Here is a 288,358-nt window from a genome sequence, read left to right on the forward strand (position 1 = left end):
CTCTATCCATTAACGGGGATTTCCCCACCGGAAATTCGGAGATACGTGGTCACATTTATTGAAAGAACAAAACAAACTACTGTAACGATTGTCGTCATCGACATCGTACATTAATCCGTACGCTGAGCATGGCTAATATGCTGAGTGTTAATAATACCAAGGTGTACATATGTATGCAATATATATTATGCTGACGCGACGTTTAGCACACGTCGTGTTAATGACCGACCGGGACTCCGGACTAGTAGAGTCGATGGTGGATAGAGAGACAGGCTAGAGTCAGAAGTCGATAGTTGGACAACAACCCGAAGAAGGCCCGTGGACGACCACCTCAACCCACATGGGATATCGACACCCAAGACACACCATGGCCCGATCGGTAACTCTCAGTTATAATTTATAGGTATGCCTAACATACATATTATTAATTGATGTTTGATATATTATAATTTATAAGACTCGATGTTGTAGTAATAATAATACATAAATATTTAATAACAGTTACACATATATAAATACGTTGAGTTCCTTGCTTCACATAAGGTAACCTTGATTCCTAACGATAATAACACACACCGAGGTCAAGTCCCGGAGACCTCGTTAATATAAACAGGACGTTACACTACCAACCAAAGGCATTCTATGCATGGTTATTTAGAACCCTGAAGGAAACTTGAATCAAAAAGAAAATTTATTGTTAAAGCAGGATTCAGGACCCTCCCCCTCCGACTAGACCCAATCCAATTACGTAAATGGAAAGAGGAACCACGACATGAAACACCTATTCCACCTGATGAACGATTACCCCCAAGCGAAAACCAACTATGGCCCATATGGAAAACGATGAATATGCTAAGAGCCTATAAGGCTGAGACAAGAATAAACATGGTGAAATGAGGATGCAAATAAGGACTTGATATTTGTGAATAATCTTACCTAACCTAACTATGGCGAAAGGCAAACCGATGAACACCTAATAAAATGTACGTTTGCCCCGTCAGGATGTATAACTAACGACTTGGCACTTGTCAATGAAAACGCTATATCAACAGCCACCCACTGGCTGAACCAAAATATTTAGCACTTTCATATTTTAATTTATTTAGTATTTATTAATTTCAGCACCGGACATGGTGAGAAGATAATTTAAATAACTATTAATTTCTTATTTTTTGATTTTGTTTTTTACGAAATTTATATTTTGAGCGATTGGGAATAAACTGATTTTTATTTAATAATTAATTTATACTAATTATTATTATATTTTATTGGTTTTATTTACTAAAATATGTTTGACAAAGTTTCACAAAAAATGGTGGTATTATTTTGAATCAATAAATACATTTTCACAAACGTGAAACGTAGTTCGGAGATTATAAAACCACTGAAATGATACCATCGTTTTTCTATGAATTTATATGGATGTTGGATGTCCCCTAATTTTCGGTTACCTCAGAAATATTTTGAAATGTATAAAAAGCTCAAACACACTAAATATAATTTTTAGGAATTTATAACTATTTTCTTAAATTAGCTAAATTGAAATTGTATAAAAGAATCTTAGATTCATCAGAAATAACCGAAAAAATAATAAATTCTGTCAGAAACTACCGCATTTTACTGTACCCACCCTACGATAGTTGGCAGAGACATACGCGCTGCTCTGCAGCCTGTAGGTCCGTCGGATTCCTTTGACGTGGCTCTGCTTGCATTTACTTTTTTTTCCTCTCGGATAAGCTTGTATGCTCGTAATGGAAACGCGACGGTGGTACGCACTTTTGTTTCACGATTATCAGCTGGGTATTTAAGCTCCCCTCTCTCTCTCTCTCTCTCTCTCTCTCACTCTATCTCTCTCTCACACACACACATACTATTACTGTCGTCGTGCGGATTCCGATAAACTCGCCTGGCCTGGCATGGTGTCCACCGATCACGCGCGGAAAAGCAATCCTGCAAAAACGAGATTTCCACATGATCACCTTTGGAAAAGCCAATATCCCAGACGAAAGAACAATACTAATTTCCGGTCCAATATTGTCGCCCGTGCCATATCCACACACACACACACACACACACACACGTATGTGTGTGCGCGTGAGTGAGTGTTGTGTGTTTCTAGCAACTGAGAAACGTGCGACGTTTTGCTTGTTTGATACTATAATATTATTATATATAATATATGACTACGATGAGTGAAAATTGTGTGGTGTATGTTTTTTCAGGACGTGATCGACGGTATAATTATTATTTCCACCATGGATTAGCATACCTCATTATTTCGTAATCATGTCAAATAATGTGCTAATATTCCAAAACAAATGTGTTTGTGTGTGGGCACGTTAACCGAACAAATTGCTAAATGCACCTAAACAAATATTATTACTAGAACCTAAAGCTACCGAAATACGACGCACCGAAATATCTTGGTTAATCCTTAAAAAGGAAAACACGGGATTACTGGTCTCCGTTGACGTCCAATACTCCAATGCCGCATATATTTTGACCCTGATTTGCATGGAAAAACATTTTACGACGTTTTCCACCTCTATCCACGCGTTAGGGACTATGCATCTTAGAAAAATATTTCCCTTCACATAACGCACGTATATATGTATACTTAAATAAACTTTATAAATTATTTTAGTGTAAATTCATATCATACGTGTCTTAAATTTATATGTACATATTTCAAATCATCCATTCGAGTATTCGACGATCAGTTATAATCATTACCCCTGATTATGATGATAATATGTATTGGTATGGTTCTAGTGTGCTTATAATTATTATTAAAAAGATATACAAAGTATACCTACTTTATGCGACTTCTCTGATTAAGTTAAATAAGTAAATACCTACCTTGAACTTTTAAGCTGTTTGTAGGCACCATGTTAGTCACTCGCACGACTTAATTGATATATATTTAACGATAAATTAATAAAAAGAACATATGTGTCTATAAGCGCCCGCGTATGAAGTGAATAATTTTATTAGTAGTTTTTATTTTTATTGATATCTAGCTTTTGTGAAAATGAACAATTTCATAGCAAGAACTTGCAAAAACTTCTAGGATTTTAGGTTCAATTTCGTGATACGAGAAAAAATTATTTGTGTGATTCTTTTTATCGACTTAATTTACTCTACTTTCATAATGAATAAATTAAAGCTATTATTTTTTTTTTTTAAAATTTAAGTTATAGAATTATCTTATGTTGTATTAATAAGTGTAAAAGTATAATGGAATAATTTATTATTATTATACATTTTTTCACTTTAATATAGTACCTTTATTCAAATTCTGAAATGTAGAATTTTTATGTAAACTTTAAGACCATATTTTCAAATTTCTGATATTATTTGTGCTACGCGTAAGGCAGTATTTCTCAACCTGGGGGCTGTGGCTATATGACTTGGGGGGGGGGAGGGGCTTGAAATATTTATTTCGTTTAAAATATTTTCGGTTTTTTAGTTATATTATAACCAACCATATGATTAATCATTGTCGATAAAGTCTAATGATAGATTACTGTTATTTAATAATAATACAATTTTTGGGAAGCACTTATGTAAGGAGTACCCTGCGACAATACAACTTCTATTTATTCAAATGAGAACCCCCCTTTTTTACTAAAGCCTTTTAGCAGATATTTTTTGTGAAAATGTTGATGTATCTAAATCGAAATTCTAATGAGTAATTTCTGAGTTAATAAAATGTTTATAGTGTTTATACTATAGATAATCCTTAAAAATGGTTTTATAAAAATAAAATCTATTTGTAAAGATACATCAAAATTCTCAAAAAAAAAAATCCGCTTATTACTTAAAAATAAAAAAGGAAGGTTTCTATTTGAAAATCTAAAGTTTATATTATTACAGGATCATCTTTAAGTGGTACAAGAAAGTCAATGATTCAAAAAATGGTCTTAAACTGTATTTCAAAATTTCAAAATCTGTATTTTAATATTTGCTTAGTTTAACCATAAAAATAGGATGAACACACTTAAAAAATCACTCTGTACATAGAAAATATAATGATTTAATAAAACTACAAAATCAAGTATTTTAACGGTGGATCCATAAGACATTTCCTTTGATGTAGTTATGTATTTTGCTGCATGGGTTATACTTGGTTTGATTCTCTTCAGTGAAGCATCTTGTAATTTACGACATTTTTCGGTTTGCCATACTCGCGCAGCGCTTTTCTCGTTCTTGTTGAGTGGATTGATTCGTAATGTTACGAAGACTAATTGCATTATGGCTTTATTGTGAAAAATCTTCTGGGTGGTAGCTTTTTAATAATAATCTTCTATTTTCTTATAAAAACAAAGTCACAGAAAAAACAAAATTTTCGAATCGCAGTGATAAGAGAGCGAACATACTGCCGCGGCGATTGTGATGTGCGTTCTTTCGGTCGTTTGAAAGTTCACGGCGGCCAATACTAATTTTTTTTTTCCAAATAATATTATTGTTACTTGGGATTTCGGTATAATATACTCGAGAACGACGACATTGGCACGATTATATTATTATATAGTAGTCGTCATATAGAACCCCATCGCTATCTGCAGTCACGTGCTGCTTGTTGAAAAAAAAATAATATTATTACATAACTTTTATACAATTATTAAACCATTCAAATAATGTATTTCTAGATATTTTTTCTGATGTATTTAATAGTTTTTCTGCTATTCGTAGAAACGAATCAATAAATTCAACGATCATCAAAATCGGTCCAGCTCTTGATTTATAAATGGTGTAACTAACCCGACTTTGTTTTATTTATACAGATTTACTTTTCATTGTCATACAAATTTCGTTTCACGAGCATAATTGTTACAAATTTTTCAGCACAGTACTTTGTGTAAAGAAGGTTTATTTCAATAATAAAAATAAAAAATACACACATGGTGAATTACATAATATTAATTTAATGCAATCCGTTGTTTTTTAATTTCAATAACTTTTTATACTACAATATTTTTATTCATATACTTATCTTTTTATTGGATGTTAAATTCATAATATTATATTCTAGTAGGTATATATTATATACCTTATGGCTTATATATATAATGTAGCTTCAAAAGTATAAAACAATTTATAATAATTTCTAAAATTGAAATACACATATTTTACAATTTTTATTGTGATATCTTATATTTTTTACTCGAGTTTGAAACACTTTCTTTAAAATTACTCTTCCTTTTATAAAATTAGTATAACCTTTGAAATACTTAAGACTTAAATTTTACTTTTAACACAAATATTTATTTTTTTAATCTATATCATTTTTATATCATTTTTTGTCTTTGGTTTTAACATTGAACTCCATTTTGATATTTAAATTAATCACAATATTCAACTTTTCACACTCATGATCAACTTGAAACAATAGAAGACTTTGTGAATATTGTTACAACGGAAAAAAAAAACTAAATTCTTTGAACATTTCACAAATTGTTCAAGGATGACCCCAAAATATGTACTGTAGTTATAAAGAGACATTTTGAATTAAACAAAATATATCAAACAAAAAACAAGATGCACATTTACTGCCGTGTGAATAGTGAATTATAGTGCATTTTCAAGTGAAGCCAGAAATGTGTATTTGGAATGTTTATAATACACATTACACATGTTAGTTCCTATCCAATTGATAATAGTGATATTTTAGAATCGATGTGAAAACGGTAATGGGATTTAGTCAACAAAATAATAATGGACCATTAAATTGATATATTTTTCAAAGTTTTTAGAAATATAAGTACGACATTTTTATTTCACGAAAATGTTATCAGCTCCTTTGAAATAGTTATATATTTTTTTGTTTTAAAAATATAATGTATATACGGCAAGATTTAATAAATTCCTCAAAATTATACGATGCTTTTAAAATATCGTAACTAGGTAAGTACTACCTACACCATAATATTATGTTTATTTTCGTTTTTCATAATTTATTGTTATATAGTAATCAGTCACTACAATGTTATCACTGAACAAATTTCATTTCGTTTCAAATATTTATTTAAAAATAAATAGTAAAATATAAAATATACCCTTTTTTTCAACTATGCTAGGTATATTGCAATAATTTGTCCAGAAATTATAATGCGATTTATGTTGTTCGTTGTTCCATTAATTTTATCAGTTTAAAATTAGATAATATACGATTTAATCCTCAGGCAGTGAAATTATCTTTTTTAATATAACTTGAATATTAGGTTAATGATTATACTTTATATGTTTTAGTATGATTTATATTTAAAATTACTTGGTGTATTTGAGTTTGTGATAAATTATTTAGCTGTAGAAATCAGAGTACCCACCTAAGCTACCGCCAGAGCTAGCTATATATAAAAATAAATTGTTAGGTATGGTTTGAAGAAATAATACTTTTAGAAAGATAAATGTATTATTCTTCTTCTTATTATTATTATTACTATCTTAATTTGATTGAAATGTCTTAAACTTTACGCTGCTACTTTATCGCTTATTTCTAAATAACAATCATATTATATAATATCATATTATAAATTATATATGTTATTGGCAAAAAATAAAAATAAATCTTTTAAAGTAATTGAAGAGCAATACAAGATTTCCAAGTAGGTACATACAATTGTATATAATATAAACTATATTAAAGTTAATGAAAATTGTACATAAAGTCCATTATATAAAATAACAAACTTATAAAGACTAAAAATGTATTGAAAATAACTTAATCGAAAAAATGTATTTTTTCATCGCGCTTTATACATGCATAAAATAATTTAACAGATAACTTAAATGGAATATTGATTTTTATCTATTAATTTTAGCTATCATATAATGATTTTTGAATCTAATGATACTGTAATAGCTTATAATAGCCAACTGTTGTATCAAAATAATTGTAAACATGATATGCATTATTAGCTATTTATATGTATATCATATATTTAATATATTGTTTTAATTTTATATCATACATATTGATAAAAATACTTGATTGTTTAATAGTTTTGAAAATTGAATACAAGATTTTAGGGTTCACCTACAACAATTTTAAACAAAAAATTAATTATTGTTTGAAACTTTAATGTTGAAAACATTATTTGTGAAAATAATTATTACATCATGATATTATATTATATACTTGTGAGCGATTATTTATATGAGCTTTGGGTCAGAACTTCGGGAACTTCATATCGAAATTAATTATTTTATTGCTACAGTACGCACATACATCTAACTGAAGTATTGTCAACCTGAGAACCGGACGTTTTATATATTTCCCGTAAGAGTTTCGTGAGAAATCGTAGCAGCTGCGCAACCAAAAAAGATTGACGCCCGAATTCTTGTTAATCTGGCAACAGGGATGATTTACACGAGTCGCCGACTTTCCACGGAATGAAAACCCTATGCCGCCACCCACAGCCTGGCCGACGTCTTATCCTACGTTGACTTGTCCGCCGCCGCCGCCGCCGCTACCGCTACCGCAACCTATGCTGCGATGGCAACAGCCATTTCTCGCTTTTCTCTTCAACCGAGGGTGAAAAATCACGTTTTGATCCCGAGCTAGGGATTTGAGACCACACGCAGACGTTTCCTCTCTCCATCTCTCCCCAGGGAGCCTCAAACTGCGAAGCTTAATGACCTCGGAATTAGTGTCGTTTCGGATAAAAACACCAGAAAGCTCGTTATTAATTACGTCATCAAACCCCACTCGAAATTCTACAAGACCTTCCGTGCCCACACCCTGCCACCCCCTTCCAACCAAAAACTGATGTAACCAGAAAAAAACATTCGGTTGAGAATTGCGTAGACATGATGTATATTATAATATTATACACGATGGACGCATGTAAGGGGTATGTTTCAACGCCAATAATTTTCGTACATTCGGCCTACGCCATAATAAATATTTTTACGAACAGAAAATATTAATAAAACTTAGGTACACTGTGTATCAGCATATCAGCAATAACTATAGTTACTGTAATCAAATATTTCGTAGGTATTTTGAGCTCAAATTTTTAATTAAAATAAAATGAATACCGAAAAAGTTACATAAAACAATGTTTTTTGATAAACATTAGTGGTAAAAATAATGATTATTTTTCATAGTTCAGCTCTGAGAAAATTGTTTGTTTATTTTTCAAACCAGCTTATAGGAGGTAAATAAAAAAGAAAAATATTGTTGAAAAATGAATTTACATACAAATCTATGATTATTATTGATTTAAGTTTCAACGTTTCGTGTAGATAATATATGTTATACTCAAAATCGAGTAAGTACTTACTTATTAGTAATTGTACGTCAAGTATACAGAGTGGGCACTGAAGTCACATAACATAATTTTTCACTTTGATAGGTTTACCTATGTATTTTACGTATATTCCACGCCACATTGAAGTTATTACACTTATTTTTTTATCTATGATACTTGTAAAAATATGTCTTGATACGTATATGCTTGTAAGTATAAAGCACATTCAAAAAATTATTTTTATTGCTTTTGATATCATACCATTTAATGTGCAGTAATATTTTATGGTGGAACATGTAGTAAATCTATATAATCAAATAGTCGTTCTTACAACAATAATTATATGAACAGATTGAAAAAACAACATAAAATAAAATACATAGATACACCACGAAAAAGAATAACAGGAAGGAAGACCTGACAAATGAAATATTGTTGTAATCAATATCATTTAATATTATTTTAGTACAGATTTTTTGTTCTATACGTATAGTAGACCTATATTAAATAAATTTTTTTTTTTAGTTCCGAAAATACAAATTTAAAAACTAGATATAAATTTTTTTTGAAGAATTCAATATAGCCAATTTTTAAGCGTTAATTTAAAAAAAAATTGCATTGTAAAAACATTTATTTAAGTTATAATATAGTTTATTTCTTAGAATTTTTGTTTCAATCTTATTTTTTGTTAAGTATTTAATAACATTCGATATAGCCCTAAATTCATTTTAAGTTCTAAAAGTATAAATTATTTTTAAATATGTATTTGATGAGAATTTTTAAATAATTATCCATACTTGTAAAATCTAAACTTTCAAAAAAAAAAAATAAATTACCAGATTTACTGTTTATTTTTAAGCATAACAGTGTTATGCACAGATTAATACATTTTATAAAAAACAATTTTTAAAAATATAGATTAGAACAAAATGTATTTCATTTGTTAGTATAAAAATAAGTGATCACCATCATAAAATTACTTTCCTTGAACTCTTGAAATCCGTAGTACGGTTTGCATTTTTAAAATTGTATACAAAACGAAGTTTATGGATCTATGAACTATTAAGTCATAACAATAATTATTATTACACTATGATAATGTGCATCTACATATTTGCATGGCTAACCACAGCCAACGATGATAGCTGGTTGCATCTTTTCCGGAAATAATACACCACGGTTATAAAATCGGACGACGAAGACATAAAATGGCGTTTCCAATACATTTGCTGTACAATACTTAACCCCCTGAAAACTGAATAAAACATTACTGACCGAGATCAAGATTTATGATCGGAAATGAACCAACCTCTGATCCGTTCAGCGATTTCCGGTCACGTGATCTACAAATCTTATGTTTCGTTTTGAAAACCACCTTTTTTCCATCGTTTTTAAAATTATATTTCATTTATTAAATCCAAGACACGTTGTACAAAAAAAAAAAAAAAAAAAAAAAAAAAAAATGAACGACGTTTTAAAATGTACCTACACATTGATCTTGACGATAAAATGATATATTATGCAAGAACAATAATTAGTAATGTGTAGGTACATTTCTTACATCACTATCTATAGATCTATTTGTATATTTATAGAGGGAAATTAAATCATTTTTTAAATTATTTATTGAAGCTTAAGCAACTAAGCTATTAGCTTTGTGTACAATAAATTAAATTTAAGTTTAATATAACGTTTTACATTTATTTACAGAATTTACTATGTAATATTTATTAATATACAGAGTGTAATAAGAAACTCGTCAAATGAAATTCTTGTGTTCTAAGCAATGGTTTTAAATTTTTTAAATTTATTGATTTGAGCTTTACACGTATAATATACGATTTTTAAGTATATTTGTTATTAATGAAAAAAAATGTATGTATTATTTTTTTATGATTTTCTAAAATATCAAATTATTTCTTATAATTCATGATACTTAAGAAGCATTAAATTTTAATAGCCATACCTGCAATTTTTAATAGCAGTTTTAAAAAAAATGTTATTCGTTTTGAATTAAATTTTTATTTTATTACTAGTTCATTAATTTTAATTAGCGAAAACAATGAATTTCAAAAATTTTATAAAATAAATTACATGGCTTAAATAAATGTTTTTAGAAACGATTTGTTTTCTTCTGAAAACCAGATTTACTAATAATTGGTTACTTCAAATAAAAAACATGAATATACAGATATTGTCTAAAAAAAAGCTATACGATGGTTAGGTCTTTTTTTTTGCATCCTACCAGATACAGATTAATATTAGTCGATAGTTTTTACAATATTCAATTTGGTTAGAAATTCAAGGGATTTCATCCAATTGTCTTCATTGAGGACTTCTTTAAATTGACTGGTAAATGTCTTATATTGAAATATTGAGGGATGTGCCATTTTCAGTTTTTTTTCTTATAATTTTTAAATTAAATAAATTTTTTCAGTTTCTTATGCATAATTATTTTTTAAAATATCTTTAAAAAATCTTACATTTACATATAAGTGGTAATAAATCAATGAAACATGACGTTGCAAAATTGACACTAAATTCCAGTTAAACTACGTTGATATTTAACCAAACATTAAATTATCTTATACAAATTTAACACATACATGAAAGCATAATCGAGTATAGTAGTCATATGCACATTACACATAAAAATAAACTGATAAATATGAATTTGGTTATAAGACACCCACATAAGTTATATAGTAAATAATAATAATATATCTCTGAAGATGGTATTCTTGCAACCTACTAACAAAATGTCAAACTAACATAAAGTTAAATAAACTCAGAAAAATCGTAAGTTATGTGTTCTATTAAATAAATTTCAAGTGTAAAACAAATTTGGTAAAATTAACATAATGTTAAAATACACAATTTGTAGATATTAATCGATTTCATTTAAGAGGCTGTCATCGCAATGTTTGTTTTCTTCCTCTGGCACGCACGCAACAAAGAAAAAACACATTTACACTAAATAATTTATTTTTTATTTTTAGGCAATCTTAGAGTCAAATAACTCATAACAAAAAACTTTAGTGAATAATATTTTTTAGAGTAAAACGTATCGATTTGTCTGAATATTGTCTCATTACAATTTAAATATATTTCAAATTTACAAAATAGGTAATTTTGCTCCAAGATTACTCAACAACATAAAAATAAACGATTCTGCAAAAATGAGTTTTTTCAATGTTGCCATGAAAATATATCGTTTTTATTTGTTCGTATTGGAACACCAAAAAAAAGGCATTCACATCTTCTTAAATCATTTATAATACTAGAACTAGTACTACTGTTGTAAGTTGTTCAAACTCTAAATATTATTTTGATGAGATTCAAAAAATTACAATCAATGTACTTTCAAAATCAATTGATTATTAAATTCGATAGTGTAATCATTATTAACCGAATTAAGTTTACACCAATAATGTCACATACAGATTTAACAAAATGCTATTTTCAAAAAACGTATTCAATATTAATTTAATATTAATATCAATCAAATGTTTTTTCGCATACTCAAAAAATAAATATCGTTTTAAAGTTCTACAGTAAATAAATGTACTCGTATAAGTACCTATACATGGTTAGCTCATCTTCTTTTTTTCTACAAGTATGCAAGTATTCTAAATCTGATTTATAGAATTTCAAATATATTTAAACACCATTTTTTCAAACCATTTATGGTGATTTTTTCGTACTACTTAAATTTATCGATGTCACTTAATTTTTTTTAAACCAACTTATTTTTTTATTTATAACTTAACGATATTTGGCTTTCAACCATAGTGCCATTAGATGGTAATAGATAAGTGTAAATTTAAAAAATATTTACAAGATAGAACAATGTCGTCTTGGTACAAAAGATAATTTGTTAGTATTGAGAAAAGACATCATTATTGTAATGGGAACATTTTTTGTGAAGCTCCATCATCCCGTCGACAAGTGAAAGGGTTCCTAAAGCCTAGTGTTGCCTGGGATACGAAAACAAATTAGCTCTAGCAAGCGCAGTGCATCAATTTCACCGTTAATTAAAATTTAGATGAAATTTATACAAAACATGATGCGACGTTCTGATAACGGCTTGAGACCGAAAAACTTGCAGAAAGATCTGTAATCGTGATGGGTAATACTAAGGTTAGGTTATCAGCAAAACTAAAAAAGCGGTTTTCGACGCTGCACGTAACTATTTTTAAAAGGGGACCACACCATAGAACTATTCTTAAATATTGATCTAACCAAGGATTTATATAAAGAAAAAAGGCATTCTTGAGAGTAGGTCCATTTAAATGCTCCCCTTTTAAAATTTGAACTTCTTATCATGTCAATCATTTGTGTATTGTTTGTGCAGAAATATCATCTATACAGAGAGACCATAAATATTTTACTTGATACACACACACACACACACACACACACACACACACACACACACACACACACACACACACACACACACACACACACACACACACACACACACACGCACGCACGCACACACACACACGCACGCGCACGCACGCACGCACGCACGCACGCACGCACGCACGCACGCACGCACGCACGCACGCACGCACACACACACACACACACACACACACACACACACACACACACACACACACACACAGTTCAGAGTTACTTATATTGTAAATATTTTTGAATTCTATTTATATAAGGCAAATAATATTGAATCATTAATTTATATGATTTGTACAACTCTTAAATTCTTGAATTTTGAGTATGCTTCACTTTTTCTGTATATCCTGTTTCTCTACGCTCGCAATGAAGAGACTTAAAATCTGATGACAAATATTATAAACCTAACTTTACGCGAATTACAAAAGCATCCATTAATTCTATAAAATACATCACAACTTCTGAAGTGTACTCCAATGGTGCCGGCCATAGGCTATACGAAGAATTATCGATTTAATAATACAATAAGTCAGAAAATGGTAGGCAGCTATATTGTATAGTGTAATACACTATACAGATCAAATACATTTTGTATAATAAATCTAATAATAATAAATTGGTCTGGTTGTTCTATTTCTGCAACATTGCGTGACCCTATTACTTTCTCGTTAAGCTTTTAAGCTGGACCTTTTGTAGTATTTAAAAAAAATACAATTTTAGTAATTCTACTTAAATGATTATTTAAAAAATATTTTCTTTAATCTAGGTCATATTACGTACAATGTACCTGTTGGTTTTTTTTACCAAATCTTCATTTTGCTCCTTTAAATATTATACATTTAATAATTGTAAATAATTATAAGTGATAAAATATATAGCTAAAAAACGATATTTACATAATGTACGATAATCAGACAAATATTTTGCTTTCAATTTATTATTATACGCTACTGTTTATCAAGTTATTAAACAAAGAAAGAAGAAATATTTAAGATACCTACGAAAATAGAAAATAATTTGATTTATTAAGACGTCATAACCATTTTACACAATAAGTAGTAAAAACATTGATAATTAGTAGTAAAGTGCGTTCTTTAAAATCATTACCATGCTGTAAGAAAGTGTTTATTGAAATCACATAATTTGTTTATATGAAAATAAAAAACAGCTAATTAATTTTATTTTACAAAGTGAAAAAAGTTAAACTAAATTGACGTTATTTTATCATCGATTATAGTTGAATTTCTCTTCCTTTTGCAAAGCCTTGACTAAAATCACGCTTAGGACAGATATGAGCATCTGAAACAAAATTTGTTGTTACAATTAGGTAATGAATTAAATAAAAAATTATCAAATCTAGGAATTTTGGAAATATTTTCCATTATTATAACGTTGTACAAATATCACACTACTATTTTGTACTTAAGTACACGCTAAATGCCAATTAATCCTAATATTTACAATAATTAATTTAAATCATTTCAGCATAAAACTATTTTAAATATACTACAGTAAAATACATTTTTTTTTTAAAATAATATGCTAGTTACAGTTTTAGTACTTCAACATAACAGGATTAATCATAAAATTGTACAACTGCTCTAAATAAAAATTAATGTTGGATACAAATTTTTTTGATAGATTGATTATAACTCAATATCGTTACAAATCGAATATTATTGAATGTTTTAGTTTGATCTCAGTAAAATTGATCCCACATAGATTCGTTCGTGAAAAATAAAATAAGGAATGTCTATCTATCACATTTAATAATTATTATTTTTTATACATTTATAGTTTACACAATATAGTACAGAAAATATGGTTATGGTAAATCAATGATCAGATTCTGCATGAGTTTAAGTAGAGGAATTTAGAGTTTGATTCTAAATTAATGATATGATATTCTTTATTTAATCTTAAAAGAAGAATTCAGTTTTTTTTTTTTAACATTGCATGTTATTATTGATTTTTCAAATTTAGGTTTTAATTTTTAATTTCATCGCCAGGTCATACTATAGGTGATGTATATAAATAATAAAAATTTGAACACCGAGCTCAGCCCAATTCACGTTAACAACGACTTCCATTTATATTTCATTCAGTATTGAGTACTGTGTATTTGATGGGTTATTTTAATATTACCGGTCGGACGTTAAGTAATCACGATAAATCACAAGTCGAGACTATCCAACGAGAAGCATTTCTTAATGAAATAAACCAAATTGTCTTTGCTAATAGTTTCTCAAGCTCAAACTTGCTGAATAATGAGATTTTTTGTTCATTAGAGAAAAAAAATAAATATTTTTGTACCAGAAATATTGGAATTGCGAGTCAGTGGTGGCAGAGGAAAAATAATTTTAATTATTTAAATTAGCATTGGAGTGAAAAATGGCAGATTTAACTTTTTACCTTCATCTCATCTATTGCTTTTTTGTTTCTTTATATTTTGTATATAAATATATTATATACATATATAATATATATATATATTTTTTTTTGTAGTTTATAGAAATAATATAATATAAAAAGAACGAACGTTATAAATAGCTTTATCTTTAGTTTTTTTTTTTTTTTGTAAATTATGGAAATTTAAAGCGAAACGAAATATTTATTTTATGAATTTAGTAATCTTTTTAACTTTTACTCTCCCTCAAAATTATCATAAGTTTATTATTTTTAATTTATATTCTGTTTATTGTATATATTTTGTATTCATATTAAATTTTTTTCTGTGTAGGAATTTGTTAGTTGTATACGAGAAGAATTAAATTCACAAACTATTATAGTTTTTATTTTTATAAATTAATATACAATTGTTACATAGATACATTAGTTCTTAAATTAACATAACCTATTTCAAGAACATTGCATGGTGTTTTATGATGGCCAGATCTTGTTCAAACTATTTTGTGATCAAAATTTGTGTGTAAAAAAATGTAAACAATATGTACCTACCTATAGGGATAGGTAAGTATATGTATTTAATATTCAATTGAATTAAGAAAAAGGTTTAAACTATCTAACTAAAACATTAATTTTGTACTATTTTTTACCAGTTATCACAAGTTTTTACTTTCATATTTTTATACACAACATAGCAACTATCTATATTATTCTAATGAATTTAATTCTATTGTAAAAACTAAAATAAAGATTGACAGCTTGAAATAAGGTAAATCATTGATCTATCATTAATATTTTCGTAAAATAACATATTAATTTACTATTGTAGTAACTACTGAGGTAGAATAATATAAGACATCAGCTACTTTAAAATTCTATTATTTTTGCGTGTTATATGTTTATTTATGACAATGTTAAAAGCATATATACTAGATACAAGGAAATGTCATAATTCATTTTATGGATTTTTCCTATGCCCCCGCCTCTTTTACAGTTAGCATAATAAAATATAATTCAATAATTTTAGGCTTAACGAAATCATCAGCCAAATAAAAATATTTGTTCACAAAGGTAAATAACATGAATAATAAGTAATAACATAGGTTAGGTATTCATATTCCAATACCAATACAAGTACGTATATATCTTATGACCATAAAATTAAATTTGAAGTAAATTTAATTTACACTTAAAAAGATCATTTCATCTTAAAAATTAAAAATTCAACAACTTATTATTTTCTTTGAAATTTTTTTTCAAAGAAAAATATCTTACTTTAATTTATAATTTATATATATAAAAAAAAAAACCTAAAATAAGTAAAACAAATAATAGTTTATTTTTAAAGTTCAATGAACAATTGAAAACAATGGTCTTATATAAAAAATTACATTATATTTACATTATAATTTAATTACTTTTCTATTTAATATACTCATATTACTATGTAAGTTATTGGGTTAATTAAAAAGCTTGTATAATTTTTGACGGGAAAACTTCTGTTAATAATGATTGTAATATTATATCTCAGTTGTTTATTTTCCATAATCAACAATTCAATATACAAATATACATATATGTATATACTTTTTTTTTTTTTTAATTACACTTCATTTAATAATAAGAGGAAATTCAATAATATATTTTTCAGTTTGATACATTCTGAATTAATAAACAAATTATCCTAATGCAAGGATATTACTTATAATCGATCGGTGATGAATTAAACAAACAAATTAGGCATTATAAATGGCATATAATATCCCTTTGACATTAAAATTAAAATTCACTATTTTGCGGGAGTAAAATTAAGAATTATCTCTCAGACAAAAATAAATAGATTATGTAAAATTTGAATAAACATGAAATGAAATTAAACGCTTTTGCTAATGTATTTTCTAAGAAAAAAAAATACTAAAAAGCAAAAATAATAAGATTATATATATTGTGAATAAAATAATGCCTTATTTACAAAGATATCACGTAGTTCACGATAAAACGATAACTTGTTGGATTGTTAGTGAAGAGTTGAAAGGTTGGAGTGGTAATAGAACGAGAGAGCAGTATTTTATTGGTATATTTACTTCAAAAAATTTCTATTAAAAAAAAAAAAAGAGAAAAAAATAATACGTTAACATCTTTATGCGAAAATATCTCAATAGTATTACGGACGACGGTATGCCGTGTGCGGCGTATCAAATTTATTCTTCAGCTGCTGTTGCTGCCACCGCCTAGCCGTTTCTTTAATAACATTAATTTCCTTTCCGACTTTTTAAACATAAATCGTATAAAATGGAGACCCACTTCGGTTATCGTAGTCATAAGGATTCGATACTTCGAGGATTGACTAAGGTGGGCGGTGGGGAGAAGAAAAAACATTTACAGTTGTCGTGATGAAATATTATACACTACCTTGTACACTTTCGCCACCGTGCTCCCCTGAATATCACCCTTTCCGATACTTTTGCATCATATATAAAATGGATATAAATTATTTAGTTTGCCGGGTTGATGATCACGAATGGCGTGGCAGCAGTATACCATCATTATGGTGGTGATGGTGGTGGTAAAGTGCGGTATAATAGTGGTAGTAGTTGGTAGGAGTGTAGGATAAGAGGAAACATTTAGGTTCCACTATACTTGCGAGTGAGAATTTTTTTTCCATAGAAGTTTTTATTTAGAGTTATATATTTTGGTGCATTCGATTTTTTTCCTAAAACACTTATTATAATAACTATAACTAGGTACTGAAATTCGACGGACAGCATAAACTCGTAGACTTAACTCATAGTATCTTTGACGATTGGGTGTATCTATATAAGCCATTCGATATCAAAGTGAAAATATTGTTGTACCGAGACCTTGAGACTTGCGAGATATGAATATTTCCGCATTTATGGTTAATTTGCATCGAATATATTTTTATAACTTATAAGATAAAAAATTATGGTTTTTAAGAACTCACAAAAGCCAATCAATTACATTTTACCCGCATCCATATCTAAACGAATGTATACATTTTCGTAGCTATTTACTTACCTTACCTAAGGAACAATTATCTAAATCAATTATAGATATGTGTGTAACACTTAAAAATGAAGGACTTGAAGACATATACCCGTACGTATATATTGCTCTAAGAATGTATCTATGTTTCCATGTGTCTAACTGCTCTTCAGAGCGATCGTTTAGTGCTAAGTTTAGCACTAAAACGAATTAAAAGTTATTTGCGGTCGAGGATGACTGATGAACGACTAAACAGTATCGCCATATTAAACATCGAATCAGATATTACAAAAGGTTTAGACTATGATGATATAATCAAAGAGTTTAGTTCCTTTAAAGCTCGAAAAAAAAAATGTGAATTTTAAATATTTATTGTTTTGTAATAATTATAGTTGATAATAACTAAACCTATTTTATATAAAATATGTAAATGTGACTAATTTATAAAGATAACATAATGTTAAAAATTTTAAATCTGCATACTATATAGCTAACCTAACCTAACCATATGGACCATATGGTTAGTCCCAATACATCTCGAGAGTTTAAAAATATACATAATGTAATAATGTATTATTTCTTATGCGTTCGGGACGAAGACAGGAAAAAATTAATAATAATTACACCGTTTAATGAATACTTTAATGCTCCAGGATTTCTTTTCTGAATTTAATTTGTACAATTATTGAGATATCTCGAATTGGAATTTCTATAAGTTGTCTTGTATTCTTTTTATAATTCTGTACCCATAACTAACGATACCTTTTGAAAATCCATCACGCCTCAAACCATGGTGGCTGATTATGCTGACGATAATGCCATTTTGTCAATTAGTGAAAATCCGGTAACCGCCTCATCAAACCTACAACTTCACCTCAATGACTAACTGGTACGACAAATGGCGTATCAAAATAAACCAAAACAAATCAAGTTACCAACATTTACTCTCAAAAAGGGCGTAGGTCCAACTGTTGCATTGAAAAACATCCCAATTCCCACATCGGATACAATAAAGTACCTGGTACTCAATCTCGACAAACGACTTAATGGAAAAATCATATATGAACCAAAAGACTGACTCTCAACGCCCGTCTGCGCATGCTCAGCCTTCTAATATCGAGTAATAATAACATCAATCTAAAAGTCAAACTTCTAATTTACAAAACTCTCCTGAAACCTATTTGGACTTATGGCATACAGATCTGGGGTTCAGCAAAAAAAATTCAACACCAATAAAATCCAAGTATTCCAAAACCTAGCTACTAGACTGCTCTCCAATGCACCTCCGTATGTCTCAAACCTAACATTACGTCATAACGATATTCACATGAAAACCATCAATGAAGAAGCTCAATTATTTTACTTGTGCTTCCACATGCGACTTCTATCTCACCAAATTCCTCTTATTAAAAACCTCTCTTTCTCTATCTCTCCCAGGAAATTCAAAGCGCAAGCTTAAAAGGAATTTGTGTTGTGACCTCCTACAATTACCAAGTTAAAATATACAATATATATACAATGTGCCGGAGCCGGACCGGGTTCGATCCTCGACCATCGGGTGGCATTTTTCTCCGGGCAAGTCACGGTGTCCGGAGAACAAGTACCGCCATCCCCTACTCCGGGGCATGGCAGAAACCTACGGGTGCCCCAATAGAAATTCTGCCTAATAGGTGTCCGAACTAGGTCTTCGTGCCTGCTACCGGACATACATGCCATACGAAAAAATAAAAACTTATTATAATACCTAGTAATATAATATGTAACCAACGGGTCAACGGCAAGCCTAAAAATAAACAAAAAAATATTCTTTTTTAGTGAACGGAAAACAATTCGTGTATGAGCTACATTTTAGCTATTATAGGTATAAGGGTTGAAAATAAACTATAATACCCTCCAAGTCTCAAGGACAAAGAATCTAATAGTATGATGTCTTATTGAAAACAGTAGTTTTTGAGTGTACATATTAACTTCGGAAAAATCATCATGGGTTAAAATATAGTATCTAAATAAATACAAAATTATTAGGTATATTATCCAATTAGTTATAATATTTTACTGTGTAAAATGTAACAATCATTTATGTAGAAAAAAAAATTACTATGTTAATAAGTATCATATAGTTACTATTTATAAACAAAAAATCCATGGAAAAGGGTTCCTCAGCTTTACCGAATTTTCAATTTTTCACTCAACTTTTCCAATTTTTCTTTCCACAAAAATCTCATTCGAAATATTGAAAAATTATGATTAAAATAATGAGCCAAATCAGTAAAGCTATTCTCGATTAATACGGTTACCAACGAACTACTTTTCATTTTTGTCATAAAAAATTTTACTGTTTTCATATTATGTGAACGGTCAATGGAGTTATAATCTTTATTATATTATTATTAGGTATAGTATAATATGCGTTTCTACATTTTACCCAAATTAACAACAAATTCAAAATGGTTGTTCGTCGCAGGTCGTACAAAATTTAGTACGTAGATATAAAGTATAATACACAGATTAGTTTCTATTCTTATTCACTCAAAAAGTGTGTACACGTAAATATTATGTACAGAGTTTACATGTATATATAATATTGGCTTTGCAAATATGTAACAGAGTTTGTTCGTAAAACAAATATTTAAAATAATACCATACGAGGTAGGTATACTGTATACAGGTATATGTATACTGCAATATGATATTTGTATGTCTTTGAACATTGCCAATAGCTCGTTATTTGAGAAAGTATATTATTATAAATTTAATTGAAATAATATAAAATTAATAATAATAGTTGTAAGATCGTATGTTAAAGTTAGTGCCTATGTAAACATTTTTTTTCAGAAGTTCAACTACTAGAACAAAAAAAGATCAATCTCAGAAAACGCGTTTATTTATAATTAAAGACCGGATTTATATTATGTTTTTACATATTATCGTAACTGAATGTTTGAGATGAATTAATACGAGAGTAAAAATGTGAACGATTCGTTAAATTGTGAGTTCAGAGGAAAAACATTTTTTAGCATAGGTATTTGAGAATGTCTCATTTGTTATGGAATATTAATTAGCTTATTTAGCATATTTTGGAATATTTTGTAAATTGGTAGAAAAAAATTTTAATTTATTATTAATTTTAATATTACCAACAGTAGTAACTTAGAATTTTTTTTTTTTAATTTATAATTTATTTAAATTTTTTTATCACTTTGATAAAAATAAAATACTCAGTATTATAGCACCATCAGGGTTGGCGCGCTGTTCACTAAACACAGTGGTCAACTTAAAATTCTGGCAGTTGTTTTCACGCTGATAAGTTCATCATATATTATGTTTATCAAATATTCAAATGACCAAATATTTTGATTTGCACTTTGCAATTTCTCATTTCATAGTGTTTTCGTAATTTTAAATTAAATTAAAAATTAAAATAAAACGAATATTTAAAAAATTTGTTTGTATAGGTATACAACATGTCTCGTGAGGAATTACCCATTTCAATATCTCCTGAAATAATAAAGATATCGAAATTCTGGTTTTGTAATAAGAATCACAGAGATAAGAACTAACTACAATTATTTCATATCTTAAAGCTTTGGTAAAAATGTTAAGAATATATTTTTTTATTTAATTGTTTCCAAAAAAAAAATTTACTACAGCCATTTGTTAGAATTTATTTTTCTGAAAATATTAACGTTTCAAAATTTTGTTTTCATTAATTTCCTGATTTATAATTTTTTTTAGCTTCGAGAAAAATTGCGAATTATTTAACACCGTCGTAGTGTTATCAAACAAGTGACCTGCCACACCGCACGCGTACTCGTACGGCCGGCCAAACATTTTCAATGTGGTCAGTTATAATCATATTTTATTTCTTCATAACTATAAAAATCAGGAAATTAATGAAAATAAAATTGTCAGAAAAATTAACTCTACAAAACGGTTATCTTTAATTTTTTTGGAAATAATTAAATAAAAAAATGAAATTTTTAAAATTTTTTACCGAAACACTAAAATAAATTAAAAAATGTAATATCTGTAGTTCTTATTAAAAACCAGAATTTTGAAATCTCCATTATTTCGTGAGATATCACAGTGGGTAAATCCTCTCGGGACACCTGTATAGTATATACCATATTGTGAATTAATTGAAGGAATGATATTAAAAATAAAATAAAATAAAAATCTATATTAAAGTATGATGTATTGATGCTAATTGCTTATTTTGGCATATTTTTTAAATTTCTACTAGAATATAATGAGAATATTAAAATGGTTTTTTTTTTATAATATTGGCATAATATTTTATGTAGGTACTTTTAGGAGACTATGAACATGGTAGGTATTTACTTATAATATACGATAGTGATTGTTTTGAATTTAATTAAATACACATTTATATTGGAATTAATTGAGTTCTAAAAATATTTATTCTGTTTATTGTAGCTAGTTGATTAATATTATGATATTCCTTTCATTAAATTTTAGTCAACAAATAATTGATAAATAATTAGGTAGTTTCAAATACATATTTTTAGACGTTATTGTGTATACATTATCAACGCTATTGATTAATAATTTAATTTGTATGATATTTGATTGATTGTTTTTATATAGAACAATTTACCATTCAGTCATTATTTGTCTAGATATTTAAAATTGAATTATTGAAATCAAAATTAAACAACAATAATAAACTCATTTAGGAAAAATAGATTGTATACAATTTAACTGTTTTTTTATAATAATTTTACGTCCAAAATATTTTTTGTTTGAAATGTAATGTTGATAATAATATTTTTCATAATAGGTTAGGATATTTTACATAATATTTATCGATATTAAAACATCAAATCATAAAACAAACAATACTTAAAGTGTTTTGAAAAATATTTAGAATATTATGCATGTGATTAAATACCTAATTAGAGATATTGATGTAAAATAAAAATAAATATGCTTTTATTTATTCCCCATCGAGTGTCAATCAACTTTTCTGGGTCAACTACTGTCATAGCGATCAAATTCAATTTTTAAAACTGCATTTAACTGGCTTCTTCATTTCTTACAAATTTACTTTGACACTCATACGCTATATCGCACGTTTTATACATATACAGAGTGATTTATTGAGCGTGATCGCCGTCACGTCCTTTAATAGTAAATTTATTCAAATTCTGATTTTTGGAATTTTAAAGTGCACAGCTGAAAACCATATTTTGGAATTTCTGATATTTTTGTATAACACTTTGGAGTGTAATGTGGTGATACAAACTACTATTTCTTAAATGAGACCCCTCCCTTTTTACTGTAAGTTATTTAGCGGACGATTTTCTTAGAAACTTTGATTTATCTAAATTAAAATCCTATAATGAGTAATTTCTGAGTTATTCAAATCCAATGTGTTCACGATAAGAGTCACCGCTTAGTAGTTTAACTGAATGACCTTATATGAGTGGTTTACAATATTTTTGAGACTATTACCCATAAATCGGGTTGAATATTAGCGAATACCCTCCCTAAAAAGCTAGGAACCGCACGTGTGCCAAGCCTAACTTACGTACATGCTTTATCGGGTTATCGGTTATCATAACCTAAATACGCCGATTCATAGAACCGTTATGATGTATTATATAAAAATGATCAAAATAGGGCACTTTATGACTTAAAATAATATAGCTTGTAAAAAATTTAAAGTTTTCCTTGCTGAGTTAGGTCAATTTTATTTTTCACCTTAAATCTTATATTTTTTTCTAAACTTAACCAGTCACTTAAATTTTTCTCGGTTAACTTTTAAATTTAAACTGAATGAAATTTAATTGAATTACCTAACTTAACTTGTCACAGTTAATTATTTTAATTTTTTCGTCTGTGGTACTTTTGTATATATTTCGTATTTAAATTGAGTACCTACGACTCACCAGTGTTGGAGGTCGATGGCCTGTCGAATAAACCAGTATTGGTGGTGTGGAAAGTAGTGGATAGAGGTGAATGAATAGTTTTTTTCTTGTTTCTTATTTTTGATCCTAAAGGGTCATGCATGGAAAATGTCTACGGAGAAGGTCTTAGAAGGTCGGTGGTTTGACGGGGTTATAAAAGCCACGAATAACGTTTAATATACGATATTTATATATATATATTATATACTGTGTGTTCACCAATTTAGGGAACACGGAATTTTTAGGATGGATTATGTTGGAAAAAATCGAGTTTACAATCTGGTGGTATACTCATTTTCAGATGAATGCCAAATTTGTAACCCTCTCGGTACGCGCACGCGCAATGCAACTTATTATTTATTTTAATAGCAACCGGTATTTTCGGTATCAAATTTGAATAGACTGAATTTTTTTAAGTCATTTTTAACAATGGCTCTAAAACCAAAATTGACCGAACGAGAGACATTACAATTTTAATAAATAATACGTTTTTACAATTTCTTAATAAAATGCATAAAATCATTTAAAATTATTTATTATTGGTTACTTTTTGAATATTTTTCTGTATACTGTTGTAATCAATTTTAGTTAAATAATTTTATATCCATATTATGTTAATATTAGTTTTAAAGTCTTTAAAAAACTATTATTTAAAAAAAAATAAATTAAAATTTATTCAACTGAAATCAATACTAATTATCTGCTTTAAATTTAAAGATATATTTTACGTTAAAATTAAAACAAATTCTTCTCAAAAATAACTTTAAATACTAACCTAGTTTCTGTAATGTTATTACAGAGCAGTTTAAGGTAAAAATTTACGACCTTTAAAATAAATAATGATTTCTGATGATGGATAGAAAACATGAATGAGAATAGAATTCATTTCACAAACTATAAATTATATGTAATTTGAATGTTACCAAGATTTAATGGAGCTGAGTTTTTACAGAGAAATTTAGAGAAATTCGGGCAACCAATCGAAAGATTTAACACACAAAAAAAAATTACGATAAACCATGCTAGGATTAGTTTTATTGTTAAATATTTTGACGATATCGAAAATGAATAATCATCTAAACAAATATGGTACGTTTTTAAATAAATAATTTTATCAGAAAAATATTATTTATATCGATAAGGTAAATAAACACTAAATAAATTTATAATATTCTGTTTGAATAGCTTATGCAGTAAAAAAAAAGTACCTCTTTCATAATCAGCAGGAATGTTATCAAACAACAATCCTTAATAAAACATAATGGTATAGCAATAATAATGATTGTATTGTTTCAAAATGTCTATCTGTTTGTCATTGAACACAATGATTGGAGTTAACGGTATTAATGAGCTACTGCTCACAATTAAATTATAATTTATTATCATAAATGTTTCCTCGTAAGGAAACTACAGTTCATATTTTAAATTATATTAAAATTTCAAAAAAGAAACGGTTAGTGCCTACATAAAAACCTACACAATTGTATTAAGTCACGAGGATATAAGGTTATAGGTACACTTATAACCTTTAAATATCACAGGCAACATTAAATATCAAAATAAAAATGAAATAATGAAATTAAAATGTAGAATTTAAGAACCATATTATTTCTGTTGTAAACAATATAAGTTTATAGCTATACAAATATATAATATTATGCGTCCATATAAGATTTCTTTATCAAAATTCTTATCTGAAATATAAGTATATGTACAAGACAATTCACCAAACGTGCTCAACCCCCATTTTCACAGTAAAATATTTACTGGATAATTTTTGTTTGAAACGTTTTTATACCTTATTCGAAATTAAAATGAATAGCTTCTTAGTTACTTAAATGTTTTGCTTAGTTAGAATAATATTCCTTAAAGTTATTTTTTTAAATTATAAGTTATATGTAGATAATACATACTATATTATGTATTATTTTTCATGTTTGGATCATTTTTTAAAATTATTTATATTGATAGATCAATAGAAATTACTTACTTTTTCAAAACATCTAATCTCTTATATCTAATCAACTCAATACCAAATACATATTATCCTTAGTAGACTAAGTAATATAACTCAGAAATTACTCACTTGAATTTTTGTTTAGATAGATAAAAATTCTCAAAAAAATTACCTGCTGAATCATTAAAAATAAAAACGAAAGGGCTCCTTTTTGAAAAACAGAAGTTTGTTTTGTTACATGATGTCATGATCATCCTTAAGTAAATCTCAAGAATTCAAATATATAGTCTTCCGAGTGTATTATTGAAGAAAAAAAGTGGGTGAGCATATCATGTTTGGTGAATCACCCTGTATACCATCATCTTGTGGAAAAATCCAGATGCTATTATGCTAATGATCAATCCCACCGTATGGTTGGGTAAATGGTTATATGATGTATATTGTATACCACCTATGTTTTGAGATCGGACAATTTTACAGTGTATTAATAGCTAGCGTCGTCCTGATGTTATGGGTTGCACCCCACACCCAATTGTCCGATAAATCCCATTATTTGTGTCTTTAATGGTATTAATACTATTATTCATTAAAATGTATTTTTAGTTACAACATGCCCAATTACCCCCCCCCCCTCTCCCCTATCACTTTTGACATTTCCTGAGAATGAACGCCGCTGTTAATATACCTAGTTATTTGATAAATTTATATTTTCCATTTACTTCATAGTTAAATACAATAACATGACATATTATTTTGTATCATAAATCATCGATTACCTCCAAAGCGGCTATCGATATGGCGATATTGGTCGTCCATCGGGATTTGTCCTCCAAGAACCAGGTAACTTCTTCGGCACAACCATAGAAGAATGCGTTACCGGTTACCGTGTCCCTGCACTCGGTGGGCAATGCTTTTCTCAGCGACAAGTAGTCGTTGGGTCCATCCGCTCCACAACATCCGATCTGAAACCATATAACGAGTGGGCTGAAAAACGATTGAGCATAAAATTCATTTTTTGCGACACGATTCAGCAAAATTCTCGGCGTATCAAAGGAAATTAAAATACAAAAGAAAACCTACACGATTGAGCATAAAAAACTCTGCAACGTTGCCATTTTCAATTAAAAACAAATAATAATAATAATTTAAATTTAAAAATATTTATTCAAATAATTATAATAATTTAAAATATAATATTATGTCAAAAAAATAACATAAATAACAACTAAAACTTTGAATATGGTCTGAAAATATGTTTTTAAATACTACATATCACTTCCTGTAAACTGCATTTTAATATAAGGTCACCCAATTGAGATATTCAGTCGTATCTAATATCATGATCACACTGTATATAAATCTGAACCTCACAACAATAGAAATCAATATACCCATATTATTCAATTGAACGTATATTTAGGATAATATAATATTTGTACAATAACGGATGATGCTAATTATTCAATAATATTATAAGTATATAAATTAGTCGTGCAAAATAATTCATTGCATTTACTAAATACTTATCAATTAACAATAATAAATTACACTTGAGAGTCAATAATAATAATATAATTAATACGATGAACATAAAGAATATTATAATATTTTAAAATAATAGTACTTATGTGATTTATATTTATATAATGTATTCAATATAGATATAATTCATTATGTTTTGAACTTTTTTTTTCCATTAGTTTTATATTTTATATGATTTTAAATTAAACTAAGTAGTATTAGGTAGAGATTATTTGATTAGGTATAAATAATTTAAAACATTATTTACTTTTAATAAATAAGTTATAAAATTAATAATAAAAAATATGTGAATGTATTTGTGTTTACTACAATATTGTAAATGCAACTGCATTATTTGCTTGGAATAATATTTGAATACGAAATGCTTTTACTTTTTCGCATCGAATATATTTACAATAAATTTGAATTGAAGTTTTTTTTTTTTTTTCACAAGAAAAACCTTAGTTATTTTGAATAAACGAAAACACATTAAATCATGTCAAGATGTACAACATTTCTGATGGATTAATTTACATTTAAATAAATTTTGAATAAAGTCCTATATTGCTTTAAATTATTTAACTTTATCGTAACCAAATAAATTGAAAATATGATGAAAAAAATTTGAGATCTCTGGGGAAACAGCCACTCAACTTCTTTGTACAGTTATTTTCGTACGAGTACAAGAATATATCGTCAAATACATGCAGTGACTAAGAGCACAAGAGCAAGCATCGAAAGTCTTAAAGATAGGATACTTCAGAAACGAGACGGAAAAAAATCTTATGAAATATTCAGTTTTGCTATATAATATTTTCGTACTTCCAGTTTGTTTGATTATAAGCGGTTGATTGTACCGAATGACAAAGAATAATTTATTGCTGCTGTTCTCTATTAAAATTCTTCACAATGAAAATAAGTATTTGATATGTTGTGTTTTGTATGTAACTCAGTACCTACCTAGATATATAGCGCTGCACGCGAAACATTTCCGTCGATATAATAATTATTAATTATTGTTTGTCTTCACTTCGTTTGTTCGGAAATCTTAAAGTCATAAACACGTAAAATGCACCTATCAATTAAGTTATGAGTTTGTCGTCAGAATAATTTATAATTATAAATAATAATAATAATTGTATTTTGTTGATAATGATATAATATGTCTATATTCTCCTCACAGTTTAGGCAACATAAAAATCCGTTGGTTGAATATTTCATAAACAATGCATCAATGAAAGAGTTCATTTTTATTGTCTACTTTGAATGTACCTAAATTTTGCTCTTTACATGAATGTGTATGCTAGTTATAGGATTTAAATTGTAAAAAGCTTATAGTTGGTAAGAAAACGCCAAATATTAGAAGGTGTCTGTTAGGAGTAATTCCACTGCTATTGTGTTTTTTGATAATAATGTCTATCTTCTTCTCAGAGCTTATGATACATAATAGTTCGTTAGAATGTTAGATGAATATTTTTAAAACATGATTAATAAAAGTATCTATTTTTGTTGTCTACTTTATCTGTCAGCTTTGTGCATAATATTTTGACTTAAGATTTCATAACAATTTATTCAACCATGATGTTTACTTAAATATTTCAAATGTATCAATTAAATCACGTATTATAAGAATAAATTATAAAAATAATTACGTTTTGTTGATACTACAAAAAAGTCAAAATTATATTTTAAAAAGAACGCTCAATTAACAACAAACGCTATATTCAACAAAATATGATTTATATTATATTGAACACAAAGTGCTACCAGCAAAACAAAATAAATAATTTATAAAAGTAACTGCTAGTTACATGGATGAATATAATTTACAACGGACTGTATTATCATACGATTCCCCAAAAAACAATTTCGAATACAAAAGTCTGAATGAAAAATTACTACTTTAGACATAATATCTATAAATTCGGCACTAAGTTTTGTAACATTATACCATCTTATAAATCTCAAGACGATTTAGTAATAGAATAACCTTTTTACAAACGTGAAATGCTAGTTTAAGAAATTTAGAAATGTTTTCACTGTTTATATTACTACATATTATGCTATATTATCATACATATATATGTACCTATAATGAAATTTAAAACTCCCCTGACAAGTCCTCTCAGTGGGGCACACATTTTATTTATTTTATTTCGAAAAAAAATAATAATAATAAACTATCTGGTTTTAAATTGCAATATCTGATTATTGTCGGCTACAGTGGCTAAGATTACAAGAAAAAACATTGAAAGTCTTAAAGATAGGATACTTCAGAAACGAGACGGAAAAAAATCTTTTTAAATGTTCAGTTTTGCTTTATAATATTTTCGACTTTTCGTACTTCTAGTTTGTACGATTATAAGCGATTGATTGTATCGAATAACAAAGGAGAACTCACTGATGCTGTTTTCTATTAAAATTGTTCATGATTAAAGCAAGTGTTTGATATGTTGAGTTTTGTATACAACTCAATAATATAACGCTGCAACGCAAAATATTAAGGTGGATATAATAATTATTGAGAAGTCACCATATCTGCGTGTGTTGTCTCCGTCTTACAAACATACAACATACCAAAAATGGTTTTGTTCGAGGACAACTTTCTTCCTCTGTTTTTATTGCAGAATTACGAAAATTCCACATCGTACAGGGAAAAACTTTATCCGTTTCGCGTTTTTATTATTTGGATAACATAAATACATTTTTTTTTTTCATTATAAAATACATTTACAATCTATATACACAATAATACAATAGTGAATTAGTACTAGACGTGACAAGCGTGAAGCTAGGGAGTTTCTCGTGACATTACTTCCAATTTATGAACATAAGGAAGATGTAAATTGTTATAAATATATTAAGTATGTACTAAGTATTATTTAATAAATCACGTGGCCATTTGCATTTGAGACGAAGGAGGGGGTTGTCAGATATTGTGCAAGAAGAGAATTTATACACGAGCGTATTTGAGTGATTAAGGGTGTTTTTATGGAATTTATTAAAATTATATGAGGCAAGTGAGGTTAGAAATACAATTTACGTTATAATTTAAGAAAATACATATTTTTTTTTTTTATTAATTATTTAAAGCTATTGGTTATTGGTATTGAACAAATAAAAACACTTCGACACAGATAAATTTTTTCCCTATGCATTGTGGTATTTTGGTAATTCTGCAATAAATACAGTAGGAGGAAAGTGTTCCATCAAAAAAACTGTTTTTGCTATGTTGTAGGTATGTTTGTAATACGGAGACAATATACATGCGGATGTAACGTCCCCTCTTAACTATTGTTTGTTTTCACTTAATTTGTTCGAAAATCTTAAAGTCTTAAACTTATAAAATGTATCGATAAAGTAACACATTTTTTGTCAGAATAAATTATAAATAATAATAATATTTGTGTTTTGTTGATAATGAAATGTCGATATTCTACTCAAATTTATGCATCAAAAATTCGTTGGATGGATATTTTATACAGAACACGATTAATAAAACTGTTCATTATTGTTATTTACTTTGACTGTAAGCTTTGTGCATAACATTATGAATTAATTTTTTGTAATATTTGATTTTAAAGCATAACGTTAACTTATCGTTAATCGTCCAGATCATGTTTAAAATGTAAAAATAAAAATAGTTTTGAGGTTTTATAGTATGGAAATTGTTATTCAATTAAATGTTTGATGTTATTTTTTTATAGTCATATTAATGTTACGATCGTAATAATATATTATAAGTTCGGAAATTATATAAGTTTCATATTTTTCTCTATGCTGTTGAATTATAGCAGACAAAGCTAGAAATTCGAGCTATACAATGTTGAGCTTAAAAATAGAAAATTAAAAATTCATATTTTGCATATTTCGATAATTTAAGAAAAAAAGTGCATATTTGTATGCATATTAATTCAATATTTTCTTCAAAAATTAATTTTTTTTTCATTCTTAACCAATTTATTTTAAATAATGTTACATTTTTTCAGTTCAATAAAATCTCAAACGCCAATCGGTAACATGCTATATTTTTAATTTTTTTTATATAATACAAGAGTTTTAAATAATACAATTTTTTAAATATATATTTTTATAATTTTTTTTTCGTGTATATTATTAAATAATTAATACAATTTTAATAAATAAATGCATTTTTCACATTTTTTAGTGCATATTTTATAATTTTTTCTTGCATATTTTTCTTTTTTTGCTCCTATAACTTCCAAACCTTAATTTTAAGGTACAAACGTATAAACTAGAAAACTAAACACTGTGTTATCAGTACGCCCTACGTATTATTATAAAACTGTAATTGTAATCATTTAATATTGATTCAAGTGCATCTCGTGCATTTAGTGTTATATTTCAGTATTTCCTTTTTTCCAAGCGAAGAAAAACAAAATTAAATTCACCAATAATTACTAAATAGTTATGTTTATACATTATCGGTTCAAATTAACTATAAAGATGTATATATATACATTTTTTACTTATCATAAGTCATTATGGCCACTAGCTGTTTTAGGAGGGAGGGTGGTTGTCTGGAAAACTTAATACGTTATTAAAAGATTTGTTATTAAAAATCTGGGTGGTCATCCATCCGGGAGCTAACAACACCGGCTGATACGTAAACTCGAAACGTTTCCGCAGTTGAGCGTACGACCATACCATATCGCGCCAAGGCGGTGCCACAGATGTATATTAATGAATTTTAAATAAAATGGATCAAGCGAAGTCTTTCTCATTTATCTCGATGTTTATGCATATGCCAACATTTCATTAAAAATTTATCGACGGTCCTTGGGGTAACATGAATTTAAACTTAGCACACATTTTTTAACATGCTTTAAAAATATTACACAAACTCTTTAAGTTTGAGTACTATCGTGGGTCCTTATTTTATCTATAACATTATGTACCTATTTAAGATAAAAGTTTCTTTTCTCCATCAGAACCAAATGGTATTTTTTTTTTAATTCCTTCCGAAAGTTGATATTTTTTCACCGTGTAAATGAATTGAGATAAAATCAAACGGATTTGGGTATTGACAATAATAACGCATTAAACGTCTGGTGAATAAAAAAAACGGGTTTATTGGATTTATTTTTATAATGGAGAAACTTAAATGAAATTATAAAGGAATATTGACACATGTTTTACGTGTTATATATACGTTGTCAAGTTGACAAGTAGGACATTTCTATGTAAATGATTGATTTACAGGGCATAATATAACAAAACGAAATATAGAGAATTAGGTCTGCTGTATAATTGGTGTCGAATGTAAAGGTATCTCATCATTGAGCTAATCACTTAATATACGTGTTGAATTTGATTTAAACGATAAATCATTTACAGTTTAAAATTTAAAATTTAAAATTTCACTCCTATAAAAAAAGAAATTTTGAGGCAACATTCGCATTTCATATTCAAGCTACTTACTCATGACATTAAAATTAATAATAATAAAAAATAATTTTATATTATATATATAAGCTTAATAATGAAGAAAACCAATTTAATTTTTGAAAAATGTTTATAAATAGCATAAACGGTAAAATAGTTTTTTCGATTAAATCATATACGTATAAAATATTTGTTAATAATTTAAATTTTCTAGGGTTGTTTGTTATTCAAGAACAAACAAGCAAAATTCGATTTTGTCGAATACTGGATCAAGTAAATATTCTATTTTTGTTTTGATAATTTTGAAATTTTAAAATAATTTAATATTTAATTAATATCATCATCGCCTACCTGGAGGTCCGTGTCCCAAAATGACAATGGATTATTGTATTGTCATCCAAGACCAAGGTCTATATCAATTTTCAGAATTTTTCATCGTCAAAAAGTGCCTCAAATCGAGCGCGCAAGATTTGATTACAGACAAACAGACGTGAAAGCGATCTTAAGAAAAGTGTATAAAAACGTCCATATGTTATACAGGCTACATTCACCGTTCAGAATTTAAATCATTCGATCATTATTGGTTTGAACCTGAAGAAAAACAGATATAGGTAATTAAGTTTTATAAGTATATTATATTTTTTTCTATTCGAACGAAAGTTTTTTTCAAAGCTTTACACGGGGTGGTTTAATTGTTAAGATATCGGGTGTATAATTGATTTTGAGTTTGTAAAAAGTCTGAAAAAACTGTTCAAAAACTAAACTGTGAAATTGTTAGTTTTTAGTCTTTGATTCGATGGTGGACTGAAACAAATATATATTTTTAATTCGATGATCATTTTACGGTATTTGATTTTCCTCTAGTAATTAAATTTTTACAGTAATGTGCTCACCCTTCAAATAACAAGAACTCAAACATCAAATAGCTTCTTAACTTTAGAATGATAATGCAATTTACACGATTATTGTTATCTACTTGTGGAGAAAATAATGTGTGAACCACTGATCAGATAATATGGTGGCACAACGCCAGCTAATCAGTCAACTATCAATACAGCCAAAGTGTCTACACCAATAATTAAAATAAGCAACAATCGGATATTGAATAAAAAAGATTATATCTCCTTTAATAATTCCGAATGGCAATAATCCAACTATTGTAAACGAGAAAACAACTTTCCACCTGCAGTCATACATGAAATTCGGTAATTAAATATAATGTCATTAAATATTCAATTTTCAATACTTTGAAATTGAATTTGATACTAGTTATATTAATATAATGATTACACGATAACACAATCATGTTGGAAAACAACGCATTACGTGTCAACTTTTGAAAATATGCGAAAAAGACGAACGGGTGATCCCTGTGTTAGGTTCAATAAAAAAAATGTAAATATTTTTGATTCGATATAGAAATTCAAGTACTTTATATCAATCGGATATTCAAAGATTTTATTGGTTTTCAATATTATGTTTAAGGTGAAAAATTGAACGAAATCTTATGTCGGATCTTTGGAAGTCACTAAAATTTTTATCAGGCGCTTAACTGTTTCACGTTAATAAATTTATTTTGAATATTTTTCTCAAATAAATAAACGTGATTGTGTTATATATATATTAAATGATGTGGGTGATTGGTTGGAGGTATTATACACACATAATGATCACTTACTAATTACACAAAGACGAATCTCGACCTTGAGGAGCGAAATAATTTCCTAAACACAACACCTTAAAATTACAATATGCATTAAATATCTTGTTCAGTAATATTACTGCCATCGAAGTATTATAATATATGGCCATAGTTACCACAGAATGTTTAATAAAATATACATATACATATTATACATATATTATATATATAAAGGCTAACATAACCAAATCAATGGAAAAAGACCTAGGGGTCGCCCCAGACAGCGCTGGATAGACAGGGTTAAGGAGGATATAGACAAGTGCGCCCAGGGATTGACTTTAGAGGATAGTGTTGACAGAGATAGTTGGAGAAAAGTAATAGAGGCAGTGAAAGTCCTTCAAGGACAGTAAAAGCTGAAGAAGAAGAAGAAGAAGAACATATAACCAAATTAAACAGCAACGAAAAAACACCATTATTACAGGTAGGCATGGTTGACTATCTTAGGTATTATAAGTGGAAAATATTATTATGTTAAAGATAACTACGATTGACCGACTTCCTGTAACAAAGTGTAAAACAATTTCTCATATTCTCTTTGCCAATGATGTAATTTCAGAAAGATTAAAATAAACAGAATTCATATGTGATAAGTGGTTTAAAAATCTTAAAATCACTGCGGAAATATTGTTCTTACACTTTTCACATACTTCCAATCGCGTGCACTCTGATATTAAGTGCGAGAAAATAAACTTTTTTTTCTAACCATCTTGACGACATCTTTCAACCGCATAATAATAATGATACCTACGTTCGACTGCTAGTAACAAAGAGTTGAACAATTTTTCAACTCCTCTTTGTCCGTGTATATTATTATAACAGCTCGTATAATATAGCAAACACAATAAAACGGAAAAAAAGCTGCGTCGTCTATGTATATGTATAAATATATAAGTGCATGTATATATAATATATATATAATATTATGCGTACTACACACATTTGTATAGTTACTGTACGTGCAGTTTGGAAGTAATAAACTTTTGATATTAAAATGAAAATATAGTTAGGTGAAACTTTTATTAACACCATCGCTGTGTATTATAATAATATGCGGAGAGATGAAATAAAGAGTAGGTACCTACCTATATAGTTAACAATTAAATTTAAAGACGGAAATGAGGTATAATATATGCAACATTATCGTTACGGACGAACTCTATGCGTAATTAACATTTATAATAAAATATTATTATGAACCTAGGTAACATGCCTTGGAATGTATACTTCTAACATTCTAATTTCGAGCACGAACTTTCAAAGAAAAGTTTTTATTGTTTAATTTTTTGGGTAAATATTGGTCTATATTCTGTACATACTTGCACTCTACAGCCTTTACAGTGAAGTGCCCCAAATAATGTGTTTACTCAAACCTATTTAAGGAGAGAATACGTATTAAATATATATATATTTTTTGTTATTGTCAACTAAATTGTTTCCTCTGTATTGATCTTATAATATTATGTAATGACAAACGACATTACAAGTTATGAGAAAATATGAATTTGGGAGCGATGCACTTCGGAATATGAGAAGAAATCGACTAATAGGAAATCAGCGACCATGATGTCATTATCGTATGTGCATTTTTCAGTTCATATACTTCTATGTCTGATTATTTGATTGAAATACCATAAACTAACTGGTTTTAGTTTTGTCTTTAATAATTAGATGGAAAAACGTAATTGAAATGCTTTCGTATTTAACGACCATAAATTAATCGGTTTCAGATCAGACTTAGATACACGAGGTGTCGCCAAATTTAAACAAATAATCGAATGAGTTGAAAACCCTTTATTTAAATTCTTAAACACACACAAACAGATAAAAACAATAAACGCATATCACTACAGTACTCAGGTACTTCAACTGACCCGTTCTCTTGCTTATTTTGCCTTGCATCTAATTTAAAATTTAGCTGCCTTAGCACATTTGCTTCACTGGCCTACATTACAATATATTTGCTTACTTATAGTTGTCACATATTACTACATCACTTAAAACCGTCATTTTTCCAAATCATAAATAAATGTAGTGCAGTTCGAAATTCTTTCTTTATTTTATGTTAACGACATAGTTCCCACTGTATCGTTCCTAGGGCGTGTAAAGTTTCTAGTTTGAAATATTTTAACGTGAAAATTTCGTATTCATAACAGCCATAACGTTATAACATTGTTCCTATGTTATGTCGTATTTTGAGTGATTTACTATAGATGATGTGAAAAAAATTGACTCATAGAAATTGAAATGTCTTTATATGATACTGATGGGGATTCTGTTTAGATTTTAATTTTTCTAAAACAGAAACGAATACAGTTTGGTTAATTCTAAGCGATTGGTGATTTGAAATTTAATTTCGTCTACAGTCCGCCGTCAGATTAGTGCTTTCGACATATATGAGTACTTAAACATATTACATTATATATTATTGTTTCACAGTTGTAGCTGATATGTCATCGTCCGAACACGAGTAGCGAAGGAATCGCGGCTGTACACCGCGTCTCTAATTGGGATGACGGTTAGCTGTGTACACGATGCAAATCCATTCTAATTAGCAGCTAATTGTCAGGTCGTCAAGCAACAATAGATAGTGTATAGATCAGTTCGAACTCCCCTCTCTCTATATACATATTTGTGTAAAGACCCTCGGGACGATAGGTTTTCGACTGTTCACCAAGGTAATTTAATTTACGACCGGTCGACGTCTCGTCAAATTCAAGCTGCAAGTCACAGTAGGTACATTACAGTCGATAAACATGTGTTTTACAGATGATAATAATAATAGTAATAATAATATCAGCGGCCTATAGAGTTATCACTGCAGCTATTTATCCATGTAAAGTGAAAGACATTGTGATATGAGAACGATATTATTATAAATAAAATGAGGTCAAATAAAAAATAGCTGCAGGTCTGGTCAACGACTTGTGTTTTTTTCGAGTTTTTAGAACGACTTATCTTGTATGTCTATCTTTGTATTCCCGTGCACTTTTTTCATACAATACTATAAACTTTCGTCATAAAATACATTAGGTACACAATTGTATGTATTGATGTTTTATCCAAACATTTGGATACTCTGACCATTTGAAATACAACAGTACAATATATACAATTTACGTATTAGTTTATGGTATGTGATAAAGTGATGAATAATGGATTATGAATAAACGAGGTGATAATAAGGTAATTATCAACTGATTTTGCATCGGGAACATCCGTTTTAAGATAGGTTACTTCATAGAAAAGAAAGAAAAACTAAAGTGCTATAATTTTCGGAACAGATCACTCCAGTGGACCACTTAAGCTCAGAATGTGTCCATAACTCATAGCAGACCCAGCATTCCCAACATACTAGATGCAGCACTAAGACTAGACGCGGACAATATCACATATGTATTAAAATTCTTGGGCAAAATAATTTATATAACTTTATTTAATAACAACAAACAAAAAAATTTTTTTTTTATAGATTTCTAATAAAATTCCTTTTTATATGAGGTGATCAACTTATTGATATTTGTATTGGTTCGATTGGTTTAACTTCAAAAGTATATGTAGAAAAACAATAAAATTCAAACTGTTTTAAGTCGACCTGCATAATATAGAAAACTTTTACTAAATGTACATAATACTTGTATTTTAGAATAAAACGATTTTTCGATCGTAATTATCATAATTTTTTTCTTCTTCAGTGACGGCTTCTCATAATACAGTATTATATCGTATGAAAACTCACAAACCTATATGAGTATAGGAATGAAATGTTTTTTTAATGATTACGGCTCATATGATTATCTGAAAATTTAATTTTCTGTACTTTTATTTCGATTTTTCTCGATACAGTCAATATAATGATGTTGAAAAAAATGTAGCTGCAGTATGAATTCACATGTGCAACGTTTACTCAAAAAAATTGTATATCACATTCTCTGTTATCTATGCATACATAATATTATTATAATATATTATATTATAAGGTACCTAAATAGCATTTATTATCTTAATTTTATATTTACATATATACCTATTAATAATAATATATTATTTACGTTTGGTGTGTATAGTTGTTTTCGCATTAATCAACACAGGTCAGGAGGTTCCTAAAATCGGTTCATTTTGGTCTGATGTGATTTTACCACCATGTGAGAGAATTTAGATACACTAGGACTAGGGATAATGGTACGGTATTTTTGTTGAATTTTAGCAGAGCTGACTATTTTCTGATTGTCGTCTGTCACGAAATGATAGATTAATATATTTTTTTACGACCTGGTGCAATGTCGAATCCATATGATGTTGGAGCTGTCGCCGAACACGTGTAAACTTATCGAGTTCGCATATAGACACAACGAGTGTGTAAAATATTATTATGTTCACACAGAGGTTATATTGTTATCCTATATTGTATTATCTATGACGTATGTGACGAAATGTCTATTTGTCTGTCTGTAAGTTCACGTACGAAATTGAGTTTCACTTCGATGAACAATATATCTATCATTATTATGATTACGTATTTTACTTTGATCAAAAAAAATATGATGAAAATGCACACACACCCGACACGTTTATATTTATGCGAAGAGTTAACATGAGCTGTCAAAATGAAAACGTTCATGCGTACATGCATGTTACAGTGCATTGGGTTAGTGGTAATCCACGGGGCAAAAGGGGTGTTGACTTGATCCTGGCAAATGGTTGTTTGCAGAAAGATTTCAAAGCGGCTTTCGACTATAGGTATAGGCGTACTCTTATTTGTTTTCGATGCTTAACGCTTTTTTATTTTTTACTTCATCCGATCGAACGCTACGTGAACGGTGACCTTTGGTTGGAAGAGGTGGCTACGATCAGCACGTGGTATATTTAGTGTGAATAGTGCTTACCCGTATACATCGCAGTGGGTGTGTCGTAAGGTCGAATGGCAAAACAAACCAAAATAAATATATAATAAAAAAATATAACGATGAAATTCAAACACAAACGTTCTAGGATTCTAGGAGTACATTCTACGTGTGGTGTAGCTACTAAATTATACAATGTACGCCATCGAAATTCTAACACATCATTATGCGTTCGGTATATATCTCTAAATGTAATGCATTTGTATATTTTAGAGTGGTGATTATATACATTTTTTCTTCTTTTTAAATAATGCTTTACCATCATCTACTCGCAGCTAAACTTACTCAATTTATTTTAAATTGTACTCGTGCATTGAGTATAAGATAATATATACATAACATTCTCTTAAAGGTAAACAAGGGTTTCCTCATAAAGTATTAACTTCGACTTTAACAGACTATGGCTGGAAGAAGTACCCAAGTTCTTAACGTGGTAAAAGTATTTAGTGTGAATAGTGCGTATCCATATACACCACAGTGGATAAAATAACATGAGTTCGTATGACAAAAGAAAATATAAAATGCAACGGATGTGTGAGGTCAGACGGAAAAATAAAAATAAAATACCTAATTCATATATTATGATAAAAAAATATAAAAAAATACGATGAAACTCAAACGCAAACATTCAAGTGGTACATCCCAAGTGCAGCGGTGCAATTAAAAAAATTGAAGGGATGGTATCGATTGTGTAACTCATAATAATTAGTACACATTTATAGTTGAGTTCAGTTTTTTTGAAAGAGTAGGAGATATAAACTTTTAACTATCCTCAGACTATTCGCGTTGCATAGCAGTAATTATATACATCCATTGCTGTTTCATACATTTGATACGACAATAAAATAAACCAAAGAGAAGGGATATGACACTCTCACTCTCAATCCATTGAACCCAACCAACCAACCCCATGAATGTGCTCCTGTAAATTTATAATACGTATTATTATTTGTAAATGTCGTAATTTTCAACATACTTGAACTAAAATTGACTTATCATATAAATATTAGTTTTCAAAAAAAATTTGTTATGTCATGTTAGAGTGGTAATTATATTCTGATTTTTTCTTCGTTTAAAAAAAATGTACTCGTCATCATCCACGGCGTGCAAAACAAATTAAGAATTTATTGTAAATTGTACTCGTGCATTGATCTTTAGGTGTATACAGTGCGATTATTTTTGGTAGACATTTATGCATTTTCTCAGAAAGTATCAACTTTTAGAAATATTTTTTTATTAACTAAAAAAATTAATAATTAACATACTCATAACTAGCTCGTAAAATATTATTTTTGAAAAACAAATTTTTTATTGTTATAATTATTTAAGTATTTGAATAATATCATATAAATTACATTTTTAATTCTATTTAAATACAATACTATGTCGATTGTTAATACCCAGAAATCGTTTATGTTACAAATATAAAGTAAAGTTAAAAGTTGATGTATACATTTTTTTTAAACAGATTTGATTTTTTGAATAAAATCGAACATAATAATGTATTAATGTGCATAATATTCAAAAAATTCAGTTATGGTTTGTGATAGCAGCAAAGTATATTTTGTAATATATACAATTTCATTTTTATTGTACATATCATTATATCGTGCATTCATTTTTTTCCTGAATTTTCCGGATGTTCGAAAACTGTATAGTGATTTACAAAGACTTTTTCAAAGCATTTTTCTCTTTTATTTTTATTTTTTATTTTTATACTTCTGAAGAATGGCTGAATCCATTCTTTATTGTTCGTTGCTGATATATTATTTTACCAGAATTTTTTTCGTCATTCACTTTGAAACTGGTAGCAAACAAATATTAATATGTTACGGTTACAAATAGCAATTCTCGGTAAAATATTACAGTTCTCTGATATTATCCAATTTAATGTTATTCATCTAGTAACAATATTTCATTAGCACGTAACTTTTGGTTTTGTTGTTTATGCGTTATCAAGAAAACGTTATCAAGATTTAATTTTTAGAACCTGAATTAATTTATTATATTAAATTTAAAATATGTAAAACCGTTATTGGCAATGTCATAGTAGTTTATGTGTATTATTTGTTTAGGGTGAATATCAAATTTATCGTCTAAAAAGTTGAAAATTATTCAAGTATTTTATAGGCCGTACATCAACTAATTGAACTATGTTGATAAATATATTTTTTTTTGTGGTTGAGGTGGTTAAATTTTAAATTATTCATGTTTATCGAGTTCTACTATAATTAAAAAAATACCTTTCATTATAAGTACTAAAAAAAAAATGATATGGGATCATTTTGTTGGAATTTTATAGAATTATAGGTAGGGTGAAATATTCAGCATCACCTGTAGTGGATATACGATAAAGTTACGTTTTATTGTACATAAACCTACGTACTGCAATAATTGAAAATAGTTTTAGTTTATGTTCTAACTTCTAATAAATATTTTATTAAAAAATTATACAAAAATGCATACACTTGACCCGTGGGCAATACACACGTTCGTTTAATTAAAAAAAAAAAAAAAAAAAGGAAACAAATAAATGGGTTTAATATCGGTAGTACCCACAGTAGGTATGTAATAATATTTTTATTGTCATTAATTTAACACAATGAAATATGTACAACTGTACCATGTTTGCAATGTTTACCCTTAAAACGCATATATCTTGGATATTTATCCAAATAGTATGATAGCTGCGTTAGTAAAAAATATTTTTGAAAAAAACGAGGTAGTTAATTTTAAAATGAATTGTAACAGATGTGTGAAACAAAAGCTATATAGAACATATAGCACATATTATAGAACTTGTATTATATGTATAGTATATCCTTAATATTGCTTACGTACTTGAACGCATTTTAAAGTCATCCGAATAGTTCGTTAGTATTGAATTATAGATGACGTGATTCAGTTGTTCTATGTCAACATCATCTAACACACCAACGACTATAACGAACTCAGCAGATGACTGTAATAACAATATGTGTTTAGTTAATGTTCATGTTCATGTTCATGTTTTTTTTTTTTTTTTTTTTTTAATTTTGGCATATCATTCGAACCATGAGTTGTATAATATTATATTTTTTACTTATGTGAATTTGATAATAATAAATTTATAAATAATTGGACTTTGAAGCCACACTTAAATGTAAAATTGTAAAAAAAAGGTTTTCAATAACTCTAGGAATTTAAAAAAGTCTGATATAAATAAACTAATTTTTAATTGGTTGTGCTCACATCATTATGGAGTAGTTTGTTTGTATATTATATTTATGTACTGGAAATATTTAATGTATATTTATTATTAGTTTAAAATTCAATCCACATTCGTATTCATATATGTACGTAGAAATATTTTTTAATTTTGATTTCAATCTAATGGCATGACAATAATTGTAACTCTTCACCACCACCAAAATATTGCTTGAAGCAAATCATTTGGATATGTCTGATTAAATAATAATAGATAAATAAATATCTATTTTATGGTAACGATTTTAAAACCATGAAATAGGATATTCAAAAAAATATCGATTGAGATACTCTGTTTACCCGTAGAAAAAATCCAAGAATTGTCTTATTTTCAAAGATAACAATTGGCCCAATAACTTGTTTCCCATTTTTTAAATGTATTTTATTTCAAACCTTCCCATATAACTCTCGAACACGATATGCCACTCAGTTCAATTCAAAACTCACCAGACTAATAATGATGATGGTAAAAAATAACACTGATTTGAGAAAATGTTGAAGTTGGTCCGTAAACCTATTATTAATATTTTGTAACATTGTGATTTAAGTTTATTATTTGTATACTTGACTAAAATAACTTAAGTTATACATTTACTTATATCATATGTATTTAAATTAATGTCTTAAACACTGTACTTAAAACTTAATAAATAAATATTATTTGAGCTGTATTATTTTTATGGACCTCCCGCTGGGCTACAGCTGAAACGATAATTATTCAAAGAGTACTAAAAACTATCACTTTATTACCTATAACTGGGGTTTAAATTACAGGTTTGTAAAATCTCGATATACTACTTTGCTGCTATCGTAATACTTTTTACGCAGTGTCAATTAATTAATGTTCATAATAATATTATATTATGTTTATGAGTTTTGATAAGACGAAACAAAATCCATGTCTTGGTAAATACTTAATATATTTTGTTTGATTTCTTCGGTATTGTTAAATTTTCAGTTAACGTGAAAACTAAATTTCAGTTTACTGGACATTCAAAACATTTTAAATTATATGGGTTCTATACGTAGGTACTCGTATGTTGTATTTCAAAGATTCATTGCAATTGTATGTCATCGCGGTATAATAAGACGACACTTGATACCGTTTCTGGTTGTACAATTCGGCGTCGTAACAGCTGTATTTTTAAGATTATATATCGTCAAAACGATCTGAGCGTATCGAATACACAGCGGAAATTGGTTTGTTTGACTTTGTTCTGTTTATGATGTACGTAAAAGCTGTACTTTATACGTCCATCGCGTTTTTGAAAAAAATTAAATGGTAGCTCCGTTTTCACGGTATACTAGGTAGCTGGTTACCTATATATTATTAAGGTAACTGGGAGTAAAAATTGTTGTTATTGTTATTTGTATTTGTAATTAAAAATTTATATCGTCGTTAAATAATAATAAATGTCATAATGTTATCAGTTTTAAGATTTTTAAATTGTCAAGTTAATTGTGTACTAGGGCTTTGCATTCGAATCATTTATTGGGATTTCTGATTTTGGTCGCTAGCTGGTGTATTCAGGTGTTCAAACTCTGAATAAAACATTTAAAACAATTATTTGGGAGTTAATAATTGTCATTGTTTGGGTTAAGACCACTGGAGCCGGTGAGTCTTTATTACGAAAACTCCTTTTACAAGAAAAGTTTTAATACAATACTATTAAATCATAGTTTAATTAGGTTGATACTTTTTTTTTTTATATATATAATAGAACATTTCGTAGTTCAAATAAAAGGTCGATTTTAAAATGTTGAAAATTATAATTATAAAAGTTAAAAATATGTATTTGAATATAGTAAGCTTGTAATTACCTTTGCAATTATACCTCAGACATGACGATGACGATCAAAACTTTGGGTCGTCAAAACTAAAATCTACAACAACTAGTCCGAATTTGAAGATCCCCAAGGATTTTAACTGTGGCGGTTTCATTCAAATGGGCAGACGAGTGAGTTGGAGTCATCCTCTTCTATGTTATTAATCTTGGAGCCCATATTAACGTCTTAAATATATTGTTGTCCCTTTTGTCATAATAATATGAACATAACCATGTCTAATGTGCCACACAAAATAATAATATGCACGCACGGAATTCCGTTACATAGTTAGGTATATACCATAATTCGAGACGCCAGTATATAAACATAAATATATATGCGTTATTCATATATTTCACTGCTAATAATTAATTGGTGTTCGTGTAAAATTGTTTATCAGATAACGTTTTGATTTTGTTAAAAATAAGCATCTACCTATATTATAAGTATATCAAATACTATTTCATTTTGTTTACATTACATTCGATTGTTTTCGGTACACAATACACGCACCGATGGAATGTGTTTGCCGTGTAAAACAGACGATCAGCAGCAGAAAGTTTCGTGAATATTTCGGCGATGTGTGTTTTTGGCTGTGGCATCGGCGGTCAGGGTATGGCGATAGGACGAGATCTACGTTGGATGTGTTCTCATCAGGGCTATGTGCTTGTGTGTGTTTAGCAGGATTAAAATTTCACATTTACCGTGAAATTTTAAAATTAATAATATCTAGTATTATAGGTACACCATTGAATATAATTAATAAAATAATTACTCTCTCGTCGTATTTCACCAAACACGGTGTCGCATTATACGGCGTAACTATGTACCTACACACATAATACATATATACATGTTATATATATATATAGGTATTCTTGTTTATATGCATTGTAACAATATAACAATAAATAGTGTGTAATATAATTATTTTGCATATTGTGTAGTACGTGCATCGCCAATGACGACGGAATTAATTTCAGCATTTTATTACATCCATGTGGCCGGGATAAAATATGTATTATTTTCGAATATTGGAACATTAGTAGGGTTGTGAACGTTTTCGACGATTAAACAAACATTAAATCCCATGCACTTGTATTAACGGTGAAAAATCGGTTAATTTTGTGTTTTTTTAAAAAATACATTAACTTTTGTACTCAATCCATTTTATGTGAACTGTAAAATATACCTACATTTTATTTAAAATATAAAAAAGAAAACATACTCTACAAAATGTATACTTAGCGTCGAGTATGTATTATTAGTTTAAACATTTGATTTTTGTATTGACTTTTAGCGAAAAGTTGATGTTTTCTATCACCAATCCCCCACTTGTTTCCAAAACGTTTTTGATATCATGTTTATTGTTTACATAACTGATAAGAGATTCATTAGACAATTTGTCTCATTGAGTTAATGTCAGTTTACTTTACACAATCTATTAGTCTTTGCTACGACGTAGCTGTTCCTTTTAAGTTTTAACGCATGTTATGTATATCTAGAAATTGGGTTTACTGTGTATTGTATTATAATGCGCAAAGATTATTCAGTCTCGTTAATAATATTCACTCTTAAAATACCACTCATGATGAGCTGCATATGTTTATCTACCATAGGTTGATTAAACAATCATTTTTCCATTTTCCACATATAATATCATACAGTTGATTCGAATTCTCTTTTTTAGAATAGTTATACTATTTTTAATAATACACCAAATTGTTCACACCAAAGAGTGTTCTATCTGTCATGTTTCCAACTTATTATTGTTTATTAATATTTTTTTTTTTTTTTTAATGAGGGAAATCAACGTTTTTAACTGTACATTCGGTAAGCATTTTGCTTAAAAATGTTATGTTTATGTACTAAGATTGAAATTTGAAATTCCTAGTCATTAAATTGTATCTATGGTACTATGTGTAATAGTTATAATTTAAAACCATTAAAAAAAATATACAAAACAGATATTACTTTGGATTTAGTATTTAAAACAGTCGAACTGGTTTTGAAAATTTGAAAATGTTGATAGATTAGTAGTAATATTAACATAATTTTTATATAACCATCGTAAACCATATCATAAAAACCAATAAAAATTGATTTATTAGTTATTTTAGTACACAAAGTCAAATAGTTCAAAAATAATAATTTGTTCAAATTTTGGTTGAGATTTGAAGAGATTTTTTAAAAAGTGTTTTGCTTCAAAATGTATAGAAAAAAGGTCTGTTGTCAATTGACACATATATATTTGTGCAATACCACATGATATTTCTTAAATAGTATAACAATCGATGTATTTGAAAATACGATCTAAACGATCGTACTAGTATACTACAAAATTCGAATAAATAAATTACAAATAAAAAATTGGGGGAGAATATATTTTTATTCAAATATCAGTACTTGTTAAATATTTTTAGAATCGTATGTTCCTTACTTTTTTTTTTTTGATCTTAAAATTATTGAATTTGGTGACTATTAGTAACAATGTAATATAATACAAAATTGTTAACTGTTCACTTGGCATTTTTTTTTTTTTTTTTTTGAAGCTTTGACATTGACATTAATTAAACCTTTAATATCAGGGAAGAGTAAACTATAAAAAAAAGTGTTTTAAGTCTAGTGACAACATAATAGATTCATTTCATTCAAATGTCACTATACCGTTCTAAGTATTTATATGCATATATCATTATAAAAGTTGACAATAGCACTCAAGTTGAAATATATGCAAAAATGTAAGTTTATATGAATAATTTCAATTTTTAAACATATGTTGACAATTGGATTGTATTATATTAAAATTTTTAAATTAAAAACTAAAGGTAGAAGAATTTATTTAGTAAGATACGTTGATGAATCACCATAACGGAAGATTGTTTTTAATTTAAAAAAATAAAACTATAAGAACAGTTATTAACAAATAATACAAAAAAGAATATAATATACAATTGTACAATATATAATTATTAATGGTAGTATTTTCGTATTCAAATATTTTTATCTACTAATAAAGATAAATACAGAGAAAATGTAATAGACAGGATTAAAAAATACGTATCTATAAAATCATTTTTTCGTTTAGATAAAATGGTTTTTATTTATGGCGGTACAAAGGAGAAATATTTAATGTACAGCAGTGAGTAGAATTATTCATCTGATTTGGTTTTATTTCTCATTAAATCATATTTTCAATTTATTATTATTGAATTTTTATTATAAATTCATTTTATTATTTTTTTTATTTATTTTTTTTTTAGGTATTTTAGATTTCAATCAATGTCTATTTTATGAAAAGTCTGGGAACAGCGCCATGCACTGCAATCATAAATACATATAATTTTCGCTTGAATTTAGGTCATAGTACAAAAATAAAATACATTTCTTTATTGTTAGTTTCATCCGGATACCTTCACGGTCCTTTGTATTAGAAAACATATACATATTATTATGATATTCTACGGAAATAATTATTTTTCATATGGGACAGGTATATAAATATCGGAATAATACTGTTCATTGTTTAGGTTTTTGAAAATACACTGTATTTTCCTCATATATTTTTAATTTTATTGCATTTAAAAAAATAAATATATTTTTTTTATATTGTCTTTATTTATCTTTATATTGCAAGAAATTATAATGAACGTTGTAAACAATTGAAAAATAGTATCAACTTTTCAATATTTGAAAATAACTTTCTAAGTTGTCAAAAATCATGCATGATTTAGAGTGATAACAATAATACTATAATATGCTCTAAGTCCTATATGTTCAACACTTAATTATAATATTTAATGTTTATCTGTTTTTACTGTTTGTATACTTTTCTTTAAGTGTACCTTGGGATTGGTATTACCAGTAATGTAATAAAAAATTATTATTTTAATTTTCTATAAAGACTTTGAAGCAGATTTAAATTTTTTTGTTTTTATTTTTAAGTGTTTAAAACAAAAATATTTTAGTATCGTCTGTTAATGAATTCTATAAAAAAAAATTGATTCTAGCAAAATGTATTAAATTTTTCAGATCTTCTTTTATATTCTGTAGAATAAATTTTCTGCTAAAAATAATTGACATTACATCTAATGATATTACTGGTATAAACTCATCAAGTGTTCAATTTCTATGCCCGTGATAATAACTATTAATAATCATTGTAATATTTGTTTACTTACGGATTCTTGGATCATGTTCACCGTGTTTATAGCCGATTCGCTTTGAGATTGCATTATCAAGTTTGTCATACTTTCCCTGATCGCTGGTACAATTGCAGATCCTGTCGTGGTATTTTCAAGTAGCACAGCTGATCCCAATAACAGGACAAAGAACGAAAAAAGATGTACCCCAGCATTCTAAAAAAAATCGTTAATTGTTATAATAATATAGTAGGTATTTATTATATTTTTTATATTCTTTATGAAATATTACAATCAATCCAGGCGTATAATTTATCGTGAGTTTCATAATGTTTATTTTAATAATTAAATAATAAAAAAAAACGATTATATTTGTATAATATTGGAAACTGGATTTTATCGTTTGTGTCGGAAAAAAATTTTCATAACGGATATTAATTATTTACTTTTTATAAACATCATTGATTACGACTTTAATTTATTCCCTTTTGCTTTGTAACACGGCGTATCGTATAGGCAAACGAGGTACACATAAAAAATATGATGCAGCAAAGTACTAAGTGGCATAATAATAATAATAATATGGTTTGCGATCTTAAATTGTTTGTTTCGTAATGGAAACAATAAAGTATATACACGAGAAATTCATAATATGCTCTATATATAATACGTCGATTACAATTTTAATTCTAATTTAAAATTTTATATCTAACCTTTTCTTTATCAAACAGAATAATAAGTCGATCAGGGAAGATAGATTATTTAATATCAAAGTGTTATTTACTAATATACGTTTTGGTCAAAAGATTATTAATTATCTGGGTCCTGTAATTTTTAACTTTTTGCCAATTGATGTCAAAAAAAATAATATTTTTAATGATGAAATTCACATTAAAAAAAGTATTAATAATGTTTTATTTAGTGAACTAATAATCTGTGTTTATTATAAGTATTTTTTCCCTCTCAATATTAATAATATTATTTGTTATTTTAAGTAATCTAATTAAATTACATGTGTGTAATCTGTTTCTCCCTAAATCACCACAAGCTTAGATTAAAGGTCTAGGTAATTTTTATTATTTCTTTTAATACTTTGTAACTTAATTGTGTTATTCAAATAATAATAATAAAAAAATAAAGAATAAAAAATGATTCTTTATTGTATTGACTAATGACTCCATAGTACATGAATTTGATTTCTATTTAGTGATATTGGCTTAAATCATTATCATTTCCAATAGACTACCGCAATTTATGTTTACAGTGTGTCACAATGGAAGCATCAGAGTTGAATATTAAAAATAGGGATGGTACTTTGATTTCAAAATATATTTATTAAAATAAAGTATTGTATTAAATTAAATAAATTTGATTTTTTTTAAATGCTCAATTAAGATACCTACATCCAATTTTTCAAGAAAATTCTCCGCTAAACAATTTGTATTAAATAAGGCGAGGTTCTGAATTGAAAAATATAAATTGTATTGGCAAGCAATACTTCTAATAAATAGTAAGAATATCAGAAATTTAAAAATACGATTTTTAAGTATACTTAAAAATTCTAAAACTTTGAATAAATGTACGATTAAAGTGAAAAACTATTTTTTTATTATCTTGCTCGAATTTGAAGAGATACATCGTTCATTATCAAAATAATAAGATGGCATGAAACAAAAATATTATACATTTTATTTTAACTGATGTGTGGTTATATTATTACAATTATAGTATTGGCAGAATATTTTATCGGTGCAGCGCAAAATAGATGAGCATCCACCTCCTGATTTCGGTAATGTGTTTCACTCCATATTATGTATAATTCACGTGACGGAAATCCGTCGTCAGATGGTTGCACTTAGTATTATCTCGCCCTGAGGTCGTGATCGATCGACATGGTTTTCGATACATCCGCATGTCATTGCACACGTCAGCACATGTCAAGTTAATAACAGCTCAGGGCTGGTTTTGGGGGGAGTAGGCGATGGCGACTACAATTACCCGCTGGTATCATACCATATAAAATGATTTATACAAAAACACTCATTTTTTATATGTTATGTACAGATAGAAACATAATTTCAAATATTACCTTAAAAAAAAAATGTTTTTTCTTTAAATTTATTAAATATACATTTAGTACTTTTTATATATATATATTTTTTTAATTATTAAAAATATAATTGTGATGACTTATGAACAAATATAGTGTTATAATATTACTTAACATTGGTTGGTTCATTGTTTTGATGTTCACTGATAATGTAGAACAAAAATGTTATAGTCGACTGAATCTTTGTAAGTGATGAGAATCATCAAATCAAGTCCATTTTTATAACAATAGTTAACCGTGAGTGTTTTGGATTCCATTGAAATGTGTAGACATAATATAATATAATGTTCTGTTGAATGTTGTGAATTGATATATTGATAAAGTTACAAATTGTAATATTATTCAAGTGAGACCGTCTGCTAGTTTTATTCAAACTTTGAATGTTTAAATGGAAAACGTCAAAATTAATAGTAAACCTATAATCGGAAAAATAATGAAGTTTTTTTTGAATCATTTATAATTATATAATATTACAGTTTGCAACTATATAATACTATTTAATATTGAAAAGTTTAGAGTGGTACAGACAATTAACTACATTTAAAATTAGTATACAATATTATTACGTAATATATAAAAACTTTCATTATTAGTTTAGTGTAAATAATAATTATTACAGTATGATAATAATAATAATAATAAAATTATTAAATTAAAACAATAAAGGGAGAGTTATTTTATGTACATTTTATGTTATGAAGATCTAATGAAAAAAGGTTTTTCCAAAATTCGAATTTTGAGAGTAACGATGGAAATTAAATTTGTTTTGTTTTTAAATGGTGGTGTTAAGAACCCTTGCATCCGCTTTAGATTAGTAAGCATATATACAAATAGTATAGTAGTGTAAGCAATATGTTTTTATTTTATTTATTTTATTTTTTGGTATGTGGCGTCACCAAGACAAGAAAAAGACATAAAATAAGCAGTAGTTAGTCGTGCATAAGAATCCAATTAATATGATACTGTGTTATTAAATATTTTTATGATTAATTTAAGTAATAAATATTTTAAAATTATACAGATTTTTTCTTATTGTGTTGAAATACAACCTGTAAGAAAACGAACTTTTTATGTAGGTAACTAAATATACTCTCGGCATTAACCGGACGATTGTATAACACTCGTCATTGTTGCAGGTTACTCATGGTAGAAATGAATAATATTATTATTATTATCATTATTATTTTTGTAAAAATTGTAACTTGGGTGGGTGAGGTAAAATCCATCGTCATACCTTATAACTTTCTAGAACAGTACCCCAAAACAACTACTTTTAAATAATACAATAAATTTAATAATAATAATGGTTTTTTTTTTTTTATTTATAAAGTTTTCCTGACAATTGGTCATCTAAACTTAAGGCTAAAAGAAATAATAATGGTAATGATCTAAAGGAAATCAATAAATTTAATATAAAAACTGATAAAAAAAATTTTATAACACACAAAGACTGCAAAAGTGCAAAAACGAGTTACTCGTATGGAATAAAATTGGGGTTTTTTAAATGTGAATATAATAGAGATGTTAAGCTTTGGTATTTTATTTTAGTATCATACCATATTGATTATTTCAGTACCTCAAATTATCATAAATTTAGTATAGGTTAAAAACTACTGTACAGGTAATTATATATTAATATTGAAATTCATACTACCATGCAATCGTATTCTAAGTTGTAGTGAATTTAAAGTGACTGTAATTTCAATTAAAAATAATAATGCAGTTACATTTCATAGTAAATTATATTTTTAAATATTTCATTTATTTTTTTCATGGTATCAGCTATTTTTTTTATATACCATCTGTAAATAATATTGTAAATCATAACTGAATTTGTGTTTTGGGAAAACTCACTAGATGAAATCAAAGATGATAAATATAATATTAAAATTTATAGTAAAAAATATGATACATGAATATTATGAAATAAATATAATATAAAATTCATTTTTTTTATTATTTATTATAATATATGATGTACAATATCAGTAATTAACCTAACATTTACCATTTCTATTTATGAATTAATCTAATATTTAGTATCACTACATACAAAATATAAATATTTGAAAATTTTGAAAATTTTGTTATTGTAATACGATATCAATATTAACAATAATGCCGTTGACTAACACTACCTTGTGTTCTATGCTTTGTTACCTGTAATACAATTAATTGTTTTAAACCACTGTATAATATGAACTTATATCGCTAAATAGAATAGTATAATACAATTAGCTTAAAAATACAGGCTGACAGACGAAGCGACGGTATTAACACAAATTCGACGTTTTTCATCGTATACAATGATTTATCTCTGGAAACAAATTTGTAACATCTATTACAATGACGTCCTACTCACTACTATTATAGATAAGTACAATGTTACAACTATCTATCTGGCAGAGTGATTTTTCCGGATGGTTTTTTTTTTAAGTTACAATAAACGCTCGACGAAGTGATATAATAATGTTTTGTACACAACATATTATTTAATTTAATATATGATTTTTTTTTCGTTTTCCGTTAAACACTTTAATAATAATAATAATTCACGTCCGAATGCGTGCATACGTTTTTTGTTTTTTTAAATTAAATGCGTTACGCATACCGGATATGAATAATAGAGCGCGGAGTGCCGACAGACTATTGCTGCTCCTTTCTGTTGTACCGTTTTAAATATTATTTACATTTTATATTGTCAGATTTACGTGACGCGTTTTTGACCGACTGTTGTTGTTGTCGATCCATAGTCTTCAAATCATCATAGTCAGAAGCTTTTTTTCAGCGCCATCAGTCGATTAGTCACTTTTTGATTTTTGTTTACCGCATCGGCCGCATCCATAGTAGTTTTAAAACCGATGACCGATTTACTCAAAATATATAGTTTTTAGATTTTTAAACATACGTTTAGAACCATTCATTTATTGCTTTCTTAGTTATCTTCCTTAACTTGTTAACCAAATCCTTCCATAAGGAGGTCTTGTCATTCTGTAATGATTATTGTAATTTTATTTTATAAATCTTAAGTGTCGTTCATCCAGTCAAGTTATATTTTTCTATTTCAATCCTAATCAAAAATAAAATTTTTTAATTAATTATTAACTTCTGTCGAGTGTACTGACACACACATATACACTCACTTTCAAAAATACTCATTATATTTTATTAGAAATTTAAAAAAATATGCAAACGATATTTAATGAACATCAATAATATACAAGGTGTAACAGATAGAACTGACTTTTGGACTAACTTTTTTCACATTAATATTTATTTTTTTGTTTATTCATTTTTTTTTTTTTTGTTCATTAAGTTAACCTAGCTCTACATGTATGATATATTTATTTTTATTTTTATTTTTAGTACTTACTGAAAAAAAAAAAATAATAAAAAAAATGTTGGATAAATTCAAAATAGCCTATTTGTGAATCTGATAATAAAAAAAAAAATTGATGATAAAAAGATTTATCTATGTCAAGTAGTTTATTTTTTAGGATTTATTTTAAGATTCAATATGTTTTGGTTAAATTCATTTGGAACGCAATAACTTTTTTAAAAATATGATTTTTGAGAATTTTCTTACATGAGTATATTTCTTAAATTATTTATTTATCATATAATATTAAAAAAATTGCCTTACGATGAATTGGCATAATTTTTTTTTTTTTTGGTAAGTTATTTCTCTTACAACCCTGTATATGCTTTGATATATATTTTTTTTCCCTCGACATTTCATAAACTAATTAGCGAGGTATAAACCAGCTACATTTTGCATTATTAAAATTAACTGTTTTTTTTTTTTAGCTTGTTAATTTAAAAATCACTCAATATCAATTTTATACGTAATTGAAAAAGTGTAAAAGGAATTAAATATTTCAATCTTTGAATATTCGATAAACAAATACGTTGATTTCATCATGCATTGTAAGTTATACACTATCTTAAATTAACGGTACGGTAACTTATGATAGTTGCTATTACACTACGGGATTTCTTTTATCAAAATGGTAAAAAAAACATTGTAAGTATTTGAAGAAAAAAAACAGGATAACGTTATACATATTAAAGTTAATATTTATTTTTAAAAATGTAAAAAATAATCCAAAACAAAGGTATTCTCAGTACGTATGTAACCACCGACGAACACATACGTGTGCCGCAGTCACCGATAATCCCATTTATATAGCTTCCGATAGCAGTAAACCTCAACGATCAGAAATTAAGAAGGTATGTAGACACACGATTGTTATCCATAGTTACAACAAGTACCAAAAACAACGCCCCCTCCATATCCAAAAATATGAACCTTACCAAACATAACTCTCTCAACACTCCACAATCCGTCTCTCAAATCAAAAACCCCAAAACTTTCGCTGAAACTACATACAATTTCCAAAAAAATACCAAGTTATCGTTTTTAACTCAATCGTAGATTTTCCTCAAATTGAATATATTAAAGCATTCAGCCAACTCACTTCTCCAACAAATATAACATTTGCATCCAGAATATCCAGTAACATATTTTGTATATACTTTTCAAATAAAAATATCGTGGAACAAATTATTATCCAACAGACACACATTGCCATAAATAACTCAAAGATAATATTCCGCCGTCTAATTAACACAGCCAAACGAATAATACTATCTAATGTGCAACCGACTATACCTCATGACGTCATTAAATCGCTATTGCAAATTTGTCAATTAATATACTATCACCGATTACTTTTGTTAAAGCCGACTTCGCTAATGACGAGTACGGGCGTCGGGCATATTGATAGCTTCCACCGACAATTATATATAAAAATTAAACTCAGATGATAATGATAAACTACTAAGCTCAATCTTAATAGTATTTGAACAAACAGACTTCCGCATCTTTCTATTAGATGAGACACGGTAACATGCTATTTGTGTACACAAATTGGCCACACATAAAATCGTTGCCAAAAAGCAACAGAAATCAAAACTACTGATTCTCAACAGATCCACCAAAGTTCCATCTCAGATATTTGAAAATAACAATCAACAACACGATATCTGACACCTACCTGACATTATCCATAAAGACCATCTGCTCACCCAAGAACAAGTGGGACAAGTTAAAAGACCAGCACCTTCATCAACTTCTAGCAATTTACACATGGATGAGTCCACCATAGAAAATCTAAATGATTTATCGCAAATAAAAACTAACACACAAAACTTACTAAACAATAAAAGTTCATTAGCAACACAATATTAAAAAAGTATTAATCCAAAGAAAAAAAGCAAACAATCTGCCAAAAACACATCCTACAACTCCAAAGACTAATCATAGTAATAAAAAACCCAATAAATCCGCTCGCAAAGAAACAAAAACGATTAAACACGATTAAATAAATTATATTAAAATTAGACGAGCCGTTAGTATCAGTCAAATCTGAAGTTGAAAAATAACAATTCTAAAAATAGATTTTATTCAACTAAAAAAAAACATAATATAGAAAATACACTCAGCATCCAGTACTCCTCTAGTGTTCTAATGGAGTTCAACACATCACCAATGGAAATGATTGAGATTCCATCAATCCATAATAAATAAAAATTATAATGAAAATACTACAATGGGATATGAATAGTTTCTACAAAAAAGTAGACGAACTAAAAATACTAAAATCCGAAATCTCACCCAAAATAATTTGTTTCCAAGAAACCAATTTCACAAACCTAAATGCCGCAAAACTACCCAACTACCACAATTTTAGTAAACAAAGAACCACTGGACTTAGCCCCCCCCCCCCAAATACCGATAACAGAAGAAAAAAAATTGATAAAATCCTAGAAAACGATAATCTAGTATTACTTAACAGCGTGGAACCAATGCGTATAAATCCAATTAATGACAACTTCTCAAATATTGACCTGTCATTTGCAAATGCATCCCTCGCACAAAGGCTTAACTGGTCGGTCTTAAACAATATTACTAGCAGTGACCACTTTCTAATAGTACCTAATACAACTTGTTCTCCGTTGTAATGACAGCATCCTCAATAGATGGAATCTGAAAATTCCCGACTGGGGACTTTTCTCTGAAACACTAGAAGACAAAGTATCTAATATAGACGAATCCGAATTTCAAAACACGAAAAACTTGGTTGTTGAATTCACAAAAAAAACAATAATCTTAGTAGTCAATCGAACTATAGGATAAACTATACCAAAAAACCCCAAACCTAAATTTTCTTGGTGGAAAAGCAATTCGAGACAAAAATAATGCGCTTAAAAAATTAAAAAAAACCAACAAACAAGAAGACTTTATACAACTTAAGCAATTAAGAGCTAGATCTAAATACCTAATATAAACTAGTAAAAAAATGTGTGCCCTTGCTGCCGAGTTATATATATAAATATCAATAATAAAAAAAAGTATTCTAAATAATCGAAATATTTTGTTACCTATCCATGAAATATTCTTGAGTATACAAAAAATAAATTATTTGCTATGAATTTGGAATTCAACGAATTGTCCACATTTTTTCTCTCATATAACTTCACATACACTCAGTATAACGATATTATGCAGAAAATACATAATTTCAGTGTTCAGACTCGTCTTATTTAGTGAAACATATAATATCAATATATTGGACATTTTATTCACGTGTTTAAAAGTAACGCACTGCTGATTCACAATAATAACCACAATACCACATTCATTGTTCGGATTCTTTAAAATGTCATATTATTTTTTTCTTATAATACAAAGGCCGTGCGTATGATGACGATGGTGAGTGCGTTGATTTTTTCACTCAACGAACCAACTTAAAGGCGTGACTGGATGACTTGAGATCGTTTCACACAAACGCGCGCCACAGTTCTTTGCTAAGTCAAGTTTCCTCAAATAACTTTTCATTCGTTCCTCTCCTACCGTCTACCGCTCGACGGCCTTTGTGCGTGTATACCGATGTCGGGGAGATTTATATGCCTGTAGAGTTTTTCTTATATTTAATGCAAAGGCCTAATGCGTCGGGACCATTAAAAAATCGTGAGAGGCAGAAAGCCTCGAGGCCTAGCCGTCTTAAACAAAAAACGCGGAAAAAAAATCCAACATTCGTGTACTTGTTTGCGCAAATTCAAATAGACGTTTTATTTCGATCGCGGCAAACATCTGGGTGGAGTTCGAATCACGGAGAAAATAGTCTGGGAAATCAAACCATGTCGTAGTTGAACAGTGATAGACTGCCACTATACTGTACATAAGTGTGCTTGATGTGTACACAATGTGGTGGTTTCCAAAAAGCTCTTAAGAGTTATATTTTTTTTACAATCCTGAACCCTTTTTCTTTTTTTAACTACACAAACGAGAATAAATTAGCGACATCGCATCGAGCGTATATGGCTTACACGTTAAATGCATGCGACGTAGTAATACATTAAACACAAATCAGCTATTTGATATAAATGTATAGGTAATATTCGTACAAACTGTTATGTAAAATATTATATCGATTTTAGTTGTAGTACCTACCTATAAATACGAATCATGACGTTTTGATACGATCGACTATGCATGTGGACATATTTTCTTTGAAAATATACGTAATAAAATATGTTTATATACTTTTTATTACATCGTTGGCCATGCACAAAAAAAGGTAATAACAATAATAATATTATTAACAAATACAAATTGTTGGGACGTTGTGTGCATTACAAATTATTGCGAAACATGATTATGAACGATTTCCATTAATAATAAAAAAAAGGGTAAAAATGGTAGTGTATATTTTGAAAAGGTAGGTAATACATATTATATACCTATGGTTGATCACCACCGTTTGTAACCGCTCATGAGTGTAGAAATATGTAACGTTTGATCATTTAGTTCGTTCTGATGTAAAAATGTATTATTATTTTTTATTAGCTACTATATAATATAATATATATGGTATTATGCAATTTATAATGCTTAAAATTCAATCGTTGTATTCAAATACGACATTGTTACATGTTACAATAATAAACAAAACTACATAGAGTAATAATATAATGTTACTTTATGAAACAGAGTGATTTACTAATAGTATGCACATTCCATTTTTTTATTTGTTCTACTCAAAGAGTGTACTGTGATGTGTTATAAACTTTTGGTTTTAAAAGAGAATTCCAATTTCTTATAAAACATTATTTAGTGGATAATTTTTTTGAAAATTTGTATGTACAAATTTTAAATTCGTATAAGTTCTTTCTCGGTTATTAAAATACTCGAACAAAAGATAATAGTCCTTAAATAAGGTTTTAGTATACAATATCAATATTATTGATATTAATCATTAACATTTTAAAATTGCCATATAAAGTATATCCCCTAAATATTATAAATCTAATATCGACCTATACTCTTTAGTGTACAAATTGAAGTAAGAAAAAAACAACTTTCACAATTTTTTATTCTGATTCATTGAATAGCATGTAGAAAAATAGTGGTGATCCCTATCTTTATGGGATACTTCTTAAATAGTAAAAAAGATATCAGGAATTTGAAGATATGAAATTCAAGTACATTATTTACAGAATTCAAAAATTAAATTTTGAATAGGTAACTACATTATTGAACAATAAAAAGGAGTGAGCGTGCTTGATGAATCACTCAGTATATAGAATATTACACGATGGTGATTGGGTCTCAAAAATATTGCTGTGTTAGAATAATTTTATTAAATACTACTAAAAATATAGCCATATATATACTATAAAATATTATATTAATCTACGTTGAGTTTAACATATATTTGAGTCATTATTATTTTGTAATGTACTAATGTGTCAATTTTATTAAAACTAATTAAACTAAATAAAATTACAAAAATGCACTACTGCAGTTTAAAGAAACAAAAATAATTTATTACGTATGATATTTATAAAAAACACGATTATAAATGATTAAAATGATATTATAATACATTAGAACTTTTAAATGCTAGACCCTCTCAGTTACTAATTTTTTTTCATCATTTGAAGCCTTGTAGGTTTTTGTTATGGGAGATTTTGATATATATTAAAATTAAAATACCTAGACTTGAATTTCAAATTTATAGTAATGTATAAAGTGTTATAAAAATTGTCGTATATTATGTTATTTGAGTCGATATTTTAATATTGGTGCAAACAAGTGCATTTTTTGACAATTTTTGTACTTTTTTCAGTTACATTTTGCTAATATCTCTTCGTGAAACGATGATAACAATATGATATTGTGTAAAATATCACTCTCAAATCTATCGTATAAAATAAATTACGTCGGTTGGTATAAGCACATAAAATATTTATAAATTATGCTCACGAAAGTTTAAGATTTATAAGTCGTAGAGCATTCGAAAATGCACAAGTGTGATGTACGGAACAATTTATGATATCCATATACAGTTCACGCAAATATTCTAAGTTCAAATGCATTATTGTAATAACAATAATTTATTTATCGATGAAACGTTAGCATAATTTATAATTTTATTATTATTATTATTATATTGAAATAGAATGGCGTTATGATATTTGGCCTATAATGTGTTATAAACGTTAAATTTTTATCAAATATTATATTCTTTTTTTTTTATGAGGACGGTATTATGTTAGTACTATTATTCTAATCACTTAAGTAGTTGGACATCAAAGGTGTAAAAAACGTTGAAATTTGAAATGGTGGCTTGAGCCCTACTATAATAATAATATTGAAGAAGCTTAGAAAAATTAATGTTTTCTATGATACTAAAAAATAATATAGCAAACTCAATATCACAGTTAAATAATGTAATAATAATTTTAATTATAATTATAATCGTCGATCGATTCAAGAAAAGTATACATACTCGTATAACGTGTCACTCTGTAATTTTTAATTTTTCGTCGATTACACTATAAAAATACAAACTTTTATCTTCATATTTTTTTATATATATGGACATTGTGAGTTTATGAAAATATAAATTGTACACATAATTTGTAGCTGTTTAAGTATTAATCGTTTGCGATATAGAATATAGTTTTTATACAGTCAAATCTATAAATACTGAACCCTGTCAGTCTTAAAAATGCCATCCACGATTTAGAGGTGCCCGTTATGATTGGTTTTAATATACAATGTGATTTTTCAAACACACTCATCTAACAATTTATAATTTATATTGAGAGATCAATAGTAATCACTAAAATTTAAAAATCCTCTAAGCTTCAAAACCCAATAAACATATCTACTTAACCCATTATCATAGACATATCATCATTTTTACTCAAAGGTTTAAGTGTAAAAATAGAATAAGCATTTCTAAAGAATCATACTGAATAATTTTAATTAATACAGTAAAAAAAAAAAAATGATAGTATTATAATATATTAACAAATTACTCACATAAAATATACAGTACCTATAGTTAAATAAGCACAATTATAATATATACCAATCGATGCTTAATGTTGAAGACAAATTACGGTACGTAGGACCTAAACTAACCTAACCTTTCTGTTTTTAGACCATAGTACAAGACAATAATACTAATAATAATAATGAATAGGAAGTCTATGATATATTTTGTTTTATGCGCCTCGTCTTGAAACTGGTGATAGTTTTGAGTTACGATCATCGATTGAAATTCGGCAAATATATTATATTGAGTTTCTTGAGAAAAATAATGAATAAGACAAAACGTGAAGGGTGAAATTGAAAATTTGAAAAATTTACGCGTACCTAACCCTTCTCGCATGTTTGAAGCACCACCACTTGACACCCGAATGTTATTAATATAGTTCCTTCACAAGTCCCTCACATTTCACCGACAGCAGTACTATACCTATATTGTATAATATATTTTGGAGAATAAATTATTTTTTGTGACGTTATTCCAATAAACCCCTTTGAAATCAGGCAGGGTATTACTACTTCCATGCACTAAAGATTTCCATCTTATAAGCCAAATAATAATATGATTAAGTAGTTTCCTCTTTTCACCTAAAAATGATTTCATTCGTTTCGTCCACGGTTTCACATTCAACATTTTGGGAAACACTGTCTCAAAATGATTTGAGTATTATTATACGATTTTATAAAATACCAGTGTAAACATAATGTCAAATGTCAATGTGTTATCAACATAATATGATATGATATACAATAAAAAACTATAAATTATTTAATAGTTGTATTAATATAGCATGTTGTTCATATTCATGGCAAATTGTAAGTATTCGTTGATTTGTTTCAATAAACTGTGGTAATTGTATTAAATAGGATGACTAAATTTTATGAAAATTGGAATTCTTAAAAAGTAAAACGTGATATTTATAGTAATTTTAAGTACCTAAAATTTTTAATCGACTTTTAGTTTTAATCATAAATACGACTCTGTCTTTGTTTGTTAAAGTACAGAAACGTTTGTTGAAAAATTATACATAGATAAAGATAATGGCGTTATTGGATAACATAATCAGTAATTAAAATTAATAATTTGATAAATTGAATATTAATATCCAAATAGTAAGTACAGTACGTGATCAAAAATCTTAGAAATATCTCCATACAAAGCTGAACAATTAAATATATGTATATAAAAAAAAAATAAAACTCTCTAGTTAACGCTAAATGGTTTTGTAATAATTTTGGGACAATGCTTCCATGAACGTGGAATCTAAAACCGTAGGTGGCGAGAAGATTAGTATATTATTTAAACTCTTTTATCGAATATTATGGCTTAAAATAGGACGACCTACGATGTTTTGAAATAAAATAAGGCTAACTAAAAGTCCATATATATATATATATATATATATATATATATATATATATTATATTATTTTACCTGATAATTACAAATAAATTCCATGCTAACTCACTAACTCGATAGCGTTCAAACTAGTTACAGAAAACAACGTATACTTTGAAATATTTAATTTTGAATGCAGGAAAATAAACTAATAAACAACTCTATAGGTATTAAAATGTACAATGTTTAGAAATTTAATATAACTGTATGTATTTTATTACAATGTGAATAAATCAAAATTAATTTTTAGAATTTTATTTTCAATTGTTATTTATTCAATACAAAGTTATAAAGCTGAATAAAAATAAAAATACCTATGTGTTTTTATTTTTTTTAAACGTCTGTAATGAACTAACTATAAAAGATAAGGTTCTGAAATTCTTCACCGCACTCCTCCTGACCAATATGAATCTAACAAGACCTGAAAAAACAACAGAATCTGTTCTTCAGTTTCAGCTAAATGAAAATCTAGCGAAAAATTTATTTTCAACTGTGAAAAATTAAATAATTTTTTTTTTTAATATAAAATTTCTCATTTTGTATCTATACTTGATAATCTTTTTTTAATGAACTATCAATCAAATTTCTAGCTATCATAGTTTTAGGACTAAATTTTAGGACTCTTCGCGTTGACGTTTTTGTGGACTCAAATCTTTAAACTAATAATTGGATGTGATATCGTTTATCTCTCATTAATATTTTATAAATATTTAATATTAAAGCTAGATCAATTATCCACCTACTAGTTCTACTCATTATTATTGATATACATTTTTATTATTTTCCTATTGAATAAAAATTCTTGAAGTTTTCAAAATTCAGATTATTTTCATTTCAATGACCATACTTACTTAATAGAACATCAAGAAAGTAAAAATAAACCTAAGGGTCATTAGTTGTATAAAAGCACAATATCATAATATGACATAAATATTAATTGTATGAATTTTGAAAAAAAAAATAGAAAATATTATTCAAAATTTTCCGGCTTTTTAGTTTTTAAAACACGATGTAAGGTGTTCGACAACCAAGGGAATTGTAATTTTTGAGGTAAAGGAATAGGTTGCGTCCTCTGTAACTCGAGTTGCGACAAAAACTGAATATCACAACGACAACGCAGACATTTTCTACTGCGCTTATTATTCTCTCTGTGGAAAACAGAAAAAAAAAGGGAAAAATGATTATTATTGTCTATTAAGTCTCGTGTGCGTGGTGCATTCAAATCGATCGGCGAGAAAGCACTCCAATCATGCTTGCGAATAAGCGTTGTGGTTCGCGACCGCGATGAGCGAGTAAATATACGTATGCAGGCGGTACGCGTTTTATCTTTGTAACTGTTCGACGCGCTCCTTTCGTCGTTCCCCGTTCAATCGCGATAACCGCTTCAATGACGCAGTGGTGGTCCTTGTACGTACCAAACCGCTAGGGTAGCTAATGGAAATGCGCCTTAATGAAATCGCTAAGCAAAACTCTGTTTTAGAATTCGGTCTACGACCACCGTAAATGAAAACCATCCCAGCTAGTTTTCCATCCCCATATGTGAACATTAATTATTATTAGGTATATTTGAACAAGATAATTTATTTCTAAATATTCAAGTCAAAATGAAATTTTATATAAAAATATGAACATAACAACTTTTCAGAATATTGGAAAAAAAAATATGTTATGTCTTATTATGCTGAACAAGTTGAGTCAATTATAATCTAGGGATGATAATATGTGACTTTGGGTGCTTACCATCCCTTATCATACTTCAATGAGGCCCTATCGGTTTACGTCGTTTCACTACGTCGTCAACCCTTTAGACCAAAATGTATACGGTTTTCGAACTTTATAATTATTATAATTGCATTATTACGAATAAAGTCGAATTAAATTTAACCCGTGGTTGAATAAAAACCATAGCAAAAACCACTCATAAGAACTGGCAATGTCACATTATTAAATTTTACCGAAATAATTACGTTAGTAAAACAGTAGTCTGACGTAGTGGTTTGGGTGAAAAAAACGTAGGTAGGTACCCAACAAATACGTTACGGTATACAAGTAATAATAATATTGTTATTGGATCGTTATACCTTTTACATAATTATTATTTATACACAGTTGTAAAGTTGTTTGTGTTAAGCTAACACGGTTTATATTGTTCATAAATGAAGCCATGTACACATATTATTTTAGTAGGTAACTAATTTTTTTTTTTTTTTACAGTGCAAATAATAATGTAATTTATTGTTATAAATAGTGATAATATAATTTTTTTTTCATACAATATTTTAGCACTGTAATAATAATAAATAATATTGAAGGATAAACGAATAGGTTAAATCAATAATAGTCATAAAAAGCTTAAAAAAAAAAAAAAAAATGGAACCTAGTGTGGCAATAATTTATAACATACATTTTTGTACTTAACTACCTATACTTTATTATTTCACATTTTTTTTTTATATACAACTTTATATTTTGGTAAATTTATTGACAAGTTAAATTATTTTTTTCTGTTAATTAGAATATATTATTTTTTTATATAATTAAACGTGTTCAACTGACTGGCCGACTAACGTGGAGCATAAACTACGATAACAAGAGAATGTCTATTGATTCTTAGTACACCAAGCGGGGGTAAGCTAAGCTAAGACAGAATTTTCTAAAATTCGCATTTTAAAGAGATAATCATACAAAAATATTGAGATTCACAATCGAAATTTAAAATTAGTTTTGTTTCTAAATAATTACGGATTGTGATGTTAAGAGTTGGAAATCAGTATTTTATTTTGTATACAGATGTTTGTAGTTGACGCTAGTACTCTGGTAGATAAGGTAAATACATCCATCAATTGATCATCGTCACATTTACATAACCTCGATGTAAAAAAACGAAAAGTAAAACTATAATATCTTATAGTTTATATGTATGTTGTATGTGTATGAGTTACCTATATGCTCAAAAACTACTTGATTGATTTTGACGGTAATCTCGAATATTATTTTAGGAGATATCAGAAAACATTTATGAACTCATTAGACGACGTTAAGAAATAAACGTATTCTTAATAGTGCTAAATCAAATTCACAAATTGTCTATATATAGTTCGAATTATTTCATGAACTAAGGTACCTACGCTTATATTTAGAACTGTATTTTGAATTTATTATTTTTTTTTTCACATGGGAAGTCGGGTTATACAGGTAGTAATACATAAAATATATGAATTGTAGGTACAATCCTACACATGCACTTCATGATTATAGTGGTTTAATCTGATTGAAAATAATTTGGAATATCATATACGTCGTATCATGTATAGGCAACCGTTCAAAGTTTAACGTAGGTATTTCATTATTCATATAATGACGCATTTTCGGTAAAGTATTTTGGTATAGATATGTATGTCTTTGTAATTTGTTGTAACTGAAAGTTATATTAATGAGATTAAATCTACGTTGTTTTCTATTGTTTAGTCTTGAAGATCAAAAACTTGGTCGTTGTTATTACTGAATAATGCTTAACGTAAAAATGTAATTAGCTTTTTATTTAACTATATTAAACGAAGGAGCGAGCACACTAGTATTAAACATACTTAAGTATTTGCATATTATTCTATATGGAAATGATGAAACGCTTATATCATTTGAAAATTATGCACGAACTTAATGAATTAAATGTATTCTATTTATAGTTTTTATGAGCTATAATACCAATAAAATAATAATAATTGAGACTCATCTAACCGTCTCTCTAACCGTCGACACACATCATGTTTGCAATAACACTAAGAGGTTTGATTTACTGATCGGAAAATGATGGTAGAAGAGAATATTGATAGGTTGGTGGTATTAGAGGCTGAGAATACAACACGCGTAGTTAGTTAAAAGTTTATAGGATTATAATATTATTAGTATTAGTACGAGCGAAATGAATCTGGATGGACACAACAACGACACCATCGCCCAATACCACACAGAGCTGATCTATAAATTCTCGTTTCCATCTTCTCTCTCTCTCTTTCACTCCCCTATCCCTATTTTCCCTCTTTCGACAACTTCCTCTCTCTCATTCACCCCCTCCCACTTTTCCATGGCCTTACCAGGACCGTGAGATAGATGTTTTCAGGTCAAGCAACAAGTGACCGTTGGTAGGCTTACGGGGAATTTGTACCATCTAAGTGCCTCTGTAGCGTTAGAAAACTGATCGGACGTCCAGAGCTTTGATGGAAGAAAAACACAATAGTGAAGTATAATGAAAATGTGTATTATACTTTGGTAGTACCCAATGCGTATACTGGTTCAGTATTAATATATAGAAATTTCATAGTATCTACTAGTTGTGTGCACCGAGTGATTTTGAATGTCATTGTTTCCGACTAACTTCGTTCTTATGAATTTTTATTTTACCTTAATTATTCAAAACATAAATATTATCGCATAAATCGCAGATAAGAATATCATTTGAATGACTGTAAAAAGTGTACGCACAAAAACCATTATACATACACGATACACGACCTATGAGTATAATAAATAAAATTAGTAGACCGTACAATATGTGTAGCCATGTTTTTGCTCCCCTGCCATAAAGTTAAATTAAAAATGTGTTATAGTTACATTATAAAATTTTTTTTTGCATAATGGCTAACTGTGTGGTGTAATCTAAGACGTATATTGATATTTTCAAGCTTGGTAAACTTTACTTTGTTGTAAATTCAGATATTGCATGATTAAAAAAAAAAAACAACGATTGTACTTAAATTTACATTACTGAAATGAATTAATGCAGAAATTTGATTAAGAGTTGATTTATTAAATCACAAATTAAGTTAGTTTTAAATAAGGCCTTAGAATTTTTTTTTCAGAAATAAATAATAACTAGATTATTTCATAATTTTATAATTTACCATTTTATAATAGATTATAAAAATATGTAAAAAAAATCATAATGTCTATAAAAAACAAATTTATAAATAGATGAATGCAATTAAAATTTTCTTAAATAAATATAAATTCTCGTAAGTTTTATTCAATTATGCACATTTTAACGTAAAATTTTGTTCGAAATAATAATAATCATACTTATTTTCGATACGGAAATACGATTTACTGTATTTTAAAATACGTACACCAATTCTTAAACTGCTTATTTTGTAAACTCAAAGCTATTTAAGTTGTATCTGTGCATTTATATATATATAAATGCATATGTTCCTCTCATACTTATTGGCAACAAGATTTTATAGAAAATTCATACAGTCTCATAGATATTTTTTCTGATTATAATTAATTAACACCCAACGAGTGGATTTACATTTAACGAGCCATATACTTATTCTTACCATAAATCAGCCTGGGGATTGCCTAACTACCAGACACACAAACATTAATATCAATTAGGTTGGTCGTCAACAATGAAATCGAAAAATAACAATTTCATAATTAAATTCAAGCAAAGACTTCTGGTGATCGAGCAAATTGTAAATGATCATAATAATACATCTGCTGTGGGCTTTTGGAATGGTTGGCTCACAGGATTGTGAACCTGTGTGTAGGTGTGTGGGAGGTGGGGGGGAGGGTTATTCGAGATCGTTATAAATTTAACAAGAAAATAGTATTTGTATGCATTTCTTTGACTCGATATCTTGCGATTAGGTTAGGTGTTCAATTTTTAATCAATAGGAATGGAAATTATGGAATAATGTTCACTAACCGATAAGGTAGCAACAGCGAAAAAAAAAATCACAAATCGTTGTAAACTCGAGATAACCACCTAAATCCTCACAGCGTTTAAACCAACATTTACTCCAACACAAATTCAGTAAAGTTTAAACAACTGTCAAATAAGACCGTTTTAGCCAGTCTTAACTTTTTCGCTGTTCACTTAGCAAACGATATATTAGCACGATCAAGTGGTACATCTACTGTTGCCGTTTTTTTCATACCTCTCATCGATCCACGTAACGGAAACTATTTCCTTTGATAGGTATGGCACCGATTTGATTTCTCCCTTGACATTATTTATCTTTCCAATGTTTATAATATCAGACCACATCATACAAACTACATAAACGTACTACTGTTTCAGAAAGTCTTCACCGCTGACACACATAACCCATCATCGAATATTATTGACAATATTGTCATTATTTGTTTAGTTGCGTCAATTTTAAACTAAATTATTGAACTAAATTTCACTTGGAGTATTTTGATTGACTATAGAAATAATAAGTTAATTCTTTCTAGACAATCATTTTTGGCAATACATAATTACTTTACTTAGATTAAAAAAAATTAGTAAGTAGGTATAACATATTTTTAGTTGTAACTAGGGCCAGGGATTTGGCATCTTTAAAAACAAAAACAGCATAGACAATGCTTTCCAAGCTTAAAATGTGTTTTGGTAACATACAAAACTATAATTCAAGTAATATATATTTTTCAATTTTTTGAACAATTTTTCGTTTGTATGTAATTTTATTCATTTATTTTTAATAATTGAGAAAAATAACGAATTGTTTAGTTCTCAATAATTATTTCTATATTTTTTAAAATTTACAGGTTGGTATATTACCATTAAAATTAATTTTATTTTTACCTAATATTTAAAAAAAGTACTTATAAACATTTTTTTAACAATGATTCCTAGATTAAAACCAAGACCACTTATGAAATTCAAATTTAAATCAAAACCACAAATGTTTCAACTTATAATTTTTAATTTTAAAATTAATAGATAAGTTAAGAACTGTGTGAGTGTGTTTTTTTTTATATATTTATGTCATTCTTATATTTGTTAAAAACTTTTTTGTAATCTTTGTAGTCCAAGTCAATTTTATTATAGGGCATTAATATCTGAGTCCTAGTTATGAACTATATAACGATGCAGTTAATATGCATATTTTGCGTGATGTATTATATAATTGTTCTTACTCGGCAATCGAAAACCAAGTAACATGGTTTTAATCACAAAGCCATAATTATTATAATGTCTAAATACTAAAATTTCGACATTTTTATTTGATAATACTATAAAAATTACGTATTTAATAGGCACTTAGAATGTAAGAAACGGTAAATCAATAACAGTCTTGATTTAAACGGATCTATTCAAAACTCAATCAACGGGGTTGGCTGAAGATTCCATGATAAATATTTTATCCCCGTTAGCAATATTATATTTTATGAATTATTACACCTCGTGATTAAAATATTTATGATGACCACAATGCGCGTAGATGACAAATGCAACTGTCACCGTAGATGATTATTTCCTGGAAAAGTTGGAGCTTCGTGGAAATTTGAATTGTTAAATAATCAATTAGTTTTGCATTTATCTTTTAATTTCTGAAAGAGACATTCTCCTCTTACCACGCCATACCACATACTGGTTGGTTGTTCTGAGACCAGAGTATTCTTTTTACGATGTTTACGATGTTTATGTAAATTATTGTGACTCGAATTTATTCAGAATAATTCAAAACATTTTTGGTCGACCAATGTGGTGTGGCTTTATCATAAATATTATATTTTGTACGAGTTAAAAAAAAATAACAAAAAATAACAGCTCGAATTAAAGTCGGTCGAGTGCCTGTGCAAGACTTCGCTTGAAGGTTGGTTAACCGCGTTTACGGTTACGGCGTGTGTCGGTGATCGAATACAGGGCAGAGAAATAAAACAAGACGACAACGACGATGACTAAAACAATATCTCGTCGGTTTCCTATTTATCATATTGTACGAGGCCGTTGACAAATACCGTCTAAAGGATAATGAATGCGTGAAATCTGATGTGCATATTTCCACCGTCCGCCGACTCGTTTATATATAATAATAATAATAATAATATGCATAGTAATACCTACCCAATGTTTTTGCACTAACCGTAAATCACGTACCGGGTCCTGGTATATGGTAGTGAGCGTGCGATGGGGTAGGGTATGATGGTAGTTACGTCGTAATAATATTTAATGATAATAATAACAACGTTAATAATAATAATGTAATATCAAATTTTCGACCGGTTTTAATTATGGCGATGACGTCGACGGGAGGTTATCTTCTCCGGGAGCGCGGGATTCGCCCCACAGAAGCACATTCCAACGAATAAATAATCGTATTGTGTATAATATGACCAGTGAAAATAGACCGATATATGCGCTAAGCCGATGATGACTATACGACAACGACCGTTAATAATCGTACCAAGACGCTTTATAATATTTATCTTTTTGGAACAAATTATAATAAATAGGTAGTTAGGTAGTATCTGGTAACTGGTACCAACCATCAACCGTTTGGTAGGCATGAGCTTCACTCACGATAATAATATTTTTGATGGTTTCATTTTGTCAACGTGTAATATTACATTGTTTTTCTTTTTAAACAGAGCAATTCACCAAGCATGCTCACTCATATTATTTTTTAGTGATTCAGTTATTCAAAATCCAATTATAGGAATTATTAAATATACCTAATTAAAGAAACCAAATTCTTGAGAATTTTTGTACTACTTAGAGATCGTCCCGTGTAGACACAACTTCTATTTTTTCGTTAAAGTGCCTCTCCTTATTCAACTGTAGTTCATTCGGTGGATAATGTTTCTGGGAAATTTTTACGTATCAAAATCAAAATTTGTAAGAATAATATTTGAGTTATTTCACTATAAGATATGAAGATTATAATGATTTGAACATTTTATTCAATACAATATTAATTTATCAATATTATTAATTTGTGAAAATGGTCAAAGTATAATAATTACTTGTTTCATTATTAGGAGTAACTTATATTTTCGTAAAATAAACCATTTTTAGGAACTTTAAAATTTTTAGAAAAATTGTTATAACTAAGAAACTAAGAATTTGAATCTGAAATTTATCTATACTAAAAATTTTAAATAAATTATTCACTTATAACTAACAGTAACTTACAGTAAAAAGGAGGATTCTCATTATTAGACTTATTAGACACTCTTTAAATAGTACAAAAATATTCCTGAATTTGATAAAATCATTTGTAAGTATATTTAAAATTTTGAAGATCTAGAATTAAAATTAATTTATTATGGAAAAATTGGATTGATAAAGCTTGATGAATTTTTCTGTATATAGGCATAAAAGAAACTACAATTTACGGGGGGTCTTAAGGTAAAAAGCATAGGGGAGGGGTGCATATTAAACGTTCCGACGCATTGGCTAGTGATGTAGAACGGTAAGGAGCAACACTATGTAGATGCCAATCGACTAAAACTGATAAAACGATGAAATAGGTAAATTACATTTTTAGGTGATAAATCCAGTGAAACTTTTCATAACATATATACCTAAATAACGGAAATCTCTAATTAGCAGATATTTTTTGGGGAACAAAGTAGAAAATAAATCTTTGGTATTAAAGAAAACAATTGTAGTAGGTATAGGTACAGTTGCTTAGAGTTTCCAGGATTTAAAGCTTTCATTGTATTGAAAATTCAAGGTATAGTTATTAGTTAGGTTTTAGGTTTATAGTTAATAATATTATTGTTTTTAAATTTATCGTTTTATAATTTCAGCGTTTTTATGTGCAACTTATTTTTTTAATGTCATGATGGCATAATATATCAGGGATGGCCAGCGAGAAAAGACACTAGAGCCACCCAATATATTAATATATATTATGAGAGAGCCAAAATGTGAAAAAAGGTCACATTTATTTAATATGAATAATAAATAAGATAAGATATCAAATGTAATAAAATATATAGAATGTGAAATAATATTACCTACAATAATCAATAATGTCAGATCAAATGTTATCTTAATTTTGTCTTTATAAATACCATTAATCCATAAATAACCTAGTACAAGAAATTTGTTGTTTCCAAAATAAGCAGTAACTTTTTCAAAAAGACTTAAGAATAAATTATTTAAATTATTTTCAAACTTAAAAAAATTGAAGATTGTTTGGTTGAAATAGTAACAAAATTGAGTTGTGAAAATTATTTATATAAATTAAATTGTTTATTAATTACTGACTTTGAAGATCGATTTAAAGACTTAAAATTACTTAAACTTTCGATTTCATATTTAGAAAATCCCTTTGCAATTAATGTTATTGAAAATGGATGTTCTTTATTAAAACCAATTTCAATGGATATACCAGCTTTAGAAATTGAACTATTAGAACTATTGAAAGGTTAAGGACTGAAGCAGTTAAAATAATATAGTTGTAATTCTTTGTTAGAGTTTTGGAAACATGTGCCCATTATTAAATATCCAAAAATTACTCTTTGCGCTCAAAAATTAATTTAGATTTTTGGAACAACATATTCTTGCGGTTCTTTGTATTCGAACATGAAAATAATTAAATCTAAACATTGCTAAACATTAACGGAACTATAAAGGACTGCTTTAACAATATATAATCCTGATTTCAAAAAACTTACAAAAAAAAAAAATGAGCACACATCAAATTAGAAAATAATTAATAATTAAAAAAAATACATTTAAATATTATATCAAGAAGACTATATCTTTTTATAATTTTTTTCTATGAATCGTAATTTAATAAAATATATTACTTTTTCAAATACATAAATTCATATTAAATTTTTTTTTTTTGTTAAATCGTTTTTTATATTACGATAAGACGCGAGCCGCATAAGTCTATGACGCAAACTGCATGTAGATCTATTGTTAATATTCAGAACAACTATCTTATTATGTTGATGTTAACTGAAATAGTACACATTTTACGACAAATAAAAACACTATTTACACTTTTACAGTTTGGGTAATGGTTAAAGTAACTATCTTTGATGTAAATTATAATCGTTACATAAAACAAACTACCAATATTGTGGATTAAGATAAGTTAGTGAGTAGGTAAATTGGCCTAGGTGATAAAATGCCTTTATTGGAAAATAATTTTATAGTATTTCATAAGATTATCTTAGATAATCCAAAAACAATATGTTTATTGTTGTGCGGAGGGTAATAAAAGACACTAATTATTATTTCTAATTCTATCATGACCGTAAACAAAATTTGGTATATTAGAACAAGTTCACAGGTTAGGTTACATAAAAAAAAAATATATATGTTTGTGTTTGTGTTAACATACACAGAATTAAAATTTATATATTATTACTAATTTCATTTAATGTCAATTAACTTAGTTTAAATTATAAAAACTTCCACTACTATTCGTGTAATTGTTAAGTTTTTCCGTCGTGCAGAGAATGGTAACTGCACCTTTCCCCTCCCCCTAAAACACTAATAACGAGGCTTAATAATATTCAAAGGTTTTTATCGATCTCACCAAAAACTTCATTTGTCTAAACAAATATTATAAAGAGGAAAGATTTTATGGTTTGTTTGTATTTAATAGGCTTCGAAACTACTGGTCCAATTTGGAAAATTATTTTACCATTAGAACCCTTATCACTGATGAATATGGGACATTTTTTACCGTGGGAAAATGCTTCATTCCTACGGGAACACGGGTAATAGGACAACGGGTATTATGAATTATCATTCCGTACTTATCTTTAACATAACTTCTAAACGGTTGAACTGATTGGGTAGACATTTTGTATGTGCATTTCCATGGTTTCACAGACACAAATGTACTAAGCCTACCTAATCTATCTTTCTATACATTAACCACATTATTTAAGAAACATATTTTAATTTGTCTATATTTATAATTCAGTAACTATCAACCATCTGTCGTCGTGTCTTTCACGACGCTCGCGTTTTGATATTTACGATAAGAAATGTTTGTTTATAAATGGTCGTCATTAGGTTTAGAGCTATTATAATAATAATCATTGGTTTCCGTTGGTTGGAAATGGTGGCTACTGATTATAGGTGAAATGATTAGTACAAATTAGTATTTTTGTATACTATATTGATATACTATTTAATTGTCTGCGATCCAAAGTAGTCGGATTGTCTACCAGAGTGACTGAATTGCACTTACTGCTGCGGGTTATATCCAAAAAGATTTGAACAAACAATCACTATTTTTTAATGGAAACGAAGTGCACGGGCTCAGCTAGTAGAAATATATTTCGTACGCATAGCCGCATGCACGTAATTGGTTATGGTTGGTGTGAAACATATCAAGGTAACTAGGAACACTTTATTAGTCTTAATTTTTGACACGAAACTGATGGAAAAATGTGTGCCTTTGGACTTCCGTAATAATTTAACGATCAATAAAACAGTTTAACACATCACTACCTGAACATTTTTTAAGTTAAACGTATTATTATGTATAATAGCTCATGCCAGACTCGTTTTCATAACTCTTTATCTCCGTGTGTTTAAACATTTAAATGCTAAAGGGCAACACTCAAAAAATTAATTTTAAATTTAAAAGTTTGGCAATAATAAATAATTATTGTGATAAATCATTCATATGCTACACTTCGTCAAGCGCGAAACTTAAGTATTGATAATTGTTTTATTTTTCGTTTTCCTGGGACTAATCTGGAGAGCAAGCTTTTGTGTCATTTTGCAAAGACTGTTTAACCATTTATCTGGCCATCTACCTACTTATAATTATTTGCACACGTCTCATATCAACACCGTTTACGTGAAAAACGCAACGTCTATGCATAATCATACATTCTACGAGGGTGGTGGTGTAAATTATAAAGTGAGAATAAATTACTACGTATTAATACTACTATTAAGTATTATAGTTGTCTTGCTTGTCGGTATTGCCACCTGAACCTTCATAATAATAAAAAAATAATACGATCGTGTGACGTATTAAAATTTCTAGTAAACCACTCGTTTAAACAGCACACTTTGTTTCGAACGAAATAAATCGCATTATCCGGGTGTTTCTTGAATAATGTAATATCCACAACCATCGACCGCGTTTGTAGCCCACCCTCGTTGTTGTTTTTATCGCCATGTCCCCTGTCGACAAATTGAATTGGTCCGTCCAAATAGCGGTCGGGCCGTCGAGACCGTCGATTTTTCTACGGGATTAACGCCCCCCTCTCACACCGCCACCTCCACACCACCGCCGGTGCAAGGATATTTTCCACCTTGTTAACCTTCGAAAGTCCAGCGACCTGGAAATTCACGTGGTTGGACGTAGAGGAAGATCGCGTTCGGAGCGAAATCCCGTGCTGCACACGTCTCGTTAAGCTTACACGACAGATAGTTAAAACGTTTCAATTGGTACGAGTTGTACACCGTACTTATTTAAATATCTCTACTTTAGTTTATGCGTGCTAACGCCGTTTCTGGCTGAGACAACGGATGGAAAACTTGTTTCTTCTGCAGATATTATATTATTTGCCGGCCAAATATTATATTTATTTATTCACGGGCCAGAAGCCTGACATAATTCGCACAACGGTTTTTAAATCAAAGTGGGAGTTAAAGGTTTTCTTAATTTAAGATGTCTTGTTAGAATATGACTCAGATAAAGTACAAATTAAATAAGCAAATAATTGACACAGATAATAATACCATAACCTGCTGGAATAAGACAAGTATGTGTGCTCAATGTGCATGGTTTGTGAGATGAATCAATCTATGAATTGCGAATAGCGAATGTTTCTTCCTAATTTCTATTGTAAGCGGATGTAATAAAATGAAAAAATGACTGAGTGAAACTCGGAAAAAACATTTGTAAGCTGTATATAAGAGAGTGGTAATATAAATAATATTTATAACCATTAATTAATTTAGGCATAAATAATAAGTTAGCCTCAACTCTCCTATCGTGTAATTTTGTGGATGGTAGTCAATGTTCAGCATCAAAGATACAGAATTTAAAACTCTCTTTTGGAGTTTGTAGTTTGTATACTATCAACATTTGGTCTTATATGTGAAAAAAAATCCAATGATGTAAACAAGTCCCAGAATACCTATTGAAGCATGCTCTGATAAAAGAACAGTACATAGTTTTGAACGAAGTGGAAAATTTGAATTTTTTAGACAAGCGTATCGCACGTCTAACCAATTGTCTTCAGAATATATTGTTCAGTGGGTGTGAAAATCTGATCCAGAGGCAAATATAACACCTAGATATTTTTTTGCTATTTATCAAATCAATCCTTAAGCTATTGATGAAATAGGTAAAGTTTATAGAAGACCTAATGAAATACATCATAGAGTGGTAATTCCGGAAAACCAAGCAGCCAAACAGAAAGGAAGATCGTGTTTGGGGTGAAATCCCAAGCACACGTATTGTTACACAAATACTAAAGTCTTGATTGGTATAAATTACACACTCTGTACTCAGGATTATATCAAGGAGGCTTAACCAGAAACCATCCTTACAACCAGAATAAAAACATAACATGAGTACCTACTATTGAATAATACTATTTATCACATTATATACAAGCAAAGTATTAATTGAGAAACGTAAATTGTTACCCTGATCCACTCCTCACCAAATCTATATGAGACATTACTATATTATAGATTCAAGTCTGTACTTTTGATAAAAAGAAATCACTATTCTAGAAACGTGTTACTGCTTATTATGACCGAGTTTGGACTGATTATTCTCTCAACATGAATGGAAATGTTGACCAAATGTTATGAAATCTTAGGGTCTCCGAAGGAAGTAAAGGCGTCACAATACACAATTCAGTATATACCACTACACGTCGTGTTGATTAATAAAACAACCATATCGTACATGATCAACATCAACAATTATATTGTTGTAAGTGTATAAAATATATAATTTATAAACAGTCTGTGTGTAACGAATGTATGTGACTACTAGCGTGTAATCAGAAATTATTATATAGCTTTTGTCATAACGTTTAAACACATCGACAAGAATGATAATAATAATATTAAATATTAATAATAAAAGCATAAACCGATAAATCCCGTGACCGTATTATATTCATTCAATTTATTTCACACGAGTTGAAAATACGTATTCCAGGGATTTTCGATTTTTCAGAGTTCATTACAATTAACATTTAATTTGTAGATTAATCGCTCACGTAGTTTGGAATTGATATATAGATCTTACGAGATTGAAAAAAATCGATAATATGCTTATCGTTTAGTATATTATGCATTGTACAGTATGCTTGACTTGAGTAATGGAATTATCTGTGTGTGATTCAATTTCAATAAAACGTAAAAAAAGTCACAATGCATGGTTTACAAATTATGGAAGACGTAATCTTTTTAATTCAAATAACGGTTGTCGTTTGCAAGTCTCGATCGTCGCCTGGTTGTGAGATTCGTGTAGTATAATATTATAAACACAGAAATGCGTATACAAGAAAAAAATTGACTAGCACACGGATTAATGTCGCTATTTGTTGTGCATCGAGAGAAAGAAAGAAAAAAACAAACTTTATACGGCGTACACGGGAGGTGAAGAATAAAGAATTTCTATGTCACCATTAAACTTTCTTGGGTATTATTCGCAAGGAAACCGCCACGCCATAGCCGCTGCCACCGCATTGTTTGTAGACAGGACGTCGTAAACATTATAACGGATTCGCCTTGAAAGCATTTGAGAAAATTAGATTTTTAGCAGACTTTATGGTTGCGTGAGTGTATATTTTCAAATAAATCGTACACGCTAGGCTTATGCATTTATGTGACTCAACCTCTATCGTTGGTATGTTATACGTACGTAATGCAGATCCCTCATTATTGTGTTGTAGATTTTGAAATGAAACAGAATAATATTAATTCACTATTTGAAAAAAAAAAATCCATCATAATATCATAAATTCATGAGACTTTCACATCTAGCGCTACACTTATAATTTATTAATTTTACTTCACTTATTTAATAAATATTTTATTCATAAATAGTTATTTGGACACTAATCTGGTTGTGTAGTTATGACGTAACCTTGAACATTTTTGGCGGAATATGTTTTTTTTTCGTAAAAATTTTCAACTTTCTTTGAATATATGGTTTTTAATGTATTTTTTTTTTTTTTCGTAACATAAATAACTGATGAAGTTGTATGGTTGGCATTTTAGATAATGTTTATTAATTAATTTGGAATTAAATTACTGCATGCGAATATGAACTAAAATTGAAATGTATAGGCCCTACACCTACATAATAATAAACATAATTATAAATTTAAAAAAATCTGTTGTATGATCCTGTGTTAAGACTATGCACTATATAATTTGTAATAACTAATTAATATAAGAATTAGTCGTAACATTTTGAAAAAAATTCAAACAATAACTAACAAATAATGGAAAAATCAATAAATGAAAGAAACGCTCATCAAAATGTATACTGAAGTGTAAGTGAAAAATACATTATTTAATAATAGATAAAAATACTCATTTATTACACAGATAAACTTATTTGTATTTTAGATTTCCTATAGTATGCTTCATGAAATAATATTTAAATGGTTAAATGGTAATACAAGTACATAGTTAAAAATATAATTATATAGGTTAAATATACTATAACTATATAATACCAAGGGATTTATTGGATCAGATATTAATATGACAAATAATACTATTTTCATAATTTTCATCCTTTTGAAAATGTTGTATTAACTTACACCTCTAGTTACGATCTATGAATAAACATTCTAATCTTACTTACTCCTTATATAAGTATATCTAAAGGGTTTAGGATTTAACATATTTCAGTGGGAATATTTCAAAATTGAAAATTTCACTCTTCTTGAAATATAAATTCAAAGAAGTTAGAAAAAAAATTGTGTTGCTTATCGTATTCGGTTATAAATGATTATTGCTTATTAATAGAGGATATTAATGATGAACTAAGATTTGAAAATATTACTAATTTTGATTAATGTCTATAAGTTAGGTATAAATGGTTTTATATTATCGGTTATCAGTTTATCACTTATCAATAATTGGATCTCATTGTTATATTTATATTATTTATATTATTCTATTCAATATAATAAACCAATTTTTGAAAATGTTCTCTAAGTGTAAGTTTATTAAGATAAACTATTAAATATAATTTACAAGTATATTATAATATAATTATTTTATTTCTATTTTTCACAGAAATCAAATATTTCAAGAAAATACATTTTATAAAATGTTAAAAACGTATAACAAATTTCTATAATGGAATCTTAATTTATTTTCTAACCATAATATATTTTTTAATTTAAAAAAAAAAAATATAAGGAAATATCATACTGCGAGAGTGCAATATAAGTTATCGGTTTTCAAATGTATTTTAATATTACAGTGTAGTAAAGTAAATCAAATTCCAAATACAATTTAAATAGAATCTAGTAATCTCAATACTTGGGTTATATATTTTGATTATTATGAATCCTATATTAAATAATTGTGCAATAGGTAATTATTTTGTAATTATTAGTACAAAAATGTATTTTACAGAAGAAACTAACACGCTTTGTAGAATAGTCAGATTTCGTTAATTTTATTTTTAGTTAAAAAAAGTAAACATTCTGCAATCACATAAAATCAACATTTATAAAATTTTAATTATCGAAGCTAAAATAATATGTAATTGAATATTGCTCAATATTTATTATTTTCCAAATGTATTTTTAAAGCATTATTTATACTTCATAGTGAAATTAAAATTAAGGCTTTAATTGACCAGAAAATAGTTCTCGTATTTAAGACATAAGAAAAATTATGAAAATCTGAGTCCTACATATCAAAGAGACATGTGAGTTTTTCCGTGAAGTAAAGCTTTTCATAAATATAATATACTGTATAAGTCCGCCCCTCCCCCAAATATTTTTCTGATAGTAGAAAAGTGTTATAGGTATTTAAGGCAGTTACTAAAATATAAAATATAATTTTAAAATTCTATATTATTGTGGAAATTTTAAAAATACTGGCTCTTACACTCTGAATTCCTTAACTAATATGTTAAGAACAATAATATTACTTGTAAGTTATATAAATTATAGATATAAGTCGATCAATGTATTATGATCTGCTTTATAGGAACAGTATAATACGTTAAAGAGTTGTGACTGATAAGCTATAGACTCACGAGAATATATATCTTAATATATTATTACCTAGACAAATTATTGGAAATAATATGTCATTACAAGTGAAACTTGCGATAAGAACGATTTTGTTAAAACAATGAAAAATAAGCAACCAAATTTTGCTTTGTTAACTAAATATCTATCAAGGTTAAAACGGTTTATTTATTTTTTTTGTGTTCGAGATATTAACTAGTTTATTCAATATTTAAAATTAACGAAATAAATTAAATGAGAACATTTTTATGGTAAATCATGTTGCAAGATCTGATAAACTTTAATTTTAGACAATATTATAATATTAATTTAAGTAATTTAGTGATTTGTAAAATATAATGTTTATAAGCAATTATGGCTACAATAATATTGTTCAAAAAACCAGGTAAAGATAACTCAAACCCCATAAATTACAGACCTATAAGCCTTCTGTCCTCAGTATCAAAAATATTTGAAAAAATTATTCACTCAAGGCTTACCAGTTATTTAAATGCAATAAATGCTATTCCGCATTTCCAATTTGGATTTAAATCTCACCACTCCACTACTCAACAACTTTTACGACTAACGGAGCATATAAATGATGGATTTGAAAAAAAACTACACACAGGTGCTGCCTTCTTAGACGTAGCCCAAGCCTTTGATCGCGTATGGCATGACGGACTCTTATATAAATTAAAAACATTAAACACTCCCACTGCAATATATTATCTAATTAAATCCTACCTCTCTGATCGCTACTTCAAAGTTCGAATCAATGATACTACTTCGGAAACAAAACAAATCAACGCAGGTGTACCACAAGGTTCAAAAATTTCACCATTACTTTTTAATCTATACGTTTCGGACTTCCCTACAACGAATAATACTGAAGTAGCACTATACGCTGATGATAGTGCTATATACTCAAGCGCTAAGGACGTTGAAACATTAACACAAAATATTCAAGCCCACTTGGATGAAATCCATAAATGGGGAGAAAAATGGAAAATTGCATTAAACCCTCAAAAGAGTACAGCGGTACTCTTCTCCAACCGGCGCCCCAAAACTCCTGAAAATTTGAAATTGAACGGTAATAGTATTCCTTGGTCACCAAATATCAAATACCTCGGTGTAATCTTGGACAGGAAATTAACCTGGAATCCTCATATCACCTCCAAATTACAACAAGGCTACCAAAGACTAAAAGTTCTATACCCGTTGATTAACCGTCAAACTGCATTAAGCTGGAGATGCTCTCTTATGCTATATAAGCAAATACTACGACCATTACTTCTTTACGCATCCCCTGTGTGGGGAAATTGTGCAAAAACCCACATACATAAAATACAAATCTTTCAATCAAAAGTTCTGAGAACCATTTCTAATGCCCCATGGTTTGTACGCAACGATGCACTTCATCAAGACTTCCAGCTACCCACAATAGTTGAGTTCATAAAAAAATCAGCAATCAACTTCTTCGGCCACATCAACTCTGCTCACAGTGCGAAATATTACAAACTAAGTGTCCCTCCTTCTGTACGCCGACTCAAGCGTGGACGTCCCCACGACTTGTTGCTATAACGCCTATAACTAATTTATTTAATTTAATTTAATTTAATAAGAAATTATAATATTATTATAATATTACATATATGTAGTCATTTGTATCTTATATCACTAATGTATTTTTTTTTTAATTGTTATTTATTTTCTAAATGTTAAAAAAAATAATGTTATTAACAGTAAGTTAAGATGACATTCGTCAGTAAAACTTTATGAATAAAAAAAAAAAAAAAAAAAAAAAAAATAAGCAATTATATACTTTCTAAGTCACCAATGACAAAGAGAAAATTAATTGTAAAATATCTATCACTCTCGTGGCGACCGTTGACTATGTATGAATCATTACAAACATTGATTACATACAACCACTATATTGTTCTGTAATTCTAAATTACTCAAACAATTCTGCTCCGATTTTTATCATTCAAAACCGTGTTTCTCGTTAAAAGTGATCTACAACCAAATCAAGCGCAATATAAATCGACCAAAGCAGTTTCGTTCACCAGCTCTGGTAATCTAAAAAAAATTAATTAGGTATTTGTGTTTGATTGTTGTCGTTATCTAGCATGGATATGCTTGATCGTATGTCCCGTTAATCGCACTATGTAGTAGTAACCACTTAATTTGCCAAGAATTACTAGTCAATGGTGATATTGAACAGCTCACGGCACATGACGTTTTTAGAGTAAGACAAAATATTCACGCTAGTGAATAGAATTACATGAAGCATTAGATAATTATAATATAACAACAAATCGTGGAGAAAATTTTAAATTTATTAATGATTGTGAAACAAATATTGTAATTTTTACTTGTTCGCATAATTTAGAGATACTCAGCAAAATGAAAATAGTGTTTGTTGATGGAACTTTTAAAAGTTGCCCAAAATTATTTTACCAGCTTTTTACCATTCATGGTGTAAAAGATAACAATTATTTTCCCTTAGTTTTTTTCCTATTGCCCAACAAGAACAGTACTACTTACATACAAGCATTTCGATTTATAGAACATCACATGAGACCTCAAATTATTTTTGCTGATTTTGAAAAGGCTATTCACGTAGAAGTATCTGAAGTTTGGCCACAATCTAAATTAAGAGGATGTAGATTCCACTTAGGACAAGCGTGGTGGAGAAAAATTCAATCTCTAAGACTCTCAGATGAATTCAAAAATAAAGATTCAGAGATTGGGCAAATATTGAAATACTTTTTCGGATTACCTTTATTGCCACCTGATATAGTACAAAACGTTTATGTTGAGTTGATGGCTATAAAACCAGTACATGAAAAACTTGATACATTTTTTGATTATGTACTTGAAAATTATATTGAAAATGATAGTGATTTTTTACCAAACATTTGGGCAGATTTTTCAGCCACTTCAGAACGAACAACAAACTGTTGCGAATCGTTTCATGGAAAACTGAATTCTAGATTTTATTCCGTCCACCCAAATATTTTTTTATTGATTGAACAATTAAAAGCGTTGCAATGTGAAACATATATAAAGCAAAGAAGCTCACTTAAATTAAAGTCAAAAAAAATTGCTGAAAAAGTAAAGTTTATCGATGAAAATATTAAAAAATTGAGAGAGGGCCAAATTTCGAACCTACAGTTCGTTAAAAATGTGTGTTGTAAGTTCATACCACACTAATTTTTTTTCAAATATTATTTACCTATTAATACTTATTATTACATTATAATTACTTATTTATTACAAGCACAATTATTATTATTGACAAATACGTATATAGCGTATATTATGTATATATTAATATATTATACTAAGCAACATTTTTAACCATACCTAGGTATTCCAGATAGCGTTTGAACTATTCGAACTTATTTGAATTCTAGACAGTCCTAAGTCTGAATAAATGGGAAGGAAATTGTTGCTTGTTGAATATAATATCATAATAATTTTAAAAGTTAATTTAACAAGATTGTATTATCATGAAAGCTTGCGGGAACCAATTCGTATGTTTACCTGTAGACAATCCGGGAACCAACTCGTATGTTACCTGTAGACAACCCGGGAACCAATTCGACAATTGGGAACCAATTCATAGTCGTTCAAAGTACACTATTACCAATTCTTCAGAGTTCAGACCCCTCTTCCGACCATACACCAATATTACTCACCCTAAATGACACATTATATTTATAAATTTACCTCCTCTTAAGTTTAAATTAGAAATATTGTAACTGGACGTTCCCTTCCCACAAGTTGTTATATCTTGTAACTATCATCACATTTACTTATTATATAAACTCGTATGTAGATTGTAAATTTCTTTTATAATAAAAAAAAAAAATTATCTATATTATCCTTACTATAAAGTATATTTTTTATTTATTGTCTTTTTATTTTGCCACCTATAGTAACTTATCAAGAAATAATTGTTATTTTAAATTAACGTTTTGATACAGCACATCTGTGTAAGAAAAACTGGTACATTACAGTGTAAAAACAAATTATTTTAGTATATTATAATTATTAATTATATTTCTATAAATAATAAATAGGTATTTTCATTTTTTTGATGTAATAATTAACTTTTAAACTCATTAAGTTGGGGAAACCAAAGTTTATTTACTTGTTATGTAATTACTGTTTTCACAATGTAAAGTTAAATATTTTTGTACAAAAAATACGTAAAATATCCATAATATTCAGTTCGAATATAATAGTACAACATAATATTATATATATATTATATATAGTATATGAAGTACGGCTAAATAGTTCAAACATTTTGTATTTAATTAAAGTATTCAAATTAAATGTGTCCTTTATTTGTGTAGTCTTGGACTTCACAAAGTCCACGTAGATATATCGATATTGAGTTAGGGTTCACGGGGCCTTAACGGCGGATACTGAATGCATAGGTTTCTAGGAAAGAAAGACGTGTTTATTTTGCCGAACTGAAGATTTATTGCATTCAAAAACTATCACGGGATTAGCTACCCTCCGACGGTTTGTTTATTTTTTTATCTTTCAACTTTATGTAGGGCCCGACCATCATAATAAATTGCTGTCCATTATTCAAAACCAACAAGTCCACGAGCTCCGTAGATAGAAATAATATTTTGACGCAGACATTATGCAAAAACGGTCAATGGCTCGGGAGGAAAAAAATTTCTTCGGGTTATTTTTCGACCCTCTTTATTACTATCGGAACCAGGTTTATTTTCCCCTCTTTCCCCTTTGCCACTCTCCCAATGATCTTCTGTAACTGGCAGGCGTGATTTATAGGTTGCAAATCCAGGTGCAATAATACCCCTTCCGAGTTTTTATGGCTTCTTCATTATTGTTTTTCACCCTACCATGGAATCTCCAGTGGCTTAAGTCTACGTTATTCGTCGACATACCTGTCGAATCACGAACGAAGACTGAGAGTTTAACTGATAGAAAGAAAAAAATATAATAATGTAAAGTACTTTATATTACACGCGTAAACATTTTCAAATCTTCCTAAAAAAATTTATATTAGCTGTTAGAAATGTTGTTATTGTTTTTGAAATATTTCAATGAAATTATGAAGGCTATTTGTTTTTCATTTGTATGTATTCGATTGTAAGAAATAAGTTATAGATGATTGGAAATTATTTTTTATAACAAACAAAATATTTCGATCATGAATAACTCATAAATCAAGGCTTATGAATTATTGTCAATTTTATCAATTAGGTATAATTGGTACTGTTTAATAAATTTATATTTTATCACTTATTAATTGGGTACTTCCTATGATAGGACCTATTGGCTATTATATTTTGTTAATCATTTATGAGCATTTGATACAATAAACCAACATTTAAAAATTTAATCTTACCATAGATTATGAGGCAAAACTTATGACTAACTACACACTTTTAGTAAACTTTTGTGCTTTTCACATATCTAATGACATTTTATGAAATTTAACGGGATACCTACTGTTAAATTGGTGGTATTAAAAATGATTCTTCTCATATTATATTTTACTTGGAATTTTACTTATTGATGAAATATTGGAACGCGTGGGTGATCTACAAATAAATTGCTCACCCGATCGTTGACTTTACGTGTTAGAAAACGATTACACGTTGCTTTTGGAATTTTCGACCCAAAGCATAATATTGTGTTTCTAAATAATTAACGGACAACCACGCAGTTTGTTCTACTCGTGTAACTTGCCCTCGTCTAATGATGGAATATTTCGGGTTTGCAATTTGTCCGATGGCCTTAAACATTGATGAACACACCCGATTATGTAAGATTTAATTAATGATTTTGGTTACCCAGAATACGACTAGCCATCCTTCGTAGATTTCTGCAATCTTCATTCTAAAAAAGTCATTGTAACAATATGCATACAGCTCTGTGCTTCACTGAAATGTATACAAATTAAAATTACATAATTATTTTTGAGATTATTACCTACTAGTAGCGAGTCAGTCAAGAGTTTAACAAGATAGTTTACCTATTAAAATTCGATATTAAACATTTGACATATTTGAATGTTTAACATCAAATAGTATACCGTAATTATAATTATAGTAGTTGTTAATCATATTAAAATAAACTAAAATAGTGATGGTTCACAAATTATCATGTCATGTAAAATGTTTCATTTTTATCTCATTAATTGATACAATATCATATTGACAAAAGTGACTGTATGGAAAAAACTCTTATGCCTAAATGATATGTCAGTCGAATTTTGATAATTTTTATTTAGGTATCTGAAGAATTATAACTTTTTTCAACTAGGATCAAATCCTGAATTTTTATTTTACTTTAAATAGTACTGTAAAACATGTTTCAAAAATAAAAATCTGGTACATTATTCAAATTCATGTTTTAACTTCAATAATTATAATTTTGGAAATCATACTTTGATCTATAAAATTATTTATTTTTTTAAAATAAATTAACAAATCAGATAATGTTTCTAGGTGTAACAGTTGTTCCTGTAAGGCATGTTTTTAAATTAAAAACACGCCGGCTCTGATGACATTTAGATGAATATGGTATATTATAGTTCCTTAATTTGAATTACCACAAAACAGTTGAAATATAAAAATAATTATATAATTTATTATGGGAACTAAACAATTAGCGATGGATGATAATATCACATTGTCTAGGCGATTTTATAAATGTATACAACTTACAAGTAAGATACCTAGGTAATTACAGGCAAAATATTTTTATTGGAAATATTTTCATCCTCAGTATTTTGACTTAACTTTCACAAATCATAAGTCTCTTATGGTATAACTTGGTTGGTACTCGAAAAAAGATCAAATATAACTGTTAGCACGATTATTTAAAAATAAAAATAATTTTTTTTTTTTATATCATAAGCAATTATAATATAGGTAGTATGTAAAACCAAAACTACCTAATACATGTATGTAAAAAGTATATGAAAACTATATAAGTAAAAACAATGTAATAAATATCAGCCAATGGCCACAACTGCCGAGGCTTATTATTTCTAATTAAAAAAAAAAAAAAATTATAACATAAAATCAAATCGTAGAGTAAAAGTCCCATATTTCATAATATTGGCTTTTCGTTAAAAACATTTATAGTGGCCATATATTTATTATTAAATAAAGCCTTAGATAATTAGATACAACATATAATAATTATAAACATATTATCTTATGATCAATAAACTAAATAAACTTAATTTAGAACTTTCCATTAGTGGTACTGTGGAATTTTAAGGTGACTAGGGATCATACAATATTTACATTAAGATGTGCTTGTTTTAAATTTGTACGTTTTGAGATTGTTTGAATAACGTGAAGGGTATGAAACTTATTTATTTTTTCCATTCGAACGAGAGGAAAAATTCTCATTATTTTATAATAGTTATTTTTATTTTTTATATTAAAATGTAGTCAACACATAATAATACAATAATAATATTCCAAAATATTGTCTTCAACTGTATTTAAAAATACAATAATCAGAATTCAAAAATATACATATAAATAGAACGAAGCATGTTTAAAAATTCACATAATATAGGAAAGTAAATATATAAAATTCACGCTATAAAGTTAAAATCATAAAATATTTTAAATATTTTAATGTAATTGATTTTTCAAATTTTACCATCAAAAGTTTTTAATAAATATTTTAACTGTGAATACTTCATTTTTAATATATTTTTAATATTTAATCATTATTGACTTAATTAAATTTAATATTTAATATTAATTAAATATATAATAATTATTAAACTTTAAACAATTCATTTCAAAGTTTACTGAATATTGGATAAATATTTTATAATAAATGTGTAATTTAAAACTAAAACTAAATATTAATCAAATTGTTTTCATTAGAATCTGCTATGTGGGTAGTAGAGAATGGGGTAATAATATTATTCAATTATTTTAGAATATAGTTATATCTCAGGCATAAGGCTCTAAATGTTAGACTACTATACAGGTAAATTAATGCATACCCATATTATAGACTTCATTAAAATTAAGTAAAATTGCATTTTGTATTAATAACTAAATTTCTTCCAATTTTTGTTAGTATTAAAATAGTTTTCCAATATGCAAATCCATATTTTTCAAATCATTTTTTTGGTGATCTGTTTTATAATATTTTTAGTGGTAATAAGTACCTATTTGATGGTATAATTATAATATATATTATACTATATATAAATTATAATATTTGCACATTTGTACGTGATATTTACTATTGCCTATTAATTAAGCTATTGAATAGACTCAATCGTCAAGAAATTAAAATTAACTTTAAAACGTCAGTAAATTACCAATCCTACAAACATTCAACAGTGTTTAATACGATCGGCGTATACGATCTTCACAAATATCTACATTTTAATTATAACATAAATTTTTTGTAACAAACGTTCTGCAGTTAAAAATCGAATAAATCATTATTAAAAAAATTAGTAAAATAATTCCTATAGAAAATTGGATGTGTGCATACTCGCATCAACATTGAAACTTTTCCCCATGTCTTAAAGTTATAATTTATTTTAAAAGTATATAGCCAAAAAAACAACCAATTACATACTATATCGAGTGCTAAATATTATAATCTTACGGATGGTTTTTGATTTTAATTTACATTTTCCCATACAAACATTGCTCTTTATCCGTATATAAAAGTTTCATTGTAGATAGTTAAGCAAGTAAAAACCAATAATTATTATTATTGTTGAAAATAATATCAAACGAGAATGTTCTGTCAGTAATGATAATATTCAGGAAAACATTTAAATCGTGGTTTATATAAAAATAATATTAATTACAACCATCAAGATATTATTGGGTAAAGTTTTTACCAAAAAAAAAAAAAAAAAAACCTTAAATTCCTAATTAATTATTATAATAATATGCGTTCATTATTAGACGTTGAAATAGGTAGTTAAACACATATTTATGCACCCATGTATTATAAATCGAAGATTTTTATTCATTTATTTTCCATATTTCTCACATAAAATTATAATACCTACTTTAATTGATGATACATTTTTTTTTGGAAACTTTGTATTTTTCAATATATTTATTTATTAAAAAAAATGTGTATCTATATTGTTTAATTTAATTTAACATATTAAAAAGTCCAACCAAAATATTAAATGAGAAATGTCAAAATTTTGTTGTTGATTTTATCAAAAAAAGATTTTTATTTGATAGTAGCAAGTAAAAATAAAAAATTGAGTGTCAGTAGGTGTATGAAAACGGTATAATATCATAAACCTTCTCCGTAACAAAAAATGTTTAAAAACATACTTACTTTTTGTCACGTGAGTAAACAAAAAAAGGACTATAACAATACATTTTAATCCATTCAATGTTATTTTAATATGTAAGTATGAAAAACTCAAATTCAGTATTACTTTATTAGAATTAATGTACAGATACCATTAAATAATTTTAATACTATTTTCAGGCATATAATTCACAATAGTGCATAGATAAATATTATTCAGTAAAAATATATTATTTTAATTTGGTCCATAAACTTTAAATGTAAATTTTATTACTTGACTGTACTTAATTATGATTTATAATGGTTAATTTATTATTCATTATTATGTTGTTAACAGTATTATTATTTATTTCTCTATTGGACATCATGAAAATTGATTTTTTTATAATTCGTTTTATTAATTAATAATTTAAATATTTATTATATATTTGTATTAATACGTTTAATTTATCACATAAAATAAATTAATATAAACTAATAAGATTAAAATATATATATATTATTATACCACTAACATATAGCAAATGAATACCTACCTACTAACTAATTTATAAAGGTTATAAAAAGGTATGCTTCACATATTGTGATAACAATGTTAAAAACGTATTTCCTATTCAATTTATTAATTTCATAAATACTTATATTTTCAAAGTTAAATAATTCATGAAAAGAAGAAAAAAAGTTTAAAAAAAAATTGATTATATTATATCCATAATATTAATACATATATCCATATAAATTAAATTATTTACAAAAGTGTCATAAAATTGTTAATTTAATAAGATTTTTCAAAAAATGATTAATGTAATGTAAAATAATGTTTAATAAACGAGAAAAACAAATGGAATCTTGTTTTTAATTGTGAATAACTTTTTATTGAATAAAACATTATTTTACGATGGCCCGCGGCCTAACGAATTGATTCACAATATTATACTTTTCACATAATATAATAATATTATCTGTATTTTGAACAAATAAATTCTTAAAATTAAAAAAAAAAAATAATATAATTTTTTTTTGTAATGGCGATGATGAATTATTTGGTTTTTATTAAAAAAAAAAAAATTAAAAAAATGTTTTCCCATGGTATTTTTTGTATTTTACAAAACTGGCTACTATATCAAAATATTTCATCAAATAAAATCAATAACTGTAAAGTCACCAAGATGTATAATACATTAGATCATCAAAATTTATAGTTATGATAATCGAGTAATACATTTCTGTTTTTAAAAAAAGAAGAAATTATGGAAATGAAAATATCATACTTCGTAAAGTAGCAAATAATGTCAATGATCATTAGATGTCGATAATAATAATCACTTTTTCTGAAGAAAATAAAAACCATTATCTCACTATCGTTGGAACTTAGGACTTTTTTATCACTTTCAATATGGCCTCTTAATTTATTCTTTCAATACCATTTCGTTTCAATATTATTATTATTAGTATTTTGTGAAATCAGGAAATTGTTACAAAGTATAATAACTTGCATTAAACTAGCTATTAACTCGTATCTACTCTAACTATTAAATTTCAACAGTTTTTTTCTGATTAAATGTCATTGTACGATACAAAAATACAAAATAATATAAATGATCACCCATCGATAATAATTATTAAAATATTTACATAACTGATAGTATTGTAACAAACTCGGAATAATCATGACTTTGTTTTTAGGAAATCCGACAGTACGATTTATGTAACATAATTATTTAAGCACCATACAGTTATTAATAAAACAAATGACAACAATAATATTATTATCTTATTCCTGAAACATTTTCTGTTCTGATGTAATCAATGCAACGACTTTATACTAACCTCTTCTCATTGTTGTTTGAACTCTTTGAACTTTTTTGGAAACTTTTATTTTTTGGATGCCAATATTGGTCTCGGTATTAAAGGCACCGCATATAGGTACAATGTTCACAGCACACATGTTCCGGTACGAATAAAATGTAATCTCGATTATCTGATACCGTTGTAGTCATTGGAATGATGACTACGAATTTCTATATATAAGTAAATATAATATGGCTGGTTTATGGCGCGATCATAAAAGTATACCTATTATCTGGCAATTAGCAAATTATTAGGTGCATTGTATATTTATATATGTGACTATGAACGATATTCGTATACTCGTAATTAGGTTCAAATAGGAAAATATAACATTCGTACATAGGTAATACTATTCGAACACAAATGCATTTGAAAAGATTTGTTCGAACACTCTTCATTCAAAAACAATTCATTATAACACTCAAATAGTTCCTTTAAGAATCGTATGAAAAAACTTATTCCTATCAGAAAGATATTGTCAAAAAACGTTTTCATGTGCAAATGAGTAAGTGCGTTAATTTTTTAGCATTAATATTTAAATTGAAAAAAATTAATTTCACACTCTGAATTAGGGTAAAAATACTTACATATAATTTTTTCGGTTTCACGTTTAATACTTATAAAACAAGATGTAAAGATTATGATTGTACTTTCATCATAATATGATAATACCATAATAATTTACAAGTTAAAAAAAATTGTATAATTAATACTCGTCAATAGGAAAAATACGGAAAAATACGGATCAATATGTTTAATATAATATGTGTGCAAATAATCATTGATACAATCCAACACAATACATTTCTCTTGTGTTTAGTAACTATACCTATGAAGAATACTTTTAATTTAATTTATATTTAAAGAGATAATGATTTTTAAAAAAAAAATTATCTTTTTGCATGTGTTATTATATTCTATGTGCCTATTCCGGGGTCACTTACCTTAGCCATTTACATTTAAGAAATAAAAAAAAACAAATTAAGCTTAATATGTTTGAAATATCTGAGATATTATTTAATATGGGCATAAAGACTCAATTATTACAGGTTATGCTAAAATATATACTAAAACGGAAATATAGCCGAGGTTGACATTTAGTTGACATTTAAAAAAATAATTTACTATAATCAATACATTGAAACTTAGTTTTTCCACAAAAACTTTACTCTCATCACGGGAAACGTACAAATAACAAAACTAGTCAAAAGTAAAAAAAATAACACTTTAATTCTTAAGTTTTTAATTTTTTTTTGAATACCACTTTAAGAACACGATAGCCAAATGTAATAGGATTATGTGATAATATTTCACATATATTTTAAAATAATGCAATATTTAACTGTTTAAACATAAAACAATTATTAAGATGGTAACTATTTAAATTTAGTTCCTTCACAATTAAATAATACTAGAAAACGACCTTTGCACTATATAAAACTAGTAGCCTACGTTATAATATTTAAGGTTAAAATTACTATTCAATTTAAACAATTTTGAAAAATTAAACTAGTTGGAATATTTACAAAAATATATTCTTTTGTTCAGAAATGAACAGAAAAATCTTTAGGGCTAATATTGTTTCCATGAGGTATGTGATAGAAAAAATGTCTTCATTATTATAATTTCATACATTTTGTGTAGAACTTTTAGGTTTAAGACGAACAAAGAACATTATATTGCTAAATATTGTATTAAAATTGTAATTTCGAATATAAAATTTTGATTGTTTAATGAATTTGGGGTAAAAATTTGCTTAAGTTAATACACGGCTTTGAATGAATTGTTGATCTAACTCTATAGATTTAATAATTCAGTACAAAAAATAGGTAGCTAACATTTATTGACTAATTATTATCTTATGTTCTCAATATCACTGCCACCTATCGATTGTCTAAACTACTATAATAATAATACTAAACTAACTGTGCAACCCGGCGTTGAACTTACCAAAAAAAAAATATAAATATATATAATATATACTGCAAGGTGTAACAGATATGCTGACTTTTGGAATAACTTATGTTAAAATTAATATTTTTTTATTTTTTCATTAGGTGACCCTTGCGCTACATATAATACATTTTTATGTTAAGTTTATTTTTTAGTACTCGTATTAAAAAAAAATGTAATTAACACTTTTTTGGATAAATTCAAAATAGTCTATTTATGAATCTGATTATAAGAACAATTTCAATGGTAAAAAGATTTTTTTAAGTTAAGTAGTTTATTTTTTAGAATTTTTTTTTAATTCAATATTTTTTAGGTTAAATTAATTTGAAACCTTTAATAACTTTTTTTTAAATATTAATTTTGAGAATTTGCTGATTTCTTAAATTTCTTAAATTATTTACTTATCTTATGATAAGTTATCATATAATATTAACAATTTTTATCATACGTTTAATTAGCATAATTTTTTTTTCAGATATTTCTGTTACATCCTGTATATATATTATTTATTTACATATACATAATATATAAATTGTATTATTTATAAAAACACACCTATACCCCGTCCCACGTATGAGCCACAAGAACCGAACGTTGAAAAACAAAATTACAATCGTGCCATTATTTGGACGTTTCGCGGTGAACCTGCAATACACGCAGCATCCATGTATAATATATTTTGCACCTCCGCCCACGACATGCTAGTTATAATCAAATATTTAAGCCGATAAAAAGCTACCAATGTATTATTCAGAAGCCGCCTGCTAAGAGAAATAAAACATACGATCACGTACACCGTTGGCGATTTATATAAAGTGCACCCTCATATCTCTTTATACACCAATAACATATTCCTCGACACCGTCTCGCGCGTCCCTGTCCCTGAAAATTTCGATTTGCCTATAGAACCTGCAGTTAATACATGTGGTGAGAGTTTTAAAGGGATAATATTGGTCGATGATATAAAATAAATTATTAGATTTTTAAAATATTATTAAGCTATGAGGCACGGCAGTGTATAATATTATTGCTGCCTACATAGTATTAGAGTTACGAAAATCAGTCGTCTGTCTTATTGTCAAGTTCCAATAGAATGTGAAAATAAGATAGATACATTTTATGTGACCAGTAAAAAAAATTCGATATTTGGCTCCAAACGAATTCCTTTGCGGAAAAAATGCAAAAAATTAAAATCAAGGCTTTTATATTAATCCCGCCCCTTGTTTTTCTTGACAAAATATTATGTGTATGCTATACTTATACTAATTATAATAGTAATCATAATATATATTATTACATAAGAGAACAGGCCTTTTTTATGTACTCACTTTGTGACGACGTTAATTAACTTTGTTCTAATTTTTTTTTTTCACAGATTTGTTCCAAATACGTTTCTGAGTGTTACTACATCATTTTTTTTGTCTGTTTATGATAATTTATATAACCTTGTAGGGACTATATTTTTGAGATTGTATTTTTATTAGTTGCACCATCTTTCCACCAAATAGTATACTAAACCTATACTTATTATTATACAGAGGTAAAGTTTGTGAGGTTGTAGGGTATAATCTCTGAATATACTAAACAGATTTTGAAAATAATTTTATCAATAGAAAGTCATATTATTTGTGAGTGTTACGGTGATTAAAATTAAAATAATCACCTAGCTGGAATCACTGAAGCTATGAGTATGAAATTTGGTCAGTAAGTTCAATTTATGATGCAAAAAAAGCGCAAGAAAATTTTTTTTGAATTTGAAATTCAACCTCTACTGGGGTTAAAAGGGGTATATTATAATATATATAAATAAATTTTAATTAAACAAATTATAATTATAATTATTAAATCATTTTTTAATAACAATATGTGTATAGAATCATTGGAATCTTTGGAAATATTATTATTAATTTTATTTTATTTATAATTCAGCACTACTACTATTTAACATTTGATAGCATTAATTAAAATACATTTTTTCTTCTTTAAAACACAAAAATGTGTGTTGATTTAAGAATTTCTTTTAAAGAAAGCAAAAACTATACACGGGTGAAGTCAGATAATTCAGTTAGTATATTATATTTTAGTATATAACCATTGCCAATAATTTAAATTAATAAAAAAAATATTTGCTAGACATCAAATTTAAAATAATAAAAATGTAAAAAGAAATACAAAAACGATGTTTTAAATATAATTGTAATTCATAATATAATATAACTATAGATTATATACTACGGTATATAAATCATAAAAATGGTATTAACAATGTATTCGTTTAAATAAGAAAAAAGCAAATTGATAAAATAAATTGGAATTAGAATACATTTTTTTTTCATTTTGATTTCTAGCCTTACATTTAATAATTTAGTTGAAAAAAAAATACTTCTATTAGGAACTCGATCGAATGCAAACTATAATAACATGAAAATTTAAAAACAGTAAAAGTTCATCCATGACATTGTTACGTTGAGTTTTTGTCGATTTAAATTAAAATTTCCAAAAAGTGATCTTATTTCAATTCATATTTTAAGATGATACATCATGGTGAAATATAATACAAATTATTATAAAGATTATTTTATAAAATAGTCTTCTTGTATTTTTATGTGTATGATAATATTATTTAATAAGATAATGTTTCGCTTACATTCTTACAGAAACGAAATTTATATCGCTGAAACCTGTGACATTATATATTATATACATACACGTTATTATTATCATCATCGTAGTATATGAACTATTTATATTTGCTTGCTCGAAAAACCTCTTAAGACCTAGTAATTATATCCAGATGGTTTCCCGCGCTTGAGATAGGTATTATAATGGCAGTGTAGTAATGTAAAAGAAATTATGACACCCGTCGGAGCGAAAACCATACTCATTGTTTTTAAGAACACATTTTGATATTTAGATGCCTTTAACCCGTCAAAAATGTAGCGGTTCGGGGAGGAAGAGGGCGTGCGTATAACCGTCGGCGTGGATCGTTGTTTTTGTTTTGCTAAAACGTTTTAGCCCAGTCGTGTAGATTACAGTGGATTTGCATATTTGCTAAGATGGTGTTTTAATGAATGGAAAGCGATGTGCGGTCGGGCAATCATCAGTCATTGCGACCAGTGTGTATAGTATAATATGTTGGCGTTTCGGGACAAAAATGCTAATGAAAGAAATGTTTTTTGTATTTATTTATTTTATTCAACAAAATGTTAGACAATTTTTTTTGTTCGAGGTTTCTTTCAGAAAATACACCATTTAGATCGGCATTGGAGATAAAATCGACCTTTCGGTTGTTTTAATAATATAATCCTTTAAACTGCCATACATTGTAATATAAACGAACGCACGTGGTCAAAGAGATCTCCATTAAGATTTGGAATAAGGACAAGTGTGAAAACATAACGTGGTCAACTTGAGCATGGCAAATGAGTCTAAGGCCTTTGATCTAGGTGTTTACAATAACCAACTAAAACAAAGTCATTTAGAGCCCAAAATCTCACCTTACTATACATACCGCATTCGAATCTGGGTGTTTATTTTCAACTTGATATAAATCCCCTTGCTTTCAACTGAGATAAAAATCGTTCGGTAACGATAACACTTGTGTCTTTATATTAGGTAATATAGTATAATACTTCAAATAAAACAAAACATAACAATATAGTTAGGTACCAATAACTTAGTTCACAAAACTGAATACACTTTAAATTCTGATGAGATGCTGAATATACATTGGTGGTTTCATAATGATTTATTATATAACTTTTTTCATGTGTTAGTGTTATTCATATATATATTGTAAACAGTTTATAATCTTAAAAACAATTCTTGTGATTGTATTTTAAAAATGTTATGTTAAAATTTTTCAAGTAACTAGCTGGCTAAATAATTTTTCCACGAAAAAAAACAACAGAATTTATAATAATATCATAAGGTGGTTATTAAAAATGGATTTTTTGGTACCTTCTGCTACCTATTACATAAATTAATATAAAAATGACGACGTGAACTCAAAATTTTCTTAGAATTCAGTACTTGAGATATTGTAAATGATGCAAATGACATATTAAAAAATAAAATCATTTCAAAATATGAGGTTGCATTTTTGTTTTTGAATTTATTTAATAAATATCTAGATGTTTTAATAAAATAATTATACTATATTTAAAAGTTTATAATATGTATAGCTTATCAAATCGGATGCATTAAATCATTATTTATTTATTTTACAAATAATACACAAATTTACAACTGTGTATGAACTATAATATTTTTGACCATTTTAAATAATAAATCATTGTGGTCGTTTGTTGTTTGTTGTATTATAGAAAATAGTAATTATCTGTATGTACATTGTGTTAAAGAAGAATGAGTATAAAAAGTTATCAAACTGAAATCTCCTATGAATATTTTTATATTTTATTTATAAATAAAATAGTTTCACATATTGTAATAGATACATATTTTATTATCTATTGAATCGTTTAAATAACACTGCCATGCTAAACATTGTTTTGTGGAATTAACAATCGATAAAAAATAAGCTTCAAAAACTTTTTATTGGTTCTTTAATAGAATAATAATATCTGAGCTACATATTTTTTTGAACAATTTATTATATTTTATTATTTTAATAATAAAGCAATATTACATCATAATAACAATCTATTATCATCACGTATTCTATCGTCCATAAATGTCATATAAAGGAGAATTTCAACGACTTGCGAGTACGGGGATTTTTTTTTAGATAATATTATACTAATTTAATTTTAATTTTTTCAAAAACATTATATTTATTAAATAAGTTTAGTATAACATATAAACATTATATAAGTACTCAAAACACTAAATATAAAATATATTAATAATATATTGTTAGTATAATAGATGGGCATCAATAAAACTAAACACACCAAAACTGTCTTTGAATAAACTATTATATTACTTTCATATTATTATGTGACAAATGCAAACATGCATTTGACTAAACATATTATTTGGATTCTAAATTCTAAATATTTTAATGCAAATATGAAAAATATTTGTTTTTCTTTTAAATATATTCGTTTATAGAAGATTAAAAATAACAGACTTATCAACCAAATATTACAAATTTATAATAGGTTATTGATTATAAACATTAGGTATAACAATGGTATTATATTAATGGTTAATTGTATTATTTTATCACTTATCAATAATTGGTTACTATTTTCTATTATATATTATTATCTATTATAATATTCGATACAATAAACCAATTTTTAAAAATGTTCTTCAACTATAGATTGTTTACGACAATAAACTTTTAGAAGAAAACCCTAAGAATTAATTTTAATTTAATTTTTCTCATAAATGATAAATTTCATGAAATCTTAAAACCCTACAGTTGTATATTTAAAATTAAAAGCTTTTCCACTTTAAAAGTATAATTTTACAATAATAATGATAGTTTAATGTGTCTAATCATTGTTTCTATAAATATTATTTACGATTTGAAATCAGGCATACTTGTAAAGCTGTTTGGTACCTTCAGAGGTCTCATTTATTAAAAATTCAATTGTTTGGCCTGTAAAACGTTGTGTGGGTTAGTTAGTACTACTATAAAAATAAAATATTCAATGTTTTCCACAAAAACCAATTTTAACTATACCTACTGTATTACTATTGGTAAAATAAATTCCAGTGATCGCAGTATAAATAGATGTTATAAAATATTTAGGAATATAGGCTTATAGACTGTTTTTGCTCAAAATCATTTTTCATATGCAATGTCAATGGTTATAACATTATAATAACATGTCATTTAATAAAATCAATTTGGTGATTCAAGTTCAACACACAATATTATTAAAGTAACTTACTCAATGACGAGGTACACTCGAAACCAACTTAACAGCAGAGTGGTTATTAATTTCTTCATTTTTATCATTTAAATGTTACTATAAATTGTGATATTATACATTTTTAAACATACAAAAGACAAACAACCTAATTTATAATACCCATACACAATATTATAATGATAACAAAATTGTACATTTATTTTTTTCAGCGTTAAACCGCGCGTGACCGTCGCCAATATTACTCATATTGTGTTTATGTCCTGACGGGACACTAATCATTTATAATTCCTCGGAAAAACATCGTTAACATTGATCCCAACTGTTTGCTCATAATTAGAGACCTTATTTAAAGCGACTCGGTGAAGACGGCAGCGGTGGTGGTGAGGAAGCAGACTTCAGTATTTCGTGAGGGGTTAAAACCTTAATTAATTTTCTCGCGGTAACCCTCGTTAAAATTAGTATGTAAGCACAGTTAACGTGTATATACCACACTCATGCGTCGAGTGTTTCTGAATACGCGAGTCTGGGCGATGCGACGATGAGAGTTGGAAAACCGGGAAGTGTACCTGCTTAAACCCTGGCGCAAATTATTCGTCAAATAGCCTGTGATACAGATGGGGCTCGAGGTGCATTAAATACGCCGGTCAGCAGCATACACTATGTAAGAAATTAAAGGATTCGTGTATGTGGGTAGATGACTAGTGGTGTGTAGCAAGGAGCGAAGATGCGATACTAGTTATGGTGATGGTAGTGATGGTGGATTCTGGATTCTTTTGTGTACCTTTATTATTGGCAAAAACGACTCGAGAAATATTGAAATCGGTTATGTGATACTACACAGTTCGGACGGTGGCCTATGAATTATAAAAATTATAATAAATAAATAAAACCACGTAACATTGGCGTGAGGTGGTACCTTTGGGCTAAAGTCCATTAAAATAATTAAGAGACCAGCTCGAAATAGCGGAGGGGAAAAAAAATTAAATAAACGTTCGGGAACATTATTTTATATACCTGAGCGTCGTATAGTAATAATAATGGAAGCTCTTTTTAATAGTTTCCCGCACTCGTAGCGCGCAGGATGGACTCCAGGCAAACAACAACTACAACAACAACACGCGGGACGTTTTTAGTGAAAACTTTTAAACTCTTTATTATTATTTTTTCTCATAATGGGAAGTGTGGTGGTTCTCTCACTGGTATAATTTTAGATCAATACTTAGGATACCTTCCGACTTCTTATATACCACAGCAGTTCCTTATATTATAGTCTCATTAGCCTTTGTTTAAAAAAAAAAGAAAAACAATTATCATAGAATTTCCCTATGATGATAACTTCCAGATTCTCACTACATCAGTTCCTTACACAATTTTATTACTTTTCCTCGTATTTTTCCTAGACATTGGAGCAAACTCTTTACTGCGGTATGCATGTAGATTTGCAGACGAACAACATTGATATATCACTGAAAATATGTAGGAGTTATTGGAAAGTCCATCAAAAGTGCCTTCCCCAATCATTGCTTTATTATGAATAAAGTCACGAAATTGGTGTACACAACATCATGATACATACCAGCTATTAATTATTTTACACAACTATAACGTATTCGATTTGGAGCTCAATCACTCTGTATCCTCGTCAGTTGGAGTAAATGTGAGTTTGTTGTAAGATATGATTTCCAGGACAACTCTTAATTCGGCCTCTTACAAAATTATATTGCAATTATTGTATAGTTTGTTACTACTCAAAGTTTCATTACTTCCAATACAGATACTACCCTATAAGTGTAAATCGAAAAATAAAAATTTACGAAAACTCACACGCATTGTTACCGATTAGTAATAATTCATAGGTACCTAATACCTACTATATGATATTATAATTCAATATATTTTCGTTCCACAATTATAATTTAAAATCATCCTAATCCAATGTCTAAGAATAAATCTGTCTTATTAAAACACCTTAACGATCACAGCTTATCTACCACCACTTCAACTCCATACCCCTCACGTGTGTGCAGCTCTCGTGCGCACGTTCGAGCAAAGGCCCGTCAACTAGAATGACTGTAGAACATGTGGTACTCGCACACACACACCCACAAGTGTATAATATTATATGTATATATGAGCGGTGTTATAAATAACATCACATGTTCACAAATGACGTGAATCATTGAGGCCTGAGTTATGTGCCGGGTGAGAAATTGAACTTCTGGCAATACGTTACACCGTCATCATCGCATGTACAGCATGTTTTGGGCCTACGCGTTTATATTAAACTCCTATACATTTCAACCCGTTCGCAGCACGAGGTGTTAGTAGCGATGTGTGTATGTGTATGTATGTGTGAGAGAATGTATGTGTGTGCATCGGCATGACGGGGTACCAATAGGGGACCACAATATATCATAGGTGGAATTAGCTTCTCGGTGAACTCATTCACACATTCCCATAAACACCTTTCCACCCGATCTACTCAGCCACTCCCTACCCACCACACATACACATACACACATACACTGAATGAACGACGGTTCTTCCGGTCTATAGGCGGAAACAAAGGGATGCTTGTCATAATATAATAGTGGAGAAAAAACTATATTTCGTAGATAATTAAGTGAAAATAATTTGTTCTGAAAAAAAACTTGCTTCACGGGCGTATATGACACTATCTGAACCTTTTTTACAAAAGCGATTGTGCATAATATTTTTTCTTTATTTTTCTTCAACACCTAATGAATTTCTTCATTCAACTAAAATTCCTTCAATTTTCAAACCCTTGATTCATTCAACTTTTATCTTCTCTCGTTCGTAATTCATTTAGTGGTATTTATAATAACTATTAATTATATAACTCATTTTATTAAGGTTTTTATTCACATTACTTTTATTAAAAATTAAAAATCGAATTATTTCCTCTGAATTTATCTAATAATATTATTATGGGCTGAATACTAAATACCTATAAACAAAATTGCTCACAATCATTGTATGGACTAATTTTTTATAAAATAAAAAATCGTCAACTTTATTTTGTTTTGCAAAATATATTTAATCCATGTTTCTAGGACTATTTTTTATTTTTTATATTTGTTTAACATGTAAAACGTTGCATCTATCAATAATGAACAATGGGTGTTTATTTTATTTTGTGAATTACACGATATTATGCAAGAGTACAATATAATGAAATCATCTACTTATATCTACATCTGTGTTTGCGTAATTTCACAAATTTAATTTTTGGAAAGTATATTCTGAATCTGCATCGATACTTTATTCAGAATAATAATATTTATATTATTTAACTTGTTTTTTTCTGAAAAAAAAAATGTTAGAGTTAGAGATATAGTTTGTTAGATGATATCAAAAATTGGTTGGTTCTACTTTATGTACGCATAAATTAGTTAAGATAAAATACAAAATAAAATTCATGAGATTCAGAGGTACTTTCAAATAATTGAAATACACACAATTAAATTAGTATTTTGACAAAATAAATATGTGATTAATTTAAATACATTTTTATCATAATATCGTAGTGTCCATAACAGCAAACCCTTGTATCTACATTAAAATAGTGTGTATATAACAACCCTTCAATTAAAATATATTATTAAACTATATTTAATTACTATTATTTAATACTATAGTTTATAACTTTTTAAATTAAACTGTTTCATTATATGAAATTAATTTGGTCATACAGTACAAATTATATAATATGCAAACAATGAACAAATAGGTTTAATAAATATATGAAACTATTTTTAAGTAATATTAAATAATATTATACGAATTGTATAAAATAGATAATAATGTGTTTAATAGTCCTGCAACCTTGTTCTAGTTTATATTTTTTTAAATAAATAAAGTTGAATATTAATTAAACGATTTAATTATTATGAGATTTATTGTCAAACAGTCAATACTTTAGCAGTTATTATGTAACTATTAATTTAGTTAATTTGATAATTTTAAAATAGATTATTCATTGTTTCCTACAAATAAAAGTGATGCATGCCTAGCTCAATGTATTATTTTATTATCAAGAGTTTTATATTGTAAGTATCATAATTTATGCCATAGGTAAATATCAGAACTTTAATGTTCATAAGATTGCGTGTTTTAAGCATAAAATTATAGAGCACTTAATTTGCACTTTGTTCATATTTAAAAATAATCAGATAAGTAAGGAGTTAGTACTTTCAGTTATTATTATATTGCAATGTATAAGATTTGTAATTTTCATATTATTCTTATATGTATTTATACGACATTCTTGATTTATATTTTATTTCTGTGATGAGTACCTATGATCAGTTTGTGAATCACACTTAGACTATTGGTTTATACTTAAAGAATATAACTTTTTACAACTCTTTGCAAAGACTATGCTTTCGAGTATTTCGTGATAGTACTTCTGGATCGGAATAGCTCCCCCGAGTTGTTTTCCAATATTTTAGTCTTAAAAGTGACAAGGCTTTGATTTTACATAACACTCCGATATGCACAATACTTCTCCGGCGTCTTAGCAATATTTATATTATAAGTGCATTTAACATAAATTCTGTTGATATTTGGCATTTTATTTAAAGTTGAAAACAAATTTAAGGTATATAATTGTATACCACGCAAGTTACAATGTTGTTAGTGATTATAGTTCAATAAATGGAACACTAAATTATATACGTATATGGAAAAAAACTTTTATTGTGTTAGTAATTATACACAATGCAAACCCAGTTCTTCTAATGAATTTGCGGTTCAAACGTGAAAACAAAAATAATTGTATTAATATTATATTATGACGCAAGTACCAAGTTATTTAAAATAGTGAAAAGCTGATAAAGATAGATTCTGAAATCATTTGGTACATAATTTGACACATCCAAGATCATCATTTATTTACATAGTGATTTTTAAAGCATGCTCACCAATTTTTTTGTTCTTATCTTATACATAAAATATTTTTTTTTGGAATTATTAAGCAAACAGACATTCTTTTTTTAATTCTTGAATTTATTTGTATTACTTGAGGATGATCTACTGATAACAAAACTTTAGTTTTCTTTTTCAAATAAGAACTCACATTTTGGCTTTTAATTATTTAGCGGATAATTTTTTTAAATTTTTGATGTATCTATATCAAAATTAAAACTAATAGATTTTGAGTTATACAAGGTTTAACAGATAGAACTGACTTTTAAACTAACTTTTTTCGCATTAATATTTTTATTTTATTTTTTGTTCACTAAGTAAATCTAGCACTACATGTATAATATATTTTTTTATGTTTTATTTTTTAGTATTGAAAATAAAAAAAAATGAATTTAATAAAAAAATGTTAAATAAATTCAAAATAGCTTATTTATGAATCTTATTATAAGAACAATTTTGATAATAAAAAGATTTATTTAACTTAAGTAGTTTTTTTTAGAATTTTTTAGATTTTGGAACATTACAATATTCAAGAACATCGTCCAGTAAGTAATTCACCGTCTACAAATAGGGGCTTTCGTTTGAACAACAGACATTTTTATCACCTCAAGACATTTTTCTAAGTTGTATAAAAAGTACCAAACATTTTAAAATATGGTATTAAAGTATACCTAAAAATTCTAAAACACAAAATTTGAATAAATTTGTCGTGAATGGGCAAAATGGTAATGAGCATGTTAAAAAAATCAAACTGTATGTTCAGGTGTGAATCGTTTGATAATAATTTTAACAACTTGGCTTTTCTATATACACTGTATGGAATATTAAATTGCATTATTTTCGATATGTTTGTTTTGTTCAATGTGAATAGTATAATTATAATATTATCATGAATACAAATACATAATTTCCATATAATAATAATATTATTATTTACTGCTCACGTAATGGAAATGATCAATCAATTAAAAATAGTGTAAGTTATCTCTGGATTACAACTGCTCAATGTCAGAGTTACGAATATGTCACACCTAATTGGATAGAAAATAACTAAAACTTATTTTTCAACCAATATGAAAAACCATGCAATTATTGATGGTTGATGATGATGACCATCTATATATTGAAACAAAAGTACTTAAGCATAGTGCATACTTCATATGTTTAAATAATTCTTAACTAACGTGTCAATTCTGTCAAGATATTTAAATAATATTCTTAAGCAATTATTTTTAATTATTTACAAAACGAATTTTTACTATCTAACTAAAAACTAACTGAGTTTTAATTGCATTTCTTTATTTTAAATAATAGATACTTATTTATAACCAATCATTGTATAACAAATAAAATATATATTACTAAAGTCATAACCTACTTATTTATTACTTATTTCTGTCTTTTAGTTTGCAATAACTAGGTGGGAAGTTTAACTACCAATTATTTATTATGTAAAGCAGACCAATTATTTTAAGTTTTTAAGAATTTATGTTTTGGTTTCAAAAATTATAAACAACACAATATTAGATAAAATATTATTAATTTCCCTAAGTCAGCTAGAATTAGATTGGTTTATGAATTCAAAATTTTGTGTTTTCGTAATATAATCTAAGTTAATAGTATAATGAAGTTGGACTTAATTTAAATTTAAAGTTTCAGGTTTAAGTTTTAAGTCTGTGCAATTTATTAACTTTAATAGATTTAAGGGAGTGAGGTTAAGAACGTATTACATTATATTAAGCGTTACCATGGTAATAGATTTTGAAGGGGGAGTAAATCCTTTGTTTGTCGCGTACGATGTTCGATGGTAAAATATGACGGAGACGAGGGTGGAGAATAAGAAGAAACATGAGCGAAACAAAAAGTTGGATTTCATTCAATGGAACTTTAGAAGATACTACATTAACATTTGTTATCTTTATCTCTTCAATGCATAACACAAAAAAATTACGAAATAGTAAACCTTAAATCGATACCTTGCTTATATGTTTTATGAACGTTTTTTGATTTTATTTTTACATACAATTTCGGTGAAAAAAATCGTCAAGACTTCTGAAAAAAAATAAAATAATAAGAGAACGAAAAGCTTCTGTTGAAATAAAAATAAAATATTCAAAAGACCACGTGAAGCGTTATGTCTATTGAAATTATTATTTAGTAATTATGTTGTCAAATTATAAACCGAATCTATGCAAATATTTATGGTGAGCTCTTGTTATAAACTATTATTATTATATGCGTCATTTATTATAGCCTATAGGACATTTAACATAACAATAAAGTATAATACACAAAAATTGAATTTATATCAAACAAAAACAAAATACCTATAAACTCAATTAAAATCATATTTTATGCTTAAAGTAGCCTAGAAAGTGAATAAATTGTTTATGAATTAGCTCCACTTAAATATTTTCTAAAATACACACGTATAATCTTAAATCAGCGTTCGACAATACACGCATAGTTGTAAAATATTATTCGATCATTTACATTTTTTTTTGTTTTTTTATTAGAAATAAGCCTCGGCTGCGGAGGCCATTGGCTGACATAGTCTACATGTTAATGATAATTGTTGTATACACTATTTACATTATTTACATAAACATTACACATATTACACATATTACAACATAATAGATTATAGATCATTTACATTTTATTTTAACATTATTTTTGCGAATAATTAGAACGATATATTATTTCTCAACGATTTTATATTGTCATTAAAATAATTAATAGCAAAAAAGCTATTTTTTTTTTTTTTTTTTAGAGTAAAGGCTTCTACAGTAGAGGTCATTAGCCTGTAAAACTTTCAAATTGTACAATTAGTTTTTGATAGCTTAGACGTATTTTTATATGGTTATATACATAGAAATTATTTACAATAATAGTTTATAATATAGGTATCGGATAGTTTAGTGGCATGGAAAAAATTGATTATTACATCAGTGTTGGTCTCTCCAAGCGCTTTGATGGAGGGGGGGATTAATAGGCTTTGTTCGTCATTGTATTTTTTGCAGTGGAGTGTGAGGTGTTCAATTGTCAATGGTAGGCCACATTGATCGCAGATTGGCTGCTCTTCGTGGATGAAAAGATAAGAATGGGTGAGATGTGTATGACCAAATCTGGATCTTGTGGTGACAATATGACAGGTTTTTGAATGTTATTAAAAATACGGTTAATGGCAACTATATAAATAAAGTAACGCTGATTACCGATCCTTGTGGTAGTCCGTTATCTATTATTGTATGGTTAGATAGAATGTTATCAATTTTAATTTGAATTGTTCAGTTGGAGAGAAAATTATGCAAACATTTTAGTATGTTGCCATCTATGGACCAGTTACATAAAATATCAATGACTCTGTTTTTCCTGACCACATAACACACTTCTTCTAAATCAAAAATTTAATACAATCGTTATATCATAATAATACTAATATTTTTACCATAAATATAATGTTTCTTAACTAAGTAATAAAAGATTTTGTTGAATAGATAGATATTTAACTATTTTCATAGGCGTGTCTAGGATTCGTTCGCAGGTATGGCCAAGAAAAGTTTCTTAAAAATGAAGTATACAATATAATAAACATTTTTATTTTTCATCCTTTATTTTGTTGCTATTTACATTTTAGTAGAATTACAATTATTTTTTTAAACTTTTTTTAAAAACTAAATACTCTTATAACTCCAGACGGCGTTTTGATGGTGTCATAACTTTAAATCATTCAATTACATCGTCATAGTTTATGGTATTGGTCATCTGTTATTCTATAAATAAAAACATTGATGAATCAAGTCTTTGCTAATAAGTAATTGTACTACGAAGTTTTGATTTCACTATCGTTAATTTCGAAAATGCTCGCTCACAAGAGCAACTTGTTACCGGTATTGTGCTAAAAAGTACAATAACTTTAAAAAATTCCAAAAATATATTTTTTTTAAATATTCTTATCTACCTATTATTCTATGAGCAGATATCACGATATCACGGGATATCCATTAAATTGCCATTTGTCTATGATAAAAATTTAATATAATATTAATATCTGCGTGTATACCCAGTGATGGTGGAATAAGTGTATGGTAGGGAGGACCAATAATTTCGCAGGTCTGGCCATGGCTAGATTGGCCATACCCGTGAACATGCCTATGACTATTTTACTTAAAAATAACCACTATTTGGTTTCACTTCCTATTTTGTTTCCGAAATTCAGTTTTTTTCATCATTGATTTGCACGTTGAACCCATTATATTAATTTATATTCCTGACCTGCATTGGTCGCGCTCAATATAGGGTCCTGTTCATCACACTCAATAAGATAATAAGAATTGAGGTTTTGTGATTATATTATATGAGTGGTATATTATCAGATAGTCAAGCCACTTATGGTAAAATTTGAACCGATTGTTGATTGATTTATAAGACTTAAGATTCATAATTGTACCAAATCTAAACACGTAACCCTACGTGACGACTATAGATTGTACGTCAGGGGTCAACGGACAGATAACATTTGTAAATTAGAAATGTCACTGACAAAAAAAAAATTAATAAATTATAATGTAATTATTATTATTATTATTTGTAACCAATGGAAACTATTTGTATAAACAAAAAAATATTAGATTTCAATACTTCATCCATCCCCCGTTTCATACCCTTCAAATTTTTAGATAAAAAATGGTTTTCTATAAGTGTTCCAATAGGTCTATAAAAAAATCTCTACGTTTTAGGCGTAAAGACAGATAGGCTGACTCACATTTATGATAATATGAAATTTTTTAATGTCAAAGTTTACAGTTGACACAAAAATCTTGCAGAATATATAATACTGAACACAACGTACAGTGTCATTGTTTTATTGTGTTTAAAATGTTTAAATCGATATGTAGATTTAAATTTCAAGTAAAATTGTATTTTATTTAATTTAAATTTTTGAGAAATATCTTAATAGTTTTCTCGAACCAATTAGTTCCGTCGATTTTAAATTAACGACAAAACGACATGGTATTTCTCAAAATTTTACAATTTTATTGAAATATAAATTAATAAATACACACAAAAAAAACTAATTTTATTTCAGTGTGAAAGCTTGTTAAAATAATAATATACTTGCATCATTATACTAAACTGATATTATATTTGCCCTCAATAAATTATTCTTCACATAACAATAAAATATTTTGTTGAGTAAGTATCTCACTATTTTATTTAAAAAACGTCGTCATTTTGTTTCACTTTTGACAATATGTAGTTTTTTTTGTTTTTATATCGAGTTAATTAACAAATATACTATATCATATATTTCGTTTGATGTCACATTATACAGTGAGTAATGAAAGAGAAATTATTTTTTTAAAGGATGGACATCGCGTACAATACGAATAAGACATCTATTTTGAATATTTACAATAAAAATTCGTTTGATGTGAGTTTTTGTGTAAAATTACAATAGTTTCTCAGACAAATTGGTTCTGTCAATAGCCGATCCGAGTGCGGTTCGTATCATATATTATTTACGTATATTTACGGCAGCATAATATAATACCACCCTTCCCTCCTCGCACCCACTCGGTTAGCCTTCGTTATCAGGATATTTTTATTATTATTGTTATTTTTTTTTTTTAACAAAACGCGTTGTCCGATTTTCGTTAGGGAAAATTTATTGGTAGAGTTTAGTTTTGTTTAGTTATGTTTTTTTTTTCCATTCAGAAGGTCTGACCCCGTCGACGAAGAAATATCCGACACAGACCTTTTGAGAAGAAATCAAAACCCACAGACCTCCACCGCCGCCGTCATCCGGATCACCGGCAGCCAACCGTAATTCTTAATAATACCCGAGATTTTGGCGTCTCGTCCAGCAAACCAACGTAAATCACGGAAGTTTAATCAAAATGAATGGGCCACCGGAAGTCGGAGAGCAAACAAAAGTGTTGGCGTGTGCAATGTTCATGGGCTTTGGGCGCGTCGTTGGGCTGCCTTTGCCGCCACCACTACCACCAGTCGGTCTTTGATGGATTTCTACGGAAGACGACATAACTCACAATTATCGCTGCTGTGGATTTTGCCGCCGTCTTTTCCTTCTTTCATTTGCTCCTAATTCGATCTCACAGTATCACGGGCATCACTTGATCGCCTAATGACGGTGATTTCTACCTAACCTTGGTTTCTTGGGGTTATATTAAGATACGTTATATCTTCAGTGAGTTAATTTTGAAACTTTTCTTCTGATATAGGTATTCATTGGTCATTTCAACGGCCACTATTGATATAATATTGAATCGAGGTAATCAAAGAAAAATCGTTCATCTAGCGATTCGGTGGTACTTATTGTTATGTGATCACACTTCAGATGCGTATGATTCATTTAGAAACTACACCCACATTTATTACGTCTACGGATTTTTCCGCCGTATTTTTCACCTATAGTTTACTTTCGATCCGATAACACCATACTATCACGAGCATCACTAGTACAACACACGACCGAAGTGCGGGTTTGTATTACGTGGTTTTTAAAGATATATAAATAGGTACTTACGTCACGTCTCCAGCAAATAAATTGTTAAATTTTTTGATTTGATTCAACGGCTATGTCCATTTGTCAAGTCCAGATTAAGAATCAATGGGCTCCAGCAAACCATACACTTATAATAGTAGTATCGACTTAAACTTAAAATTTTTATGACTGTATATACTTGTATAATTTTTACTCTAATAATTATTAAGTACCTCGCACAAATAGATAGTAAAAAACCTAATACCAATTATTGCCCCTTACAATCATAACGATGATGCAGATAAATATATATAAATATATATAATATATAAACATATATAATCGAAATACCAAACTGACTCACTGATCGCTGTATTTCAAAAATTGTTGGAGTACGGACTTGAAATTTAGAATAGCGGTTTCTCTATTACTTTAACCGTGCATCAAGAAATGATTTTTCAAAATTGTGATATTAAGGAGTTGAAATTGGCAAAAATAAATTTTTACGAGTAAGTTGTTGGTATATCTATATGTATATTATACAGTTTATTTATATAATAGTAATAAACTTTTAAATAATAATAGCAGTCTGCTGATAATGTTTGGTGCACTTGTTCCGAGGAAATGTCAATTATTATTTATAAATGCTATAAAATTATCTTTTCCGTAAATTATTTTGCATATTATTAATGACGTATGTTTGGTTTAATCTCTGTAGCTAGTTAACTGATTTAAAACTTTATTTTACTATCAGAAAGCTACACTATCCTATGTTATATTTTATTTTGATAAGTGGCCTTTAATTTTTTTTATAGTATAACTGATAATACATATATAATAATAATAGTAAATATAAATATTTTGTTGTTTATTGTTGGGTTTTTTTTGGCTATACAATTTAGTATGGATGAACAAGAAATTAGCAATTTGTTATTAGGTAAACATTTTGAAAATTGTTTCACCCTTAAAAAACTAAAAATACGATAAAATATTACGATTGAATATAATTTATGTCCTGTATTTTATATGACTGTGTTAAACCTGGTTAGTGACCTACTACTACTACTACTACTACTTCTACTACAACTTACTACTACTATTAAAACAGTTTTTTTTTTTTTGAAAACTGTACCATTAAAAAAATATTTATAAATATTGGTGACAAAGATGGCCGTTGTCAATTTGCACCAAAATTGACCCAAAATATTTATAACATGTGTAATTTGCACCATTTTTTTTAAATGCGTTTATAATTTGCACCAAAATAAAGATATGTATATAATTTGTACCATCCTCAGGTAGTAAGAAATAGGAATTGTAATTTGCACCAAAATTAAAATCGATTATTTTTTCTATAGTATTTCGATAGTACAGACTTACAAGTTTTTATATCCTAATATAAATTTAGCTTAGTTTTTATTTATGAAATAGCTGAGCTTATACACAATATATTGATGTAATTATGTAAGTACTAAGTTTATATAAAATTGTATAGTTATGAATATAAAAAAAAGTTGTTCAATCAAAAAAATTATATGTTATTAAATCGTATTATTATTATTATTAAAATTATTATTGTCATTCGTGTCAATCTAGTCTCGACGTCTACGAAGATACCGAGGAAAAATCGAATATTTCAAAGTTGAATGTTCGATAATCGAAAAAATAAATAATAATTTTGGTGGAAATTACAAATTCTATTTTCGACTACCTGAGAGTGGTGCTAATTACATATTTTTAATTTGGTGCAAATAACAAACTCCCATAAAGATGTGTTCCTAGTACACCACCTTAATTCTAGCTTGGAATGGGTCATAATATATTGTGTCAACATGTATGCAAGGAAAAACGATTCATCAGCAATAATCGCAAAATGTTGGGAAATCAAAACTAAACAATTCAACTTATAGGTGATAATATAGCAGTAATATTATTAAACATAATAACTACTCGATGGTTGTTATTGTGAAATTACCATACTACCTTTGATAGATTTAAAGCATTGTTCTTCTCGTTCGCTCCTGACACGATCTAGTCATACAGCTGCGGGCATCACTTGAAAAACTCATGGCCATTATACCGTTATCGGGGTATGTATGTTATCTAGGGGTATGAAGATAATAAGTCGTGTGTGCATAGTGGTTCTGGGAATAACGATTGACAAAGAATAAACGAGACGTTGAGAGAAATTAAACAAACCTATGATATCACTCGACTCGCAAGTGATATATAAAAATAATTAATTATAGAGGTTTCTTCGACGGTCATTAATTATTATTGTCACATTGTTATACTCCGTCAAAACGACTTCACCACAAATACGTTTGGTGGAATCTTATCCCAAGGAATTTAAGAAGATCTGTCGTTTGAAATTCATTTCCTAGATAAATGTCTGATATTTCTCCGAATTCTATGCCTTGCCGCAAGTATATATTCTGTTTTATTTGGAAAGTGGTAACCATATTATTATTACCGACCCTATCAAAACCTCATTCGACCGATTGATCCCCCTGAATGAACCCTCAATAGCTAAACTTGCTCTGTTTGTCAAACTTTGGTACCGACCTTATACTGTGGTTAAAGGGCGAAACTATTTAAGTTACTAATATTCCTCAGATGCTCAATAGTTTGAAGTATAACGTGGTAACCAGTGGTATAATTGGAAGGCGCGGTAACATTTTCGAAGTATAGGGTATAAATTGACACCTTACCTATGTAGTTATAGTAAGGTCAAACAATGTATTTTTATTTAATTGCTAATAATTAATTTAATTACATTAAGGCTGTAGGCTGACATCATGCAGCTAGCTATAAATACTGACCAATTTTTTTGAAATTGTTATGATACCTTTAGTGGTTTATTTAGTGATCTTCGCAATAATAATATCATAATAACATAGGTAAGCATTTATTAGTTAGTTAATTTACTAATCGACTCGTTACCTTAACTACCTACCTAGTTTAGTTGACAGTGTTAGAAAAACTTATACTTTTAACATGTTTTTATGGTTGTATACGTAAATATTACATTGATACTAAAAAATAAATTTAATTCTATTATACAATAATATAAACATTTCTAAAATTGTTTTCATAAAATAATATTGCTAATAGGATATTTTAGTAGAGTAAACAGGAATAATATTACATGTCTTTAAATTTATTTTTGATACACTACTATTAATATAATATGTTAAATAAATTATAAATTTATATGTGTATAGTTTAAATATTTAGTGATCATGTACGATGTAAAGTAAATAGGTATATACATTGTTAATTGCGATAAGCGTTTAATAAAAAGAAACTTAATTTATGATTCGTTAACTATTAACTTCTAACTTATCGATCTTGTGTTTTGAAAATTTAATTTTAGTTAATTATTTTCATAAACTTACCCACGTTTGAATGATAAAACCTAACCAAACGTTAATTGTAAATTGTAATAGTATTATGGTTTTGTAACCATTTTTCCCCTGTATTGTTAGGTTATTATTAATTTTGGAGCAACATAATAGTATTACGCCAATAAAAATAATTAAACAGAACATTACCTTTGGGCACTAACATAGGTACATCGATTGCACATCACTTAATAAAAATATTAAGTCTCATAGTGGATATTTAAAATGTTGTACTTACTGCCATGAGTAGTTGGCTTAACTCCTGATAAACGGCAAAACATGACAAAAATGGAGCAATGATTACCACGATTGACGCAAATATCAACACATACATTCCCAAATAAACTTGCCAGATTTCAAGTGCGTCGACCCATTCTTGTAAAGTAGTGTCAAGCCTCGAGTACACCAAGTAGCCCCATAAAAATATTCCCATTATCTAAAAAAAAAAAAATAAAGTAATAACGTTATCAAAACATAAAATTGTTATTGAACTATAAAGGCATAATTAAAGTAATTATTGAATGTTTAAAAGTAAAAACGTGAATTATATAATAAAAGTTGCTTTAAACTTTTAAATTAATTAAAAAATAAATTACGTATGCTATACACATTAAGAGGACGCCACACCCGCATATGTTGTCTCCGTCTTACAAACGTATAACATAGCAAAATCTGTTTAACGTGGGACAACTGTTCTCCCTCAATATTTACATTAGAATTTTCAAAATTTCACAACGCATAGGTAAGAACTTTATCTGTGTCATAGTGTCGTTATTTTTTTGATAACATAAATATAATTAAAGTTATAAGCTTAAGAAAATACATTTATTTTTTATTTTTTCATTAAATTACTTAAAATTATTGGTTTGTGATATCAAAAAAATAACGATGCTATGACACAGAAAAAGTTTTTACCTATGCGTTGTGAAATTTTGAAAATTCAATTATAAATATTGAGGGAGAACAGTTGTCCCGCGCTAAACAGATTTTGCTATGTTATACGTTTGTAAGACGGAGACAACATATTATGCGGGTGTGGCGTCCTCTTAAAGAATAGCGCATACTATTTTATAATAAATCAGTAACAATCATAACTCATAATCTATTTCATATGTGATAGATTTAAAAATGCATCTTATAGTCTAGCTATATAATGCTATTTATGTCTAATACATATAATAAATAATAAAAAAAATAATTTTTATTGTTTAACTATTACTATAAAAATAGGTATGTTATTAAGGTTTCAAATCATGAAATTATTTATTATTAAACAATTAAATTTTAGGGTGGCCCCTGGTGTAATACATTTTTTGGCCTCAGTTACAAAAATGTTGTTAGGTCAAACGTCAGCTATTGTCACTAGTTCTCAGATTGTTGACCACCCTGCTTTTAGTGACAAATAATCACGATGGAGTTAATAATCTACTAAATAGGATACATAATAGTTTATATATATACATTACATTGTACATCTTAAAAAAAGAGAGAGTTCGTGACAGCTCTTTTATTTAAAGTAGGATTAAATTGTTCTTCATCATAGAGCAGTCATATTTTTAGTATTTCGTGGATATTGTGTTAAATTTTAATTAACTGATAAAATATAATGATAAACGATGAAAACACTTTTTGGTAACAAGTTAAACCATGTTTTTATCCTTATACTTTAATGTTTTAAGTTCTAACTTTCTGGAATGATGACATACAATTTTTTTTAGTCTTTAAAAGCAGTTTCAATTATAGAGATTTTTGGTATAAAAAAAATCGAATTTAAGACGAACAGTTTGTAATGTAAAAAAAAATGTTTTCAAAAATATTAATATTTTTTGAAATGATGTATAGCTTACGATATAATCTATTATTCTACAATCATTGAGCATATGAATTATCTTAAATTTCTATCCCTAAATAACAACAGTCATTATTATTAATTTGTTAATAATTGAAATACCAATGTTTGTGTTCATTTCATGTACATTCATTTTGTTACGTATTTATTTATTTATATGGATTCATAATATTATTACGAATAAAAATCGTCAGGTTGTGATAATAATATGCATTGTCTCTTTTGTCATGAACTTTCAAAACGTCAGAGTGTGGAACAATATATAATATGGTATTCATACAGCTTCTTCTGTAGTAGGTAGGTATCATAGTAATAATAAAAATAATAATAATATATTAGGTAGGTGTTATTTTATAGCCGTTAACAGAGCTGCTGCTAAACTTGTTTCATAGCCATAACAATGCAAACTTCAAACTTTTTTTTTTATCGGGGTCGACACGTCAGCGAGACTAATCACACCGCGCATCAAAAATAATAATGTTTATGTTGACGAATAGTCATCGAGAGGGTGTCCTGTCAATAAATAACGGATAATTGATAGCGTGTAAATAGATAGCGGTCAATTTATAGTGCGTAAATCGATCGTGAGCGACTTTTGATAGTATGACAATTTGTAGCGTCGTATAGAATTCAATCATACAACAATAATTATTAACCGAAAAAACCAAATAAAACTGATAAAATATATCATAATCAGAAACTTAATATTACTATAGGTACTCGTATCTAAAATAATATGGGAAATATAGATAATGAGACTATTCAATACCTACACTATTACCTATATACTATACATTATATCAGTTGTCAGTCGGTAAAACACTATACAATAGTATGTACTACTTCTAACAATTATATATAGTAATTTTAAAATACATAAAAAGTGAAAGAGGTTCAAATATATTAGTTGATGATGGTTTTATGTACCATTGCCACTAAATATATGGAACTGATATTCTATAGTGTCTGCTGAATGCTGATTTACACCGAACAAATAACTCCGTAGAAGATGGCACAGTTGTTTTTCTGCAATTTTAAACTCCTCATCGCACCCAAAATATGGAAGTTCATAAATACGTTGCAAAAAGAGGTGCAAGTAAAACAGAATGAAAATAGAGAAATATGTTGCAGGAATGGAACCACCATCAAAAAAAATTTGTAAAGATCGGAGTGCTAAAATCAAAAAAAATTGTTTAGACTATGAAAATAAAACAATTGAAGACTATCTAAGAGGCATAGCACATAACTTCCAGCTACAGGTATAATATTTGTTAGCCAGCTAAATTTTAATTATGACAGACGTGTAAAATGACTTATACCATAATATACTTAAAAATTTTAATACTTTTAATTGTTATATATAATTGTAATTATGGCTTGCAATATTTATTACTATAATATATATTTTTTAATAATTGTTTGGTCATTTAATTCTTTAGGGCGCTACAAATTGTCATACTATCAAAAGTCGCTCACGATCAATTTACGCGCTATAAATAAATTGACCGCTATCAATTGTCACGCTATCAATTATCTGCTATCTATTGACGTATATCCTATCGTGAGCATATTATTATTATTATATCATCAGAGTAGTGTGCATTATTACGTGTCCAAGTATATCGGTCCCGGCGGGTCCACCGTAGACCATAGTCTATCGTTGTGGACGTAGATAACACCGCGATGGTATTGGTTCGTATCACAGGTAATAATATAGTATACAAATGATAAGTTAAGTACTTCAAATGGTACCTATACTACTTGATTTGAAAAATTTAGCAAAAAACTATGACAGTTTCAGTTTTAGTTAAAAGCATAAAATTGTGGGATTTACCATCAATTTGAAAGTAAACTAAACAATTCTTCAATTTTTAAGTTTTTTTTTCATTACATCTTTGAGGAGGTGAACAGTCTCCGAAAACATGAATGAAAACCAAGGGAAACATTGTACGAATGAGGAGCGTCAATTACCGATCTACTATATTTATTTAATCAATAATGTTAATTATTATTAATAGCATATTTTAATTAATTATTCAAATTTATTGATCAAATACATATATATATATATTTAAATAATGTAATGGGTGAAAAACATTAAATATATTGTATTAATATATATTATGTGCGTTATGAGGTGGCGCGCCGAGAATTTTCATTGGAATTTAATTATTATTATTATTATTATTATTATTATTATGCACAATTACTCATTTAAATTTTAAATTATAAAAAATTAAACTTGAAAGTGTTAAATTCGATAACAATAATTATAATGGGTGTGAAAATATACACCTTGCACTCCCAATTTGCACATGTACGCAAAGTAGTTGGTGTATTTTAATTATTTTAAATATCTACTGAAGTTCATTGCAAAGTGAAATACCTGCAACGACATAATTATTGAGCTAAACTTTTAAAATCGAAATGTTTGTCAATGATGATATTTTACAAACATTTTCTCTGGTCAAGATTTGGTAATTTTAGGAGAATTTGTCCAAGTATACATTATCAGGATCGGATTTATAAGCAAATTAATGTGTGTATTAGTAATATTTGTAGTTTTATAGTGCATATTATTATTTATTCGTTTTCGTCGTATTTTCACGTTCAATTTTGTTTTTCTATATTTGTGAAATTACAGTTAACGTGACCAAAAAGTTTTTGGTAGACCAACATTTATCATGTGATAAACACAAGAACAATTTAAAAATCAAAGAATCAAATTCAAGAAATACAAAATAAACTTTAAACATTTTTTTATTCTTTTTTAATACTTATTTTTACATTCATAATATATATATATATATATCACATATTTGTACATAATTTAAAACAAAGTTTTAAGTGAATATTTAAGTACATATTTAAAAATAAATACATATTTTACCTATAGTATTTTTAGAAGCATATTTTGAGGATTTTTCGTGCATCGTGCATATGAATCCGGCCCCTAATTATAATTATCGTCCACAACATTAATAATCAAACGCAATTTTGACAGAGGTCTTTTTTCAAATCAAAAATGCATCGATTCTCTAGACAAATGGAAGATTTATATGGAATTTAAAAAGACAAAGTTAGAAAATAAAATTGGTAATTATTAACATTCAGATGTAGCTAAAAAGCTTATCACAGCGTTTATAGGAATCTCAGAATAATATTGTTATTTAGTAGTTATACAGACATAAAGATATAATTACACAGCGTTGTAGCTATATCCTACAATAATGATTAAATACGTAAGTCCCAAGACCCAGTTTTTATAAATAATTTTTTATCCATCAACTAAAATATCCGGTTGAAGAATTATAATAGTTAAACTATAATATTATAATATTACAACGATTCATATTATTTACTTGATTTCCTGCAAATATTTATTTCTCGATGAATATCGTCATACAAATAAACTTTTTAATTGTTATGCTACTGCCTCCCTATTCCTGGAAATTCTGGGAGTGACAATGTGTAGCCGATCTTCAATAAATATAGTATAAAATTACGTAATTGAATATACAATTTTGATGTATATGTTTCGTCATGATAAAGCATCTTGATTTTATTAAAAATACATTTTAAGCCGGTATATCAGTCAGTTTTTAGCGCTGGTCTAAGATGTTATAAATCCATTAACATTATATACGTTTCTGATAGGTATTAAAATATTGTAAGTACCTATAATAACTACTGTAATACATTTAAAGTCAAAAACTAGCTGAACGATGAATTTCATAATCAATACTATCTTACTAAAAAATATTCGAATATTGCACCATATTATATTGAACTAGATTTAGTTAAAATCTTCCGTGGTGGTTTATATTCTTAGATAAGCATTCAGATATGATGCCCTCTACTCTTACCAACTAGACTTATTTAGCATTCGTAAAAAACAAAGAACATAAGTATAAAACGGTCATCAATAATGAGTTACAATGTTTGACATAGAACATAATAACATTCGACAACAATTATCATTAACAATGTAAACTATGTCAGCCAATGGCCTCCGCAGCCGAGGCTTATTTCTAATAAAAAAAAAAATAAATAATAATAACATTCTGTGCGCCGACCGATGCATCGAAAAAATCATGGTGACTTATAAAATAAGGGTCAGATTTTATCTGACAATATTTTGTTTGTAAAAATATTGATTTAGGTTCAAACGTACTTAAAAATATGTCACACACAACGCTGCATTGATGACAATACGGACTTAGGGATTTTTGTCCATTGACATTTAGCAATATTTATCGACAGTAGGTATTTATTTTTTCTTCATTTATGTCAATGGTAATTTACTTCACTGGTGCTCTTTTTGTATTAGGTTTTTGCTATCCGAAGCGTTTTTAACTCTCCGCGTCACCTGGCAAATTTTCGGCTTGGGCTTAAAGAAAAAAAAAGTGGATGGTCATGGCTTATATTATGTAAAACGTAGGGAGAAGAAACTAAACCATTATTAAGGATGTAAAAGCAAGACAAATGTAAATAAATATTGCAACATGTGAGTTAAAGAATTATTGCGAAAACATTTCATAATATTGATATTATTATAATATTATGAAAAGTTTTGAATTAAGCACGTTTAATTATTTAATGCTGATTAGAATAACTATTGTGAGTTCATTAAAAAATGAATTGATTTTTAAGCATATTCGCTCCCATTTTTCCAATGATAATACATTTGTGAATTCTAATTTTTAGAATTTTTAAATTTTCCTGAATACCATATTTTTAAATTCTGGATATTTTTTGTACTACTTGTGGAGTATCTTTGGCGATACAAACTTCTATTTGTCAAACGAGAACTCCTTTTTTTTACTTCAAATTATTTAGCGGAGATTCTTTTTGAATATTTTGATCTGTTTTTGACATAAACATATTAAGCATGAAAATAGTGAGAGCATAATTAAAATGTCACACTATATTTATATAAATATTATACATATTAACAGTTTTAGGTGAATAAAAATACTCATAGTTCATAAATATTTGTAACTATATGCCATGTGCGTTCAAACAAGAATAAAACATACCCATACCGTATGTGTGTATTTGTTGTAGGTAAAATATTAAAGTGAAGTCTACGTACAATTATCTAATATTATTATTTTTATCAACCGATATTTAACTTTATCGAATATTAACTTGAAATAATATAACGTTTCAACGAGACAGTATAATTTTGTATAAGTATGCTCTGTTAAACGTTAAAATGCCTATTATATTCTTCTCTTTCATATTATTAAATAAGAAATGTTTAATAAAATCTGTATGACTGTGTAAACTGTAAACGATTTAATTAAAAATTACATTTCCCATTGTGTACTGTACATAATTTAAAAAGAAGCGCGGAATTCAATCATATTCAAATAAAATTATTTATTTATTATAAAACACGTCTTATTAAAAATTAAATAATTCCAATTTCGTTTGTGAGCAAATTAGGTACATTAATAATTATAATATTTAATTTCCGTGCTAAGTGGACGGTTTCGTCACTCATAATATGCATAATTTATATTGACAGTTTCTTTTGTATTCTAATTATATAATATTATAAATTAAAGTGAAAAAAATTTTTTTCTGACGATCGGCTATTAAATGCCCATTATAAATTGTATTATAATTGACATCAGATAATTATTGAAATTTATGTGAATCCGTCGAGATTATATTTTATGATAATATGCGATTACATATTGTATAGGATGATGATTATTATTTTTTTCAAATATATCATCGCGTTCTGTACACCAGAAATCGACGACATTATTACGAGTATATTAATTTCAAGTTGAATTATTTTTGAGTCAAGTTCGCCAAGTTTTAAATGTTTTGGTGAGTTAAAGAAAACAAGTATTTTGATCATGGTAACAATCTAAATACTTTTAACAGTTAATTTACTGATTCGGTAATCAAAATCGATGCCAATCAGTTGAGCCACACCAATGCATCAACACATATTTACAACCGTATACAATGTAGGTATACATTGCTACTATAGATGACGTCGCATCAGTAACATAACTTATAAAATACAACTAAAAGGGGAGGGGTTTCACTTAAATCTATGGTTCTTTCAGCCAAACGAAAGTGGTTCCGACGATGCGTGATGTTATCAAACTCTAAGTATGCGTTAGCTGACCAACTCTAGGTAAAATGTTATAACTACTACGCCTAACCTACCAGGATCGATTATATTCATTCTTCAAGACCGTAATGATGACGTAAAATGTTCTGAGTGAACTGAAATATTTTTTTAAGCGAAATTCGGGTGACACAGAATTTTAAAATTTGTATGGTTGTTGGACAATGATGTTCCGAAATTCCGAAAATTCGAAAATCATCGGTCTTTAAGTATTGTTACAACGGTTTTCTGTTTTTCTGTTGCGCTTTAAATTACGCAAGCAGTGAATTATATTTTATTAACAATATATTATGAAACGTTTTGGGAGACAATCGTTCTTCACAGTTTTCAATGATTTAACGTGACTTTGACCACGTGTTTGTGATAATTTTTATTATAAATTAATTGTGATTTTTCTCATCGATGTAATTGAATTATAGAGACACGTTTCCTTGAGGAGTAGACCTAATCCAGTGGCGCCAATCAGGTGATTTCTCAGGGGGAGGGGATTGTCCAATATTTAATCAATATACGTACAATATATTATACTAAAATAAAAATGGTGAATTATAAAATAAATGACAATATCAATATTTAAGCCTTTTTTTTAAGTTATGGGGGGGGGGGGTGGTTACATTACATTACATTACATTACATTCCCCCCCCCAAAAAAAAAAAAAAAAATAATAATTATAATTATATGCTACAGACTTAATCTATACTTAATCAATCAGATATTTATGTTTGTTTTCGGAACAATGAAACAAGTTATTTAAGCTCCAATGGGATATTAAAAAACACTCCAGAGTTCAAACGTACATTAATATTATTCATTAAGTGCAGTACTATATCACATTACACGAAACCAGAGATTAAAAGTTATCAACGGCTATAGCCATTCATTCAGTATCAATTATAATATTGTAATAGTTTCTTTTAACTTGACGAAACAAATTCATTAAAACTTTTGAATTTTAATCATTTCAGATCTGAGTAGTTTGTTTTTTAAGAGTGCAACATTTCAAAGGATGGAAAAAAGAGAGAGAGAATTAAAGTTTTTCGTTACCTAACTAATTCGGTTAGACGTCAAAAATGTATGCAAGACTCGTGTTATTAACAAATAATCTGTTTACACATTTTAAGGTTGAGGGAAAAGTAACCAATGATAATTCAAATTTTGATCTTAAAAATATTTAATAAATGTTTTTAAATACTAAATTATATTATACAGCGGCTATCGAATTATATTCGAAATATAAAAACAACTCAATCATATAATTTTAAATGGTTTGAACAGCTTAATCTTATTCTTAAAAAAAAAAAAAAACAGAATTGTACAAATTAATTTAATGTAATCATGTAAATACTAAAATACTAACAATGTAATCAAAAATGCGTGTACTAATGGCCTAGTTGTCGATGTATATTTTAGATCAATAAAAAAAAATGGTTTGAACATATTTTCTTCAAAGAAAAAAAAATTAAAATTCCCTTATAATATTATAAAAATATGACATAGACAATACGTAGATATATTATAAAGAAATATTAATCATAGGATTTATTTTTTACACTATTCGCACATAATTTTTAATTTGTATAGGAGCAAACAAGTTGGAAAGTCTGATTAACCTAGCAATTATAATCACTGTTAAAAGCTTCTAGTTGTTTATAAAAGTTTTCTTTTAAAAGCTTTTATTTAAATTTTTTTTTATGTACCTTAATACTTCTATGGTCTATGGATCATTTCATTTAATGGACACTTGTTTCTAGAAACAATACATAAACGATAAACTATTTATTTTAAAATCCACACCAATCTCAATGATTATTTTATACCTTCTCGAATTTATATAATTCAAGGAGAAATAATATAGTATTTTCGATTTAAAAAGAATTAAAGCAAACAAAAACGTAATGAGATGCAATGAAAAATATATGGAGTAAATAATCTTTAAATTAATTTATTTTATACTTACTAAAATAATGGTTCTATTTTATTATTTAATGGACTTTATTTTTTTGTAATGAATTATGTATTCCGATCAAGTGAACACAATATTTTAAATACTTTCCTACATCAATAGATATCATATTTATTATAAAAAAAAAAATTATATTAGATATTATGTTAGTTAAGATTTTAAAAGAATAAATGCTTATTTTTTTTTTGTTTTTGTAAGGAGAACCAGCGGCAACATAGGCCATTGGGTGTGGGGTGGTACGGTAGGGATTATTTTTGTATATTTGTTTGTAGGTTTTTAATTGGGTAGGGTTGTAACACGTGTTTGTGTAAGTGTGGCAAGGATATGTTGCTAAAAGTCCCGGGTGGTCACCCATCCGGGAGCTAGCAACTGCGGCCGGTACGTAAGCTCAGTGCGTTTCCGCAGATTGAGCGTACGACCGCGCCTCACCAAGCCACATAAATGCTTATTGCTATACTCAATAAACTTATTAATATGTTGATTATTATTTGATATGTTTATATTTATTGGAATATAATCGATTAAAATATTTTTAAAGTAATTTATAATATAATAAGTAATAAATATTAAGCACAGGTATTCTTTAATTGATTCATACGTCACGCACGCTAGACACCATGTCATCTCGTAAAAATGAACTCGTTGATATTCAGTAAATAGTTTTCCTTTTATTTTTACGTAAATGTATATATATATATATATGGACTCGAAGGCTGATGACCGATCGTCGGAACCTTGTACAATCATTGGAATGTCTTAAAATATTATATATACCTACTCGTGGTATGTATAAAAATTGGGTGGAGAAATATATAATGTATAAATAACGATATTGGTATCTACAGAAATGATTTAGAGATATAAAATAATACAATTAAACTACTTGTGTTACTGTTATATTAAGCACCTGAAGAACAGTGACAACCAAGTGGGCTCCACAGACTACAGTGATCATACGAAAACACATGCCTAAACATATTTTACACTGGATGCAACTTCTTGTGTTACGACCACGATTAAAGATAATATACAGGTTGAGAATCGAGCTAAAATAAAGTGAAGCACAAGCCTTCTGAAAAAATCAACTGTTCCAACTAATCACTAGCGTTTGGTCACACCCAGTGTCAACAATTAATACTAATTAATTATAAATGAACAAAATATATAGTTACAATTTAATATAGGAGTATATTATATTAAATTGCATTTATAAATTTTAAATGACATAAATTATTCATAATTCCACGTGAAAAATGTGGGAATATCTACAATTAAAGATACCTATCAATCATAATATTGTACAAAATAATTCCGTTAGTATCGCTAGTGATTAGTTGGAACAACTGATTTTTCAGAAGATTTAGACTTCAAGGTTTGCAATTGTTTACGTGGGTCGATTCCCAACCTGTATATGTTTAATTTTGGTCACGACAGCACCATGACGAAAACATATGAATGCGTCGTTTACACTACTGTGACAATTAATATAGCGATTGGAGGAGCAGGACAAGGGGTCATTCAAACAACACTTGAAAATTGAGAATTCATCCATCTGCACACGACGATGATTAAAATGGAAATAATATGATCCAAACGACATCGTTGACATGAACTTGAGCCCAGAAACGGCTCAAAAACCATACAACAACTCCTCATGCCAACGCTCGATTGACCAGGAAACACGACAAATCACAGTCGGGTACTGCGTCTAATTAGTACATTAGATAGGTTAGGTCACTATCTGATTGGACGAGGAGATTGATTCCGGATATCCGGAGGTGGCTGAATCAGTCAAGGCTCGGGAATATGAAATTTCACATGGCCCAAGCTCTGACAGGGCATGGTTGCTTCCAACATTATCTGTGGAAGAGGAGGAGGGCAGCTGATCCCCGCTGCTACCACTGCGAAGAGCTGGAGGACACAGTAGAACATACGCTGTTACATTGTCTGCACTGGGCGGAGTGTAGGCAAGGGATGGAGCAGTGCATCGGTCGGCGACTACGGCCGAGGATGTTCCTGATATCATTCTGGGGCCGGAGCAGAAGCTCCTCCCAGATGACAGGTCAAGGAGAAGGTGGATTGAGGCATTGGTGGATAATCAGAGGATAGCGTTTGACATGATGGTGGAGACAAATACTTGGGCTAAAGGAGGAAGCAGAGCGCTCCAGACAGGCGGGTGGACAGTTAAGGTAAACTTTATTATTTTGTGGGCCGAAGGCCAGTTTTTCAGGGTGGTTAGAGGCCCCCGCGTGTGTAAAATAACTACGATAATTGACGGCGAATAAACGATACGGGACCGGGTGGCAGTACTGTGCTAAACATTTCCCACCCGTTCCTGGTTTTTTGAACGGAAAAAAAAAAAAAAAAAAAGATCACTATATGATACCAATCGAGAATAGTAATGTGATTATATCCGTAACATTAACTCGCGTCACTCAAAACTCAACAAATAACGAAACACTCTCATACCGGAAAACAAAAAATCGTAAAAAATAAGTAACAACAATTGGTGAACCGTTCATAAAGTCGCGCCATACGCATAAGACTGCCAGAGGCCTGAAGCCATGGCGCCAGTACCAGCCACCGAGTAAGATCTATCCCGGTCTGTGACCGTACTTAAATTAGGGTTGTCAACGCTGATATAATGGCGGTAATGAGCTTAAACAATATGTAATTTGCTTGTTATTCGTAAACAAAAATCCATTTCACTATCAAATTCACACACGTAGATCACATAGCGTACAATATTATATTAATTATTCAGTTTACATGTCCGTTGCACAAAATAAAGATCATAATATTGTCAATGGATAATCGCTATTATGGTTGATAATATGATTATTGTAGATGTATATTATTGTTGTGTACAGTTTAAGTCGTAACGACGTGAACACAGAACGTCGATACAATGGTGTTATTTCAGTGTGAATACCTACCAAAGACATTTACTCGTATATCACGGGGAGATGCTAAGTGTAAAAAACTTTGGTACCCATGTGGTGTGCAGGTTGCCTGTATAAGGCGATTGTTACGTAACGATTGGTCGATGTGGTAAGTGCGGTGTATGGGGGTGTGGATGAAATAAGATAAAACGGTATAATATTATATGATGACCCTTTGCCGCGTGGATACGACGGCGGGAATCGCGACCGGCAACGGCGGTCCCTCCGGCACTCACCTTTGATTGGAACTTTGCTAATTAACGGATTACGCCTAGGAGACGTAAAGTCCAAAGGTTGCGTTCGACCTTTATAACAATAATAATAATAATAACAGCGGATAAATGGAATGGCCATGCCTCGACGAACTAATACACGTGCGTTTCCTTACGTGGTATGACCTATTGTTACAATACATAATATACGTAAGACTTTCCGTTTACCGTTTCCGTTTTCGTTTGACTTCTTAATAAAAGCAGTATCGTTCGATGTGTGGCCAATGCGAATCCTCCTAAATCAATAATTATCCTTACGTTTTATCCATTAAGTACCCTCAAGCCACCTCTCCCAGAGAATACTTCTTTTTTCCTCTTTTTTTTCTTGCGCATCAATCTTATTATATATAAGACCCCTCGGAGATATTGTAAATCAAAAAATAATATATATTAATACAATTTGCAAAAGATATAAAAAATGTTTTATCATCGTCCGGAGAAACTATAATTTATCAGTAAACTTATTATTCAAATAAACCAAGGAGATTGTTTTTTTCTGTCATCACTTCAACCCGTAGTTATTATCTGCGAGTACGATTATGGAAATTTGAGCAGCCATTCCTTCAATATAGTTAGCATATTTTTAGGTAACATTAAATAACATTAAAATCATATTTTCACATTTGAGATTTTTTATAGGTAAAAATTTCTAATTTTAAATAAAAAATTCCATTTTCTAGATTAAACTGTTAGACTTTGTTTTCTGAGGAATATTGTCGTATAAGAATTAAAATTCGAACGAGTAGTTTTTCAATTCTTGAAATGTTTGACTATATTAAGGATAGTATTACAATGCTTAAAAATTATTTGGAAAGAAATATAAAACATTTTTACAATTTAAAAAATTATGGTCTTTGAATATAGATTCTTAAAAATTAGAAATTAGAATTTATTTGAATAAATTAATTATGAGGTGAACATGCTTGGTGAACTACGCTATACATGCTTACTAGACTTAACCATTTAATTTCACTGTTTATAATCGTTTTAGTAACTGTTTATTTATATATTATATATATATATAACTCATACCAAAAAAACAATTGTAATTTCACATTAATCATAGTTTCTCTATAGTGTTGTAGTGTGTATAACGTAAAAGCGTACGTTTGCCCACCTTCAAAGATTTTTTCATGATAGGTATTTCTAAATTCTAAATTTATATTTTAAAGATACATAAAATTCTCCAATTATTTTAGCATTAATTTATTTAAAATTTAATGAACAAACCATATTTTAAATTAATTATTAAAAATATTATAAATTAATTCATTATACGTTTTAAACAAGCTTCGATTTATATTTATAACATAAACATTTATGGACTATAAGATCTTTAACATTTTAGAATTATTATTTTTATCAAAATTAAGTTTTTCTTGATGGTTATTCGTTTAATTAAAGCTAACCATATTAGTTATAAGATTATTTATTACAATTTATCATTGTTAAGTAAGAAATTGGTTTTGTCTCTCAATATATTTCATTTATAAGCTCAATCTTTCATTAACCACCTTTAAAACTAAATAGAAAACTTAGGTTAAAGTTCAAATAAAGACTTGAAATTTCATTTTAACACACTTACTTATTGAAACATTACAGAAAACTTACGATGACTATATTATAAAGTATACACACATTATACGAGGACTATAAAAGGGATTAACTGTTTTGAATACATTCATTATTATAATGCTAATTACTTATGTTTTACATTTTACTATTAATATTAATTTAATGTTCCATTGTAACTTATAGCGTAAGAAAATCGTTACAATTAATTTTACACTAGTTAAAATATTGAAATATAACATATCACAATAGCATTAAAAAATATGACCATTATACAATAAATAAATACAAATATATCAAGATTCAATGTATTTTGTTCACATAATTAAAAAATATATTAATGTCTTACAACTTCCAAAAAATAAAATACTCATTTTAAAATTGAAAATTTATAGTGCACTCACCAGGACTACCTAGTAATAAGAGGTGACTTCATAGAGAGGGCATATAGTCGGCATTACAATTTGAGCAGAAATTTTCATTAAACATTTTTAAGTTCCCAACTATTTTATACAAATCAGCAACACTCTTTCCATGTTTAATAGAAGTTAGATTATTTCAAACATTTAACATTCTGTTGTTCAATATTATTATGCTCTTAACAAATTTCAACTGAATATAGAACACTATCGACTATCATATTATTTAATTACAAAAAAGTAAACTATTTTCCAATTTGGGTTTATACCTACGCCTATAGTTTCATTCGATCAATATAAGCTTTACGTGCTTACCTTGTTCACTCCATAAATTATTATTTTCTTTGTATACACGTCCCGCTTCGTATAGCTAATATAATAGTGTTTAATAATAAACGAAAAAACGCGATCGTATTCTCCATTAATCATCGCTCAAGTCTACCGTTTTGTCACACGAAAACGACAAACAGACGTTCGTATTCAAAACTTCCACAAAATTATGGTTTCTCCACCACATAGTTTCAGACAATGTGGTTCAACGTGTTTTTCAGCTTGAAAACCAAGCAAGTAATAATTCAATAATTTAAGGTTTTCCGAGTCTTACGTTTTATTTTTTTACAGTTTAAATTATCTTCCAAGCATAATAATTTTAAACCTTTTTATTTGGTATACTTATTTTTACACCTTGGTAGACTGGTAAATACTTGGATTATAATATGATTGTATATATATATATTTTTTTTTTATTCAATGGTAATACGCTAGGTATGGTATTACTATAATAGAATTTACTGCGTGTTAAATGATGATGGTAGTCAATTTTTGAGGTAGTTGAGTTATAATTTACATAATATATACTTGCGTATTTATCCATACAATTCTGAATCATTCATATTTTATCAAATCAAAAACTATTTTATCTATTTTTATTTGAATAATTTTTATCTGGCATTTATTCTTTACAATATTTTCACTTAAATACTAATGAGAATAAACCCACATACAATGTAGCTCGTATTTTATTTGGAGCGTAGGCCATAGAACGTTAAACTTTTGTGTACTACTAGTTTATATAAAAAAATATATATATATATTTTTATAAACTTCAATAAGTATGGTGAAACGATGTATGGAAATGAGAAATCAGCTTTTAAAAGTTTTAAGAGAAACTTTATACTGTATTGTCATCTATAGACCGTTCTTCCTGAACAAGTCTTTTATTGTTTTCTTGATTTGAAGAGTTTATTCGAAATTATACGCAAGTACGATAGAACGATAGTTTTAATATTATAATCGAAAAATTCAAAACACATAATATAATATTGATAACTGAAAAATAAATGTAGGAATATGCTTAAACGAAGACTTAACTTCAACGGAAAATTAAAAGTAGGTAAAACAAATATTTTTGACACTTCCAACATTTTAATTTGGAAATAGTGAAAATGTCATGCCAACACATATTTATTTTTTTTACTGTTTACCCAGTCATTAAAGCAATATTGTTTTAGAATATTGTCAGGTCAACTGAAATTGGTAGGTGCACCAAAAACATAATAATATTTGTGGTTTTTTTTTTTTAATAAATATTTTAATGCCCTGTGGAATACAAATTGAGCGAATAACAAATAAATATATTAAATTCTGTTATTCTTATTTATCTTTCCTCTTCTAATATCTCCTAACATTGTTATTTAAAATTCTCTCTCATTTTTTCATTTTTTTTTTTTAAATGCCTTCACTGGAATGAATCTTTAATCCGTCCTTCACGCCATAATTATTAATTTCACTTATTGTTCAAAATGTATGTAACAGATTGTGGAAATAAAAAATAGGTAATAATAAAAAAAAAATTGTATTAAATTCAATCTATTATTTGGTAATTATTGTAATAAATATTCATATACTTCATTAGTAAAAATAAAATCTAAATTACTTTAAAATGAATATGCATTTATAATGTACACTCGATATGTCCTACAGTACCTATCCACTCAATTGTTTTTTTTTTTAAGTTTGTTTGGTTCTTAACAATAAAAAGAAATTATCAATATAAATTGTAATTTATATTTTATAGTATTTCAGAATGTATTATATTTAAATATCTAATTTAAAAACTCCATTATTAATTATATTCACTATAAATAAGTTATTATTATTAATGGTAAAATAAAACATTTATAAAAACATAAATATACAGCAGAGCGAATTCCTTGGTTGCATTTCTTTTAAAAATAAAGCTATCTTTGCAAATTTTAAACTGCAATGTCATCATCGACACAATCGACACCCTTCGATGTATGATAAAAGTAAGAATTTGTAATGATATTTTTATTTATACATTCTCGAGAATTCTCAAAGTTTAATGATAAAAATTATCAAATGTCGAGTTGAAAAACTCTTTTAAGTACATGATTTCTTTAAAACGTATAATGTAAGAACGCAATATATTTATATTGTCAATTTAAGGACAGTTGAACAAAGCAACTAAGACATTTTAGAAAAATTCTAAATATTGTTTTATAATTAAAAAATAAAACTAATAACTAAGTCGTTATTAAATTTCACTACAATTCTTGGTTTCTATACTGAAAAAATAAATATGAAATTTCAATACATAAAGCAAAATGTTATTATATTTTACATAATATATTATTAAGTATAGGTGAAATTTTTTGTCATAAAGTTTAAATTACACACGACCAAACATGATTCTATCATAATAATATTTAGTTTGATTCAAGTTTATATACTGAATTTATTAGTAAAACTGCTAAATTATTTTTGATTATAAAATATTGCTTATGAATCTTTTATATTATAATAAAGTCTTCCATTAAAATATAAATTATATTACTACCACAACTACTTATAACCTCTATAGGTCATACTGACCTTTGGCTTCTAAAATGCCAAAAAATATAATAATTATCATAAAAAAATAAAAAAAAAAATAATGATTTCAATTTCACTGAATTTATATTTATTAATTTAGTTATTAATTAATGATAAAATAACGTAATTAATAATTATCACATAATATATATTTACTTAAAACAGAACTGACGAATGAGTGTAATTTACTTGAACAGTATATAATTCAAAAAATTGTGTGATCTTGAGTTTATTATTTAACTTACTATACACCTATTGTATAGTAATGCATGAACAGTGTAGCTAAAATGCCTATCCCTAACGCCGTGTTACTTTAATTGTCCTCAACGTTGCATAATAATATTTATAATTATTATATAATGTAGGTAATGCAATAATTGTACAAATTATAACAATATCAGATTATTCTAAATATATTTTATAAAATCTAAAAAACATACATGTACCAAGTTAGCAGTATCTTGAGTTAGGTTATTCATATAATATAATATATACTGTAAAGTAAAAGTATGGAATAATATTTTAGTCACACATAAAATGCAATTTAGCTAAAAAATAATGAAACATAAAATTCCTGTACATGATTCACTTGACGTTAATATTGTATTGGTAGATACAGATGTGTTCACACTTTTGACGCGAAAAAGAAATGTAAGAAAGTTTTATAATTTTCAAATGTCGATCTAAAACCAACCTACCAACCTATGTGACACAAATAATTTTTATAACTTATAAACTTTATATAATCAATCATAATTATATGATTTTAATATTTCCATCAATATTATAATAATTAATAAACATACATATAAATTTGATTCGTATTAAGTGAAGACCGTTACTTTAAGCATTTATTTATATACAATTAAATATTATTATGGTATATTATATAAATTATAAACGTAATCTATCTAACTAAAAAAAAAAACTCTTCATTCGTCAATTACTTACCTGCTTGAGAAAATTATTTTTTCCGTTTCCCGGGGGTGTGATCTGGTATTGGCATTATTGTACAAAGATTACACATAACAAACTCTGTAAAAGTTTGGTTAAGCTAATATATATAGCAATTCCATGTGAAGAAGATTGCATTTTCAAACTTAAATGTGTATTTATCCAAGATGTTTGTTCAATGAAACAATGTAGAGTCGAGCGTATCATCACAGCGTGAGCAAACAACGAATTGGTGTGCCATCAGCTAATATTGAATAGACGATTTATGTAGTCAGTTTTTTTACCATTGGATAATCAAAAATGTAAATTTAAAGAAAAATCGTTCCATAGTACACGGCCACGCGGAGGTTAACAAAATATTTATAAATATCGATATATATATATATATACGTTGAAAGAGAATATAGAAATAGAATTAACTGGTTGAAAAAATTCAGAAAAGGATTTCTTTTATGGTATAGTATAATATAATTTTCCGATTATAATTTATGACCATTTTAAAACGAAAAAAATAGATTTAAATCCCTTTGCGAAACGGGTATAGATAGTCAGTTTTTTATTATTGACTACACAGGGCGTATTTATAAAATTAAACTTATAATACGTTTTTATTTATTTATTTATTTTTTGTTCAATTCGACTAGAATTACCTCTTTGTTTTAAAAATTCCAATATCCGTCGTCAGATATTAAAACGTTTCACTCTTAAAAAAAAAAAAAAAATCAAAACATAATATAAAGAAAAGTAGGGCAATTTAATATGGGATTTAAACAAAAATGCATTATGAATAAGAAAATTATATTAAAAATGGTTTTTGGACACGTGAGGATTTTTTATTACTTTTATTTAACATCAGGACTAGTTCGATTCTACAAACGCCCGGTCTACACTTGATAAACTCGTGATAATATGACAAGTTAAAAAGTGATAGGCCCAAATAATAAAATTGCTATCAATAAATGTCATTCAATTGAATACTTGAATTTTTAGACTTTTCTCAATAAAACGAATAAAATTACATAATGATAAACCAAATTGAATATGTTTGTAAAATTGTTACTTAATATATTTTAACCATTATATATCTATATGTATAAAAATATATTGCTAGCATAATCACAGTGAACGAATCTAACACACAGTTTGAGACATATGAGAGGTAGGATTTTTAAAGGACTTTAGTGTGCTCGGGTTAAGCAAGTTAAATGATAATATTACCTATTATTATTTAGCTGGTTAATGATTATTTAATGATTCGTTAAATACAAAGATCTGTATTAAACCAAGGTTAAAAAAAAATAGCCAACAATAATATAGTACTTACACATATTCTCAAAATATTATGTCTTTAAACATGAAACAATATAATCGTTAATAATATATTTGTTCTCAATAACAATGTAATTTTAAAATTTAAAATGTATATATTTATTTTATATGTTATTAGAATTCTAATTTATTTAATTATATATTCATTTATATAAATATATAGGTATGCATATCAACCGTTAAAATTAGGATGATTCATTGGAAAGTATAAAACAAAACAAAACATCTGTTTTTGTATTTTTCTAAACAAAATTAATATATCTTTACATTGATAAAATTATTTATTGTGTACATTTTTAATAATATAAGATTAATGTTTAAACTAATTTTAAATTATCATTTACTGGACAAAATATCTAATTAATTATTCTTCAACACAATAAAAAACACCGTCTTCAATTGAATAACCTACTTTAGAGATATAACCCCAAAATAATTGCCTTCGTTTTTAGTATTGCGTAATCGATCTTAATTGATGCAAATTAGAACTGTTGTGAAACATTTTTTTTTACTTTCTGTAAAAACAAATAATATTATAATTGTTCTTGTTATTCATCTTTCAGAAATAGATATATTATTTATTAAAATTTTATCAAATTTTATATTAACCAGTTATAAATAAATAATATTTATATAGTATAATACAATATTGTTAGATCAAAGTTAACATAGTAAAGCTAAAAATATTAATACCTTTCTTTAAAAGTATACATAATAGGCCACAGTTTTTTCTTAAAAATATAAGTATTTATATTACTATAATATCTATGCTGTTCGGGGTTTATATAATTCATCAATTCACCTGTTAGATGTATTCAATATTATTTTATTCAATCACATTTATTGAGTAGAACATAAATTTTGTTTATTTTTAGTAAGTTAATCGTATGATTGTATGTATTTTATGATACATAGTAAAGAGAAAATATAAAAAAAAAATTATTTTTTGAGAATAAAATTTATTACACTTTATAACTGAAATATGAATTTTTTATCAGTAATGGTTATTAAAGTAATTATTATAACTATTGAAAAAATGTAGAACTAAAGATATTTTATTAAACAGAGTATTTTCATAAATAAAAAGGCGGGTAAATCGTGGATGTCGCTCTGCTGTACAGTAGGTTACAAGTGGGTTACTGTAATGGATGGAATTAAATTTGAATCCAATGATATTATATCATTGTATACGAAAAACGATTCTGAGCGAAGACGGTTTATCTGTCTAGGATATATTATAGATAATTAAAAAATTTCAAATCATAGATTTAAAAAAAAAATTTATGAATTTCTAGTTTAAAATAATTTGCGAATTTCCGTGATATTTACGTATGTTATCAAAATTCAAACTTTGAATGCTTATAAAAAAAATTATGACTATTAATTTATTTTATTCTTCAACTGCTATTGTAACAATATGTTAAGAGCCTTGAATTCAATTTTCAAGCTTTTCTGCCTAACAAATAAATTTGTATCGATATTAATTTAAAAAAAACTAATAATGATCGAAAATTTCAAATGCCTATGAATAGTTCAACTTAAGTCAACATTTTTTGAAAATTGCATGGTGATTGAATATACTTATATAAAAATATGGTGAAAATGTCGTGTATCTTTGGTCATTTGTTTTAAAGTTACATCAAAAACCAAAATTGATTGTGTCGAAAAATGAGTGTGCGTAAAATTTCCCGTTATCCCCTTAATGTTTAGTTTATTTTTCTCGATTATTTAGAAAAGTATTAAATTTTTTACTTTTAACCCCCCCCCCCCCCCAAAGTACCAACTAGATTCACTTTCTGATCGAACGAGGTACTGAAGTCAAAAATCAAAGCACTTTTACTGCCCCAAAACGTGATGACAGACACAAAAAAAACACACACACACACACACATCATGATAAAATCAATAAAATCATCGCTCCGCTCAGAATCTAAAACATCAAAACATATTTATTAGATTTTAAGAAATTTAAAAGTTCAAATTTTAAATTATTAATGTATCCATCATAGTATAAACTTTTTTAATACTCGCAGCAAAATGTATAAGTTGATAAAAATCAGTCTTAAAACTTTATGTTTTTTTTAATGTACTTATTATAATGTTGAAACTTTTATTTTAAATAAATATCAAGCAATGGATTTTTAGAAATAGTGAATATTCATATCATAACATAATATTATTGAAATGGTTTCCCATATTTTGTGCACAATAGTCATGAGCTTCAATGCCTTAAGTAAGTTTTAACATTCTGTATGAACGTTTGACATTACTCACTGAATGGGAATCGATTATCATGTAATTTTGTGTTAATTTCATTTGGTTCGGTATTACGAAAACATCGAGATTGAATTAACGCCTATTGTATTTGGGTATGTGTGTTTCGAGATCAATACGTGCAGAAAAATCGTACGTCTGCCGACACGTGCAGTGAATTAAATATAAATTGTCTGCGTGCAAAAACATTATTTTTGACGAATAATATAAATTTAGCGACCAAATTATATCTACAGGGTGATCCGCCAAACTTGCTGTTTCCTCCAAAGTCATTTAAAATCTGAATGGTGAAATTTTGTAGTATACCAACTTGAAGACCATTTTTTTAAAGTTATTGAGATTTTTTGTAACACTAGGGAGTATCCTATGAATATACAGGGAACTTCAATGATTTATAAAATACATGACCCTCCTCTCGTTTTCAAATGTAAATAAAATTATTCAGTAAAATATAATTTTTGTGTGCTAATGGTCCATGGTGATTGGCTTATAAGGAATGGGGGCTATGGTGATTTGAAAATGAACATTAATCTTTCAACATCGATAAATTTTGAAAATTATCCAAGTATAATGAATACTATAGTTTCAATATTAAGTCTATTTTAAGTTTTGTAAATCCATTTTTAAGGATTATTATTCTTACTACAAACATTTTAAATTTAAACATCAATTTTTCACAAAAAAAATATTAACTAAATATTAAAAATTAAATAGGGAGATTAATAGGAATTAAATTGGAAAAAAAATTGAAGTTTGTATCATTACATAAGTACAAATCCCTTCATAATATATATAGTACAAAAAAATTCAAAAATTTAAAAATTGTTTTTAATTTCAAAACTTAGAATTTCGTTAAATTTATTATCGAAGAAAATAATGGAGATGAGTATGCTTGCCGCTTGGTGAGCCATCCTGTTTAATAAAACCCGTGCTCCATTATACTTTAATAAAACTCTTTCACTGATATGATCTGTATTTCTTATATTATATTATATTATTTTCGAGAAATAAAAATCATAAATTAAAAACGACCTTCAATTTGAGGTAATTTTAATCTTATATGTTTCTATTTATTGTAATGTTTATCATTCACTTAAATAAATTTATCAAAAATGTATTTAAATCTTAGTACAACTCTTGTAATAAATTTGTTGAATATTTCAACAGATTATCTCGAGGGGTCTACCAATGAAATTTTGCTTTCTTACAATCAATTTATTTAAAGTCACCACTGGTTTCTTCATGGAGCACAATTCGGAAAATATTCATCAAAATAATATAAAGTCAACCATCATCAGATCCCACTGAGACAGACAATGTGCCCCGTAACACACACAGAAGAGTGCAAACAAAATAGACTTTCAAATAAGAAATTCAATACACAATGCAATAAGTGTGTACGTCAAATATCACACGAGGGATTTCGTATCGTACAAAAACCACATAACACCGTCTTTGGGGATGTGTGTAACCGAATAACGTATCGGTGGTAAATGGTAATAATATTTCTACACGGTGGAATCGAGTTGGCATAATGCATTGCCGTTATCTAGTATCTCCTCGGTGTAGGCCGTGTAATGTATTCGGTCAATTTGGCTTGGTGCTCCTCAGTCACCGTATAATATTACCCGATCGGGTGAAAATTTGTCAACCTCAATGAGGGGTAATTCGCCAATAAGTATTTCCACCCTAATTTTTTTTCTCTAGTTATGAATTTTTATTCTAATTCTGATTTTTGGAATTTTAAAGACATATGTAGTTATCAAATTTTCGAATTCTTCTGGTTTTTGTACCACTTTATTAATATCATGCGGTAATAAAAACTTTTGTTTTCAAATGAAAACTTCTTGTTCACTGTAAATCACTAAGCGGATATTTTTATGAAAATGTTGACGTATCTGAATCAGATCTTGAACGATTAGTTTTTGAGCTATTTATTTATATTTAAGAGGTAAGGATAATAAGTTTGCTTGGAAGTTAAAATGACTAATGAAATTTACTTAAGAAATATTAATTATTTTTAAAAATAGTCTAAGAATAATAACATATACTGAATCCGATAATATTATCAAACAATTTTTAAAGATTATTATACTTAGTACGAACACTTTAATAACTAAAAAAACTATTTGGTCGAATTTTGAATTAGATAAAACAATAATTTTAATAAAAAAATATCCACTTTATAATTATTGACAGTGAAAAAAACGTCTTATTGCAAAAATAGAAGTATGCATCACCGCAGGACATCTTTAAAGTACTACATGCAGGTTATCAAAAATGTATTTTAATGTTAACATTACAATTTTTACAAGAGTTGTTTGTCTTTTTTCCGAATGTTAAAAAAGTTCTCGGAACTTTAATTTTGAAACCTATAAATACCAATTAAACCCAATTTTTACTATAAAACTCCATTGGAGTTAATGATCATATAATTTATTTTTACAAATAATTGTGTTTCCGAAAATACAAAAAAATCCACTTAATTTTAAAATTAATTTATTCATCATTATTCATTACGCTTAATATCTAAAATAATGAATAATCGATAAAAAAAAACTTAATGCACCAAATATCTGTTAAATTGTATGTATTTAAATTTATTTATACAACAATAAATAATAAAAAAAATATAATAACATTTAATTTAAATTTAAAAATATTCATAATTTATCGAAAGCAAAAAGTTCCTTCATCAGATTGGGTTGGCTCTGATGAACTCTAGTAAAAAATTATTTGTATTCAAAAGTAATTAAAATTTATTTAATTTATTATCCCTTAAATACTCATTAAAGATATGTTTTGAAAGGATTACTTAACAAGTATGAAGCCAGAATGACGATGGTTGTTATTTTCTAAATAAGATTCCTGTGCATTTTTCCACAGTCTCCAACTGAATCTCCACTGTCGTTTTAAACTTACCAATTCAAAATAACAGTAATAAACACATTATCAAATTCTTATAATTTGCTCTTTAAGTTCGTCTATACGGTACCCGTTTTACTATTATTATTTTACACAATATTAAATACTTATAGCTCTAGGATTATATTCGAACGTGGTTCAAATACATCCTGACCTTTCTGATGCTTCTAACAACAATCTCTGAAATTTTCGAAAAAATCTGTCGGGTAATATTTGAACCTTTAGGCAACAAACACGTAGAAACTTAATTTTATAAATAAACTCTCATTATAGTTTTTTTTAAGAAATAATATATTTATTTGAAACCATTATAATTACTACTTTCTACTAATTTCTATCATTATCGTTATCATCTATAACTAATGATAACCATTTTAAAACAAAAAATATTTATATATTTAATAATACATATAAATAATTTATAATTTCCGTAGTGAAACTCAAAAGCTTTGCGTAGGCATTCTTTTAAAATGTAAATATTTTATATTCGAAATTTCTAAGAAAACAAAAGAAAACCAAAATATAATTGCATATTGTATTAATTAATTTATATATATATATATATATATATATATATATATATATATATATATATATTTATACATATATAATCCAACCTGCTTTTACAAAAAGAGCTAGATAAATATAAGTATAATATGATATAATATATTTTATGACTAGTAATAAGTGTTAAAGTATATAACTAGGTAAAGTAATATCAAAATGAAGTGAAGATCGAACTTAATTGGTAGACCGAAGCATTTTGTGCATGTGGTGGTTGCGGTTGAAGGAAGTAGAATGAGTGGGAATATAAAAAGGGATGTGATTACGGATATTGTGAGTAAGAACTTAAAATAACACTTGATATATAAGGTCAGGTACGCCTATATAACTGTTGAAAAGTGCATATATTAACTTAGAATCAATATAATTACGCCGTGAAGACAGAGAAGGTATATTCAGAACACAGTTAATATCGGAATAGTTATGATTCGGTGAAGGTAATTTAAGTATAAAAGCAGCGTACGATAGAAATTTATGTTAAACACACTCAAGACGTAACTGATCTTTAGCAAGGTGAGAGTACCAGACTATAACCTAATACTCGAGTATGGGTCGAACAAGAGCTAAATACAAAGAACGGAGATAGTTTACTGACGAGAATAGCCTTGTATTACGTTTAATAAAACCAAAAACCTTTAGAACACGACCCGTTATTACATCTATGTAATAGTTAAAAGAGAGAGCAGATGAATAATAAATGCCAAGATATTTAACAATTGATAAACGTTGTAACAGTGAGTTATTAAGTACGCTGGGAAAGATTAAAGATCAAAGATCCGGGATCTAAGAAAAAATCACCTGATTAATGTCATTATTATTATTATTGTTCCCGTGTTATAAATCATACTTTACTAGGATGCCAGAGAAAAAAATTGTCCTTTTCATTTCAATAGACTTAAAGGTCTGTCTGTAAAATTGGTGTGTGAATGAAGGATTCACATGAGTTGTATTATTATTGTTAATTGTTTAAATTTAATTGTGCTTGGACCCAATTCGTACAAAACTATTTAGAACCGTATAATTATTTTCGTGTATTATATTCGGGTTCATCTCAATAACAATACGCTAGAATCGGCTAATGTTTTAATTTAACTGTTTTACAAACCACAGATTTCACAGATCCTCTCACAGTGGTGGCGTTGACATCTAATCATCACAATAAATTATAGCCAAAATTATTTACTGTGTGTTGTGTTGTGTTGTGTGCGTAAAAAAGAAACACTATGGTTGTGCTCGAATCTGTGTGAATACGGTTGATAAATATGAAATTAGATTGGATTCGCATAATGGTTTTATTTATAATTTAAAAAATCGCAAACTGGATACATCGAATTTAATATCATGTCATATTTGTCGCGGTGATGTCATTATTATTTTTACAGTTCTTTCCTCATTTGGATATAATATATGAATATTGTCTTTTCATTCATAAAATTTAGTTTAATCGTCGTGATCAACGTTCACTTTGTGACGAATTGAACTCATCTTCGTGTCGTCCGATGTAATTATTAACGTATTTACCGTATACAATAACATATCAGCATTTTACACCATTGATTATTTTAAATTAAACATCATTGCAGCACTTATGCGGAACGTAATTTATAATAATAATAATTATTATTTGTAAAATATCTAATAAGATTTTATTGTACATACATATATACATCATATAGATGGCGTTACATCGTATGAAAATATATAAACTAATACTTTCCATACATAGCTATTTATTATTTATAATTTTTTATAAGTGTAAATTAAAATAATAATTGTGAAAAATTGTAAGGTGATGTTTAATTATATTTTTTTAATTAATTTATTCTGAACATTTTAACTAGTTTTATTGAATGATAGCCCATTTCAGATATCTACATGTTTGTAAGTTTTGTATCCCATATGCTGAAGTATAACTGTATTATTTTAATAATAAATTTTTGAACGATAACAACGATATCATATTATAATATTATTATGATTTAAAAGAGTACAATACTATTAAATACAGAAAATTACTAAATTTTCTTATTATTGATACTAAAATTACACGTTTGTATAGGAATTTTCTAAATTATTAATAGACATCATTATAAATTATCATTTCTGGTCATCTCTTATCAGCCAGAAAATGTTTTTTTTTTTTTGTAAATATTAATTAGTTATTACGATTATCACACAAGTAATATAATTTAAAAAGGATTCAATATTATTATTTTTCCATACACGTAATATTTAGTGATTTTAAAAATAAAACTTAATTACTATTTTGTTTATACGTATACTAGTATAAAGTAGATCATTAGTACCCAACCCACGCCCTCCCCCATCAATGGTATCCCCCCACCTTAATCTGATGATCTTGATATAATTGTTGTCAAACAATTGTTTGGTTACCAAAGTTAGGTTAGGTTAACTTAACCTTTTAAAAAACTCAAGAAAAATAATTTTTTTTTATATCAGAGTCTAATGCAATCTGAATAAAGTCTTCACTTTTTAAAATTAAAAAAAAAGTTATCGAAATCTAACTATTTCACGATGCGTGTTAGTTCTACTCATGAGGCGAGATTTAGTTCTTAAAATGTGTCGGCTCCTTTACAAGGGTTAAAGATTTTGGTCTCTTGTGACCACTATCTGTTTTGTGCCAATCGAATGTGCAGAGTTAATTGAGAAAAAGGTTTGGCGAAAGACAAAAAAAAATTGTACTCATTATCTACGAAACGTGTTTACCCAATCGAGAAATGTTTGGAAACACATTAAATTGATTATCGCCGATGCAATGAGTGTAATAGACATAACTAAAGGTGAATTTATGAAAAAGGAAAACTAAATAATAATGAAAAAGACAGGTTGTGAAGCCACGTTATTTCGGGTATTTTCCAATCAACACTCTAAACCAATTTAGTCGTGCACAATAATAAGAAAATGGATTCTGAGTAAGAAGTAGCTGTGCAGGCGTGTCTCATAATTGCCTTTGATCGTCAATATTTTACCTCACCCACCCGTGGCTGTGGCGCACACACGTGATTTTCGAAAGCACTGCAGAAATATTACAATGGAAATATAAATGCTGGAAGATTGTGCGCCTTGAGGGTCTGAAAAATTAATTTCGTATACGAATTAATTAGTACCCCGTTGTCAAGGATAAACACTAACAATTCTACAACTGGTCTCTGTTCTCGCCTGTATTGTGCGGTACATTTTAATTGTGTTATAATATTATTGAGTTCGTTAAAATTTGGACTTCTCGGTAACGACCAAGGTTCACAAATATTGAGTCGAAATGCTTTTAAAAGGACATGGAGGGGCATTTCTGCGAGTCACTAGTCACGCTGGTAAAAGTGTGATGACCATTGATCGACGATTTGGATCATTATACAGTAATATAATTCAAGTTACCTCAACCGTGCGTTTATTCTCGAATCAGCAAAGGATATTACATGGTAGTAGAAGTTTACACTTGGTAAACAAATTTTGTATAATGCTATTGTGAGTCACTCCATAAAGGCACTTTTAAATTATTATTATGGGAGTGAAAGTAATTCTTTTTTAATGATGTTAATTATTCAATTTTTTTAGGAATATCGTATGCATTGATTATTTAAGTTTTTTTCAAAGGAATATATATATATATATACATCCATGATACACCATGTATGATGCTATAATATTGCACCTTGTCAATATTTTTTTTAAACATATCATGATAATATATTATAATAATATACCTAGGTACATGATAAAATATAACGAGTTTCAATTTCAAAGTGCATTTAAATAACCATAACTACCTATGATTACAAATTGTTGTTTTTTGGAGTCAAAATATAATTCCAATGTAAATATAATATTGTAATTTATGTACGAGTAATAATATAAATATTTTTTTTATCCCTAATACTGACTTTCCTAAAAAAAATATTGTTGAATGAAAATGTAGGTGAATAAATGTGTTTTTACACCGGGCTAATGAAATTATTAGTGTTACATATAATTTATATTTTTTAACGGATGCTGTAAAATTAAGCCCTAATTTAAATACATATTATGTGAGTGTTTCGTCTAAGAGAATAAGCATTTAGCGTACATATAATCATAAAAGACACTCGAAAACCATCTTCATTATCTGCTTTTGTTTTTACTTTTGACGTTTGTTGAGTTTTCACCTTTCAGCAACAAACATTTATCATTACAATTTTCATATAAGATAGGGTTTTCACGCTGAAAATGGGTACATTTTCAAATTATTCAAAGTTGTTTCAAATTAAGTAATGCCACATGAAGTTTTTTTTTAGTAAATGAGTTGTAAAACATTACTCTAACAGAAAAATAAGACACTATTAAAATGTAATAAAATTTACACTAAAATTATTCGATTATATCCATTCTATATTAATCCTAACAATTGTTATTGATATCATTTTATAATTTGTATTTAGATTTACCAATACTCTTTAGCCAAAAATTAAATTGTCATACTTAACATGTATTATTTAACTATAAATTAAATTTGTAAATTAACTGAATTACTACCTGCCTACCTATGTTAATATTCTATCACTGAAATGTATGCAATATTAACTTAAATTTCACACAAACGGCGTACCCATGCAAAATGTGTAGGTATTTTGATTTTATTACCAATTCTACACAACTATGATAATTGTGTATATTATTTAAGTTATAATAGTAGTCAAATACATTTGGTGTATTATTTAAATGATAAGTTTCCAACTTTGATATAATTATAATAATGCAATTATCATATTGTTATGATAAAATTCAAAAACAAAATAGTAGAGACATTAAAAAATGTATTTTAAACTCCATTAAAAATTAATAACCACTTAACAAAATACTTTCATCGAAACTAATTATATGGCAGGAAAGTTAAAACGAAGCGATACAAATAATTATTACTATGGATGGCAATTTTTAAATTATTTACTGATGTCTAAAAATTTTATTATGCGTGATATTTAGAACGAAATTACATTTTTCAGAAATAAATAATTATAACGATTATATTATAAATGAATTTAAAGTTGACTGCGAGATATAAGTATGATATAATATTATTTTAATTATTTGAGTATCGAGAATTCAAAGTATTTTACTCCCCCTATGCAGATTTTGTAGATTTACGGTAGCTGATTATATAATTGCTTGAAAATCGTATTTAGTAAAAACATATCGATTCATAAACAAAACTGAAAAAAAATGTATAATACACTTAAAAGAAAAATTGTAGGTGTTCATATTTTTCTAGCGAAATTCAATTCCAATGAGATGGTTTAGTCTTACGAAATACATTTCTATTTGAGATAAAATGTCTTTTATCCATCTATATTGTGACTCATACAGTCGTTTATTTTTCTAATATATTAATCAGATTGAGTTGTTTGTCTTCTGGCTATTCTCGTAATACAATCATATGTATCCACATTTTACATACGTTATCATTCTCTACAGTTAGTAATTTTTTATGAGAGCCAACACCACCCTTCCAGATTGATTCTTTTTTGTTGTATTTTTTGAACCTGAGAATTGTTTTTTTTTTTTTTTTGTGATCATTTAAAAAAATAAACAGAAGTGTCTATCAAATCAAATTTAAATAATTAAGAATATGAAAGTTTTCCATTTTCCATTTTTTATTTTGTTTATTCATTGTTATCGGACATTTAATATAAAAGTTACCTATAGTTATTTCAGTACTATGGCGAGGCACTTATTTTTTTTTTTTTTTGAGCCTTAGCCACATTGATTTTTGGAGGTGGTGGTGTTATAAATATAAAATATATTGTTCCTAAATTGTGATATCAAAAGTTGAGATATCGGCCATTCTATTAATAATAATTTAATTTTGTTATATATCATGTTGTGAGTGGATGGATGGATAAAATATTATATTTGGCTCTTTTATTGAAATTTGTTCACCAACTTCCCTTTGGAATATATTCCAATACTCAAGTTTATCATGCAGGTAACATATTTTAGCATTCATCCTGTGATAAATCAAACATTTGTTTTTATTAAACAAACTATTTTTCATTTTTGAGTATTCAGCAGATAGATATATAATTTTGTTTAGAAATTTCAAAGTATCTAGTAGTTTATAAAGTTATATAATTTTTTATACGAATGAAAGTATTATATGTCTATGGTAATAATGAGATACGTAGATATGTGAGCTTAGATGATTATAAAATATTTGTAATTGATTACTATTGATCTATCAATATAAATATTTTATAAAACCGATAGTACAATACAGTATACTACATTTAATATGACAATTACAATTTACATTTTTGTAAAAAAATTTGTAAGGATTATTATTTTTAGCATAGAAAATTTTAATAACACAGAAGTTTCTCATTAGAACTTTGATTTAGACACATATTCAAGAAAATTATCTACTAAGTAATTATTAAATTGAATGAGGGGATTCTTATTTCAATAATATAAATTTGTATCGCCACAGACAAAAAATAACGGAAATTTGAAAAAAAATATCGTCTGAAGGTATAATTAAAAATTCTAAAAATAAACATAACAATTTAACTATAAGCAGTCTAAACTGAGATAACCGTGTGATATAATATATAGTTGTTAAAATATAACATAATAAAACTCCCCGAATTGAAACTATTTTAAATTGCACTTAATTGAATAGAATAATTATTCAAAAACAATTCTTAAATAGCTAATATTTTAATTTTTAAGTAATATATATTATCAAAAACAAAAAAAAGGTGAGGAAGTCGTGGATATCGCTCTGCTGCATGTACAGTAGGTTAGAAGTGGGTTACTGTAATGGATGGAATTAAATTTAAATCCAATGGTATTATATCATTGTATACGAAAAACGATTCTGAGCAAAGACGGTTTATCTGACTAAATAGGATATATTATAGATTATTAAAAATTTTCAAATCTTAGACTTAAAAAGAAAATTTTTTATGAATTTCTAGTTTGAAATGATTTGCGAATTTTCGTGATTTTTGAATATGTTGTCAAAATTCAAACTTTGAATGCTTATAAAACAAAATTGTGACTACGTATTTATTTTATTTTTCAACTGCTGTTGTAAAAATATGATAGGAGCCATGTATTATATTTTCAAATCTTAGATATAAAAGGAAAAATGTTTATGAATTTCTAGCATAAAATAATTTCTGAATTTTCGTGATTTTTACGTATGTTGTCAAAATTCAAACTTTAAATGCTTGTAAAAAAAAAATTGTGACAATGAATTTATTTTTTTTTTTCAACTGCTATTGTTAAAATGTGTTAGAAGCCTTGTATTAAATTTTCTAGCTTTTCTATCGAACAAATAAATTTTTATCGTTATTTAGAGAAAAAAAAACTAAAAAGGTTTAAAAAATTAAAATTTCAGTAAACAGCTCAAAACAAATCTAAATATTTTGAAAATTTTATCAAATATAGAAAATGCCTATATAAACATCAGTGAAAATTTCAAGTATCTGCAAGTTCATTTGTTTTAGAGTTACACCAAAATAAGAAAATCGCTAAATGTAAAATCCAGTGAAAATCCAATGTTGTACAAATTTAAATTTCAAATGCCCATAAAAATTTAATTTGAATTTCCGGTGGATTTTTTATATGTGATAAACATTGACAAATTTGTAAGGAATCTCGTATTAAATTGTCAAATCTTAGATGTAGAAGGAAAATTTTTTATGAATTTCTAGCTTAAAATAATTTGTGAATTTTTGTAATTTTTACGTATTTTGTCAAAATTCAAAATTTTAATGCTTATAAAAAAAAAATTGTGTCTATGAATTTCTTTTATTTTTCAAATTCTATTGTAACAATATGTTAAGAGTCTTGCATCAAATTTGTAAGCTTTTCTGCTTAACAAATACATTTTTATCAATATTAGTTAAAAAAAACTAATAATGATCGAAAATTACAATTGCCTATGAATAGTTCAACTTACTAAGTCGAAAATTTTTGAAAATTGCATGGTGGATAGAATATACTTATATAAACATTCGATGAAAATTTCATGTATCTATGGCCATTTGTTTTAAAATTACATCAAAATCCAAAATCGATTTTGTCGAAAAATTAGTGTGCGTAATATTTCCCGTTTTCCCCTTAATTTTTAGTTTGTTTTTCTCGATTATTTAGAAAAGTATTAAGAATTTTGCACTTTTGACCCCCCAATGTATCAACTAGATTTACTTTCTGATCGAACGAGGTACTGAAGTCAAAAGTCGAAGCACTTTTATTGCCCCAAAACGTGATGACAGACACAAAAAAAAAAACACATCATGGTAAAATCAATACATTCATCGCTCCGCTCAGAATCTAAAATTAGAATAAAATAAATGAACCATTAAAAGGGGGAATGGAAATGACCATGCTTAAAAAATAAACCCCGGTCTTGTGAGTATGTATAGGTAACTAAACCACAAAAATCTATAGTTATAATAACTATATACTATGGTAAATAACATCGAAGAGATACAGTATAGTATATTTAATGCATGAGAATAAAATAATTTGACATAATGACGTAATATATGAATGAGGTTGCAACTAATAACTTTTGCATGGTTTTACGAGTCGTGTGTGACAACTATTTTTGATAACAATGTTCAGTAATAAAATGCTGTCTTGAAATTAATGGTTCTCAGTGTCCCTTTTGATTTAACTTATCACATCTCACTTAAGCAATACGATTACAGTGTCAAGGTTTTAAGAAATTTTAATACACACGTATTATATGAAATAGTAATCACGTCTAGAATTACATTTCTGTTTTACTGGTGCTGTTTGTCACTGCCGTTAATCATATTCTCATTTCTCTACTTTAACACAATTATAACTACAGCAAGTTCACCAAATTTACTGTTTAGCTTGTGTACTAAATTACGCTAGAAAGTTCCCCAACATCATGTGAAATATTGTTATTACATAGATAATCTAAAATAAATTAAATTTTTAAATTCTTCTTCTTTGAAACAATAATGGTTGTGCGTACCTTGTAGGTTTGTGTGTTAACTTTTTTTTAAAAGTATTTAAGACTCTGAATGTATAAGCAATTATATTTTGGCACATATTGTAGAACAAAAATTTAAATAAAACAATTTTATACGACAGTGTTACTTATTAGTGAAGACAATCTTAATAAAATATCATTTGAACGATTGAATTAGTTGAATATTTCAATATTTCACTTTTTCCACACGATAATATTATTTTTGAGTACCTACCAATTTTTTGTTTTAGTTCAATATTGTTTTCGTATTCGTTTTATTTTCGTTGACTTTATTTGTATTCGAAAGGACATCTATTGAATTGTAATTGGATTTAAATTCAATTTACAATAATAACGTTAGCAAAATGTATTAGAATTTATTTAGATTTATCACTTAAAATGTGTTAAATTTTTTGAATAACGGGGATTTTATGAACTGTGTATATTAATTTGAAACTTATTGGACCAAATATTTGTATACAGATTATTTTTATTTTTGAGTTGTATTAGAAATTATTTACCGTAACATTTAATTAACAGTACAACCTGTTTATACAGTAGATAAATAAAATAAAATAAACATTCAATCAGAAAATTATAACTTTCGGTCCCTTTAGAAAATATCGAGTATTGTTAATTAGCGTACAAGTAGCATGGGTAGTAATCTGAATAAATAACTTTTAAAAATACTTTGAAATACTTTATTTTTGAAAATAGGTATTGAGAATGATATTTATATGTATTCTTATAAAAACAATATGGTTTAATTTTTAAATTAGTCCTCATTTGTAAGTGTTCCTAGAAATCATTACAATTTTATATGCATTTTATACATTTTATAACAGCTAAAAGTCGTTTGGCCGTAAATATTGTATTTTTAGATTTATGTTACAGATCAATAAGAATATAAAATAAAACCATCTAAGGCTGTGGAGGTAACCGACGTCGTATAGGTTTTAGAATATGATAATAATAATAATAATAACAATAGTGTGCTAAATAAAAAATGTGCTGAATAGGTCAATGTACAAGCCGACTGCGACGCGTTACGGTGTCAAACCGTTATTGTTTTTGGGTTTTCAAAACAGTCCAGGAACTCTAATATCTTACACGGCGCACACATACACATATATAGCTAAGTCTCTGTTTATTTTTGTCGGAGACAGACATCGGTTGACAATGATTCAGTCAAACGGCCGTCTGATCGAATCAACGCCCATTACGAAGATTGGTTACCGAAAACTGTCAATTAACCACTGCATATTACTACGAACTCGCCACCGTCCTCCTACGGCGGTGATGATAACTTATTCACGATGAAATCTCTCTAATGTGTCATTATTTTCACATATCCGCACATATTTGAGCACGAATATGTTTTAGTATTGAATCAGTGCGGCAGGTAATTTTTTCCCCCCATCGCGTTTGCATTCTTGTTTCTTCTGTATTCGCATTAAATCTTACGTATAAATCAGTGTCAGTATCCATTTTACAAATTTCAAAGGACCCAAAGTTAGAGTTAAAGTTTCGCGTATCACGCGCGCTGTGGGGGCCTGAAATAAAGCGGACAACCACTAGTATATGTATATATATGTATAGCTCTCTAGGTCGTGTTTGGCTGACAGATTCTTTTTTCTTTTTCGCCATTTCTCCTTCTCTACCTCACTTCCTCTCAGTCGGATTTCTCCATTGGTGTGCTTGTGTGTGTCGCGTGACTCCCCGGGGCTGTAACCATTACAGTTTGTACGCACTTCCATCTCTACGCCGGCCTTGTCGTGCAGGAAATCGGCATCATTAATCGCGCAATGCCTTCAATTGATTTCGAGTGTCGAACAATAACAACAGGGTTTCAGTATAGTAGCGAAAAAAAAATATATTATATATCTGTAGCTATAGTACACATACGTTCGGTATATATACGACGTAGGTACATAAATATTGTGTCATTCATGCAGTGAACAACGCGCGCATTCCGATTTGAAAAATGGTTTTCATTTATTATTTTTATCATTCCTATTATTACCTTTTGATGGGATTACATTTTGATTCTTTGTAATGAGCGCAATAACTATTATTTCGTAAATAATTACTACTATGGTAGAAAACGAACACAGGAAGGCAAACTCCGATAGCGACTTATTTTCAAAGAATAGTGAAGACAAATTTAGATATACGTAAATTGAATATATAAACATAAATAAAATGCTTAACGTGATCCTCCGTTTTACTAGTGACCCGTATAATTTTTAGGTTTTTTAGGAGCCATTCTCGACTATTCGATGATATATCTATTCAGTACTGACGGTATTTAAGTGTTAACATTATAGACCATCCAGTCACATAATCGGAATTGGCAGATTTGTTACACTCGTCTCTTTTTTATATATAGTTTATAGATCCTCTTGATATTCTGGCCTCAGATACATTGCGTCTCTTTACGAACTCCATTTAACCATTAAGTTTCCAGACAAAATCAGTTATAACAGGAATTATAAATCAGAATTTACTTCTTTCTATCAGATGCTTATATTTTGTTCTTCTCCCTCAAACTTAAATATCATCAGAGTTATAGATAGGACCAGAAAAATTTTTTAAGACTTTTTACATTAAGAGATCTAAGTCTGTTATTGTATCTTGCTTTTGTATGGCCCAAGTACAGCACACTTATTATGATACCGTCCAAAATGAAGGTTTAATATATGAGTTATATAGATAATTTTTTAGACTATATTCTTAACTTTAAAAATTGTTCTGACATAATAATGTAACACTCACTATTATTAGCCTTCAGGCAGTTTAATTTCGCTGTATAAACATTTCTCGTAATTTATATCGTTTTTGAGGTATTTAAAATCATATACATACTGAAAGGATATACCATCAATACTTCCAAGTCTAACTCATCTTCACTTAACTGTATCTCAACTCTCGTTTCATGTCCCTATTAATTATAATATGCAATGTACAGTACTTATCATACATGCCTTGTGTTCCCATGATTAATAAATCATCAGCACGAGCTAAGCTCACTCTAAATACGAACTTCTCTTAATTTATAAAAATTTGTAGTTAACCTTAAATTTCAATATATTAGTAAATTACTATATTTAAAATAAAATATCTAAACACACCTAATAATAAATAATAATTTATTGTATTATTTATATTATTATAAAAATCATTTAAACAAAAAAATATTGTCCACAAATACTATTGAATCGTTTGACTGTTGTTAAATATATCTTGAATTTTTATTTATGGCATAATATTAATTTTAAGATATTGTTCGTTTTTAATTTTTTAACATTATGACAGCAAGTAATAAACTTTGATTCCAAAATCAACAAACTTAAAAAAAAGTAAATTGCCCTTGACTTGTACAAGAAAAAAAAACAATTCATACTATGGTTCCTTAAATGTGCTTTTTATTTGAGAGGTTGTTCTCTTCTTATTTAAACTTAAAAAAACACGAATCTTACACTCATTTTTAAGGTCTTATCTCTATAAAAGAAATAAATAATTTTATTGCATCCAAGGTACATTAGCTACATGTTTTTTCCACGGCCATTATGATTCTTAAAGTCAGATATGACTTTCTTGAGACTTATTATGAACATCCTTTAAACAAAAATAAAGTCTTATTGCGTTTTCATCTTATTTTCAGTGTTTAAATGAACTGTTATACTTTTTTTTTAGATAAAATCACCAACGTGTAAACGGTACGTAATTTATCTAATCAACATAATATAAATAAACTAACATTTTGTTTCTTGTAAATAAACATAAAAGATGTTTAAAATAAATTATTTCACCATCAATAAAAAATAAAAAAACATTTGGTAACATTTACTTAAACATAAACGTTAATTATTATATTATAGTTATATTACATCAATAATGTCATCGAATACGTATCAACATTTTAAACAATTTAAAATCTGTCAAAATTCAACCTTAGGTAAATTATATTTTGTTGAAGTCTAGGTCATCTAATAAAATACAGTTGAAGAATAATCATATAAAAAACAAGCGAGTAAGTAGATGTCATTTTGCAATAAAGTAGTTTACAAAATTTTCAGAAAAATTGAAAATTTCAGTTGTCGATAAATATCTCAAAAAAAGTCAAAATATTTTGAAAATTAAATCATGTTAAGAAAATGCCAATCTAAATAACTTATGAAATTTTTAAGTATCTACGACTTATACTTTTTGAATAATTACAAATATTTAAAATCGTTTGAGGCTAAATCGTTATCATTACGCTATTTCGTTAAAATTTAAAATTCAAACGCACTTAAAATTTTTCCTATAATGATGTTTCGAGTTTTCTCTATAGCTACTTGAAGGGAAACTTATGGAAAACTTAGTGTTGTATTTTTAATCCTTAGTTATAAACACACAAAATTTTATGATTTATAAACTTCAAAATTACTTGCAAATTTTTACGTATAGAACATAAGGAACCTTGTATTAAATTTTCAGGTTTTTTTGGTCGTCCAACATTTTTTTTAGCGGCACCTCAAAAAAAAATTATCAAAAAAATTGAAAATTCTAGTGGTCTATAAATAACTCAAAAAAAGTCAAAAATTTGTGAAAATTAAACTATATATAGATAACACTAACATAAATATTTGGTGAAAATTTCAAGTATTTACAGTGATTAGTTTTTGAATTACAACCATATAAAAAAATCGATTTGGTCGAAAACTGGTTTTGCGTAAAAATTCCCGTTTTTCTGTCATTTTAGATTCTGAGCGGAGCGATGAATGTATTGATTTTACCATGATGTGTTTTTTTTTTTTTTTTGTGTGTCTGTCATCACGTATTAGGGCAGTAAAAATGCTTCGATTATTGACTTCAGTACCTCGTTCGATCAGAAAGTGAATCTAATTTGTACTTTGAGGGGTCAAAACTGAAAAATTCTTAATACTTTTTTAAATAATCGAGAAAAACAAACTAAAAATTAAGGGAAAAACAGGAAATATTACGCACACTAATTTTTCAACAAAATCGATTTTAGATTTTGATGTAATTTTAAAACGAATGACCATAGATACATGACATTTTCACCGAATGTTTATATAAGTATATTCTATCCACCATGCAATTTTCAAAAAATTTTGACTTAAGTTGAACTATTCATAGGCATTTGAAATTTTCGATCATTATTAGTTTTTTTTAAATTAATATCTATACAAATTTATTTGTTAAGCAGAAAAGCTTAAAAATTTAATACAAGGCTCTTAACATATTGTTACAATAGCAGTTGAAAAATAAAAGAAATTCATAGTCCCAATTTTTTTTTATAAGCATTCAAAGTTTGAATTTTGACAAAAACGTAAAAATCACGAAAATTCACAAATTATTTTAAGCTAGAAATTAATAAAAAATTTTCTTTTTAAATATAAGATTTAAAAATTTAATACAAGATTTCTTACATGTTTTTCAATCTTTATCACAAATAACAACAAATAACATTTCCACCGGAAATTCAAATTAAATTTTTATGAGCATTTGAAATTTAAATTTTTACAACATTGGATTTTCACTTTTAGCGATTTACTTATTTTGGTGTAACTCTAAAACAAATGACCGCAGATACTTGAAATGTTCACTAAATGTTTATATAGGCATTTTCTATATTTGATAAAATTTTAAAAATATTTAGATTTGTTTTGAGCTGTTTACTGACATTTAAATTTTTCTTTTTTTTCTATAAATATCGATAAAAATTTATTTGTTCGGTAGAAAAGCTTGAAAATTTAATACAAGGCTTCCAACACATTTTAACAATAGTAGTTGAAAAATAAAATAAATTCGTTGTCACAATTTTTTTTTTACAAGGATTCAAAGTTTGAATTTTGACAAACATACGTAAAAATCACGAAAATTCATAAATTATTTTATGCTAGAAATTCATAAAAAATTTTCCTTTTATATCTAAAATTTGAAAATTTAATATAAGGCTCATTATATATTTTTACAATAGCAGTTGAAAAATAAAAGAAACATATAGTCACAATTTTTTTTTTATAAGCATTTAAAGTTCAAATTTTGACTTAATACGCAAAAATTACAGTAATGTTCAAATTATTTTATACTAGAAATTCATAAAAAATTTTCCTTTTATATCTAAGAATTTTAAATTTTATATAAGGCTCCTAATATTTTTTTACAATAGCTTGTGAAATATAAAAGAAATATATTGGCACAATTTTTTTTTACAAGCATTCAAAGTTTGAATTTTAACAACATATATAAAAATCACGAAAATCACGAAAATTCGCAAATTATTTTAAACTAGAAATTATTAAAAAATTTTATTTTTAAAACTAAGATTTGAAAATTTTTAATAATCTATAATATATCCTAGACAGATAAACCGTCTTCGCTCAGAATCGTTTTTCGTGTACAATGATATAATATCATTGGATTCAAATTTAATTCCATCCATTACAGTAACCCACTTGTAACCTACTGTACAGCAGAGCGACATCCACGACTTACCCGCCTTTTTTTTTTTTTTAAATTTTTGAAAACTGTTGGAAAATATTTACTTTGGACCTTTATAATGCACCAAGGATATTCACTTTTTACATCGGAAACCACCCCCAAAGTTTGAAATTGAAGCATTATTTCGACTAGTTATGCTGTACACAGACAAAAAAAAACACACATCATTGTAAAATCAATACATTAATCACTTCGTTCAGAATCTAAAATTTCTATGAATAACTTTAAAAATAATGAAAATTGTATCAAGTATAGAAAATGGCAGTGTAAACATTAAGTGAAAATGTCACGTGTCTACGATAATTTGTTTAAGAGTTAAACGAATATCTAAAATCGGTTTTCTTAAAAATGTTTACGTGAAAATTCCCATTTTTTTGTTTTTTTTTTTTTTTTTGTCATTGCATTTGAAAACTACTTCAACATTTTACCTCTGCAATGCGCCAACTAAATTTACTTTCCAACTGGAACAGCTTCTGAAATAATTGAACATCGAAGCATTATTTCGACAACTTATAGTGTACACAGACACAAAAAAAAAAGAACATAGCATTGTAAAATCAATACATTCATCGCTCTGCTCAGAATCTAAACATGGTTTATCTGTATTACATTACGAGCAATTAATGCCTTATATATCTTAAATTATAGTCAAATCTTAAATGTCAATACCTATATAAACTACAATAACTAAATATAGTTTAAATCTTAGGAAATCACTGGTGTGTACTTTATGTTGATTATATTTTTATGTCTTATTTCCGATCTCCCAACACTAACTGCTAAAGAAAATCAAATTTATTTATTGTAATATATTAATGTTTTTTTTTAGTTGAAAGTACGATTTATATAAAACAAATTTTAGATCCTTTATTAGTATTATGATTCAAATCATGAAATTAATCGCTCATCATTTTGTCGTTTAGGTTTCGATATCTTTTTACTCAACTGCATTTTCACCCAATGAACATTCAGGGGTGTTCCCATAGGGTATGCTACATAATATACGCCGTATACTCTCAAGAATTTTTTTCAATATTATGGGTATACTGCGTATGCTATCAATCATAATCGATATTATACCATTATTATACAATATTTATAAAGATTGACGAAATATACATAATATTATAGGAATGTATAAAAAATTTGGTTAAACATTTTTTTCCATATTATTGACACACTCTTTACTGGCTTTACTTCTATAAACCATAAGAAAAATATTTTTACTGTATTAAATATTTATATTTTACGATAATATAGTATACTCTCAAAAAATTAATGGGAACACTTCTGTGAACATTAAATTACACTCAGATCAGCTCCAAAAAGCAAGGCTTGGCATTAACAAGTTAATCAGTCAAAAGTTAAGTTAATCTTAACTTATTAACTTAACTTACTAGTTCGCTGTTTTAATTAACTTAACTTTAATTTAACTTATTTTTATCTACGTTAACTTAAAGTCAACTTCTACTGTTTTAATATTTCCAATTAAGTGGATTTTGAATTTTCGTTTTATTTAGAATATATATTTTAGTCTATAACGGTTCGTCGATTTAAAATTCGTAGAATATTAGAAAATATTGTTGGAAAAAAAAGAAGATATTTTCGTAATTAATTTTATAAATAACAACTAATACCTATGTTATATTAATTAAGTATGTACTAATAAAATAATAAATAATAATTTATAATATAGAGATAACATTGTAACAATGTGATATTTATTCACCCGTATGACCATATTATTATTATATGATATATCAATAGTTACGAGCTAACGAAGTCATGTTTAATAATACCAGGTTTGTTAGGTACTCATCAATTATTATTATAATTACTATTAATATTTATTAATGTCTTATTTTATAATTTTTATGATCGTTGATCATCATGAATTATGAGCATTTTATTACAAAAATACCTACCTAACTACCTATGAATAGTGGTGTATTATACATTTGTGATTTTCACTTATTTTAAAATCTTTTCAATGAATTTTTTTTTATTAAGTTAAATTATTAATTGAAGTTTAGTTAAGTTAACAAAATTTGTTAACTTAAATTTAAACTTAATTGGTGTATTAAATAATATATTAACTTAACTTAACCGAGTTTAATAAAAAAACATTAACTTGCCAAGGCTTGCCAAAAAGTACATTAATATGGTTTTTTTCAATTTATTATACAACCATTTATTAAGTTGTGTAAACTTGAAAATTCCTGCTCCAGCTGTGTTGGTTTATTCTTGAAATTCTGCTTAAACTTATGTTTTCTGCAAAAACCGTTTATAGTTCCTGGTAAGCCTTGAATTTTTCTTTTAAAATTATTAAAAAATTTGTTTATTTTACATTACAAGTTCATCAAAATTTTCACGAGTATTTCATAATTATATTAAAATACCTATAATTTATGAAATGACAAAGCTTAAAAACTACCTATGGTCTAAATTGTAATATTTTTTCTTTTTAAAATGTTATTAAAGTCATATTAGTAGGTAATTTTATATTTAGGTTCAACTCAATTGTTTATAAAAATCATATTAATATTTTTGATTTCTAAACGGAAATTTCAAATCTAAATTGTAAATCTTAATTAAAAAAAAAAATAAATATTTTTCCTAACACATCGACAAGGGTGAATAGATTTACATATAAGTAAAGAAAGAATTTACTCCATATTATTTATGTCTCCTCGTAGTTAGTATAATTATTTTAATTTTAGTTTTTTATACTTTTAAGTTTTATATTTTTATATATTTAATTAAATTATTATATTGATATGTCAATTATTATTATCATTTGTTTGATTTAATAATCATTTTTTTAATAACGTTGAATTTTATTGTATACAATTATTAAAATATACAACCTATACCATTGATATTTACGTACGTAAATTGTAAGTTTATATTATAAAAACAAATATAGATAGATGCTGACATAACGACAATTTAATAAATATAGCATATAGATGTATATAATATTTAAATTGCTCTGTGTTTCTTTTATAGTATATCATATAATGTATATGAATTTGATTTATAAAATGTAATGTTATTTACTGCTATATTTCAGATACAAATTTTAAACTAAGTATTAAAATAAATTTAGCATCGATATCTAACATATTAAATACATAGTTGCATTTGATTTAAGTGTAAAATACGATGTCAACAATTTAAAATATTTCCTAGATTGCACTCAGTTTTACTTTAAAATAAGAATCACTCTTTATTGTTTCATATTATTTGTCATTGTTGGTTATATTTTCCCTTCAATGTAGCTGCTTTCTTTGTTTATTTTGATATTCATGTACTGGATTCACTCATGAGCCATGACGCTGACTAAATGAGTTATTTATGACTGTATACACATTAATAATACACTTTTGTATTTATCAATATATTCATATTTAATATATATATATATAATTTCACTATTGTAGTTTTCTATATGATGATGATTATATAAAATTGCATAGTTTATATTTTTACTTGCTGACTGACAAACGTTGTTTAGCTATATAAATTATTTCTAATGGATGTATTGATACCTAGTCAAATTAAAAATAATTAAATTATTATAATTGTGTGTTGGTGTGTTTTACTGGTATACAACTGAAAGAGGATTTTTTGAATTTGTTGTACTTTTATTATCTTAACTACTAAATTTAAATTTAAAATTAAAACTCTATCTTACATTATGAAAATTAAAAAAAAAAAAAACACGATCAGTCTCTTAGTACTTTTGAGTGTACGATATTTTTAGAGAGTCTATCTTTAGCCAACAAAAACAAACTAGATATTTTACTCAGGCAAGAACATCCTAAGTATAATTGTCCGTGCGAAAAACAGTGTGCCCAAATTTAAGCTACACACAGACATTGTTTAACCTTGAACTGATCATCTACTTGTTAATTTGTAAAATTTACATTTTTATTGGTATCGCAAACTGTATCAATAAATTTGTATCACACCAAGTCCTTCGTCAACAACTTTTGTATCTTGAAATTCAAATCGTTGACATCCTAATTTTTTGGTGCCAAAATTATTCTTTCTGCCAGCCACTCAGGGCTTAAGTATTATGTGACGTGTGAGTATATCGAGATATATCTAGTCAATGAGATCATTTTGCGAATTAGTGATTGTGCAGAAACCACTTGGTAATTTTATAATTTTAATCTAGTATTTTCATGCAAAGCTACTTTTCCGTCACCAATATCTGACAGTTATCTTGAGAATGTTCAGTGGATGAATTTTGAAGAATTTTAACACGCATATTTACATTCAACTGCAATTTTTCAACATTACGCCGCAATCACTATGATTTCAAGTAAACTTTCATCTCATCAGTGTTTGTTGAACGTGGAATGACGTGTAGTGATTGTCTGAAATCAACTGAAAGCAGTAATAGAGTTCCACCAAATAATTTGTAATTGTTTTTTATGTCTTTCAATATCCTGTTAAATGCCTCGAGTGAATGTTTGCGTGCTCTTTGTATGTCCACTACGAATCAAAGCGCTTGTCTTTGCTCCAATCTTCATTGTTCATTGCATTCAACACGTGCCTCTTGTGATTGAGATTCACTCAATTGCGCCATACTCACACAAAAATTCGTATTATCGGATTGAATTTGGACTGTTCGTTCATTAATAACCATTTTAATAAACTAAAATTTTAACAGTGAATCTAGCTGACCTCGTAAACTTAGCATTTAATATATAAAAACCCTTTAGAAAATTATGATTGTTTAAATCCTTTTGGATGCAACTCACAGCAGTAAGTGCAATTTATCTCTCCTGATAGGAAATCCATATATTAGTGGTTATTAGTACAACTAAGCTTACTTTAAAATACTAATTTGTACTAATGATCTCTCCTATAATTAATAGCAACTAATGTTAACGAACGGCAACCAATAATCATTATGATAATAGCTTTAAAACACGTTTAAACAAATCTCAAAATTCTGTTTGAGCATCTCTTGGGGTGATTAATTTAATTTTTAAATTAGCCTAAAACGTATTTTCAGAACTACTAAATATACACTGAACATTTTATGGAAATCGTTAAAGCAATTTAAGAAAAGTTTAATAACTAAACAATATTATTATATACTAAAAGATATTGTGCCACTTATAATTTTGTTGATTCACAATATTTATGTTTTCGATTATAATCAAAATACTGTTATTTTAGGTATCGGTAATATTGTAGATTTTTCAGAACTCTTTCAAATAGTTCGCATTTGATCTAAAGAAAAAACTAAACTTACAACAATTAATTTGCGCAATAACCGTTTCACATGTTGACATGCCGAGTGTGTGTGTATACAGTCATGGGTTTTTAAATGGAAAATGACGGAAGCACATTAACGCGAATGGAAATAGAACCCCGCGGGGTAAAAAGGATTTAATGACTGTGAATAGGTCGGCTGGAAAGGTCTGGTGGAAATTGTTCAAAGGACCACCTCCTACGGGCTTTTATCCGGAAGGTTAGTATAGATTGGTCGTCCGATGGCCGTCGGTCGATGATGGTTTTCGGTCTATATAAAGGTAATTAGATTTTGTGATGTATTTTCATTTATCATTTATTTTTATTTTGATCTACCAGAATATTGAATATGATTATAAATCGTAATTCATTTTAAGAAAAAAAATAAATTTATATTTTTCTAAGAATGTTAAAATAATATAACTTGGACTCTGAAAATTAGTTATATTGAATATTACATTAATACACCTACATTTAACGTGTAGTCATGAAAAAAAATCATCAAACTATAGTGTTATAATTCATAAAATAAACTAACTATGAGTACTTTGTTATAAGACAAGATATCAAATATTTAATTTGTCGTGCTATAGTTTATTAAATTTCTTAATAAAACTCGTTATTTAGACATAAAGTTAAATTCCATAAGTATAAAACTATTTAATTTTATAAAGATTTAAGTTGAATCAGTTTATTATTAAAAAAAAAAAAAAATGTAATTTGTTTAATTCTATCAACACTGTGTGATAAACAGACTACTAACGTAACTGAAATCACAATTTTCTTTTATGAAAATATTTTTATCTCGCCATGATAAAAATATAGATAGGTAGGTACATGACACAGAGACTTTTAGTTGTCTAATTCTCAATCGCATAAACTCAACTCGGCACTCGCCCCCCGTTTTCCAGTTCTTTTTTTTCTTAATTCTTACAGTCAAGTCACAGGAGTAATACAAATTAATTCTACTTATATATTTTCAAGTTATCTGCTTCTTAAACAACTTAAAAACTCTTCAAGAAGCACTAAATATAAAATAAATTCAACTTTTTGAGGTTTTCGAGTTACCAAAACTAATGATATTTTAGGGGAATAAAGGGAAATGTAGACCAACTTTGCAGGAAGATATAATATTAAATAAGATATACAAACAATTTACAATTTTAAAATACACAAAACTCACTTTTAAATTAAAATATAATAAAAAGCCTACGAGATGCCCTGAATAATAATGTCACCTTTCATTTTTGTAAGAGGTCAATTTACTCTAAATTTTGAACTAACGGAGCTAAACGTGATCTGCTAAGCATACAATTTGGTATGTTACGCACTTGTAAGACGGAGACAACATATGCGGGTGTAGCGTCCTCTTAAAAATAAAACATACTCCCCATGGCTACTCTATAGTTATGCATGAACTAGGTCTCGTCTCATTAACAGACAGTAAAGTTAACACCAACGTAGAGTTTTTGAAAAAACTAGTGGATGGTCGCTTGGATGCTCCCTCACTTCTTTTATTGGTCAATTTCAAGGTCCCTTCTCGCACTATTCGACACCATGTCCCATTCTTAATTCCTACGCACACTACCAATTATGGCAGAAATAATCATATTGATCGCATGATGCGTCTGGTCAATGCAAGTACCATTTATCATAGGTAATATATTTTAATATTGAAAATTTTTTTTTCTACTTTTCTATTACTATTTTCTATTACCTATTATTATTACTATTATTGAATTATTATCATGTTTAAACTTTTTTATGGTATCTTAATTTTTATTGTTTTGTGTTAAATTTTTGTAAAGGGCTTTGTCCGTAAATATATATAAATAAATAAATAAATAAATAATATATCGTAGACTGACAATCATCTCCGTTCAGAATCGTTTTTCGTATACAATGACACCTATCATTGCATTCAAATTTAACCTACCCTAGTCAGAGGTACACCCCACCCCCTAATGTACAGCAGAGCGGTCCCCGCTTACCCGCTTTTTTATTTTTATTTTTAAGCAAGACATTTACCGAGTATTTCGATATGTGAATCATGAATTTTTGTCGAGATATTAGGTCGTACTAGACGACTATTCAGAAAAATATTGTTCTACTATTATGCTAATCTAACCTTTAAATAATAATAAATTATAACTAATACACTATTTGCCTGAAATTACATTTGTATAGATTAAAATACTCTAAGAAAAATTTTTATAAAAAATATGAACCAAAAAATGCATGGCTGTCATTCAAAATATGAGATTGTTAAATTTCTAAGTAACAAAATAAATAAACAAATACAAACAATTATAACTAATAATTTATTAAAATAAATATGTCTCAACACAGGATGTGGATAGCGCCCGACGCTAAGCATATTAATATCAAAAAATAATAAAATACAGATATTAAATATGAATGGAGTCTGTACTACTGCTAATAATCGTGCCTATGTTTTCTGAGTTTAGGAGACTTTACAGCAAGGAAACTTAATATAATATTATTTTACGCCTACGTCAAACGACGAAATAACCGTTTTAATTAGATGAAATTTCCGCGTAGTTGAACACAACTACAACAACTACTGTAGGTATACTGGCAAATGAGTGTAGTCGACATTTCAGTTTTTGTTTGCGATATTTTTCACATTAACGACGGTTTTCATTATGAAATTGTTTTAATTAACAACAGGTAAACTAAGCGAAAAGTCGTTGCACATCAGCTGAAAACTCGTCGTCATAACATGTTATAAAAGATGCGTGAGTTAAATCGAGAACAACAAAGTAACATATTTTACAAATCAACACATAAGTACAATTACAAGCAAGTAATTTTAGCGTTGTCGCACGATTTCAGTTAGTACAAAGAGGTTAAAATGACGTTGAAATTGCCAACCAAGAATATGCGATGATAATGTATATTATTATATTTTGTATTTTTGTCATCAGAATGGTATTTCCAAAACGCCTATGTCATCGTACTGTGTCACACAATAGGATTTTTAATCGCAGAGCCTTACTAAATGTACGTGTGGTTTAACCTTTGACCGTCATAACCACAATATGTCGTAGTCAGGATTTTTTTTTTTTTTGGTGGCAGATGATGGAGTACATAATGCGCGCTTAAACTGAGTTAGTTTAACTATAGGGTCTCCCATAAGTTAAGCATATTGGTGCCAGATTTTACTATAGGTTTCTTTTCCTGTACGGCTATACACATTTGTATTTGTAGTAAGTTTCATTGTCCATAGAAATAATTTTTTTATTTAATAAATACCTCGAGGGGGAGCTACAGTCATCTCAGTACTCTCTGACTAAGCCGCTGGATTGTAATTAATGTTTTCTTTGCAAATAACAGCAAAACATAAAAATTTTTATATTTTTTAGAGTTAAATATATACAATAATATCTTAGTATACTGAAACGACTTTAAAAATAAAAACATAAGTTAAATGTTTGGGAATCGATCATACGGCCATACGAAAATTACCCAATGGGAAACAATGAAGACCCAACAATTTGTACTTCATGCGTGTAGTGATAATGGTATTAAAATAGATTTGCATGGAATATTAATTATCCTATGAAAAGGTAAGTCTTAACTACAAAATAAATCCAAGCTTAAACGAATCCATAAGGGAAGGTATATCGAGTGGCATTATCACCTTCCTCAACGAGACCGGACGGGTCAACCAAATTTAGCAGTAATGTTGTTCAAATGTTTACATACACATATGTTTATATATATTATATTTATATAAAAAAAAATTATATCATTAATATTTTTTGTTTATTAATTTTATTTAAAAATTTTGAAAATCTAAAAACCTTGGAATTTAGCATCTGAAATTATAGATCAATAAAATAAAATAAAATACATAATATTATAAGACTGGGGACTAGAGTTAATGTAAAAAATGTTCACTATTGTTCACTAAAGCATATTGTGCAGTATGCGCTGTGATTTATTCGTTTTGTAAACTATCAAATATACTTATAATATTTGGGTAAAGTTTAAGTAAGTAGTTAACATGTAGGTACTCAATATTTTTTTACGAGTCATGTATTCAAACGATACTATGTGTATAGCACACTAATATTTAACTGACTGAGAATATGTGATGTATGTATAATGTTATTTGTGTTTTTGTCATCAAAATGGTTTTATTCGTGGTACTCCGTCACACATATTTACTACGAAGTCTTAACTATTTAACTTTACTTTACAGTTATAACTTTTAACCAGAATTATTACAATTATCGTTGTTTTTGCAAATAACACTAAAACATACCTAAATTTATCATTTTCATCTAGATTCAATAAAATAATAAAATTATCTGTCAGAGACGAGTGTGTATTGATATTTGTTAAAACATTGTACTATGGGTTTTATTCGTTTCGCAAACTTTCAAACACGATAATGTTATTTCGTTAAAATGTGGGTACATTGCATGTTCTTGATATTTGTCATCAAGCATAAACCGAAGTCATATACTCAAAAATAATATGATTACTCCGTAATAATAATTTGCCAGCCGTTCGCAGGTAAGTAATATTGTTGTACATAAGCCGACATTAAGATATGTAAATGAATAATATTATTATAAACTTTATTCATATAACGTTTCATAACTCTTCATATTCGAATTTAGTCTCAACATAGTACCTACCTCGATAACGCTCGATACGGCAGGTTGAATTTGTGGAAAAATACATCAAGTCTGAAGTATTCAGTCGTGCAAATAAATACTACAACTCACAAAGATATTATTAAAATAATAACTTACTTTCGATTTTGCTGTAGTTGATGAATTAGCGCTATTTTAAGGGTAAAATGTTGAATATTAAACTAGAAATTTGGGTGTGGTTTTCAAGTTTGATCTTCTGAGCGTCACAACTTTGGTAACTTTATTTGAGTCTTCTATGAGGAATTATAATAACGTTGGGATTTTCTGGGTTTTACCGTCTATATAAGTTGTTGTCCTCTGTAACATTTTTGAACAGTTGAAGATGATTTTTGGGATGAATGAGCGTTTTATTAATTTTAACCAAAGACCAAAAGCCATACAAAATTAATTTATTTGTTTGTAGTTTATATCTTTACGTACTTCGAACTCATAATAATAAAAATATATTTGATAGTTAGTTTTAACCACATGCGAACAAATTATAATATGTTAATACCTAGTGTTAATACATTGCACAACGTTTTTATAAACCGTCATTGAAACCGGAAACACACCTTTGACTACCTACTTACCATTAAATTATATTGTTGGTTTTATAGCTTAAACGTGGTTTGTCCTTAATATAATAATATTTCAACATAAGTAATGATATCAATGACAAATCATTTAACTCCAGAAGACAAATATATATTATATATATATATATATATATATATATATATATATATTTACGTTGTCTATGTTATGATATTTTGATTATTATATAAGTTATCAGTGTATAAATTACTACAGATTGAAAATATTTATGAATTTCATAAAAATTAAAATATCGTAAAAAAGCCAACTTAGAGACCCAGGTAATGTTCTAATAGCTTTAGCTTAAAGTTTTGTTTTAGGTGGATTCACTCTAATATTAAAAGATATGACATAGATGTGACTCTGATAAACACAAATTTGATATTTTGCGCCTGGCTTAGAAAGAGAAAAACAAAGGGTGTGCTAAAATCCTTTCCAATATAATCGAATTTTAATGTTAAAAGAAATCAAAATCTGTATTATTATCACAATACATTATTATTTTGGTAAAAGTCCCACAACTTCTGTGATTTTAACAATAATTGTAAGAATATGGTTTTGAACTTGAAATATTAAAAAAAAATTTTAAAAATGTCTTCAAGTTCTAAAACATTATAGTGGCGAGTTAAAAAGTTGGCACATAAAAATATGTTTGATATTAAATTTTTAACAAAATACAGACTGATTACATAAATCTGCACTATTTTTTTAATAAAATATTACCGAAAAAATTTAAGAATAATTTCGCAGAAACGTGTTAACTATGATGCTGTAATATATACCTAACTAATGCTGCGTTTGAATATTACATTAATGTGTGAAGTATACATAGGTACTCCCCAATTTAAAATAAATAAACTACTCGGTACTCGCGAGCGTGGTCGGAAATTAATCCACTCAGTTATTAATCGATTAATTAATAAATGAAACGAAACAGATTATTTTAAAAGCAGTATAATAATGAAATTATAGAAATTATAATGACGGCCATCAAGTACGTAATATTATCAAAGCAGTGATATTAATACCTCGAAAAGTTATTTTATGTACTTGAAATCCTGAATAGTTAACTAAAAAAATTCACAAATTTTTTTATAATTTTTAAAACAGGGATGCACACGGTGGGGAGGGGTGACCAGAAAACTATGCTCCACCCTTTAAGCTGTATAGTACTTGCCATATGATATTACAATTTAGATCATATACATAGTAGTATTATCTTATTCTTTGATCTAAGCATATAATTTTCGATTGTTTATAATATCATACAACATAGTATTTAATAATAATTACCTTATTTACTGTCTGTAAAAATGAAATTGTTTAATTATTAATGAACTATAGAACTTGTGAGGAAGTAAGCTGGTTTAATATCTGTTTTGTACTTATATGACATTTTATGACATTTTAAATTATAAATCTTTAACCCTATTAAAGCTTAACAAAAAACATTTTTTTTTTTTTTGTATGTGAATGATTTTATTTGTGCTCTATTTATAACGACAATGTTACATATTAAAATATATAAACTAATTCAATATTTTTTTTTTTTTAGTATCATTAAAGCTTAGCCAGTCCACCATATCGAGCTTCACACGCTTATGAGTTATGGTTTATAATAATTTAGCTATAAATTTGAATACGAATTTGGTATGAATGGTAAAATACATTTAACTTATGGATTATAAAAAAAGTTTTATATATATAACTGAATGTTTTGGTTTCATTTAATCTAGGAAAACATTTATTTCCATACATTTTTATTATTTTATTTTAAGTACTGAAAATGTCTCTAAAAATCTTTAAATGCATTTAAAATATAAATGTTTGAAATTTTTTGAGTGCACTCCTAATAATTATTTCAATTTTTTTTTCTTTGGTTTGGGCAGGAAACTTAAAAATAATATTCTTTTTAAAATTTTTTGATGTCAGAAAATGTCTTCTAAAAGGTGAGATTCCAATAATAAAAAAGTGGGCAAATGGATCGCCTCAGTCGCTCAGTTTAATAATATTAGTTACAAGTTGATTACTGTAATGGATGGTATATTAAATTTAAATTCAATGATATAATATCACTATATATGAAAAAAAATTCTGAGTGGAGACAGTTTTATTCTCTATGATATGTTATACTATATTAATTATACTGTTATTATTTCAAAAAATAAAAAAAACATAAAAAAAGAAGGTATATACAATTTATTATATAATATTAATATAGGTCATAAATAAAATTAACTATTAAAATTATAATATAAAGTTTACTCTATAAATTTCAAGTACCTACCCACTCTTTTGTTTCTCCTAGCGATTTTGAAAACTACTGAGAATTTCAAAATTTGACCTCCCTCATGCACCAACTAGATTCACTTCCCAGCTGAAAAAGCTACTGCAGTTGAAAATCAAATCAATATTTCGACAACTAATCGTGTTCAAAGACACAATACAAAAAAAAACACACACACATCATTGATATATTATATTATATTATATTATATCATATAATTGTAATCGCTCCGTTTAGAACTTAAAATGAGTTATCACAAATAATTAATACAATAATACCTAAGTATCGCAATGGTATTTATTATAATTGCAAATTCACGATATTCGAACGACATGTTTCGATCTGTATAATGTGATTTTTTTCTAAAGCACGGATGTTAAATATAATTATCCGACAATAAATAAAACTAGTAAAATTATTTGCTAATAAAATATATAAAAATACCGACAATTGCACATAAAGATAAAAATGTTTTAATTCTTAGTTCGTTTATTATTCTACTTCATTGTCTCTATCATATTTTTTGAATAAATATTTAACAAATTAATTTATATAAATTACCTAGTCATTTAAATAAAACTGGAAAATCACAATGAAAATGTATTTCAAATTTTTAGATATTTTAATTAATGTGAAGCTGATTTATTGATAAATCAAGATAATAGAAGAAAATTTGAAAATGTAACAACAACCATGCATTACTTATATATTTATTACACTATAAATTACATTATACAAGCAGACTATGCTGTTCTTATAATTCAGAGTTCTTCTATTATTTTATATTTTAATAGCATGAGACTAATTATTTTATTCGTACGCGGGAAGACCTATTTTAACAAAATAAACATTTTAACTAACTTTTTCAACCCACGTGAATTTTATAATTTTTTTTCTCGGAAGATTTTATCCAATGATCTGGTGAATTCAAATAATAATAATTTAATCACAGATAACGAGTAGTATGACAATTATAATAACTTAATTTACCATCGCATGATATACGGCCTGTTTCAATTTGTATAATACACTATAAAATATAATTTACAATTCAGTTGACAAGTTCGTATGATTATAACACTAAACACACACTCACATATTTATTGACATAGATAGATCACTCTATAGTGAAGTCGTCAAGGACGTGATAGCGTATTAAAATTTAAAGATACCACCGTTCTGGTGCATGCACAGAGGAATGTATCATCTGAATTTCCACACGTATATGTATACCACAACCGTGGTATAACACAACAACGACGACGACGAATACGAAGATAATAATAATATATTATTATTGTATTTCACAAATGACCTGTCACTGATGCTTTGAAAATTAATTTTAATTAATACAAGTTTCTCGCCACAGAATGCTAGAATGCTTATAGTAATAATAATTATGTTATTAATTTATTATTATAATCATCATCATGTGGGCCGCTGTCCATATAATATAATAACGGTATTCTAATGCAATGTTATTACAGTATTACGATAATTTATAATTATTGTTTATTATGACTACGAAATGTTATTAACCTAAATGCTGTGTTTTTATTGAGTGCACACAATCATTAGAGTTATTATATGTCACAACGACATATTTGGTTTGAAATGAAATGTCACTGAAAAATAATATTTCGTTTCGTCATTCCATAATCATTAAAATACCGTAAAAAAAAAAATCAAAAAAAAATCTATTTTTAATAATTATAAATACATACATTATGTACAAACAGACGTGACACTACAATAATGTTGATTATAATATCCATAATTTTTTTTTTTTTTTTTGGTAGGTAGTTGATACAGATATTTACCGCCTTGCCGGTACGTAAAAAATCTTAAACTATATATTTTTGTTTTTCCGATTTCATCCCTTGCACATGAAATATTTACTATAGGTCATCGTTACAAAAAAATCATTAAAATCTTCAATTCCCTTAACTTCCGCTGTGGTTGGTTCTTAATAATATGATTAGATTATTCAATTTGATCAAGACTTAGTTGTTTTACAGAGAATTGAACTCTTTTAAAAGATTCGATTAGTCTATATTACTTCTTCGACGAGATACATTTGAGTGAATCAATTTTAACACAACAGTGATTTCAATATTAACGAAAGTAAGTGCATTGAAAACACAAACACAATTAATAATAATTATACTAGTTGGCCGATATTTAAGTGTATAAAATGGTATCTGGTTTATTTGAGCGTGTTATTCCACGTAATTTAAGGCGTAAATTTTGTTTTACCGAGTAAATATTAACCATAATTTATAATGTTTTATTAAATATTCATTGATAATAGGTTCCGTTCCGTGTAAAACAGAATCCGTCTAGTAGATCGTTTTTTTTTTTTTAAATTCATGTATATAAAGTTTTTTAAGTTCAGAGCTTCGGAATCTGACATCGTTGACCGGCTTTTTCTATTATAGGTGTTATTTCAGGTGGTTGTAAACTCGTGTATGTGTGATGACTATATGATTACCTATTCACTAAGAACGCTGATGGTTATCCGTCCAAGAATTAGAGGCAAATTCAAGTGCTGACGTTCATAGCACAGCAGTATTTTTAAACTGCAAAACATATAACGAACAGGTAAAAATTGTATACATTAGTATCTGTGGTTACCAGCGGGTGCTGACAATTTATTATGTTATGGTTGATTTGACAAATCACCTATTATAAAACTGACCTCACGGCAGAGGCGCAGATTTTATGGTTAGAATAAAAATACGATTCACTTATTCACCCTTACCATCACATACCTATAAAAAATAAAACAATTCGACGAATATGAGGAGACCACCGCCTGTATTTGCTTTGCCAAACGCACTCGTTCGCACGATGATAATTTGTGCGTATACACTATAAACATTATTTATTGTAATATTGTATAATATATTATTCGTGGTAGGTACGATTTTAAGCACACACGCGTCTGAATGGCTGATAGTGATTGGGTAGATGAGGAGATGGGGGGGGGATGTTACTAGGGTTAACGGTTTTACACCACGGATACGAGTCCCGAGCGTAGCGGTATAGGACCCGTTGGTGCAATATACGTTTTGCAATTTCTATTTCTCGCGTTTATATGGTTTTACGGCCACCACAGAGTAAAACGACATAACATCAACGATATATATATATATATATATATATACACGTATATATGTATATATATGGTATGCACCGTTCTGACGAGTGAGAAAGTTCGGGAAAACGACGAATCCACGATACTCTTTTTTCCCACATGAGTAGTTAAGTCTCAACATCACCGCCATTTGCGCTGTCATATATATATATATGTGTGTGTGTGTGTGTGTGTGTAAGGGTGTGTCTGTGTATGTATATAACAAAACTCCCTCCACGACTATACTTATACGAAATGTAATTATTATTATTATTATTATTATTATTGCTGCAACACTTTTATATATAAATGATATGTGGGGGGAAAGGTCTGTCACTGCTACTCGCCGGCAGCTCGAGTTCTAACCCACGCACCACGAAGCTGACAGTGATTGTTTTTCGCCCTACACCCCCACAATCGAGACTTCGTAACGTACTACATATTGCGTCACAAGAACTCACTCACGTGTGGCTGTCCACGGGATGAGATGTGTTGGTTAGCGAAGTGAAGCGTAGACGAAATGGCCGGAGGCATCGGCTGTTGGTTCAGACGAAAAAAAATAAGTTGATATATAAATTTTAGATGCGCACCAACGCTTTCGTTATTGGGATTTCGTACAAAATTATCCCAAGTCTATCATAATTTACCACAGTCATTTTTTAAATTATTTAATCGGTTCTGAAAATTTGATAAAGTTGTATTATAAGATTTACACAACAATGTATTCTTTATTTATATCATACTAGCTGAATTACCCGTCGTTGGCGGGTTTATTAATAGTTGTTATCTGGTAAGATTAAATATTGTCTAGTTAAATTTAATTTAAAAAACATTGTTTAAAAAAAGATGTCATATTATATTAATTGTTTATTAAACTTTTTTTCGTGGGCGTACTGACCTAGAACATGCCACATACAATTGACATGCGAAAAACTATCTTCTCTTATATCGATCCCTGCAAATTTCATAAGTTTGCCCATGTAATTTGTTTATTGTCATGGCAAAAAATAATTATACAGGAGACTGAATTCTCTTGAATTTGAAAGAATAATCTGATGGTATCATTGGTATGCGAGGAATAAGAACTATTTCACCTTTTGCAGATCCTGTCATAATAATAGCTTCAATCAAATTCTTTTGTAGACCAATAATCTGTAAACGTGTCTCATTCCACTATATTGGTGGACTAAGATTTCTGAGAAGCATTAGAGGACAACCAATTTTAATATTAATAAATGTAGTGAAAATCCAAGAGGGTTAAGTGAATTGAGAAATTCAACTGGATAATAAAATACATCATCTACTTCCAATATTGCATTCACTGATCTGTATTCCATATTTTTTGCTTTGAAAGAGTCCAATAATATTTTGTTTATGTCTCCTGCTGTATCATTTTTAGATGTCAATATAAACCCTCTCACCAGTCCATTGATTTATCTTTGATGTTTTCGATGCCTGGAAATATTTTGTCTGTGATTTCCTTTATAATTTTTACAACAGTACCTTGTCCGGTTAGAAAAGTAATTTTTTCTTCATATTCTGGATATTTTCCATCTCCTATTTGTATGAGTAACTCTGAAAACTGCTTAGCAGTCCTGTCTCTTTATAAATTTACTCTCATATTTAGTGTCAAAGAATTTTTTTTATTAGAGGCCACAAATATGAAGTCTTGATGCAGCTTGCAATTTTATTAGCTCGAGTTCCTCTTGGTACAACTGGTAGAGTTTATACCGTGACTTCTTCCATCAATAAATTTGTATTTTTTCAGATCCTTCGGACAGTTGCTTACAGCTTCAAATCCTTTCTTATGAGACATTGGATTTTTATCCCAAACTATGAACTTGCATTTTTTCAGAACTTTCACAAAGTTTGATTGTATATTAATATTGCATGTTGGGATCTCGATGGTGTTCAAATTGAGTGTAAACTTGAAAATACAATGAGCAGTTTTTCCTCCATATAAAAGCGTAGTAGAAATTCCTGATGATGCAGCTGTAATTTCAACCCAAATGTGTTTCTTACTTAAGCCAAAAGTAGATTGATAATAAGTGAGTTTCACCGGTTTCACTAGGAGCATCCAAAAATATACATTTTTTTTAAATTTAATGTGATTCTCTTTAATATTTGTAAACAAACCACTGTTCCTCACTCAATGAGTGTTAATTTATCTCGCGCAAAGCAGATAAACCATAGCTTGTTTCTTTTAAATATTCTCTATTTTCTAACAGTCCACGAGACCTTACCACAGATTGTCATCTTCTAGTAATCCAAGAGCTCTACATGTTGCTTGAAATGTTGGATATTCGGTGTTGTCAAAAATGAATACGATGTTGGTCATTTTACGTGATGAAGAAGAAGACGAAGACAGTAACATTCAACATTCTTTGGGTAGATTATATAAACACTAGGTACCCAGAGGTGTATCTTTCATTACTCCAGACCATCTTTCGACATTCTGGCCATATTTACGTCTAACAAATTTCTTATTTATCCACACATAACACAAAGAAACTTGTGGATAAACCAATGTTCTTTCAAAATCATCGTTTAGACATATCAGAAAAAAAAACCTGAAGAGCAGTTGTAGGTGGTTTTTCTATTCTTTCTGTGACATTATCTGCTGTAAATTAAACACGTTGTCCATTTTGTAAGTGAATATCAAGATGAGTAATAGCTGTATACCAATCGTGTGTATGAAAACTAAAAATTTTTCAAGCTTTGAAACTACTGATATACCTGCCACTTTCATATATCTTTATTTCATCTGTATTGTAAGTTTTCCCTAAACCAAACACTGAGTGATCGCTACCTTTTGTGATATGTTTGTATAAATATTTTATTGGATTTATTAAACTGGTTATCTCAACATTTATATGAGCAATAAAAGTACGCAACAATACTGGGTTGTATGGAACAACCCACCTGTTATCCAAGTCAATCGACTTAATATTCACTTTGAAACTACTATCATTTATAGATCGCCTTGTATATATTTTGGATAGCCTTCTTCTCCTCTTTGTGTTTCTTTAATGAGGATAACTGGATAACGTTTGCTGCAAATACCTTCTTTCATGCAAGGAGAATTTATGTTTAAAAGTCTACATGGGCCATGTTTCATGTTAGCCTTTGCTATCTCGTACAATAAAGGATCTATAACTAGATTCTGGATATCAGCACACACGAATCTATCATATCTGATGATATTCGATTCTCCAACCATCGCAATGTGTGTACGTGAGGGAGGTCTCGGTTATTACATTCAATGAAAAAATATAGTATCTCAAATTCCCAAACAAATCACCTTTTTTCAACACATCCATTAACTTCTTAACTTTTAAATTAAAAACTCTAACAATGATGTCTGGGCGATGGTAATGTATTTTTCTGGTAGAAGTGCTTCTTGGATTTCTTGTCATTTTGGATTACACTTACAAGTTATGAATAAATCCTAGTTTCCATAATGTCGAACGTACGTCAGTGCATCTTAGGATCGTTCATGAATATATCGTGGATCTCCCATAAAATATGATGGTAACACAAATTATGTTCCAAGTCATATGCTTCAACGTCTTGTCTTTCAACGGCATCTTTTAAACGAATATATTTATCTGCTCTAAGCTTTTTTTGATGATTTCTAATCAAATTTAATTTTCCAGTCTCTTTTTTTGCGTACATATTTACTAAATATTGGTTTAACAATGGTCCATAACGAAGCATATGATTTCTAGTTCTTTTCTAACCATGATTCTGTATGAATAAAAGTCAGAAGCTGATACAATTTAATCCTTAAAGGGAAATTTTTTATTTGCATCCATCTGAGTAGGTATTATTCTGTAAAATATCTATCGAGAATCCATATTCTATATAACAAAATATTTGAGGGTACTGAAGTTTGTCGTAGAATTTGTGTAGTTCACTTTTCTTTGTAGGCGATTATGGTAGCTTTGAATGAAAATATTTCTTTTTTTGAATTTCTGCCAAACTATTACTAAAGGTACTTCATTAACCGTTGATACATTGTGAAAGCCTTTGTATCTATGAGTAGGTTTTCTATCTGCGTTAATCACCACGATAATAATAGTTGAATTTCATTCTCTAATGAGAATTAGATAATTAATTCTCTACATACATTCTCTGATGTGGTTTTTAAATTTTCAAATATACTTATTTTCAGTATGCAGCATATTTTGTAGCTGTTTGACTAATGCTTATTTAACTTCTGGATAAAGAGAACATTAATATCAAATTTCTTTTTCATCTTCACCTACATAATATATTTGTAAACATTTTTGGTTTTCCTGAGTGTTTGGAATCCAGCTGCCGTACAAATAGTAAACTTTGCTTTGAATTTTAAAAAAATGTCACAAAACCTTCTTCAACAAGATATTTAGCACCAAACGATGTCATTTGAAAACAACCATTATATTTCCTTGTATGATTAATGAATTGATCTTGATCAGGATGGTCACCCATGAGTTAGCTGCGTAACGGTTCTTGTGACTGTTGCAAGATATTGAATATTGTTCTACCTAAATTTCAGCACATGCCAGGTGTTTTGCCTTTGTATTTGAGAGCGTTACAAAATTTATAATTTTGGTTTATAGTGCCAATATAATTTTTATAATCAGCAATGGAAAATTTGTTTGGCATAAAAAAAGGTATTCAAATTATCAGAGACATACCAAACAATTGTATTTCGAACCTCCTTGCATCTTTCTTAAGTCTTATATAAAAGAAAGGAAATTGAACGGAAAAGGCAGGCACCAACGTAGATAATTGGTACAACTATTTGAGATGTCAACATTCCACATTCCATTCACATTAATTTCTTCAATAGGTGTCATTTTTTTTATAAATGAAAGTGAAATAAATAACTGAATAATAAATAATATCTTATTCTCATATTATATTGCTAATAACAACCTCTAATCAATAATAATAATTTAAGAATATGAATATATAAATATACTATTTAAAATATTAGACATTTCTTGATAGATGGCGCCACTGTTATTTACTTACAACCACTTCATTTTACCTTTAGTGGTTAAATTTCCAAAAATTCTTTCTTAAAGCATGGTGAAATTATAATATTAATCCATCCTGAAAATGTCAAGCAGATCTGCCCTGTGGATCTACGGTTATCCCTCTAGAGGACAGATTCTTTTATATATATTAAAGATTTGTAATTTATTGGAAATCTATGTTTAAGTGAACTTATAGGGAAATTAACAATGACTTTTGAGTAAAATGATCTCGGCTTAAAACCGTATTTGAACCATGTTTGGATCTAAGAATATGCAATCGCTCATTAAAATACGATATTATTTACAACAGTTAACAGAACTCTCTTATAACACGTTATTATCTTCACATTTGATTGATTTTTGATTTTTACATTTCGGAATAATATTTTGAAATTTTCGAATTCATATTACCTGTTAATTTTAACCTGCAAGTGCAATGGAAAATGTTTATCCTATTATGCCGACTCGCTACCCATTCGCTTCACTCCATACGATTGCCGTTGGGAAACATTTACCTAATATTATGAACAACTCGTCAGTTTTCAGCAATAGAACGACACAATACGTATGACATCGTCGGTACACACATGTGCGTGTTCCTAATGGAACGTATATACCACACCAACCAAAAAAAAAAAAAAAAAAACAATAATAATGATATTACTATAAGTGTATTATTTTATAATAATTAATAATCAAGTCCTTAGTCAGCTTAGTTTGGACAACGGTCAATAATCATAATAAACATACTGTAAGACAATATCATGAAATATAAAATTGTGAAATATTTCAAATGCAATTATTTTAATAAAGTTGTATTTTATTTTTAAATATATTTTCATTTTAAGTATATTTGACATTACCTTTATAAATTTATAATATTATGTTTATGTAATATTAAAGTCACACATTTAGCACCATTGTAATGTCATTGCATTTTTGTTGACAGCAAGCCGTTTCCTGGGAAAAATAACCCAAGTTTCACTTTAAATAATGAAAAAAATACATAGAACGATGTCGACTACGGCATTCGTTGAATTGATATCAATAACAATAGTAAATACAATTCGTTAACCATCATATTCTTATTAATAAATAAATAATTAACAAAAATATATTTTGTATTAAAAAAAATCAATGTTTCATTTTTTTTTTTTGTGTATTTCATACTTCATATACTTACTGTAAACATACATTCTCCACATTTAAGCGTCGTTTGTTATTTTAGAAGTATTTTTTTTTAATTATTGTGTATCTAATTTAGAATATTTAAAATATTTTATAGAATTCAATCTGTGATATAAGACGTAATAAAATGGATAACATAAATATGACATGCACCAGGTAATACCAAACACAGAGCTAAAACCCTACGTCAAAGGATTATCCGTAGATAACATGTATATTTTTTTTCAGTTAAACCCCAAAAAACGGTCGTGTATTATTTTCGAAATTGTCAATCAATCGTTACCATGTTTGGAAAAATAAATGACTACAAAAAAAACGAACAACTGTCTAAAATGATATTTTCTTGTGGAAAAATAGTTGTAATAACGTTTTAAATTCAAAAATTTGAATAATCAATTGTTGTATACACTTATACACGCATCTATAACGACCGTTTGAAAAATTGCAGTTTTTTTGAATTGTCGAAAATACGAACAATAATAATACCATTATTCGTCATGATATTTTGTTCATCAGGACGTTTAACTTCACTGAGCAATTCTAAACGTTTATCTAGAAGCAAAAATAACTTAAGTAACTCCTTTTCGGTATTAAAACGCGTTATATTATTATACAGCGTTTTTGTTTATTGCACTCGTGGCCTTGTAGTCTTCTTTATTAACGGCAACATTATCGTTATTATGAGCTACCTTTTTAACTGTTTTACTGTTATAGATAGCAGGTCAAAATAATATTTTCCTTTGTCGTGCCTTATTAAGTACATGTACACAAAGATATTTATTTTATATGTTTTTTACTTAAGCATAAAAATAAAACCTTTTAGTACACAGATAACGCACCTGCATCACTATACAGCGTCATCAACCGCACTAAGCAGTAACACAAGTTTTGTCAAAACCTAGTATTTAAATGTCTTTCGATAGATATTTTAATTTTATAGAAGAATTGAGATCAAAAGCAAATGAACAGCATGTTCAAATACTAGAACAAAAAAATCAATACGTGAACTGGAGTAAATTGATGATTTTCTTCATGGTAATTAATATTTTTTTTTTACATAAATAAATCTCCAACAAAATTCAAATTCTTTGATTTAAATTTAACTTAATCTCCCAAATAAAATATAGCTGTTTATTTAAATGCTTTGTTGCATGTAACTAATTATAGTGAATAATATTATTATCTAAATTTAAACAATAAAGAAATAAATTAAAAGTGCTCGGTGTTATCTAAATATTGTGCTTTAGAATAGTTTAGATATTTAGATTTCTTGAAGAATTCTCACCGTATCTCAAGGAATCTTTTTGATATACCTCTTATTGAAAATAGTTCAATATAGCTTTTGAGTCTACTAACTGGGGATATACCAACTCTGCAGATTAAAAAAATAGTTGTCAAATTCAAAATTATTATATTTTATAAATTATATTAAATTTAACTTACTGCTAAAAAACAATAATTTTATACGATTTCATGTTATGATATGTAACCAATGCAAACCATTTATATAATTCTATACAAAAAGCATTTTAATTTTACTCAAATTTACAAATTTTCCGGCCAACTTTTCCAATTTTTATTTTCATGAAGAAATCTTTTAGATAATTATTACAAACATTAAATGAGAAAAAACAACAGATGAGGAAAATCACTTCAGTCTTTCTCGTTTGATATTCTTACCAACGGTAACAGCTTTTCATTTTTATTTTATTTTATTACAAATATTACAACTATACGCACTATACGATAACTGCACCAGCAATACACACTGCGTATTATATTACAAAACAATCATTTCACATTTGTTTTATGATCTTATATAATAAAGTAATAATGAATACAATATTACAGTAAACAATCATTTGTTTTAAATTGTTGACGCTGATAATACTGTATTAATATTGACAGAGCATAGTTGAAATGTTTGAACCAAGCAGAATTATATATTATTATACGTACACTCTGTTGGCGATTAGTAGTTTCGAATTTTCAAACATATTCATCGAGAAATTATTTTATATATTAAAATATAATTATAGAAAAAGTATTAAAAAAATATGAATTTCAACTTAGGAATACACTATCCAAGTCATGATTACACGGTTGTTGTTCCTACTATTTTATCCGAAGTATAATTTTAAAACAAATAATAACATAAAAAGTAGTTCAAAATAAAAATAAAAACAATGCAAAGGATTAACTCCATAAAATCATAAATCTCATCTTCAGTGTTTGTACGAATATTAAATTGATCATTTTTCTATCAGTTTACACTTCCTTCATATTATATTTATATATAAAATAATATCAATATCACAAGGCATAAAATATATATTAAACCTAAGTGAATAGGCTTATATTTTGAAATATTTTATCAAATATAATATAATAATATGTCATATATGATAGCAGTAATATAACCAGGAATTTTTCAGGTAACAAAACATAACCTACCTATGTATTTACCGAGGTCTATAAGGTGCTGAAAATCAGATTTTCTATAATATCACATACTTAATAATAATATATACTCTGTAAGTCCCAAAGTATTGGCTAAAAGGTCATGACGTCAATGCAGACAGAAAACCCATTTCAGTTTCAGGACGTTTAGGACATTCAGGCGCCAAAATGTATTCGGGTCAACGTGAAATTTCTAGAAGTAGGAAGGGATGGAGTAGGAGGAACTATATATGTATAACATATTCCGTTGGTGTAAAAATGACCGAAGAATGGTCATATTTTTGCTATGATGTTTTATACGCTACATATACACCCCAACGCTTGGTTCTAGGTGGTCGTTATGTATTTTCAACAAAGAATTATTGACTACACACGAGAAGCAAACATTTAACTAATCAAAAATAAAAACTTGTTCTTTGCATCATAGATTATGATACTGTATTAATATATCATGTATAGCCCACAAGTTTGTTATTTATTACGGTTTTTTTTATAAAATATATACATATGTATACTTAATATAATACGTAGGAATCTACAACAGAAATAAAAAAATTAAAAATTAATTTATACATTATTTACTTGAAAATTATTATTATTATTATTATTATTGCTATTGTTATTGTTATTTTTCTTCTCACCATATTTAATTCAAATCATAAAATGTATTTACCACGTTTGTATACAGGGTGATTTTTTTAACAGCCATCCCCGTCTTTTCTTTTTATAGTACATAAATTGTATTCAAATTCTAATTTTTAGAATTTTAAAGTACTTATACCTAAAGATCATATTTTTTTTTAGATTGTACTATTCAAAGAACTACTATACAAACTTATGTTTTTAAAGTAAGAATTACTAACTACTAACTATAGAATTTTACTTTAATTTGTAGCGCTAGTTGTGAAATTAGCACTACAAACTTTGTAATTAAATGACTCTTAAAATAGATACCAACAAATGTCCAAAATATCTAATAATGTCATTTGAGTATTTTTAGAAGGGTTTTAATATGTTTTTTTTTTTAATATGTAGTGCTGGGCATGTAGTTGGAACTATAAACTTTGAGGTTGAATAACTTTTTTTATAGCTTCCAACAAATTCCAACAAGTCCGAGAAGAGTTTGTTAGAGATATTTTATGATATTGCACTTACATTGTAATGCCAGTTTCACTCAGGTGATATTCTAATAGTATCAGTTATTAATAAATTGTCATTTTTTTTTTGAGTTACCATCTAAAGGGCAGGTAAACGACACATCTATAATAACTTTGTAGCTATAAAGGTTTTAATAATTCATAAAAAGAAAATGGTGGTGGTGTATGTGTTTTTACTTAAGTATAATACAATAATATACAGAATTCTACATTTATGAATATATACTTAGTGTTATTTTTGTGACTGCATTTCTTTGACTTCGATTATCGGATGAATGTTGCTCATAGCTAAACGCATGTCGTCACTTTCGTCCAAGCGATTCCTCTGTTTATTTTTGATTACAAGTAGATTAGAAAATCCTTGTTCACACAAGTATGTAGTCGAAAATACTAGTAAATAACCGTTTTAATCGGTGACATAAAGTATAAATATATAAACAAATATGTTTGCGATTGACGATTGACATATGATAATGGTGATAATGGTACAATATTTATTACTCTGATACCTATACACACTTTAAAAAGTGGAATATACTAATTGGTCGTCATGATCTAATGACACTAATCGACAGCAACAACGATAAGATAACCGTAAATTACAGTAAAACGGTATAACCATATACGGCGTATAATATTATACGGTTCCTCAATAAGTTCTGATGTTTTTCACTATTAAAAAAAAAATATATATAATTTGTAATAGAAATCGAAGAAAAAATCTATGGTACCGCGGACCACATATGTCTGCTCCGCGGACCACCAGTTGGAAAACACTAGTTTATATAGTTTTGAAAAATCATTATCGTCAACAACTTAAATTTGAATAATATGTTAAAAACAAAAATATAATGTTAAAAATCAAAATGAATAAGAAATACAATTAAGTACATAGTTACAAAAATAGTAACAGGTATTTAAAATATACAAAAATAAACAATTTATGATCAATAATAACTATCCCAGATAGCAATATAAAATTTATTTTTTATTTTTTTAGAATTTTTATATTTCACGAACTTTACTATATTATTTAAAAATTGTCCTGTTTTAATTTCATAATTTAAATATAATATCTCACATTCGCTGTGCAGTTTGTCTTGTAAGGTAAATTTTTTTATTTTTTTACTTTTAGGCGTTAAGGTATTGTTATATTGGATTTAAAACAGGTTAAATAGGTGGTTATTTTCACTCTCAGTCACTCATAGTTTCTCATCGATCATCGATAAATTATAATTAAAAATAATCGTTCATATTTTATCATTTTATTCATCCATACAATTTTGGGAAACCTTGATTATTTTGAATCGTACCAGTATTCCGTTTACCATTTAATTTGTGGTTATTGCATGACCTGTAAACTACCATATTGTAATGAAACTCACAGTCAGTATATTTGAATTTAATAAATACATACATATTGTAAAATCATGACTTCTTTACTATAGAAATAATACGTAAATTTATTTAAATACCTGGTATCAATAATAAAATAATTAAACATTTTTAATCAAATTGATATATATATATAAATCAGTTTAATAATCCAAGTATTTATACAAAATAATATATATATGAGTTTTGTTTATTTTAAGTCTCAAGTTGGGTTATTATGTGATAGTGCTTTTATTTTATATGTTTGTGTGGTGTGTAAAAGTGGATTTAAATCGTTTCTGATCGCTCTCCAAAGCTCTCAAATGGTATCGATAGTGTATTTTTTCCATTAAAGACTTAAATACTGAGTTTCATACTTCATTCTTATCTATTATACTAATCAGAGCTTCTGGAAAAAACGTGTATTGTCGGATTGGGTCCAATTTGGGGAAACACAATTAAGATCGGGCGCGAATGATACGCTGAACTCAACGCCGCTTTTGGTGTGCGGTGGGTGACCGGTGATAGTTTTCGGTGCAGGAAGTGGGAGGGTGGGTGAGTGTATAGAAACTGTGTCAGATGTAGGGTGGAATAGTGCGAGAGAGAAAAAAATAGATCCAAAACGAAGGACAGAGAGTAATAGAGAGAGAGAAATAGAGAGAGAAATGGAAAAAGAACTATTCTGTCCAGTCGTTACACAAAGCGCATCTTTTGAGAGACGTCTGAGGATTATTGTACAACTTTCCTTGCATTAGTTCTGGACATAACGGTGTCGTTATCTAGATTAAAAAGTTCTGCCGGCCATAAAGGCCGATAGGAGCCTTTATTTTCTTTCTCTTATAGTTGGCGTCGTCAGTGGCCTGAAGATAGAAGGGTGGTTAGGACGAACGGACGGGACGCGGACGGGTGAACGATGAAGAGAGACTGTTGTGTGACTAGCCATGGTGGGGAGGGGGGCTGGCATTCACATCGAAAATAGGTCTGTACAAAACTCATTAGAAGAAATGGTTAAAAGGGGTTTATTCGTTAATACTTCGAGTGTGTTGTGGATAATTTAGTTAATATTAGCTTCTCAGTCGAGTCGTTTTGACTTTGAACTGTGTATATTTTTGATTTCGTATAATATTATTGGTTTAGATTCAAAGTGATTGACATTGTGCCTTATATCGTTTAGGTATACGAGAGATGTAATAAACTACATAAGTATTTTAAGAGTTATATCTAGACCAAAGTCAACAGGGATAATATTGATGAATTCGAAATAATTTTAAATACGAATTTTTAACTGCAGAACGTTGAGTACATTATAATAATTGTTATTCGATAATTTGTGGAGTTTTTAGTAGCTTAAAATGAAAATATAATTGAAATATTAGATTGATTATCGTTGATGATTAACTAATCTAAAAAGACACATTGAATTGTACTTTTAGTTTATTTTGTGCTTCAGTTTTTTGTTAAATATAAAATGAAACATGATTAATTTCTGAAAATAAAAATACATCCTGCTGTTAATATGACGGCTGTGTTGTTTGTTTTTTGTTTATTTTTTAATTGTTACAGCGATTTCAGTGTTTTATTCAAACAAAACGTCTGAATCAAATTACGTTTAATTGAATCGAATACTATTTGCTGAGTTTATTATTCTTTATTTCTAATTTAAACTAACGAAATAATTGTTCAGCATATTATTATGCGTATACTTTGTGTAATATGATAATTCATTACACGTTTATTTCTACTAACGAAATTAATTCGTTTATATAATTATATGTTTAAGTTGTTTTAATATCTTTATCGTTTCTAAAAAGCTTCAAAGAGCCAGTGACACTAGAAGAAGTGGGAATATGAATAGGTACTATATGGATCATATCAATACAATTTCAAATTAACCTGTTGTTATGTTGTACATTATTATTATTTTATTCATTATTAAACTTAACTGCTTTCATGTTGTAGTATAATATGAACTACTTCTTCCTCAAGAAGCATTTAGATTTTGAGAAGTTTTTACTTTTGTACCCATTTTTTGTAAATGTGCGTGATTTTGTTACAACTTTATGATAACAATAAACAAATATTTATATTTTTTATTTTCACACAAACTATTAATCTGCCTGTGGATGATCGTGGACTTCAGGATGACTTATAATAAGTAGCTGTTCACTTATAATAATAAATAAATAGTAATAATGTGCATTTAGAAATCACTCCAAACTTAGTGAAAACAATATGTCCTCGGAAACACTTTATTTTCACGCGTTAAAATTCGTTTTTATTTCCATACGCATAATACATCACGGAGATTAAGGATACCGATATTGCTCTATAGCTGCATTTTATATAGGTAGTACACGATATGGTCGCACACATCACTTGCTCTTATTATATTATTCTGATCCGACGTACACGTGTGAGGGGAAAGTACAACGCATAAAGTCGGTCCAATTTTTTCACGGCACTTAGACGCCCGCACTGCTCTCGATATAGATTCTTTATTTCCTATTTCCCTCATTTTCTATTCGTCGTCGTCGTTTCGTTCTTTTATCTTTTCGCTTCGCATTATCATATGCGCGTGTAATGCGTATATATTATTATTTCCTCACGCCGGTCAGGACGAGTTATGTTAATACTCGGTAACGAAATCATTCTCGCGAAAAGGTTTTCGCTCCATTTGGTTGACCCCAAATGAAATAAATGTGCTCTCGCAAACACACAAACACACACACATACTGTGTAACCTTCTCCTGACATCGTATGGTTATTTCACATGTATAATGACATGTGTGTGACGCCCAGCGTGCGATGACGTGAATCATAATATATGGCTCAGCGGTGATGAACTTCAAGCACGGGAAACAGTGGCACGTTTAGTTTTATGTTGTTAAATTGTTACCGTTAGTGGTTCATCATCATCTGCCAGTTTCCATGAAATGTACAATGTTTGTCTACTAACCAAACGAACAACAATTCATGGGGGGTGGTAGATCTATTAATTTGCCGACTAAAAAATTTTTTTCTCACTTCGCTCGAATACGTTTTCTACTATATTATATTTATATTTATATTATTATTTTATTATACCATTTATTTATGACCATCAGGGTTTCTTCAAGAAATCCCGACCCATAAATATTAAATACACATGTAATGTGTCCCTCAACCAACCGTAATTCCCCTCACAAATAGTTGCCAATGATTAAGACTTAAGACCAATAAACGAAGAAATTTCTTCGCTTATTTCTTTACTTTTTTAGTTGCTCATGTGAAAATAAAAATATTAGGTACCTAACAATTTATCATAATTTTACAATTTCCATATTCCATTTACCCAAATTAATAAAAATTTGTATTTAAAATTTTAAATAATAAAATGTAAAAAGTATAATATCAGTTTTAAACAAAATATTTTTATTAATACAAATTATAATATTATTATTTGTATAAAAATATATAATAAGTACTTCATCCATTGATACATTCAACTAGATATTAATTCTACAGTTTTTCAAAGTTGCCCATAATGTTGCTATTTTGTTCATATCTAATTGATCAACCACATCTTTGTCCACGCTTAAGAGTACGTAACAGTAGTATTTATTGTCTCCGTCTTACCAGTGCATAATATAGCAAATTTACGCTCAGCAGAACACTTATAATTCCTTTAGTTTAAAAATTACAGTGAATCGACCTATTATAAAACTTGATGGTAAGAACATTACCTATGTTTGTACGTTGTTTTTTTACGATAATTCCATTTTTAAGTGAGTTATGAGCATATAATATACAGTTCATTAAAAATGATCATAACTCACTTAAACTAACAAAAATTGAATTATCGTTAACCTAACCGATATTAAAGTAAGTTAAATGAAATAATATAATTTTACTTACAATTATACAGCCAAAAGTTAATTATAAATATAATTAAATCTACCTTCAAATCAAAATATGTGAGTTATTTTATATTAATTTTAAAGATAAATCGATTATAAATTATATAAGTTGGTTAAAAACCATGAAATAATTATCAAATAATTGAATACGGTTCTATAATCAATTCAAAAAATTCTACCATAATATTACCATTACAATATTAATTAAATAAAACTAAAATTGCCCAAAATGAGCAGTCCATTTCAATTTGAGAAAATGTATCAAATCCTATCTTGAAACCTGGTCTACTATACAAGTCATCTTCCTAAAAGTCCACAAAAACCTGTGATGTGGCTTCTTATTACTTTTTTTTATTAATATTTACAATCTGTATAAAATTTATACATTAGGTAATATTGTGGTTAATTACAAGACTGTACCGCTTGTTTAAAATGGGAGTTTAAGAGACACTACTTCACAATTCTAGACAGACATTTTTTTCCTTATAACTTATAAGCAAAAGCCTCTCTTTTATTATCTAACATATTATATTTTATAAATTATAAGTTAATATGATGAGTGATCAAATGAGTAAATAAAACAACTTAAAATCATTAAATTGAATGTAAGTACGTGTTAAATCAATACAATGCTGAAATTCTGAAAAATCAAAAAAAGTATGTAATATATTGCACAATAATTAATCATAACGAATGTATTCGATGATAAATGTTTTGATCAATTTTGACATATGTTTTTGACCTCTAATTTAAAGTTTACTAGGTAGTCTAAAAATTGAATAAACTGAAATGGTATAATATTTAAAGGACTTTTAAATTTTTTACGAAACGTTTAGCCACTCGTCACAGTGAAAACTTTAATTATAAAATAATCTAAAACATTTACATAAACTATGGACAGTCTAAGAATTGTTTTTTTTTTTAAATATGTGTATACCTATGACGTTGTAATATTATATACAGATAAAATATCCTTTATTTTGAATCATAAATGTTGAGAAAAACTGTTTCGTTCCACGTGTTGAACGAATGATAATTAGATAACTAATAATAGTCTAATAGTAAAAAGTGCAGCTTAGCTATAACCAAATTAAACAACACAGTTGTACCTTTTATGTTTGCGTGTTATTAAATTCTAACTTAATATGAGGACAGATGCTCGTTCAAGTATCTGTAGATTTTAATATATTTCTGAAAATGATTCAAATTACTCTCTAGACTTTCTTGATACGTTAAAGAACAATTTCTGAATTCCTAGTTTTTCATTTTTCAGTTTATGGTCAACAGACATAGGAAAAACATTTTATAGATAAATCTTATAATTTGTTTAGAGTCATTCCATGTCATAAACGTTTTATGCATGATTTTACAATCATTAGTCTGAGTAATCATTGGAAATAATTTATGTACGAAAAAATATCGACTGCCACAACTATTATCTGCAAATGAAACCATTTATATAAAAAAAAAAACAATTTTTTTTCATTGTCTATCATGATTTTAAAAGTTCTTGTATGATACAGCTTATAAATTAAATTTTGTTTCTTAGTTATGACTGAAGTTGGTTCTTTCCTGTAAAAAGCAGTTTTAGGTATGTCGAACATATTTTTTCGACTCAGAAAACACATGTGAGTGTGGCGTCCACCTTAACAAAAATATTTACTCAAAAAGAGTACTACTCAGATACGCAAAAAATATTAAACATAAGACTTTATACCTCTTGGAACAAATACTTTCTGACAGAAGTTTCAAAGTCCATCTAAATAGTGAGTTGAGCCAAAAAAAATCTTGCAAAACGGGTTACCATAAAGATCAGTACTTTGACCATTTTTGTTTCATGCCTCACCGCTGACATTTTGGAAATTCATTTATGCAGAAGACATAGAAGTAGTAGCCCAAAGAAAGCCTTTTGAAAAATTAGAAGAAATTCTGTACAATGACCTAGAAGTTTCACAAAATTATTTCAAAATTGGCATCTCAACATTAAATATAATAAATTATTAGAAGTGGCTTATCATCTTCACAATCGTGAGAAACATAGATAATTCAAGCTAAAAATTGGTGAAATCAATATTGTGATTGAAGAATGTTCCAGGTACCTCGGAATTAAAATAGAAAAAACGCTAACTTATAGACAACACAATAAAGAAACAACCATAAAAAAAATAAAATCACACAACAACATTATATATAAGTTAGCTTGGACTGACTGGGGTTATAGCGCAGGAATTTTTAGATCCTCATTACTATCCTTATTAGTATATGTATAGTGCATCTTAGCTAGCATTACTCTACCGTATTGACAAGGAGTTCCCACTGCAAGATAATTGACGTTCAAATAAATGCATCAATGATAACAATCACGGGTATATTAAGAAGCACTCCGAATTAATGGCTTCCTGTTCTCTTAAACATTGTCCCTCCGGGAATCCGCAAACAAATATGTACACAATGTATGAACAGTAAAATTAAAATAACGATAACCTGTCAATCTTATATCTATATTGATATACAACATCATCCAATTAAAAGGCTTAAACTCAGATGTCCTGTATGAGAAGACAATACAAACAACAACGATCCACAAAGTAAATGGCAAAAGATATGGTTAAAGTTTGAGGTACGTGTTAATTCACTGGTTGGATACCCAACGGCAAGAGTGCCAGGTTTCTACTTTTCTTATGGACCACCATAAATCGTATGAGAATCGAACATTGAAAATGCAATTACTTACTATACAAATGGGGGATTGTGGAATCTCCTTTATGTAGTTGCGAGCAAAGGCAAATCATAATATTAGACATAATATAATCAATTTTCACAGCAGGTAGGTATTAAGAAAATACATTTAGCCAGCGAGGAGGCAATCGACTGGATGCTAAATTTAGCGATGTACCGGTGTGAGCTGGGGACGTCAATTATTAAAACAATGAAATTATTAGTTATCATATTATTATCAAACTTAATTATTAATAATAGCTCTACATTATTATTATTATAATAATTATTATTATTACTGTCGTTTATCTATTTATTATTTATTTTGGGTTTGTAATTTGATATAAAAAAAAAAAAAAAAATACAAAATAATAAGATTTCAAACAATTTAAAAATATATATTGCATGATTTAAATACTCATATTTTAACAATACATTTTCTTATAAAAACTATATTTAAAAATTTACCATTCTACGCTATATAACACGAAATGTATGCTAAATTTAATTTTTTTATTTTTAGTGTAACGTACGAGTCAAACAATTATATATATAAAATTAAATTAAGTAGGTACATTGTTTAGAATAAAATGTATTTCATTATTTAGGATTTTATGTTTCTCCCTCTATAGATTCGATTAATTTTCTTGTTTAATTTCATAAAATATGATTAAATGAAAAATTAATTTAATTTATTGTACGAGAAATAATCAATTATACACAGAAACAAACTTTTTTTTTCATTTTTCCACTGCGGGATAAAACACGAAAGGGTTCTAAATCTAAACTATGAATAATACGAAATAATACTAATCCTGCAATTAAGTTTCAAACAATTTCAACAAAACTCAACGAATATTAACACGGAAAAGTAATAATAGTTTCCCGAATTAAGCTCGGGTGAAGTTTTTATTATAATAACACTACCGTGTTTATCATGACAATTTCTAAGCGTCTTTTACACTCTCCTTTCTACTTTAATCACATAATTTTCAACTGAGTATGCCACTAATAAGCCAAGGGAATCATAACGAATAATATACTTTCAGAGTGCAAAATTTATATTTTTACTAAAAGGAAATTAGTTTCGTAATGGTTGTTTGACGCTAAAAAATTGAATCTACCTTTAAGAAAAGTTTACAATAGTAGGTATTTATAAATATAATAATACAGAGCCAGCCTATTATTTATTATATAAATAGGTAAATACAACAACACATCGTCGTTTAAATAAGTTTTCTCTTTAATAAAAATTTGGATTTTTTTTAAACAACTATCTACGGTTTAATATTTTTACGTCATTATTTTTATTTATTTTGAAAAAAAAAACTGACGGCATTCTCAGCAATATGATGGGTCTGGAACAGCAAATCCTTATAAAAACACATTAAATAAAACCACTTTTTTATCTACGAAGGTTTAAAATTGAGTTTTTCCTCCTTTCGAAGGGTGTACCACGCGTAAACTAGCACTCTACATAATAATACCTCCCTAACCTAACTTATATGTATATTATGGTTTCGACAAGCAGAATGTGGCACCCGTTATATTGGAAAACGATGGAGTTCAAGAACCACGGAAATCTGTAAATTAAACATGAATGTGAATATGACCAAAATAGATCCATGAGACGTACTTCAGCTGATAGCTGAAGGTTGTTTATTTATTTATTTTAATATAAGAAATCGTATACATTAAGGTCTACGACATCGTGAACTCGAGCGGTGTCATTGTGATTCTTCACCTCAATGACCGCTATTATAATGACACACGATCAACACACATTTCACTGTTATACCCACATCCCCCCAAAGATTTCAGCTATATTATTATAACGATATTCATTGATCTTCTATGGGTCCGACCTCCGACCATTTGTTAAGATGTCGCATCAGAATATTATCTGTTTCCAAGTAATTCAGCAATATTATGTGAAGTGTAATTATTTTAATTGTACGTTAACGTTTAAAAGTTTTCTTCCACGTTCACAATTCAGCGCGTTAGAACTGATTTTTCAAACAAAAAAAATAACGAAATTTCCAATAAATACGAACACCACGGAACCAGTGGATGACTTTTGGGAGTGTATAATATTAAAATTATCATAAATAATTCATAATATTGGTCTGTTGGATAAAATGTTTTTATAAAAATTTGTGTACCTTAGTTCACGTATATTTTCACTGTGTAAACATGACACTGTTCTCGATCTAAATATTTATTATTTATTTTTTTAAATATAAAAATTATTGCAAAGGTTGCATTACTTGAAGAGCTTCTGTTTTTTTCAACTGAAATAAATATCAAAGGAAATAATAATCATAGCATTTTATTTTATAGATTTCCATTTTTCATATATAATCATTTAAAACTCTAACAAAATAAACATGTTTATTGATTATATTTTATGTAAAATGATATATTATTATTAAAATATATATATTCCGTGGAAAAAAAAAAGGTAGACAAACTTATGCTAAGTCATAATATATAATAATACATAGGTAATAAGTACCAATATAGAGTGAATAATTAAAAGGACGTCTGTGCATTATTTGTATTCTCTCTCTGGTATACGTAAAATATAGACAAAACGTATTTACGTTGAATCATTTTTTCTATGTTTTTAAGTAATCTTAGAATAAAATCACCCATTAAAAATAACATTGACAATAATATTTTTGAGGAAATGATATATCGATATTATATTTTGTTGTTATTTGATTTTATTATTCAAATTTCATAGTAAACAAAAAAATGTTATAAATTTAAATTATGCTTAAATTATTTTGAGACAATATTTAAACAATTTGATATGCTATTTCCTCCAAAATATTATTCTTATTATTTTACTCTAAGATTACTTAAAAACACAGAAAAAACGTTTCTGCGTAAATGCGTTTTGTCTATGTTGCGCGTGGGCCAGAGAGATAAAACAAATAGTGCGCTGACATCCTCTTAAATTTTAAAATCAAGAGTGATTCAGAGATCAGAGATTTTATTTCATATTAATAAACATTGAAGATATTTCCTATGATCCTATGTAACAACATATAGTAAAATATAACAATACCCAATAACAGAAAAGTACCACCTATCTTGACAAAATGGAAAAGTGAAGAAGACCCGTTTATTAGTAAAAGGTCTATGGTTAGTATGTTTGGTTCAATAGGTTGGTGACATGACGTGTATGCGTCACAAAGTTTTCATCATTAAAAACTCGAGTCACCTTAGTCATCCATCCGGGAACTAGTGACAATGGGTGGGGAGTACTCTGAATTACTTAACGTTACTGATTGCAGCAACCAAGCCACACTAGTATTTTTCATCAATGGTATTACGAAAAACACATAAAATAAAATTTTAAATAATTTTTTTCTAATTGAAACCCGTTTTAAAATTAGAAAGTGAAATACAAATAATGTAAGTATATTTATAAATTATGATTTTTATTTTAAAATTGATAATATACTAAAAAATAAAAATATTATATTTAATAGGTATAAATAATTATATCTTTATCAGTGATCCAAATATAATATGAATAACGATCATATTACTATTAAAGTAAATACAATAATTTATCAATTTTAAAATAAAAATCATAATTTATAAATATACTTACATTATTTGTATTTCACTTTCTAATTTTAAAACGGGTTTCAATTAGAAAAAAATTATTTAAAATTTTATTTTATGTGTTTTTCGTATATTTCGTATATTGTATTTACTTTAATAGTAATATGATCGTTATTCATATTATATTTGGATCACTGATAAAGATATAATTATTTATACCTATTAAATATAATATTTTTATTTTTTAGTATATTTTCTTGCGTTTTTTATGTCACGAAACACGAAAGCATTTTTTAGGGTATCACTATCGAGGCCCGAGGGCCAAGTTATTACAAAATAGAATTATAATGTAAATAAAATAATTAGTAACTACATAGTTTATTTATAAACATGTGATCGTAGTTTATAGTTTATGTGGTAGTATTATTATCATACATGTGGTACGTAAATAGCTTTAATTGAAAATAGTTAAAATATTATTTATTCTTACATATGTCATCACCTCCAGTTACAAAAGGTATAAATATAATTAATGTATTTTATTTTCATCCGCTTAACTACCTATAGAAAATTTAATGACTGTAGTTACTCTTTCACAAACAAAATATATATCATCAGTCTCGTACAATAAAATGATTGTATTTTTTGAATGATGTTGTTACAAGTATCTTTGTCATCAAAATGTTTGGATTTTTCAATAACACAAATAGTACGTTGAGTGAACCATGTGAAGAAATTCTCTGGGGAATTTATCGAATAAGTAAAGACGTATGATTAAGAGAAAACATTAAGTTGTACTCTCGGATGCTGTCTTTGTCTCCCTCATGCTAGACATCAAAAGCCATGTACTCGGTGTATTGTATTTTATTAAAACTAAAACCAAATTGACCTACAATGAGATCCGCAGTATGGACAACAGTTACATTTAATATAAAATCAAAAATAATTAATTACAATTTCAACAATAAATTTAAGTATGAAATGTGCAGCGTATTGTGATATAAATTTAAGTATTTATTACAATTTAAAATAATGTTTGTTTTGATATACTTATAAAACAATACTTTTATTATTATTGATCAAATAAACATCAAAAACATCGCCCATTAGTTGTTAATTATTTCTAAAATAATACCATTTATAAACTTAACGTTTTATTTAAATATATTTATAATTTATAGAAAATGGATGTATGAAATTACTTACCTAACCCGAATATTTATCTTAATTCTATAATAGTTAATTAAAAATAACACGAATCATCTATTTTATTTTATATATCTTTGTTTTGGTATATTTATAAAATTCAAGTATATTTTATGGCCACATAATTTTTTTGTCATAAATTTATAATATTAATCTTACACATGGTGTCCGATAGTATGCATTTACTTATCAAACAATAAAAAATAAATAAATAAATAAATAATAAAATTGTAAATGTTTCAATAAAAATTAATTAATTTTCATCTATTTATTAAAATGTATTTATTTGTTTGTTAAATATTTTGTGCAGCTTATTATTACTATTGCAGAAATAGCAAAATATGTTTATTTTAATTTTGAATAATGATTATTATTTTAAATATTTGTATTTATTGCTGTAGTAATAGTTATTCAAAAAAATATATAATACAGTTGAACCTCTGCAGAGACACTAGGTCATTGATATGTCTTTTATTCATAGGAATTTAGTTAACATGTTTGTTGTTGGTTCAAAAGTAAACATTCGCAGTTAGAAAGTGCCAGTTAGGAGAGGTTTCACTGGATAAATGTTAATAATAAGAGAATAAGTGTATAAAATTACTTTAACTCTCATTCAACTTATTAAATCCATAATTTGTTTGACATCAGTAGTGATTCGACATAAATTGAATTGTTTATTTTATTTTATGTGCCTATTACGGTATATCCCGTCAAATGAGATACTAAAGATTGGTTGTATTAGGTATCTAATATTAATACGAATGAAGAGTTTTTTTTTTTTTTTTTGAAAATTCAATTTCGAATACTACATTGAATTTATTTGTTATTCCTTTAATACAAACGCAAATATATATATATATATATACACGTATAAAGTAATAATCACAACTACTGCGGTATTAGCGGAGAAGACATTTTGTCGGTGGAGTACACACACAAAAAATAAGTCACATTTAAAGTCAAGCCGGTTTTATAACTTCTGACGACGAGAATCCTGACGCCACCGATCAAGCCACCCTCGCTTACGCCATTTACTATACGAATTTAACTTTTTGTTTTATCATTATAGTTATTTCTCGTTTCCGAGATATCATCTTTCTTATACACATCGACTCCGAAAGCGAAACTTTTTTTAACGTCCATCCGTAATGTGCGTATACATATAATAAAATAACCCGAGCAATAAAAGGTTCGTAAAGGATACTCAGGTTTGTTGATTAGATGATAGAGTGTTGGTGAGGGGGGGGGGGGGGGGGTGAAAGTTGAAGTAGACGACGACGATCAGAGGGGATTTGCAAAATGTGCATATCCGACGCAGTGTTTCAATTTCCTGTTTTTTTTTGTTTTTTTTTTTATTTATACGATTATTATTATTGTTATTGGTCCCGAGAAATCCCAGAAAAATGTGTTTTTTAGATCCCCAAAGAATTTCCATTCCAGACAATAAGATGACACGGCAAAAAAAAAAATGATAATAATATTGAGAAAAAGAAAAACTTTATTGTTTTGATCATGGTAAGAGCAAAAATATATATACTATATACATACATATATTAGCTAGTTAGATTGAGCATAGAAATTTAAATAATGATTCGTGTTAATAATAATCACAGCTGTGAAAATCATGGAAATTATATGTACAAAATGTATTTTGAATTTAAGAAAAATAATCATTATTTTTAGTTGTTGTAACTATGAATTTTTGATAATAACTTAATATATCTTATATACAGTTTGTTTTCAATAAACTCTATGAAAACCATATATATTTTATTATTAAAATATTATTCTCTATATTTTTTGTAATGGGTAATTTTACTCTAAGAAAACATAAAAAATGATTCACAAATTGCACTGAAATCTTCTTAAAACCCGTTTTCAACCATACAATTTTACTTTAGTGAAATAAAGCTTTGAAAAAACTAATTTAAAAGAGTTAAAATAAATATGATGTTAGCATACGTTTACTTTTAAATAAAGATAACGAAAATATACTTAGAATTTATTATACAATAATGTTTTTTGTGCCATGTGTCCAACTAGATTTATCTAACAATTAATTGATGTATTGAAGTGTCTACGTATTTAGTAAATAATACTTCCAAAATTAACCATATAAATTTCAGTGAAATGATTTTAATGTTCAATGTAGTTAAAAATATGATATGCACTGGAATTGTGTAATTATGTTTATTGTAATATATTTGAATAAATAACTTCTATTATGCATTCGTGTGTGAACAGAGTATATCAATCAACATAATTTTAATCAACTACGAGTTGTACGGTATATATATATATATATACATATCTATGCAAATAGGGTGATTCCCCAAGCATACTTACCTCACCATTTATCCTTTAATAACGTATTTATTCAAATTTTGATTTTTTTTAGATTCTGAACGAAGTGATGATCTGTGATGTCTGTGTACAGCATAACTAGTCGATATAATGCTTCGATTTCAAACTTTGGGAGTGGTTTCAAATGTAAAATTGAAGATCCTTGGTGCATTATAGAGGTCAAAAGTAAACATTTTCCAACAGTTTTCAAAAAAATCGATATTTTTATATGGTTGTAATTCAAAAACTAATCACTGTAAATACTTGAAATTTTCACCAAATGTTAATGTCAGTAATATCTATATACAGTTTAGTTTTCAAACATTTTCGACTTTTTTTGAGAATTTTTTTTTGTAGTGTCGATAAAATTTTTATGGCCCTATCAAAATACTTGAAAATTTAATACAAAGTTTCTCATAAGTTATTCTTATAGTGATTATAAGATATAAATTTTTATGAAATCGAGTAATGATAACGATTTATCCTCAAACCAGGTATTCGTATATCTATGATAATATAAGGTATTATGAATTATGATAACTACATGATAACTACACTAATTGATTAACCATGCCTTATGCCTTATGCGTCTTAATCGAAAAATAAAATATTTGTTTCAAAATAGAATATATGACAATATTTAAATATAATACATATAATGTAATGTATATCCTAGACTGACAAATCATATCCGTTCAGAATCGTTTTTCGTATACAATGATACCTATCATTGCATTCAAATTTAATCACATCTATTACAGTAACCTACTGTACAGCAGAGCGACATCCACGACTTACTCGCATTTTTAAATTTTTTAGTATCAGTTCATGACCACATTTCAGGTACCAAATCGGATTTTTTATTCAATTTAAAAGGAGTGAACTAAAACAGAATTACAAATTAATTTTTTTTTAACGGAGACCAACTCTTTACCGTTAATGGATGAACAGATGAATAGGTTATACATTTTTAAAATTAATTTTAAACGGATATTTAATAAAATAATATAAAACTATGATTGCAATAAATTATACTATTAATCTTTAATTTTAAGTTCTTTCATTAAATATAAAACATTATTGTGCAATACTATAATTAGTATTGAAATTGTGTGTTAGGTACTTCACAATCAGAAATTTGTTATAAATTAACAACAAGCACAGCTGATGAACGAGTGTAAACATATTTCATACATTTTGATTAGAAATTTTGAAACGAGCAAAAATGGTTGTTTTTTTCAAATAAATAAATAAAATACATTTTTACTGTTATTTCGTCAATATACTTGGGACCATGTGCTACCCTTCCCAGCTTAGTTGTTTGTTGATTTTTTTTCAAGTGCGGAACCGAGCATATACTTCACCATACTTGTACAAGTTGTATCTTTCGATTTTCAGATGGTTCTTAAGGATTTATCACTTGATTTGAATCTTCCTAATAAAAATAAATAATAGCAAAAGCTTTTTTGGAGACTTTATGATCCCGTTAGTTAAATCAACAATTGTTTTAAAATAGAAAAAAACTTTTACTGCGCTAATGAAATTAATTCTAAAGAAAGATAAATACGTTTAAATATATTTAGTGCAATTATGATTCATCTCAATACGATTAATAGTGATAATAGATTTTATGTTTATAGCAAATAATAATATGTACAATGTTTTGTAAGTTCTGTATTTTATGTTTTTTTCTTCCAGGGGTCTTAAAATATTTATATAGTTTTGATAAATTACCATCGTCAACAAGTTAAATTTGAATAATACGCAAAAAAAAAAAATAATAATGTTAGAAATCAAAATGAACAAAAAACACAAATAAATTCATACAAAGTAGCTGGTAATTAAAATAAATACAAAATATACTATAAATACAATACGAGCATATAAATTATGGTCAATAATAAATTAATTGTTACTAAACATAAAATATTTCGTACACCTAGCTATATTATCTTAAAATTATCCTATATTAATCTCATTAAAATAGCTCACACATTCATTGCGTAGTTTGCAAAACAAAATTTTGAACTTTTAGGCATTAAGGTTTTGTTTATATTTGACTCAAAGAGTGTTCTTTCAATCCACGTTTTCACTTCATCTTGTTGGATACACTTAATTACTAACCAAAATGATGGATTATTTTTTCCTACAAGTTTATTAAAATAGCTATTCTAACCTTCACAAAAATTATTAGTTCTGTTGCCATTATTTAAAGTGATTTCTTGTTCATTCCCAAAGTGTTGCGAAAATATTGGGCTCCCAGATTTACTACTAACATAAGTTTTGTCAAATATTTTACTAATGGTAACAATCGTATAGTTTTCGTTGTATTTAAATAAACCATTACATCTATTACTTCTACAAACTAAAAAATTGAAAATTGAAAATCTAGCCGTTGAAAAATGTCTAAAATTATTACAATACCAAGGTTACGAAAGGTTAATTTAACTCTTATTTTTTTTTCTGAAACAAAGTAATTTGATTTATATTCTTGTAAAAAATTGATATGTAGCACTAAAATAGATTTTGAATTGCAATATAGTAACTACCCAAGCTATATAATGGTAAACCATAATATTTTAGATGGCACAGACGGAGAATTATATGAGTATTAAATTTAACTCTTAAAGCGTATATGGAACAATTCCACCCCTAATAGTTTGCTAGTCAACTTGTTATTAATATTATTAACATTTTATCCTAACTTAAATTATTATTTATAATATCGATCGATTAATATATATATATATATATATATATCAATTGAAACACAAATTATAATTAATACACTTATAGTATTACTTTAAATATTACTTATTAGCACCTATTATAAATTGTTTATTATTACTTATTGTTTTAGGAACGTTAATAACGGACATACTCACAACATAATATCGTGGTAACCTATAATGGTTACTGAAAAGAAAGACTTTATAAAAGTTTCACTTATGGAAACGCCATTGCTGTAGGTATATTACGTGATACGACAAATAATAATAATTAACGCTGGTGAACGCACCGTAGTCACTTCTATCTCTCGGACATTATTTTCGGTATAATAGGTATTACGCATAATTTGAATTAATTCCATCGTGACGTAAATAATAATAATTGTAATAATATGTGTATAATGTATACCTACCGTCCTTCCTAAAAGAGCGAACCGTATGAAACTCAAAGTTGGTTGTGAAGGGGTAGTGGTAGAGGTTGGAGGGTAGTTTATAATAATAATATGTTTGTTGCGCTCATAGTCCCCGGATTTCGTGGAATACATATTATACCCTCGGTGGAATTCAGAACCTTAATTTTCCGCAGACCACCCAGTCACTCTCACCCTGGCGATGTGGCTAGTTTTGTCAAATACCGTTTTTCTTTTTTCGTTTTTGAAGATTTTTACGGGGTGGGAGTGATGGTTTACGTGGGTGGAGGGCGTCGTCGTAATGAAGTCTAAAACATCGCCGCCGTTATGCAAAGTAACATGGCCGCCTAATGATAATTCGGAGCAACATGTGTTCGTAACAACAACTGTTACTTGGCTATGAAGATAGGAGCCTTTTGGGAATCGTAAAACTTTACCACCCTTGTCGTTCAACGGTGGCGGTGGCGTCGATGGTGCTTAGTACCTAAGTACTATAGGTAACGGTGGATCCGGTTGACGGAGGGTCAGGGTGGGCCTGGCACACACTGAGTGAGTGAAAAATATTAAAAAGGGATGTTATTACTTATTTGATCATTATTTCGCCCAGTGAATGGTAGATTATTTCAGAAAAGTGATTATATATTTTACAATAATATATTCTAAACGGATGAACGTAATTTAACAACATTTTGAGTGAGAGCCACGATTCCCGCTGCCTACTCTGAAACATACTATTTAATAATAACGATTATATAGCATGACGTATGAATAACCTCGTACAACTTGATAATAATATATTATAATAAAATCACATACAATAAAAGTTTATAATAATAATATTATATTTGGTATTGTTTTAGATCTTTGACCGTCAAAATTAAATAATATGACGATGAATTTCGTTTTGTATTTTTGACATTTTAAACCAGGGAGTCGCATGTTAAATTATTTTCGAAATGTGTATCACTGCAATTCTCGGGACGAGCTTTGGTGTATTTAATAACATGATGATAATAATTATATTATGTGCCATTTGTTTACTTTTAACAATACAGGATACGATACTATTCAAATAATTACAATTCGCTGATCGATACAATATGATGTATTTTCAGTGTACCCAAAATATTAATTAAATTATTTTTAGAACTCTTGTATATAATATATGTATACTCTATAGTTTTTAGTACACAAGCTCGAAATTCGCTGTAACCAGACATACATATTATTATAACCATTATTATTTAGTAAATCTGTTCTATCGGAAATTGTTTCCATCCATCGGCTAAAGGTAATATGAAATAACAATAATAAATTTACCAATGAATAAATAACGTGGCAGATGTCTGCTGATAGTGTCGGGTATTTTATCAGTAGTTTTGTTTTATATTGAGATAAAATGGAAAAGTCTATTTATAACAATATACGCGTCTATTCGATGTAGTCAAAACTTTAATATTTTATGTTGTTCTCTTTACGCATTTATAATATTATTAATGTAATAACGTCGGTAATACACGTTCAATGAACATAACTTTTAATTGTTTTGGCATTTTGCCATAATGTAGTTTAAACAAGAAAAAAAGAACCAGTCATAATAATATTATAGGGTCAGCTCAAAAAAAAAAATATTTAAATTAAATACATTTTAAAATATGTAATTCTAATTTTTTATTAAATCTACGATTTTTGACAACTTACTGCTTTCAGAATACATTTTAGGTTTTACCTTTAAAAATCTAAATCAGGCAAATAGACAATTCTTATTGTAATTTTATTTTTTTTTAAGTTGTGAATATATTTTATTATTTGTCAATTAAATAATATCTTAAGTACTTTTTCAATTTGAACAAGTTTTTTAGTTTACTCTTTATAATAAAGTGGATTGATATTTGACTTAAACCTTGAACCTATAAGAGTTATAACCTTAAGACCGGAGAGAAGAATGTGATAATATTTATTTTTCGAGTATCACAATAAATTTAAAACTACACCTATCAATGTTTTTCAGATTATAAATACTGTTTTAATTATTACCAATTATTCGAATATTATAGTTGAAGTTAAATTCAATTGCATTATATTTCGAGTTGGATTAATATTTTTTGTTTAAATAATTATCGTCCAAAATAATGTTTATTGGTGGTTAAAAAATATATGCATTCTGAAATATGTCTAAAAAAAATGATGATTAGTCAAAATATCATCAATGTAAATTATTATTAAATTACTACTTTGTTAAAATAACTCTATAAAGAAAATAACATAATATCTCGACCAGTAAATTATATCGAATACATCATAATGCAGTATGACGTAACTTCCGCTTGTTAGATAATCTTGAAGCAAAACCAAAGAAAACTCGATAAATTATGTTTACATATTTTGTTTGAAAGAAAAAAGTTTAGAATTAAAACTCTTCCATTAATTATCTTGAGCTGTATAATTTGTATAATATACATAATTTGTTTATGCTAATTTTATAATAGTTGTCTTAAAGATTTCCAAGTATACATAATGTTTATGTATTTTATTTCTACTACACTCCGGTTTCTTCCCCTGAAATTTTGTTGAAAAAATATGGAAATTAATGAGAAGTAAACTGAAAATTCACTGCCCTATAAATGGAATCATTACTGACGAACGGACGTCGGGTTCACATTATACGGTTGATACGTCTTGTCAACTTGATTGCTGATTGATATTAATACAATTATTCGATCTGTTTTGTTGCCAAGGCGACCTGATGAAATATTTTTTGTGCGTTTGTTGGTCAAACATCTATCTATTAGGCATAGACCTAATGAAATTGTGTTACTTATAGCAGTCCGTGTATCTCGAAATGCTAATTCATTATACAACATAATTATAATATAACTATATATAATTATTATTATATTAATTTATTTGAAGCTAATGGTTAGGGATGAGAACTTATAGGAGCTAAAATAGACAAAATATGCATGCACAAATATGCAAGGAAAAATTATGATATATGCATCAACATTTGAAAATATGCAAAAATTATATATATATATATATATTTATTTTTAGGGTTAAGGCTTCGACAACTGAGATAATTAGCCTGGAGGAACTGTAGGGGAAGGTACTAGGTTTTAAACACGTGGGTCTTTTGATAGAATTTTGAATGGGCACCCGTAGGTTTCTGCCATGCCCGGTTGGGGGGCGGCGGCCTCTCTCTCCAGACACCGCAAAATGCCCTAAGAGCGATGCCGCCCGTGACCGAGGTTCGAACCGGCAACTGCGTGCATGGCAACAGACGCCTTAGTCCGCTCGGCCACTCCACCCCCCCCCCCCATACATGGATTATCTTTATAAAATATTATTTATATTGATAGGTCAATAGAAGCTATTATACTTCTATATACTTGGTGTAGAAACTCCATAAAAACAAAACATATTTTAAGATTTGACGAACAAGAGCACATTATAATAACTTACCACGAGGTGGGTTATTGAATTCGTGGTATACAATTTCAGCTTATAAATTCTAAAATTCGCAACGCCTGTCATAGACTATAAGTATAATATATTAATATGCTTAGTAGAGCTCTATTCGAGAGGTGCTAGGGGGCCGCATCCCTAGGCCATGCCATAATTATTAGGGGCTACCATATATTATAGCTGTACTCTATAATAACAGTAATGTAATTTTTATTTAAATAAATTAACTTTAAATAATTAATCAAATCTTAAGGTTTAATTTATTAAAAATCTTGAAAAATAAATTGAATACGAAAAAGTGACATACCAAAAAAACTGATTTTATATTAATTTGAGTTAAAGAGCCCTCCCCCCCCCCCCCATAAAAAAAAATATACCCAGGCCCAAGAATTCTTAAATAAGGCTCTGATGTCTGGCAAAGATAAATATAATGTACCTACGTTGCATTAATAATACATATTATTAAGAAAACTTACTATACAATAATTTACTGTCGTTCTTAGTGACGTTACTATGATATGTCAATCAAAATATTCTACTTCAGAGAAGAGGTGTAACGTTAGAACGTTCAATCATCGTGAGGACAGGTAATTGTTAAGACTAATCTTAAAACAAACTATATTATGGACGTAATTGAAAGAGGAAATTGTATAATATTACATAGTAGTAAGTAGGTACATGTTAAAAAACAAAATGGCTTTAAAACGTGGTGGGTATCATTTTATTAGCGTAGTCGATCAAAACTAAAATTTAATGCAAAAAATAATGTGTAAAATGAAACAATCAATTAAATAACTGAACATTTTACTTATGTGTTTCAAAACATTTTGCGCAACAATCAACACGCTATTGAATATTCAGTTTCTAAATATCTAGGAATGAATGAACATTTTAATACTATACCGATAATTGATAAAATTTTCAAAATATAATTAAGAATAACAATTTTAGTTATATTTTTGCGATTTAAAAATATCATTTGTTAGCACTTAAATTTCTAGAGTACATTTTATATTCTCATATTATTAGTCGGGTACATAAAGAATCTGATTTGATTAATTTGGAATTTATTTATTGGTATGTATTGGTACATATTTTTTTTTTTTTTTTTTTTTGAAATAACAACAATATTACTAATATAGTATAAAATATTCTAGACTGAAAAACCGTTTTACTCACAATCTATTTTCGTATACAATGATATTATATTATTAAATTAAAATCTAACACCATCCATTTCAGTTACCCACTGTAACCTACTGTAAAGCAGAGGGACATCCATTTATCAGCTTTTTTTTCAACCGAAATTTAATTCAAATCGATATAAAAATTATTATTTATTAAATAATAATCGTTTTGCATTTTTATATTTTGTTATGAAATACAAATCAATTAAAAAAAAAAAGAGTTAAAATTTAAAACTCAAAACAATATCCAATAGCTCTATTATATAATTCATATATTGGTAATAATAAATATGATTTCATTTTAAGCCAGTTACAGGACCGTAAAATGGCGAAAGGATTTTTGTAATTACAAATAAAAATAAAAACGGTATAAATGTAAAATCAATATTTTTAATTGAAAAAAACAAAAGAAATATTATGTTAAAATGTAAATAAAATTTATAATACAACTATATCGATATTGTACAACAATATAAAAATCATAAAATTATAAAATTATCAATAAATTGCTATTCTTATATTATTTCAAAACCAGAAAAAAATGAATATTGATGCATAAAATCTTAAAATTAATGTTTTTCATTCTGATTTCAACCGGGGTAGGTAATGAAAAGTTTAGCGTCTAGTAATATCACGTGTCCCATTGACAGATAATAGTACATCATGAAACTACGTAGATAGCAAACATTCATGTGCAATGGTTCTAATGTCAACACAATTTACGGTCGTTTTAATATTATATCGTTAAAATTTTATTAAATACCTACTAAAATAAAACACGATGATAAAGCTGTTTTAGCTACCTACTCGTTTATATCTTCAGAATGTAATGCTGTCGTGCATTTGGTATAATCATCAAATAATAATACACCTTTAATCGTAAAGTTTGTTTTAGGTAACTACTTATAAGTGTAGTGTCCGCCACACTGGGCTGCAGTGTTATCGGGTCCGGGCAGTAGAATTTCAATAATAAACTCCTCCGGGTCAGGGTGTGGTGGAAACTTAATGTACCCATCTTCGTTCCGATTGACAAATTCGTTAGTTACCTCTAATAACTGTTAGGTACCCTTATTATAATGCTATAATCTGATTTTGAAACATTTGAATAACAAAACAACATCAACTCTCTAAGTACCACTACAAACTTCGTAATAGTATCATTCAAAATTTACAATACGACGGTTTCCCACGTAAATTAAACGGACGTTGACGATTATCTTAAAAAATAGATTTTGAATAAATATAAATAATTAGTATAAATGTTTTATCGTTTTCAATCCACGTACTTGGAGAATTAGTTACTTACCTTCCTATATTATACAAACTATATGCAAAATATATTTTAACAGAAAATACAGCCATTTGAACTCTGATAGCCTAACAGTCTAATTTAACTTTTTAAAAATGATGATCTTATTGATATAATTATTTTATTACATTTTTAAAAAATTTTAAATGAAACTAAAACTATTATAATATGTGATTAACAGAAAATAATAATAATTTAGAACCATAAATAAAAATCATTAAAATTAAAATACGTTCAAACTAACCAAACCTGTACTATGTACATTATACGATTACGTGTTTAAGTGAGATAACTTGACATTTGCGCATCGTTCATCAAATTTATAATATTTTGATAATAATCTTAGACATTTCGTCTAAAATATGCATATAAATTGTTTAGTTAAATGGAATTGACTTGTCAGACCGTTCCAGACACGAGAACCATTATGTGTTTTAACGGATTCTGATGGCCGTAAAACATAGTTGACATCTAAACTAATATCATGGAGCTTACGTTCGCAATAAATAGTAAATTTTCTTTTTCTGCAATATATATAAATGTTTCAATGTTTATACGAGCACAGCGAACATCATTCCGAGGAAACTTCGGAGAACTACTGTTATCATAATCTACATAAAATATTTATTTTCTATTTTTTCGACCTTTAAATGCCTAAACAAGAAATCCAAAATAATACTATGTAAAACTAAGATAGATAAGATTATTTTAAAAAACTGAAATGGATAAAACTAGTATAAAAAAAAACTGATTTGTCTGGATAGTGGATAGATTTAAATACAGAACTAAAATGTTTTGTTTTACACTTCATTGATCACAGAAACCGTCACATGTGAACATTCTACTTATTTTATTATTAAATCAAGTTGTTTGCATAAATAGAGTGTAACAGAAAAATCTGAAAAAAAAATTAATTTAAAACTCATAACACTATCTGACATGGCTGTAAAATGACGAAAGGATTCAAAAAGCATACATAAAACCTTTTTTTCCTTAATACTTAACATTGTTGGAATCGATATTTTTATAACAGTGTAAGTTATTTATTTAATCAATTCGATTAATATAAGTGATTATTTATTTTCAAATTATTTTTAACTGTTTGTTACATTCATTAATTTATAGCAGATTTATACGCATATAGTTTTATTCATTCCGATGAAAGATAATCCCAATTGTCAAATTGTTAACTATTATACTATCTGCATATGGAATTTAAAATAAACAGAACATTTAGTTTATTATTATTATTGTTATTACATGTTTTAGTAAACTTTCACAATTTCATTTGCAAACGTTCACTTTAAAAGTATGGATGATAATTAAAAGAGCTCTTTTTCTAATGAGTTTCATTTTATCTGAGAATAATCCACCAGTTTTTACATCCCAATGAACTTATTTAAAAGTTTACGAACAAAAAAATTGAAACTTCGAGAATCTCAATTAATTGGAAAGGCTGTGTTCCAAACCTTTTTCATTTTGTTTCATTGTATTAAATTAATAGTTGTTTATTTTGTGAGATTGATTTTAAAAGTAAAAATAAAAACTGTTTTCATTTAAACTTCAAGGTAAATATTCATATTCATTTGTTGATTTCAAATGAATCTCTCATTAGAAATATGGAAATTATAAGGTCATAAAATGTTATCTTATTTTTTTATATTTTTTTTATCCTAAACCATTGAAATTTGGCATACTTGCTTAAAAAAAAACACGTAGCTATAAATAAAGTGTTGGTTAATTATTATACCTACTATAAAAATAACATATTTCTAGTTTTAATAATTTGTTTTTATTATCATTTTCTCTATTTTTTTAAAAACGACATTAGATGTAACATTGTTAAATGGCTCTTCTAAGGTTTCAGCGACATCGACCTAATGAAAAGACTCCAAATACACAGTTACTTAAACTTATATGGTTTATGTTAGAAATATAACTAAATAATATTACTGTATTTTTTCAGTAAGTTAAATTTAATGAGGAATTTCAGTAACTTTTTTATAGAGAAAGAGTCACGCGACATCAGACTTTAGCACGAAAGCAGGTAATTTTCGTATGGGACGAAACCATTAAAATTATTACCTTGTTGAAAAAAAGTATTTTTTATGGTTTCAGGTAATTTATTTAAAAATACATTATTTGTGACCGAGTAGGTGTTTTATAGACGACTTCCGTTAGTCATTTATATAATAATATATGTATATAAATAATATATATTCACTCTATTCATATGTACATATTTCATTGTTTGGCAGTTACGACGATTCGAGTTATTCTTTAATTCAAGAAAAAATGCAATTAGATACATGTAGGTACCTAGGTATACTTTGCACGCTTATTATGGTCAATATTATTGAATAAATTGAAAAATAATAATATGTTATTAACTTATTACTAAACAATCATAATTATTGATCACTCTTAAATCTTTATCAGACGTGTTTCAATCGATTTCGCATAACTATGACCGTAATTATAGCATTTGAATAAAATCAGCCTAGCACCGTAACACTTCATTATTGTAAATGATAACTCGTTGATAATTTTGGTTCAATTTAGTTTTAAATTTTAGGCATCGGGGTTTGTTCTACTACTACAACAAAATTCTAACTCTCCTAGAAAAATGTCTCTAGTTGTAAATTTAAGGTTGGCATGGTATATATTTTCGCTGATACGAAGACCATTTAATAATGATAATAAGACAATAATAAAAAATAAATAAAACAAGTATCTAGATGCAGACAAGTATAAAAACATTAAAAATATTGTCTAAATAAATTATATAAATAAATAATTTAAATTTTTAAATTTTAAGTAAGAATATCATAGATAAATTTAATAAACAATTCTCAAAAAATGAATACCGATAAAGATAAAAATTAATCTAAATGAGCAATAATGAGTACGTATTCCGAGACTGTATACCATATATTCTGTAAATTTTCTATATTTTTATATTTACTTATCATAAATTATGAGATAAAATCAAAACAATTTTGATATAGATACAATTTGGAATTGAATTTTGCATAATATAGTCATTTCGGTAAAAGCTCTGGTGATGGACACAACGCCGACAAGTTAACAAAATAGAAGAGTAGATCCGAGTTGGGTCTGAGCTATAATGTAATAATAAATTATGTGTTCAAATAGGGTAGAAATAAAATTGTTTATATTATTATACAAGTATTACACCCATAAATGAATACATAATGCCATGTAGGTCCTGCACTTCAAATATATTATCTAAAGAATTAATTAAGGATCACATTTTATGAATATGTAAAAAGTAATAGTCAAGGTAAATAGCTTATGTGAAAAATGTTCGCTCTTTTCCCATAAATATGATGGACAAATCTCGTTTTATTTTTTGCCCCGGTTTATAATGATTTTCATTTTACAAATGCTTATAACATTCAGGGTGATGGCGATGTGAGTAAAGGAAATTAAAAATCTTTTTATAAAAGTTAAAATAAAATAACTATTGAAAAAAAACATTTCATTCAGTTCTTATGAATCCAACAGAGGAAATATTTGGTCCAAACAGACAGTAAAAGAAAAACTAAAGAAAATATTAACGTAAGTTCTTCAAAATCTTTGTTAAAGAATGCTATCTTTCAACAACTTTTTTCTTTTAGGGGGGGAGGGGGGGTCGAACAATGACAGTATGATTTTTAACACGAGATCCAATTAGTGTATAATTTTAATCTGTGACCAGACTAGTATGAGCCGAGATTATACGAACTTTTATCATAATATTACTCATCATTTATGTCGATTAACGATAATTAATAGGCATAACTGTGGGGTCAACGAGAATGACCATAATATTATTCCATGCGGCAGCTCAGTGTTTTACACCATTCGTATGTTAATTATTACAATTTAATGATCAGATTAGGTTGTTTGCAGAAATTTTTTAAATGCTATATTATAATAGTATTACTACGGTGTAAACGTTTTTAAAATTTATTTTTCTGGCAAGGTTATTTTAGTAAATTGGTTAATAAAATGTTATCACAACCGATAGTGCAAAATACACAATATTAATAAAACATATACCAAATATTGTAAATAATATAACTAAATACAAAAATATAAAATAATACGTTTAGTTTAAAATGGTGTTCTACAACCAACGATTCGTTTTCAAGTTAATATTATGATCTGTGGTGCCACGAAGATTCTATACAATATTATACTGTGTAAGGCGTCTGAGCCTAATAATATAACGCAGCTTTTACTAGATAAACAATAACAATAAATCTGGCGGATGTTGACAGATAATTTCCGTTCAAACACTCGGAACGCACATTGTTTAATGATAATTTAGCATTGAAATACATTGAACAGTCGTGGATGTGGATCCGGTTGATAGTTTGCGAAATATCCTTTCTGGGATATTACTCGGTCAAACAGACAGCAGTTGTTGTAAAACGACAATAAATTGATTTTTTTTCTTCATATTATATAATAAAAATAAGCTTTATGATAACTGGCTAGATTCATTTCATGCGTTGTTTAATATACATACTCAGTGGATGCCTTCAACGTGAATTTTTAATTTTGGTTACACGGCGTCCTGAATAGGCAATTTAGCTACATTACAATTATGGCATATCCATATTCTTTTTTAAATACTTTAATAATAATCATAATAATCATAATAATAGTAATAGTATTTAATATTGAATATTATGTCCAAGATATATTCATGTTTTGGAAAAAATATGTGGACATCAGCTGAAGAAACCAGAGAACAAAAAAATCGGTATCAAGTATAAAATTAAAGACTGAAGAAAACGAAAATCATATTTACGAGCATGAAAGGCGTGTTTGTGAGTTCTGCAGTCGATATTTAAATTTTCATTTAATGCTCATTATTAGCAGTTTGCGTTCACAACACGTGTCTTTTTAAAGTCTTTATAACCCTTCTATAAGAGATTTATCTTTATTTTAACATTAAACTTTGATGCAAAAACCTATTGAAAAAAAACTTTTGCAACGATATAATTATATAATTTAATACTAAGAACGGAACACATAGCAACCGTTAGAATATTATATTGTATATTATTAAGGTTTATCCACTTGTGGGTATCTGCCGTGCGTTTAACCAACGGGCAAATGTGTATACTAGATACCTATATATATGATATATATAATGTAAGCTTCAATGCTTATCGTAGTATGGTTTTTAACACGAGTGCACGACACAAATGGAAAGTAAATAATTTTCACTTACTCCCTCCCGCTCTCTCACTCTCTCTCTCTCTCTCTCTCTCTCTCTCTCTCTCTCTCTCTCAGTTACTCTTACCCTCTATTTCTTTCTTTCATTTCCTACCCCTCCCCTCTCACACTATCTTTGTCTGTGATTCGCATCGCATTGGCACGATTTGTTATAATATTTCGTTTTACCAAAACACATTTCTCGTTTGTTGCTATTAACGCCGATAAGGTATCCCTCTCTCTTTCTCTCGCTTTATCACCGTCCAAACCAGCCGATGTGCGCGTGTGAAAGATAATTTTTCTACGAACGAATCGCGTGCAAAGACCATAATAATAATATACGATAGCTATAATAATATACCCACTAAAAACCTAATGGCCCGTGTGCCCTTTTCGTTCTGATCGGAAGGGTTTTTTTCCTATGTTAGTTTATTCCATCGTCGTAATCGTTGGTGGTGAAGTGGTGTTCATATCGCCTGACAGCCCGTCTCATGGGATCTGTTTAACGGGTTATTATTATACAATTATTATATACTTTACGTGAATAGTAATCGTGTTGTATAACGTCGTAATGTTAGCGGTCATAATAATAATATAGTCCTTAATATATAGACAAACGGTTCTAGCGGAAAAATACCGTAGTGGACCTATAACGTCATCCGACATAGGCTGTAACCTTCTAAGCTCATTTAGCCTAATCTTATTGGATGGAAATACTGTGTATGATAAATATATATATATATATTATATATATATATTTTATATAATGTTATTATTATACAGGATTAGATTGTGAGAAAATCCACTCAGCCACCAGATAATGCGCATAGAGAGAGAAAGAGTGAGAGAGAAAGTGGGAGAAATAGAGTTTCTACTCGAAGAAAAAATGTATCAATATATATACGTGTATAATATATTTTATATACTAGAGCACGTTCAAACAACAAAAATAAGGAAAATTCGTTAAGCACACTCTGAATAAACCATGATGGTCTTTAATTCATATTTATCATTGTATCCAATTCTTATTTTGTTTTTGACCCATAAAACTTTTTTCATCGTATGTTACATTTTAAATTTATATTTCAATACCTACTTAAATGGTTTCTATTCTATTTTTTATAATTATATATATATATATATATATATATATACAATATATAATATAATATATAAATTATGAATGACTTATGACAACGTTTACTTTTAATAATATATAAAAAAAGCCTATACACTATAATATGGTATCCTATATTAAATATAATATTATGATATATTAAAAACATCTCTACTAAATTTTTTTCAACTTTAAATTTACTTGATAAAATAATATTTGTTTAAAATTCATATTTTTATTTGGCATTTTGAACTTAGTAAACGAGTTATTTATTTTCACCTTAAAATTTATAAAATATTTATTACGTATACAGTGGATTTTTTTCAGATAAAACTCTTAGTATTGTTAAATTGCAGTTATATAACTTACTAGGTATATGTAAACAAGTATTTTAATCATGAAAAACAGGAAATATATCATAATATTTATTTTTTACTAAAAAATGTTTCCTAATTTATTTTGACGGATTAAAAATTAAGAATGCATAACACCTTTTAATGTACTTGTAATTATATATTTTATTATATTTATGTCATTTAATTTATGGTTATTTTAGTTAAAATTGTATTGGATATGACGATAATAAATATTTTAAGAAAATTAAATATACATAAACAATAAAAACTTTGTCAAAAATTATGTGCTTATATTTTATGTATTTTTAAGTAACTGTAATACAATGTCAACCACTTATGTGTAAGATTTTTAATACTAATGAATTTTTACATGGGGCCCATACCTAAAATCCAAAAACAAATTAATATATAATCACCTACACATTTTTGTCCAATACTAAAACACAACCTTCCTATAAATTCAAAATCAACAATGTACAATTCTCTTATAAGGGCCATATGGACTTATGGCTCACAAATCTTGGAAAGCGTCAAAATACAAACCATTCAAAAATTACAGTCATTATCCCTCAGTTCCATAGCCTCTACTTTATTGTATATCACAAATAACGCACTTCACAAAAACTTAAAAATCCAAACTGTTGAACAACTAATCAAACAATATTACATTAAATTTCAAAAAAAGTTACATCAACACAAAATCTTCTTAATTACCTACCATTTATCCTAGCTTACACTACTTGGCAACCCCCGCCTCGTCACCTTAAAAGCTAAAAGACGGTGCTGGAGATTTTTTTAATAATATAATAATAAAAAAAAATCAATAAATTATGATTAATTTAAGTCTGAAGTGTTCTAATTATTGAATAGTTGCCCTTATCATTCCATTCTGTAATTTATATTTGTTATTTATTGTGATACATATTACTAAATTGCCTTAAAGTGTTTTATTAATACTACAGATTGTAAATTTTCTAATTAAAAAAAAATAAAAATTGAATATTTATTTTGGAATTTCAAAGAATTGTATTTACATAACAATAATCATTAAGTTAGTAATTATTATTTAACCAAGACAATCATGTATTTTTTTGTAAATTCAGGTCCAAAAAGTTGTATTGATCTTTTAAATTAACACTCTTTGTGTGTTTTGTTTGAAAACGAATGATTATCTCTGCAGTTAATAGTACCAAAAAATGATCTGTCGTGGAAAAATGAAATAGTGTTATTTCAATTATGTTTGATATTTATATAACACAAACTCAACTTAAGCGGATCCATAAAGCAATATAGTTTGATAAAAAATTATTTATAAAATTATTTTTAAATTATTTACTTACACACGATACCTCCTAATATACTAATACTACAACCTAAACTTTACCTCCCAGTGTGTAATCTTAAGCAGAACCATAATTTACAGTAGGTATAGTATACATAGCAAAAATGTTTGATATATAAAATGTATGATAGTAATTTATTTTTTGGCCTAAAATACAATATTTAGCAAATTAAAAATTTCTGATGTGCATGATAGATATAATTAACTAAATATCTTATTTTTTAAATTATGAGAGTATAAGGATTTTAGAGTACCTAAATTAAGGCTGTTTTCTAATCTAAAAATATCAGGATTACATGAGGTATAGGGATCTAACTTTTCAAAGAGGCCTTATAATAGACTAATTCTATACTATCAAATTTTTAAAATATTTATTCTAAAACGAAATAAGCACTTGTAATAGTGAAATATGTATGTTTTAAGAGAAATACACAAATTGATAGACACATCAACTAAATTATTTTCATCAAACACTTTCCATAGATTCAAGGTACTAAAATTTACTTTTGATAGGGGTGTTATATAAAGTTAAGTACACTTGGAAATACAAAAAATCAGTACAGATAAATGTATCTAAATATTATGTTTAATCATAATATGTGGAAATTAAATTTCTGATGATTTTATGATGTTATTTTCAATTTCTATATGAGTAGTGACTTGTGACTTAATGGTTACTGATTTGAATCCATAAAGATATAATAAATTAAAAATATTCATAAACAAATTTATAGGATTCAATAATAATTTTAATATAATTGTAATAAAATCTATTTATTACAATATTTTAAATTTTATAATTAAATAGACAAATTTTATACTGCATAAAAATTAAATGTTGCAAAACTGAAACCATTGAGTTGCCATGCCTTCCATACATAATATTATTAAGATTTCCTGTGGATACTCTGTGGTTTTTTTAATATGTTTAAAAAATGTATTATTAAGGTTCCTAAGTGGTTATGTATATTTTTGATAAAAATGTGAATTAGATATTACTTAAATAACATTGTAATACATATTTTATGGTTAATTATAAATATTGTATTTCTTACGGTTTTCTTTAAGCAAAAAATGTTTGGTTATAAGTTTTATTTTTATAGTATAGTTCTCAAATAATTTTACTGCATCTAACTTACACCACATCACGGGTATATAGTTAGATAATCAAAATAATAAACTATAATATGGTTCTTTTATAATTATGGAAATTTAATAATTGACACTATACTATAATATAACTTTTTAAATTTGATATATTTTGTACTTTGTTTAATAGTTATGGTATGGTACTACTATGATTATAGTATTATATTTCTTTATACTAGAAAAGAAAGTCTTTAAAAATAATAAAACATATCTTTTGTTTTTAATATATTTGCCGAGACTTCAGAATCCATATTCTATGGATAACATATTTTGACAATATTTTATGCTTCTCACCGACCGACCAAATATATACATTAAGCTATTTTTTCATCAAAAAGAAATATTTTCTTTTGAAGTATCTATTGACGTTGAAGAGAAATTTATTTTATAACGAGAGAGATGACATATTTTTACTTTATACTTACAAAAACCTAAAAAAAAACAGCTTAAATTAAACATGGCCGTTAGTTATAGATGTGGATTGAATGTTATAAAACGAATGGTATTCCAGAAAAATAACAGAAAATTTAAAAATTTTTTTTATTATTAAATTTGGTATAATACGGTGTAGTTGTACGGTGTAGTCATCTAAATTAAATTGGTTGCAAATATATTTTAGATTGTGTTTATTATACTATTTATCGTTTATGAAAATATAATATTTTTTTTTTTTTTTTTGTAAATTGAATTTCATTATTTTAGCTGACGACCAACATGGTTCACAGTCGTTAAGCATTTTCCAGTTTTGTAATAATAATTACGTTGTACATTTTATATATCATAAAACTGATTCATAAATCGATTGCGAATTATTTTTCCTCGAGGTAATTTCACAGTCTTTTCCATAAAATAAACATAATAACTATAATAATAATTTAATACACAAATAGACATCGGGTAATCAGCAGAAATCCATTACATTTTTTTTACAGATTCAAAGATGAAATAATATTATATCAGTAAACACCACAGAATTCCAAATACTATCAGAGTATAAAAACATTTAAACATCGTTTCAATGATCAAACGAGAGATTTTGAACATACATAAAGACGCACGTGGCGTTAACGATTAACCGTAGGCACAGTTGTGACATAATTTTGTTGAAGAGCTGCAACTTTTTCCGTCGTTGCAATTCTTACAGAAGCGAGTAAATAATAAAAATAAATGTGTTTTTGCCGCATTGTAGGCTTATACATTTCCTAGATAATAATAATATAAACTAACAACCAATACGAATTTATGTCTTAACGAAATAATGAATGCACTGGTGCAATGATCAAATAAGTCCATTTTATCAAAATTTTTGGAAGACGACAAGAACCTACTAACAATTGATAAACGAATTTAACATAAAAAATCAGTGTCATGCTATGTGTAAAAGTAAGACATAACAAATAAAATAATTTCTTTTGGTATTCATGATAATGATCTCTAGAAACTGAAAAAAAAACTTGAAAAATACAACCATCTGAAAAAAATCACTATAGGCAGTCGTTCCATTCAAAGAAAAATATAATAAAAGTCCAACTTACACTTTCAATATACGATTTTTATAGTAAATATATTATTTATAAAATATTGATTTTTTTATATCAATAATTTATTCAAGCGAATTGCTCACATCATGAGTTGCCAAGATACAAATTCAATATATATAGTTTGCTGGTTTGTTTAAATTATAACATATAATATAAATATTAGCGTATTATCGAAATAAAACGTCTAATGAATAATAGGATGATTAAAAAAGAAATGTCGAATAAATAAAAAGAAATATAAATTTAAAAAATGTATCTCTCCATTATGCTCCAATCTATATAGATTGTACAAATTTAAATAAATTTAAAAAAAAAAGGGTTAATCGTGAAGGTCACTCTGCTGTACTGTAGGTTAGAAGTGAATTACTGTAATGGATGGAATTCGATTTGAATCCAATGATATTATATAATTATATACGAAAAACGATTCTGAAATAATTTTCAAATTTTCATGATTTTTACGTATGTTGTCAAAATTAAAATTTGAATGCTTATAAAAAAAAAATCTGACTATATATTTCTTATATTTTTCTACTACAGTGTAACAATATGTTATGAGCCTTGTATTAAATTTTCAAGTATTTCTACCCAACAAATACATTTTTATCGATATGAGTTTAAAAGAAACTAATAGTGATCGAAAATTGCATATGCTTATAAATAAATGTATGTTGTAAATTATCAATAATAATAATAAAAAAAGGTAAAATAATAAAAATTATGACTTAAATTTAATAAACATTTAGTCAAGGCAACCAACAAAATTAATAAAAAAAATTATTATTAAAATTTAATTTTAAAGCATGCTTAGTATTATATCAATAATGGCTATTAAATTTTAGAATATTGATGTAAAACAGGCGAATTTTTGCGTTTCACATTTGCCCCTACAATGGCAACTATGATGCACCTTGCCTTCTTGTTGTTAAAGCCACTATTTCCCTAACACTTGACTCTTTCGCTTTATTGACCTCTGGCATGTTAGTAAAAATAGATGTAGCTGATTGAGAGTTGAATAATTGAACAATTCCTTAATTAATCTTTATTTATTTGAAGTCGATTTAACTCATTTTTTTTTCTGTGGGAAATTCTATTCACCGACTCTGATGGAATTTTATCCACCCTATGAATTTTTAACTCAAAATAATTTGCATATTTTCATGTAAAAAACAATTGTAAATTTACTTTCTACTTTTTTTTTTTAAATTTCCAATAACACCAACTTACGAAGAACCTTGTATTATATATTTTAAAGTATTTTGACCAACATAAATTATTTTATCGACATTATAATTTAAAATAAACTAATAATAATCAAATAATCGGGATATTCACTTATTGTGTTCCTCAATTTTCTTGATTTTTCGTTTTGAAGATTAAGTAATGATTTTCAGCTACATAGAGTACATCGGACTTCTCCAAAATATAGTATACTTAATTTAAATTATAGTTATCATCTTATAGGTAAGTAGAAAAATATTATCGTTTTGACTTTTTACTAACCTGTTAATTATATTATGGATTATGTCTTGGAATTTTTATTGCAACTTCATCTATTGAATGGGGTTGTTTACCTGGTTTATCGGTGTAAAAAATGTCAAGCTTTTTAAGATAATTAACTTTTTTACCGAATATTTTAATTTTAATTTATAAATTTTTTTAGTATTATAATACATTTTCATTTATAAGTTTCACGAGTATTTGAACGAAACTGCATAATATAATAAAATATTATACAATTTACCGACACCGATCACAGATAAGTAATTAGTATCGGCTAATATCTGCATGACTATTGAACATGCACAGTAGATCGATTAAGTATCATAGCTCACCACAGGTTATTATGACAAGTAGCTTCTATTAATAAAAATCATACACGTATCATTTTGTTTCTTCGTCTGTATGTACAGATTACGAAACAAGGATCATACTACTAAAAATCCGAGTCTATTTCCTGAAAATGTATTTATATTGTGTAATTACACGATATATAAAGAAAAATTTTATATCCATTTCACGAAATAAGTCAGAACACGAAATGGATGCGATATATATATATATATATATACTATGTTGATCATCTAATTATACTAGACTAGGTGGTTTTTTGCAAGGCTCTCGAAAAATATATTTATAGATTTTTTTTTTAGTAGAAAAATATCGAGTAGCGTACTGTGGTTTATTTCCACATTTATATCCTAAAAACGAAACAAAAAAATTTGCACCTTTCTGACTATATAGTAGCTGAAATTAACAAGACATTTTTCAGAAAGGAGGGAGGGAAATTTACATTAATTGTCGTTTCTTATCAGAACAATGCGTCACTATCGTTTCGAAATTGTCATTAAATATGTAATACTATTATATACATCACGTCAGCTGATAAAAATAATAAATTATGAATAATACTTATTATCATTATTGACGTCGTATAATTATGACAAAATAATAATATTATCAAATAACATTCGTATCAACGTTCAACTTGAAGCAGTTTCATCGAACCACTCTAATGCGGTGAATTCGCCTTAAAATTTCAATTAGTTGACGTGCAGACTTTAAAATAATATCCCATCTTTATTCGAGCTCTTAGGTGTACCCGTTTTTCCTTTGACTATACATTCATTAGCCTAAATGTTAGCATTTAGTGTCAATATATACCTCATTGGAGATAGTCATGGACGATACATCTCTAAAACGCTTATCGTCTGTACGAGACATCAAGAATATATTTTTCTCTCGGATACGACATTAAGTAGATACTGCCATTTTATAAATAATTCAGATCTACTACACTAACAGTCGTATTATATTATATAGGTACCTTTATCGTCTGAGATCGGCATTCGAACTATAACGATGCATTCGTTATTTCGTTGGCACTTGATTTTATAAACAATTTTTAACGGTGTTTTTTATGCTCATCTTTAATTTTTTTTTTTCATAAATTATTATTATGATTTAAATATAATGATATTTTCGTGCCCTTGGTTTTATTCGTATCAGCAATGAGATCATTAAATACACGTGTTGTTTCATAAAGCGACTAGATGTTTTTTTTTATTTTTACTGTTATTTAGTATCTTTTAGAGGCGGAACACTCATTTAAAAAAAAAGTCATAAAACGATTACCATAAAAATGTTAATCGTAGATACTAATTTTGACGTTTGAAACACGGTGCTACAGTAAATAGGACCAATGTTGAACCTTATGTAGATAAATATATTAACTATATATTATTTATTATCATACCGAGATAATAACCTAAATCTTATCTATATATCTATCTTAGATGAAAACCCAATTCATGTACTGTAATTTATCTAAATGTTTTTCTTATGTTTTAGAAATTATTTTACTTAATTTTAAGATTATTATAATTATGTTACTGCCTACTGGTAATATTTACTCTTTTCGTCCATGTTGTAACCGTTCGTTGATAATGACGTTCAGACGACAAAAATGTATAAAATATAATATATACATATATTTCTATTATATTTTTAAATTAAAGAAGAAATAATAAAATCAAAACAAATTTCAAATACCTTACACAAATATAAAATTATAAGATAATGATATGATAAGCCTGATACATATTTTTGATGGAATATAATTTTAATTTTAAAATACTGTTTTTTTATTAAAAATCTATCTTCTTTATATATAAATTTTATTTATCTGTGTTCAAAACTGACCAGAAAATTAATTTCAAACGATATATTTTCGCGTTCACTCACAGTTCAGTGAAACATACTCGTAAATGTGCAATTCTCAATGTTGTTGTGGGTTGTTTCGTATTTAAAAGATGACAAAACTATTTAACTATATTTCATGCAATCGTGAGTTGTCATATAAAGCCGTCCGTTTCCGAAAACGAGATAAATAAATTTCTGAAAACGATAAGTTGTCAAAAAAAAAAAAATCAAAAATGGCCGCATTCCAAATCACTTTTCCGATACACACTCGTTGCGAACAGAATTTTCGTTTAATCTTATTGTTACCTATTGTGTACACATAGTGTGTGAACATAGTATTGTTAAATAAAGTGTTTTCTCTTCAACACAATATAGTATCACGAGTCAATAATTTCATCTTCTCGACGACTGGTCAACATAACATTATATATATATATATATATATATGAGTAATAATAACAACCTAATGGTCTAAGATGTCGATAAAACACGCGTGGCCATATATCGATCATAATATATTTGGTGAACGGGGGTCAGTCGTACAGTCGAAATGTTAAGTATGGACATGGGAAAAATGTCTTGCACAAAAGTTGCTGCCATAAATCACGATGCCCACAGAAGGTTCGGGTAGCAAGTAAAATATATCTGCGTAAAAACATAGATACGCCAAGGCATTGTTGGGTGGGAAGGGTGATAAATTTTAGAATAGAAACGTGTTCTGATTACGACCCTATACGAGCTTATTTTAGCGCCCAACCATTTCTGTGTTTTGTATAGGAACACTATTATACCTATACCTTATAATATTATTTGTATTATATAGATACAGGGTGTTTATAAATTGTTATAGTTAAGTTATTTGTAGCCATAAGTTAAGTGCATATGAGTTAATTATATTGGATAACAACTTTAGACTGAACTAGCTATTTTTTAATATGATATGACTAGTATGTAACTATTTAGTTACTTAAATAAATCAGGTTAAGTTAATTTTTTACCAGATGTAAATCCCAAAAATTTGAAGTCAATTACAAAACTAAAATAAGAGCAAGTATATAACCATTCTCTTTATAGGTTAGCAATAAATGTTAAATGTAACTCATTGAGTAGCTGATAGATTATAAGTAATAAAAGTGTTGTAGATGAACGAAGTGTTATTGTACCAAATAAATTGTATGCCTACTACCGGGCACTAATCAAGTACAATAAAGTCAAACATATATTTTAAATACGTACCTATAAGTAAGTTATTATATAATCTAAATAATATTATTATAATATTTAATTATGAAATAATAAATTCAAAATAATATTGTAATAAAGCAAAGCAAAAAACTTAAAAAATGCTTAAAATTAACTTCATCAATGAGTGACTCACCATTAAAAACGAAATGTGTTAAAATTTAATTCAATGAATTTATTCACTGCACACAAAAAACGATTATGAATTAAGTCTGGCAGCCTATTATTACACCTATTTAAAATTCAAATTTCAGAGATCCTTTCTCAGTGCAACCTTACATGGTTGTACGATGGTACCTACGTACAAATGTCATGTCTCAAACTAACATGGTTCAGGATCTATTTCAATCAACTTTTCAGTCAGTACAGATTTGATTAGGTATACAAATCGCTTCAATAACAATGCTTGTTTGTGTGTTTACATTGTTTAAAATGTTTAAATACGATGTTTTACTTAATGAATTTCTGAATAAGTTTATAATAATCTGAATTTAGTTATTGACTATAAGTAATGCGATAGGTTGAATTACTCTTTGTTAATAATTAATTTCTCTAAATTTAATAGATGAAAACGTCATTGAAATTGTAGATTGCCGCTTAAGCTTAAGCTTAACCCCCGCCATCCCAACAAAAAATTTAATTGCGGTTACTGGTTTTAAATCAGTCCGCTAACATATAACAAGTATGACATTTTCACTGAATTTTTATATTGGCATTAACTATATTTGAAAAAAATTTCATGTTATTTATACTTAATTTGAAAATCGAAGTATTATTTTGATAACTTATGGTGTACATAGACACGAATAAATAAATAAAAAATCCACATCATAGTTAAATCAATACATTCATCGCTCCAACCAGAATCTAAAAATTAAAATAATGAAAGCGAATAAGTCACTCTGCTGTACAGTAGGTTACAAGTGGGTTATTGCAATTGATTGTATCAAATTTTAATTCAATGTTATAATAATGAATATAATATGTATCAATGTTTACGAAAATCCCTATCCATTACAGCCACTTTAAGTTCCTTATAATTTGTTTTCCCTATGTCTTCTATGATCTGTTCCATAAATGGTGTTCTTGGTCTACCTCTTCCAGCTTTTCCTTCTATCTTCCCTTCTATTATCGTCGTTATCCATTCATTGTGTTTCATAATATATCCAATCCATTTTTTCCTCTTTTCTCTGATTATCTTCCATATTGTTTTCTGCTCGTTCATTCGTTGGAATACTTCTTAATTCTTAACTCTTCTCCAACACCATATTTCAAATGCTTCGATCTTTTTTCTTTCTACTTAGTTATTCATATTTATATGATATATAATACTCGTATAATATAAAGTATTTTTTATACGTTACGAACGACATTAATTATTATTGTCATTTATAATATAAAGTATACTCTAAAAAAATATATATATATATTATATGATCACGTGATAAATCATTGTTCTATCTGAAAAATATTACAAACAATTATGAACAAATCCCCTATGTAACGTCTTAAAATATAGTCTCTTCGTAACAGTAGAAAATATCTCAATTTTACAATGTATTTGCATTGTAATTATTAATTTTTAATACCATTATTATCGTTTTGTTAATTTCCAATAATTGTATTTATTCATATAATTTAATATTATAATATTCTTAAGCTTAACTTATTGTTTTTCATTATCTATTATTATAATATGTTATTTATATTTTACTTGCAATATAATTTATACTATTGTGGTACCTACTATAAATCTATGTGTCAAATATTAGAAGAGAATATATTACACTATATTATGGTATTTTGTTGAAATCGAAATAGTAATTTTATTCAGTAAAATAAAGACAATTCTTATTATTCTATAGAAATAGAAATAATGTATATCTCCAATTATTTCAAATTCTGAGCGAATTGATGAATGTATTGATTTTACAATGATATTAGTGTTTATTTTGCCTTAATTTTTTTATCAATAAATGCCTATTTTAACTGTAAAAATTCAATTTTTTGAAAAAGTTCTGTTTTTAACTTTAAGGGTGGTGTTTAGCAGTTAATCAACGCATTTTGAGTCATAAGTAAAAAGTGTTCAATAATTTTAAAATTAATAAGGACAATTAAATATAAACAGTGAAGGTTTGTCATTAGCTCGTCCATAAACCAATTGGTAAATATCAAAAATAGGTTCACATTCATAATATTTTTTTTCAAATTGCATAGTTTAAATTCATAAACTGTTTAACTTTTATAGTTAAGGTTTGAACCAAGACTTTAAACAGGTTTCAGTTCTTACTGATATCCGATTATCGGTATTTATAAATACTTAGTACCAAATACTGTTACTTATGAAGTATATTAAGTATGTTTATTTTATTTTAGCTGCTTAATTTTTATAAAATGTTAAACTTTTATAGATGAGGTTTAATAATTTCAAACAAGGTGTCACGTAAATAGTTAATTCTGCATCAAAAATCTAAAATCATACAAACACAGTTTTTTTTATATGTAGTTATTTTAAAGTTAAAATTTGGATGAAATTTCTTATTAAATAACCAAGAAAAACAATTTTATTTATATTGTAGTTTAAAAATATTATTCGTAAGGTACGTACTTGAAATATCTAAAAGATAACTTCTAATTTTATTATAATAGTTAATGTCGCTAATGACTTTTATTAATACTTTTTAGTGAATTTTATATACTATGAATGACTGAGTAAATCGGGTACATAATGAATCTGATCTGATTAATTTTGAATTTATTTTATAGGTACCAAATTTTTTTTTTTTTTTTCGAAATAAAAACAATATTATTAATATAGCATTGCATATCCTATACTAACAAACCGTCTCTACCCAGAATCGTTTTTTGTGTACAATAATATTATATAATTTAATTTAAATTCAATACCATCCATTACAGTAACCTACTACTGTAGAGCGACATCCACTTATCCGATTTATTTATTTTATTTTTGAGAATAAAATACATAAAAGAGTTCAAGCTCCTATGTATGAGTTCAGTTAAATGATTTGTTGAACCTTGTTAAATCAATGATTTCTTGATACGGTTGTACAACAAATATTATAGGTACTTGATGCCAAACAGATAGAGATATATATCTATATATCTACAGTTAATATCACGATTTATGACATTACGTATTATCATACCATTAAAATTAATTGATTAGAGTTACCTCTATGAATAGCTTTCTAAACATTCTAAATCTTGAGCCATAGTTATTTTTATTTTTTTAGGTATTCATTCTAAAAAGTTTTAAGTTGAGTCTATTAAGAAACAATTAAATCGCATTATTTATCAATTTTAAAGTTTCTATACAGTAATAATTACTAAATTTGAAACAAGACATTCTTAAAAAATAATAAACAAGACTATTGTATTACGAACTTGCTGTAACTAGAAATAAATTTAAATCTTAATTTAAATTTAAAATAACTAAATAAAAATATTCAATACCCACATAAAAGTACAATTAATTCATAAAACTGAAGTTTTATTTACACAATAATTTAAAAATATAATTTAAAGTTAATAAAATGTTGAAACTTATGTTTGGTTTGATGTTTTAACGTTTTAAAAGTTGAAATTTAAGGTGTGTGTAATAATATGATCAATATTTTTAACCATTTTTATAATCTTATAATGTTTTATGGTACTTACGTTTAACACTACATAATATGTAAGATATTTAATTCCATGACATTTAGTTAATTTGATTTTATTTTTTTCGAATCTCATTAGAGTTTAAATTGAGTTTTAAAAAAAAAAAAATTATAATTATGAATGCGTATTTCATTCACAAAAAACAAAAACGAGAAGAAAATGTCCAATGTTTATATTTATTTCAAAACAAACATTGATGAATAATTTGGTATGTCCTCATAACAATATACAGTTACCATTTATTTTTTGTTTAATTGTTAAAATGTAATTAAGTACTCATTTATATGCAGTTCACATAAGTTCCGTTCACATAATGATAATTTTGCGGTATTAATAAAATTGTATATCTACATAAAATTAAATGATATAATTTGGACAACTAAAAAACAAAAATATGTACTATTAAGAAATCGTTTAATTATTTCTATAGTATTATCATTAAATCCCCGTTATTAAAATCTTTCAGACATTGATTGTTGTTTAGTATTGTTATGGTAAGGTGATTGACAATAATGCACTCAACAATCGATTAATATAGACGTAGTGGCTTTTATAATAATATTGAGAAATTAATTTCAAATAGTATTCTGTTGTCATGATATGCACGCATTACAACACTAAACTCATAATATACATCGGCTTACTATAAACTGCACTATTTATCTCATCAACTCAAATCCAAATGGTTTTGAAGATAATATTATGCATTAATATAATCAGGTTCATCCGGGGAGATTTAGAAACCCATTGAAAATAGAAGCTGTTCGTTACTCATAATTACAATAATCTAAGAATTGAATATAAGAATAACTATTATAATAAATATAATATAAAGATTTTTGGTTTATAATTATTATCAATAAAAATACTTTCATGTGACATAGGTTAATGGGAAAAGTTTATGTTATCTTACTTAGCAGACTTAATTCTAATCAATGAGAATAATAAATATTGGCAAGTTTAAAATCATTAGGTTACATTTTTAAAAAGTATTTATTTGTATATTTTTCTAATATTTACAGTTTATTTTGGAGATTTTGGCGTTTTTTCTGAATTATATTTATGTATCTATGAAGCTTCATTTTTATGTATAGAGAAAAAAATCATGTATGGCTAAATGCTTAATCAATCGCGACAATAACTAAATGAATGACTAAAACTTTAAGAGAAACACCACTGGACAGTGCTGGGCGCTGGCTCATCAAATGCGTACATTATGATATTAATTGTCACGTCCACACATTCATAATATTCATAAAATATATAGTATAATCACTTCTGTACAGTGTTTTAATGATGATTCGCAGTAATGCAACAGTAAATTTAAATATCTCAAAACAATATGTATGAAAATGAATTTTTCATCATAAAAATCATACATCATATTAAGTTCATCTGCCTAAAAAAATTCCAGTTATGGCTAATATATTACTAGACTAGAGGTGAATTGTCTCATTGTGAAAATATTTCTTATATATACCATTGAGTGCCTACCAATATAGAATACGTGGTAGTATTAAATTCATTACGTGCACAGAAATTACGTATGACGTGAACCCTAATAGAGATATTTCGAATTGAATATCGAACGTACTTGCTATTTTACTCGGAGAATATAATATTATTAATATGATATCATGGTAATAATATTATTGAGCTTCTAGGTAGTTACATAAATTTTAATGCTGATTCCTGATGTCTCTACTCATCATCAGAGAAGGTGCTGCTAAGTGCATAATATTATAAGCAAACGACCGTTGTAACAACCGGAAAATTCTAATTTTTATGAAATTAGTTTTTCATGGAAGAAATATCTATATTATATAGTAGATAAATCATAAAAAGACAGTTTATTATTTCCGAATTGTTTCATTGTTTCAAAATGAAATATTTCCCGCCATAAATGCTAAATGAGATAACGAATTTTTTTTTTGCTCCTCTTAAACAATAACAAAAAGTTAAGTTAATTTTTTCTATTTCGATCGAGAGAATGATGTCTCTTAAATCCAAACTATAGAATTATTATTATTATTTTGTTTAAAATAAATAAACGTCCATGGTGACGACAATAAAAGCTGGAGTAATTTAACAGATTTTAAGCTTAAACCAAACATTAATTACAATTCTTGTAAATTTTATCATACAGATCCCTGATTATCAGTTAGGTACCTGTTTAAAGGACTCGATTAAAAAAAATTGATCGGGACAAAAAATTTCGTGTAGGATAGTTTTTCTTCATTGTTTGAATTGTTAATTTACTGGCTTATCACACCGTAAGCTAACGATCTATCTGTATTGTAATATGATACACAACAAAATATAATTATCTATTCCTTTTACAAATTGTTGTGTCTAATCACCTAATTGAACACTAAAATATAAAATTTTTTTGATCTTCAATATTGAACGGTGATTTCAAATAGCAAACCAGATTTAGTTTGTACTTTAGTTGTTTTGATGTAAGTCAAAATGTACTATTTGTAAGGACTTCTAAAGACCTTGAAACTTTTGCTTATTAATAAAAAGTTAGTATATTTTACTACATATTATTATACAAAATTAAATTTTCAATATATTTTTAATCCTATTTTGTGTTTATGATTAGACGTGGACATAAAAAAACATGGATTGCTAAATTTTAATTTGGGGGTGGGGAGCGGCTAAATACCCTTCTGCATCCCTTCATAATTCCCTTATATGTGCCAATATTAAGATAGACGATTTTATTGATTCAAATACTTCGTCTATAATTTTAAAACTGTGACTAGGAAATTCTACTAATTCTACTACTACAGGGAAACAAAATTGAAAGCTTTGTATAATAAAATATCTAAATCAGGTTATTCGTTAAAATTAAATTTTATAGAAAACTGACCATATTGCTAGGTATATAATATATATATATATAAATTATGTTATATAATTTGCTATAAGTATGTGTGTGTAAGTACAACAAATAATTAGTCCATTATCTCGGTTTATATTTGTTGTGCGTTGCGGATATGACTAATAATACAAATTTTGTATATAATAGTCATTTATTGTTAACGGTATACTCGTAAACCATAATATTATTCACTAAACGCGTCTACTCAGCGTTTGAAGAAATTATTGAATTTTGTATCTGTAATTGGTCCGTGAATGTTCTATCACTTAACTATGAACATACTTAAACAGGTACAGTTGTGTTATAAGATACCTAAACCTGACTTAAAAAACCAAAAAATGTAGTAGTTCTTAAAATAATGATTGTCTTACATAAAATAATCGCTCTATTGTATGTTCTTTAGATTTCACGGGAGCTTACTAGTTCAGGTCGTTGGATTCAGTGACGTGAAAGTTTACTTATCAATACCAGACATGATAACATAATATACAAAACCTACTTATTGTGCTAAATAATTAACTAAATGTACATATAATTAATTTTCTTAACATGAATTTTCTATGATTTTGAAATAATTTTATACACTACAACGTCTTATATGCATCTATCTTATTTTTATTTTTTTTACATACAATAAATAAATTATCTATCTTTGATAAACAGTTTTAAAATTACTAAGATATTTATACATACATAGGTACCTAGGTATGTTTTTATATAAATATAATTTTACGAATAAATGCTTAATGACCAAATTAACAATCATCAATCGTAATCACGTAATCATTAATACAGATGATATACTCGAACAAACAAATAAACTTATGTTAAGAAACCAAAAACTTTAGTAGCGCTCAAAATAATGAGTGTCTCGTATGTACGAAAATCCCCATGTTGTAGGTTTATTAGAGTGCACATCGATTTCACCAGTTTAAGTCGTCAGACTTAGTGGTGGCTCAGGGTTTAAACTTATTTACCAGACTAAACGATACAAAATATGTCTTTTGATGAAAAAGTAATGAACAAAATTCAATTTTATTATTTTTCATACGTGGTTTTAAGCTTTCGGATTTTTTTTAAAACAAACCAAACACTATTAAAATCACAAGTCGTAGTATAATGAATTTGTCAATTAACTGTAAACACAATATAAACCAAGGGTAACCATGGCTTCAAATTTGAGCAGTGATAGGTAGTTACCTACACGTAGGATGTTTTTTTTTTTGTACCTGGAACTTAAAAATTAGCTTACTCACCCAGATAACGACGCTCAGGCAGAATATCGTATACTTCAACAGGTTTATGTGTTTCTCCAATTTGGTTGCGGCTTTTGCCAGAGCGTTCTGCGCACTCACCACGGTCATGGTTCTTCCGTCTTGTCGATGCTATTCTCGTTTTTATGACAATGTTCTTTTTTGCGTTTTCTGTTTTTGATTTTGTCGACTTCTTTCGTACAACCGTCGTTGGTACGCGAACAAAACAAACTACATTGGTCCAACGCCGACAAGTGGCCCGATAACAGTATAGGATGTAGATAGAAGGTCGTAGGTATGTTATTTACACTACACTGCAGCCGCGCCTAAGTCTCGACATTCCGATAACGAAACCGTCTTTATCTTTTCACCACGAAATAACATTTTACGTACCTATCGCATACGCCTACAATTACCAACACTAATAATTATAACAATACGATATTATTGTGTGACTAATAATATTTGTTGTAAGATTATCGGTCTGTGTATAATATTATTGGTTTACTCGTACTGTCATAGGCGACATGCGCTCTGACATATATTTTTAATAATAGTGTAATATCGATATTTATTGACTTCGAATACGGTTACTTCAACTACTAAGCAAGCATAATATGCTTCGTCTGTACGAACAATTTTAATGTTGGTATAGCAATTATTATTATTGAGTACGAATAACACATGCGATTTTTAGGAAGACACAAAAGGTACGATGAAACCTCTAAGAACCAGACAATCTCTGGTACTGAAGTCTTTTCCACTGTCCTGGTGATTTGGTTTATAAAATGTTTTTATTCCCGAAAAAAAATTCCACTACATTAGGGTGTTCCTTAAGAGAGACCCCTATGTTATAGTTAAAAAACAAACTATAATATCTGGCGCACGAGCAAAAATATATATTTTTATATTACCCACCTAAACCACCTATCAATTTCAATGATGAATAATTAAATTAATATTTTATTAGTTTTCATTTATTTATTTATTGACTTTGCTATTACACTTGTTGGATAAACACAATATCCTTTTATGTGCCACGAAAACTACTCAAATTCATAAAGTAACCCTCAAAAAATATTAGTTGGTGACCTTGGTATTTATCATAACCATTGTAAAAACATTGGTATCATTGATGTATAGGACGATATTATTTTCCTGATAAAAATTCAATATAATATGTTATTAACAATTAATTATTCAAATTTAACATTTCCATTAAAAATTTATTGAGTGACTCATTAATTATGATGTACTTAAAATTGAAACCTTCTATAATACAGCATAGCTTTCCTTGATTTTACTTTTATACAATGTAGAGCATAATTTTTCTGGAGGCAGTTGCTATAATTTTTATGAACAGTGCATTTTATAATAAATTTGTATTTATTATTTCCAATTATTTATATTGTAAAAATTATTTTCAATTTCTATTACATGGAATAAAAAAAAAAATCACTAAATGTATTTTCTTATTAGGATATTTTTCTTTTCATGGTGATAAAATATAGCACCGCTAATTACAGGGTAAAAAAAAGTACTTATGTAAGTTGTTGTTTATCTATGATTATTGAATTTATATATTATATATCATTAAATTATTTTATGTTAATATCTTATTTATATTTTAAACACATAATACACTTCATAAATAATTAAATAATTAATTGTAAAAAAAAAAAAATAGTATTAATATTATTTTATAGAATTATTTTAAAATAAAAACTTAATCATTTAACGTAATCTCATTCATTGACTAATAATTATCTTTGTCGTATAAACACTATAAACCAAAATATTTTGATTAATACAATCTTCCAAATTTAATTTTATGTTAATTTTTTGATCCATATTTATTTTATATATAGAAATACTGTCAATTTGACAAAGATTGAGAGTTAAAATAATTTAAAAAAATTGAATTGCAAGTGTACTCATCATTCGTTGATTTTGATGGCAATAATTCATTTCCAATATTTTATTTTTCTTTCAGTAGTAGGTACCTACTTAGTTTCCAGCAATAAATGTAATTTTAATTATTACTTATTGTTTTTATTAGTTCTTTGAAGCGATACTTATTGGCATTATGTTATAAATTGTTACTGGAAACTGTAATGATACAATTAACTCATCCTAGTTCTCGATTAATTTGTCATCTATAATATGTCTTATTAAACGATAACAACATCATTATATAATGTGTACTGCTAAGTGTACAGACGTGTATACAATATATATACATATACATATATATATATGTAGTGATGTTGGATCGTGGAAAAAAACGTCACGATATAAACCGACACTGGTAAAAAACGTCACGGAAAAAAAACGTCAAAAATGTAATTTTATTTAAAAGTCACAATAATGGTTTTTAAGTTTATTTATAAAATAACAGCACAATATTACTATAGAAAATTTGGGGAAATATAAAAATTAAAATTAAAATTGAAATTTATAATAAATTTATAATAACAAAAAAAAAACAAATTCAAATACATGTATATAAATTAATGTATAATCTCAATATTTAAGTGTCATCACTGGGTGGCTGCTTTTATCAAGCCTTTTCATGTATTATATTTTTATCTCAGATAATACTCTTATTGTACCCATGAGATACAGATTGTGTATATAATAATAAAGAATAAAAAAAAAATTTACAATAGTTTTAAAAATCACAAAAATCGGATAGTATATGCTATAGCTTTTAAGCATTTTTGAATATTTCTTTCCCCACTTGAATATTCATTACAGATATTTTTTAATTTATCTTGTAACTCTGCATAAATCTTCAATTTATTTATTTATTTTTTTTTTTTTTTTGGTAATGTCCCCAGAGCTAATTTTGTTTCGTCAATCGCTACCTCCAGTCGGATTTTCGTTATCGAAACCCATATAGAGTGATGACAGTGGCCCACTAACTTTGAAAATCTATGATTCCATCCATCAATTTCGTTATTAGTCCGATCATCATCGTTCAATATGATATTATGGACATTCCATACGTGAGAAATAAGGGTGGACAATTCCGCAAACGTATGAAATTATCTTGTGTCGAATTAATTATTCTAAATGTACCGGTCACATAAGTATTATCGAAATATTCTAATATAGCTTAACCTTTTTCTGGAATTATAGTTTTATTAAAAGAGTTCCCAGAAGTCTGAACATTATAATATTATATTATGGTCATTGTATTTTCAAAGTTAATAATATGCTCGAATAATTAAAAAACTATATAAACAGTAGTTTTAAAATTCTAGAAAACAACAGGTGTTAAAGCATTCCATGTAATAATGTATCTTATATAATATAATGGAAATAAGTGAAAGGGTTTCCAGTTGAATTAAAAGGTCATCTTAGTTGTCTCGCAGACTAAATCAAGACCAGGTGTCATAGTTAGCCGGCATTGCTAGTTCCCCACAAAATACTACACTACTATTACAAATTAGGAAAAATTACTCTGCAGCTAAATATTTATTTTTCAAACGTATTTCAATACAATTGAATAAACTAGAATAAATAAACTTAAATAAACTAAATTCCAAATACAATTTAAACATAATTTGGTAATAATAATACTTTGGTATTAAATTATAATATAGTATGAATTGTACTTAAATACCACCTTATACAACAAGTAATGATTTTAGAATCAACAATCAAAATTTGATAATATATAAATGCAAACAATCGTAACTATTTGCTTGTAATTATTGTAATTAAAGGACATATTATACACACAGTGGAGATATAAAATAATAATATAAGCTGAATAAAAAATATTTAGACAACAACAGGTGGCACTGGTAATATATTTTATATAGACTAAAAATAAGTAGAATGGGTGGTCAGTTATACTGAAAGGTTACCTCAGTCGTCCCTTGAGCCAAATAGTGAACAGGTGGTTGAGTGATTGTTGGCCTAACTTTTCTGTTCCTCTGCAACATAGCATACGAGAAGACACACAACTATCTATAATATTATGGGGAGTATTATCTGAAATAGGAAAATACCAAACTCATACAATGCAAGTCATCAGAGGGTAGAGCAATAAATAAAAACACTGTTCGTTTGAAAAAGCCAGTAAAAATTTATGAGCGCTCATTTTTAGTCGTGTAACCTTAACTCGATAGACCCCCGACTTTCCAGACACCGTCGTTTACCTTAAACCTGCATGAAACGTGATTTATTTATTTACTTATTACTGGAAATACATCATAAAACAAAGTGGTGTTGTTAGTTAAATACGAGAGAAACGATGGGATTATAATGTGGATTAGTTGTAAGTTGTTATTATCTACAACTATGTTCACAAGCTGCCCTAACGAAATCAAACCCTCGCGCATTACAATTATTTTTCGATGACGAATATGTATATTTAGATTTAGCTTTCAGTCATTAAATCATTGACAACAAGACCAGTTGAACGAATTACGGGCATTTACTACACATACACTCAACACACATTATGATTTGTTATAGTAATAACTAGCTTGAGTTACGGATTGGAAAAAGACTTTAAAATTCTAAAAAAATCCACTCAAAAACATTGTACGTTGCATTCTAAAAAAAAATGAGGTACAATATGCTTTATAATTTCTAATAATAATGATTAAAATAATATATAAATTAAGCAGTAATTCATAAAATATGTGCAAACATTTTTTTAGGAAAGTAATAAAAATATCGAAAGAGTAATAAAAAAAATTATAAAATTATATAATATTCATTATCACCTAATTCAAACCTTATATTAAAAAAACCATGCTTCAAAGTAAGTTAAAAATAATACACTTTTGACGAATTCACAGTTCTAGTAATAACTATTGACGTTTATTTGTTTTTAAAATATTATTTGTTATTTGTTTTAATAATGTAGACATGTGACTGTTTTGTTTGAACACCTTAACGTGACAAATGTCTATTTTTTATTGACAATATTATTAAATAACACCTTATAATGTTATAAATTTCTCAATTCCACGGGAAAAACATTCAAACACCAATTAAAATAACAGTTATACTGTAAACAGATGAGCGTAATTTCTTTCTACGTGTGAAAATGAAATAACACAAATTTATTGTATGATTTTTAGTATCCCAAATAGTTATCTGTTTACACATATACTAAATTATAGTGTTTTATTAAAACAACCATACTCCCACACTGGTTACTCACACATGCGAGAAACTTACTCATCAGTTACAATCTTATAATGTTGTAATATAAAAAATCATGTTTGTATGTTTAATGTTTTATTGTGGTGGAGTTGCACAACTAATAGATAAGTTGTGCCACGCCACCACATCAGTCGTGGCTGAAGTGCACTATGATATTGGTAAAATTTAAAGACGCTTTGATTTATTTTATAAAAAAATGTATCGTACTAATCGATAAATTAATTATTTTAACTTGATCAGTATTACATAATATTGAGGGTTTCAACTATTTTATGTACCAATGTGTATATTATTTTTATTTTATATATTTTTTTATTGCACAATATTTTTAAATAAATATAGAACAATAAACGAGTAATTGGATAAAAAAACAAAAAAAATAAATAAATTACACACTGACTAGGTACTACATGAATAAAATATAGAAAATCTCATAAAAAATTTATAGAGTTATTGCTTTATTTATTTATATTAAGTAGGTAAGATTATTATTGTATTTAATACTATTTATTTATAATTTTAGTTTTTTACTTTAATTTGTAATTATTTAATTTAAATAACCATTTAATAATTTTATATTTAAAATTATGAACTCGTGGGCCCCCATACGAACATGTTCAGTGAGGCAAATATTATCTTCTTGATAAGAAATAAAAATAAAAAATACTATAATTCTAGTACGCACTACATCCGTGTGGAAAATAAATTATATGACTCTAATATTTTGTTTTAATGTACTTACGTTAAATTTTACTCGGTATTACTAAGTGACTTGTCTAATATAATATTTACATCTGAATTATTTCAAATCCCTTGTTTGGTATTTATCTGTCGCTAATAACCTAACGTTTTATAGTTATTATTACTACTGTTTACCACGTTATATGATATAACATGTTATTTTCAATGTTTTGCATTAAGTAACCTAACCTAACCACGAGAAATACTGAAATAAAAATAATAAATACTATATTTTTAAATTATGAAATACGTCAATATCACAGTTAGGAATTATGATAAATATTACAGATGTTAAAATGCATGCAAATTCCAAACTATAATAAATTGTGCATATTTTCTGTTCAATTTCACACCGATTTATTAATATTAAACATCTTAGGTTGATTTACAAGACTTCAAGTTTTTAATTTAATAGTAATAATCAATCCAACAAATATGAAAATCACAACGCGTAATAATATGTTATTCCACATATACATCTATAATATGTTATGTATAAAAAAACACTGACAATTTAATGTTTAAAATACTATGAAACGAAGAACATTTTCGTGTGGCAGAAAACAATTTATGTTTGAACTGAATTTACTAATAATACAGTTAGTACCTACTATGGACACAGATTTTTAGCTAAATAATAAAATTAGGATAATATAGACATGCATGCAATCATACTATATGCCAAACTATCAACATTTTCTGTAGATTAAAGTGAGTTGATATGTACCCATATTATCATGTAATTATTTTAACATTATACAAAATGCCCCGAAACCAGCTTTTTTTAATTCATTTTTTAGAATAATTCACATAGGGATGTAATAGTGATAACCATCACATAGCATGTGGAGTTTAGGTATTCTAATTGTGTGGTATAACATGTTATTTTCAAATTCTCGATAATTTATACTAAATAATGGACTACGAATAATTTTATTATAAAGGATATATTTGTTTAATAGGTAATATAAACGTTGTTATATAGGAGGGGGGATTGAAAAATAATTTATTCAACATATAATAACTCTGCAGTTTGGTCTTAAAACTCATTTTATGGTTTAGAAATAAATTGTGGGTAGCAGTGGCTACAGCTGTATACTCATACTTTTAAATAATGTTTAGAACCTACATAAGAGATAATTAATAAAATATTTCTATAAATGTTCTAAAATGTGACTATATAGTACCCATGAATATTGTATGCACATACCTATTTTGTATTTGGTGAACAATAAATAATAAGTAACAAATAATTTAATGACTTTATTAAATTCGATTATTTCAATAACATTTACGTGTTCGTGGAGTTGACCATTCAATTTTGTTTGACTATTTCATTAACGATATATCAACAAAATAATATTATACAATAAAATCAAAGCAAAATAAAATCAATTTTAAACTGTATGAGATAGACTATTTCAGATAGTTGGGGGGAAATATTTTAATATCATGTTATGTTGAATATTATGATATCGCATTTTTTTTTAACTTTAAAAAATTCAAATATTTTTGTTTTTGGCGTAAAATTCCCCACCTTTTTATCCAAAATTACATAAATGTTGTTATAAATTATTATATACGTATATATCACTGTTTAAAATTGTAAATATAAGAACTAATCAAAGTACATAAATTCAAAACCATAATTATTTTTCTCAAATTCGATTACCATTTATTTAATACCGGAGGTCTAAACAGGGCCGTCGATTTGTAACTGTGAATCAGGATATTAATAATTATTCTAAAAAAATATGAAAAATACAAGCATGGTATTTTTTATACATTACGTAATAATGTGGTGTTTGATATATTATACACATATAATAATAGTATAATAGAGTATAATATTATCCATATAAAAACATTATTTTTTTTAATCACGAAACGCAGAGTATTTCTATATGGCATATTTGTTTGAACCAAACGTTCTACGTTCTACGTATTAGTATTGTTTTATATTATCATATTTAATATTCTGACAAATGATATGTTTAAAAGAGCATTATATGAGAAAAATATTTTACTTTAGCAAATGAGCAATCGACCATTTAGAGAGCAAGGAAAACATTACAACTTCAAAGTTTTTATTTTAAATATTTTATTGTAGTTGAATGAAAAATTATCAGCAGGTACACAATACGTATAATTTTTTTTTTTTTTTTGCTTTTTATAATACGTATAATTATTATCAATCTTTTTTTTCAAAATATGTTTTAGTTTTTTTGTATACTTTATTTTATTTTTATTGTATTTTCGAAATATTCTATAAATTATTTTAGCATTTATTGTAACTGTAGTAATAACTTAAATATCTCTAACTACATAACTAATATTTCAGAAACAATGATAACAATACTCAAATTTATACGTTAAATATTCGTTTACACTTTTTATCTTTTATTTTATTACCTAGTCATCTTAATACTAAATACATAATAAACAAAATAAACGAAGACAGCATATTATTATTTAATTGGTTATAAATGTTATAAATATCTTTATTTAATGATAGGTATTAAAATTATGTAAATATTGATTTTTTGTTGAAAAATTATTTATTTAGAATAAAAAAAAAATGGAAAAGTCAATGGGCCACGTTAGGTTTGAGACTGATGTCATATTTTTTCAAAATTAGAATTTTTAGTATCATTAAAATATGTACCTACTTATACAAACCATATTTTCAAAAAAATTATGGAGTGTTCTGTGGCGATACAAACTTGTTTTACAAAAGAGAACTACCTTTTTTAATGTTGTGTATTACTTAATGTATATTATTTTGGAGAAATTAGGGGTAGTGGGCTTGGCAGGCATACAGACTGGTAGTGGACTATCTATGAACTCAAACACTCTGGCAGAGTGCTGGAGATTAGTTTGTATATTGTTTGGTTTAAAAACTGTAGTAAGGTGTTCAGCAAAAACGTTGGACTTTTCAACGTCGTCAGTGATTTTAGAGTTGCCGGGGCGACGGATTGGAGGAGTGGGTTCAATGTGTCAAAGGATTTTTTTGGTTGTTTTCCAAAGCGAGCCGTTTGTTGGATTTTGGTTAGAGATGTAGCTGTCATTGGAATGATTTCGTGGTTTTAAAGTTGCCTTTTCAGTTTGTTTGTTAGGTTATTGAAGATCCACTAGTGGTTAGGGTGACCTATGATTTGCCATTTGGCGCGAGCTTTTCTTTTTTGTCTTAAGTGTATATTGATGTGGCCTGGTAGTGGGTATTTGTCCAGAATTGAGTTCAAAGTGGTGGAATGATTGTTGCTTGGGCGCGAGGACAGTTTAGCAGCGGATTGGATCATTTTAAAAAATGAGACAGAAGCTTGCTCGAGGTCATGGGCAGTTTTAAGAAGTATGCCTAATTTTGTATTGTTGCTTAAGGACTTTTTGTAGTGGGTCCCAGTTTATTGGGCTAGATGTTAAAGACGATCTTATTGAGATTTGATTTGTTACATCATCAATGACTAGCTTTACTGTGGTATGATCAGAGGAAAAATCCGTGATGTTTAGCAAGGGGTAAGTTACTTGAGGTGGAATATTTGAAGAAGTCTAAAATATCTGGATTCCAATTGGTATGGGTGGACCAGTATGTCGGTCCAGTAGGTACGAGGTGTGACCATTTATGATCGGTAATTGTTTTGTGTAGGATTTTACCTCTTTGAGAGGTGAATCGGCAGCCCCTACTGGGTGTTTGGAATTAAAGTCACCGCCTGCAATGAAATTATTCCCTAGTAAGATGAAAAGTTGAGCAAAATCTTGAGTGGTGATTTTTTGGCTGAGAGAACAGTAGACTGAAGCAAGGGTTAGTGGGACATGGTTTAGGGAGGTTTGGATAGAAACTGACTGGAGGTTGGTTTGTGGATTGATTGAATGTAGGTTGTGAACTAGGTTAGTGGCAATGATTATGGTCGAGCCTGCATGAGCCGTACCGTCCGGGTGGTCTGCACAGTTTATTGAGTAACCGGGTAGTTTTAATTTTAGTGTTTTTGTTAGGCGAGTTGAGTTTCGGTGATACAAGCTACGTGGATATTAATTTGAATTAAAAAATTATTGAGTTCATGTTTATGTTGGAATAAGCCATTTTCATTCCAGAGAATAATATTTGTTGCATTATTTATCATTATGACTAAACAGTTTGGTAATTAGTGATGTTAAGAGAGAAATGAGAGGGGTTATTAATGATTTAAATTCTTCGAGGAAAGATGACAGAGTTACGGCTTGAGGGATTGTTGAATCATGGTTTTCCGAGTTCGAGGTGGTGTTTCTTTTGGAAGTTGTATGAGCGTATGATGGTTTTTCATTGCTGTTGATCTGACTTGAGACGATATGCTGTGGATAAAAGTCCACGAAAAAAAGTGGGAGGGATTTTTTAGTTTGATAATTCAGAACATTAATGATATTCCTGACAATGAAACATTTAGAATTTAATTCCTCTGTTATATTGTCGACAGGCAAAGAATGACAGACGTGCCTTATTACCACTCTATATGATTTATCATCTTTAAGTTGATATGACGTGTGAAAGTTGACTTTTTTTCTTTCAAGAATTTTACAGTTTTGCGATATGAGTCGGTTGTATATGTATTTAATTTTAAACCATTTACGGAGGATTTGCATAGAAAACCATCAAGTTGAGTCAACTGTTGGATTCGCAGAAAAGATTAATCTTCACTATGTTGTATATCGTACATCGATACAGCACAGTCATTATAATAATTATCTTATTTAGTGACATAATACATTATAATAATACACGCGGTGGGGACTGTCCACCGCGTACGACGCCGATCGGTACTGTACACGCCAGTCGACGTTACGGTTTCACAATAAATCATAATACGTTTAGTTATCACACAAATTAGTGTTATTTATTTATTGGTGTTGTATAAGTAGAATACAACAACTATATCGGTTTTAATAAATATAGGTGGTGGAAATGGAAGTTTTGTCTGCGATATGTTTGTTGAGGTATCAGTTTCCATATGAGCGTCGTCATTGCTTGGAGCAAGTGGAGAGAAACTGTTTTTAGAAGTATACGTAGAGTTTGAATGTTTGAGATTTGGAGAGGTACCCGTTGGAGAATTTTGATTATTTTTTCTCTTGGTAGTCTTTATTGACCAGAGTGTAAAGCAGTCGAAAATATTATCTTCATCACTGGCAGTGGGAGTAGCTGAAGGTCACCCGGCTTTCGATAGTATAGCGTTTTGGTTGATTATTGTTATCTGTGGCACTAATGGCTTCTGTTTATCGCTTTTTCTTGGCAATGGTGATTTGTTATTCATCGCGGTGGTAATTAGTGGGACTTATTAAGAAGCGGTGTTTATAGGGGTTTTCGAGCCCGGGGTGTCCTAACGTGATGTAATACTTACAGAATCACTTCTGGAGTAATCGCGCGAATGCGAGCGTATCAGACGAACATTTTTTTACTGGTTTTAAGTTAGTTTTATATTTAACCTAACACAAGAGCGTGACAAAAACATATGTTGATTGTTCAGCTGTACGGCAGAAAGTGATACGTAATATTATGAACTATTACTTATTTATTATACTTTGGTTATATTTCTTCTTCTGTAGTCCATCTTCCAAAAGCGGAAGTTTGGTGATCCATCATTTGACGTTGGCAACTCTTTCCAGATCTCACGATTTTCTGCCGGTCGAATAGCCTCCCCCAGTGGATAGACAGTGATGGCTTTGATCTGGTCTATCTAACGCATTGGTGTTATTCCGCGGCTTCTTTTTCCTTCTATTTTCCTTTCGATCACTAGCTTCTCCAGGCTCGATTTATCCCTTCTTATAATATGACCAAAGAATCTAGGATCCTCTGTTTACACACCACTGCCAGTCTTGTTTCTATATTTAGCATTGCGAAAATTGAAAAGTTGGTTCTTCATTCCATCCAAGAGATTCTCAACATCCGTCTGTAGGCCCACATCTCAAAGGCATTTATGCGATTCACTTCTTCTGCTTTGAGTGTCCATGTTTCAGATCCATAGAGCATCACTGAGAAAGTGAGTGCCTTGAGCAGTCGTAACTTGCTATTCCTGGAGATATAATTATACTTCCAAATAGGTGTTAATCTGCTAACAGATTATATTTAAAAATCCTTTTTTTCGATCGATTGATATTAATGACTAAAATATTCAAATCACAATAACCTCTTTATAGTATAGCCCATTGCCATGGAATTTTTATCTTTAGAATACAAAGTTAAATAACTTAAAATCTATTTGTTTGAATTTTGATTTTGAAATGTCAATAATTTCCAAATAATTATTCCCGTACTTAAATTGCACTCGAATAGTGTGATTCTCACTCAAAAAAGTGCCTCTGCTAGTACTAAAAAAAAATTAATGATATTATAAATTGGTTTTTGAGTATATTTATAAATATGAAATAATTTTAAGCATCAAAATTTGAGTAATTTTATTATTCTAAAAAAAATATGGATGAGGAACCTTAATGAATCACCCTTTATACAGCATAAATTACAATTTATTTAAGACATAATTATACATAAAATGACGACTACTAAGACGGCATTATTATAACTTATCCATCTAAATGTTAGTTAGCGATACAGTTTTATGTATCAAAAACGTAAATAAAATAGCTGTCAGTATTTTTAGTCACACTAACTGTAATACAACTATGCATAATTCATATTACTCATAAGTATCAACCTAATGGGAATATCTTCAATATTCACAATTTCAATTCGTAATTCATTAGTTTTATAGAATTTATATCTTAATTTTTAACCAAAACATATTAGAATTCTAATTGTTTAGCCCATCAATCATAAATTACAATAAGTTTTTCTATGTATTTGGAATTCTGTGGTTTGGTTCACTGAAGTATTTATAATACATATTTTTAAATATTTAAATGTTACTGTTAACAAAAATTTATCATTTCTATAATTTTTCCTAGCAGTTAAATGGTAAAATTATGTTTTTTAATTACATATATTATTTGAATATAAATATGAAAAAATAAAATACACACGGGTGAATCCGGCTAATTCATCTAATACAAGAAGTAAAACCATGTTTCTAAAATTGTTTAAAGTATGCACCTATGTAGAAAGTATAAAAATCATATTTTAAATGCTCCAAAAAATCATAATGTTGCTTATTTTTTCACTTATTCGTTTCAATAAATAAAATTACATATTACGCTTGACTTGTCGAGTCTTTTCAAGATATCCGTAAAAAAGTTTAAAACTATTCTTGTTACAAAATTAATTGAAATAAAAATGTCATCTCACCGATCTGGTGTATGATCTATACATGTTTAAAACTTTTTAAATACTTATTGATTTGAACAAAAATTATTTTATTTTTCAGAACGTTCTGATACTCCTTATGTAACATGTGTAATTTGTAAATATTTTAAGTTATAGTTAACATTAATTTGCTAAACCTGGGAAACCAACTTAATTTTCTCCTGATGAAAGGTAATAATTCTAGACTAAATGTTATTTTCGATTTTAGGATGTTTATGCATTCAATTAAATATTGAAGTGTCTAGTATAAGGGCATCATCATTAAAACTATTTCGTAATTATATCTTGCATATAATTCAAAATATGCAAATAACTTTCTTCAAACCATACACTCATGTAATTTTTAATGTAAATATCAACTTTTTAATGATATTTTATTCTTATATTCTCAATCTGCTTTGATTCACCTTAATTCTTGTTCTAAAATATATGATTTTTATTAAAATATCTATTTTATTAAAAATTGGCAATGAATTTTAGTTTACTGAACAAAATTGACAATACATGTATTGTTATTTTTGTCATTGGATGAACGTTAAAATAAAATACTCTTACCTATAAAATATTGGATTGCAAATATTTTGATAAATATTGCTAATTATTGACACAAATAATTTTAAATGGTGTATACAAAATAACAATTCAATAATTCAAATTTATTTATCAGTGGAGGTAATGAGTTGTTATCAGACCTAATTAAAACGTTAGTTTCTGTAATATCTCCAATGCTCTAGAGCCTAGGGTGTTGACTACATCATAGAAAAATGTATGTCTCAAAGTCACAACAATTATTTTGTGATTCTGTCAGGATCGCGATTGTTTTCTGTAACAATTATACAACTTATCAGTTTTTACTGTTCAACCTGATTTTATTATAAAATACGATTAGGTTCTATGGCCACGACTAGAAATATTTTTTTTTTTTTTTTAAATCATTAATATCAATAGCGTGTACACCTACCAATCGTCCGTTGACGTATTATAGTTTTTATATATTTTTTTTCACGGGTTTTGTGTTTTTTCTTTTTCGTTGTCCATAGCATTTGAAAACGATGTAAAAAAAACGATAATAAATATGAAAACATGTCCCTTTATTCGTGTTAAACTGTACAAAAGATTCAACACCTTTTTTCGAGCATACAAACGCGGGGCATGCAAACAAATATTTAAAATATTCATAAAATATACCACTCGTCGGAAAACTACGCGTATGTATAAATACTATATAAACAAAATCATATATTATTATAATAATATGTATGGTTATTTTATCTTTATATCTTTTTCTCTATCTCTATGTGTCTTTTTTTATTATCCACGAACAAAAACGCTTTGTTTTGCGCGGTCTCCTTTCAGCCGTTTATTATTGCATATATATTGTACCTACGTTATGTGTAGATTTCGTTAGGATATTATAATATAATATATTATTGTACCAAATGGCAAACCAATTATTTAACTGACATTGTAATATACATTATAAACAAATTTTTTATCACTAATTTCCGTCTAATAGTAAGATTTCCGGACAAGTGACTCACGACGTATGCTTGCGTTGTGTAGTCACAAAAGAATATTATTAGCAGTAGATGATAAAAATATTCATAAATCGTTCAATGTACACCTAACGTTACATTAAGTTATAAAATTATATTTACATTTTCTATAAAATACCTACATTGATATTCGTTTTCGGTGCTTTGATACCGGTTATTTTGCCACTCTCACGACGGCCCTTGGAGTCACGATGCACATTTTTAACACCTTTTTTATAGCAATATGGATCAAAGAATAATGTACAAAAATAAATTAAAGTATTGAGGCCCAAAGGACGGACCTCTGCCTTCTATCCCCCTTAATCCTCGTCTGACTTAAGTTACCTATCGCATTATTGTTTCCGTGAAATTGTATATTATTATGTTAAATGGAGATATTTCCACCGCAAGCACTCCTACACACGGGGTTGGCACCCACGACTCGCACCTACACTAAATCAATCCTAACTTACTAATAATAATTTTTATCCTATAAATGTTGAAAAAATAGTTTTCGTTGAGTTAAAAATATTGAAAAATTGGAATGGTTCCCACATTTAGTTCATAAACGTTTGTGTTTTTATAATAGCAGTTAGAAAATATTAGGCATGGTTTTTTTTTTTTTTTTTTTTATAACCATTTGATGTTCAAATTTTGACAAAATTTATTAAATTCAAAATTCAAAAATTATTTAGTAGTTCAAAATTTAAAAACGTTAAACTTTTACTTATAGCTAATAATTGAAAAATTCAATCAAGGTTTCAATGTATTAAATTCTGCAATATAAAAATCTAAAACCTAAAATCTTTTTTTTATAGTTATTTTATAATTGGATGAAATTACATATTAGATAACCAAGAATATAAATTTTAATTGCATTGTTGAAATTAAAAAATATTATTCGTAGGTACTTGAAATTTGAAATATTTCAAGAGTAAACTTTAAATTTTAATATAAAATCTAATGCCATTAATGACATTATATTGATACTTTATATTATATAGTATATTTATACTATGAATAATTGATCTAGTCGAAAACATGTTAAATCTAATTTTATTTTTAGAATTTATATTTTGAATAGGTAACCTACATTTTTTTTTTAATGAATGAATGAATGATATAAATATAATTAATTTAGTATACAATATCCTAGACTGACAAACTAACTACACTCAGAATTGTCCATTGTAAGTATGCAATAATATTTTATCATTGAATTCAGATTTAAGCCCGTCCATTATAGTAACCCATGTAACGGAGCAGCCATCACCACATAAAACGGCCCTTCTCAGGGCCAACACATTTGACATATAATTCGACAGTAACCATACTACGGCGAATGATAGGTTATCAGGTAAGCAAGGATCAACAGTATGACGAAGGAAAACCGCACCGAGCTAACGGCAATCACAAAACAAAGGTGCGGTAATGACTCGTCAAACCAATCAAGTAGGAACCAATGAAAACCATGAAAAGTCCAGCCGATGGGTATAAATACCGGTGCTTCGGCTGAACAGCAAACATCCCTTCATAGGTGCCTCACAATGGAACCGCATTGAATCCGTACAAAACATCTGCATACGCACTATAATGGTTTTGCCTTCCTTCATTAAAAACTCGGTCCTTCTAAAATCCACTAATTTAAAATCTATTCAAAATTCTATTCGTTCCCAAACCAATACAATGTTCTACAAAAACTCTTTCTCAAATCACGACCACATCCGACTTCTAGGCAAAACTCACACTTCTCCAACTACCAAACGCATAATCAAACCCTACCCACTCACCTGGGTAAATCAATAAAACTAACATAAACCTTCCAAATAAACTTCCACCCACTAGTAGACGCATAAGCCTGGAATAGTTAACGGCATAGCCACCCCACTCAAAGCAACGCAAAAACAGCAAACAGTCTTTCAACATCATTTAAATCGTCAACATAGTATAATACACGGGAATTGACGACCAGAACCAGAGACTAGAAGATCGCCGCAAGTTGCCAAACAACCTCCATATTCGACGTTTTGAAGCCGACTGCCATGACCCACAGCTCCAAGTGCTGGTGAACGTATAACGGGACAGACTGCATCAACAGTCGATCCAGATCACCGAGCGTTCCACACTCGGTTCGAACAAACAACAAGCCAGCCGATTATTAGCCTACGTTTGGAGCGATCACACTCCACAATAACTACCACACTATACATACGGCTCTGAGAGTAACTACCAGCGGCTGTACACGTGGTTGTTCTCCTCGACTGACTACGGTCAAACAGTCGATCTATCATTATTGCGACTGCATGAAAAAGGTCCTTTTTAGGACCATTAACTGATTCACCCGGCGTGCCTCCTTAGGTATTCGCTATTCGCTTTGAGCTTCTCAACTTAATCACGACTTATCTAAGACCGTGAATGTATTTTGAGCTCGTTCCTTATTGTAATATTATTAATATATATTGAAATCACGACTCTGTAGACTTGATACCGCCCGCCACGGCTCACTTCATTAATCCAACTGTGTGTCCCGAATTTACACTTTCCCTACTAAAATTGTGATATATTGTATGATAAATTAATAATGTGATACCATAAAATTAGTCTTGATTCAACATCGAACAGTCCGCCGAATATCGGCACACTGTATCACCCACAAGTAACCTACTGTATAGAAGAACGACATACATTTATCTTTTTTTTTTATAAATTAGCTTGAATGCAAATAAATTTCAAAACTTTAAACTAAAGTGAACCAATTAAAGCCTAATATATAAATGTTATGTAAATAATTATATAAGTTACACATTGATGACAAATTTACAGTAGTAAATACTTAATGTGGACTTATTATACCTATCCACTGTTTACTGAAGAATAAACACAATAACAATAATTGTTGTACGTTTTACAATTACATATGTAATGTTTAACCACATATATTTTTTTCAATTATTAAAAAAAAAACTGAAATTTGTTGGTTTTATGATATCGATTGCATTTTACTTTTGGATCTATCTTGTAACTCTAGAAGTTCATTTAAAAAGTAAAAACTTTTTTGTTTCAATCCTATTCTTATCATGATTTCTCGCAGTAATTCAAAACAAATGTTTTTTTAACTTGCGATATCGCTACCACACCAAAAGTTTCAAAAATGATTTTGGTTTTTATCTGATAATTTGGTACATTTAAAAAGTTGTTCTTATGATAAGAGCTGATGGTTGTGGTGTCATGTAAGCTTTTCAAATGTGTATGTAATTTTCGAATTATGTAGCTGGAGTCGTAAAATTGTTCTGACACTGTAATTTAGGAGTTTACAAGAGAGGTTTCAAACATATTATTATAGGAATTATGAGACCATGCATAGAATCATGTAACCCTTGTCACTGACGTCTAAATATACGAGTGAAATTGGTTGGTTACGTCCATACGGGTACCCTCATATCAATTTATTACATAATCGTATATGCTTGTATAATTGTCAACCTAAAACAATAATAATAAAATTCAATAATTATAATATCATCAGTGAAATAGCGATAATAACTCTTTTGAGCCAATTTTTAAAGTTATTAAAAAATAATGGAAACATATTAAATTTATCCGTATATAGGTGACCTCCCTCATCTTTCCCGCTTTTTCATTAAGCGTGTTAAGATCTACACGGCTGTTATATAAAAAATCTGAGCTGAAAACTACGATATATCATATTATGTATTTAATAATATTTTAATGATAGATAATATTTAAAAAATTTAAAGCTGAATCACAGCAAATTAAACATTTTTTAATTTTTTAACAGATTGGTCAATCAAGTACCAAAAGTTCAAAATATTTGTACTGAAATTTCACAATACTATGTCACCGTTTTAAACTAGGTATGATAAATTATTTTATGACTTACAAAGAAGTTCAGAAATCCAAACATAAATGACTTAAATATCCTTCGAAATGATTTGAAATTTTGAGAAGATTATGCAACCATATTGCAACAACATTTTGTAATGACAAAATATAGATATTTTTATGTTTTAGAAAATTTATATGCTTGGCAAATGTAATATGGTAGAAGGAAGTGTTTTTTAAAAATATCAATATGGTAATGTCAATAAAATTTAAAAAAATTTCAATCGTAACGTTGAATTATATTTTTAAATTACAACCAATTATCGGAGACCGATATTTATAAAATAAAATATTGTATCTTATAGATTTATTAGTTTTTTAGTTTTGAAGTTACTGAAGTTGAAAATCGAAGCACTATTTCTGCAACTTATCATATACACACACATATCATTGTAAAATCAATAAATTCATTACTCAGCTCAGAATCTAAATTACAGAACTAATTTATGTGATCTATAGATTTGTAATATAATTATAAAAATACTTCTTACTAGTTCAAAACTCTTGACCAAGCCTGTATTTATTACAAAAGACAGATGGGTTTTTGTAATACACTTCTAACGAATGAAATTATGTAATTTTTAGTTAATTATAATGTTTTCAATTTCATGTTTTAGAATACACTGAACGAATAGTTACTCAATTAACTATTTTAATATTTTACTATTATTTTTAACTAAAATAAAAATTAAGAGCACAAAATAATGTATTCAGTCTAAGTGTGTATGTATCACCGAACAAAAATTTTTTTTTTATTTAACATTTTAGCTTCGGCAACATAGGCCATTATAGCTTGACAATTTTAAAATTATATTTTTATTTATAAGTTTTTACATATTATTAGTCACTTAAATCTATTTATTATTAGATGCTGTTTTCTACTTTTAATGACTTGAAGAATGCTACATTTTTTCTGATAGGTAGTCGGGACCTATTATTTCGTGTTAGAACTATTATATTATATTATAGTAGTTATATAGTATAATATAATAAAGAACAGTTATAATTTATAAAATAAAACAATATTATAATATAATTACTTAATTATGAAAAAAATCATACTCTAATAATTATTTAAAGCGAATTTAGAAAAATGTTATATAGTATAATATAATATGATCAAATTACATATTTATAAACACGATATTTAGATATATTTGTAATACACTTCTAATAAATGAAAAAAATGTGATTTATAATTAAATATAATGTTTTCAATTTCATGTTTTAGACTACACTGAACGAATAGATACACAATTTATTATTTTATATCAACCAAAATTTAATTAATTCATAATCTAAAAATAATGTAAAAAAGTCATGTAAAAATAATTATTAATAATTTTATTTGCTAACTATTTTCTAATTACCGGTGTTTGTTTGGAGACGATCGGACAAAGTGGATGGGATGAATTTTTTTTTAAAAATCGGCAAAAAATATAATTTTGATTTGCCTTTATTTATTAATTTATAATTTTAATATTTTTAAATAATTTTAATCACATTGACTATAATTATGTTATATTATTATTATGTTTTTAGTATTATAATGTATACAATTCAAATATAAAAAGTTAAAAATCCCTAGAATTTAAGTAAATTTAAATTGATTTAAAAATCATTTTTCATAAGCATATTAATTTTATTGATATAAGAATAAAATAAAACAATATTATGAATTTTAGTGTTTTCTAACTACAAAAAAAATTATATTTAATGTTATTTTTATACCACTTATACGTAGAGGTGTTTATACATAAAACAAACATTTCATTATTCGTAACATAGGATAATAAATTTTGTAAAGTGTTTGTTAAAAGAATAGTAGATTATCATATTGATAATGTTTGCCTGTAGGCATACGAAGAATCGACTTGAAAAACTTATAAAAAAATACCAAGACGATCGGGCAAAGTGGGTGGGATGAAATTTTTTTTTTTAAATCGGCCAAAAATAGAATTTTGATGACTTAAACTTAAACTTAAACTTTAACTTAAAAAAATAGATTTGCTATGATTTGCTAACTATTTGCTAACCACCGGCGTTTGTTTGGTGACGATCGGAAAAAAAGTGGGTGGGTTACCTGAACTTGGCCCACCTAAATGAAAATTACTTATAACTTCCTCAATAATGATTTGCTAACTTCGACACTAAATTTGCTAGTATTGAGTAACTATTTGCTAACTTTTGGTATTGGTATGAGTCGTATCATAGAAAGTGGGTGGGCCAAGTTCATGCACGTACCATGGTGCTTATAACAATACAAAAACCGTATTTATAAAATGTCTCTTCAATTTATTGTCACTAAAATATTAATTCTGTATATTTTAGCAAACAAAAACTGATTTATTTTGAAAAAAAAATGTTCAACAAATAAATAAAATAATATAAAGAAATATTAATGAACAATTATAGATAAACGATACGACTCTCGAATGATGGACCAAAATCGAATACAGAATAACAGCTCTCATACATCTTATTAAATATTGTATTAAAGTTAAATTATAATAAAAATAATTGTAATCGATTATTCTTACATACATTTTTGTAATTTTTGTAACATTTTTTGAAATTTTTTTTAAGTTAAGTTCATATTTTTTAATATTTACGAAAGACATTTTTGATTTCAATAGTATCTATGTTTAATTATATAATTAAAAGTTTTTAATTGATTATTTCGAAATTAATTTAAGCTCGAATTATATATCTGTGCAATAATAATAAATCTGCTCATTTGTAGCATTGACATGTTCGAAACATTTTCTTTTTAATTTTAAAGATGTTTCGTTTTATATTAATATTTTAATAGCCATGGGACAACATTTACTGAGAATAAATAAACTAATTCCATTTGTTGTTTTTATCTTAATATATATTTCTTTCAAAATATCAAAAATCTGAATATTATTGAATAAACTTCAAACATTTACACGTTCATATTTGTGCACTAATTCCCAATATAATGCAAGGACATCAAACATTAGATTTTTTTTAATTTTTTCACAAAAGAAACGAGTTTCTTTTTATTTTAAAATATATTTTAGTTTAATTGTGGCCGCTTACGCTATCCATACAGCAGCGTAGACGTTTTTTTTTTCTCTGACGTTTTCAATAAAACAGTTTTTGGGTAGGTACCTTATTTTGTTTGATCTGCATGATGCCACACTCAAAAATCTATGAGCACGGTCGTTATCATTTTTGACGACCGACGAAAATGTATTGTGTAAAACGTTTCAAGCGATCAACAAAAATAAATATAAAAGTCTGTGTTGTCTGCAGAGAACTTTTTGTATGACCGTACACTGGATGGAAAAGTTGAAAAAAAAAAAAAAAAAAAACTTTACCGAAGCCGACAAAAGGTTATTAAATTTATTATAATTCAATTCATGAATATGGCGGCACGAGATTAATATGCCCTTGTCTAGTAACTTTTGAAATTTGACGTTCCGTTGTCTCGTGTATGAAATGTTCTGCCTGAAAGTTGTGAACCTGTTATGGTTTGTTCTTCTCTCACCCACTCTTTATCTATTATTTTTATCTCACCAATTATATTATAAGAATTTTTTCCATCTCTTCCATAATTTTGTTGATAAGTGTATTTCCGTTTGCTCAACATTAATAATTAATATTAATGACGTAAATTCCACAACAAATAGCGGTAACGCACTTTCCACTTATTGGCAGAATCACTACTGTAATTTGAACAAGACCAAAAGTGAAATGGTTGTTTGATATAGAAGAAAAAATATGTATTATGTATAATATAGAGGTAATGAAATGGAATTATGAATACTCTGAAAAATAATCAACTGAAAAAATTACTATAGCATATAAAAAAGAATAAAGTAATGGAACAAGTTACCTTGGTAACCTACCTATCTAGCTACTTATCTACTATAATATTGACTTAAACAAGGTGTAGTTTGATTGGCGAAGAGTATATGGTAAGATACCTATAGTTAGATAAGTTAAAAGATCGATATGTTGATCTTTTTATAGTACTAACAAGCATTGTTGGGAATATACAACTAAAATATTATCTAGATAAAGATAATCGATAAAAAAAACGGGTAAGTAGATGTACAGAAGTTTATAAGTGGGTTAATTTACTATAATGGATAGTATTAAATTTGAGTTCAATGATATTATATCATAGAAAACATGGTTCTTGTCTAGCACTGTATACCACACGTGCATCTAAATACACAAGAATAATATTTTTAAATTATACTAATATAACTAAAATGATTATTCTTGATTATTTAATATGTAATTTAATTCAAATTTGAACTTAAAAAAAAAAAAAAATACGTTTGTATAGTTTTTAGATATTTTTTGTTACAGAATTAAGCAGTTACGTGAAACCTTGTTTATCAATCCTTAGCTATACAAGTTAAACGTTTAATAAACTTTTAACTACAAAAGAATTTGTAAATTTTCAATTAAATACATATTGTCAAAATTTGAACTTTAAATGCTTAAAAAACAAAAAAAATACGTGGCTATGTATTTTTAATATTTTCGAATCGCTATTATGGTAATTTATGGGAACTTTGTGACAAATTTTCAATTTTTTTGACCCAATGAAAAACTAAATTAAATCTATCTTTTATCTATATTTAAAAAAATGGGTTTTTGTCTGTCTGTTTGTTCTTGATGCAATCCTAAAAGAATGGACCAACTGCAACGAAATTTAGTACAGAGATAATATTATATTTTACCTATTATGGGCAGAAGATAGAAGTTAAAAAGTGATGGGTCCAACCCTGGGAGGTACTCAAATAGAATTATTGTTAAAAAATATGCGTATATATTTACAAAATTATGTATTAGCTGATGAAAATCGGGAATGGAAACTATCGATTGATGAACCAGTACAATGCATCATATTGCCAAAAAATTTCTTTAAAATTTCAGTATCGAAAAAAGAGTTATTGATTAAGTTTTCCATAACACAAAATTACGGAAATCGTCAGTGGCTCAATGCACGGGCTTTAATAAAATCCAAAAAACTATGGTGTAAGTATAATCTATATCACCATTCAAAACGAAATTCCAGGGAACACGACAACTACCAGTCCATCTATACGGTAATGAATCAAGACGAAGTTATCAAAGTTCCAACTGAATTCTTAAATTCATTTGATTTGCCAGGCATACTAGTGCACGTTCTAACATTGAAATTTAGTGTCATCATTATTTTTCGAAACATCATTCAATCGCGATTCTGCAAAGGTACCAGGCTTTCAGTGAAAAAGATGATGAACAACATCATCGAAGATACAACTTTCAACGGAATGAGTACAGATGAAGGTTTTTATTCACCTTTCGAATTCAAACTTTGCTGTTTCTGGTGTGAATCACCTTTGAAATGACCATCAACAAAGTACAAGGACAATCGTTAAAAGTGTGTGGACTAAATTGGAAAATCCATCCTTTTCACATGGAAAGCTGTATGTGACATGATTACGTATGCGTCAAAATACCTTCTGATTTTTTGTGTACAGACCAAATAAAAAAACAAAACATATTGTGTATGGAAAATCCAAATGCACTTCTTTAAATATTTGAACTGTCAGATTTTCCCCGATGAAATGAATAAAATGACATAATAATAAACTAAATTGATTATCAGTGTAAGATTATTATAGTATATTTTAATCATTATCTTCTATATTATATAAATGTGAAAATGAAAACCATCAAGGCTTATGTTCTCAGAAACTACTGAATCATTTTTTTTTTTTTTATTGAAGAGCTCGTTGTGGATAAGGTTCATGGTATTTGATCGATTCTCTAACTTAATAAACAAAGGAGTTATCAATTATTATAAATAATGGCCTGTTACGTAGACTTGGCAAAATGGCAAGCATTCTGGGTTTTCACAATCACTACAATTCGATCCTCCCTGACCACCCGGCGTGTCTGACGGCCGACGGTTATTCTTATGATGCTAGGGTTTCCCCCACCCGAAAAACAACAAAAACATCATAAACGACACCGCCATCGCCGACAACGGGCGTTGTGCGAGGTGAATGCATTCCGCTGCTACCAAGGACGGACCGACCGGCATTTAAGTGAAGCCGCGTAAAAGACGGAACGCTGCCCAATGTTTATGCGTCAGTGTATTGTCTAATATTCAAGATGCCTGCATTTAAATAGTAAACAGTACTAATAATAAATAGTAATATTTAATTTTAATTTAATTTAATTTCTTTAATTTTTAATTTTTTTCGTTTCTTTTAATTATTCTAAGATTGTATATTGTATTTCCATTCTTTTTGACTCATTTTGATTCAATTCCGGTGATATTTGCTGATTTTTTGTCGTTAATTATTCAATAGAAATATTCTGACCTGCGTAGCCATTTATCACAATGAAAAGGAAAATTAATTTATGTCGTTCATCGAAAAGAATAAAACGTTAACGTTTACTCAGATTAAGTCAAAATAACAATGGCTCGCCAGATAACTACAATATTTAAAGCGAAATTAACAATATTCATAACAATAATGATGATAGTATAAACAATATTACCAATAGTGTTAGTAGTATTAATGATAACAATATTAATAACAACTTTCCATTTAATAATAGTCGATATTATCAACAATACTCACGATTTTCCTATTGACGAAAATTTAGTTGAACCACGTGTTTTATGGCGTCATCGTGAAATTTCAGCATTTACTTATAATAAATTAATAGCTTATAAAAATGATTCTCAAGTTATCATAGGAAATATGAATTTAAAATTTAATTATTGTCGTGCATTGAAATGGTACAAAGAACCAGCAGGTTTTTGCTGTTAATTTTTTATTAATTGATTATTGGATTACAGTAAAATTAAGTAAAAATGACAAACTTGGTATAACTTTAATACTTTAGAGTTAAATCATACACTTACGTACAAACAGCACGAGGTCCGCGATCTACCGCAGGTTGATTGCCTTTCTGATAATATGATACTTCTGCGAACCAGAATCTTTATTCCAAGTAACGGAAAAGTTAAGATAAGTTTTGAATACCATACACCGATAATTAAATAACAAATTTAATACAGTTTGAGTCATATAGATTTAGTACATTTAACGGGCAAAGAAGTGCATGGGATCAGCTAGTCTATCTATATATGTAAAAAAAATACTGCTAACATGATAACAGGTAACAAATTGAACACACTGTTTGAGACATTTAAGAGGTAAAATTTTTAACGGATTCGAAGTGCATGGATTCAGCTATATAAATATATAACCTTACGTGTATGACTTCACAGTCCAATGGGGGTGGCAGGCCCCTCGGGCACTCTAAGTCTCTAAATGCGCCATTGGAGCAGTGGTAATAAACATATTATATCAATATTTTTCTACACAACTAATGTTGTCCTTAAAAAATTAAAAACTTTAATACACACATTAATTGCATCATTATTTCAATAATTTTTTTTAAACTAATGATTTGACTCAAATTCAATAAATACAATTAAATGGTAGATTTTTAGGTACTTTGATAATATTTCTTAACAAAATAAAACAATATTATGTAAACTTAATATTATGTTAAGATTAGTTATAACTTTATGACTAGCCACATGGTATAAATATTTGTATGGTGTTTTGATCATCAGATTTTAAAATATAAGCTCTGAAGTATAACACAGAAATTTCTAATAAATTTGTTATAGATAATAATACATATTAGGTATATAGCTGATTTCGTCATCTGTGACTTGTGAGTGGTACGACAGTCAGTACACGAAACATACCGGTATGTTTGCATGAATAATTTTACGGGATAAACAAAATATTTGAATAAAAAATGTACCTAAAAATGTACATTATATAATAAATATCTATCATAAAATTATTTAGATAAATTGGTATTGATAACTGAAGTTCTCCTATATAATACATTTATTTAATATTTACTTGGTACTTAGATTGAGTATATTCATTATTCCATTGTGGACACCAAACATTTTTTTTACTGATAAAATATGGGTTTGTTTTAGTAGATTAAATCAATCATTAAATTTTTATAGGGAAAAGAAGAATCGATTTGGAATAGAGATAGCCGGAATTCCCTCAATACCATTCACAGTTTCATGCTTTTACAATATTCTTTTATAACAATCCAACATCTCCTTGACTGAATAAATTATCGATCAAATATCTAATCTAATTGTTCTAATCTGCGAAAAATTATTTTTGATACACTTTCACTTTACTATATGGAAGTTGACTCCGATCTCAAATTTCAGTTGATAATGTAAATTCTATTTTTATAAAATGATTATACTCTACTTTATAATATTACCTATGCACTAACTAACAGGATTCTACACCACTAATATTAAAATAATACAGCGTTATACAATTTAGCGAGTTGTAGCAAGTTATATCAGTTAATTTATAACCTAACTAAATTTTAAAGTCAAAAAATAATCGTAGGGGCTTAGCCACGGCTGCCTCGAATTTCGCATACGATGCACATACGAATCACCGTGGTATTAATTATTCACATTCGTAATATTATTATTATTACTATTTGTACGCGCATATAATATAAGTGTGTAAGTGTAATTAAGTACAATTTAAGATCATCGTTGTTCAGAATTGTAAAGTTCTGCTCGTCTGCCGTACAATAATAAAATATTATGCACGACTGTATCACTATGAACTCAGCGTACGTGTATTGTGCTCACAGAAACAATACGACTTTAATCCCAGATTCCCATTGTTACCGAATTTTACTGGGATTAGTATATGCGTTATGAAAAACTGACATTTCATCGCTATCGTTTTAAATTAGATACTGCAACAGCAGCAGCAGCAGCAGCAGCAGCAGCAACAGTATAATATTATACGTATATAATGTTTCCATAGCTTTATTTTTTGCTGAAACGATATAATAATATTATAATAGTTTAGTTCGTGGATAGCATCAAATTTAAAATAATACCATTTATTAATTATTATTATTATTGCAAAGAAAACCGTAGTTATTATTATTTTGTTGTTTATTTTGTTATACGTCTTTAAAACAATATACAACAATACCTGCTGCAAAGTCATATCATGCGCCTACAACGAAAGCGTTGTGCAATAAATAATATCACGGAAAAAAAAGTTATTACTATAATTTTGTTATTTATATGTATATATATATATATTGCGAGAGAATTAAGATTAAAATAAATATTATAATATCGTTCTTGTAATACTATAAAGGTAGGTGTACGCTATATTTAATAGACAGCCGACAACCGTAAATTTTACGGTTCTTTGTGGTAGTTTTATTTGTATATAGTTACCTTCATCGGTAGATTACAAGTTATTATAATTTATTTCGTTCTAACAAAATAAATAATAATAAAGTTTTCATAATTAGAAGATTTAAGTAATTTTTCAGAAGCAGTATGCACGACTCATTCGCGCGTGTTATTTATATCGTAGAATTGGAGCTTGAGGTTTAACAATATTTTGTATAATCTGAGGTACTTACTAACTTCTAAATACAGCATAATATACCAGGAATTCGTTACTGTAATCGGTAACTATATCTTCTAAAAATTAAAAAAAAAAAAAATATTTTACCTAACCGATCATTTTGGTCACAAATCTGTCACCAATTTTTAAGACTATCTCAAATAGACGCTTACAATACTTACAACTGATGACCCCTTCAAAATCATTACAGATTCAACCCCTAGGCTCCGTTAACCATATTATGCAATAAATGATAAGACAATTAAACAATTCATTATATCATAGAAGGCCTCCTTGATTGTCAAAATATTTTAAATACCTTAATTATATCAGCCAATATACAAGAAGGTTTCAATGAAGACAATAATAGAATGTCCCTTTGATTCCTAATCAAAATTAATATTGTAAACAATTTTTGACTAATATTATATAAATTTAAAACTTTTTATTAAATTTAAATTTCACTTATTGTACCAAAAACTATTAGCCTTAGTTGCTAAAGTCTTATAAAACATATGGATTTTAAACATTTTTCTTTTCCGTAATGTTAATTTTTTGTTCTATTTCGTGTAGGATAACACAATATGAATGATATGAAATTATACAAATAGCCAAATAATAAGAAGGGTGCTTTTAAAGTCATACCTCATTCATCTTTTTAACAAACTGTTTAAAATTATATTTTCTTTACTCTATAATATAGATAAGGTATCACATACAATATCACAATTGTAACAGTTTATTTTCGGTGTGTACATCTCATTTACCACTATGAATTCGTAGTTCTCTATTTCTGATTAGTTGGTTTTTATCCATATTAAATAGTTAAGTAATTGATTAACAGCCAATGAGAAGTGAATAAACAACAATGTTGTTGAAGTAAAGAGCAGGGAATGTGTAAAAAAAAACTGTGGTGATCTATTTTGTCGAGCTACTTATTTTTTATTAAATAATTATAATATTATATAAGTAGTTTTTAAAATTGCAGTATTTGATTTTTTTTTATCTCTGGTTTTTGGCATTGCTTCATAACACTGTAATAATGTCATGTATGTCCACTTTGAACACGCACGACCTAAATAAATAATTTTTCGGTGATACGCTATTTGGGAACCATTGGTACTCATGTAACAATAATATGTATTATGTCATATTATAACGAACGTTTCCCCAGCCCATCAGATTCAATTTTTTTGAAATTTTTTTTCATTAATATTTAGTATGGAATTCGTATGATTTTTTACGAAAAAAATCAGAATTTGTACGGATTTATTTTTAAAGGAAAAAGCAAAAAAGTGTGGGTGTGACTGTAGAAACGTATCGCCAGCCCTCCCAGAAACTAAAAATAACTTTATCCAACATTTTCTTTCGCGAATATTTAGTACGGAATTTGTATGCATTCGTACGACTATTTGTGAATTTTTCCCGAAATTCCCTCCAACCGAAAAAAACTGTTTTCCCACATCAGACGTTTCCCCAGCCCTCCCAGAAACTAAAAACAACTTTTTCCAAAATGTTTTCTTTTATTCATGCTTGACCTTTTTTCTCAAATATTAAGGCATCCTATGAAATTAATAATAAAAATGATAAACCATGATGTATGAACAAATTTAGATAACCAGGTAAATAAAATTACCGCTAATGGTTATATAACCCATCACTGCCGTTTAATGTTCAAGATGGATCAGAATAGTGTTAGGTAATTTTTATTTTTATTTTAAGGTGTGTATTTCTCTTTTTGCTTATAAAAAACTATAGGTAGATAACCTATACCTTTTTTTCATTAAAAAAATAAAAAATAAATTTAATTTTTAATATAGGTACCTTATGACAACTCAAGACATATTGCTCATGTATCAAGAGTCATGATGTGGTGTTACATTGCTTTGAGCAAGGTCGTTAACCACGTGCCGAGATCCGAAGGTAACCAAAATAACAACTAATCAAAATGTTCAAATGGTCAAATGGAATTAAGTCATCTTGATCGAAATAATTCTTATAAGCAGTTTATTTAAATTTTCTTCCAAGTGTACATGGGGCCCAGCTTAATTGGGATCCAGCAGGATGGGATCCATGCCGGTCCACCACTATTTTTATATATAAAGTCGAATTATATTTTCAGGGGGTAAGACAGTTTTTTTAAAACAACGATATAATAAAATTCTTATAAATCATTTATATTTAGTCAATCCCACGAATCAAGATATACAGGATACCAAACAAACGTGTGCTAAGTGAAACGTATACGTTCTTACTGTTTACAACTAGGTATCAGTTATCACTTATATAATATATTCTTGTTCGGTAAGAATAAGAAAGCTAACGTTATTTAGTTTCTTATTATCATGATACCACAGAACAATCCTTTTTAAGAGCTAGTTATCATGTCAAACAGTGAGAAGCTGGCGGACTCAGAAAAACATTGATAAGACCTTTTCATTCCGTATTCTGTATATCTTAATTCGTGATTAATCCCCTACAGCCTGCAGGATATGCTACTCGGGATTTTTTTCCAGCTACCGTGTCATTTGGATCTTTGGAATTTGGACGGGGATCTAGGTAACCATTCACTGTTATTGTTATTATTATCCACAGTTATAGATGATAAGGTCTCTTGCTTAGTCCGCTTACAGAGGACATTTTACTACTTAAATAATCCACTATTTTATAGGGCTTTTGTTCCACCTTTCAGTATTTTCATATTTATCAACTTACCATCGGTCATCAGGTGCGGGTGGTAAAATTGTGACAAATTAAAAAAAAAAAAAAACTGGTCACCAAATTAATTAATTAATAATTAACAGCTAAGCTAACAAATAAATAAATAAATTGATGATATATAATAATTATTATGAAGTTTTAACTTTGATAATTAACCATATTATATTTAATTATTTTCGTTTTCCGGTAAAATATTTAAAATTGTATACATAACCTTTACAAAGTTCTGTTCGAGGCGCCTAATAAAATAGCGGCGAAAAAGTCAACTGAAATGTACTCTAAAGTCTAAACGACTGAATTTATTAACGTTGTTAAATAGGGATGTGTTTCAAGTATCCCAACCTATTACTTATTAATTATTATCCATTGAATACGATTTAAAATATTCAAAATGGAAGATCTGCCACTTCTTGGAACCTTTTATACATTTTTACTTTTGACCCCCCTCCCCCCCCCCAAAAAAAAAAAATAAATAAATAAATAAATAAAAATTACCAACAAGATTCGCTTTCCTGTCAGAAAAGGTGTTGTTGAAGAAAATCTAAGCATTTTTATTGTTCTAAAAGGCGATGAGTGATAACAGGCGCCAAAAAAAAAACACATTATAACACCAATACGTTCGTAGCTCCGCTCAGAATCACGTGAATTATAGGCGTGCACAAGAATTTTGTATGGAATGTGCCGAATGGAGATAATAGGCCACATTAAATGGACAAATCTAGTACCTACTTGTGCTCCAGAAAAACATTTTTATAAGTTTCAACAAATCGATTATTATTAAAAAATAAGAAGGTGTATTTAAATATTAAATAAAATCATCACTAGATACACTCAATTTAAAATAATTTTTTTTAATAATATGTATACAGGTTAAGGTTACCTAGGGCTTTGTAGTACATTAGGTTTTTTATCAGAAAAAAGAGAAATACACGCCTTAGAATAAAAATAAATATTAACAATATTACGATCCATCTTAAACAATGGTAAGCACGCATATGATAAGGTGAATACCATATAATATATATGTACTGGATATAGGGAAATTTGTTGCATCTCTGAATAGTTATAGAAAGCATTTTTTTTTTAAAAAGAAAACAATTTAAAAATAATCATAAACAAAAAAATTTTGAAAAAACATGCTAAGGAAACACCTGATGTGGGAAAACCGTTTTTTCGGTTGGAGAAAATTTCGGGAAAAATTTTCGAATGGTCGTACGAATGCATACAAATTCCGTACTAAATATTCTCGAAAGAAAATGTTGGACAAGGTTATTTTTAGTTTCTGGGAGGGCTGGGGAAACGTCTGATGTGGGAAAACCGTTTTTTCGGTTGGAGGGAATTTCGAGAAAAATTCACAAATGGTCGTACGAATGCATACAAATTCCGTACTAAATATTCGTATGTGATGGGCTGGGGAAACGTTTGTCATATTATATTGAGCTAATAAGCTTTATTAAATAAATAAATAACTATACAGTCGTTATAAGTAATTTATTTTACTTTAATTGATAATTAATTATCTTCGAAAAAATTGCATTTTCATGCGGAATTTAGTAAAAGTTTAGTATAAAATATTTTCTTCAAAGTATTTGTCTAACATAAAACTTGGATATATGATCTGTGTAATAAGGGACGATCATTGTTTTTTTGTTAGAATATCCAATTAGCTAGATCTCGAACTCCAAATGTCATAGAAAAAAGAAAATGCACGTTTTGTATTTTATATATTTTTTGAATAATATTATAAGAATAAGTTGTAAGGATCTCTGTATTGAATTTTTAAGTCTTAGCTGTAAAAATTGAATATTTTAGTTCTTAACTAAAAAATAATTTGAGGTCTATGACCTTGGATTTGTAATTTGGACAATTTTTGACATTTTCACTTACAATCAGTTATCACTAATTAATAGCAAAATTGTTGTGCTAATTTCATTTCGATTTTTTTAATTTTTATTGCGTATGAAAAACTTAGCATTATATTTTCAAGCACTTTGACCCAAAAATAATTATTTAATAAAGTTTATACATATAAAATAATAAGTTAGTAAATCTCATGCTTAGTTATCGCACTTGATTTCCAGTTCATAGAACGTATAATAATCATAATTATTATTATAATGCAAAGCAATAAATTCTATTTTCATATACATTTTTATCATTATTTTGTTATCTAAAATAATTTTGGTTATCTTAATAGTTTGGATAGTATCTATGGACTATGGATCTATAACTTTTGCAATAAGTAAATATCATAATACAAATAATCATAGCTATGTAACGTAACAATAAAATAATGTGAAAAATAAATATCTTGATATCAATAATCCTAACTGTGTAATAGTAACTAACGAATAAGAATAGACAAATGGACATAATGAAAGGTATACAATTGAAAAAAGTTGGAGAAGTTCACTCCGCAAGAGTGCTAAATTCAAGGGTTCTTAATGCGTTTTCGTACAAAAAAAATAAACTATAATTATTACTAAACAATTCAAAAACAAATTATTGGAAATCTTTATAACTGTGTAACTATTTTTTCTAATTTAAGTTTGAGTCACTTCCCGTACACGTAAAGACAAAAATAGAAAAGAAACGGTGGGCTGAGCCCCTGATCAACATCTCTCACTGATTATTATAATTGTTTTATAGGACGTAAAATTAAGCTTATTACAATTTTTTTAGTCATATAGATTTGTACATAGTAGTATAGCACTGAGAAGTAACAAATCCTTAATAAATGATGTGTCCACGTCCAGATATTGACTTGCAAACAGTAAAATCTAAAATGTCACACAAATATTATTTTTACAAAACTCGTTATTCGGTCGTGCTTGTGAAACAACGATAAAGTTTGAAATAAATAATTATAAAAACAAATTGTATCAACAGCCTACAATATGATTAGCTATAATATATGGAGATAAAATATAATATTCTCAATAAATATTTGCATGGTGGCTAATATTCAACAATATTGGAACTATGTCAAATACTTTTCGTGCATAAATGTACAGAATAATATGACATGCAGGACACTAGGATCTCAAAAATATTCTTTCACCAAGGACTCGAAATCGGGATTTCGGCACGGGTCTAACCAAATCAAAATATGTGTTATCGTTGATGAGGTCGAATTCCTATATTTAAGAATCGGGTAAACTATATTATTTTATGTTATAAATGTTATAATACAATCACTTCATCATCGTCGCATCGTCGCATCGTCGTAAGCAGTCATATTTCGAAGAGAGTCTCTGTAATTTGTGGACATTGATTATAAACAAAATAAAAATAAAATGTGCACATCTATATAACATTGTATGAGAATCCTATGAAAGATGAAAGCGCAGTTATCTCGTCCCGGAGGGTGGTCGGGTGACTCGAATGGTGCCCGAGGCCGAAAGCTCTATTCCTCGAGAGAGCACGCACATGAAATCATCGTGCACGTAATATAATATTATATGCGTACAGATAGTAAAATAGTGGAGAGAAAGGAGGTTGGAGGGAAACGTCACTTTTACGTATCCTTGAATTATAATACAAACCAGCCCGATACGATTGACGACGGATAGCTGGTGGTAAAATTCACCGCAGAGTCATTAGAGTTATAACGTACAACATGTATATACTCGTACAATACAGGGTGTCCCGCGAGGATTTACCCATTGCGATATTTAACGTAATAATGGAGATATCAAAATTCTGGTTTTATAATAAGATTTACAGGGATAAGAATTACAATTATTTCATTTTTAAATTTATTTTAATGTTTGGGTAAAAAAGTTAAGAAATATATTTTATTATTTAATTATTTCCAAAAAAAAAAAAGATAGCCATTTTGTAGAGTTTATTTTTCTGAAAATATTGACGTTTCAAAATTTTGTTTTCATTAATTTCCTGATTTTTAATATTTTTTCTAGTTTTGAAGAGATACAATATGATTAAAAATGTATTACTATTAGGTTCACGGAAAGTATTCGGCCGGTCGTATGGGAATGCACGCGGCGCGGCGGGTCACATGTTTGGTAACATTACGGTGTTAAATAATTCGCAATTTTTCTCGAAACTAAAAAATATATTAAAAATCAGGAAATTTATGAAAATAAAATGTTGAAACGTTAATATTTTCAGAAAAATAAACTCAACAAAATGGCTATCTTTAATTTTTTTTGAAATAATTAAATAAAAAATTTTTATATTTTTTTAACTTTTTTACCAAAACATTAAAATATGAAACAATTGTAGTTCTTATCTCTGTGAGTCTTATTAAAAAACTAGAATTTCGATATCACCATTATTTCGGGAGATATCGCAATGGGTAAATCCTCACGGGACACCCTGTATATTATAATATTATAAAAAAATGTTTTTATTTCTTAGAGAACTCCAGAGAATAAAGGGTGCGAGATTTGTGTTGTAATAATAATAATAATAATATAATACAAAAATCATCATTACGATTTTTCGCTCGAATTTATACACCCGAATGAATACGAACGGTTGTCGGTTAACAAATATACATCGTAAAATTACCTACTATTGCACAGTGAAAACCTCAATATTTACGGACATATGTATCGTATATAGTGGACACCTCCCATATCTAGTGAACAGTACAATATAATGTCCCGAGAAAAAGATAGGTATTCAAATTTCAAATGTGCCTGTCTAAAACGGAAACTTTTGATGGTCCTGTGAGATATACACAACTTGCACTACACGTATAGTATTTTTTAAAATAATTTAAGTCTAATTATATTTTATAATTTTTTCCTTATAACCTTGCCGATTTTAAAATCTGTTTTTTAGAAAATGTTTACTTAAGTTACTTTATGTAGCTTAATGGTTTGAAATTGGTATTTATTTACCCACATAAACATGCAATTAAGTAATTTTATTATATAAAAATATTTAAAAAAGAAGTTCGTATCAATCCTTGAGTAAAACAAAAAGTATTAAGAATTTTAATATTTAATCTTTAAGTATATTCAATTTATAAATTCACGAAAAACAATTTTTGAATAACTGCATTATGAAAGAAAAAATGGGAAAACAGGCTTGGTGAACATAATATCTCTAGTTCTAGAAATCATCCAAAAAGTCCCTCAGTTAATTTCATTAATATTATAAACGAAATTTTATTATTACATTTTTCTAAAGCACATTATAAAACTCTCATAGCCAAATTATATTAATTTAATTTATATTTTATACACAAAAATTACGCTTTGCAAATATTATACTGTCATGTTGGATTTCGTAAATAATTATGAATGTTTATTATTATGTGAAACAACCGTATTTTCTGGTGTTCCAAAACTGAAATTATTGTTGATTGCACTTTGAAAAAGTTTAGCAGTACTTTATATAACATTAACAATCAGCTGCGAATTTATTATTTTTCAAAATAAAGTATGGTTTTCGTTGTAATTCTATTTGGTGAAATTTCATAAACTTTTCATATTTAATTCTTCCTTTACAATACGGTTTTAGGCGAGACCATTTTTCAATGGAATAAAAATTACACTTCACTTTTAAACTTATGACTGTTTAGTGTTCATCTTTCGGTATGTGTATATACATTTTGTTCCCAATTATTATTAGAAAATATACTAACCGTAAGTTCTAAATTAATTAAATTTATATAAACTTTAAAATTAATTTTTTCAGTCATTCGCAACGATATTATAAACACTTTAATATTTAATTTTCTGGTTGGAAATATTTTAACAGTAGGTACTTTTTTTTGCTATTCGTGAGAATAAAATATAAATTCGTCGTAGTTATTGGTATTGGTTTATCAGTATTGAAACATATTTTAAACAGTACTAACAGTAGTATGGTTGGAATAAAACAATTGAATAATTGATGTTTTACAGTTCTAAAAATAATGAATAGTGATTTCATTCATTATTATAGCAATTATTTTAAGATTTAATTTAAAATAATAACACAAATCATCAAAGTCATATAATGTTACATGTCATTAATAAAATGAACATGAAATGTCATTAATGGTAATTGTTTACTGAATTATTATATTACGTCTTGTTTTTCATTAAAAACCGTTTGTTTTTGTCGTTGAAAGATTTACTTTATACCTACGAGATTTATTTTATGTCTAAATGAGACAAAGTGCAGAAATGGGCGTATAATTTTTAACTTTTTTTTATTTCATTTTCTAAATACTTTGCATAAAAACTCGAAAAAATCGTTTTATTGGAATCCATTGTTTCGTTTGCTATATTACTTCGAGCAGTGTTTAGAAATATAAAAAAGTAACGATTATACCAACGAAAAAAATAAAAACTTACTTGATTGGTTTCTTTGATCTTCGAACTGAAATTTGTATGAATCCGATCGGAGACCGGAACAGATGAGAGAACGATGGAATGAGAGCGGTGATTCGGTGGATGAGAAGAAATAGAGCGAGGCAGAAAGATGGAGTATGGAAGAAAGAGAAATTACATCCGACACGGGTGACTTTTCTCAAGATGAAATATGAACAGAAATAAGGACAAGAACCCTTGACTTTTATATTGTACTCTAGGGGTGCCAAGTAGAGAGATGGTATATGAAATATACGAGACGAGTGTATATAGAGTGATGAATGCAAAAGTAATTTTAAACGATGGGGAACATTTTATTTTATTTTTTCAAACGATATTGAAAAAAAAAGAAAGCTTTTTATCGATCTGGTGCATAACTTTTGTTTGCCATACGCGATAGGTGTAACTTTTCATTTTTTAATCGTGCCATGATACATTCGAGATTAATCTCTAGAGAATCTTTATGTTTATCACATTCATCTGAAACTATTTTTTCCCTATCTGAAAATTATTCGTTTTATATGCATATTATTGTACGTACTCTTACTTGTTTTTTAAAAGGTAACGGCGTTCAAGAACAGTGATTTCATTACTTACTTACTGGGTGTCTCACGGAGATCTGACAAATCAAATAACTTTTGTTCTAATCGATATTTTTTTTAAATATAAAAATAGACATTTGCGCTACATTTTTAGAATACATTTTTTATTTTTTAATACTGAAAATAAAAAACTTAAAAATTGATAAAATTTTTTTCGAAATATTCAATGTAGCCAATTTGTAAATCTGATTTTTAGAAAAATGTATATGGTAAAAACACTTATTTAAGTCTAATGGCTGATTTTTTAAAAAAATTTTAAATATCAATATTTTCGTTAAGTAAATTATACGAGTAGTTAATTATAGTAATTTATAGTTTATACATCACATAATATTATTAAAATAAATGCAATAAAAAAAAAATTATATTTTAACATGCACCTTTTAAAAATTTTCTTATAAAATATTTTTAAAAAACTTTATATTATTTGAAATTAAAATGTTTCTAACATAAACTAGATCGTAATTTACTTAACGAAAATATTGATATTTAAAAAATTTTTTAAAAATCAGCCATTTGACTTAAATAAGTGTTTTTACCATATACATTTTTCAAAAAATCAGATTCACAAATTGGCTATATAGAATATTTCGAAAAAAAATGTTATCAATTTTTAAGTTTTTTATTTTCAGTATTAAAAAATAAAAAATAAAAAATGTATTCTAAAAATGTAGCGCAAATGTTTATGAATTATATTAAAAAAAATTGTTTTTTTTTAATATTGATTAGAACAAAAGTTATTTTATTGGTTAGAATGTCAGATCTTTGTGAGACACCCTGTATAATTATTAGGCTAAGTCTACAAAAAATAATAAAAACCTACATTCTAAGTTTTTGTATTTATTCACCATAAAAAAATTAAACCTTGAACTTTATTACTTCATTAAGTTACTAGTTTATTAATATAGTAGATCTATTATTTATGTATCGATCATAGAAAGAGAAATCATGCGTGGATATCGAGCATAAATTTAAGATACACAGGTCGCACAACAACATAATATACCAAAATGATTCAAGTTTAACTATAAATTTGACACACAAAATCAGTGTTGAAAAAACGTCAGTGCCATCTACTTACACCATGATAGAATACATTGCAATCACAGTTTAAGATTTATTATATGTGTATCTTAAATCTTGATTTTAATAAACTTTTTTCTCATAGGGATCGCTTTCTTTAAATTCCAGCACCATAAAGAACTTAGTTTGGTAGTCACCCTTATAGGTATATCCCTACATATCCCGATTAGCCTGTGTCTGAACTCTGAAATCATGATATTATTATCGAGTAAAAGATTTATTTATTAATTATTTAAAAATTTATTCGTTGAAATTCGTGGAAAAAACAATACTAAATTATTTTATTGCATGTTATATTAATGTGTTATTATAATATTAATATGTTGGAAACCAGAGTTTAAAAAAGTGGCCAATATTAAAGATCACGTTTGTGTTGGAATAAATAAATAACAATAATATATTCTCTTCCATGACATTACACACAAATATTTCTATCTTTCTCGAGCAATTGGTAAGGGGGAAGGGGTTGACTAGAATGCGTAGTCCATAGTAAGTCTATTGGATAAATACAGATGTGAATGCATTCATTCATTACCGTATTGTCTATAAGTCTATAATTCGTGTCATGATGTACTTCTATTCCATTTATTTAACACGTAGTAAACTAAATGTTGGTAATACGCCGTTACTAACAAATTTAATGTATTCAATTCTGTCCACGCACAACACGACGCTTTAATGTGAATTCGGTTGAATCGATGAGGTTATATGAGAAAAGCAATCCTCCAATTTTTAATGGTTAACATTTTCTATCTTGATAGAAATAAACGTTTTTACCATAAATATTTTCTAAAAATTAAATTCAAAAGTTGCTATTTTTAATTTATATATACATAATATATATAAATAAATAAAAAAAATATAATAAAAAATTGTATACCACACTTGTTGCACTAGTACCTACATTATTTTTATAATATGTAACAAAAACATGTTAAAATATAGATTCGAAAAAAATTCATTTCATTTGTAATCGGTACAATTTTATATAACTTAATATATTAAAATATAGTCGTTAGTAATAATTTTGTGCTATCGTTGAATGTTAATTAGATTGACTGAAGCTGAAAACAGTACCGACTAATAAATTTTATCGAACGTTTTACTGAAATTATGATATCGATTTTGATTTTCATCCCTTTAGTTATTTAATTAATAAACCACATATCTTATTAATTTCGTTTGATCTTTGTGCAACTCATCAAAATATTGTACGTTATATAGCTCGTCAATGACGATTTAGTGTGTATGGAACGAGCGCAGCAGAAAGTATTCTTTTGATGAATAATAATTCTTAATTTTTGCGTCTAAACGTAAAAATAAAAAAATGTACATAAAGTTAAAAAAAAAGTTTTATTCTGTTTTATAACGCCCTCTAATTTCGATTTCACGAGTTTTACCCAACTAATATGAAGTTACAGGGTACTTTCAGCGTTCAGCGAAAAAATTGATTCGTTCATATTGTTATCATTTTTTTTTCATATGAACACGATCATCACTCATGTTCACATCTCTCTCAATCTCTCCCTCTCTCTCAAAAACAAAAATATGAACTCGTTCATAATACTTTGGCCATTCGTTATTTATTTATGTATCTCATTCATTATTTATTACATATCAATATTATAATAATATTACACCTTTTGTATGAAGCAATATATTATTATATTATTATAACTCTTTTACTTTTTCTTCGATATTTTACTGACTCTTAAGTATTGCTGGTCTAATTATTATTATGGAGACCTTTCTCTGAGATATAAATTATCGCCAATTATTTTGAAAATCAGTTACCATTAAAACCCCAGTTGTTATACAAACATTGAATTTAACGAAGAAAACTCATTGAATAATTATAATATGTTACCTATAAGCTTTGTCATCTCTCCTATAACCGTGAAAATCGTATGTTCTTTCATGAGAGTTCTCTACGTCACACTTGGTTTTTAAATAGGTACTCGAGGACATGTGGAATGTGTTTTATTAGGTTGCCGTTGTTAATTTCTACATTGGCGACTATCGTTTAATTTCGGACGTACTAAATAGATGTTCATTAACCGGTTTAAGATTGATCTTAAGTGGAGACCTTATCATAAATTAAAAATTAAATTAAAAAGTCAAAATTTTGTAAAAGAGAACCGAAAACTCTATTGCCTGTTACTATATCTGTGTATAGCTATTTCATCTTAACGACCATTTCTGAGTTTTAACCTATTATAATTGATTAATATATTACTTAATACATGATTGTTAACGTATAAAACACATATTTTTTGAATTAAAATACATTACCTTACAATTTATCCCCTCTGTGAATACTGTGGAAATAGCATCATCTATATTACACGTACAATAGTTTCTATGTTATTTCATTTGATTTTGTATTACTCGAAGACATGTGATAATGTGATATGTGTTCTATTCAGTCGTTATTAATTTCTGCGAAGTACATCGTCAAAGTTCATATATTGGAAATAAATTGTCTCAAAACGTCTTTAGATTGATTGGCGGTGCACTTTTGTGAAGTTATAGACTACCTAGTGCACAAGCGTGTAAAACGTTATTTAAAAACATAAAAATTCTACGACACAATACCGTCGCTTTTATTGAATTAAAAAAAAATATTCAATATCACATTATCATTATTTACAATTTCTGAGTTCCCTACTGAGTATGCGCGTGTTATGTAAGTATAATGTGTAGTAACCGTAATTAACAGGCGTATTATAACGAAATTCGTGTTTCAAACACATGGCAACGTTCGATTTCAATGTAAAATAAAAAATATTCAAATAAAAATAAAAATATTACAATCAGCATTTAAAAATAAGATTGGTAACCAATTAAATAAATGTTTAGACCCCATATTTGGGAAAAAGATACAGGTACTGTAATATATTATTTTAACAATGAGAAGCTAGTGTTTAAATAACTTGTCTCTAATGTTGTCTTGTAGACAACATTTCTTGTGACCATATCACTATTTTATCATTGAAATGGGAAGGTACTATAAATAATTTGATATTTTAAAATTAGCATGGTTATTGACTCTGAATAATAAATTGTATACCTACTGATAGTTACATGATTGTGAATAAACTGATGAAAACAATAGTTGTAATCCATGCATTTAAAAATATGATAGTATTAAATGTTAAAATTATACAGTCTACAGTCTGTAATATACAATATATAAAATAAAAGTAATTGAAATATTATTCAAGTACCATAATTGGTATAATAAATAGTTATTAAATATTATTAGTGCCTATGCAGTTCGTATAATAAAAGCACTTAGAAAATATTTTTTCATTCATCTGTACTTAGCAACAATCGTGTACTCTATTGACTATTACCTACAAAATTGAGAAATCTATGTGATAAGACTATTTTATTGATTAGATAATAAAAAAAATTAATAGTTCTATGTATATTATGTAATATGGAATTAAATATATTTCGCTACATACAATATTAGAATTTAACACTAATTTAAGAAAGCATTTTTGATCCAAGTCTTTAGTCAGTTAATGACTAAATAAAATTTTAGTCAACTAAGAACAATTATATAGAAACAGAGATAACTTGGTTAAGCCAATAAGCTATATGTGAGCTTAAAAAATGGGTTCAACTACAATACCTAGTAGCAGTAGTAGCCGTGTGATTCGGACACTATTGTAGAACATAACAATAGGTAGTAAAGTGTAAACATATTAGCTGTGTATGTGTTTTTTTATACTTAAAAAGTACTTGGTAAATATGACTATAAATTATATGAGCTACATAAGTTTGAGATTTTCTAAAGCAATAGCTGTTAAGCTTAAATACTTAAGTCCAAAAATTATCAAATTAGGTATTTATATGATGATTCAAATTTAATTAGCTGAAGTGAATATCATAAATATTATTTGAGTATTTTACAACACGTCATATCCAATGTTGATGGTTTCGATTTTCTATGGCATGCATACTTTATTAAATTAAATATGGTATTAATATTAAATTTATTAAATATTAACCTTTTAGTTTGTATAGAAATATTTGTGTAGTATGGATAAAAGAAAAACATATTTTGCTAGACCGGTGAGGCGTGTAATATGATAAAACAAATATAAAATTGATTAAATTGTATTGCTGCAATGGCTAGATTCAGCGAACCCTACCATTAAAGTTTCAGAAAAGCATTATAACATTCTTCTTCCGATAAAAATTTAAAAATTAATAACTTTTTGAATATTTTTCTGTAAATATTAATATGTGCAATAAAATCATATTTCATATAGGAATTTAAATTCTGAAGTTGATCTTATTTTTATCTTTTATTCAATAAGTTATACTCGTTTTTATTTAATTTAATATTTTTACATTAAAATAATAATCTAAAAATAACTTTAAAAAACTTAAAATTTGAAGTTATAAAAAACTTTTTTTTTAATAAACTTTTTTCAAATAAACTATTTTTGTTTTAAATTTTCTAATCTCTATAGTTTTTAGTCTAAAATGTTCCATAACACTGCTGAATTTAAAAAAAGTATTTGATTTGTAATAAAATCTTGAAAATAATTAAATTACATTTTAGATTCTAAACATATGATGAATTTATTATTACTATTATTTATTTTATGATTTGTGCTCTTATTATTATTTTGTTTTTGTCAGAAAACTCTATTTTATAAAAGAAAAATGTTTATACATGCAAATTTGATTAGTTTAACAGTTATTTTCTTAATAATTGGAATAAAAATCATAAAAATTAATGGAATATATTTTATCCAAACACCTTTTTTGGCAAATTCAATTTTGGCCGTGGAATCTAAACACATAATATTTTGTTCGAGTAATAATTATATTTGCATACATTGTTATTGACTTCTATAATTAATAGATTATTTTGTTTGAATCTTGTTGACATTGAATATTCGAACATGCTTTGTTACCCATATTATTTTACCTAATAAAGATTTATCATAAAACGGGTTTCGTTACTTAGATGTTTTAAAAAACATTTTATTCGTTGAGATTTGAAACAATCTAATAGGTACTATACTTAATGACATTTTCAAAATAATAAAATTAATTTCCAGCTATTCATAGGTATTTAACGTTTACAATTTTATCCATATTATTTTTTTTATATAAGTGTTAAGAAACATTTTTATGATAGGTTTATGTAAAGTAATCATTAATACATGTTTCGTAAAAGAATGATGGGCACGCCAAATTTCAATGTTAGAATGTGCGGTGGCATAAATGGCAAATCAATTAAATTTAAGAATATAGTTGGATAGTTGATAACTTAGCTTTTTGATTCATTACAGTATCGATTGACTGGTATATTATCGTGTCACCTGGAATTTCGTTTAGAATGGTGTTATTGATTATAGGTGTTTACACCAATATAGCCCAAAGAGCTACTGATGATTTCCGTAATTTTGTGGTAGATTTGGGAAAACTTTGTGAATTAACTCATTGGTTGTTGTTTTTATTTTAAAGAAATTAGTTAAGAATGTGATGTGTTGTTATTGATTCATCGATAGTTAGTTTACAATTCTCCATTTCCAGCAATTGTTTTACGAAATCGGCTGATATATCATTTTGTAGATAATACAAATACACTCATGTATATTATATCAGTTTCCAATATTGCATCTCGTTGCTCAGTTGTTTCAGATGAACGGAATCAGGCTTGACGTTTTCTGGTGGTTCTCAATCTTGTATCTCTTAGCTCGATTGTTTCTGAAGTTCATATTGCCATTTTTTTTTCGTGCTTGAGGCGTAGAACTACCAATCGATCTTTTTTTGGGAGGCATAACTGCATAGAAATTACGTTATTATAACAAAACAAAAAACAAAAAATATCAATAAAAACATGTAATACCATAGAAGCACGTGCTATTGAAAAAAATAAAAATAATAATAATAACACATTTAGGGATAATAATTTCTTTCGCACTAACAGCAGAAATGTATAAATAAACATAAATTCCCTTCGTAAATCTCAATATGTCTGTTTAAGCACCTCCCGGGTTTGGTCCTATCACGTTTTAACTTATCCTATCTTTTGCCCATAGGTCTAATATATCTCTGTACCAAATTTCGTCACGATCGGTCCAGCCGTTTCGGAATGCGTAAAACACAAACAAACAGAAAGAAATCCAGTCTATACTATATATACACATTACACATATATATATATATAAATATTTTTAAAAATAATTAGCCATAATGGTTATTCTTACTAAACAAAAAAAAAAAAAAAGGTTATAGCAATAAATAATGTATAAATAATTTTCATGGGAATACAAAATAAAGGCTGATACAGAATTGTTTTCTACCATATAAAATAATGAAAATCTAAACTGAATTTAGGTTTTAAACATTCATTCACGCTGACCTAACTAATGTAGATACTATGTGAAATATTGTCGTATAATAGGCATTAAGCAGAGTAACTTCTCGATATTTTTATTTCAATGTCAACCGTTGTGAAGTTTTTTTAAGAATATTACCTTCGAGATTGATAAAAAAAAAGTTATTAATAAATGAATGTTGTGTGAATACTGAATAGCAACCAAATCCTTGTGATGGTTTCTTACCCTTATACAATAATAGTTGATGTCAAACTTTACACAAAATAGTTTTTCTTTGTAAAAGTTATAATATTTATTTTAGAAATTTGCAGTTTTTTTTTTTTTTTTTGGCCTTTTATGTAGGTCCACAGTTGTTGATACTTTACCTTAAAGTTTTCTAATATCATAAACAGGAGTGGAGTTATCAAAATGCAACTTTTCATTTGTGAACCTTGTTGTTTGATACTTACAAAATACCTTGTCATAGTCTTAAAATCATTCAAAAGGAAATTGTATTGTATTAATTGTAATCCCTATAAGTTTGAGGTTATTGACTTATGGATTTGATGTAGAATGGACAAATATAATATATTAATACATATTGTATACTATGGATTTAAATTGGTAACTTTAAATCGATATAGGTACCTACAAATATTTTTAAGGTCACAATTTTTTTTTTAAAATACATCTAATAAGATATATTTTTTATCTCAATATGAGCCTTTTTAAATTGTATAGGTACCCTTAATATTTCGAAATATTATTACTGTATCATTTTTTAAGACTATTATCCTATTTATAGCTACTTCAGAAAATCAATGGTTTATATAATTCATAACACAACCGAGAGGGATATGTACAAGTTATTTCGATTACCAGAGTATACTAAGAATATGGTTGACAAAATAGTTTATACATAATATTATAATAATTTAAAATGAAATAATAATATGTGTTATTGTAATGCAATATTGTTTTTGAGTTATTTTCGTATATAATTTTATTATTATCATTACATGCTTGCATTATGTATATTTATAGTAGCTTTATTGATAAGTAGTGATGTATGTCTTATGTAACAATTGTATTGTATTCATTGTATAGGCACACTATTTACGATCAAATTAAGAGTTGTGTTTATTTAAATCCCATTTCAAAAATTAATATTATAGATTTGTATTGTTGAATAAACTGTATGAGTAAGAATTTAAATTAATGTTTACCGACGAATCTACAGTAATATATTATATTAAATTTGACAAATAATAATTGTAATATATATTAATAACAATAATAATATTATATTAATGAATTTTGAATAGGAAATGATGATATAAACATTCAGTGAAAATGTAATGTACCATTAATTAAGATTTGGTGTGCTGTTCATCGGTAAAATCTTGCATGGAAAGATGTAAGTTCTACTGTAGTTGAAGTATCTCATATAGTAAGCAAGTTATCTGCTTTTTTCCACAACTCAGCACATCGAACTAGAGAACTACAACAACTGTCTAAGGAAAATAATTTACAGCTAATAAGGATACCAACATTTTTTCAAGTGCGATGGACGGAATTTTCTTTTAATCTAGTTAACTCAATATTAATTTCATGGGAAGCTCTGCAGGTTATATATATGCAAAATTCTGAAGAAAAAGAGTCCAAATGGATTTTTATTATTATTAACTAATAAGGACTCTATTTATTTATTAACATTTTTGACAGATGTATTAATAATTTTTAGTCGTTATCAACAAAGCATTCAAAATGATACAATAACGGTTTTGGATCTTGTTAAACACACCGAGTCAGTGGTAAACAAAATTAAATCATTGAGTTCAATTAATTTAGTTGGTGGTTGGGTAGATGTACTCGAAGATACACTTAAAGGTACTGATGGAAAAGCTCTAGAAGGTATAAAATTAATTGATTTTAAAGAAAAACGAAAACATAGGTATAATTTGTATGTAACTGAAAACAGATCTGTAAGTGCTATATGCCATGAAATAGTAGAAACTTTGGTTATTTTTTTGCAAGACCGCATAGATATTGACGAATATTTTGTTAGTGCTTACTATTAAATCTATTGTTAGCCTTGATTGCAATGCCAACATCAAAAATGTATTTGACGTTTTGGGTAAGGATTTAGACTTAGCTGATCTAAATATGGATATACAGATCTAACGGAACATGATAAACTAGAAGAGGTACGACAAATTCCATTGCCTAAACTTGCTCGTGTTGTAGCAGAAAAACCGCACAGCGCTGACGTTGAGCGACTAATTAGTAAAAGTAATATACTGAAATCCATAAACCGTCAAAGTATGCATGTCACAACGGAAAATGAATATCTTTTTATTCATTTTAACATGCCTACTCTTCAAAATTGGGACCCAAGACCAGCAACATAAATATGATTAAACCAAAATGAACGCCGCATTAAAGACACACCGAAAGCTAAAGAACAGGAATGGTTTAATGGGATATTTATGGAAGCAACGAAAACAAAATTTGAAGAGCAAATTGAACAAAAAATTAAAAAAAGAATGTTCCAATATTATGTTATGTCTTACTCGTATGTATATAAATATTATTGAAAAAGTAAAATTACATTAATTAAATCAAAATATTATAAACGTAAATGTTTATTTTATTTCTTGTAATAGGTTAAATTTTAAATTATTCCACCTTAAAGATAAAAATGTTATAATTTTTAAATAATTTGATATTATAATACTTCAAGTATATTATAGTTCTATTTTTATGTGCTTATTTAAAAAAAAATGCGTAGTTGATAAAAATCCTTAGAATAAGCCCTGGTTAAAATGATATGACATGATTGAGAATAGAATGTTTTATGCGGTGCTGCCATATTTACGTTGCTGAAATATTGTTATAATTTATTATTTTCCTGTATTATTACACCAATTATTTTGAAATCAGACATGAGCCGTGAGCAGAGCTCAGTTGTATTTACTTATTTTCATAAGGATAACTAATATTATTATCAAACAGATCTACAAATAAACTATTATAATTATTAATTACTATCAATCTCATGTTATTTTTTTAAATGTTAATTTTTTTGAATTATTATAATATTATTTAAATAAATATTTTTGTATAATACAGTTTAAAGTTTAAAATGACAACGTTTAAGAGTTTTTTATTCTCAATCATGTAGATTTTCTTTTGTATTTCGATTTATTTTGATATGCCAAAAATATGCTCAACCGTGTCGAAAAAATGGGTTTTATGCTCAACAATGTCTCAGCCAACTTTTTGCCTTGCTGCTATTGAAAACTATTCAGCTTTTTTGAATTGTTGACTCCACAAAGTATCAAATAGATTCACATTCCTACCAGTAAAGATACTGTTGAAGAATACTTAAGTAATTTTACTGCCTAAAAATGTATGAGTTACATAAAAAAAAAATTTTTTCAATCACCATACACATCATTATAAATTCAATACATTCATCGCTCCATTTAAAATCAAAAACCATTTTAAACGTTGTTAAAATCATGTTACTGTGTTCAAACGTTATATTTTAATAAAAAAAGTCTCATTTAATTTAATATGATAAAATAATTATTGGGTTATTTATGACATTCCTCTTATTTAAATCACTCCCAGTCTTTGAAACGATGATACAAATGAATAAGATCAACAGAAATAATAACCACCAATCTTATCACATACAAATAGTTTGTTCATTTCTTCTTGACAATACTAAAAATAAATGTTAGAAGCTTTCATGGGAGGCGCTTAGTAAGCTATCTTCTAGTCCAATGGTATTTTATAAATTAGTTAAGTTCTGTCTATTAATTTATTATTATGAAAATGTCTTAATCAGTTTTTGCAATCCTCTTCTTCAACTTTTGTACATTCCGCATCCATGCATTTAGCTAGCAAGAGAAACCCGTAACAGGGAGACTTATTAGAGTCAATTTAATATAAAATTAAAATATTATTAGAATCCTTACCGTTTTCTTCAGCACAGTCCATTTTTCTAACGAGTCCTTCTAATAATTCAGGTTTTGCGAACAGACGGAAATTGTGAGGATAAATTTTATCAAACGATCTAATCATTTCCTCATCTATGTCCAATTGCGTTCTCTCGTGTTCATGAATAAACCTGCAGAAGAGAAATGAGTCATATGCGCATCCAAGTTGGATTCCTAACACTTGGAGTAAATCACAGGCTGTAGGTTTACTATTTGAGCCTTGAATTACTTTAGGCACTACACAAGTTGGATACCGGATTATTTTAGATATTAAGTTGGATCCAAAATTGATAAAATAGTAAAAAATATAATATTGGTATAATGATAAAACAAATATAAACAGAAAACTTTTGTGTATTTCAAAATTATTCCCTAAATTATTGATAATGCATCATCTAAAAATGTCTGTTTGTGTCCGGTATAAATGTTTGTAAAAGAAATATTAGCCAATTTCATTTATGATTAATATATATATATATATATTTATTTATTTATCTACATAATTGATTTTTCAAATTTTTGGATAGTTCCCATGAACTTGTTGAAAAAAATATAAGTCTCAAATAATGAAAACCCTTACTAGTATAGGAATTTTCATTTTTGGACCCATCTTTGATGCAGCCATACGATGATGTACAGAAACTACTTCACATCAATTTTACCAGTCAAATTATTAATAAATATAGTATAATTATATATTTTTTTTCTTTTCATAACACATAAAATAATAATTTTTGCACTAATTTTATTAAATTTTTATTATAATTAACTACTTAATAATTGAGAGATTAGGACTACACGTAACAATCAACGAGCGTTGATAATAAATTATAATTACCAATCAATACACAAATCAGAACCAGGTATTGTGTCACCCTTTAATAAACTTTTTTCATTCCATTTAAATTGCGTCGTTATGTTAAACATTTCTTGGTATGTTTCAAGTATTTTGCAAAAGTCCCTTTTCTCTTCGATTTTGCTATGGGTAAATAGGTACATTTTAAATATATTGATATTCTATGAAAAAATATTTAATATTATTAAGGCTTTTTATTTTACCTCCCAAAAACGCTCAGCGTTGATGGTCTTTGAATTGATGACGATCTTATCTGCTTTCTGTGAATTCAAAGATAACAAACAACAATAATATGAATAGTGTATATAAATTAGGTACCTACGTTAATTAATGAGTATGACAAAGTAAAATGTAAACGGTCATCGCGTACTTGGAAAGGATTTTGGGTTGTGCTACATGAATTCCGGCCAACGACCTTTCCCAGTCCAATGGGATGGCTTGAATAGCATTTTTAGGCGGAACTGATAGCGATCCGTGTTTGAAAAACCACTCGTACAGCGGTTCATCGGACTGAGCGTAATAGCACTGAAGACCGGCATTCGGTATTTCCTGATACGCGGCAAACTGACACTTATCATCCGATACAGCAGTCACGACTGGCGGGTTCAAGACGATCGGTCGGCAAGACGGGTCGCTGTTATAGAAAATGTTTCTGGCATTTACGATCCATTCCCCTTCCAGAGGTTCGATGACATCTGGCGGATAATCATTGAAGGGGCACACTGGCACTGGATGGTTGAGCCCCATGACCAGTAACTTGACATAGTCGTACTTGAGCGTGTCGTTCGAATGTGTCTTCAATTTGTTCAGCCATGTCGAGTATTTCGATACAACTGTAGATGGAAACGATGCCAAACGATTGGTGTTAAATAATTTTATAATAATATATCATGTAATAATGTTATGGATTTGAATATAAAATATCGAATATAAATAATAACGATCCCACAGAATATAATCATCCGTATTTTAGTAAGTGATTTGGCCTCGCATTAGCCCAAATGAATGGTATTTTAAAATTATTATAGAATACCTATGTGTCTTAGTTTAAAATAATCATTTATTAGGTATTAATTTCACTTACCATTTGTGTCATCATTTCTGATTATTACTAACTTAACTATTCGAGCATAAAATTCAAACATGTCTGCTATATTATTTTTGGAGTTTTCTTTTGATAACGAACTGTCTTTTTTGATTGAATTGCTTAATTTGGTATTAGTTGTCATTTTTAAAAGTTAACAAAGTGCGTGTACGTATGTTCAGATTATGAAACTATAAATTTTCAAAAATTTCAGAATAAAATTGAATTTGATAATTATTTATGAATAATTTAAATCAATACTTGTTACCATAGCGATTCTTCACACCGTTGACAATAATTTATGTCGTTGTTAGTTTTTCATTTTAGTTATGTTGTAAGACATAGCATGATTTTTAATTAAAAATAAATTAGCTGAATTACTTTTCGTTGACGGCTTTATTAATTTTTCTTATCTGGTAAGATTAAATATTGTCTAGTTAAATTTAATTTAAATAAAATTAAAAAAAAAAATATGTCATATAATATTAATTGTTTATAAAGCTGAATCGTTAATTTAATATTTCTCTATAGATTACATTAGCTTTAATTCCTGTTAGTGTCAATAACTAATTTCTTGGGGCGTTCTGACTGTAGAACATGCCACATACAATTGACATGCGAAAAACTATCTTCTCTTATATCGATCCCTGCAAATTTCATAAGTTTGCCCATGTAATTTGTTTATTGTCATGGCAAAAAATAATTATACAGGAGACTGAATTCTCTTGAATTTTAAAGAATAATCTGATGGTATCATTGGTATGCGAGGAATAAGAACTATTTCACGTTTTGCAGATCCTGTCATAATAATAGCTTCAATCAAATTCTTTTGTAGACCAATAATCTGTAAACGTGTCTCATTCCACTATATTGGTGGACTAAGATTTCTGAGAAGCATTAGAGGACAACCAATTTTAATATTAATAAATGTAGTGAAAATCCAAGAGGGTTAAGTGAATTGAGAAATTCAACTGGATAATTAAATACATCATCTACTTCCAGTATTGCATTCACTGATCTGTATTCCATATTTTTTGCTTTGAAAGAGTCCAATAATATTTTGTTTATGTCTCCTGCTGTATCATTTTTAGATGTCAATATAAACCCTCTCACATAACCAGTCCATTGATTTATCTTTGATGTTTTCGATGCCTGGAAATATTTTGTCTGTGATTTCCTTTATAATTTTTACAACAGTACCTTGTCCGGTCAGAAAAGTAATTTTTTCTTTATATTCTGGATATTTCCCATCTCCTATTTGTATGAGTAACTCTGAAAACTGCTTAGCAGTCCTGTCTCTTTTTAAATTTACTCTCATATTTAGGGTCAAAGAATTTTTTTTATTAGAGGCCACAGATATGAAGTCTTCATGCAGCTTGCAATTTTATTAGCTCGAGTTCCTCTTGGTACAACTGGTAGAATTTGTCGAAAATCTTCAGCCAGCAGTACCGTGACTTCTTCTATCAATAAATTTGAATTTTTTCAGATCAATCGGACAGTTGTTTACAGCTTCAAATCCTTTCATATGAGATATTGGATTTTTATCCCAAACTATGAACTTGCATTTTTTCAGAACTTTCACAAAATTTGATTGTTTATTAATATTGAACGTTGTGGTCTCAATGGAGTTCAACTTGATAGTACAATGAGCTGTTTTTCCTCCATATAAAAACGTAGTAGAAATTCCTGATGATGCAGCTACAATTTCAACCCAAATGAGTTTCTTACTAAGCCAAAAGTAGATTGATAATAAGTGAGTTTCACCGGTTTCACTAGGAGCATCCAAAAATATACATTTTTTTTAAATTTAATGTGATGCTATTTAATATTTGTAAACAAACCACTTTTCCTCACTCAATGAGTGTTAATTTATCTCGCACAAAGTTAAACCATAGCTTGTTTCTTTTAAATATTCTCTATTTTCTAACAGTCCACGAGACCTTATTACCACAGATGGTCATCTTCTAGTAATCCAAGGGCTCTACATAATGCTTGAAATGTTGGATATTCGGTGTTGTCAAAAATGAATACGATGTTGGTCATTTTACGTGATGAAGAATAAGACGAAGATAGTAACATCCAACATTCTTTCGGTAGATAATATATAAACACTATGTACCCAGAGGTGTATCTTTCGTTACTCCAGACCATCTTTTGACATTCTGGTCATATCTACATCTAAAAAATTTCTTATTTATCCACACATAACACAAAGAAACTTGTGGATAAACCAATGTTCTTTCAAAATCATCGGTTAGACATATCAGAAAAAAAACCTGAAGAGAAGTTGTAGGTGGTTTTTCTATTCTTTCTGTGACATTATCTGCTGTAAATTAAACACTTTGTCAATTTTGTAAGTGAATATCAAGATGAGTAATAGCTGTATACAAATCGTGTGTATGAAAACTTAAAATTTTTCAAGCTTTGAAACTACTGATATACCTGCCACTTTCATATATCTTTATTTCATCTGTATTGTAAGTTTTCCCTAAACCAAACACTGAGTGATCGCTACCTTTTGTGATATGTTTGTATAAATATTTTATTGGATTTATTAAACTGGTTATCTCAACATTTATATGAGCAATAAAAGTACGCAACAATACTGGGTTGTATGGAACAACCCACCTGTTATCCAAGTCAATCGACTTAATATTCACTTTGAAACTACTATCATTTATAGATCGCCTTCTATATATTTTGGATAGCCTTCTTCTCCTCTTTGTGTTTCTTTAATGAGGATAACTGGATAACGTTTGCTGCAAATACCTTCTTTCATGCAAGGAGAATTTATGTTTAAAAGTCCACATGGGCCATGTATCATGTTAGCCTTTGCTATCTCGTACAATAAAGGATCTATAACTGGATTCTGGATATCAGCACACATGAATCTATCATATCTGATGATATTTGATTCTCCAACCATCGCAATGTGTGTACGTGAGGTAGGCCTCGGTTATTACATTCAATGAAATAAATATGGTACCTCAAATTCCCAAACAAATCACCTTTTTTCAACACATCCATTAACTTCTTAACTTTTAAATTAAAAACTCTTGCAATTATGTCTGGGCGATGGTAATGTATTTTCCTGGTAGAAGTGCATCTTGAATTTTTGTCATTTTAGATTACACTTACAAGTTATGAATAAATCCTAGTTTCCATAATGTCGAACGTACGTCAGTGCATCTTAGGATCGTTAATGAATATATCGTGGATCTCCCATAAAAGATTATGGCAACACAAATTATGTTACAAGTCATATGCTTCAACGTCTTGTCTTCCAACGGCATCTTTTAAATGAATATATTTATCTGCTCTAAGCTTTTTTCGATGATTTCTGATAAAAATTTAATTTTTCAGTCTTTTTTTGACAGTCTTTTTTTTTTTTTTTTTACTAAATATTGATTTAACAATGTTCCATAACGAAGCAAATGATTTCTAGTTCTTTTCTAACCATGATTCTGTATGAAGAAAAGTCAGAAGCTGATACAATTTAATCCTTAAAGGGAAATTTTTTATTTGCATCCATCCGAGGATTATTCTGTAAAATATCTATCGAGCATCCATATTCTATATAACAAAACATTTGAGGGTACTGAAGTTTGTCGTAGAATTTGTGTAGTTCACTTTTCTTTGTAGGCGATTATGGTAGCTTTGAATGAAAATATTTCTTTTTTTGAATTTCTGCCCAACTATATTACTAAAGGTACTTCATTAACCGTTGATACATTGTAAAAGCCTTTGTATCTATTAGTAGGTTTTCTATCTGCGTTATTCACCACGATAAAAATAGTTGAATTTCATTATCTAATGAGAATTAGAGAACTAATTCTCTACATACATTCTCTGATGTGGTTTTTAAATTTTCAAATATACTTATTTTCAGTATGCAGCATATTTTGTTGCTGTTTGACTAATGCTTATTTAACTTCTGGATAAAGAGAACATTAAAATCAAATTTCTTTTTCATCTTCACCTACAAAATATATTTGTAAAAATTTTTGGTTTTCCTGAGTGTTTGGAATCTAGCTGCCATACAAATAGTAAACTTCGCTTTGAATTTTAAAAAAATGGCACAAAACCTTCTTCAACAAGATATTTAGCACCAAACGATGTCATTTGAAAACAACCATTATATTTCCTTGTATGATTAATGAATTGATCTTGATCAGGATGGTCACCCATGAGTTAGCTGCGTAACGGTTCTTGTGACTGTTGCAAGATATTGAATATTATTCTACCTAAATTTCAGCACATGCCAGGTGTTTTGCCTTTGTATTTGAGAGCGTTACAAAATTTATAATTTTGGTTTATAGTGCCAATATAATTTTTATAATCAGCAATGGAAAATTTGTTTGGCATAAAAAAAGGTATTCAAATTATCAGAGACATACCAAACAATTGTATTTCGAACCTCCTTGCATCTTTCTTAAGTCTTATATAAAAGAAAGGAAATTGAACGGAAAAGGCAGGCACCAACGTAGATAATTGGTACAACTATTTGAGATGTCAACATTCCACATTCCATTCACAGTAATTTCTTCAATAGGTGTCATTTTTTTTATAAATGAAAGTGAAATAAATAACTGAATAATAAATAATATCTTATTCTCATATTATATTGCTAATAACAACCTCTAATCAATAATAAAAATAAATATATATAATATTAATAACATCATATATTGATTGATAGATGGCGCTTCTGTTGTATACTTACAACTTCTTAATTTTAACTTTAGGGGTTGAATTTCTAAAAATCCTTTCTTAATGCACGGTGAAATTATAGTATTAATCCATCCTGAGAATTTTAAGCAGATCTGCCCTGTGGTTTGGGCTCTACGATGATCCCTCTGGAGGACAAATTTCTTTATATATATAGAAAATTTGATTGAATGTCTAATATACATAGTTGGTTGAATAGTAAATAAATTGTGTTTGTTTTTTATCTTGTTAAGTACACTTCGTCATTCGGGTAAATTGAAATGTCACAAAAAAAAAAAACATCAAGCCTCACCGAACATGCTGCTTTCATTTAGAATAAATCTTTTGCAAATTTATACTGTAGAGAATTATTTAAATCTAAATGAAAACGTGGAACGCATGAAATTAAAAATAAAAAACATCCAACGACAGTCCAATTTTTGCTGTTTTAAACGTTTATTTTTGTACGTATATCAAGCCAAATAAATGTAAATAAACCTCTCCTCGAATATCAATGATTACTTATCGTTAAATATATACACAGAATATTTTATATTTCATATATCATTTTTCGAATTCAAAAGTATCTGTTGTTCAAAGTGTAAAATAAATTATTTTCAATTGATTTTAATACCTATTTTATACACCATGACTCATGAACCCAAATAAAAGTTATAAATTTCGTTTTTCTTTTCAATGAACCACAAATATCACTTTCCTATTGTCGAAATTAAAATTCACAAATTTAGTCATTTTATCCTGTCCTCTTAAACTGTACCTACTCATAAATATCGCTCAAATTCAAATAAAACAAAATGAAACGTTTTATTTCATAATATATTTTAATATTTTATAAATTGTTATTCTTTAAAACATGCGCCCTTATGAGTTAAAATATTTTTTTTTAACATTAATTGCACTCAATTAGAATAAGAAAATATTTATTATTTATGCTTTAAAAAATGTTTAATGACTTACGAATGTTTAAAAATACTTGTACACTATATCTGTATTCGAAATTTAATTTAATTTAAAATAAATAAATACTGTGAAATTTGTATTCTTATATATATTTTAAGCTAGTATCAAAAAGTGGACGTATAAATGTATAATACATGAAATAAATTATATTAAATAAATAACTAAATAATGATTGAATCAAAGTCGCTGAACTACAAAATACCTAGGTATTCCTTAGAACATCGAATATAATAAAAATGCTTAAACCTATTTAATAAAATTTAAATATGGATACGAAAGACATGCATATTTGAATATTACTTAATTAATATTATAATTAATATCAGAAACCTTATGATAATTAAGTATAGTTAGTAAAATAGGTATGACGAATACTCGAAACCAACTAATCAAATAACAATTATTCGTTCATTAATTGATGTATATAAAAAAAAAAATAACAAACAATCATTCACAACAAATACTGCTGTTTCGGTCCGAACTACGATATCTGCAATTTCGGATCGATTAAAATTTCTGATCATCGCCAGACAAAAAACTGTAAGAACCTACACTGTCAGATTATAAAGGCCTGATATTTATGATGGATTCAGAATAACGAAAATATAATTAGCATTTCGCTGTAATAAACGGGGAGTTTCGATCATTGGATACGGTGATATTAGGTAAATGGACTTACCCGATTTTAAAAATCGGTGCAACAATCTGGTATGTCCGGATATAGATTAGGTTAGTTAAACTGATTATATTGGCTGTAGTGAATACTTTATCATATTATACTGTAATCTAATTTATTATTCGTAATAACATAAAAACTAACTAATTAATATTTTGTTTAAAAAATAAAAAATTGTGAGAAAAAGCAAGGCAAGTCCATAGTTTAGTTAATTGTATTAATTGATCAGTGTATTAAATTTAAAATCATTTAAAACTAATTTGAATAAACATTATCAGTACATAAAGAGGAATGCTATGTATTTTCAATATAAATATATAATATTTACCTCTGTTATTAATGATTTTAAATATATTTGTTTTTACAAAAAAATATAAAATATAATATAATTTATGAGAAAGGAACCTGTATATTCAAATTTTTTTTTAATGGTTATAATATTGCTACAATATTAGAAATTTAGAACTGTAATTTGAAAACATATTACCAATAAATAAAAATAATGCTATAATATGTTTTTAATATTAATATTTAAATGATGTTAAATATTAATGATTTAAACAATTTTTTCTTTTAGTAAACAATTTTCAATAGTGGACATACGTGGTTGTTGCACTGGACCCTTTAATTTATAAACACACTTAAATACCATATTTTCTAATTATTGAGATTTTTTGCTTAAAGGGAAAGGGGAGTTTCTCGTGGAAATATCAACTTTTATTTTTCGAAAGAGAACCAAGCATTTTTTTTAAAACAATTTACATTTTTCTGAGGTTAAAATTTGAAATGTGTTAAGCAGAAGAAATTAAAAGTAAATATTTGTCTTGGACTCTGTAGGTGTAGAAAAAATAAGAACAGGTTAAAAATTTCAAATTTTCTAATATTTTGGAAACCTATAAAATAAAAATAATAATTTTGTATGAATGAAAATTCAAAACTGTTTTGTGATAATAATGTATTAAGTAGTGTAATGAATCTCTGACATTTTTCATTTAATAACAATAAATAATAAGTTTTGGAAACCCCACTTTTTTGTGTAAATTATAAGTGTATAACAGCAATGAAAATGTGCATTAAAAAAGGTCTATGATAGGGGGATTTGATAATATAGGTTATAGTATGGTAAATTAAAAAAATTAGTGATTAATATAAGTTTAAAAACATTTATAAATTATAATTTGCAAAAATTGTCCAAGTATAATAAACACTAGATCCAATATTGACGGGTTAAACGATAACACACTGCA

General features: G+C 27.6%; 3 protein-coding genes and 1 pseudogene across 3 annotated transcripts; 1 reads left to right on the forward strand and 3 right to left on the reverse strand.

Moving 5' to 3' along the window:
• Positions 1 to 13,683: 13,683 nt before the first annotated feature.
• On the reverse strand, positions 13,684 to 229,841 carry LOC107165321 (tetraspanin 2A). The gene is made up of 5 exons (XM_089224324.1): positions 229,580 to 229,841; positions 114,671 to 114,868; positions 48,761 to 48,937; positions 26,753 to 26,938; positions 13,684 to 13,976 (listed from the first exon to the last, which is right to left on the reverse strand). The coding sequence occupies exons 1-5, from the start codon at positions 229,685 to 229,687 to the stop codon at positions 13,902 to 13,904; spliced, it is 744 nt and encodes a 247-aa protein (XP_089080450.1). The 5' UTR covers positions 229,688 to 229,841; the 3' UTR covers positions 13,684 to 13,901.
• LOC149057056 (general transcription factor II-I repeat domain-containing protein 2-like) lies at positions 72,461 to 73,092 on the forward strand (annotated as a pseudogene).
• Positions 229,842 to 278,652: 48,811 nt separating the features above from the next.
• Positions 278,653 to 280,892, reverse strand: LOC107165209 (uncharacterized). The gene is made up of 6 exons (XM_089223277.1): positions 280,748 to 280,892; positions 280,034 to 280,496; positions 279,867 to 279,923; positions 279,646 to 279,786; positions 278,787 to 278,938; positions 278,653 to 278,708 (listed from the first exon to the last, which is right to left on the reverse strand). Exons 1-6 carry the CDS (start codon positions 280,890 to 280,892, stop codon positions 278,653 to 278,655), a joined length of 1,014 nt encoding a protein of 337 aa, XP_089079403.1.
• Positions 280,893 to 282,182: 1,290 nt separating this feature from the next.
• Positions 282,183 to 282,790, reverse strand: LOC149057057 (uncharacterized). The gene is made up of 2 exons (XM_089223278.1): positions 282,696 to 282,790; positions 282,183 to 282,519 (listed from the first exon to the last, which is right to left on the reverse strand). Exons 1-2 carry the CDS (start codon positions 282,788 to 282,790, stop codon positions 282,183 to 282,185), a joined length of 432 nt encoding a protein of 143 aa, XP_089079404.1.
• Between the last annotated feature and the right edge of the window lie 5,568 nt (positions 282,791 to 288,358).

The sequence above is a fragment of the Diuraphis noxia genome, unplaced genomic scaffold (assembly GCF_037042655.1).
Source record: "Diuraphis noxia isolate RWA-SAM2 unplaced genomic scaffold, SU_Dnox_SAM2 contig0003, whole genome shotgun sequence".
NCBI lineage: Eukaryota > Metazoa > Arthropoda > Insecta > Hemiptera > Aphididae > Diuraphis > Diuraphis noxia.

Coding starts and splice junctions, on each gene's coding strand:
- LOC107165209 (XM_089223277.1), bottom strand. CDS start 280,892: ATGACAACTAATACCAAATTAAGCAATTCAATCAAAAAAGACAGTTCG. Junction 280,497..280,747: donor CAGAAATGATGACACAAATG/GTAAGTGAAATT, acceptor TTCCATCTACAG/TTGTATCGAAATACTCGACA. Junction 278,709..278,786: donor GGACTGTGCTGAAGAAAACG/GTAAGGATTCTA, acceptor TTCTCTTGCTAG/CTAAATGCATGGATGCGGAA.
- LOC107165321 (XM_089224324.1), bottom strand. CDS start 229,687: ATGACCGTGGTGAGTGCGCAGAACGCTCTGGCAAAAGCCGCAACCAAA. Junction 26,939..48,760: donor TGAACATGATCCAAGAATCC/GTAAGTAAACAA, acceptor ATATGGTTTCAG/ATCGGATGTTGTGGAGCGGA. Junction 13,977..26,752: donor TATCGATAGCCGCTTTGGAG/GTAATCGATGAT, acceptor ATTTTGTTTCAG/ATGCTCATATCTGTCCTAAG.
- LOC149057057 (XM_089223278.1), bottom strand. CDS start 282,790: ATGACCAACATCGTATTCATTTTTGACAACACCGAATATCCAACATTT. Junction 282,520..282,695: donor CTAGAAGATGACCATCTGTG/GTAATAAGGTCT, acceptor GGATGCTCCTAG/TGAAACCGGTGAAACTCACT.